Genomic DNA, 247,723 nt, shown 5'->3' with positions numbered 1-247,723 from the left:
TGGCACAATTGAAGGAGCAAGAACAGGTGGATGAGCACTTCTACAACTCGTGCGCAGTCAGGTGCTACTTAGGAAAAGGAAGTAGTTTAAAAAGTCCAAGGGCTCCTGGGGAGAAGCCAGCCTTTCCCTGTGCCCCAGCCCGGGCCCGGCTGAGTCTGCGGCCGCACAGGCTGCAGGGCACATGCAGAACGCCCCCATACACCGTAAGCCCATATGCCGCGGTCTGTGACCTTGTTATTTGCACAAATCATTAAATAAGCCATGAGTTATTCATTCTTGTTGTCCAGCAAGGGCCGGGTCTGCTTTCTGGCTCTGGTGAGCCTCCCCCCCCCCCCCAGTGACTCAGGAGTGATCCAGAGGGGAACGTCACACTGGTGACATCAGTGAATCTCCTTTTTTTTTTTTTTGCCAGTCATGGGGCTTGAACTCTGGGCCTGGGCGCTGTCCCTCAGCTTTTCAGCTCAAGGCTATCACTCTACCACTTGAGCCACAGCACCACTTCCAGCTTTTTCCTGCTTATATGGTGCTGAGGAATCGAACCCAGGGCCTCATGCATGCGAGGCGAGCACTCTACCACCGAGCCACCTTCCCAGCCCATGAATCTCTTATTTCTAATGGTGGGATGGGAAGCAAGCAGTTTGCAGAGAGGGAGGCATGCGAGATGGTCACTAATCTCATTGAGGTGTAATGGTCGATGGATGCCCAGGGTCAGGGACCAGGAGCCAAAGACTCATCGTGTTGTGGTAAATTAAAATAAACATTTTACCTGGTCAGACAAAAAGACTGGCAGGAGATGGCACTCTGGTAGGATGGGCAGAGGCATTTAAACCTGAAGAAAACAGCCACGCGTCAGTGTACGCCCCGGGTCCCGTGGGAGGCGTATGGGGACGCCAGGCCGGACAGGTGCTATGTTTCCAGGGGGTGGTGCCTTGGCGCAGACTGACTGCACGGCGGGCCGGCAGTCCCTGTGCGTCTCAAGGGCCCACCCCCCCCCCGGGGCGGCTATGGGGAGCAGACCTGGTCCTGGGCAAAAGGTTCCTCCTGAGTGGCCAGCTCTTCCCAAAGCCAGTCACCTGCGCAGGGGCCCCTCCCTGTGGGACACACCCTTCCCAGGGAGGCCACAGAGTCTGGCTGGACTCTGCTGCCCCTAGCTGAGCTACCCAGCCTCTGCCTAGTCCCGGCCCCTCCTGTCAGCCCTGGGCAGGGTCCCAAGACAGGCCCAGGAGGGAGGGCTACGCTTCAGTCCTGGCCAGGACTCCTGGCCAGTAGCTAGCCTCGTCCCTCTTACCTGTCCAGCAAGGTCAAGGGAAGTCTCTGCTGGGATACAACAGTGGCGGCCTTGACAACAGTTACCTGGCAACTGCAATCCAGCAGAGCCTGGAGGTAAACACGGCTTCAGAGGATGGGGAAGGATTGTGTGGTGTGGGCTGAGAGACCTGGGGAAGCCGGCGGCGAGCTGGGGCTGAGGAGCCTCTCCCGGGCATCCCCTCCCTTCCCTCCAGCCTCCTCCAGATCCTCCCAGGATGGTCTGAGCTTTCTCAGGATGCCTTGATTCAGATTCAGGCACAGCACCTGGGACTGATGCCAGCCTGGCTCCATGAGAGAGCTTGCTGCCAAATACCCAGACCGGGCCGCCCCACCCCACCTCGGACCCCTGGGCTCAGACTTCCAGGGCCCCACCCCACCTCAGACTCCGAGCTCAGACTTCCAGGGCCCACCCCACCTCAGACCCCTGGGCTCAGACTTCCAGGGCCCACCCCACCTCAGACCCCCGGGCTCAGACTTCCAGGGCCCACCCCACCTCAGACCCCCGGGCTCAGACTTCCAGGGCCCCACCCCACCTCAGACTCCGAGCTCAGACTTCCAGGGCCCACCCCACCTCAGACCCCTGGGCTCAGACTTCCAGGGCCCACCCCACCTCAGACCCCCGGGCTCAGACTTCCAGGGCCCACCCCACCTCAGACCCCCGGGCTCAGACTTCCAGGGCCCACCCCACCTAGACCCCTGGGCTCAGACTTCCAGGGCCCACCCCACCTCAGACCCCCGGGCTCAGACTTCCAGGGCCCACCCCACCTCAGACCCCTGGGCTCAGACTTCCAGGGCCGAACCCCACCTCAGACCCCCGGGCTCAGACTTCCAGGGCCCACCCCACCTCGGACCCCTGGGCTCAGACTTCCAGGGCCCACCCCACCTCAGACCCCTGGGCTCAGACTTCCAGGGCCCACCCCACCTCAGACCCCTGGGCTCAGACTTCCAGGGCCCACCCCACCTCAGACCCCTGGGCTCAGACTTCCAGGGACCAACCCCACCTCAGACCCCTGGGCTCAGACTTCCAGGGCCCACCCCACCACAGACCCCTGGGCTCAGACTTCCAGGGCCCACCCCACCTCGGACCCCTGGGCTCAGACTTCCAGGGCCCACCCCACCTCAGACCCCTGGGCTCAGACTTCCAGGGACCAACCCCACCTCAGACCCCTGGGCTCAGACTTCCAGGGCCCACCCCACCTCAGACCCCTGGGCTCAGACTTCCAGGGCCCACCCCACCTCAGACCCCCGGGCTCAGACTTCCAGGGCCCACCCCACCCCACCTCAGACCCCTGGGCTCAGACTTCCAGGGCCCAACCCCACCTCGGACCCCTGGGCTCAGACTTCCAGGGCCCACCCCACCTCAGACCCCTGGGCTCAGACTTCCAGGGCCCACCCCACCTCAGACCCCCGGGCTCAGACTTCCAGGGCCCACCCCACCCCACCTCAGACCCCTGGGCTCAGACTTCCAGGGCCCAACCCCACCTCGGACCCCTGGGCTCAGACTTCCAGGGCCCACCCCACCTCAGACCCCTGGGCTTAGACTTCCAGGGCCCAACCCCACCTCGGACCCCTGGGCTCAGACTTCCAGGGCCCACCCCACCTCAGACCCCTGGGCTCAGACTTCCAGGGCCCACCCCACCTCAGACCCCCGGGCTCAGACTTCCAGGGCCCACCCCACCCCACCTCAGACCCCTGGGCTCAGACTTCCAGGGCCCAACCCCACCTCGGACCCCTGGGCTCAGACTTCCAGGGCCCACCCCACCTCAGACCCCTGGGCTCAGACTTCCAGGGTCCACCCCACCTCAGACCCCTGGGCTCAGACTTCCAGGGCCCGCCCCACCTCCGACCCCCGGGCTCAGACTTCCAGGGCCCACCCCACCTCGGACCCCTGGGCTCAGACTTCCAGGGCCCACCCCACCTCAGACCCCTGGGCTCAGACTTCCAGGGCCCAACCCCACCTCAGACCCCTGGGCTCAGACTTCCAGGGCCCACCCCACCTAGACCCCTGGGCTCAGACTTCCAGGGCCCACCCCACCTCAGACCCCTGGGCTCAGACTTCCAGGGCCTGCCCCACCTCAGACCCCTGAGCTCAGACTTCCAGGGCCCACCCCACCTCAGACCCCTGGGCTCAGACTTCCAGGGCCCACCCCACCTCAGACCCCCGGGCTCAGACTTCCAGGGCCCACCCCACCTCAGCCCCCCGGGCTCAGACTTCCAGGCCCCCACCCCACCTCAGACCCCTGGGCTCAGACTTCCAGGCCCCGCCTGCACCCCACCTCAGACCCCTGGGCTCAGACTTCCAGGGCCCACCCCACCTCAACCCCTGGGCTCAGACTTCCAGGCCCCGCCTGCACCCCACCTCAGACCCCTGGGCTCAGACTTCCAGGGCCCACCCCACCTCAGACCCCCGGGCTCAGACTTCCAGGGCCCACCCCACCTCAGACCCCCGGGCTCAGACTTCCAGGGCCCACCCCACCTCAGACCCCCGGGCTCAGACTTCCAGGGCCCAACCCCACATAGACCCCCGGGCTCAGACTTCCAGGCCCCCACCCCACCTCAGACCCCCGGGCTCAGACTTCCAGGGCCCAACCCCACCTCAGACCCCTGGGCTCGGACTTCCAGGCCCCCACCTCACCTCAGACCCCTGGGCTCAGACTTCCAGGGCCCACCCCACCTCAGACCCCTGGGCTCAGACTTCCAGGGCCCACCCCCACCTCAGACCCCTGGGCTCAGACTTCCAGGGCCCACCCCACCTCAGACCCCTGGGCTCAGACTTCCAGGGCCTGCCCCACCCCACCTCAGACCCCTGGGCTCAGACTTCCAGGGCCCTTGCTCTGCCCCATCACCTTGCTCCCCTGGCAGGGGCTAGACCATGTCCCTCTGTGGTCAGTGCCCCAGGCTCCATGCAGGTGTGAAGACCCCCCTGTGGTCAGTGTCCCACCCTCCATGCAGGTATGAAGACCCCCCTGTGGTCAGTGTCCCACCCTCCATGCAGGTATGAAGACCCCCCTGTGGTCAGTGTCCCACTCTTCATGCAGATGTGAAGACCCCCCTGTGGTCAGTGCCCCAGGCTCCGTGCGGGTGTGAAGACCCTCCTGTGGTTAGTGACCCAGCCTCCGTGCGGGTGTGAAGACCCCCCTGTGGTCAGTGTCCCAGGCTCCGTGTGGGTGTGAAGACCCTCCTGTGGTCAGTGTCCCAGACTCCGTGCGGGTGTGAAGACCCTCCTGTGGTCAGTGTCCCAGACTCCGTGCGGGTTTGAAGACCCTCCTGTGGTCAGTGACCCAGCCTCCATGCAGGTGTGAAGACCCCCCTGTGATCAGTGTCCCCCCTCTGTGGGGATGTGAAGACTCCTGTAGTCAGTGCCCCACCCTCCATGCAGGTGTGAAGACCCCCTGTGGTCAGTGTCCCACCCTCCAAGCAGGTGTGAAGACCCCCTGTGGTCAGTGCCCCACCCTCCAAGCAGGTGTGAAGACCCCCTGTGGTCAGTGCCCCACCCTCCATGCAGGTGTGAAGACCCCCCTGTGGTCAGTGCCCCACCCTCCATGCAGGTGTGAAGACCCCCCTGTGGTCAGTGTCCCAGGCTCCGTTCGGGTGTGAAGACCCTCCTGTGGTCAGTGTCCCAGACTCCGTGTGGGTTTGAAGACCCTCCTGTGGTTAGTGACCCAGCCTCCATGCAGGTGTGAAGACCCCCCTGTGATCAGTGTCCCCCCTCTGTGGGGATGTGAAGACCCCCTGTGGTCAGTGTCCCACCCTCCAAGCAGGTGTGAAGACCCCCTTGGTCAGTGCCCCACCCTCCAAGCAGGTGTGAAGACCCCCTGTGGTCAGGTCTCCTGCAGCTCCCCAGGGCCTGGCTTGGCCCAGAGCTGGGAACTTTGGGGTCGGTCCTGTACCATGAGCTCCATGACTGACCAGGGGACCTTTGCCCCAGCAGCCACAGACCAACCTGAAGGGGCAGGGCTACAGACAGGCTGCATCTGTCCTTCCACAAACCCTGTCCTGAGTGGCTGGGGCTCACAGCCTGGCCTGGGCCTCGGCCTGGACAGGGAAGGATGTAACAGGCCCTCACTCCAGCGGCGGTGTGGGTGAGGAGGGCCTCACCTGCCATCTTTGGGGTGGTCTGGAGTGCACACCACAAAGGCGCCGGGTGCCCCAGAGCGCCCGCTGGCTTGGGCTTGGGGCCAATGCTCAGCTCTGGCTGGCCTTGCCTCTCTGGTGGGGGCGGGAGCCCCTCCTCCACCCTCCTCCTCATTGCAAGAAGTCTGGACCACCAGAAGCTTCTAGATCCTTCCTGGTCCCCTCCTGGCCCTTGCCCACACCACGCCCTGCGATGGGCTGTATTACCACATGCTGTGCCCTGGCCCTCTTGCTCTACTTGGCACTGTCCTCCCCAGATATCTAGAAAAGCCAGGAGAAGCTCCTGAGCAGGGGGAGGGGGCGGGGGCGGGGGCGGGGGCGGGGGGCTCTCTCCCTGGGACCCCCCAGCTGTGCAGACGCAGCAACTTGTCCAGCAGTCTTCAGCAAGCACCTCTGCAAAGCTGCCAGACCTTGCTTCGTATGGTTGAAATAACAAAGCCTGCCAAGTCCAATTTCACCAGTTTACTGCGGCAGCACCGCCGTTTCCCTCCTTTGTTCGTAGTTCGTAAGGGGAGAATGAGGGGTGATGGGGGAACACACGGGGGCAGAGGGCGTCAGCTGCAGAGTGGTTTATGACTTAGGGAGTTGTCCAACTACAGTTGCTCACTTTTAGAAAAGTCTAGAGCTCAAGGTGCACTTTATATGAGTGGCTCTTGAGAATGAGACCCCAGCAAGACCCTGAAGGACCCCAGCGGGGTCGGCCGGGTGTGGAGTTAGACTACGGGATGTGGCCCGCCTGGGGTCAGGTGCGCGGGTTTCCGGGGCCAGCGCCAGACCACATGTAGCCGTGCCTACGTGAGCGGCTCCTGTGTGACGCTGACTTCCTGAGAAAGGGGGTTCGACGCAGGCTCATGTGTAATTAAACCTGAAGTCATCGTGGAGCTCCCTAACGGCTGTGCAAAGGGCCTCCTCGTGTTTTCCAGGGAGCGAGCTCTGGGGGCCAGCCACGGGCAGGGTCGGGGGTCAGAGGTCAGAGTTGAGAGGGGCTGGAGCTCCGTGCATCTGGAGCTGGCAGCTGTGCCGGAGGGCCCAGGACCCACCCTGCCCGGTGTCCAGCTGGGGCTTCCTTGGGTGACGAGAGCGTAGTCCTCCGGTGGTGATGGGGCCATGGACGGACGGCATTACCAGACAGTATTAGACAGAGGCATCCAGATCTAACCGTGTCTGGTAAGACGCCCATCAGCAGGCAGTGGCGCAGGAGCCCACAAGGCAGCGCATGCTGGTGCCAGGGAGAGCACCCTAACCTCAACCATCCCCACGCCTGACACCCCAGGGCCAGCCCCAGGGCCTTCGCTCGGCCGGGACCCAGGGCTGCTGGGAGCATTCCCGCGAGGCCTCCCCCAGTCCCTGCCTGAGAGAATCCCCCCGAGAGCTGAATGATCTTGTCAAGTTCATGAGGGACTGCCAGACCTAGGGACGGACCCCACACCCCCCCCTCCCCAGGAAGAGGCCGCTGGACCTGCGCTGGGGAGGCTCCTGGGCCCTGGCGTTAGACTGAAAACACAAACAAAATGAAACAATGGGTAATCCTGGACTGTGATTTTGGGCAGAGTCCCTGTCCTCAGGAACGTGGAAGGGATCGGAGACTCTGTTCTTGATCGGGGGGACACACTGGGCCATGGCAGTGCCTTAGGGAACCTGTCCTTGATGCCCGGTTCCGCGGCACGCCCCAGCAGGTCAGCGCTAAGGCCCGATGGTGCTGAGCAGCAGGGGGGCCCGGCCTGGGCAAGCCCCTGCTGCAGTCCCTCAGTGCCAGGCGGTCGGGGAGACGTGGTAGGCCGTGCACTGTCTTTGTCCCAGAGCCTCCTGGTACACAGATCCAGCTTTGCCCAGCTTGGCGTAAGGAGCGAGGCATCTATCAAACTGATGCTGAGCTGTGCAGCTGCAGCCAGCATGGCTCAGAACCGCCTCTCCGCAGGGGCCTGCCCCTCCACCCCCGCCCGGCCACCTCCCAGGGCTGCCGTCCCAGCGTCCTGTCTGGAGCCCGACCTCGGGACCGCACATCCTTAGGCATCTTCCGGAGAGTGGCGGGTCACCTTTGAACATCGTTACCAGACAGTGTTAGAGTCGAGCCGAGAAATCCAGCACTGTCCGGTAAGATGCCCACAGATGCCCAGACGTACCCCGGCAGGAGCGTGACCTGCAGTTCCACCCACAGGCGGCGCATGGACACCCCGTCTTCATGGGTGCTGACAGAGGGGTTTGGGGCCCTGACGCCCCGTGCTTGTCTGTCTGCCTTGCTTTCTCCAGATCGAAGGGGAGCCGTGGCCCCCGGCCCCAGACCAAGGCCTAGTGGTGCTGCTGGACTACAGGCGGGCCATCCAGTCTTGACACAGGAAGGGAAGGAGGCCCAGGCCTGGGGGTGTCCTCCACCTTGGGTCAACACACAGCTCCTTGCTCTGGGTGAGGCCGCTGGCGCCAGGCCAGGCCCTGTGTCTCAGCCCTGCCCAGAACCCACCTGCCAGGTGCGGCTGTGGCGGCCGCCCGGATGCAGAGCTGGGATGGCCCAGAGAACCCTGGAGAGGGGCGCCCGGCGGGGGGGAGCCCGTCACCCCGGTGGGCGGAGAGGGGGCCTCAGAAATGTCTGGTGGGGGTGGGGGACAGGGCTGCCCAACAGCCATTCTCCCAAAGTGAACGTTCTGCCCACAGCTCTGCCAGGAAGCCCTGGGTAGGAAGGGGAAGGGCTGGGGGGAGGGGAAGGGAGGCGGCCCCCTGCTGCGCGCAGGGCTCCGCCGTCATCATTACCAGGCAGTATTAGAGATCAGACACCATCCAATGCTGCCCAGTAAGATGGCCACGGCTGCCCAAACTGGGTCTGGGGGCCGCCTCTCAGGAGGCCAGGGAGCTCAGCAGTCTGTGGCAGGCTTGTCCTCAAGCGCTTGTGGGGAGAGGGGCTGGGGCAGGGTGCTCTGCGGGTACCGAGGCCCCGGCCCTGGCCTCTCCAGGGGGCGCAGCAAAAGGGCTGAAGCCCCAGCTGGCCAGACCCGACCCACAGTGCCGCTGGTTTGGGACCTGGCTGGACCAAGCTATCCCTTCTGGAGGGGAGTCACAGGGAGCGGAGGCTGGGCAGGGACCCACGGAGCACGCTGGGTGGGGAGGGTGGGGCCAGGGTAAGGTGGCAGCCGAACCCCCAGAGCACTTGCAGTGCTGTGTGTGTGTGTGTGTGTGTGTGTGTGTGTGTGTGTGTGTGTGTGTGTGTGTGCGCGCGCGCACACTTGTGTACATGTGTCTCTCTCAGACGTTGGAACTACAGTTGCCGGACAATGGGTCTCTGTCTCCAGGAAGCTGTTCTAGGCCACTTCCTGGCCCAGCCCCCACCTGCCCTTCCCAGGGCTGAGGAAGGGGACTGAGCACTGTGGCCCAGTTTGCTGCCTGCTGGACTGGAGAGTCCACTCGGAGCAAACGGGGACAGCGCTCCCCAACAGGACACCCGTGCCCAGGGCCTGAGCCACAGAGCCTCTGAGTGCTCAGAATGGGGGGTCCTCAGCCGTCCCTTGCGAAGCCTCACCTGTAACCCCACAGGGAGCAGAGAGGTCCCCGGGGCCCGCTCTGAAGACACTGGTGGAGGGAGGCCCAGCGTGCAGCGCCTGTGTCTGTCCCTTCTGTCGGCACGGTGTTACCTCGGCCTGGCCGGCCAGCCCGAGTAGCTCCTCCCGTTTTCTGTACTTCCACCTACAGAGACCACAAAGGGGGCTCAGGCCCTGTGCCCCGCCTCAGGTCACAGCCAACCACCACGAAGGCCGAGGCCCCGGCTGACACCCTGTCCGCCCTGTTCTCCAGCCTCATCTTCTCGAGAGCCGATGTTTTCAGGACTCGCCCCCAGCCTAGGCCTGTGAGGGGGTGCACAGCCGCGCAGGTGCCTGGACCCCTCAGACGGCCCGAGGAGGGGCCTGCCATCTGTCCACAGACAGCGCCTCCCACGCTGCTCCCAGCGCCTCTTCAGGTCTGTCCCACCAACCATAAGAACCGGTGCCGGTGAGGGTGTGAGCAGGTGCCAGGATCCGTCTCTCCCCACACGGTGTGGACTGGCGGCCTCCCACGCGGAGCCTGTCTCCCCAGCGATGGCCCTGGGCCATTCAGGGCCAGCCCCTCTCTGGGAGCCCTGAACACAGACGGGTATGCCAGGCATCATATTCCTGCCTCGTGGGCCAGTGTGGACAGGTGTCCAGGTCCAGGGGAGAGTGGGCTTAGAGCAGAACTGCTCTAGGGATGTGCACAAGGACAGCGTGGCCTCGGACACAGCTCGGTGCGTGGACCCGGCCTCACAGGGAGAGGGCTGGGGGAGGGTGGAGAAAAACAGCTGGGTCTGACTGCAGCCACAGACCAGGGCATGGGGAATGGGAACGGAAGCTCCTCAGTGCCCACCTGGTCGGGGAGCGGGGAGGAGGACTCCTCGCAGCTGGTTAATCATCAGCCTTGGGGCTCAGCTGGGGAAATCGGGAGACTCAAGACTCCCAGAGCCCCCAGCTCCTCCGAGAACAAACACCCCTGCTCTGCGGTGGGCCCTTCCTGGCAAGGGGCGGGGGGGGGGCAGCTGGCAGAGCCGAGCAATCCCAGTGTGAAAAAACGAGTCTCTGGTTAACCTGCCCGACGGCCTTAATCAATGGCAGGGCCAGAGAACAAAGCACTGAAACCCAACCTCTCCTGCCACAGATCAGCCAGGCCTGGACGCCAGAGGCTGCAGGGGCGGGGGCAGAGAAGGCTTGGCTATTTCTTAACGTCCTGTTGGAGCTACGTGTCTTGGAGGCAAAGCCGCCATTTCGCCTACACGGCCCAGGCTGCGGAAGGAGCCCCCCCCCCGCCCTTTTTGGTGGCCCTGGTGCAGCCACCAGAGATGCCAGGCCCGGCGGGGTGGGGAGCTTCTGGTAGCCATTTCAGTTGATCCTAAGTACACTAAAAGCACCCGACAAACTGATTTTGCAAATAAGGTATTTGCAAATTAGCTAAAGTCTGAAACCCAGCAATGGACTGCATCCATATTTTATGGTTAACTTGTATTTTCATAAATGCAAAACTTATTTTGCTTCATTTAACAAGTTGCTAGTTGTTCCAGCATTTTACCTGGGTTGCTAGAAAACCAAACAAAAACAACCTATTTTTCCAGATGCTCTGCCTAAAAAAGACCTAAAATGCTCCATCCAGATTCATCAAAACATTGTATTCTCATATCCAGCAAGCTTTGTTCATGAAGAACAAGGAAGAAAACATACTTCTATTGTATCCAAAGAAAGCTAACCTTACTTCCTGTCACCATGATCAGCTCTTAAACTTAAGCTAAGAAAGCTGTGTGGGTACAAGCCCCCGGCCTCCCCCGTACAGGATAAACACGGCCGGAACAGGGGGTTTGAGCTACACGGAACTCTTGCCGCCATGCTGTCTGGCATGTAAGTAATAATGCCTTTCAAGCGGACTTTGGCCCTAGCTCCAAGTCACGGTTTGGGGCCAGGGAGCCTGTTTCTATCTGCTCCAGTGTGGCCGCGGCTTTACTGGCAGACACCCCGCCTGGGCCTTGGGGTCTCTGCTCACCTCAGCCTGGGCCGCTCCGGACTCCACAGCGAGAGAGCCAGGCCTCTTCCAGCACACGTCCCGCACACCGGCAGAGATGGGGTCTCCACACGGAAAACCCTCCCTGCACCCACCGCGGAGGCCTCAGCCGCCCCGAGGTAGAGAAAGTAGTTCAGGAACTTCAGTGTCTACTTTGAGGAAGAACATTCCGGAGGTTTTGTTGCCAGATGGAAGGTGGGATGTGAACGCTTGGAGAGCAGGTGCGGCCCGGTACCCAAACCTACCTGGCCTAAAGAAGGGCCTGTAGACCCAGGCGGCTCCCAAGCCCAGCCCAAGATGGCTTCATACCTGAAACTGAGGCAGCCAAGGGTCACCTTCTCATCAACGCGGCCCCGGCCTGCGCCCACTCACGCCCGGCGCCTCACTGGGCACAGGCTGGGCCGTGAGCGGCGGGTCACCGTCCTCAGTCCTGACCCCTGCCCGCCACACAGGGCCCCGGGAGCCGCTCCCGTACAGCAGCTTCCTCAGTCCTGTCTGGCCTACCTCCCGCCCGCCCTTACCTGCCCCGACAGGTTCCTGACAGGTTCCTCCTCGGCAGAGGAGCAGGACGGGAAGCGGCCCCACCCCCGGCCTGCGGCCAGCACCGTCCCTGCACCCGGGACCCATGGGGGGGGGGGGGGGAGCCAGGCTTCAGAAAGGACTCCATCCCGCCGATACCTGTCATCCGTGGTGGACGGAGCCGGAGCCGGAGCCGGCCTTGGGCTTTGGCTCAAGCTTCTCCTGATCCGGCCTCAGGCACCGAACCTGCAGAAGCACAGGAAGGGACAGCCGTTTCCCCTTCAGGTGAGGCTCAGGTACAAAGAGAAAACGCAAGTTAAGGTCACAGGCAGACAGCACAGAGAACAATGGTGCGGAGCAGGCCCTGCTCTGGAAGGGGAAGGACGGCGTGGCCGGCTCACCTTACATGTAGCTCTCACCCCGCCCCACGCAGGTGTCTGCGCTCTGCCAGCCAATCTCTGCTCCTGGCCGCCGACAGGTGTGTCCCCCGGGCTCCCATAGGCTGGGAGAGCAGCAGCCGTGACGTCGGCGAGGGGTGGCAGGCCCCACGCATTCCTGCTCCGCCTTGCCCCCAAGCCCAGGTCGAACAAAAACCAGGGAGAGGAGGCTTCTGTGGGGCCTGGCTGGCCCTGGAGCCTGGGCAGCAGATCACCCAGGCCCTGGCCCCACGGGTGGCTCCGGGGGCTGCCCTAGAGGGGGCGGCCAGGTGTAGAAGCCCCTCTGGGCTCTCAGCTGTGGCTGCAGCGGCGGGACCTTCCCTGGATCTCCCCGTCTGGCTTTGTGCCCTGCCCCCCGCCGTCCAGGAGCAGGTGGCCCCAGAGCCTCGCAGACTCTCGCCCCTCTAGGACCTCCCTAATGAGGGGTAGCCTGGTATAGGGGTTGGTAAAGGAAGGCTAGCCTGGTGTCGGGGCTGGGGGAACCCCAAACGCCTTCACTGGCTCTGGGGCTCACTGTGTGAAGTTTCTTGTTGGAAACGTCCCTAGGCTGATGGGACAGGGCACCAGGCCAATCTGAAGAACAGACCCCCAGCCTCCTCCTCCCTCTCCGAGATGCTCCACGACTCCATGACATGTGTTTGTTTCTTGGGCTCCCAGCGGAAGGGCCCATAATGAAACATGACAAATGATCCCAACAATTAGCCGAAGCAACTGAGATCCCAGAGGACCCAACTATTTTCCACAACCAACTCAGCCGCTCTGTTGGAAACTCCTAATTGCAAGGCCTTGTCCCCTGGGCCGGGTGCTCTCTGTCCCTGCACCCGGGAGCAGAGCTTGGTAGGGCCTGGCTCCACCCCAGGCCTGGTCTTCCGGGACGGCATGACCAGAGGGCGGGGCTGGCCCGGCGGCCAGGTGCTATCATCAAAGGCTTGAGGCACCTTGGGCTGCCTGCGTGGCCTCTGTGCCCGCGGGGCGCCGCGTGCCCACCACAGTGGCCTGCCTCTCTCCTGAGCGGAGCCTGCCCCTGCAAAGCTACCGGGGAGAAGGCACCATGCTGGGCACCAGTTCCCCTCTCACCCCAGAAAAACTGCTCTGTGCCCTAGTCGCAGGAGAGGGTCAAAGCTGGCACTGGGCAGGAGTGGCCTGTGACCTCCTGAGCCCACTTCTGCGGGGCCGAGCCATGCTCTGAGCGTATACCACGTCCACGTCCACTCAGGACGGTCAGCTCCACCTCCACAGACACTGAGCACACTCTGAGCGTATACCACGCCCACGTCCACTCAGGACGGTCAGCTCCACCTCCTCCACAGACACTGAGCATGCTCTGAGCGTATACCACGCCCACTCAGGACGGTCAGCTCCACCTCCACAGACACTGAGCACGCTCTGAGCGTATACCATGCCCACGTCCACTCAGGACGGTCAGCTCCACCTCCTCCACAGACACTGAGCATGCTCTGAGCGTATACCACGTCCACGTCCACTCAGGACGGTCAGCTCCACCTCCTCCACAGACACTGAGCATGCTCTGAGCGTATACCACGCCCACTCAGGACGGTCAGCTCCACCTCCACAGACACTGAGCACGCTCTGAGCGTATACCACGTCCACTCAGGACGGTCAGCTCCACCTTCTCCACAGACACTGAGCACGCTCTGAGCGTATACCACGCCCACTCAGGACGGTCAGCTCCACCTTCTCCACAGACACTGAGCATGCTCTGAGCGTATACCACGCCCACATCCACTCAGGACGGTCAGCTCCACCTTCTCCACAGACACTGAGCACGCTCTGAGCGTATACCACGCCCACTCAGGACGGTCAGCTCCTCCTCCACAGACACTGAGCACGCTCTGAGCGTATACCACGCCCACTCAGGACGGTCAGCTCCACCTCCACAGACACTGAGCACGCTCTGAGCGTATACCACGTCCACGTCCACTCAGGACGGTCAGCTCCACCTCCACAGACACTGAGCATGCTCTGAGCGTATACCATGTCCACGTCCACTCAGGACGGTCAGCTCCACCTTCTCCACAGACACTGAGCACGCTCTGAGCGTATACCACGTCCACTCAGGACGGTCAGCTCCACCTCCACAGACACTGAGCATGCTCTGAGCGTATACCATGCCCACTCAGGACGGTCAGCTCCACCTCCACAGACACTGAGCACGCTCTGAGCGTATACCACGTCCACTCAGGACGGTCAGCTCCACCTTCTCCACAGACACTGAGCACGCTCTGAGCGTATACCACGTCCACGTCCACTCAGGACGGTCAGCTCCACCTCCACAGACACTGAGCACGCTCTGAGCGTATACCACGTCCACTCAGGACGGTCAGCTCCACCTTCTCCACAGACACTGAGCACGCTCTGAGCGTATACCATGTCCACTCAGGACGGTCAGCTCCACCTCCACAGACACTGAGCATGCTCTGAGCGTATACCACGCCCACTCAGGACGGTCAGCTCCACCTCCACAGACACTGAGCACGCTCTGAGCGTATACCACGTCCACTCAGGACGGTCAGCTCCACCTTCTCCACAGACACTGAGCACGCTCTGAGCGTATACCACGTCCACTCAGGACGGTCAGCTCCACCTCCTCCACAGACACTGAGCACGCTCTGAGCGTATACCACGCCCACTCAGGACGGTCAGCTCCACCTCCACAGACACTGAGCACGCTCTGAGCGTATACCACGTCCACTCAGGACGGTCAGCTCCACCTTCTCCACAGACACTGAGCACGCTCTGAGCGTATACCACGTCCACTCAGGACGGTCAGCTCCACCTCCTCCACAGACACTGAGCACGCTCTGAGCGTATACCACGCCCACTCAGGACGGTCAGCTCCACCTCCTCCACAGACACTGAGCATGCTCTGAGCGTATACCACGCCCACTCAGGACGGTCAGCTCCACCTCCACAGACACTGAGCACGCTCTGAGCGTATACCACGCCCACTCAGGACGGTCAGCTCCACCTCCACAGACACTGAGCACGCTCTGAGCGTATACCACGTCCACTCAGGACGGTCAGCTCCACCTCCACAGACACTGAGCACGCTCTGAGCATATACCATGCCCACGTCCACTCAGGACGGTCAGCTCCACCTCCACAGACACTGAGCACGCTCTGAGCGTATACCACGTCCACGTCCACTCAGGACGGTCAGCTCCACCTTCTCCACAGACACTGAGCACGCTCTGAGCGTATACCACGCCCACTCAGGACGGTCAGCTCCTCCTCCACAGACACTGAGCACGCTCTGAGCGTATACCACGCCCACTCAGGACGGTCAGCTCCACCTTCTCCACAGACACTGAGCATGCTCTGAGCGTATACCACGCCCACGTCCACTCAGGACGGTCAGCTCCACCTTCTCCACAGACACTGAGCACGCTCTGAGCGTATACCACGCCCACGTCCACTCAGGACGGTCAGCAACTGCTCTCATCCTCATCATGACAGTCGTGATGAGGGCTCAGGACACCCCTGTTCTGGGGAAGCTGAGTCCCAGCCTTCTGACCCCAGACCGAGGGGTGAAGGTCACTGGTGTGGAACAGAGGGAGGGCTGTTCCCTGTCGATCTGGTTTAGGTAGGTTCACCTGTCCATCACGTCCAGGAGGCTGGCTGGTAGGGCAGGCTGTGCCCTCAGGGACGATGCAGGCAGCTGTAATCTGCTGAGCCTCAGGAAGCACATGGTCGGTATTCACCCCACGGCTTCGGCTTCATTTCCACACCTGTACCTGCCCAGGAAGGAAGCAGGAGCTGGGGCCTAGGAAGGCACAGCATGAACGTCCCCCACTCCTCCCGGGAAAGTTGCCTGAGAGAGGGGCACCCGGCAAAGCCCCGGGAGTGGCCAGGAAGAGAGGGCAGGCCTCCTTCCAGTGATGGCAGAAGAGCGCACAGGGCTGGCAGGGGGCTGTGGGGAGATGGCTCTTCAGAGGTGGGGGGGGCGGGAAGGGTGGAGGGCTGGATCTTGGGGCCGCAGAGGCTCCATGACTGGAAGGAAAGTCAGTGGGGACTTGGCACCTAGTGTGGACAGGGAGAGGGCTGTGTTTTAGGAGCGAGCAGGGCATTCTGGGACTTTTCACCCTGACTTAGTCTCCCCCAGGCTGACCCGAGGGCAGGGACACGCTCTGCCCAGCTACAAGAGCACATTCCCTGGGGGCTCCTGGAGGGACACAGTGGCCCAGCCAGGCCTTCTTATCTTGTCTCTCTGTGATGCACTCTTGCCTCTGTCTGTCCATCTGCGTACTCTCTGGGGGGTGCTGCCCTGTCCAGCCTCAGCAGGAAGGAATGTGAATGCCAGCCCCGGGTACACAGACCCCCTGCGTGGCTGTGGCCCTCAGCCCTGTCCCATAGCAGGGCAGCTCTGGAGGCCCCGGGCATGGCCAGCTGCTCTGGCCAGACACGGGCAGTTCCAGTTGTGGACAGGACTCCTGTCTTTGGTCTGATGTTGGTGGGTCCACGGGACTGAGCTGGGAAGAGGCGAGAAGGGCCAGGTGAGCTAGAGGCTCTTCTGCCCGATTCTCATCTCCAAGGGCCCTCCCTCCCTCCAGGACCCTAGGAGAACATTCATCCACAGCCATTAGGGGCCACCTGCCTGGCCTGAGGCAGGGTAAGGAGACAGTGGGGGTCACTCCTGGGCTGGGGTGTCCGTTCACCTCTCCCTCCCCTTGGACGGTGAGGCAGAGTAGCCACACCCTGGAAGACTGCCTGGGAGCAAGCGTCCTGAGTTGTGAGCATCTTTTCCTTCTCTGACAGCTGTGGCAGACCCCTCCTTTCCTCAACACTCCTGCATCAACACCTTCCACCCTGGCCGGAAACCTCTGGATCTGTCTGCGGCCTGGCCTCAAAGCAGAGAAGGCTTCCTCAGGTTTGTAACACTGCCCTACCAGGACTCTGGGAGCCGTGGGGCAGGCGCTGCCCGGCCCAGCCCCAGGGCCGCTACATGTTTAACGGGGCGACCCTTGCCAGTCCGCAGGGGTAATGGCCAAGACACTGTGGAGCTGTTCCACAGCCCCAGGCCCTCCTCCAGAGTTGAACTCGCTGACGGATGCCCGGTGTATGAACGTTCTTGGGAAATAGAATTGGCTTTGGTGGTCTCCCCTGGTTTGTCTCATCTTGAAAAGGAAGAGTTTGATATGGCTTTCCAACGGTTTCCTGGGCCTGCAGTGACCGCCTGTGATTTACTTTTCTACTTTACACTGCATAGAATACAAATGACCAGAGCTGGCAAGAGGCAAAAGGATTGCTTGGGAAATATCCCGTTGTCCTGTTTCCCTCTTGGAAAGGCCACATCCAAGCACATGGGGCCGGCTGAGCCAGCCCCAGGCCCCTTCCCCACCCTGCCAGCCTCCAGCCGGCCTGTGCCCTTGGTGCCTGGGCTGTGTGCAGTGCAGCCTCCAGCGGGGCACAGCACCTGCCCTGGGCAAGACATCGAAGGGGGAGGGAGGCCTGGCCGTCCTGGACGGGGCTCCCTGGGAAGGCCTCACTGCCCAGAAGGACCCTCTCCCTTCCTGCACCCTTGGCCCATCAAGGAGGTGAGTGGATGTGGCAGACCGCGGGCGGGGGCCCAAGGGAAGAGCCCCGGGGATTTGCGGGTCAGGTGAGCCACTGCACAGGTACACTAGGCTGCGTCTTGCCAGACAGGTGGGCAGCAGCTGTGCTAGGTTCAGAAACGCAGCAAAGCCAGACAAAGGCTCTGCCCGGCCCACCTGCTGGGTGCTGCGTTGCTATGGCAGCAGCGCAGGGGGGAGGGGAGGGTGGCTGGGGACACTCTCCAGGGACCAAAGAGGCTGCAAGCTCCCTTTGTGGTCTCCTCCTGGGAAGCCGGCTGGGGAGGCATGGCAGAAGCCCCTAGCTGGTGGCTGGGGCCGAGCTGGGTGGGGGAAACCCAGCGCCGCCGCCCCCCCCCCCAGCCTGGCCGGGCCAAGGCTTCTCTGGGTGGGGCAGACAGGACAAAGGGCCATTGTGCTGGCAGGCAGGCTACTTCCTGCATGGCTGCTGGGGCCACAGCCAGCACCAGAACAGGCTGGTGAGGGTCCGTGGGCCACCAGGGCTCAGCGTCCTGGAAGAAGAGGCCCAGGAGTCTGGAGCCTCCGTTTGAACCAGGGCTTCTCAGGACAGGGCTGGTTTGAGGGCCCCTGACAGTTCCACTCTCAGAGACTCCCCAGCTTTGTCTTTCCCTAGCTTCTCTCTGGAAGAGTCTAGGCTCTTCCAGTGGTCGAGCCAATACTAGAGGCAAGTGTGAAACCCTGGGGCAGGGGGGTCACTGCCCAGTCCAATGTGGTCACTGCCCAGTCATCTATACAGGCTCAACCTGGCTGTCCGCCCTGGGGCCAACACACAGAATCAGGGCCTGGCCTGAGAGCCACGCTGCCGTCCACCCTCTGCCGGTGGTCTTCCCACACGGGCTGGGCGGCCGGCTGGTTTTGATTCTGCCTGCTCCGGCCAGTACTACCCAAGAATACACAGGCAGACAGTGGGGAGGGAAGATACATCTCCAGGTGCGGGGACCGGCCGACAGAGCCCAGCCTCGGTACCCGGGCCTCGAACAGGGCACCGGCTCTGCCTCTGCCCACCCTGGGCTGCTTTTCTGCCAGCTCTCAGCGGCTCCACCCTGACAGGACGGCTGTGGCCGGAGGAGGGTGGGGCCCATAGAACACAAGGCTCTGGGACCCACCCTGACCGCTCCTGGTCCAGGACTCACTTCCTGCCCCGTGTGTGGGGCGGGTGCTTCCCGTGGAGCCCCCCCAGGTGCGTGCCGCCAGGTGAGCGGCTGGCGGGCGTGACCCCGACAGAGCAGAGGACCCACCTTCATCCACTTGCTGCAGCTGCCTTTCCAATTTTCCCACCCCCAGCTTCCCCCTCGGCTGTGGCACACTGAGGTCATGAGGGCTCAAACAGGAAGGCCAGACTGTTAATCTGAGGCCCCTCTGGAGCCCAGGCTCCACACGCCATGCAGGCCTTGCACCTGCCACAGATGCAGCAGAGCCCAGCCCACCTGCCCTCCTGAGCGCGCCCAGCCGGGCTGGGAGGGCCCCTGGCTCTGTGGTTGGTGGTGTGGCTCCCACGGGACCTGCGTGTCCTGTGCCTCCACACCGTCCTGTGCTCCCCGGACGACTTCAAGTCAGCGATAGCACTTTCTGAATTATCAGGAAAATGTGAGCAGGACACATGGAGCCTGAAGTCTGAAGTCATGTTCACCCTCTCCTCTCCCACGTTGTTTTGTGCTAGCCATTTTCCTGACCCAGTTGGTATGAACCAATATACGAGCACCTAGCTATAAATTAATATTTAATATATCAGCTGAACGTGTTCTAGAAAGGTTGAAAGACATCCAGAGAGACTCAGGAGGCCCAAGGGGGGCTGCAGGACAGCTCTCGAAGTGGAGCCATTTTCACACTGTCCCTGCTGGCAACCAGGTCTCTGCTTTTGGGTCCTTTTTCTCATGTGGATGAGCCACAACTGCGGCAATCTCAGAGTGACCCCCGGGTCAGGGTGCCCAGGTGATAAGGAGGGTAGGGTGCCCTGCCCCTACAGGTAAATCTGGATTCCAGACTTCCGGGGCCCGTGGGGGGACCTCGAGTCTGCGGAGGGACGGGCTGGCTGCTGGCACCTGCTCATGTCCCGTACCAATTGTAATCTTCCTGTGGTTGTGCGGCCAGTGTGTCAGAGCGCCAGGATGAGCCCAGCAATGGGCCTCCTGGATTATCGGGCTGTGACAGTCTGTGATATTTCCTTACAGTTCCCCCGCCGCCGCCGCGTCAGCCCCGTGGCAGGAATGAGTGGACTGAGCCAGTCCTGATGCCCGGTGGGGCTGAGTCCTGGCCAGCCCCCAAATGTAGCCTGCTAAGGACATGGAACCCCACACGTCAGCTTCTCAGCCAAAACACCAACATCTTGACCAGTCCCTGCAGAAGAGAGCAACATGGAAGCCCGGGTTCCAGCCCTGACCTGCTAGGGAAAGTGAGGCTGGCCTGCCCGCACTTTGGAGGGCCAGGCCCACGGGGAAGCCTGGCCTGATCTGGGGTCAGCCGCTCAGACAGGAAGAAGGACCCGGCGGCCCTCTGCAGCATCTGCATTTCACCTGCAAACACGGCAGCCCTCAGCCTGTGATCACGTGGCTGCACCGGGAGACGGGAAGCTGGGCTCTGGCCACTGCTGCCCTGAGTGCGAGACCCAGACCCCGTCAGCTGCCAGCCCGCCCACTCACAGCAAATCCCAGGCTGCACCACAGCCCTCCCCTCCACACAGGAGCCCTGCGCAGAGCGGCCACATTCACCCTTTGCCCCCTTTGCTGCCTCTCCGTCTGAGGCTTAGGCTGTCCTCCTGGTTCAAGTGGGAATTGCTGGTTGATTATGTGGGGCTTTGTGCTGCCATGGTAACCAAGAGCCCAGGACTCAGGGAGGGCTGGGGGTGTGTGGAGGACAAGTGAACAGTGACAGGCCTGGTGCGTGCTCCTGGGGGTGTGAGGTGGGTTCCCAGAGGCGAGGGAGAACGGGAGCATGCTTCACGCAGCAGCCCGGGTCCACAGCCAGAGGTGCCAGCCACGGCCACGCCACCAGAGGCCAGGGGAGCCAGCCATGGCCACTGCACCAGAGGCCAAGGTGCCAGCCATGGCCACTGCACCAGAGGCCAGGGGAGCCAGCCATGGCCACTGCACCAGAGGCCAAGGTGCCAGCCATGACCACTGCACCAGAGGCCAGAGGTGCCAGCCACGGCCACTCCACCAGAGGCCAGGGAAGCCAGCCACGGCCACGCCACCAGAGGCCAAGGTGCCAGCCACGGCCACGCCACCAGATGCCAAGGTGCCAGCCATGACCACTGCACCAGAGGCCAGGGAAGCCAGCCACGGCCACTCCACCAGAGGCCAGAGGTGCCAGCCATGGCCACGCCACCAGAGGCCAGGGAAGCCAGCCACGGCCACTGCACCAGAGGCCAGGGAAGCCAGCCATGGCCACTGCACCAGAGGCCAGGGAAGCCAGCCACGGCCACGCCACCAGAGGCCAGAGGTGCCAGCCATGGCCACTGCACCAGAGGCCAGGGAAGCCAGCCATGGCCACGCCACCAGAGGCCAGGGAAGCCAGCCATGGCCACTGCACCAGAGGCCAGAGGTGCCAGCCATGGCCACTGCACCAGAGGCCAGGGAAGCGGCTTTAGTTTCCCTAGGTAGAAGTGAAAAAAACATTTAGGGTCAACCATCTAGGGCTCTGATTTTACTTATGGCTGGAGTCTCAGCCGCTTTGGAAGGCTGCAGTGGGAGGATTGATTAAGCTGAAGAGTTGGAAATCAGACTGGACAGCATAGAATAATAAGTAATTAAAAACAAAACATCAAGGCCAGGCACTAGTGGCTCACGCCTCTCATCCTAGCTACTCAGGAGGCCAAGATCTGAGGACTGCAGTTCAAAATCAGCCTGGGCAAGGAAAGCCCGTGAGACTCTTATCTCTGATTAACCACCAGAAAACTGAAGTGGCCCTGTGGTAGAGCACTCTCCTTGAGCTGAAGAGCTGAGGGACAGCGCCCAGGCCCAGAGTTCAACTCCCCTGACCGGCCCTCCTCTGAGGGATGAGAGAGGAGGAGGAGGAGGAGGCCTAGCCCGTGCGGGGCACGCGGGCGACTCTGCCAGAGGCAATCAGCAACAAGAAGGCTCGCTCTGAGGGCCTGCAGACAGTCCAGGACACCATGTCTCCTGTCACCCAGACTCCAGCGACACCCCCAAGCTGGGGTCACAGGGAGCCCAAACATGGAAGGAACTCCCTCGGCACCTGCCGGAGCACCCTTCCCTGACCCCTGGGTCCAGCTCAAACCTAGGCCCTCACAAGATGCTTCATTGGCACAGGTGACAGATTTGCATTCCAAAGCAGTGGCTGGAGCTGCATTAGCATCCAATTTGAGTGAAGATTCTTAGGCTCAGGAGAGAGGAAGGAGGTCTGGAATCCAGGCAGAGCCCGGCACCACTGATAACCAGGGTGTCCCTCCAGGGGGAGGGTGGTCCTGCCAGGGATGTGGGCTGTGGACCCCGCCCCCGTCTGTGAGTGACAGTGACGTCATTGCTGTGCCCTTGGCCCTCCCAGTCCTGATGCTCCGAGCTGGAGGCCCTGGGCTAGCAGGTACTGCCCAGGTACTGCCCAGGTGGGCAGTGCCTCAGCCCAAGTCCAGCCTGGCTTCAGGCCCACGGGAGTGGACAGAGCCCATAGAGAGGTCAGGGCCCCAGGAGAAGACAGGGCCTGTAGCAGCCACTTGGCACCCACCACAACACTCCAACTGGCCTCCAGCTCTTCCCCAGGGCACGCTCCCCTTCTCCCCCCAGCCTGCTGAATCTCCTGGGCATACTGCCCCTCTTCGGGAAGGTTCTCTTTCCTAGCTCCCTTGTTACAATTCAGGTGTGTTTTTCCAAATGCCTCCACTTCTGTGTGTGTGTGTGTGTGTGTGTGTGTGTGTGTGTGTGTGTGTGTGTGTGTGTGTGTGTGTGTGTGTGTGTGTGTGTTGTGGGACTTGAACTAAGGGCCTCGGCACTGTCCCTGAGCTTTTGTGCTCAAGGCTGGTGCTCTACCACTTTGAGCCACAGCCCCATTTCCAGTTTTCTGGTGGTTCATCAGAGATGAGCCCCGGACTTTCCTGCCCTGGCAGGCTGGAATCGCAGTCCTCAGATCCCAGGCTTCCGAGTAGCCGGGATTGGAGGTGTGAGCCACAGGCACCCAGCATCTCTGCACGCCTGGTCAACACCATTCATTCTGATCTCCCTGCAGGTTACAGGTTGAGCTGTTTGGAGCGTTTATCCACCCCCTAGGAAGCTGCACACACAGGCCTGGGCAGGAATCAGTGAGGCCAAATCTGGGCAGGCACGTGGCCACTCTGGTGGCTCCAGTGTTCTTTGCCTTCCGTCCCTGCATGTGCTGAGGACAGTGTCCCTCCTGGGAGCCCCTGGGATGCTTCCTGATCTCTACAGGAACAGCTGAGCTCAAGGATGGATGGCAGGGACCAGGAGGAGCTGGTCGGGGCAGGGACTGGGAGCTGAAGGTGGGCGGCCTCTGAGGAAGAGGGGCAGCCGTGAGCCTGGACCCTGCAGGCCCGATAGGCCGAGGCTGAAGGCCACGTGTCCTTTGAGTCTGGAGGTGGGGGGGGTGGCTTCTGTGGGGCAGAAATAGACAGCACCAGGCCTCAGCTTCTCCTGGTCTGTGAGAAGGAAAGGGAGCAATCAGGAAGGCCAGGACTCGGGTTTCTGCCATGAATCTTTGAGAGGCCTTGGAGGGAAGTTGTTCTGGAACCAGCCCTACTCTGGCCTGGACGTATCTGTTCAGACCACACGGAGGAGGAGGGAGGCAGGAGGTGGGGAAATGGGGGGGGGGGCTGGGGGCCACCCCGGCAGCCCCAGTCCAGGATCTGGAGCGGCGGCCGCCTCCCCGCCTCCTTGGAGGGAGAGCCAGTGCCCCACCCTGGCTCTGGCTGCTCCCAGGTCCCAGGTGCCACGGCTGGGCCCCAGGGTAGAGTCTGATGCAACCTGAGCACAGAAAGGCAAGGCGGTCCATGGGAGGGCTGTGGCCAGGCAGGAGGGGACTCTTCCACACCCAGCTCTGGTACTGCCCCTGAGGTGGCTCATAGCAGAGGCCTGAGACCAGCAAGTCGGAAGGAGTCCTTCACACACACACACACACACACACACACACACACACACACACACACACACACACACACACACACACACACACACACACACACACACACACACGCTTCCAGCTTCTCCCCACCCCCACCCCATAGGCTTATGGGGCCAGCCCCTCCTCTCCCAGCAAGCAGTTCTTAACAAGGCCTTTGGGCCTCCACTCTGATAATTGGTCTCCAAGGACAGGAAAGTGTCACTGAGACTCTGGGGCCTGGGCTGGGGAGAGAAAATCACCACCCTTTTCCACTCCAGGTCTAATTGTCTCACCCCCCTCCCTGCAGCAGGCTTGTTTGTCAGGGACACAGGGAGGCAGGGGTGGCTGGAGGGTTCGGGGTCCCAGGGACCAAGGCCCTACCCTGCTGGGTAGACAGACCGGGAGACGGAGGCCTGGGCTGCGTGACTGGACCCGGGTGGCAGGGCAGAGGGTTGGCCTCCAAACCGCTTGACCATCAGTGGTCTTGGGGAGGGATCAGAAGCAGGTGCTGGGCATCCTCGGGGGTGCAGACATGTCACACCCGCTCCTAGCCTGATGGGACATGTGGGGTGCAGGGCGTGTTTACGGCGGAGCTTTTTTAATTGTGTGATACTCACATAGCATAACGTTCCTTATTCTAAAGGGACAGTTCAGCAGCATCACTGGCTTTGCGGTGTTTTGCAGTTACCACCCCCATCTAGGTCCAGAGCCTTCCCATCTCCCTAAAGGGGAGTCTGAGCGGCCATGATCAGTGCCATGATCATGGGGCAGGCTCCGGCAGGTTCCTGATGGGCCTGTTTTGAGCACTTTCTAGAAATGGTCACGCAGGGCAGTACACACCGTGTGGCCTCTCCTCCCCACAGCCCCGCCCGCCCCTCCCCCAGCTGCCCCCATTTGTCTTGTGCCTGTCCTTTGTTCTCTACAGCTGCTTTGCACCTGCTCAAGCTCTACCCTAGGGGCTCTGGGGCCATGACCCCAGGGCTCCCCAGAAGTCCCTGTAACAGCTGATTTGTGGGGAACACGCCCACGCCTCCCTCACAGGTGGGCCAGTTCAGCCTCACTGGGCAGCAGCTGGGTCTTCAAACAGAGGACAAGGTTAGGAATGAGGGAGTCATGGGGCTTGAACTCAGGGCCTTGGACACCATCCCTGAGCTTTTTCACTCAAGGCTCACGCTCACCACTTTGAGCCTCAGTCCCCCTTCAGGTTTCTGGTGGTTAACGGGATAAGAGTCTCAGGGACTTTCCTTCCCAGGCTGGCTTTGGGCTGTGATCCTCAGATCTCAGCCTCCTGAGTGAGCAGGATGGCAGGCGTGAGCCACGGCGCCTGGCTGGAAGTCAGTCTTCTAATACATTGAGGTGCGGCTCCCTCAGAGGCTGCGGTGCTCTTGGCAGAGATGGTGCTGCAGGAGCGCCTGGCACGGGGGGCAGGGGCTCAAGGCCAGGGTCTCCCGTGTACACATTCACGTGACGGACAGGAGAGCCAGCGAGGGGTGCTCAGGAGGCTCCTGACAGCAGCTTCTGGGCCAGACGTGTTCCGCTACAGAAGCCAGCTGTGGAGGGATGGAGAGGGACAGAGAGGCAGGACACTAACTTGCCCAGAGGGGTCGCACGGTGCAGGGTCTTAGCTGAGGCAGATCCCAGAGGCCACCAGGGGCTGCTCCTGAGAGCAGACCAGGCTGGATCTGGGGGGCTGTGGGCGGAGAATACACCTCTCCCAGGCTGTAGACGTCTGGTCTGATGTCAGCCTCTGTGCATGGTGTGTGTGTGTGTGGCATGAGTGTGTGTGTATGTGCACGCATGTGTGTGAAGGTGCCAGTACTGGGGCTTGCACTCAGGGCCTCACGTTCCCACCTGAGCCACGCCTACAGCTTCTTCTTTTTGCTGGTTAATTGGAGAGAAGAATGTCTCAGATTTGGGGCTTGAAGGTGGCTCAGTGGTAGAGCGCTAGCCTTGAGCTGAAGAACTGAGGGACAGCGCCCAGGCCCAGAGTTCAAGACCCACAATGTCTCAGATTTGTCTGCCCAGGAGGGCTCTGCTGAGCCAGGATCCTTCATCTCAGCCTCCTGAGTAGCTAGGATTGTAGGCCTAAGACATCAGAGCCTAAGTGATGTGAACCTCTGCCCACGAGTTTATCCACCGCGGGGCACCCTCGTGTGTCCCCTGCCGTGTGTCCCCTGCCAAGTACAACTACGACGCAGCACATCTGCTAGAGGGGCCGGGGGCTGAGGAACTGTCCGTGGCAGCTGAGAACAAGGTGGGGTAGGCAATTGGTCCATGGGTCTCTACCTAGTCGGTGGTCCTAGCACCTGCATTCTGAGGACATGTAGCTTCTGGAAGGATCTGAGCCTGGCAGCTGCGCCCAGAGCACAGCTATGTGGCCACTGCAGAGGTGGAATGCTAGAAAGCCCTGACAACAAGGCAGCGGCTAGCCATGACTACGACACTGAGTCCAGGAGTCTTAGGAGTCATTGGCGTCGTATCGGTGCTGAGGGGTCACCTCAGAAAAATGTTGTCTCATAACAACTGTAAGGAAGTCAGCCAAGAGACAGACAGCCGTTCCCATCACCTCCCTCACCTCCAGCGCCTCCAGAGTGGCCGCGAGACAGGAAGACAGCAGTACCAGTGTCCGGCTATTGCACTGCATTTGAGGCTTTGAGTTGTTCCAGCAGTAGACAACAGTGTCCAGAAACCCCACCCAGGCGGGGAGCGTGGAGGGAGGAAGCCCGAGATGGAGACATGTGGGTCGGGTAGGCTGACTGGCCCTGCTCGGATGGCCCGCCCGGCCTGAGCCCCCTCCTGCTCTGCTTCAGCCTCCAGGCGGGGTCCACAGCGCTTTTGTGTCCGCAGGGGTTGCCCCTGCTGCTTTGCTGCTCTGGGGTCTGGAGCAGCTGCATGAACCTGGTGACCCTGGAAGGCCACTGACTCCTCGCTGACCGCATTGCTTCCCGGGCCCTGTGACTGAGCTTCGGCTCCGTCCTGGGTGCGTGTCTCTGTGGGCATCCGGGACAGCACGCTTGTCCTGCTGAGTGGGTGCCAATGTGGGTGAACACCGCGCAGGGTGCTGCCTGCCGAGAGCTTCTCCCAGGCTTCTCACTCTCCCCAAGTGCCGTCCACCGACCCCGAGCCCAGGCTGCCCTGTGACCAGCAAGAAGCCCTGCCTACTCAGGGGCAGACGGGGCGCGGTCCTTCAGACGCTGTGCACCCCCAGATCCACTCAGTGGCGGGGAGGAGGCCCCCCATGTGCGCTGGCACCCGTACGTTAGTGGGAGTTTCAACACAGATGGACACACACACAGCACCCCCCCCCAGTGTCAGCTGACAATGCAGGAGAACTGAGCCCACAGAAGGTAACGAACCTCAGGAAGAGTCTCCCAGGAAGGAGCCCAGCCTCAGACACAGCCCGGAGGAGCGGCACTCCGCCACTCACGGGGAGCCCGTGAAGGGCTTCTGGGGCTGGGGCAGGGGCCTGGGAAGCCCCCCCTGCGGGGACCTGAGCCCCTCTGGCACAGAGCCTCAGCTCCTGCAGTGTGTGAGCAGGGTCTGCCACCCTGGCCACTGAGGAATCTGAATGCACTGACAGCAACGGAAGGTCAAGAAGGGTGAGGAGTGGGAGGTGGGCTCCGGAGGCCTGGCACAGGCCTGGCAGAAGGAGCCCAGCAGGTGGAGTGAGCATCTGTCAACGTGCAGGGTCACACACACGCTCAGAAAAACCCCCGGCACCTGTTCCATTCTGCAAACAGGGTGCAAGCAAAGCCTCAGTGTTACAAAGGGACAACAGGAAAACGGGACCTAGAAAGCCACGTGACATGTTTGTGACTCTAAGACAGAGAAGCTTCTTAAAATACATAAACAAAGAGGAAAACTGGAGTTAGATCACATCCTCCCAGAGAGTACTGTAGGAAGGAAGACACTGGAAGCAAAATTAAAGCTCAAGTAATAAGCTGGGCACCAGTGGCTCACACCTGTCATCCTAGCTACTCCAGGGGCTGAGATCTGAGGATGTCAGTTCAGAGCCAGGCCAGGCAGGAAACTCTATGAGATTTTTATCTCCCATTTATCACCAAAAAGCTAGAAGTGGAGCTGTGGCTTAAGTGGTAGAGCATCAGCCTTGAGCACAAAAGCTCAGGGACAGCACACAGGTCCTGAGTTCAAGCCCCAGGACCAGCACAAAAAAAAATAGTGTAATAAATTGATAGAAAAGAGCAGCATTATACCTTACAAACAACACATATGTCACCAACCCTGGTCTCTCTTGACACCAGGCCACTATGCAAAGATTGATTAAGGAAGGCTTTTAGGCCTTCCTTTTAGGCCCTAAACCCACAAGGCAAAAGGACACACACAGTACACATGCACCCTAAACTCCTGGGCCATGGGGAAATTCTGTTGCCAAAGGAGACTCGCCCACTCCATTCCTGCCTCAAGCCTCAGTTTCCCCATCTGTACCACTCTTAGCCTTCTGGAATGACTCTTTTATTTCCTGTCTTTTATAAAATAGATCCAGTGACTTGCCTCTGTAATCCTAGCTACTTAGGAGCTGAGATCTGAAGATGGCAGTTTTAAGCCAGCCCAGACAGGAAAGTCTGTGAAATTTTAAAACAAACAAACAAACTCAGGGCCTGGGTACTGTCCCTGAGCTCTTCTGTTCAAAGCTAGTGCTACTTTTGGTTTTCTGGTGTGTCATTGGAGATAAAGATTCTCCCAGACTTTCCTGCCTGGGTTGGCTTTGAACTGTGATCGTCAGATCTCAGCCTCCTGAGTAGCTAGGATGACAGGTGTGAGCCACTGGCACCCAGAAAAGGCCCTGGTTTTGATACCTAGTACCACAAAAACAAACCCCACAGACCTCCTCAAGACCTGGACAAGATGTATGGTTCCTGCACTTTGGGGAAAAAATGTGCCTATTTGAGAAACAGAAAACACCGCACACATTAAAAATGTACTGGGAAGGTGGCTCAGCGGTAGAGTGTTTGTGCAGCATGCATGAAGACCTAGGTTCAATTCCTCAGTACTGTGTACACAGAAAAAGCTGGAAGTAATGCCGTGGCTCAAGTGGTAGAGTGCTAGCCTCAAGCCCAGAGTTCAAGCCCTAGGACTGGAAAAACAGAACAAAAAAAAAAAAAACAGTAATGGAAGCTGGGTACCAGTGGCTCACACATAAATCCTAGCTACTCAGAAGGCTGAGATCTGAGGATCTCGATTTCAAACTAGTCCAGGCAGGCAAGTCCTCAAGACCTTTATCTCCAATTAACAACCCCCAAAAGCCTGGATTGGAGGTGCAGCTCAAGTGGTAGAGTGCCAGCCTTGAATGAAAAAGCGGAGCAACAGCACCTCGGTCCTGAGTTCAATACCAGCACAATAAATAGACAAATGAGTACTGGCGATGGCTCGGGTGGCAGAGTATTGCCTGGCAGACACAAGGCATTGCAGTCAAACCCTGTACCACCAGCAAGAAAAAAAGGAAGAAAAAGAAAAAGAAAACAGCCCCCTACTAACGTCATTTTACACAGCAAGTGAGGTTTGAGGGTGCCGGGGACAGGACGGAAGGTGGGAGCAGCTATGGAGGGAGGGAAGGTGGAGCAGATGGAGGGAGGGAAGGTGGAGCAGATGGAGGGATGGAAGGTGGAGCAGATGGAGGGATGGAAGGTGGAGCATGTGGAGGGAGGGAAGGTGGAGCAGATGGAGGGAGGGAAGGTGGAGCAGATGGAGGGATGGAAGGTGGAGCAGATGGAGGGATGGAAGGTGGAGCAGATGGAGGGAGGGAAGGTGGAGCAGATGGAGGGAGGGAAGGTGGAGCAGATGGAGGGAGGGAAGGTGGAGCAGATGGAGGGAGGGAAGGTGGAGCAGATGGAGGGATGGAAGGTGGAGCAGATGGAGGGAGGGAAGGTGGAGCAGATGGAGGGATGGAAGGTGGAGCAGATGGAGGGATGGAAGGTGGAGCAGATGGAGGGATGGAAGGTGGAGCAGATGGAGGGAGGGAAGGTGGAGCAGATGGAGGGAGGGAAGGTGGAGCAGATGGAGGGAGGGAAGGTGGAGCAGATGGAGGGATGGAAGGTGGAGCAGATGGAGGGAGGGAAGGTGGAGCAGATGGAGGGAGGGAAGGTGGAGCAGATGGAGGGATGGAAGGTGGAGCAGATGGAGGGATGGAAGGTGGAGCAGATGGAGGGATGGAAGGTGGAGCATATGGAGGGATGGAAGGTGGAGCAGATGGAGGGATGGAAGGTGGAGCAGATGGAGGGATGGAAGGTGGAGCAGATGGAGGGATGGAAGGTGGAGCAGATGGAGGGATGGAAGGTGGAGCAGATGGAGGGAGGGAAGGTGGAGCAGATGGAGGGAGGGAAGGTGGAGCAGATGGAGGGATGGAAGGTGGAGCAGATGGAGGGAGGGAAGGTGGAGCATATGGAGGGAGGGAAGGTGGAGCATATGGAGGGATGGAAGGTGGAGCAGATGGAGGGATGGAAGGTGGAGCAGATGGAGGGAGGGAAGGTGGAGCAGATGGAGGGAGGGAAGGTGGAGCAGCTGTGGAGGGATGGAAGGTGGAGCAGATGGAGGGAGGGAAGGTGGAGCAGATGGAGGGAGGGAAGGTGGAGCAGAGGGAGGGAGGGAAGGTGGAGCAGATGGAGGGATGGAAGGTGGAGCAGATGGAGGGAGGGAAGGTGGAGCAGATGGAGGGATGGAAGGTGGAGCAGATGGAGGGAGGGAAGGTGGAGCAGATGGAGGGATGGAAGGTGGAGCAGATGGAGGGAGGGAAGGTGGAGCAGATGGAGGGAGGGAAGGTGGAGCATGTGGAGGGATGGAAGGTGGAGCAGATGGAGGGATGGAAGGTGGAGCAGATGGAGGGATGGAAGGTGGAGCAGATGGAGGGAGGGAAGGTGGAGCAGATGGAGGGATGGAAGGTGGAGCAGATGGAGGGATGGAAGGTGGAGCAGATGGAGGGATGGAAGGTGGAGCAGATGGAGGGAGGGAAGGTGGAGCAGATGGAGGGATGGAAGGTGGAGCAGATGGAGGGATGGAAGGTGGAGCAGATGGAGGGATGGAAGGTGGAGCAGATGGAGGGATGGAAGGTGGAGCAGATGGAGGGATGGAAGGTGGAGCAGATGGAGGGATGGAAGGTGGAGCAGATGGAGGGAGGGAAGGTGGAGCAGATGGAGGGAGGGAAGGTGGAGCAGATGGAGGGAGGGAAGGTGGAGCAGATGGAGGGAGGGAAGGTGGAGCAGATGGAGGGATGGAAGGTGGAGCAGATGGAGGGAGGGAAGGTGGAGCAGATGGAGGGAAGGAAGGTGGAGCAGCTGTGGAAGGTGGAGCAGCTGTGGAAGGCAAGCATTCCACTGCTGCATCCCTAGCCCCATGAGTTCCCTTTCAGCACCAATACGCTGAAGACGGCCTCGCCAGGTAGAAGAAGCTACCTCAGTGCAGACTTGGCTTTTGGAGAGATTTGCTGCATTCCACAGATCTCGGAAACCCCAATCCGAGTGGAGAAGGCGCTGGCCCCACCATGGAGACCCCAATCCTAGCCGAAAGGGCGCTGACCCCACCATGCAGACCCCATTCCGAGCGGAGAGGGCGCTGGCCCCACCATGCAGACCCCGTTCTGAGCGGAGAGGGCGCTGGCCCCACCATGGAGACCCCGTTCTGAGCGGAGAGGGCGCTGGCCCCACCATGGAGACCCCGTTCTGAGCGGAGAGGGCGCTGGCCCCAGGTGTCACCCGAGCCAGCTGGTTCTGCACACGCACTGCTGCAGCCCCTCTGGCTGGGCCGCCCGCAGCTTCAGGCGGAACTGCTTCCCTCCTCCCTCCTTCTTTGACTCCTCCATGTGCTCCGGGATGAACAAGGCCACCAGTACCCATGAAGCACCGGAAGTGGCCAGAGCGACATTGCTGTAGGAACGGAGGGGCCTGGGAATTCCAGTCCCACCTCTGTGGCGGAAAGTGGAGCCTGTGGCTTGAAAATGCCTGGCCCAGCTCTCCGGCCCAGCGGCCAGCAGGTCAGGAAGGCCCCGGACTGCTGAGACCCCGGGAAGGTAGTCTTTCCGCCTAAATCTTCACTGTTTATGGGCCCCGTGGACTTTGTCCTGGGCCCACAAGGGGCAGGAAGCACACAAAGGCCCCAGCTGGGGTAGTGCCCTGGCACTGGTGTGAGCGGTTGTGCCCGTCTGTGTGTAGGGGGGTGGGGTGACACGTGGCCTGCGGTGTGTGTGCAGGTGTATGATCATGTGGGCAGGTATACAGTCATGTGTGCACCGGTGTACAATCATGTGTATGCACGTGCACGCTCATTTGTGTGCAGGTGTATTCTCATGCATGTGGGTGTGCAACCTCATGTGCAGGTGTGCAATCCCGTGGGCAGGTGCACATGTGTGCAGATGCACCATCATGTGTGTGTGTGTTTGTAACCTGCACACGCAGGTGTCCATGCTCAGCTGGGTAAGGAGCCCAGAGTAGCAGGGGAGGGGCAGGACAGGAAGCGGCCCAGGGTCCCTCCTGGGCAGGCTGGGCTGTGGCGGGGAGGCCGTGGCTGGAGGCCGGGGTGGGGAGGCCATGGTGCGGAGGCTGGGGCTGGAGGTCAGGGCAGAAGGCCCTGGCAGGGAGGCCGGGGCTGGAGGCTGGGGTGGGGAGGCCGTGGCGGGGAGGCCGGGGCTGAAGGCCCTGGCAGGGAGGCCGCCCCCCCCACCCCCTGGTCCAGTCCCATCCTGCCTGGCTCCCAGCTGACGCGGCCCCCCCAGGGCTGTCTGAGCGCAGGGCCGCAGGGCCGGCCGGCAGGGCTCCGCCCCGAGGCCTCGGGCCCTCCATGGTGGTGAGTGGTGGTGAGCGGCTCTCCCAGCAGCCCTGCCACCCGGCCCAGGCCTCCTGTTGGCCGAGGCCCCGAACTGCTCCTGCCAGAGTGGGTACCCCGGCTTCTCACGCCCTCTGACCTTGCCGTCTGAGGTGGGGTGGCTGCCTGCCACCCCCCTCCCAGGCCTAACCGCCTCCCAGGACAGAAACCCCTAGCATCTCCACTCCCCGGTGATGGCTCCTCCCTAACCCGCAGGGTCCTCACCTGCTCGGTGTCCTCAGTGTGGCCCACCCTGTCAGCGGCTCCTCCCTGGCCCGGCTGCCTGGCCCTCGCTACCCTACACCCCCAGGGTGGCCAGCTGCCACACTCGGCCACTGCCACCCACCTGCTGCCGGTACAGTGCAAGTCCTGCCTTCTGATCCGCGTTGGAGCCCTCAGGCAGAGGGACCCACTCAGATTTAAAAGCAGAAAAGCCCAATTTCCAGAAGCCAGGCCTGTGAGCAGAGTGCCCCAGAACGGGGTCCAGGCAGACCCCGAGGCCCCAGAGCCCTCAGAGGGTCCGGGAAGCGAAGGCCCAGGAACGGGGGCTCTCTGCCCAGACCCCCAGGCCCAGGAACGGGGGCTCTCTCACCCAGACCCCAAGGCCCAGGAACGGGGGCTCTCTGCCCAGGCCCCGAGGCCCAGGAACGGGGGCTCTCTGCCCAGACCCCCAGGCCCAGGAATGGGGGCGCTCTCACCTAGACCCCGAGGCCCAGGAACGGGGGCGCTCTGCCCAGACCCCGAGGCCCAGGAATGGGGGCGCTCTGCCCAGACCCCGAGGCCCAGGAACGGGGGTGCTCTGCCCAGACCCCGAGGCCCAGGAACGGGGGCTCTCTGCCCAGGCCCCGAGGCCCAGGAACGGGGGCGCTCTGCCCAGGCCCCGAGGCCCAGGAACGGGGGCGCTCTGCCCAGACCCCGAGGCCCCGGAGCCCGCAGAGGGTCCGGGACCGGAAGGGTTAATGATGGGTGGGGAGTGTCATCTAGGACCCCAGACTTGGGAGGCAGGGTCACCAAATGAAGGCTTGGTACCAGCCAAGGCTGTGGAGGTTAAAGCTCCCAGAAGCCACAGTGGAGGTCAGCTGGGGAGAGGAGGGGCTTGGGAGACAGCCACCCCCTCCCCTGCCTGTGGGACCTGGATCTGCCACCGTGGGGCTCGGGGCGGGCGGGCAGGGCAGAGGTGGTGCTATACGAAGGCCCGAGGGCTGAAGGTTCAAAGCCAAACGTCCACACAAACCTTCCCAGTCCACCGGAGCTTTAACCAGAACGCAGTGGACAGGCTGAGGGGCGTCTGTGGATCCTGAGAGGTGGTGTGTCTGTAGACTATGGCAGTTGCTCCCCATGACACGGAGACCAGGAGAGTCGGGCTGGTTTGGAGGGTGAGGCAGAAGAGCTAAGGCTGGTGGTGGCTGGGAGGAGGTGACCAGGGTATAGATCTGGAACCAGGGCTGCAGAGCCGATGGGAGGAGGGCAGGCCCCTCCAGCAATTGTGACGGGACACACTCAGGTGTGAGCGAGCCGTGGTCATTTCCAGCCTTAGAAGATCCCCTTCCTGAGCATTGTCCCCAAAGCCTTCATGTCAGGGCTCCAACGCTGCCATCTTCCCCCTGCCTATAAATGTCCTTTCCTGGGCTGGTTCTACCGGAGCAAATCCAGAGCCCAACTGGACACTGATGTGGTGTCTCCCGCTGGTGCTGGGCTGGGCACCCGAGGTGGGCCTTGGGGTCATGATGGTCTCCACCAGGGTCTTGCCACAAGCTCTGGCCTGTGGCACAGGTCTTGGGGACCCTGGCCGGGGCTGAGATCTCCCCTAAAGGCCACCAGGCCCGCTAAGGGACCACGTGGTGTGCTGTGACATAATTACGGTTGACGCCAGTGGAAGGCACTGCAGGCTGGTGAGGAACGGTCCGAAGGAGGGAGCAGAGGTCTGCTCTGCTCTGCTCTGCGGGGCAGTGGGTACCAGGACTTCCCGCTGAGGGAGTGTTTCTAGCACTTCTCACATTGGGTCTCTTTCTTAGGAGATAACCCTCTTCCTGACAGGTTACATACCAGTAATGCAACAATGAGGACTAGTTAATCAAACCATTCTTCTTAAGGAAGCCAAAATACATTCTACTCCCCCCACACAGGGCCAAACTCCAGAACACTTTCTTGTCCGGGCCGCCAGGGGCCCCTGGCAGCTTGCAGACGGACAGTGAGGGTCGTACCAGAATTCCAAATGGACCCTTGGAGGCAGGCCCTGGCCTCTTCCCATCTTGAGCAGCGGGGGTCCAGGCCTGCCGTGGGGGACCGCACCGGGAAGGAAGCATGGCTGCCGTCCCAGGCTTCCCTCCCTGGGAGCGCTGGAGACAGTGGACAGGCCTGGCCAGGGGGCACTCTGCACTGGCAGCCGTCCACAGACACGTCTACTCCTGGCTGACGTGACCTGACAGAGGCAAAGGCTCCCCTTCCTCCCTGCTCCCTGCCCGAGCCACCGCCAGCGCCGACGCCTCCCATCCCACCCGAACCCATCGCGGTGCTCACGGGCCCTCAGCAGGACCAGCCCCCCGGAAGCCAGGACCCCAGCTGCCCGTGTCACCCCACCTCAGTGCAGGACAATGTGCTTCCTAAGAGAAACAGCAGCTGCTTCTCCCCAGTGCCTGCGGGGACCTTTCTCAGGGCAGACCTTGGGCACAGACGTGTACGTGTTACGGCTCAAGATTTCCCAGCAGGCTGGGACTGTGGCTTAGTGGTAGAGCGCTAGCCTTGAGCAAAAGAGGCTCAGGGACAGTGCCCAGGCCCTGAGTTCAAGCCCCAGGACTGGCAAATAAATAAATAGAAATTTCCCAACAGTAACTCTGGCTGTCTTCAAGCCTCACAGTTCTGTGAGCGCATTCTCTGGATGTGCTCACTGGTCCTTCACCACCTTTCACCAGCTTCTTTTTCTTGGCAATCTGTAAGAGTCCCGAGCACATTGATTTTTGTCATCAGCATTAAAATAGTCCTCACATCTGTGTCTTGTCTAGTGCTGTGTTCATGAAATGCTTTGCTCTTTCCAAGTTGATGTGTTGTCTGTGTGTGTGTGTGTGTGTGTGTGTGTGTGTGTGTGTCTGTGTCTGTGTCTGTGTCTGTGTGTCTGTCTGCCTGTGTGTACTTGCACACACTGGGGCTTAACCTTAGGGTCTGGGCACTGTCCCTGAGCCTTTTCACTCCTGGCTGGCACTGTACCACTCTACTTCTAGCTTCTTGCTGGTTAATTGGGGATAACAGACTACAGACGTTCCTGCCTTGGCTCACTTTGAACTGAGATCCTCAGATCTCAGCCGTCTTAGTCAAGGATTAGACGCGTGAGCCACCAGCACCCAGCCGTATCCTCTGAGTTTTAATTTTGCTACAATGATGAAGCACCTTAGATGCAGAAATCATTTGTATTATGTTATTTATATATTAAATACAGTCTTCATTGATGACAACTAAAAACAAAAAAAAAGCAAAACCGCAAACTATTACTAGAATCCTCGAAGACATAAAACATTGTGATTATGGAACAAGATTAGAATGTTATACAAAGAGCTCTTGGGAATCAGTTGGAGGCCAGAGTTCAACAGAACTCCTTGGAAGTGGAGGGACCAGGGAAAGACAATTAGAGGGCAGGCCAGGGTTCAGTCATGGTCACCACAGAACAACGAAGAAAACAGGAGAGAAGAAGTAGTTAAAATTTAAGAAAACCCCCAGAACTGAAAGCAAGAGTTTTGAGATTGGATGAGCCTCGGGAACCCAGCAGACGCGAGGAAAACAAGTCCACATAAAGATTCATACGAAAGAAATGTCAGCACCAAGCTGGAAAAGGAGGGGGAATCAAAACAGGCTTGTGGTGAGTTCCAGGAGTGAACATGGTGCCACACGTGTGCCCAGCCGCGCCGGTGACATCAAAGCGCTGCCACAGAGCAGAGGGGCTGAGGGCTGCGCGGGCCCCACGGGCCCCGCGCCCCGTTCCACCCGCCCCTGCCCGTGAGCCAGGGCGGCATGCCCCGCCTGGGCTCGGTCCAACACCACAGGAGCAGGCCAAGGAGGAGGAAGTGTGGGGCCCGAGAATCGCAGGATGCCAGCTCACCGTAGGGTCAGAGGGGGTTGGCAGAGCCCTCCTTGGAGACCCGGTGCTGTGAATCAAAGCCACTGACCAGGGGTGGGGTGGGGGTGAGGATGAATTAATAATGAATTCCGAGAAAACCAAGCAAGCAAGGAAGAAGAAAGGCAATCATTAACTCCATGGAAAACAGCACAAGGTCCAGGTCAGAACGAGCCTGAATGATCTCCTCACTGTGGGTGGGTCTGGCCGAGCTCCTAGCCTAACGCCGGGAAGACGGCCGTGCAGTAGATGGCCGTGGCAGGTGCCGTGCTAGCCTGGGGCTGGGAGAAAGACGCCCTGTCTCCCCACTGAACTCAGCAGTGCCCTGGCAGGCGGAGGGGACGCCATTAGCATGGGTGGAGATTGTGGGCGTGGGCTGGCCAGGAGGCATTCTGTCCAGCCTGCAGGATGTTGTCTGGGAAACTGCTCAAAAACGAAAGGGAAAGCCGGGCTGGCATGGGAATGGCCCCGCCGCACAGCCGCGGCCAGCAGCAACAGGCCAGCCAACGCTGGCTGCCACTGACGGCTGTCTCCAAGGAGTCTCTGCTCGCTTCCCTCTTCTGCCAGAGAGTTTTCATGCCTGCATTTCTTGTTTTGATAGCTGCTATCGGTTTTTCCCATCACCAGGCTAAATGCCATCCAGCTTCCCCGACCCGTGTCTGTCCATCCTCTGCCGTGTCTGTCCATCCTCTGCCGTGTCTGTCCATCCTCTCCCGTGTCTGTCCATCCTCTCCCGTGTCTGTCCATCCTCTCCCGTGTCTGTCCATCCTCTCCTGTGTCTGTCCATCCTCTCCTGTGTCTGTCCATCCTCACCTGTCCTCACTGGTTGTCTGTCCTCACCTGGCAAGGTCTCCATTGCTCCCACCCCAGCAGAGACCCAGGAGCCTCACACTTGAGACCAAGGCAGGCCCGGCTTCCCTGGGCTCCAGTTCCCTGGGCAGGCTCGAATCTCAGCTTTTATCAGGCATGCCGGGGAAGAGCAGCCCCGCCGCAGCCAGTGCTGGATCCCACACTTACAGGGCAAACACGCCGCTGGATGAGCAGAAGATGTCCATCCCCACAGACATGCCCCTCCAGGTGCCAGGCCAAAAATAAACCCCAGGGGAGCAGTTTGGGTCTTCACAGGAAGCTTGAGAGACCCACAAGATGACCCAGAGGCCCGAGACGCCCTAACTGTCCCGGGTGGCGTGGGGGTCGCTTCATGGTCCCGGTGAGTTTCCCACACCTCTGGTCCCAGGAGGGAGGCAGAGCACTCAACTTCCCCAGCTCATTTCTCACCTCTCAGCTTTCTCATTTTCAGATGAGCTCAGACCACAACACCAGGCCCGCTCTAACCCCCCGCTCGCAGCTGAGACAGCCGGCTGCTCTCTGAAGACACCACAGTGTCTCCAGCCAACCCGAGAGCCGTCTTCCCAGGACAGGCCTCGCGGGACAGAGAGGAAGGCTTTGGGCTGGGCCTCCGGCCCTTCGGAAGCGTCGAGGTGCCCAGGCAGGTGCAAGCCCACAGCCGGCGCTGGCTGCCCCTGGCCAGCTCCGGGGGAGCCTGGGTCCTACCTGGTCCCTGGGTCAGGTCAGCGGTGCCGAGTGGCGAGCAGGGCTGTCTTCTCATGGCCTGGCCGGACGGAATGCGGTGGAAACCTTTGCCTGGTACAACTGGCTGCTGCTCCACAGCCCAGGAATTTTGCATTGAATAATTTTTAACTTCTGCTCTGAGGAAAAAAACCAGGGTTTGTGTATAGTGTCCATCTACACAGGAATGCCAAGTGGCTTTCATTTAAAAATAAAGACCTTGTTATCATAAGGAAAACCTGCTTGAGAAAAGAAAAAAAGAAGAGTGAAAGAAAGAAAGGAGCCGGGCCCTTGTGGCTCACACCTGTGATTAGCTGCTCAGGAGACTGAGATCTGAGGATCGCAGTTCAAAGCCAGCCCAGGCAGGAACGTCTGTGTGACTCTTACCTCCAACTAACCCCCAGAAAACCGCAAGTGGCACTGTGGCTCAAGTGGTAGAGCGCTAGCCTTGAGCTGAAGAGCTGAGGGACAGTGCCCAGGCCTAGAGTTCAGGCCCCACAACCAACAAAAGAGGAAAGAAAGAAAGAAAGAAAGAAAGAAAGAAAGAAAGAAAGAAAGAAAGAAAGAAAGAAAGAAAGGAAGGAAGGAAGGAAGGAAGGAAGGAAGGAAGGAAGGAAAGAAGGGAGGAAGAGAGGGAGGGAGGGAGGGAGGGAGGAAGAAAGAGAGAGAGAGAAGGAGGAGGAAGGAAGAAAGGAAGAAGAAAGTAAACAGCAACAGAAAGCAAGGTGGGCACCAGTGGCTCACGCCTGTAATCCTAGCTACTCAGGAGTCTGAGATCTGAGGATCGCAGTTCAAAGCCAGCCCAGGCAGGAAAGTCTGTGTGACTCTTACCTCCAACTAACCCCTAGAAAACTGGACATGGCGCTGTGGCTCAAATGGTAGAGCGCTAGCCTTGAGCTGAAGAGCTGAGGGACAGCGCCCAGGCCCAGAGTTCAAACCCTATAACCAACCCCCCCCAAAAAAAAAAAAAAACTTGGTACAGAGCTGGGTGCTGGTGGCTCACGCCTGTAATCCTAGCTACTCAGGAGGCTGAGATCTGAGGATCACAGTTCAAAGCCAGCCGGAGCAGGAAAGTCCATAAGATTCTTATCTCCAAATAACCACCAGAAAACCAGAAGTGGCACTGCAGCTCAAAGTGGTAGAGCACTGGCCTTGAGTGAAAGAGCTGAGGGACAGCGCCCAGGCCCCAAGTTCAAGCCCCACAACTGACAAAAACAAAGAAGAGAAAGCAGTTCCTGGGTCTTAGGGAAGTGCTCACTAGACTGTGGAGCAGATGAGGGCCTGGAGGGTGGGGCTGCTCTGGCTCAGGGTAGGTCTGTGACCCTGGCTGGTGCAGGGATGCTCTCCCATCGCAGTCCGGGCGACCCCCAGACACTTACTGCGAGTGTCCTTGGCCCCCAGCCCAGCACAGGGTTTGAACTCAGACTTCTCAAGAGCTTTGTTTCAGAAACTTCCTAGCCAGATGCCACCCCGCCGTCCGCTTTCCCCGGGCGACCAGCACCTCACCCAGGCTGGGTCTGAGCCCCAGCTAGGGCCTCACCGGAACAGCTACTCAGCAAGCCCCACGCCCCCCTGGCCAGGGCAGGCCCTCACCTCAGTCCTGGTGGGAGGGGCAGGGCTGACCTTAGGTCCTGCGCCTAGGCAGAGTTTTCAGTACTTAGGCCCAGATGCAGCCAGGGAAACCGTGTAGGTGACTTGTGAGAGAATGAGCCGCCACGGTCCTGGAGGACCGAGGGATGGAGCCAGCAAGCAGGGTCCGGGGAAAGCTCTCCACCAGGGGCAGGTCTGAGGACGGGTGGCCCATGGAGCAGGCCTGGGCTGAGCCGCCACGGTCCTGGAGGACCGAGGGATGGAGCCAGCAAGCAGGGTCCGGGGAAAGCTCTCCACCAGGGGCAGGTCTGAGGACGGGTGGCCCATGGAGCAGGCCTGGGCTGAGCCGCCACGGTCCTGGAGGACCGAGGGATGGAGCCAGCAAGCAGGGTCCGGGGAAAGCTCTCCACCAGGGGCAGGTCTGAGGACGGGTGGCCCATGGAGCAGGCCTGGGCTGAGCCGCCACGGTCCTGGAGGACCGAGGGATGGAGCCAGCAAGCAGGGTCCGGGGAAAGCTCTCCACCAGGGGCAGGTCTGAGGACGGGTGGCCCATGGAGCAGGCCCGGGCTGAGCCGGCCTGTCCTCAGTCGGGGCTTCCCTACCACGCAGGACCAGCGGAGGCGGCCATGCCCTGGACAGGCTGTGGCCTGCCCTGGCCCGAGAGCAGGGTGAAGTGTCTGTGGTGTGGCTGACACCATCCCTTTCGTTTGGCTGGCCGTGGGAGGGGCTCTCCCTGAGGAGATCAAGACGCGGGGGTCTCCCGCATCCCCCAGGCTGCGTGGGGTCTCCCGCATCCCCCAGGCTGCGTGGTAGCCCGAGGATGCCGGCGGGGTTTGCATGCAGGCTTGGTGTAGGTCTTGTGTGTGTGCAGCGTGCACATACACACTTGAGTGGGTGTGCATGTGTTTGTGTGTACAGTCCATGCATTCGTTTGTACACACTGGCATGTGCACGTGTGTGCGTGGTGCATGTGGCGTGTGTGTGTGGGCATGCATGTGGCTGCTCTCTGCCAAAGGCTCAGAGCCAGCTAGGAAGGGCGTCCCTCTCCGTGACTGCAGGAACGCACGCAGGCCTAAGCGGCCGCGAGTGCTCCACGCTGCTGTTGTGCAGGCCCGTTCTCCCACCGTGTTACGCTTTACAGTCGCCCGCCTAGTCCCCTTGGCTTCTAGAGCGGAGAGGGCAGGTCCCTCCCATTTCTAGTTTGGACATACGGGGACCGGGTGACCTCCTAGGCCGCAGGGCAAGTGACGGCTCTCTCTACCTATAGATCCAGCCCTCCTGGGGTTGTGCTGGACACGGGCTTCACAGACGGGTAGTGGTGCTGCCCACACCCAGCCAGGGGAGGCCCTGGGAGGCCCTGCAGGCCTGGCTCCCGGCCCAGGCTCTGTGAGCCCCGGTGCTGTTCTCTCAGGAAGCAGGCCACTGCAGGGTCACCAGCAGCATGGCCGCCCTCCAGACCTGCCAGGTGAACTCCACGGACAGCCAGAACTTCAGGGTCCTCCTCTGCCCGCCAGCCCCCGGCTTCCCACCTGCTGTTCATCCTTCCTCCAGGAGCACCAACCTGGCAGTGTTGTTTGGGGGCCTCATGTGCTATTACAGTGCCTGGAGTCTGTGGAGGGGCTCTTGCTCATTTCCATTTGTTTTAGTGACTCCAGCAGGAAGAGGCCTTGGCCGGACACAGCCCCTACCTGAAGCTAGGCATGGCTCTGGGGGAATGTGGATTTGAGGACCGTGCCAGCCCCCATAGCCTTGGACCAGTGTCCCACACCTGTACACCCCATCAGGGCCTCGTGCTCACCAGGAGACTTCTCACAGATTGGCTCAAGTATAGAACTTGAACCAAGAACACGCCTCCACACTCGGGCCTGGGCTGCTCCTTGCCCGGGTCGATGTCGAAGCCTACAGAGGTCATCACCCCTCATACCCTGGCTCAGGGGGCTGGCGAGCATGTGCCAGCCCAGGCAGCCCTAGGTGGATGGCGAGGCTTGGGCCGCTGTATGGGGAGGCCCAGCTCTCCGGCCACCCGCCAGCACTGAGGTCAGGGAGGGAGAGAGCCCCGATGCAACCCAGAGACAGCCTCCTTCCTGGGTCTACATAGCCTCTGTACAGAGCGAGGGGCCTGTGGGACACACTGGCTGGCTCTGGACCCCTCGGTGTACAGCAACGTCTGCGACGAGGCTTCTCGGAGAGCCTGAGGCAGACACAGAGCTGCCGTGTCCTGGGCTGGGTGCACGCCGGGGCCTGCGGTACCCAGGTCAGGGGTTTGCTTCTGAAGTGGAATGGCTGAGTTCCAATCACAGAGTTGGGGAGGCGCTGGTGGCTGACTTCTGTCCAGCCCGGCCAGGAGCCAGTGAGCTCCCCCAGGCCCCGCCAGGCATCTTTCCAGAACACAACCCTCAAATGCAGAAGGGGCCCCACCGGAGCTCTTCAGTGGCCTGGCTCCCTGTTATCACCTCATCAGAGCACAGAGAGCTGGCTGGAAGGCAAAGGGAACATCAGGATCCGTCCTCCGCTGGCACAGGACACCAGCCAGCCCCCAGCAGCCAGGGCCCCCCTGCTCCCCCGCGGCCTGGGCCACACCCCTGCCTCCAGCCCATGAGATGTCTTCCCTCAGCATCCACGCGACCTCTAGCACATCCCCACGACATCAAGACACGTCTCCTTGGCTCCAGCTCTGGGGCCTGGGCACCCACTCACCTCCTTTCTGCCCCCCGCTTCCCCATCTCCGGGCTCCCCGGCCCAGCCGGCGGCTGCCACACTTTGCCCTGTACTGTCACAGCTCCGGAAAGAGAGCTCCTATTTGCCGAATAAATATTTGCACAGGGTGGGGCTTGCTGCTCAGGGTTGGGTAGTAAATGGGCCTGCAGTCGGGGATCCTCGCAGCTCCGAGATGGGGCAGCCTCGTGTGGGGAGGGGCGGGCTGTGTCTGGCCTCCGGGGTGGTGCTCCCCCAAATTAGACACCAAGAGACAACCTGTGCTGAGAAGTGCCAGAACACACCACGTTGCCAGTTCCTAAGGGAAGGACAGAGCTAAGGGACCCTGGGAATGTGGGTGAGTGGAAGGCCACTGTCCACACGAAATGTCAGAAAGGTGAACACAATGTAGGGCTTCTGAAGAGCAGCCATGCCCTCTCACGCCACTCAGACAACATGCCATCCTGTGTCAGTTATCTGTGTAACAAGCATCTCCAAACCTGGTGGCTGAGGGCCGACCTTTGCCACCTCTTTGGTACGGCTCAGGCACCCCAAATGCACAGTGTAATAAGATGCTGAAGTTTGTGTGCATGGCCATCATGACTCCAAAGCTCACCCGAGGGACGTTTTTGTCTAGGTTCATTAGGGCCTCTCCACAGCCCATCAGGGCTGGCTGAGCAGAGCAAGAGACCCAAGATGAAGCCACCACCTGAGACGTGAGACCCACCACATCCGTGCCTTTCCAGAAGTCAGTCACTGGGTAGCTATGCCAAGGAGACTGGAGAAGGGTGGGCACCATCAGCCCTGGGCTAGGAAGCAGAGCTGCTGCCAAGGATCTGAGCCCCCCTGCTGTTACTGCTTTGGGTTTTTTTTTCCCCCTGGAAGCCTTTCATCCCACTTGTGGGTGTGCTTGTGTTTGCTGATAGGCTGTTGATTGGTTAATATTTGTTTCACCTTAATTCACATAAATGGGTCAGGTCCAGAGGCTCACCTGTGTAGTACCAGCTTCTTAGAAGGGAGAGAGTGAGGATAACTGTGATTTGAGCCCAGTCTGGACAAAAAGCAAGATCCTCATCTAGAGCAATGTGTCAGGCATCAGGATACACTGCCATCTCAGGTCAGTGGAGGAGTTCACAGCCGGAGGAGGTCCAGCCGCCAAAAGCCTCCTCCTTCTCTGAAAACTTATGCAATAAAGGTTAGCAGTATGAGCCAAGTGTCAGAACACCTGTCTAGCAAGCACCAGTCCCTGGATTGAACCCTAGTGCTGTGTGTGTGTGTGTGTGTGTGTGTGTGTGTGTGTGTGTGTGTGTGTGTGTGTGTGTGTGTGTGTGTGTGTGTGTGTGTGTGTGTGTGTGTGTGTGTGTGTGTGTGTGTGTGTGTGTGTGTGTGTTGGTCATGGAGGTTGAACTCAGAGTCTAAGCACTGTCCCTAAGCTTTCTTTGCTCAAGGCTTACTCTACCATTTGAGCCATACTTCCACTTCCAGCTTTTGGTGGTTAATTGGAAGTAAGAGTCTCATGGATGTTCCTGCCCAGGCTGGCTTCAAATTGATCTCAGATCTCCGCCTCTCAGCCTCTTGAGTACCTGGGACCACTGGCATGCACCACCAGCACATGGTCCTAGTACCTCTAAAAATTATGGAAATGTACGGTGCACACGAATCCACCGGAGAAAAGTCTTCAGGAAAGGTGGACACAGGCTGCAGAGCCAGACAGGCACAGCCACGTGGGGCCTGCTCAGGCCTCATTCTACAGCGTGTTTGTTTTTTTTTGTTGGTCATGGAGCCTGAACTCTGGGCCTGGGTGCTGTCCCTCAGTTCTTCAGCTCAAGGCTAGCACTCAACCACTGAGCCACCTTCCCAGCCCCTCCTGGTGCCTTTGACTCAGGGAGGAAGTGCAGATCAATCACACTCTACATGTTCCAGAGTGAATGAATGATTGTAGGATGTGTATGCTGGGCTCAGCACAGGGCAGCAGCAGTGTGTGTGTGTCTGTGTGTGTGTGAGAGACCGCAGGGTCAGTCTGGGGTGCACACTGGACTGGACGGTGTGCGGGGTCAGTGCGGGGTGCACACTGGACTGGACGGCGTGCAGGGTCAGTGCGGGGTGCACACTGGACTGGACGGCGTGCGGGGTCAGTGCGGGGTGCACACTGGACTGGACGGCGTGCGGGGTAAGTGCGGGGTGCACACTGGACTGGACGGCGTGCGGGGTCAGTGCAGGGTGCACACTGGGCTGGACGGCGTGCGGGGTCAGTGCGGGGTGCACACTGGACGGCGTGCGGGGTCAGTGCGGGGTGCACACTGGGCTGGACGGCGTGCGGGGTCAGTGCGGGGTGCACACTGGACTGGACGGCGTGCGGGGTCAGTGCGGGGTGCACACTGGACTGGACGGCGTGCGGGGTCAGTGCGGGGTGCACACTGGGCTGGACGGCGTGCGGGGTCAGTGCGGGGTGCACACTGGACGGCGTGCGGGGTCAGTGCGGGGTGCACACTGGACGGCGTGCAGGGTCAGTGCGGGGTGCACACTGGGCTGGACGGCGTGCGGGGTCAGTGCGGGGTGCACACTGGACGGCGTGCGGGGTCAGTGCGGGGTGCACACTAGACTGGACGGCGTGCGGGGTCAGTGCAGGGTGCACACTGGGCTGGACGGCGTGCGGGGTCAGTGCGGGGTGCACACTGGGCTGGACGGCGTGCGGGGTCAGTGCGGGGTGCACACTGGGCTGGACGGCGTGCGGGGTCAGTGCGGGGTGCACACTGGGCTGGACGGCGTGCGGGGTCAGTGCGGGGTGCACACTGGGCTGGACGGCGTGCGGGGTCAGTGCGGGGTGCACACTAGACTGGACGGCGTGCGGGGTCAGTGCGGGGTGCACACTGGACGGCGTGCGGGGTCAGTGCAGGGTGCACACTGGGCTGGACGGCGTGCGGGGTCAGTGCAGGGTGCACACTGGGCTGGACGGCGTGCGGGGTGTGGGTCATTATGCCACACTCTGCACAGGGCAGCCAAGGTCTGCCTCTGAGCAGGTCACAGTAGTGACCTCCTGTGACTCAAGAGTGTACTTCGGAAGTGTGTGGGCTTCGGGGAGGGCCAGCTTTCATGTTGGGCTAACAGGAACAGGATGGGAAGCAGACGCCAGGAGGTGCTGGGGACCCCGGAAGCCGTGGTCTGGGGCTGGGATACGGGTGCGGTGGGTTTTCGTGGTGGGGCTCTCAGAGGGAGGAGCCGGCGGCAGGTTCAGGAGGGGCCACCAGCCAGGGAGCGCCTTCCTTTGAGACCGCGTGCTGCCTAGCTCTCTTAGCCTGAGTGAATAATGACGTAATGACGCGGCTAGCAGAGGGGGACACTGGTGGAGACAGGTGCCACCTGCAGGCTGGCTCAGAAATGTCACCCAGAGGCCAGTGTGGACTCTCATCCTAGTCCTGAGCAGGTCCTTCAGGAGCCGAGGACCGGGGTGGCCTCTTGCCCCACCAGGGCTGGTGAGCCCAGAGGGGTCCTCCCAGCCACAGCGAGGGGTATACTGCATCTTCCAGGGCTTGCTAACAACAGCCAGCCTGTCTCCTGGAGAAGCCAGGCCTCCCAGACCACAGAACACATGTCGGGTGGTTTCCTCCCAAACAGCACAGAGCCAGCACCACAACCTGGGAGGAACGGAGACTGAAGGCTCACGGCCCTGGTGTGGAGCTCCTCACAGACGCTCGGACCTGTTAGGCCCGCCCCACGCGGCCTCTTCACCCAGGCAAATACATCACTGGTCGGGCCAGCTCCGCTCCCGTGTCCTCAGGGCCCAGGCTCCCGGGGCTCCGGGGTGTCCCTTTTGAGGCCTGATGGTTACTAGCAGATGGCGTGAGTGCCCGGAGGTGGACTTGGTTGGGACTTGGGGTTATCACAGCCCACCCAGGCCCCTTGTTTCTGCAAACTACAGATGACGCAGGGCTGGCTGGTCCTGTACAGGACACTGACACCTGACGGCTCCCACCCAGGAAAAGGGCCCGGTGAGCGAGGTGGGAAGTAAACATACCAATTATGGCCTCCTACGATTACAGCGATTATCTGCCGGGTAATTGAGCCTCCCCTAGCAGTGGCTCTCATTTAGGACTAGCTGACTCTCACCTGCTCCTCCCAGGTGAGCAGGCAGCTGACAGGCCCTGCAGGTGGGGCCTAGTCGAGGTGTTTCAAACAGATTGAATCAGAGAAGGCTGGGCCTGGGCTGAGGGCTCCATGTGCCCTGTGGGGGCTAGGCACTGCCGGCTTTGGCCCAGCAAGTTGACCCTGAGGTCCCTTCCCAGAAGCCATAGGGCTTCTTTCTGGAGACAGAGGTGCCAGGCTGCCCGGAAGCACAACCCTTGGGAGCAAAGTGTGGGTAAGTGCATCCCTGTGAGGAGGTCCAGGCTGGCAAGCCTGGGCATGCCTTCTCCGGGGACCTGCCTTCCTCGGGTGACAGTCAGCTCTGCGCCTTTCCCAGGGATCCCAGTGGAACAAGCTCTGGTGATCACTCCGCTGAGCTGGATTCTGGGTTTCTCAGAAGCGGTTACGTCAGTGCTCTGCCTCAGTTTCTGTCCTGATCCAGCAGAAGTGCTAGGGACTGTAAGATTTTTGTTCAAATAGTCTCTTGTAGGAAAAAGGACAGAAGTCAAAGACAGATTAGAGCAGACAGCCCCAGGGAACACTGCCATCTGCAGATCCCTAGATTTCATCCATTCCCACTGGCACAAATGGCATGGAGGCCAATATTACTGCGCGTCAAGGTGGACCTAGATTATTTCATCACGCCACACAGAACCTCTCGTTCCCAGGAGGGGTGTCTCTCCCTCCGCCACTCTATAGTCTCAACCATGTCAGGTTTGCAGCAGGTTTGCAAGGCTGGGCTCTCTCACGCCGTGTGGTCTTCCCTAGGGAGAGAAGGAAGGGTGCTGTGACTGTACGCAGAGCTGGGCTGATACAGATGAAGCCGTTGTGAACAGATGCGGTCATTGTGAAGCCACTTTGCCTTCCTCCGTGTCCATGTGGCAGGGGCAGTTAGGGAGGAGCGGCTGGGTCTCCAGGGCAGCAGTACTGTGGCACACCTCACCGGCAGTGTGCCAGCAGCCTGCTCCTCTGCACCTTGGCAGCATGTGCAACTGTCACTGGTTTTAACTTTACTCCTGATAGGTGTGTGGTAGGGCATTGCTCTGTTTTGTTTTGTTTCGTAGGTCATGGGGCTTGAACTCTGGGCCTGGGCGCTGTCCCTCAGCTCTTTAGCTCAAGGCAAGCACTCTACTGCTTCAGGCACAGCGCCACTTCCAGGTTTCTAGTGCTTTATTGGAGGTAAGTCTCACAGACTTTCCTGCCTGGGCTGGCTTTGAACCACAATCCTCAGATCTCAGCCTCCTGAGTAGCTAGGATTACAGGTGTGAGCCACTGGCATCTGGCTTCCTTTTATTGCTCTTGGTGGTATTGGTGTTTGTGTGGAGTTTGGACTCAGAGCCTGGGCGCTGTCCCTTAGCTCTTCAGCTCAAGGTTAGCACTCTACCACTTGATCCACAGTGCCTACCTTTGGCTTTTTCTGTTTATGTGGTGCTGAGGAATCGAACCCAGGGCTTCATGCATGCGAGGCAAGCATTCTACCACTGAGCCACTTTCCCAGCCCCAATAGTTTTGGGGTTTTTGTGTTTGCTTGTTTATTGCTAGTCCTGGGGCTTGAACTCAGAGCCTGGACACTGTCCCTGAGCTTCTTTTGCTCAAAGCTAGTGATGTACCACTGAGCCACAGAGCCACTTCTGGCTATTTCTATGTACGTGGCACTGAGGTTTTGAACCCAGGGCTTCATGCACACTAGGCAAGCACTCTACCACTAAGCCACATTCCCAGCCTCCCCCCTCCCCACCCCACCCCTTTTTTTTGGTCTGTCATGGGGCTTGAACTCGGCCTGGGAGTTGTCCCTGAGCTCTTCAGTTCGTGAGCACTCTACCATCTAAGCCACAGTAAAACTTCTTTGTCTGTTTATTTGCCATCTACATATCTTCTTCAGTGACATATCTCCATGCCATTAGCTGACCTTCAAAAAATTTTAAAAGTAATGTCTTAATTTCTCATTAAATATCTTGAATAACAAATTTTTCCTAAGCTAATTAAACATGTAGTTTATTTCTAAAATTCTCTTAATTTTCCCAACCGCATATATTTAGTAAGGTTTTACCTAAGATTCTGAGTCCAAGTGATATCCTTATTGAAATGGCAATTCAGTGGCCAAAAGAGTCCTCTCATAGGATGATTCCTCTTAAATGTTACTTAACTAAAAGGGGTACTGGTGGTTTAAGCCTGTTAATCCTAGTCTCTCAGGAGGATGAGATCTGAGGATCACTATTCAAAGCCAGGCTGGGCAGGAAAATCTGTGACACTCTATCTCAATTAACCACCAAAAAAAAAAAAAAAGAGAGAGAGAGAGAGAGACGATGTGGAAGCGTGGCTCAAGTAGTTCAGTGCTGCTAGCCCTGAGCAAAGAAGCTTAAGGATAGTGCCATTTTAACAAAAATTATGTTTGGGATTTCTGTGTGTCCTGCGGATCAAACCAGAGCCTGTGAACACTTGGCAAGCAGTCTACCACTGACCACAGCCCTGGTCCCTCCTCTGCCTCCCCATACTGAATTTAAAATCCTATTGGAACAAAAAGTGCCTTCACCCAAGGACTCTAATAGCTCTGGAGATCTTTGTGAGATTTCTGGGGGGCCTGTGTCCAGAACCCACACCATTTCTCACAACTCACATCCCCACCTACGACTTTGTATTTCTGAAAATAATAAACAGTTTCTGAATTAGTCTAGAGATCTTTCTTCAACTTGCTGGGATCCTAATGATGTCCTTCTTACACCAAATACAGCAGAGAGTCTGCTTTGTCTATAGACTTGGGAGTGTAGCATTCCTTATATGGTTCCAAGGATTTCTTACCGAGGCCTGTCTCAGGCCACTGTGTACCTGACACTCACCTGACACCACTGTCCACAACCACCATGTGCCTCCTGTCCTGGGAGGGGCCCAGAAGGCCGTGTGCGGGATGGAGGCAGGGGCCTGGCAGGGAGCCAGGGTGCCGAGGCGGCCCTGCGGGGCCGCAGCGGGCTCCCGTGGGTGCCCGCACACCTGGCCTGTCTTCCCGAACGCCTGGTCCCTCCAAGGCAGAGGAGGCCAGGCCAGACCTGACCAGCTGGGGCCAGGGTGAGGGGCTCCCGGCGACCGAAGGCCCAGGCACATGGTGCCACTCCGACGAGCCCCCTTCACTGCCATCTGCTGGAAACATCCGCCTCCCCCTGGGGCTGGCGAGCGCGCGTGCGCGCACCGCCAAAGCAGCGCCGGGCGACCTGGCTGCACACCGGGCTGGCCGGGGGCGCCTCCCGGCGGCAGCCCGGCTCCTAGCAGCCGGCCGCGCCCGCCAGCTCGCCCGGGCTCGGTCCAGGGACGCCACAGCCCGCCCGGCCCCACACTGTGCTCGGCGGCCCGCGGCCCGCGGCCCCCAGCCCCACACGGTGCTCGCGGCCCGCGGCCTGGCCGGCAGCCGGGAGGGCCCGCGGGGCGCCACGCTGCGCCGGGGGGCGAGGGCGGCGTCGGAGGCCGCCCGCGGCGGCAGGGGCCTCCGCGGGGCCCAAATCCGGGGCTCCGGGCGGAAAGACCTCGGCTTCCGGCAGGAGGCAGCGCGTGCAGACACGACTGGGCCCCACACCTTTGTCTTGTCCCCCAGCGCCCGCAGCCCTACCCCGGCAACACCCCCGACGGCCGCCACGAGGGATTCTGGGGAACGGAGTCCTCTCCCGCTTCCCACTGCCCGAAGACAGGCAGACGCAGACTACGTTTCCCAGCATGCACCGCCCGCGCACCTCTTCTACCTCGCGAGAGTCTCGAGTGACTCCCCCTGAGGGGAGGGGTAGCCTCTTGGGGGGGCCGCCGGGAGTTGTAGTTTGTATGTGGGACGCGCGCCCGGACTGGGGCGGTGGAGAGACTACAAGTCCCAGGGAGCGTGTCCGGCAGCCCGCTGAGCGGGGGTTACGAAAGAAGAACCCACGGAACGCGGGGTGAGTGAAGGCTGGGACCGGGAGGGGCCGGGCCGAGGCTGCGGGCGGGGTGGTCGTCCTGACGGGCGGGTCCGCCTGAGGCCCGGCGGGACGGGCGGCGCCCCCGGGGGCCGGTCTGGCCGCGCGGCCGCGGGGAGGCGCGGCGGGACGGACGGCTGGGGAGCGATTCCCGTGGAGAGCGGCTGGCCGCCAGTGCGGGCGCGGGGCGCGGGGCGCGCCGCGGGCCGGTGTCCGCCGCGACCCGGCGCGGGCGCCTCGCCCACGGTTCTTTCCTGAGTGGAGTCTTCACTGCCCAGTCCTATTATGTCTGGAGATGTCGAGCTCGGCTGTGCGTCTGCGCGCGCGCGCGCGTGCCCTGGGCTTGAACTCGCCCGGGCGCGCGCTCAGCCGTTTCCGGCGTTCTCCCGCTGGAGCCGCAGCGCCACTTCCGGGCTTGGGGTGGCTTATGGGCGATGGGTCCCGCCCGGGCTGGCTTTGAACCGCGATCCTCAGGTCTCAGCCTCCCGAGCAGCCAGGATGCCAGGCGCCAGCCACCGGCGCCCGGCTCGCCCGGCCTGGCACTTTTTTGAAGCTTCCCGAGGATTCACCATGGAAGCGATCAGATCTGCGTTGGGATAGTTTTACTTCTTCCTTTTCAGCGTGTGTGCCCGTCCGTCCGTCCATCCATCCATCCTGTGGCTTGAACTCAGGGTCTGGGTGCTGTCCTGATTTTTCAGTCTTTTTTACTTATTTTGTTTTCCTTATTGCATTGTCTAGAACTTATAAGAGTGAGTGTGATCACATTAATGCAGGGGCAGCCTTATGATCGCTCTAATAGACGCAGAAAACGCCTTTGAGAGAGTGCTAACTCCTGACTACTAGACCACCTCAGAGGAGATCAGGGAAAGTACTAGGGAGCTTGTAAAATCCTTCCCTGGTTAAGGAGAAAAAACTCAGCAAATTAGGAATAGAAGGAAACTTTATCAGTCTGACAAAAGACATCTGTGAAAGACTGACCCCGATGTCATACTAAGCAGTGAGATGAGCACTTGATCCACCCAACCCCAAACACGATGATACCCTTCACCATTTTTGTCCTGCATTATGCTAGAAGTCCTCACCACTGTAGTAAAGCAAGAGAAAAGCAAATTAATCTTTTTTTTTTTTTTTAGTTCCGGTCATGGGGCCTGAATTCTGGGCCTGGGCACTGTCCCTCAGCTCTTCAGCTCAAGGCTAGCGCTCTACCACTTGAGCCACAGTGCCACTTCTGGCTTTTATTCTTTTTGCTTATGTGGTGCTGAGGAATCGAACCCAGAGCCTCATGCATGCAAGGCAAACGCTCTACCACTGAGCCACCTTCCCAGCCGCAAGTTAATCTTATAAAGACTGGTGATGAGCAAACATGTATTTGCAGATGACATGATCACAGAAAATGCCAAGATTACCAAATATGCTGGAGCAGTTAAATGGATAAAAAACAAGATCTCAGGGGCTGGGAAGGTAGCTCAGCGGTAGAGTGCATGCCTTGCAAGCATGAGGCCCTGGGTTTGATTCCTCAGCACCACATAAACAGAAAAAGCCGGAAGTGGCGCTGTGGCTCCAGTGGTAGAGCGCTAGCCTTGAGCTGAAGAGCTGAGGGACAGCGCCCAGGCCCAGAGTTCAGGCCCCATGACCGGACCCAAAAAAAAAAAAAAAAAAACTAAAATCTTAAAAGTTAACTAAGCCGGGCACCAGTGGCTCACGCCTGTAATCCTAGCTCCTCAGGAGGCTAAGATCTGAGGATCATCTTTCAAAGCCAGCAAGGGCAGGAAAGTTCTTGAAACTCTTATCTCCAATTAATCACCAGAAAGCTGGAAGTGGTGCTGTGGCTCAAATGGTAGAGTTCTTGCCCTGAGCTGAAGAGTTGAGGGACAGTGCCCAGGCCCAGAGTTCATGAAGCCCTATGACCGACAGGAAAAAAAAAAAAAGTTACTTTTAAAAAGTTAAAACTTTCTTTCTTTACTCTAGCTCTCCACTTTGAACTGCAACTCCACTTCTGGCCTTTTTTTTGTTGTTGTTAATTAGAGATGAGAAGCATCTCATGCACTTTCCTGCCCTGGCTGGGTTTTATTTATTTTTTTATTTTTTTATTTTTTTTGGGTCCGGGCGTGGGGCCTGAACTCTGGGCCTGGGCGCTGTCCCTCAGCTCTTCAGCTCAACGCTAGCGCTCTACCACTTGAGCCACAGTGCCACTTCTGGCTTCTTTCTTTTTGCTTATGTGGTGCTGAGGAATCGAACCTAGGGCCTCAGGCATGCAAGACAAGCGCTCTACCACTGAGCACCTTCCCAGCCCCCTGGCTGGGTTTTAATCACATCCTCAGATCTCAGCCTTCTGAGTAGCCAGGATTACAGCTGTGAGTCATTGGCACCTGGCCTAAGGACATATATTTTTATAAGGGGAGATTTTAACCTATTTATTTTCAACCACAGTTGTCACACTAACTCCTATAATACTAGAATTGTTGGCCTTCTAGCAGAAATTTGTTTTAATTCTGTAGTGAATGTAAAGAATTCCCTTATGAGCCTGGTATTTACTAAGAACGTTGTCATGTGCAGTTGATCATTGGAGAATAACTCTAGAGTTGTAATTTAAAAAAAAAAGTTAAAACTGATGCTTCCAGGAGAAAACAGAAAATCATAGTGACCTGAGGTCAATTAGTTCTTAGATCACAAAAAGCAAGAACTATAAAGGAAAAAGTAATAAACACTGAAACATTTGCTGTCCTATAATTCTAGCACTGGGAGGCTGAAGCAGGAAAATTGCACATTCACACCCAGCCTGGGCTACATAGCAAGACCCTGTCCCAAAAAGCAAAACGAAACAGAAAACTAAAATGAAAAGGAAAGTGATTGGATGGGAGAAAATATTGGCACACATATATTGATGAAGAATATATAAAGTACCACAACTCAATAATAGGAAGACAATCCAATTAAAACAGACAAAAGATGTGAACAGATATCTCACTGAAAAAAGACTTAGAAATGGTGATGAACACATGAAAAAAAATCAGCATTCATTAGGGAAATGCACATTGTAACAGCAAGATACCATAGCACACCCACTAATAAATTCCAAGTGTTGGCAAGGGTGTCAGACAGCTGCATTTTCCTGCTCTGCTGGGAGAGAAGCAGAAGGTATCACTGTTGTGGAAGTGTGGCAGCTTCTGCCACACACTAGTGCTTCATGCCAGTAACCATGTCTGTCACTGGGATTTTAGACTCCAGGCCCACAGTCTAGGAGTCCCTTGTTAGATCTAACCATTTGCTCCCAAATGCCAAATAAAAAGACACAATGTAGGGCAGAGAAAGAGATTTATTACATGGCAGCCATGGGTAGACAGTACTTCCGTACATCTTCAGCCAACTTCAGGAGGGAGGTTAAATAGGGAAACTTGGGGGTGGTGGAGGAGAAAGGTATGTGTAGTTAAAACAGTATCAGTCGGAGGTGTGGCCTGGTTGGCGGTTAGCTCAGCTTGACTTTGAAGGCCTGGCAGGCCTGGTGGTGGTCCGTAGCTTTGGGCTATTCTCTTCAAGATAAGAAGATGGTGTTGCCTGTTTGAGAAGCAGTTTGCCTTTTGTTATAAGATGCTTATTGGTGAATCCTGTGTTCTGGAGACCGATGTGATGGTACAGTGACTACAAAAGGGGATAGCTCAGATTGAAGGACACAGAGGCCTGGTTGGGGGAATGGTTACCCAGCAAAAGCATCTTTTAGGTTGTCTCTTACATAGCTACTTGGGAGACTGAGATCAGGAGGACTGCAGTTCAAGGACACCCTGGGCAGAGAACTTTGTGAGACCCCTTTTTATTTAGCCCATTGCTGAATGGGTTTCTTGTTTCTAGGCCAGCCTGGGCAGAAAAGTGTGATACTCCATCTCCGCAAAGGGAAGCTGGACATGGTAGCAGGCACCTATGATTCCAGCAAGAACCATAAAGTAGGTAAATTGTGTTTCAGGTGTACACAGGAAGGGAAGTGAGACCCTATCCTAAAATAACAATTGAAGGGGCTGGGAAGGTGGCTCAGTGGTAGAGTGCTTATCTAGCCCTGGTTTCAATTCCTCAGTACCACATACACAGAAAAAGCCAGAAGCTCTGTGGCTCAAGTGGTAGAGTGCTAGCGTTGAGCAAAAGAAGCTCAGGGACAGCGCCCAGGCCCCGAGTTCAACTGCCAGGACTGGAAAAAAAGTGAAAAACAGGACTGGAGGCATGGCTCAACAGTAGTACCAAGTTGGAGATCCTGAATTCAAACCCCACTACGACCACTTAATACAAACAAGAATATTGGGGGCTGGGAAGGTGGCTCATAAGCAGAAAAAAATGGAAGTGGCGTTGTAGCTCAAGTGGTAGAGCGCTAGCCTTGAGCTGAAGAGCCAAGGGACAGGTCCAGAATTCAGGCCATGACCAGCTCCCCACCCCCATACCCCTCAAAAAATGGCAGCTTCACAGAGAATTAAACATGTATCTCCTTGTGATTGAACCACTGCAATCTAGTCTACCCAAGAGAAATGAAAATACATACTCACTTTGAGCTGAAGAGCTGACGGACAGTGCCCAGGCCCAGAGTTCAAGCCCCATGACCAACTCCCCTCACCCCTCCACCCCCAAAAAAGACTGTCCTACAGGCCTGAGCACCACCTCCTACACATGCAGTGTGGTCACTTTGCTGAATCTAGCATAAAGTGGATGATAAGAGAGATTCCTGTCTGCAACTAGAACCGTGTCCTCCTGAGCCCTCATCGTTCATTCCCCGAGGGGCCAGAGAGTATAGCTCCTCTTCCCCAGCCTGAAACTGACACGTCTCCTTTCCTGTAAGACCTCGCTTGCAGGTGAAGCAGGGCCCTGTGCTGTGTCCTCAGAACCACGTCACACCGGCAGGCCTGCTGCTGCCATGCCGTTGCTGCTTTGTCAAGTAAAAAGTCTTCTGAGAGGTAATATTTATGGTCAGAATATTTGGGACTGATTGGTGAATACCACCTTGTAAGTTGACAGAAATTTGTTTAACACAAAAAAAGATGATATGTATGGAAATATCACAATTAAATCCCCTGTTATTATGAATGTATGCCAATTCAAAAATAAAATAGTAAAAGCTGGGGCACCTGTGGCTCATGCCTGTAATCTTAGCTGCTTAGAAGGCTGAGATCTGAGGATACCAGTTCAAAGCCAGCCCAAGAAGGAAAATCCCATTAGCCTTTTTTTTTTTTGCTTGGTCATGGGCTTGAACTCAGGGCTTGGACACTGTCCCTGAGCTTTTTCACTTAAGACTACTACTTTGAGCCATAGCACCACTTACAGTTTTCTCATGGTTAATTGTAGATAAGAGTCTTACAGCTTTCCTGCCCAGGCTGGCTTTGAACCACAAACATCAGATCTCAGCCTCCTGTCTAGCTAGAATTATAGGCATGAGCCACCAATACCCAGCAAGACTTTTATCTCCAATTAACCACCAAAAGGCTGGAAGTGGAGATGTGGCTCAAGTGATAAGAGTGCTAGCTCAACCAAAGCGCTCAGGGACAGTACAATTCCTGAGTTCAAGTTGTAGGACTGGCACCATAATTAATTTTTAAAATTTACTATAATGCCACCCATTCAAAGACAACAGTTTATTGACATTCCTGGTACCATTATACTTATATATTAATGTGTATATATGTCACTTTACATTTTTTGTTACTATCTAGTGCTACCTAATAGTATGAATATTTTTTCATTTCAAAAGATAACTTCTGCTGGGCACTGGTTGGCTCACACCTGTAATCCTAGTTACTCAGGATCTAACAATCATGATTCAAAGCCAGCTGGGGTAGGAAAGTCTGTGAGACTCTGATCTCTAGTAAACCACCAGAAAAGTGGAAGTGGAGCTGTGGTTCAAGTCAGGGACAGCGCCCAGGCTCAGAGTTCAAGCCCTACAGCTGACGAAAAAAATTTTTGAAAACAATAATTTGCTGGGTGCTGTTGGCTCATGCCTATAATTCTAGCTACTCAGGAGGCTGAGTAGCTCAGGTTTGTGATTTCAAAGCCAGCCCGGCAGCAAAGCCCATGAGATTCTTATCTCCAATAAACCACCAGAAAACTGGAAGTGGCTCTGTGGCTCAAGTGGTAGAGTGCTCGCCTTGAGCTGAAGAGCTGAGGGACAGCGCCCAGGCCCAGAGTTCAAACCCCCATGACCGACCAAAAAAAAATTAATAATAATTTCTTTTTTACCTGTCCTGGGGCTTGGACTCAGGGCCTGGACACTGGCCCTGAGCTTCTTTTGCTTAAGACTAGCACTTTAGCACTTGAGCCACAATGCCACTTCCAGCTTTGTCTGCTTATGTGGTACTGAGGAATTGAACCCAGGGCTTGATGCATACTGGGCAAACAGTCTACCACTAAGCCACATTGCCAGCCCCAGAAGATAATTTTCATATATCTTTTTAAAGTATTTCATTGATAGTTACACAGGTTTAACAGTTTATTAGGCTTGGTATCAGTGGCTCACGTCTGTAATCCTAGCTACTCAGGAGACTGAGATCTGAGGATCATGGTTCAAAGCCAGCCCAGGCAGGAAAGTCCATGAGACTCCTATCTCCAGTTAGCCACAAAAAGCTAGAAATGGAGCTGTGGCTCAAGTGATAGAACATTATTAGCCTTGAGCACGAAAACTCAGGGACAGAGTCCAAGCCCAGTGGTCAAGTCCCAGAAACAACACACACACACAATTTATTAAACTGAATACCTGTATTAAAAGATGGGAGTAAGGCCTGGGAGTGTGGCTCAGTGGTAGAGTACTAGCCTAGCATGCGTGAAGCCCTGGGTTTGATTCCTCAATATCATATAAACAGAAAAAGCTGGAAGTGTCACTGTGGATCAAGTGGTAGAGTGCTAGCCTTGAGCAAAAAAAGCTCAGGTACAGTGCCCAGGCCCCGAGTTCAAGCCCCAGGACTGGCGATAGATAAATAAATAAATAAGATGTGATTAGAGCTTACAAGGACCCGTGGACCTGCGCCCTGGGCAATCAGAGGCACGTGGCTTTGCTTCCAGGGCCCTGAGTGTCCAGCGGTTGGAGGAAATACCACTCCTCCTGGGAAGCTGTCCCCAGCAGCGAACCTCCCTCCTCTTTGATTCGTCCACCTTGGACCATGGGCCACAGGGTGTGGCTGCCAGGCCTGTGAGCGCTGTATGGCTCAGCAGAACCCTGAGCACCGGGGCGTGAGGGCTGATGTCTGCAGCTCTCCTCCAGGAGGGGCAGGTAAGGATGCTCTGACGGCACCTACTACCGTTTTGGCTACGCCTTTCCCTCCCGCATGGTCTTGCCCTCTGTGCCACTGCCCCCCATCCCCTCTCAGTCAAGGCCCTTCCACCACACTCTCATCCACCCCACACCCAGATCTTGCATGGTACCCGTCTTTCACGCAGACCCTGCTGTTCTCAGCTTACCAGCAGAACCCCAGGCATGGCACTGAAACACGTCGTGCTTCTGGCTGGCCTCCTCGTTGGAGTCACCGACAAGTCTACAGAAAGCAAGGTTAGTGCCTCTCCCTGCCGCTCACCTGTGTGGGCAGCAGCGGGAGGTCCGGCTGGAGCCCTCACAGAAGCAGCAAGCCCCCCACCCCACCAGGCCTGGTGAGTCACTCGCGCCCAGCCTGGGTCAGAGCTGGCGGGGCCTGTTCTGCTTTGCCTTTCAAAGTTTCTCTGCCAAGTATCTCCGAAAGCCACGCTCTGGGCTGCTTGTATCCTGGAGCTGCCTGCCTGCTTGCTGCTTGCTCATACACGCCGTGGTGTCTTCAGGGTTCTCTTAGTGGGGCATCCTCGCTCTCACCAGACGTGGTTCTGCCAACCCAGTGACACTGCAGCGTGCTGAGCTTTGGGTCTGGAAGGGACGATGCCAGAAGCTTGAATGATGAGCCAGGTTGGGGTGCGGGCCCTGTCGAGTGGGGTGGTAGGCCTGGGCCGTGCAGGGGTGAACCCTCCCATGGTAGCACGCACACCCCTGCATTCCTTAGCTACCCCCACTATTCACCAAACTCAGGTCAGGAGAAATAGAAGTAACAAGCATGTTGGTGCATGCCTGTAGTTCCAGCACTCAGGAGGTTGAGGGAAGGATGAGGCCAGACTGGGTTCCAGTATGAGACCTTTTCTCAAACAGACCAACCAAAACGAAACCAAACAGAAGAAGCAGAACCCTAGCTGTGATGAAAATACACACTGAGCTCACCCTGCAAGCACCCTACTCCCATGTGAGGCTTCTGCAGCCCTGCGGTCAGTGTGCAGCATGTCCGGCACCGACGCGGTGTGTGGCAGGGGCCAAGGGTGTGAGTTGGCGCCCTAAGACACTCATCTGGCTAGGGCCTTTCTTTGGGCCAAGCTGTAAACCCCAACAGATGATGCTTTTAATTTCAGAGAACACCGTGAGGCCCCTCAGGGCTGGGAAGTACTTTGTGGGGGTCTGAACCCTTAGTTAGGGGTGCAGGCTGGGCATTTGGTGTGGGCCTTCCGGTGTACTTGGGTTTTATCATGAATTAGAAATACGTGACCTTTCCCATGAAGGAGGTTCCTGTATGTACAGCAGCAAGCTTTACAGGTGGACCTTTTTGTAGGTGACTAATACAAATAGTTTCACTGGTTGGAATGCCCCACCCTGAGCCGCCTGTGACCTACAAGATGAGAGTTGGAGGCTGGAGAAAGGTCTCTAGCCACCCCCACAGAGGGACAGACCCCACAAATGCAGGGCCGCTGTAGGTGGGGCAGGACACTTCACCTTTCCTGTGTAAGCAAGGAGAGATTTTTTTTTCAGCCATTGAGCTTCATACTAAGGTACTTTGTAACAAAGAAAAGTAGCACGTTTAAGTTTTGCATGACCCAGAAGCCTCCATAGGAAATGGAGTCCAGAGAAATGTACGCCTGTGTGTTTGTGCTCAGGTTTGGGCAAGAAGGGCCTTTCTGAGGAAGGGAGAGCACACAGAAGGTGTGATTGCATGGTTGCGAGCTGGGGACCTCACAGGGCCAGTCCATTTGTATCCTTTTTGTCCCTGTGTCTTCAGGGAAAAAAAAAAAAAAAAAAGCGTGCGCATGCACACGTGCGCGCATACACACACACACACATACACACACACAGAGGCCCAGTGCCTAGTGTGGTATATGCCCAAACAGAGCTTGGCTCCATGCTTAGTGGTTTATTCAGTTAGCAAACACTCCCTGGACACATGCCCTACAGGGTACAGACCCCATTGTCCCATGGGCCCATGGGAGGGATGGGGGACAGTGACTCATGGGATGCGATGGGACCATAGTCCAGGGTCTTACAAGAAGGCACAGCCCTATGTCAGCCTCCCTTGACTTAGATCTTTCCAGGGCTGCTGTTTTCTTGGGGCCTGTCCATACCAAGGGTTCCATTAGGGGCAGGGCTCCTGGCCCAGTTGGGGTGGTGTCACCTGACGCAGGAAGGAAGCAGAGCCCTGTGATGAGTGCTTCCGCGGCATGGGCTTCCCTCTCACCACATCTTCCTCCAGGCCCAGCAGCTCCAGTGTTGCATCGAGGTCAATGCCACCTGCACAGGCACCGGCCTGTGTGGCCCAGGTAGGCAGACTCCAGACCAGCCGCCCACCCCCTAGTCCCACGACGTATCGCCCTCCTGCTCCTACTGAAATGTAAGGACCACCTGGACCAGAAGGGCGGGAAGCAGTGCAGGCTGGGGTGCTAGGAGGAGGTGAAGTTCAGAGGAGGCCTGGCTTGGGGTACAGCATAGGAGGGGCTACCCCAGGAGGTCCAGTAGCGTCTGGAGGTGGTGTAGGTCATTACAGCTGGTTGGGGGGGGAGACATCCACGGTCAACATGGATGATGTGTGAATCTGCCAGCCATTGTGTGTGGGAAGATGTTGAGGATGTTGAAAAGAAGTAAGGTGTTATAAGAGCTAGGGGCTCACATCTGTAATCCTAGCAACTTAGCTAATGGGTTTTCAAGACCCATTTCAGCCAATAGCTAGGCACAGTTGTGTGTCTGTTATTCCAGCACACAGGAGGTTGAGAATGAAGGACCGTGGCTACAGAAAGCTGCAGCAGAAAGTCAGACCCTATCTCAGAAACAAGCAGGACACAAAGGGCTGGAGCTATAACTCAAGTAGTCCTAAGATGAAACCCTGGTACCATCCAAAAACAAAAGTAAAGATGTTATTTCCTGGTCTTCAGGGTAACCTGCCCAGTTAGAAACAGCTGTCTCTAAAGTCCTGGCCAGCAGAGCCCCTGGCAGGGTGAGGGCGGGCTCAGGAGGTAATGCCCATCTAGGATACAGCATGATCCTGCAAAGACCACCTCCCACTGCAGAGGCGGCCGAAGGGTGGAGGGTCATACCCCCTGGGTGGGCTGAGCCTGGGTGGTTTCTTTGTACCTTGGGCAAGGCTGTGGTGGATGAGGCCAGGGTGGCAGGCGGTGGAAGCCAGGCCCAACATAGCATCTGTAATTTCAGTTGCTGTCATAAGCTTCTGAATGGTCTTCTAAGACATCACCACCTTAGTGTTAGCCACAAGAACCCCAGGTGAGGGGCTTGATCTGCTTCCTGTTGGGTTTGTTTCTTTTTCTGGAGTTGGAGTCTGTTCTGTCCAAACTTCCCGAACGTGTTTGTGTTTTTAAGTTGTTACCTTACAAACTGACTACAGGAAAGCTCCTGGGAGATGATGGATGGCCTGAATTGTGCTGGCTGGAAATAACGTCTCTTCTCGGTGCAGGCTGCTACCGGCACTGGAACGCCGACGGGACCACCAGCTGTGTGCGATGCCAGAATGGGACCCTCCTAGCCTACAACGGCTCCGAGTGCAGAAGCCGTATGTTTCCACCCAGCCGCCCTGTGCCTCACAGGGGTCCTCAGCGATGGCTTGGGGTGAAACTGAGGGGGCTGCTGCCCTTGTCCCCACATAGTAGGGACCCACCTGCCCCAGAGCACTGGCAGCCTCCAAGAGCTGTCTTCCTGAGTGCTCCCCTAGGGACAGCCGTGGGGGACGGGGAGTGCTCCCTAGGCACAGCCATGGGGGAGGGGGAGAGCTCCCTAGGCACAGCCGTGGGGGAGGGGGAGTGCTCCCTAGGCACAGCCGTGGGGGAGGGCTGCTCCCCGTGGGTCACTTGCTCTCACCTCCAGTGAGGGATGACTGTTTAGGTGGCATGTGGGGCTCCTCACTGAGGCCCTGGTGGAGCCCAGGCCTCCACCCCATTCTGCTCTCCCACAGCCACTGGCCAGGGAGCACAACTCCCCATGAACAGGAGCACAGGGACGCCTGGGCGGCCGCATGTGGGTAAGTCTCAGCATACCAGGCCAGAGCTGGGCTTCTGCCTGGGTCCCGGGACTTGTGAGTTACAGCGGGTGCCAGTGCTAACCGGGAACACTGGGGCTGGCCAGGTCAGGGTTCTGCAGGGAACCAAGGTCATGGAATGGCAGACAGAGGCCACTGGCCCTGGAGCCTGGCGTCTTTTGGCTTGATTGGAGTATATGTTGACATGTCACTGGGCTGGCTACTTTCTAGTCTCAGAAGGGCTGCTTTTGGCCTTTGCCTCCTCTGGACAGTCTAGTCCCAGTGATTGAGTCCTTTCAGGACCTCTGGGGGTCAGGAGGCCGCCCTGAGCCATCCCAAGTGGCTCTTGCAGGGCCTGCCTCAGTGGAAGACACAGCCCCTCCCCTTTCCTAAATGCCTGCCAGAGCAAGGCGTGTGGGGCGTAGCTGGGATGGAGCGTGGGGCCTGGAGGGCTGGGGTAGGGACTATGGCTCAGTGAGAAGCCTGGTCTAGAGATGGAGTGCAGTCCAAGGAGACACAAGGAAATAGAACCCAGCTCTGGGGCTTGGCACCTCGGCTGAAGTCACAGCAGAGGCCACATCACCCAGGCTCTCAGCCTTTGGCATGGTGCTGGACCTGTTCTGAAAAGGCCTGGCCTTCCTCTCCCAGAAAGTACACGCCAACTCCAGGGAGGGCCCGGCCCCTGACCCAGCCGGGCTGTGGGGAGAGACGTGCTGCCCCGAGCAGCAGTGTGTGGGCTCATGCCAGTCAGACAGTGGTCTCCTGTGGTGTCGTGCCAGACAGACACAGCAAGGACATGTGTTTGCAAGTGAGGAGGGCGTCTCACCGGTCAGCGGTCACGGCCGGCAGAGCCTTCCACCACCAGCCTGGCCTGGCCTCAGCAAGGGGAATGGGCAGGGGCGGCTCCAAGCGCTCCAGGTGTGGGAAGACCTCTTGCTACCCTGCTGTCGAGAGGCGGCTCCAGCCCGCAGACGTGCTGAGGAGTCTGTGGACAGAGTCTGACAGGGAGCCCGTGACCTGGTGCTTCTGGGTTCAGGAATTTCCTGGGCCAGGAGTGGGTGGAAAATATCCCCTGCCCCATGGCCAGGCCTGCTAGCCCAACAGAGGAGCCGAGCCCCGGGACAGGGCCCTCACGCCAACCTCTGGCCAACCCTGCTTGGGCCTTGGGGGGCAGCAAGGCGCCCTAGGTGCTCTGTCCCCAAGCCCTAGGTTTGCGCCTGGCCCCATTGGTTTGCTTACAGGAGGAACATACGTGGCAGCGTCCCTTTTCCTGGGGACGTTTCTCATCAGCGCAGGCCTCATTCTCTCTGTGGCTGGCTTCTTCTACCTCAAGCGATCCAGCAAGCTCCCCAGGGTCTTCTACAGAAAAGACAGAGGTACGTCTACCCAGAGTCTGTCCCCTCTCGGGGGTGGGGGTTGTATCTGGAAGGCACAGTGGGGCACAGCGAGAGTCCCTCTCCACCCCCAGCCGATGCACAGTTCCTTCAGAGACACAGTCGCTGAGTGTCTGCGGCTGGCCCTGCAGCGTGGTCTTCAGGGTCACCCCCCTGGTACCTGCCCAGCTGGGCATGGGAAGAACCCACCCCTGCTCCCTCATCTGCCCAGCATGACTAGTACCCCCAGTGGTCTGTGGGCTCAGGGAGGCCAGGGCACCAGGGACGAAGAAGCCAGCTGGCTCCATAGCCCTGGGGTTCCTGAGGCCAAAGGGTGTAGGGAATCCCTTCCCATACCGTTCCCAGGGCAGCTCAGGCTGCACCAAAGGCCCTTGGTGGTTCTCAAGTGTTCAGAATACCCGACCTGCGTGCACAGAGCCACTCCGTTTACCCTCAGCCAAGGCTGGGTACCTTCCAGGGCTGCTGTAGCTGAGTGGCTGTGGCCAGGCCCCTGCCACTTGGGGTCTGCAGGCAAGAAATACAGCAGAGCAGCTGGCCAGGCTGAGGTACCACTGGGCAGAGGTGGGGAGCAGGAGCCAGTCTGGACTGGGTGAAGCCTTTGCCCACCCGCTAGACCCTACCCAGGGCTGAGGAGGGTGCAGGACTTCAGGGTAATGAGCCGTTTTCTTCCTCCCCAGCCCCTGTGCTGCAGCCTGGTGAAGCCGTAAGTAGCCCTGGCCGGCTGGGCTGAGCTGCAAGCCTGCATGTGCCCGTGCCAGCTCACCATTGTTCTCTCTGCTTTTCTCTTTTCAAGGCTGCAATGATCCCCCCGCCACAGTCCTCAGGTAAAAGCAGTGTCCCATTCCTGTGGGGTTGTCTGTCCCCAGATACGCAGGTCAGTGTCTGGGACCTCAGACTGATGGCCTGCCTGGCTAACCCAGGACATCTTCGTCACATCTGCACCAGGCTTCCAGTTCATAGGCTCCAGAGCTGATGTGTGGTCCTGGTTTTGGGGGACACCATCCAGCAATGGTGTGCAATGCAAAATGTAGGTATGACCATGCCTCTGTCTTTAGGGATGGCCATGTCCTGGTCCAGGCTCAGGTGCTGGGCCCAAGGGTCTGACAAGATAACTGGGCTTCCAGGGCCTCTGCCCGTTGCACAGCTAGGGGCGCAGGGGAACGAGCATTTTCCTTCCTCTTGGTCAAAGTAAACAGGTCCATGCTAGCTCTGAGCCCAAGGGCTGCTTTCCAGGCTTCTACAAGCCTCTGTTGCTGGCCAACACCTGAGCTGTCCCCAGCTCTGACCCAGCCTGTTTCTGACCCTGTTTCAGTGAGGAAGCCACGATACGTCAGACGCGAGAGGCCCCCAGAAAGATCCGGGGACCCCTCTGCCCTCTCTGCAGCGGAGTCCCGTATCAGCAATGTCTAACCTGGAGGCCGGCCGAGACTCCATCCTGCACCAGAGGGCCAGTGTTGCCTGTGACTTTTGGGACAGGCCAGAAGAGGCTTCCAGAGACAGAGGGTCCCTGGACCATGAGGTCCTGCCACCCGCTTATGCTGGGAGACCAGATCATGGGGCGTGGGAGCAAGGTGTTTGGGGGACTGGACCCCTGAGTGGAAACATAAGGTCCTAGCAGCTACAGCCAAAACACAGGCCTGATCCAAACGGCGGAGACCCACACAGCTTCTGGGGGCCACCACTGCTCGGCATCTGCGAGAGCTAGAGTTTTCCGCCTCCTGGAGTCCATGGCAGATAGTCCTCAGCACCCACAGGCCAAGTGGCCCTCACAGACCCTTCCAGGAGGGGTGAGGCCAGGCTCAGCCAGTGAAGAGGACATGATCTGGGAACCAGCCCAGAGACAGACGGCTCCCAGATCATCCACAGAACCAGAACCTGAGACCCCCACGGCTGGAGTGCACATTTGAAGGAGCTCAGAATCGATTTCCCCGTTTGTGTTAAGCAGAAATTCCCAGAAGCTGTCAGCCAGCTGCTGGTCCAGTGGACAGACCCCAGCAGCAGACACCATGCGGGCACCTGCCGTGACGTGTCCACCCTAGGACCTCTACGTCTGAGCCCTTGCGGGTCTGCTCTGACTGGCCCCTGGCCATAGGAGAGCCGCAGGCCCCTAGCCTGTGATGCCTGTTTAGCCTTGGCCCGTCCTGTTCACACCGTTGTTGGCACTGATGAAGCTGTTCTCCCAGGCTTGAGTTGGCCGCATGCGCAGCACCAGCAGCTCAGGCCAATCTAAACTTGGGTAAAATAAACTGGTCAGGGCTTGTGCTCACCATGGAGACATCTGTGTGGCGGGGTGTGGCTTGAGAGAGCAGTGGTCCATGCGACTGAGGACTTGGAGCCCCTCCCCACGGTCTGCCGCGCTCAGGGACCAGGAAAGCGGTGTGTGTGTGTGTGTGTGTGTGTGTGTGTGTGTGTGTGTGAGAGAGAGAGACATCTGTGTGGCTGGGTGTGGCTTGAGAGAGCAGTGGTCCATGCGACTGAGGACTTGGAGCCCCTCCCCACGGTCTGCCGTGCTCAGGGACCAGGAAAGCGGTGTGTGTGTGTGTGTGTGTGTGTGTGTGTGTGTGTGTGTGTGTGTGTGTGTGTGTGTGTGTGTGTGTGTGTGTGTGTGTGTGTGTGTGTGTGTGTGTGTGTGTGTGTGTGTGTGTGTGTGTGTGTAGCAGTGGTCCATGAGACTGAGGACTTGGAGCCCCTCCCCACGGTCTGCCGCGCTCAGGGAGAAAGATGTGTGTGTGTGTGTGTGTGTGTGTGTGTGTGTGTGTGTGTGTGTGTGTGTGTGTGTGTGTGTGTGTGTGTGTGTATACAGAAGGGTCTCAGGGACCAGGAAAGGTGTGTGTGTGTGTGTGTATACACTCACATCGGCTGGCACCCGATGAGGGGCCCCAGCCCACCTCCAAGTGTACCCTCTGCCATGGACCCTTCCCCAAATGTGGCTCCCTCCCTCCCTGGGACAGCACCCTGGTGGCAGTCCCAAGCTGCCTTGTGCAAGGGGCAGCCACGCCCCTGAGGACCCAAGATGGGTGTAGGTGCTCTGGACACTTTTCTGCAGTGATCGACTCACCCAGGTGAGAGCCTGCAGACCACAAAGCCCCTGCCGACACTTGCTTGGCTGCTACCTCCTGAGACCCTCGGAAGGAAGCTGTAAACCAGCAGCTTGTGGGCCATAGCCCATAAAGGGCTTCTTCACAGCCCCTTTGTTCTGGGGCCAAGGACCGCACCCTGGAGGCAGGATGTAAGAAGCGACCATGCAGAGACTAACCCAGCATCCCTCTGCAGGCACCTCCCATTCCAGCCACCTGTAGGTCCACTGTACTCTGTTGAGGCTGAATGAGGGGCCTTGAGACCAGTGGGAACTGGGGCTCTCCAGGGCGATGCCTGATGGAAGGAGGCAGGAAGAGACACTGGCTGCAGCCAGAGAAGGCAGTGTGGCACTGCCAGCCCCGTTCTGGGGAGGGGCCAGAGGGCCCCATCATGTAGTCTCCACCCTGTGGCCTGAACTAGAAACCCAGAGTCACTCCAAGTCTCCATGTCCTTCCCCACAGTGCAGTCCCATCCCTCATTCCTTTACCTCAGAGGTAAGCAGCACTGTGCAGGGCCCGCAGCCCACACGGGACAGGCCAGCCAGGAATGGGTCTGCAAGCGGCACGAGGAACAAGTCGGTCTGGGGAGCCCTGCAGGAGCCGGCACTGGAGCTGGCTCCGGTGAGAGGACTCAGCCTGAGCCGTCTGATGGGTCTTCGGGGCCCTTACTCTCCCTGGTAGGTACAGAGGAATGGTGCTGACCGGAAGGTGGGCAGCCATGCCCAGAGCTGTCCCTAAGATGGCCTGAGGCCACCAAAGGTGTCTCCCACCCAGAGCCCACCCGGGCCAGCCCAGATTCTGCCTCCTCACATGTACCCATGGGGCCAGCAGAGAGGATGTGTGCAGCCAGCTTCCACCTCGGAACATGGAACAGCAGAAGACGCAGCACGGGCAGCAGAAGCAGAGGGCCAGGCTCAGTCCGGGACCCCTGTTTCCCCAGCGGCGTTTTCAGGGAACACGGCCGAGGCCATTCACCGCTCTGGACTAGATGATTGCTGGGAGGCCATGCTCTAGTCTCACCTGGCCAGAGGCAGCTTCTGTGTCCAACCTCCCTCAGAGAGCCTTCCCAGTGCGGTGGGGGCAGAGAGTGAAGAGACAGGCCAGCCCCTTGCTCCCACGCTGTTAGCCACATCGTCGCTCACTTGGACTCCTGGTTGCCTGCTGCTTGCGAGTTTGGATGGGGGACCAGGGGCTCTACTTGCTGCCCTGGGAATTGGTGGCCCCGTTCCTCTGCTGCCATCCTGAGCCTCCTCAAGTCCTCGCCTCTCCCAGAGCAGAGGCCTGGACTGGAGGAAGGCAGGCCCCACCCACCACCTAGCACATTCCTAAGGCCCCATGACATACCAGCCTCTGGGCACTGACTGGTCACTGGGGTGGCTCGGTGACCTCAGCGCTCCTGTATTTCCAGGAGTCCTCTGAAGGATGTTTCCAGAGGAGCCAGGACTCAAGGCCTTTCCTGGAGGCAGCATGTGACTTGGAGTCACACTCCTCAGACCACTCGCTGGCCTGGCCTCCATCTACTCTTCCCGACCCCTACCTCTTCTCTGGGCCCCTTCTCGGTCCTCCCTCCCTTCAACAATCAGAAGACCTCTATCCCTCTCCAAGCTCAGGGGCTCCTTCTGATAGGGCATCGCCAACTCAAGGGCTCCTCGAGTTTCTCACATCTAGGAATCTCGATCCTGGACACAGAATGACTTCAGACGGGCAGGTGTCTGAGGCCGCTCTGTGGGGCACAGAACCCGCCCCCCTGCCCCAGGATCCTCCTGTGGATGGACGTGGCCTCAGTCCTGATAGCCTCACGGGACTCCCCCCCACCCCAGGATCCTCCTGTGGATGGACGTGGCCTCAGTCCTGATAGCCTCACGGGACTCCCCCCTCCCCCCAGGATCCTCCTGTGGATGGACGTGGCCTCAGTCCTGATAGCCTCACGGGACTGGCCCCTCCCCCCCAGGATCCTCCTGTGGATGGACGTGGCCTCAGTCCTGATAGCCTCACGGGACTGGCCCCTCCCCCCAGGATCCTCCTGTGGATGGACGTGGCCTCAGTCCTGATAGCCTCACGGGACCCCCTCCCCCCCAGGATCCTCCTGTGGATGGACGTGGCCGCAGTCCTGATAGCCTCACGGGACTCCCCCCTCCCCCCAGGATCCTCCTGTGGATGGACGTGGCCTCAGTCCTGATAGCCTCACGGGACTCCCCCCTCCCCCCAGGATCCTCCTGTGGATGGACGTGGCCTCAGTCCTGATAGCCTCACGGGACTGGCCCCCACCCCAGGATCCTCCTGTGGATGGACGTGGCCTCAGTCCTGATAGCCTCACGGGACTCCCCTCCCCCCCAGGATCCTCCTGTGGATGGACGTGGCCTCAGTCCTGATAGCCTCACGGGACTCCCCTCCCCCCCAGGATCCTCCTGTGGATGGACGTGGCCTCAGTCCTGATAGCCTCACGGGACTCCCCCCTCCCCCCAGGATCCTCCTGTAGATGGACGTGGCCGCAGTCCTGATAGCCTCACGGGACTCCCTCCTCCCCCCAGGATCCTCCTGTGGATGGACGTGGCCTCAGTCCTGATAGCCTCACGGGACTGGCCCCCCCCCAGGATCCTCCTGTAGATGGATGTGGCCTCAGTCCCCATAGCCTCGCGGGACTGGCAGCCGCTGGCTCACAAGGCCACTTACCTTACGAGAGGTTTCCTCGGTCCCCTGACTTGGCCTGGCCCCCTCCCAACGGGCCCAGTGTGAGCTCTGATCAGGACCTCAGTGTGCACTGTGCTCGGCCGGCGGGCAAAGAAGCCTCAAGTAGGGGCCAGAAAGGCAAAGCTGCCTTGAATGAAGCTGAGGCCGGTCAGCAGGGACAGAGCCTGCGCTGCGGAGGGCCGGGGCTGCCTGGGCTGCCTGCAGGGGCCGTGCCTTCCGCCTCCACCCCATGACCTGCTGGGGCCCCACAAGCTTTCCAGGCCCTGAGGAGGTTGGGAGACTGCTCGGGACCTAGTCCCTGCCCCACAGTGTATAATGGACACTGTCCTAGAAGGACTCACCTCGCACAAGCCCAAGGCCTTAACGTGATCCTGCCCCTGCCCCTGAGGCTGACTCTGCCCCTCACACCCTCTTCCCGGACCCGGGTGCAGGAGCTGCCTCAGGGCTGCAAGCCGGCGTTGGGGCTCTGAGAATGTTGGGGACACACGTGAGAGCATGTTGGCAAGGCAGTAGAGGACGGCGGGGGGGGGGGGGGCGGTACGGGTTGACGGTGGTAGAAGCTGGGTTATAACTGAGGAGCACATAGGACTCGGGGTCCCTTCTGGGCAGCTCTGTAAGAGGCAGGGTAGTAGCGACCCAGGACAGGACAGGCAGACTTGCTTGCCAAAGGGAGAGGGTCTTCATCTGAGCACCAAACCTGGACCGCCAAAGGTGCAGAGGTCTGTGCTGATTTCAGCCCCGCTGGCCCGGCCCTCCCCGGCTTCCTGCCTGCCTGTGCCTGGCTCGCCAGGGAAGGAGGAGAGGCCAGCCAATCGCTGAGGCCCAGGGCCACACCCCTGGCCACCATGACCTGGAGGGTATAAATACACCTGCCTGGGCGTGCACACCCCAAGAACTCACACCTGTCTCAGACAGCGACTTCTGGAAGAACACGCCCACCCCACATACACACAGAACGTGGTGGTCAGACCAGTGCTACAGGACAGGTTATTGGCCTGTATTGGGACACCTGCTAGGTGGAACATAGGCCACATCAGACCCAGAGAAGAGGAAGAGAACATTCCAGAAGCTGGGGATCCCCACTGTGGCTGACAGAAGACCATGCCCAGGAACTACTGACCCCTGGCTGCCAGGTAAGGCCAGGCTGTCCTCCTTGATCTGTGTGGCCCCAGGGTGAGGCCCCTCTGGAGGTGGGGGCCTGGTGCCAAGGAGCCAGTCTGTGAGGAACATGGTGGGAAGATAATGCCAGGGTCGCTCAGACCCTGCTAAGGCCCCTGCTGTCCCCGGGAATGGTGACCTCACCTGCCAGAAGTCTGAGGCTCTCATGACATCACGGTGATGTCCAATGACTCACATGTCCCAGTGATGAGTCAGCAACGGCTGGTGATGGGGTCACATGGCCCAAGGCCTTTGGGGTAAAACAATCAACTCACCTGCCCTTCTCTGGGCAGGCTCTCCGTGGCTCCCTGAGTCAGAGCTCTGGCCTAGGGAAGGGGCAGCAGATAGGGCCAGAGGGCTCTGAAGTGGGATGGGCTATGGAAGAGAAAGGCCCAGATTCTCTAACATCCCACTCCAAGGAGCCCTGTAACCCTGGTATGGGTGAAACAGGGTGATTGGGGCTGCCACACCCCTCTGTCATTTCCGACTTCCGGCCACTTGCTGTGGACTCTCACCAGCCCAGGCACGCTGGTTCCAGGCTATAGTGGAAAGAGCTTCCTGGGGCCCCAGGTCAGATCCTGGGTTCAAGAGGGACTGGACAAGCTCAATTGCTCCCAGACCCAGAAACCCCGAACCTGGCCCTGGTGTAGTCCCGGCCCCTCAGGTACTACTTGCCCTCCTTTTACCGGACCGAGAACCACAGGCAGCATGTGAGGACCTGTCCCCGACGACCCGCAGCGCCTATATGAAAATGGACTGTGAAGGACCACGGTCAACATCAGCATGGGCTGGGGCGGGCAGAGCCAGAAGTAGGTGTGGCACCTGCTCGGTGTGGCCCCTCTGGGCACCCCTTCCGGGGTGCCCCAGGACACGTGCCCTATGGCAAGTAGGTAGGACAGTGTGCAGTTCAGACGCAGGCTGAGCTCTCTGGAGGTGCCCACAGGTAGACAGTGTCCTTCTCTGGGACCTGTGCAGCAGTAACTGGGTAGGAGAGAGGCAGGCTGACCTGGCTGGAGTCGCTCATAGCCTCTGTTCCACAGCTCAGAGCCATGCCATCCGGCCAGCAGGTGCGGCCCACGGCTGGTCCGCCCCCCCGCCGGAGCAGTTCCACAGCCACGGTACCCAGGTCCCCCGGCCCTGCCAGCAGCCCCCGGTCCCCCGGCCCTGCCAGCAGCCCTAGATCTCCTAGCACACCGGGCTCAGAGAGGGTAGCCTCCCCGCTGGAGTGCTCCATCTGCTTCTCAGGCTACGACAACATCTTCAAGACACCCAAGGAGCTCTCCTGCACCCATGTCTTCTGCCTGGAATGTCTGGCCCGGCTGGCGGCTGCTCAGCCTACAGGCCGCCCAGGCAGTGAGGCTGTGCCCTGCCCGTTCTGCCGGCAGCCCACAGCCATCCCAGATGCGGGGGCTCCCGCTCTGCCCACCAGCCGCCAGCTGCAGGCCAAGATGCCCACACACCTGCGGCGGGAGGAGCCCGTGTGGCTCGAGGGCACCAGGCTGTGCTGCCGCCCCCCTGCCACACCCAGCTCCCAGTCGCCCGGCTTCGTGTGTGTGGACGTGGGCCTGAGCAAACCCTCCGAGGCCACCCTTCCCGTCCCCGTCCCCGCCCCCGCCCCCCGCCAGGGCCGCTGGGCCCGCTGCTGGGCCCGCTGCGGGGACTGGCGTCGCCTGGCCCTCGTCTCGGCACTGCTGCTAGTGATCTTCTGCGTAGTGCTCTGGCCTGTGCAGTGTGCGCTCAAGACTGGGAACTTGCACTGCCTCCCCCGGCCCCCCACAGCCACCGCCACAGCGGCTGCCATGGCTGATGCCTTCTCCCTTGGGCCCCCGACCAGCAACTAGGGTCCAGCCACCCCACCCCAGGTCCAAGGCGGGTTCCTGACCAACTCCTGCCAAGTCCACAGCAGTCCTGGGAAGTGGTCCTCCAGAACTCAGGGAGGACCTGCTTGGGCCCTCACTCTCTGGGGCAGGGTCCCAGTGAGATGGACAAAATGGTCCCCAAGATCCTCATCTGTGGGTTCTGCAGGACCCAGAGGACATCCCTTGACCTCGCACAGGTGGAGACAGGCCTGGGAGTCCTGACACCCTGCTCTCCTGAGCACACTGAATCCCGAGAAGGGAGGGGCTTGCCATCCTTCTTCCCGTGTGACCTTTCTTGAGGAAGGGCCGGCCCCTTGCACTGCAGGGGACCCTACGCTTGCTCCCTGACCAGAGGCACGGTCCACCCTGTCTCTAGGCCACTGTAGAGACCTCCCCCCCCCCCACATGGTACATTGTAAAGTGTTTTGGTTTGTATCAGTTACACTGGCTGGGGCGGGGAGGGCGCGTAATAGCGTTATATCTCATGTGTTAATGTATTCCAATTCATTTCACCTCTCATCAACCCTGCACCCTTCCCTCTATGAAACTGTGTCCCCAGCAGACTTCCTTGTTCCATTTTCTTAGTTAAGAATATTCTATTTTGACGGTATTTAATCTGAAATAAAGTATTTTGTATCTGTCTTATCCCTCAGTATTCATGTTCCTTTCCTTTGGGCCTCCAGACTCATGGCCCAGCCTTCACCCAGGTTATGGCTCATGGTGGGAACAAGGTTCTGGGACCTTCAGACATGGGGGGCAGACTGGACTTGGCTATGAAGCCCCCCTAGGGAGAGATGGGAGCGTCCAGAGCACGTGGGTAGGACCAGGGTGAGGCCCTGCCTGGTTCAGAGCCAGGGCCTTGAGGTGTTCCTTCTCTGCTCCCATCCCCTGCCATGCTCGCTGGAAGCACACACGCTCCATGACCCTGCCGAGAGCCCTGAGCCGGCGATCACCACAGCCTGGGAACTGCCCTGAGCCGGCCATCACCACAGCCTGGGCACCGGCCCTGAGCCGGCCATCACCACAGCCTGGCCGGTGATCACCACAGCCTGGGGAACTGGCCCTGAGCCGGCGATCACCACAGCCTGGGCACCGGCCCTGAGCCGGCCATCACCACAGCCTGGGAACTGCCCTGAGCCGGCCATCACCACAGCCTGGGATCCGGCCCTGAGTCGGCCATCACCACAGCCTGGGAACTGCCCTGAGCCGGCCATCACCACAGCCTGGGCACCGGCCCTGAGCCGGCCATCACCACAGCCTGGCCGGTGATCACCACAGCCTGGGGAACTGGCCCTGAGCCAGCCATCACCACAGCCTGGGCACCGGCCCTGAGCCAGCAGTCACCACAGCCTGGGCACTGGCCCTGAGCCGGAGATCACCACAGTCTGGGAACTGGCCCTGAACCAGCCATCACCACAGCCTGGGCACCGGCCCTGAGCCGGCCATCACCACAGCCTGGCCGGTGATCACCACAGCCTGGGCACCGGCCCTGAGCCGGTGATCACCACAGCCTGGGGAACTGGCCCTGAACTAGCCATCACCACAGCCTGGGCACTGGCCCTGAGCCAGCAATCACCACAGCCTGGGCACTGACCCTGAGCCGGCGATCACCACAGCCTGGGCACTGGCCCTGAGCCGGCCATCACCACAGCCTGGCCGGTGATCACCACAGCCTGGGGAACTGGCCCTGAGCCAGCCATCACCACAGCCTGGGCACTGGCCCTGAGCCAGCAGTCACCACAGCCTGGGCACTGGCCCTGAGCCGGCGATCACCACAGCCTGGGCACTGGCCCTGAGCCGGCCATCACCACAGTCTGGGAACCGGCCCTGAACCAGCCATCACCACAGCCTGGGCACTGGCCCTGAGCCGGCCATCACCACAACCTGGGGAACTGGCCCTGAGCCAGCCATCACCACAGCCATGGGAACTAGCCCTGAGCAAGTGATCCTCAGCAGGTGGCCCCACCCTAGGTCCCTCCAGCAGACTGGAAGCTCTTTGTGGACCCAGCAGAATCCTACCCACTTCACCCTATCCCATCCCAGCACCAGGAGTCTGTGCCATCAGGCTGGCATGCCTCACTCCAACTTGGCCCAATTTCAGCCGATTCCCAAGTCCCAGATATTACTTCTGGCTCAAATTAACCAGGTCTTGGGCAGGGGCAGAGATGGGGCTTTGGAGAGAGGCAGGTCCGGCTGTAAGGAGCAGCCCCCCTCCCCCTGTTCAAGCCCCAGCAAAGATAGAAGACTGAGAACACAGATTCCCCGTGATGGGGACGGGACCTCCACAGAGCACTGGCCAGTGACATCACCCTTGTCACATGAGGTGATGCACTCGTGGAGCTACACCTTCATTTCTGGCAAGACCAGGCATGTGCCACCTCATCGGATGTCCCATGGGCATTTCTCAGGTGGCTTCCTTCCACAAGCCTCATCCACTGTGCATGACCAAGACAGGGCCAGGTCACCACCAGAGCACATCCTGGACACCTGTGTGGGCAGGACCTGAGGCGGGAACGCTGGGCTCAAACACTGGTGTCTGCCTCAGGGCAGGCGCACTGTCCCATACAGGCCCCCACACCGCCTCCCCGGGCCGCGGCCGCAGCCCGCTCCCTTCCACCTCACAGCCGGGCATCTGCAGGCGGCCCGTCCCCCGGCCGGGCCCGCTCTCCAGTCCCACAGTCCTAGGACCTCCGGGCAGCGCAGCCAGGGCCCTGCGGCCCACGCAGACGACCGGTGACCCAGTCTAGCTGGGCTGCGTGAAGCGGGGGCAGGGGCGAGGCCGGTGGCTAACCGACGGCGGCTGGAGGGGGCCAACCGTGGGCTGGGCGGGGCCTGAGGGCGGGGCCAGCGAGGAGCGGGAGGAGGGAGGGGTCGGGGGAGGGCGGGGCCTGAGGGCGGGGCCAGCGAGGAGTGGGAGGAGGAGGGGTCGGGGAGGGCGGGGCCTGAGGGCGGGGCCAGCGAGGAGCGGGAGGAGGAGGGAGGGGTCGGGGAGGGCGGGGCCTGAGGGCGGGGCCAGCGAGGAGCGGGAGGAGGAGGGAGGGGTCGGGGGAGGGCGGGGCCTGAGGGCGGGGCCAGCGAGGAGCGGGGGGGGGAGGAGGAGGGGTCGGGGAGGGCGGGGCCTGAGGGCGGGGCCAGCGAGGAGCGGGAGGAGGAGGGAGGGGTCGGGGAGGGCGGGGCCTGAGGGCGGGGCCAGCGAGGAGCGGGGGGGGGGAGGAGGAGGGGTCGGGGAGGGCGGGGCCTGAGGGCGGGATCTGCGGGCTGTGCAGGGCTGTGGGCTGGGCGGGGCTGGGAGGGGGGCGGGGAAGGTGGGACCTGGGGCCAGGCTCGCAGGCGACGTTGGCTCTGGAGAGAGGCTGAAAAGGTGAGGTTAGGACAGGCCAGAGCCCGTCGGGAGGGCCAGGGAGAGGGGTCTCCAGGTAGGACTAGAGCAGGGTCTCCAGGTAGTGACAACTCACCTCGTCACTAGGGATGTCAAATAGAAAGAACGCCAGGCCTGGGTGCCCAGGTCCCAAAGCTGGGCCTAACCTCCGTGGCCCCGCCCCTGCCCCGTGCCCCGCCCCTGTCCCCGCCCCTGCCCCGTGGCCCCGCCCCCGCCCCGTGGCCGCGCCCCTGTCCCGTGGCCCTGCCCCTGCCCCGTGCCCCGCCCCTGTCCAGTGGCCCGGCACTTGTCCCGTGGCCCCGCCCCGCCCCGTGGCCCCGCCCCTGCCCCGTGCCCCGCCCCGCCCCGTGGCCCCGCCCCCGCCCCGTGGCCCCGCCCCTGCCCCGTGGCCCCGCACCTGTCCCGTGGCCCCGCCCCCGCCCCGTGGCCCCGCCCCTGCCCCGTGGCCCCGCCCCTGCCCCGTGGCCCCGCCCCACCCCGTGGCCCCGCACCTGTCCCGTGGCCCCGCCCCCGCCCCGTGGCCCCGCCCCTGCCCCGTGGCCCCGCACCTGTCCCGTGGCCCCGCCCCCGCCCCGTGGCCGCGCCCCTGCCCCGTGCCCGCCCCTGTCCCGTGGCCCCGCCCCTGCCCCGTGGCCCCGCCCCTGTCCCGTGGCCCCGCCCCCGCCCCGTGGCCGCGCCCCTGCCCCGTGCCCGCCCCTGTCCCGTGGCCCCGCCCCTTGTCCCCCGTGGCCGCGCCCCTGTCCCGTGGCCCCGCCCCTGCCCCGTGCCCCGCCCCTGCCCTGTGGCCCCGCCCCTGCCCCGTGCCCCGCCCCTGCCCCGTGGCCCCGCCCCTGCCCCGTGCCCCGCCCCTGCCCCGTGGCCCCGCCCCTGCCCCGTGGCCCCGCCCGGCCTCACCCGTCAGGTCCCGGGACGTCCGCGTGGCGCTCGCTGCCCTGGACATGATTTAGATAGTCCAGGAAGTAGAGGCCTTGGGAGCCCGAGATCAGCCGTCGTAGTCTAGACAGCCAAAGCACTGGGCTCCCGCCAGCAGGCCCGGCCCTGAGCCCGCACGCCTGAGCCCGCACGCCTGAGCCCTCCCGGCCCTGAGCCTTCCCGGCCCTGAGCCCTCCCGGCCCTGAGCCCGCACGCCTGAGCCCTCCCGGCCCTGAGCCCTCCCGGCCCTGAGCCCGCACGCCTGAGCCCGCACGCCTGAGCCCGCACACCTGAGCCCTCCCGGCCCTGAGCCCGCACGCCTGAGCCCTCCCGGCCCTGAGCCCGCACACCTGAGCCCTCCCGGCCCTGAGCCCGCACGCCTGAGCCCTCCCGGCCCTGAGCCCGCACGCCTGAGCCCGCACGCCTGAGCCCTCCCGGCCCTGAGCCCTCCCAGCCCTGAGCCCGCACGCCTGAGCCCTCCCGGCCCTGAGCCCGCACGCCTGAGCCCGCACACCTGAGCCCTCCCGGCCCTGAGCCCGCACGCCTGAGCCCTCCCGGCCCTGAGCCCGCACGCCTGAGCCCACCCTCCCGGCCCTGAGCCCGCACACCTGAGCCCACCCTCCCGGCCCTGAGCCCGCACGCCTGAGCCCGCACACCTGAGCCCGCACACCTGAGCCCACCCTCCCGGCCCTGAGCCCGCACACCTGAGCCCGCACGCCTGAGCCCGCACGCCTGAGTGGGCTGGTGGAACCGGATGGGAATGGAGATGAGACCGGCGGGAAGTGGGAAGGAAGGAGACCCAGGTGGGAGGGAAGGAGACCCGGGTGGGAGGGAAGGAGACCCGGGTGGGAGGGAAGGAGACCCGGGTGGGAGGGAAGGAGACCCGGGTGGGAGGGAAGGACCGCTCCTGTGCAGAAGGGAGGAGGACCAGGTTGAGGACAGCGGGTCTGACTGGGAAGAGTGAGCCGAGGACCCACGGCTGAACACAGAGGCGCTGGGAGAGGCAGATGGGATCAGAAGGCCACCTGGGGCCGGGGGCTGGGACGGGTCCAGACCTGAACGAGAAGATGGAAGCCATGGAAGGGAGTCAGGTTGATGGTGACAGTTTAGCCCCGGCTTCCCCACCCCCAGTGCAGACGTGGCAGTCCCCTAAGCACTCTGACCCACAGGCCCACCCGGGCCAGGGCCTGCCAGTCTATCTGGCCCCTGCACTGAAGGTCCCACACGATTGTTCGCCCAGCCTCATTACACAGGAACATAGGGCCCGCGCTCCGCTGCTCTACAGCTGGGGGGGCGGGCAACGCTTTGTGCCAGCCTTCCTGGCAGACAACTAGCACGCTGCTGCTTCTGTCCTGCAGATACGAACACACGCGCGCGTGCAGTTGTGTGGCTCTCAGGAACTTTCCACCACAGGCTGCTGTCCCCATCAAAAGGAACGTTGCTTTGACTACATGCAGAGGCCAGGTTGGGCCAGCTGCCTCCCTCCCTCTACCCCATAGTGGTCATAACAATGCTGTGTCCACAAGGCGCTGTACACTTGGCCGCTTTTCCACCACTGGCTCCTGCTCTGAGTCACTCTGAAAGTGGTGGTTGTCAAGTACCCACAGACTCCAGCAGGTGTTTCAAACACAGCTTTTCACCCTTGAGTTCAGAAAGGACCTCAGGACCAGTGCTCAGTCCAGCTGCTCTGAGCTCTTCTTTAAGATGGCCACTCCCTTACCACTGGGCTTCAGTTCTGCCCAAATCCACACCTCACCCTCTGGCACAACGGACGTGTAGCCAGATCAGTTCAAGATGGGGAACAGGCCTGTGCCACACACCCACCTCCGCCAACTCCCTGGTGCAGCCGGAGGTGCTGTGCTCATTCCAGGTGTGCGGCTGTCCCGATCGTGCGGGACAGCACGGGTTGTCTGCCACCCGAGAAGGGGAAGATGTTCCTTAGGTCTCCGGGAGAGGTGGGAAACTTGAGAGTCTCACTCAGCTTCCTTGGCTGCTGACGCTGAGGTGGGCAGAGTGAGGAGGGCCCAAGAGGTCTGCATGTGCAGGAGATTCCCCGCAGCTGCAGCTGCAGCCTCTCAGAAGCCCTCACGGACCCCGCTGTGCACACCACGGGGAGCAGGCTCACAGGGAAGGACTCCCACCCAGGCCGGGGGAGGGGGCCGGCATCTCTTGCAAGGAAGATGCTTCTATCCTTTTCTTTGACCTATTTTTCAGATCCTGTGCCTCCTTGCTGGACCTGATGCCTTTTTTTTTCTTTTTTGCTAGTCCTGAGGCTTGAACTCAGGGCCTGGGCACTGTCCCTGCGCTTCTTTTGCTCAAGGCTAGCACTCTACCACTTGAGTCGCAGCACTACTTCTGGCTTTTTCTGTGTATGTGGTGCTGAGGAATCGAACCCATGCTTGCTTCATGCATGCTAGGCAAGCGCTCTACCACTGAGCCATGCTCCCAGCCCCCTGCTGACGTTTTTGTTGCAGTGTTTGAGGTTGGGGGATGCAGAGGCCCCAGCGATGTCCACTCTTCCTCTCCCGTCCTCCAGCCCCTCCCAGCCTCAGAGGGTAGGAGTCAGCCTGGACACCATCCCTAAGCTCCTTTGTTTTTTGCTGAGGCAATCACTCTACTTCTGTCTTTTTCTGTGATTAAGTGGAGATAAGAGTCTTAAAGATTTCCCTGCCCTGGCTGGCTCTGAACAATGATTCTCACATCTCAGGATTACAGGCATTGCTATGCCTAGGTCACAGACCCCCACCAAGAAGACCACCGAGAGTCAGACTCTACAGCTGTTTTAAGGGCTGCGGCTCAGGCCTCCGACACAGCGGAGCCCACGAGGAGAGCCCCGAGCTAAGGATTTGCAGGGCTTATAAAGGCACACACCCAGGTGGTTTAGCACCATGTGTTGCTCTGCTCTGAAACAAGCAACAAATGGTCACTGCCTCAAGTACTTTAACCCTTCAGCATAAGCTACCAGTACCGGGCTGTGTATGTGTGTATGTATGTGTGGGCTTGAATTCAGTTTGTGGTGCTCTACCACTTGAGCCACAGCTCCACTTCTGGCTTTTTTGCTAGTTTATTGGAGATAAGTTTCACAGACTTTCCTGCCTGGGCTGGCTTTGAACCTCAATCCTCAGATTTCAGCCTCCGGAGTAGCTAGGATTCCAGGTGTGAGCCATCAGTGCCCAGCTAGACCTGGGGCAATTCTTGACCAAGAAGGCTTCCTGGAGGAAGGTCTGTACACAGTATCACTCTAGGCCAATTGCAGAAGAGAGGTATGGCTAGTGAGACAAGCAGATGAGGCCTCCCAGACCTCCTGGATCTGCTGACACCCTGGGTGGAGGACTCGAGCCCAGAGACATCTTGGCGTTGGAGGGCAGCTGTGAAGGCCTCAGGCCTCAGCAGTGGTCTAGGGCTTGGAAAGAGAGGCGGTTTCCAAGGGTGTCACAACTTCACAGCAAAGGGGGACGCCTGGGCCCCCCGGGGGTGGAGGAGCCCTGCAGCCCCAGCCGTGACCTGTCTGGGGTCTGGGGTAGCTGGAATCTCTCCTAGGGTCCTCACCACCCCAGAGCCCTGCTTCTACCTCACACTCCACCACCACCTTGGAATCCCGTCGCCCCAGGTCGCTTTTGAGTCCGGCAGACGCAGGTGTCATTTTCGGGAGAGCTCCCTTTCCTGTCTCCCAGGTTGGCCTATTTCTGGCTTCCTCTGTGACTCTTTTCTTGTCCTCTTTCCAGCATACTGTGTACTGTGGAACCCACTCCTGGAGCTCAGAGACCCCAGATTGGGGCTCCTGTTGGTCCTCAGGAGTCCCTAGATCTGGTCTCTAGATGCTTGTGTTTTGCTCTGCTCTTCTGAGGCCAGGCTCCTGGCCTCCTCCAAACGCAATCCTCATGAAGTCTGAACTGCCTCCTGCCTAAGGCCTTCCAGAGGCCACGCAGGTCCATCCTGCGATGCCCACAGCTCCTGGTGGGGAACCCTCGGGCTGCCCCATGCTCTGGCAGGATCTGGTCATCCTTCAGCTGGCACTCTCCCAACCTTTCCTAAAGAACCCAGCACCTGCATGGCCCCCCAGCATGATAGCGTGCTACAGCCTCTCTTCCTCCTACCCAGTACCTGACATCTGTCTGGTACGTAGCAGCCACTCATTGGTCCCGAAGCAGTAAGTTAATAAAGAGAGAAGAAGGGCTGGGATGTAGCTCAGTGGCAAAGCGCTTGCCTAGCAAGTGCAACGTCCTGGGTTCGATCCCCAGTACCAAAAAAGAAAAGACAATAAATAAATAAATAAATAAATAAATAAATAAATAAATAAAGAGAGAAGAAAACCAGTCTCTGCAGACCCAATCAAGTCAGGCTCCAGTGGCTCACGCCTGTAATCCTAGCTACTCAGGAGGCTGAGATCTGAGGATCGCAGTTCAAAGCCAGTCTGTGAGAATCTTACCTCCAATTAACCACTAAAAAACAGAAGTGGAGCTGTGGCTCAAATGGTAGAGCAGAAAAAGCTGAGACAGTACCCAGTCCCTGAATTTAATGGTACCAAAAAAACAAAAAATAGTTCATGGACTCATGAGAACATTTGGTTCTGAGCTTACAGATGCTTTTCTCTTTGGTGGGGGGAAAGAAGAGGATTGAGAATGTGGCTTTGTGGTAGAGCACTTGCCTAGCATGCATGAAGCCCTAGGTTTGATTCCTTATAAACAGAAAAAGCCAGAGGTGGTGCCGTGACTCAAATGGTAGAGCATCAGCCTTGAGCAAAAGAAGCTCAAGGACAGTGCCTAGGCCCTGAGTTCAAGCCCCAGTACCGGAAAAAAAAAAAAAAAAAAAAAAGAGGTCATTATCACAAAAACAAAAAAGCAGTCCTAGGTCTGAACCCAAAGCCTTGTGCATGCTAGACAAGCACTTTACCACTTGAACCACACATCTAGTCCTTTTTATTGTACTCACCAGTCTTGCATTTATGCCCAGGCTGGCCTGGACGATCTTCCTACACGCATGTCCATGGAGCTGGGTGGCAGGTCCACACAGGCCTTGCTGGGTTTTATTGGCTGAAATGGAAGCTGTACTTTTCCCAGGATGAATCGTGTGAGCTTTGCTTTTTGGTTTTTGTTTTTGTCGGTCATGGGCCTTGAGCTCAGGGCCTAGGTGCTGACCCTGCATGCTTTCGGCTCAGGGCCAGCACTTACCACGGAGGCACAATTCCACTTCCAGTTTTCTGGTGGTTAATTGGAGAGTTTCACAGGGACTTTTTTTTCTGCCCAGGCTGGCTTTGAACCACAAATAGCTAGGGTTACAGGGTGAGCCACTGGTGCCTGACATGCCTGGGTGAATCGTGACCCACAACCCTGATCTCAGACCCCTGAGTATCCAAGATTACAACCAGCAAAGAAGCACACTTAGAAGTTAAATGTTGGAGGGAGGGGCCACCCTGCTGGCTTCACAGTTCCTTTTCCCCCTTATTTTTTATTTTATTTTTTGCCAATTCTGGGGCTTGAACTCAGGGCCTGGGTGCTGTCCCTGAGCTTCTTCAAGGCTAGCGCTCTACCACTTGAGCCACAGCACCATGTCTAGCTTTTTCTGTGTATGTGGTCCTGAGGAATGGAACCCAGGGCCTCATGCATGCTGGACAAGCACTCTACCACCCAGCCACTTCCCAGCCCTTCCTCTTGCTCCTTGTGAAAAGCCTGGACTTCCTCCAGAGCCCCATGCACACCACTCGGGGCTCCAGCCCTCCACCCCCAGCAAAAATGAGGCCCCATGAAGCTCAGGGGACAGCTGGAAAGAACAGCCTCTCTTGTGAAGTTTTCAGATTTATTTCATGGTGTTCGAAACAGACGTACTGAAGTTAGTGATGAAACACCATGCAACTCCCTCCAAGCTTCTCCCTGCCTTGGGAGGGGGGCTGCACCCACCAACTGTATCTGGTCTTGCTCCCAAGATGACTAGGCTAGGCATTCGGGGCAGGCAGCGAGGGCACAGATGTTATGGGTTTAAGGCATGGCTAGCATTCTGCCCTTTGACCTTGGTCACGATCGAGCAGATACCAGTCATTCTCAGAGGAGGGCCCTGGCCAGGGTTGCTGCGAGGCCCCGGCGGCTCTGCCGTTCCAGGCAGATCAAGTAAACCATGAAGAACGTGTTTGGCGCTCAGGCCTGGATAGCCATTCTTGAGAAGTTGCTGGCTGGCTTTCCATGCAGGCAGGCAATGGAGGTAAACCATATCACACATACTGGTCCACTTGCCTTCTGGAGCTCCTCAGGGGGCTTGGAGCGGGTGGTGGAGACACCTCTTCCAGGGTGGTGGGGGTAATGGGCAAGGCCAGCTGAGGGCCAGTCAGGGCACCTTAGACGAGCTGGGGTCTGGCCTCTACCTTCAGTGCCCTAGAATTGGTGGACATTCAGTGGAGGCGGAGGATAGCTCCAAAGCTAACATTGTTGCTAAGTCACAGTACTGGCACATGGCCTTGGAGTCCAGGCTAGTCTGGGGTAAGGCTAGCCCAAAGCACACACAGGAAGAAAGCAGCTCACATTGGAACCAAGAAGGGCCATCTCCTCCTGCTCTGGTCCACAGCTCTCGTCGGATGCAGTGGGGGTGGCGTGGGGAGCAGGGGACAGTGGGGACCAGCACAGGTGGACAGGCACAGATGCACAGTGTGACCCGAGGCGGCCCTGAGCCCCGTGCTCCGGCTGCCACGTTGCCCCTTCGAGTCTCTTGGCACTGGTTTGTCTCCACAGCGTAGCTGCCTGGACGGAGGGAGGCTGGCCAACAGTCTCTCTGGCCAACACACAGGCAAGAAAATCATATCAAAAAGCAACAAGTTTACAAAAATAGAAAATAATTACAGCAGGGAGGGGGGCGCTCCAGTGCCGGGTCAGGGGGCAGCGCAGGGCTGAAGTTCTGGCTTGGTGACCGCGTCTTCCAGCAGATGAAGCCGGCGCAGGCCCACCACGACGTCCCGCAGGCAGCCCACGAAGCCTGTGCTGTAGGCCTTGGGCAGGGTCTGGCCCACAGGCAGCTTCTGCAAGCCTCCTGCGGGACAGTTAGCACGGTCGCCGTGAGTGACACAGCACGGCGGCAGGCGGAGGGGCTCTGGAACCCACCCAGGCGTCGCCCGGTAGCCTGACCACCGCAGGGCAAGCGCGGATGGGACCGAGCCCTGCTCTGGAAACCCATCTGCTGTTTTAAGGGGTCAGTTAAGCTCTAGCCCCAGGGGGTGGGTGGGCCAGCACTCTGCCACCTGAGCCACAGCACCACCTCTGGCGTTTTCTGTATATGTGGTCCTGGGCTTCATGGGTGCTAGGAGAGCACTCTCCCCCGGAGCCCCCTTCCCAGCCCGGTTCCTAGATATCCTGAGGCCCTGGCTGCCCTCCCCCAGGCTCACCCAGCACTCACCAAGCCACAGGGTCCCGTCGGTATCCAGCTGTGTGGCTCCCAGAGGGGAGGAGCCCGTCACCGGGGCCTCGTTGCCCACCTGAAGGGAGCCTTCCCTATGTTCCCTAAGGACACGAGGAAGCGAGACTGTCAGTCAGTCCCCTCCAGTTCCTGAGCCTGAGCCCCACCGCCAGGCTCTTGTGGGCCTCCTCCAGACCCCAAGGCCCCTCCCCTCCACTTGGGCCTCAGAAGGAACCACGCCAGGTATCACTCCTGGGGCAAGGATGTGGAATGAGACTGCCAGCTGCAGCTGTTTCTCCTGCATCTCCTCCCTCCCCAGCCACAGGCCTGGGGGAGGCCATGGACATTGTTACTATCTTCAGGGCGCCACGGACCTGTGAGCCCTGACCCGCAGCCAGCGGTTGGTGTCGACCCTCACGGTGGAGCGCAGCACCACAGGCTGGGAGCCCAGGTCATAGCTCAACTGCAGGCGTCCGTCCACAATGGCCAGGGCCACATAGTCCGAAGGCCCCGTGGCCTTGCCGCTCCACAGGACCAGCCCCTGAGTGGCCTCGGTGCGCAGGCTCAGCTCAAAGTGGTTGCTCTGGAGCGCCTTTCTGCTGGAGGGTGAAGGGGGAGCGTCAGGGCCTGGGGCGGGGGCAGGCAGCACACACCGTGACCAGAAGCCACAGAAAACGGTGGCAGGGCCTGGGGCCAGGGGGATTGGTTGGGGCAACGCCAACTGTGAGAGACAGGACTGACAGAGGGAGAGCACAGATGATCAGAGACGGCAGCACACAGAGGGCCACAGCCAGCCCGGGGTCTCTCAAGCACTGCCATATGCTCACCTGCGATGGGCCCCAGAATCCAGAGTTTCAGGGCTTAGAAGCAGGAAGAAAGGGCAGCAGTGAGCGGAGGAAAAAGGTTGAGATGCAGGCTCAAGTTCCCTTGTCAACATGGGTGGTAGGGGAAGCAAGCATGACCCCGGACATTAGTGACCCTTCCCATCGAGGTCTGAGCGGCAACACACATGCAACACCAGCATGAGGACACAGCGAAGGGTATGGAGGGGGCCGGAGTCCGCGAAGGGAGGCTTGAGTGGGGTGGAGGTGAGGGCTCACCTGCCGGGAAAAGCCCTGCACTCTCAGGAGCAGACACACGTGGCTGCACACGTATGCGTGGCTGCGCATGTGGACACGTGCTTGCATACACACATACACACATTCATACGAACTACACGGACGGGACCCTGCGGCTTGGTGAGTGCTTGGGGTGAGTCTGGGGGAGGGGCACCAAGGGCCTCAGAATATCCAGGAGCGGGGCTGGATGTCGCTCAGGGGTGACGTGCTCTCCTAGCACACATGAAGCCTGCTGCCTACAAACACGTGTGCACACACAACTCTGACAGACACATGCATGTACACACAGAACAGGTGTACTTGAGTGTGCGCACACACGGTCGTAGTACACAATTGTCCTGGGGCCTCAGTGGTTTGCTGGGGTGGTGAAGGGACGGGAGGGCAGTCCCCATCTCCAGGGTAGGAAGCTGAGCCTGGCACAGCGCAAGCGGTCCTGGCCTCATCCCTTCTACCAAGGGCGGAACCCACAGTGGAGCACAGAGGGGTATGAAGATGGCTGTGTGCAGAGGATGGCCCCGTGCAGGAGGAGCCAAAGGGTACTTACGCAGGGATCTCATTGGTCAGCTCACTTGGGAACAAAGAGACAGAAATATGAGAAGGGGGTCTGGAACCGAAAGGGACACTGGGCCTATCTTCCTGGCCACAGAGTTGGGGGGTGGGCCGAGGAGGGTTGGGCATCCACACCCTGCACGGTGTGCCCAGACAAGACCGGACAGTGGTGGGACGGGTGCCTGGCCCCCCGCGGGAGGTTACCTCTCGGTCACCGCATTGAGGTACTCGATGTAGGTCTGTCCATCAAAGGCCAGTGTCTCCAGGTCCCCTGCCGATTTTTCAACCAGTCCTGGGAGACAGGTGGAATGAGGTGGGCCCAGGGGTGGTTTTTCCAGGTCGCACTAGCCCCGGCCCGCACCACCTCACTCACCCTTCTCGCAGCGCCGCCCTGAGAAGCCCCCAGGACACAGGCATTCATAGTCGGCTCCCTTTGGGAGACACGAGGCCCCGTGGAGGCAGGGGTGCCCTGAGGCTTGGGTACAAGGGTGCTCTGCAAAGGACGAGACATCCACCGCCCGCAGCATGTGCTCCTGGGTCAGCAGCTGCTGGCCTTTGAGGGAGAGCTGCAGGGGAGAGGATGCGTGCGGTCAGCCTCCCTGTCCAGACAGCCCTGGCTTGGAGCGGAGTCCCACCCACCACAGCCCTTCCTCCACCTGGAGAGGCCTGGCGGGCCCCACCAGCCCCCTCCTACCAGCTGGATGGCGCCGTTAAAGCCGGACGACACGGCGGCGGCCCGAGCCAGCTTGCTGAAGTCCGGAGCGCCGCCCACATAGAGCGGCTCCTTCAGGTTAAGCACGGTGTGCGGCACCTGCCGGAGGGGAGGGTGAGGGGCCGTAGGAACGGGCCGGGCCAGACCAGAGTGCTCGCGACTGACGGCCCCGCCCAGCCCCACTCCCTAGGAGGCAGAGTTAGTCACACAGAAATGGAAGACGCGGGCCTTAGTGGGAAGGAGCTACTCTAGGGGTGGGCCTCGGAGACGGTGCGCTGCGGGGCAGACGGTACCTTGCGGGATTTCTGACATCCGGAGAGCGGGTGGGGGGTTGCAGAGCAAGAGCCAGAGAGCAGTGGGGGGCAGAGAACAGACAGACCAGGCACAGGACAGACGAGAGAAAACAGTTTTGTGAGAGGCGATTGTGAGGGGCTGCCAGGCCCCTGTGGAGGAGGAGGGGCACAGGAGCAGGCGGGAGGGCGGGCAGGCGGCAGGCCTGGGATACTCACTGGCGACTCCCCCCGTACGCGGGGCCCGTCGCCCACACGGAGGGCGCCCTTACGGCCATTTCGCTCCACGGAGACCCTGGTCCAGGCACCCAGGGCTATGGGTTCCTTGCTCCTGCAAGGAGGTACCACGAGTGAGCTCTGGACGGGTCCATCACCTCACCCCCACCCCTCCCTGTGGTCCGTCTGGGAAGAGGTCCGGAACCAAGTCCTAGGCATCGCCAGCCAGGGCCCGTTGTCATCCATGCCCACGCCTGCTTGCCCACCTGATGACCGCAGCCCCCTTGCCCAGATCGTAGCGGAACTCCAGACGCCCATCGCGCAGCGCCAGGGACACAAAGTCCCCCTTGCCATCGGTCTTCTGCCCGTTGTAGAGGAGCAGGCCGCTGGGGTCACGGGCCAGGAACACCACCTCCAGCTCCATCTTCTCCCTGCGACCACGTGAGGTTGTAGCTGTGTGCACCACCCCATGCTCTGTGGAGTAACTTCTTTCCCACACCCCTCCTGCCCTACTGACCCCAGGTCTCTTTCAAAGGTGTGCAAGCCTTTCAGTTCCAGGTAGGAGAAGCCACTGAAGTCAGCCAGGAAGGGCCGAGAGCTGGAACCCCTCTCTGAGACTGTGGAGGACAGGACAGGGGTCAGACGAGACTCTAGGCCCATCCCCGGGTCTGCCGCACTGCCACAGCCCCGCATCTACCTGAATTCAACCCTGGCACTAGCTTGAATCCCACCCCAACCTGGACAAGTCAACCCAAGGGCCTGACTCTGACCCTCCTCCTCTCCACAACAGCCCCTGCCCCCACCTGTCTGGCAGAGGGCCCCCTCACGTCCCGGGGGGCACTCGCACTCGGCCCCACCCCTGGGCAGGACGCGGCAGGGGGCTGCCCCCGGGCAGGGGTTTGGCTGGCAGGGGCTCTCCTCATCTGCACACGTGGGACCTAAAAGGAGATTGGATGAGGGTCTCGAGAGGTGCGAGGCCACCCACAACACCTGCCTCCCCGCGAGCACCCGGGGCCTCACCGAAGCGGCCAGGCGGGCACTGGCAGTGGAACGCGCCAGCTCCCAGCGCCCGGCACGGAGCCCCACCGTGGCAGGGGCTCGGCACACAGGCGTCGTCGCCACACTCGCCCACGCCAGAGCCTCGGGCCGCCCCCCGCCAGCTGCCGAGCTCCAGCTGCTGGTTGTTAATGTCCAGCAGGCGGATGCAGCCCCTCAGGCCAACACCAACCGAGGTCCTCTCAAGCACTCTGTGTAGGGGGATAGCACGTCAGCCAGCCGCCATTCTAGCCCCTGCGGCCACCCCCCCCCCACGCTCTCAGGGTTGTCAGTCTGACAGGGCTGAAGCCAAGGGTTGGAACTGAAGGTCAGAGCCAGCCTAGCCCCTCTTCAGAGACCCCCACCAAAAGCATGCTATACCCGAGGGTCGGACCAGTGGAAGGTCAGGGGCTGGGCGGAGGTCAAGGCTACAGCCACTGCTGTCCATCCACCCCACAGCGAGGTCAGGGACTGGGCTCGCTTTCACGGTGGACCACCCAACTTCCGCTCACACGGCAGCCTGGTCCTCTGGGATGCCGCCCACAAAGAGGTCCGTGTCCAGGTTGAGGCCATCGGTGCCACTGGGGCTCTCACCCACAACTGGGGTCTCGCCATCCACGGAGAGCGTGCCCTGGCGCCAATGCCGTGACAGTTCCAGTCGGTGCCACTGCCCGGGCTCCACCGGCACCAAGCTGGTCAGCACTGCTGGCCCTGAACCTGTATCAAACCTAGGGACAAGAGTAGGTGTTCGGTTGGGCGCCGGTGGCTCACACCCGTCATCCTAGCTACTCAGGAGGCTGAGATCCGAGGATTTCGGTTCAAAGCCAGCCCAGGCAGGAAACTCTGTGAGACTCTTATCTCCAATGAACCACCTGAAAACTGGAAGTGGCCCTGTGGCTCAAGTGATAGAGTGCTCATCTTGAGCTGAAGAGCTCAGGGACAGTGCCCAGGCTGAGTTCAAGCCCCTCAACCCACCAAAAAAAAAAAAAAAAGAGCAGATGTTCAGAATGCTTGTCTGGAGCCATCGCTAGCCTGGCCCATCCCATCCCCCTAAGCCCCAGGATAGATAAGCCTTCTATTTTCACAAGGCCCGGGCCTGGCCTGCCACCATTCAGACGCCTCGCCCCTTCTGCCCACCTGAACTGCACGTGCCCACCCAGCAGTGCCAGTGCCAGGAAGTCCTTGCCGCGTGCATTGCCATTGTAGAGCAGAAGTCCCTGAGGCTCCAAAGCCCGGAATTCCAGCGACAGGCGCAGGGTGTGGTAGGCACGCAGGGTAGGGAAGGCAAGAAAGGAGTGGCCCCCAAAGGCTGGCACGGAGGAGCGGAGCGCTGCGGGGCAGAACCAGCCAGGAGTGCCCTGGGGTGAGCCGGCCCTGCCTGCCCACCCAGGCCTCACCCTCGCGGATGACCCTTACCCTCTTCACAGACGGCGCCTCCTCTGCCGGGAGGGCAGCTGCAGGCAAAGCCCTTGCCAGAGTCCTGGTCCTGGCAGGTCCCCCCATAGAGACAGGGCTGGGAATCACAGGGAAGGGACAGCTGATGGGGACCCGGAGGCAGAGTCCGGCCACGGCTGGGGGCAGTGGTGGGTGGCCGTCGAGTGGCAGGGGGCGCCAGGGTCCTGCCGACGGGCCAGCTAGTGTGAGTGGGGTAGGCACGTGGGGTCACGGCCGCGGAGGGCAATCGGCCCACAGTAGCTGCTCTGGCTGTGGCTCCTGTTGCAGCTCCCGTGACGAACGCCGGAAACCAGTCTGTGGGGTGAGGGAGCTGTCAGGTGCCCCGAGGACCAGGGCAGGCACGGTACGGGGGGGGGGACGACCCGGCAAGACACAGCCCGGCCCGACACTCACCGAAGTCCATGAACCGCACGTGTTCCTGAAGAGGCTTCCTCACCACCAGGGCCCGGCGTCTGGACGCCTGGATCTGCCGGAGCAAGGCCCGGGCCACATCGGGCGCCTGATAGGCTGTGGCTGAGGGAAGGTGGGTGCTGAACATGGTCTGCTGCCATGCAGCTCCCACCCACCACCCCTGGGAAGGGGTCTCACTGGGGTCAAAGTGCACATCCACCATGGCGCGCACCCATCTGCCAGGCCCCAGGTCCCTCAGGCGGACACTTCGGTAGTCCTTCTTTACATCTGAGTTCCGGAACAGGTCGTCCAGCTGCAGAGAGTGGGCGAGAACACGGGGCACGTGCAGATGCTGCTGGAGCTGTCAGTCCCCGGGGGCCCCCCCCCCCACCGTGCCCGTACCGCGCTCTCAATGCTCCTGGCAGTCTCCCCAAACAGCTCCGACTTGGGGTCAGCCATCTCAGGCGTGTAGAACAGCTCCTGCCCCTCGACCCCCTCCAGCTCCAGCACTCCCTGGAAGGCCTTGGTAGCTGTGGAGAAGGGGCAGTGAGCAGCTGCTACGGCCCAGCCTCCCTGGCGGCACGGGCTCGGCCCCGCAGCCAGCCACATGGGGCACGGGCAGGGAAAGTTAGTCGGATGATCATGTGGTTAGTCAGTGGGGACCCCGGGGCAGGACTGGCACCCGTTACCAGGAGACTCCTAGGCTGGCTTGCAAGGAGAGAGAAGGATTAGGTGCGGGGTCCAGGGCACACGTGGCCTTCGAGGGCTGAGACCACAGAGTGCATGCGTGTGCTGACCCCCACGCCCACGCACGCACGTGCCATGGCCCGAGGCCCGTGACTCTGTACCAACCTGCGGCCAAGGCTGAGGAGAGCGCCCTGGAGCGTCCAGGCTGCTTCTCACGCTCCGCCCTGCCCATGTCACCCACTTACCCGGACAGTTAGAGCCCTCTGCGTCCAGGGAGGGTGTCTGGCCATCCGAGCAGCAGCCCAAAGGTGAGTTGTAGCAGGAAGCCCTTTCGACGGGCAGCCCGTGGGTTACCTCATGGCTGCTATCAGGAGGCTCGAGGTCTGGGGAGGTACACCGTCTGAGCCTGGCCCACGTGGAGGCCCTACAAGCCCCACCCCCATGTCTGAGGCCCCTCCTTACCCCCAGAGCCTCCCCCACTGGCCTCCTGGTCCCCACTCAGCTCCTCATCACCACTGCCATCGGCACTGCCGGATTCACCGAAGGCAGACAGGGCGAGACTGGACACGGTGGAGGGTGCTGTGGGTGGCAGAGTCCGCATGGGCCACACAGTGGTCCTGGGGAAGCTGGCCGTGGTCTGCGGGGGCGAGGCCGCCGCAGGGGGGGTCCACGCCTGGGGGCTGCTACTGGGAGCCAGCGGGAGGGTGCCGGGTGAAGGTGGCGAGGCCTTGCTCGAGACGTGCCCTGGGCTGGTGGGGTAAGCGACAGGAAGGGCCTCTGCGGGGAGACGGGGAGGGGGGGGGGGGGAGGCCGGCGTCAGGGCAGGGCCTCTCCTCCCCGGTCAGCCCCGGGCGTGGCCCCCGGGCCTCACCCCGACACGGGCCCAGGCTCTGGGTGGAGATGTTCAGCCTCTGGCGGCAGGCGATGGTCTTCAGCTGGCACTCATTGCCGTACGTGACACCGTCTGACCCACAGACCTGGGGCACAGGACAGAGACGCTCCTGCAGGACCGCCCTCTCCCACCCACCGCCCCCCACATTCCCCACCTCTCACCTTGGTGGCATTGGCCTCCAGGCAAGCGAGGACGGGGCAGACACAGTGAGCAGAACCGCCCTCCTCCACACAGGAGGCGCCAAACTCACAGCGCATCTCCACACAGGTCTCAGGTGCCCGGGAATCTGGGGTAGACACAGGAGAGCCCTACTAGCGCGGCCCACACCCTCCAAGACAGAGCTCAGCCCCGGCCCTGACCTCACCTGCCTCACAGCCGGTGGGGCCCAGGACGTGACCATCTGGACACTGCCCGCACTTGGGACCAGCCACACCAGGCCTACAGGAGCACAGTCCAGTCATCTGCTCACAGTCATCCCGCACCGCACCCCGAGGGTCACAGCTGCAGGCTGGAAGGAAGGACGACTCTGAAGCCTGAGCCTCCACAGGCTTCCCCAGCTGCCAGGAAGCCCTGCCAAAGGTCAGGCCAGGCCCAAGCACAGCAATGAAAGCGTGTGGAGATTCACTCACGAGTACAGCCGCTTTGGCCATTGGTGACAATGCCACGGAAGTTCCAGAAGCCAGGCTCACATCGGTCGCATCTGAGGCCACCCACACCTGGCCGGCAGGAGCACTGGCCGGTGGCCGGGTCACAGGTGGCCCCGTAGGAGCCATGCGGGTTGCACCGACAAGTCCCTGTGAAGGGAAGGGGCACCGGTCCATTGCGCTGCGCAGCGCCACCGGGCCAAGGTCAAAGCGGGGCTTGAATACTCACCGGGGCACCCAGCCAGGCCCACGCCCCGGGCCGCAGTCACATTATCCTGGCAGCAGCCGTATGGTGTCTGGGTACAGTGTGTTAGGACCTCAGGCAGCAATGGGGCCAATGTGGTACCTATAAGAGGAGGCAGAGGGCTCAGGCTTGATGCAGTGCAAAATTCCCACTCTGAGTCCAGTCACTTGGCCTCTCGCTCACTGCTCAGGCCTCTGACGCCCACTCCCACTAAGTTCTGAGAAGCTGTGGTTGAAGTTCGGGAGAGGCAGATACATCACACAAAAGAACGTGTCTGGAAATGCAGGACCCAGAACCCACAAAACACAGACTACACACACAACACTCAAATAGCATGGACACCCATGGTGTGGCATGGTGTGCTGTGCTGTGTGGTGTGTTGTGGTGCACTGTGTGGCATGGTGTGCTGTGTGTTGTGGTGCACTGTGTGATGTGGTATGGTGGGGGGGTGTGGTGTGATGTGGTGTGGTGGTGTGTGGTGTGTGGTGTGCTGTGTATTGTGGTGTGGTGGGGTGTGTTGTGGTGGTGTGTGTGGTGTGGTGCACTGTGTGGTGTGGTGCGCTGTGTATTGTGGTGTGGTGGGTGTGTTGTGGTGGTGTGTGTGGTGTGGTGTGGTGGGTGTGTTGTGGTGGTGTGTGTGGTGTGGTGCGCTGTGTATTGTGGTGGGGTGCGCTGTGTTGTGTTGTGGTGTGGTGCGGTGTGGTGCGCTGTGTGTTGTGGTGTGGTGTGGTGTGTTGTGGTGTGGTGTGGTGTGTGGTGCGCTGTGTATTGTGGTGTGGTGCTCTGTGTTGTGGTGGTGTGTGTGGTGTGGTGCGCTGTGTTGTGTTGTGGTGTGGTGTGTGGTGCGCTGTGTGGTGTGGTGTGTGGTGTGGTGCACTGTGTATTGTGGTGTGGTGGGGTGTGTTGTGGTGTGGTGCGCTGTGTTGTGTTGTGGTGTGGTGTTGTGGTATGGTGTGGTGTGGTGTGGTGCGGTGCGGTGTGGTGTGTGGTGTGGTGTGGTGGGTGTGTTGTGGTGGTGTGTGTGGTGTGGTGCGCTGTGTTGTGCTGTGGTGTGGTGTGGTGTGCGGTGCAGTGTGGTGGTGTGGTGTGTGGTGCGCTGTGTATTGTGGTGTGGTGTGTGGTGCACTGTGTTGTGTTGTGGTGCGCTGTGGTGTGTTGTGTTGTGGTGTGGTGGTGTGTGGTGTGGTACGCTGTGTATTGTGGTGTGGTGTGGTGTGCTGTGGTGTGGTAGGGTGTGGTGCGGTGCCGTGTGGTGTGTGGTGCGCTGTGTATTGTGGTGTGCTGTGGTGTGGTGCGGTGCCGTGTGGTGTGTGGTGCGCTGTGTGCTGTGGTGTGTTGTGGTGTGCTGTGTGGTGGTGTGGTGTGCTGTGGTGTGGTGTGGTACGGTGTGGTGTGGTGTGTGGTGTGCTGTGTATTGTGGTGTGGTGTGGTGTGCTGTGTGGTGGTGTGGTGTGCTGTGGTGTGGTAGGGTGTGGTGTGGTGTGGTGCGGTGCCGTGTGTTGTGTGGTGCGCTGTGTATTGTGGTGTGGTGTGGTGTGCTGTGTGGTGGTGTGGTACGCTGTGTGCTGTGGTGTGTTGTGGTGTGCTGTGTGGTGGTGTGGTGTGCTGTGGTGTGGTGTGGTGCGGTGTGGTGTGTGGTGTGCTGTGTATTGTGGTGTGGTGTGTGGTGCACTGTGTTGTGGTGTGGTGTGGTGGTGTGTGGTGTGGTACACTGTGTATTGTGGTGTGGTGTGGTGTGCTGTGGTGTGGTGTGGTGTGGTGCAGTGCCGTGTGGTGTGTGGTGCGCTGTGTATTGTGGTGTGGTGTGGTGTGCTGTGTGGTGGTGTGGTGTGCTGTGGTGTGGTAGGGTGTGGTGTGGTGTGCTGTGTGGTGGTGTGGTGTGGTGTGCTGTGTGGTGGTGTGGTGTGCTGTGTGGTGGTGTGGTGTGCTGTGGTGTGGTAGGGTGTGGTGTGGTGTGCTGTGTGGTGGTGTGGTGTGCTGTGTATTGTGGTGTGGTGTGGTGTGCTGTGTGGTGGTGTGGTGTGCTGTGGTGTGGTAGGGTGTGGTGCGGTGTGCTGTGTGGTGCACTGTGTTGTGTTGTGGTGCGCTGTGTTGTGTTGTGTTGTGGTGTGGTGGTGTGCGGTGTGGTATGGTGTGTTGTGTTGTATTGTGGTATGGTGTGTTGTGTTGTATTGTGGTGTGGTGTGTGGTGCGCTGTGTTGTGTTGTGGTGCGCTGTGGTGTGTTGTGTTGTGGTGTGGTGGTGTGCGGTGTGGTATGGTGTGTTGTGTTGTGTTGTGGTATGGTGTGGTGTGGTGTGCTGTGTGGTTGCTGCGCTGTGTATTGTGGTGTGGAGGGTTGTGGTATGGTGTGTTGTGTTGTGGTGTGGTGGTGTGTGGTGTGTTGTGTTGTGCTGTGTTGTGGTGTGGTGTGGTGTGCTGTGTGGTTGCTGTGCTGTGTGGTTGCTGTGCTGTGTATTGTGGTGTGGTGTGTTGTGTTGTGGTGTGGTGGTGTGTGGTGTGTTGTGTTGTGCTGTGTTGTGGTGTGGTGTGGTGTGCTGTGTGGTTGCTGTGCTGTGTGGTTGCTGTGCTGTGTATTGTGGTGTGGTGTGTTGTGTTGTGGTGTGGTGGTGTGTGGTGTGTTGTGTTGTGTTGTGCTGTGGTGTGGTGTGGTGTGGTGTGCTGTGTGGTTGCTGTGCTGTGTGGTTGCTGTGCTGTGTATTGTGGTGTGTTGTGTTGTGTTGTGGTGTGGTGGTGTGTGGTGTGCTGTGTGGTGTGCTGTGCTGTGCTGTGGTGTGGTGTGCTGTGTGGTGCGCTGTGTATTGTGGTGTGCTGTGTGCTGCGCGGTGTGCTGTGTTGTGCTGTGGTGTGTTGAGGTGCAGTGCGGTGCTCACTTACTGCGGCAGGCCCCTTGTCCGACCACATACAGCTCTCGCTGTGACTCACACCTGGCCTTCTTCAGGTCACACTCTGTGCCGTAGGTAACACCATCTGAGCCACAGACCTAGAGGGGCGGTGTGGGTGAGCTCAGCCTCGGCCCCTTCCCCCGCCACCCCCGGAACCAGGGGGCTCACCGGGCTCCTCAGGACACCCTGGCAGCTGAAGTCACAGACGCAGGGCCCATCCTCCGAGTCCTCGTCCCAGACGCCGCCGCGCTGCCGGCAGCGCTCCGGCTCACACTCGCCGTCCTCTCCCGAGCCGGAGCCTCCGGAGCCACACTCCGCTGTGGGGGAGAGCCGCGTCACCCTCGGGCCTCCACCGGGGCCGCTGCCCCGCAGCCCCCCTGGCCCGCCTGCACCCACGCTGCTCGCACGGCCCCGGCCGGGCCTCCTCGATGTGCATCTGCTGCCGGCAGGCGGCTTCCTGTAGTTCACACGCACTGCCGTAGGTGACGCCGTCACTGCCGCACACAGGGCCGGGGGGCGGGTGCTCGCACCGAGGACACACACACCGTCCAGAGGAGCACACTGCCCCAAAGGCACACACGGTGTTTCCACAGGTCTCTGCGGGAGATGGGTTGAGGCCGGGGTCAGCAGACCCTGGCCAGAGAACTCCCGGGACGCCCGCCTGCCCAGCCCGGGGCCCCACTCACGGCAGTGCCCGGCAGAGGCCACGTGGAGGCTGATCTGGTGTGTACAGGCGTGGACGTGCAGCTCGCACTCGCTGGCGTACGTGCGCCCGTCCGAACCGCACACGGGTTGGGCCGAGGCCACGCACTCAGAGGGGCACACACAGCGCCCAGTCTCCGCCTCACAGAGGGCTCCAAAGCGGCACTGCCCACATCGGTCTGGGGAGAGGGCTCCGTCACCACGTCGGCCAGAAGCCCCCCACCCCCAGACCCCTCGCCCGCTACTGACCACAGGGTCCTCTGCGGACCACCCGGATCTCCCGCCCGAGGGCACAGGCCATGGCCCCCAGCTCGCACGCGCTGCCGTAGGTGACGCCGTCACTGCCACACACGGGGTCGTAGACGCCTGAGCACGCCTGCTGGCACTCGCACACGGCTTCCCCGTTTTTCACCGTACACGTCGCCCCAAACGCACACTGCACCCCACGGCACGGGGACGGGGCCTGGGCTGAGGAAGGGGTGGCCCTCAGCCCGGAGGCTCGAGCCCCAGCCTCCCCTCCCGCGGCAGCCCCGCTCTGGGTTGGGATGACAGAGGAAGAGGCGGAGGCGAGGACACAGCAGAGAAAGGGACAGACACATGGCAGAGGCGGATGGGACACAGGAGGCGTCAGGCCCACTGCTGACCCTGCCGGCCCGCAACCCCAGGATACCCCGACACGTATAGGGGGCTCTCTCTCCACGGGTTGGGGGACACTGCATCCCAGAGCCACACCCAAGACTGCGGTGGGGAAGAGGTGTCTGTCCACTTGCTCTGAGGACCACAGGCCAGGCAGCAGCGAGCCACCCCCCACCGGCCACGCCAGGGGCAGACCTCGGGCCGTGGTCTCCCGGCAGACGGGCGCGGCACCTCATCCTGCCAGCAGGTCAGGCTGGAAGACACAAGAGGCGGGGCCAAGAAGGAAGAAAGACCGAGAAGAGACAGACATAGAAAGGAAAACCAGAAAGACGGACAGGACCGATCAAGACGGACACAGAGGCAGGCAGGACTAGTACAGCAGCCGCAGCCTCCACAGGACCCCCCGGCCAGCTTCCTCCATCTTCCACTGGCCCTTCAGCTCCCAACTGAAACTCCACCCCTAAGGGGGCCGGGGGTGGGGTGTGTCTCAAGAGCAAGGACCCCCCAAAGCCATGTCTATTTCTGCCCACCCAGGTTACTGTGCCCCACGCCATACAGAACAGGTAGACCAGAGGACCCGCAGGGGAGCGTGGCCAGGTGTAGGTCCGCCTCTGCCCACATCTCCCCCACAGACCCTCCCCCCCGGGGAGAACCCCAGGAGCACGTCGTGAGGGATGAAGATGGTGTATGATGGCGGCAAGGCTGATGCGGACCAACCGCTCCCGGCGTGGGCCTGGGGTGCTCACCACAGGGGCCCCGGTGCTTGGCGGGGATGGCGCGCTGCTGCCGGCACTCGGCCTGCCGGCGCCAGCAGTCGTTGTCGTAGGTGCGCCCGTCCTGGGCGCACACAGGCCGATAGGCCCCGTCACAGGTGACCCGGTCGCAGGAGCAACGGGCGCGCCCTCGGTGGGACAGGCACACAGCACTGAACTGGCAGGCCTCCACGCACTGGTCTGGGGGAGGCAAGGAGGTCAGAGAGGACAGGCCCCTTCCAGTCACCACCCTGTGCACGGGACCCAACTGGGGCAATGAGTTAGTGTGCACGGCACATGGTACATGGTACATGGTACATGGTACACGGGGAGGGCAGGCACGGGACATGGCACACAGACACGGCACACGGGGAGGGCAGGCATGGGACACGGCACACAGCACACGGCACACGGGGAGGGCAGGCACGGGACATGGCACACACACATGGCACACGGGGAGGGCAGGCACGGCACACAGCACACAGTACAAGGGGAGGGCAGGCGCTATGGGGCCTCATGGGTCATCTCATGGCAGAATCTTCACCCTCCCCGGGGCCGCGCACCTCGAGGTTGGCACCGGCCGGAGTGCACCTTCTGGACGAGCAGGCCTCGGGCAGCGGAGGTGCGGTCCATGACACAGTCGTTTTCATAGGTGACCCCATCGTCCCCACACACAGGCGCCTGCAGGGAAGGGCAGCTCTCCGGCCGCAGGAGCATCTCCGGGCGCCGTGTGTGAGGGTCTACGCGGCAGAGGCGGCTCGGGTCGGCTGGCGTACCCTGGCAGGGGTCTGACCGGGAAGGTGAGTCAGGAGGTGTCACCGTGCTTGCAGGAGTGACCTAGGAGGTGTCCTGAAGAGGGCAGCACTTACCACAGGGGCCGTTGAACTTCCTGAAGATGTGTTCCTGGCGGGTGCAGGCGTGGCGTAGCAGCTGGCACTCACTGGGATAGTTAACGCCATCGCTTCCACACACCGTGCCCCCGGGAACCCCGGGGCACGTCGCGGGACACACACACGAGGCGCTCCGCCCGTCCGGTGAGCGTGCACAGGTGCCGCCGAAGCTGCAGGTCACATTGGCACAGGGATCCGGAGACCCTGCGGGGGGCAGAGTCGGGTCACGCGGGCCGCCCACCCTGCCCACGCAGCAGGCCGGGCCCCCTGCGCCCGGCACTCACCACAGGGCCCACGGCGGAGCAGGCGGATGCGCCGCTGCTGCCTGCACTGCGCACGCTGCAGCTCACACTCGTTGCTGTAAGTCGAGGCGTCCGAGCCACACACAGGCGCCACGACCAGGGGGCAGGGACTCTTCTTGCACACGCAGGAGGCTCGGCCTGGATCTTCCTCACTGGGCTCACATACGGCCCCAAAGCCACACAGCATTCCCCTGCACACTGGAGTTAAACGTGAGGAGGGACTGGAGCTCAGAGTGCACTTTTTTTTTCCCCCGTCAGTCATGGGACCTGAACTCTGGGCCTGGGCGCTGCCCCTGTGCTCTTCAGCTCCAGGTGAGCTTGCTACCACTGAGCCACCTTCCCAGCCCCCAAGAGTCCACTTTCTAGGGGGCCAGGACACAGGCAGCCATGGTAGAGCCCATGGTGAGCCCTGGAAGGCAAGCAATCACCAAACCCCACAGTGTGTGTGCGCACACATGTGAACACACACACACACACGTGTTCACACTTGTTCAAGTTCACACACAGCCACATGTGCCCACTACTGCCTGTGTCCACACTCACAGGGCCTTGTCCTCTTCATTCCTGTCCCTGTAAGGCCCCCACCAGCCAGGGCCCTTCCCTCCACTCCCTCCCCATCCACAGGAAATCGACTTGTGGCCCACTTCAGCGGGCCCCAGAGACACCAAGAGAGAACCCACATTAGCCCCAGAGCCTCTCATCATCATTACCCCAAATGCCCAGATCCACCCACCCAGGCGGTGATCTCACAGCTGCCTCTGTGTCTCTGGTCCCGTCACCTCCGGCCCTCTAAACGGAGCCAGAGAGCACCTTCACCCTCAGGCTCAGACCTCTTCCTGCGGATGAGGCCCCAGGGCCTAGCAGCCCAGAGCCCCGCCCTTTCCCTTTCTTCCTGCGTCCAGCCTTCCTTCCCAGTCAGCCTCCACTCAGAAGCACACTCCCCAGACCTGCCCTCGAGCTGTCTCTCCTGCCCCCCACACTCGGGGACCCTCCTCCTCCCGTGGCTCCCACGGCCAGCCACCCCAGTACCCACCCGTCCCAGCCTTCCCAGGCTCAAGCTGATGGTGGCGTCTCTCCCTTGGGTCCCTCGGGCACCTCCCTCTGTCCTCCTGAGCCTCCCCCTCAGGAATGCCTTTACCTGAGCCCTCGGCCACACACTACGTGGCCGCCCCCAGAGTCAGCTTCACACACTGGCCAGTTATTTCATCATCTAACATTCTAGCTCTCAGCAGAGCCATGTCCAACACACACGCCTTGTCATGGTCCGCGCTAGCAAATCACAGCCAGCTCAGGGAGGAGCCTACCAAGTGTAAGAATGAAGAAGGATGTACATGACCAGCGCTGTTATGGCCAGTCCCTGAGGTCGCTCTCTGAGCACAGTGTGGGCAAAGTAGGCTTCTTAAGGGCTGCAGCTGGCTGGATCTAATAAATGTTTAATTGGGAGCAATTATTATTAATAAGTCATGGTGGGGGTGAGGCCCTCATCACCTAGAGTGCTTGGAAATAAAGCAGAAGAACCCTTCCCATCTTCAATGAGTGGAAGGCGTGTTGGCTGGAGCCACAGCCAGTCCCCCCAGCCTCCCTCATCTGTTTCTGCCAGTGTCTGAGTGTCTGCCCTCCTGAACCTACCCCCCCCCACAGTGCCCCTCAGATCCTGGAGGCAGGGTCCCTCTCTGTGCCTCAGTTTCTGTGACTGGGGACACTGGGCCGACTTCCCAGGGCGCCTGTGAAATGCACACGAGCTATGCAGAGTTGTGCTGTGATATGTACAGTACCAGCAGCATCCTCTGTCCCAGCTGAAACCAAACTCAAGTCACCCAAGCCATGACCTCCTTCCCATCTCCTCCTCCTCATCTCTCTCCAGTACCTCCCTTACACTTGGCCCTCGTTGCCAAAGGTCCTTGGGACTCCCAGGCCAAATTCTATACTTTAGGTCCTCAGCTGGACTTTCTGAACAAGGTCTCCCCTGAGGGTCCAATTCCAGGGCCAAGAACCCAACCGTCGCCCTGTCCTAGCAATGGGGGAGGAGCTACAGTGGAACAGGAGCTACACATCTGTGTCTCTTGGGCTCACTCCTTCCATCGGGTGGCCCTGGCCTGGCCGGACCTCTCCCCGAGGTTCTGACCCCACAGCCAAAGACAGTTGTTCCTCATCACCTTGTTCCACACCCCAGCACAAATCCCAACTGACATCTCTGGTCTGGACAAAAGAACTTCTCAGCTGGGCACCGGTGGCTCATGCCTGTCATCCTAGCTACTCAGGAGGCTGAGATCTGAAGGTCGCAGTTCAAAGCCAGCCCAGGCAGGAAAGTCTGTGAGACTCTTATCTCTAATAAACCACTAGAAAACCGGAAGTGGCTCTGTGGCTCAAGCGGTAGAGCACTCGCCTTGAGCTGAAGAGCGCAGGACAGTGCCCAAGCCCCGAGTTCAAACCCCAGGACTGACAAAAAAACAAAAAAAAACTTCTCAGGGGCCGGGGGCAGGGGTGCGTGTGGGTGTGGGCTGGAGGTGTGGCTCAGTTGATACCACAGTAGCTAATGAGCAGAAGCATCAGGTAACAAGCTCAAGTTCTGGTTTCAGACCCTTCTCCCAAAACAAGTCAGATTGGTAGATGGGTACTAGTGGCTCACACCTATAAATCTAATTACTGAGGAGGCAGAGATCTAAGGATCCCAGTTCAAAGAACCTGGGAAAGAAAAGTTCATGAGATTCAGATTCATCTCCAAGTAACCACCAAAAAGCTAGAGCTGCTACACAAGCAATAGAGTGCCAGATCTGAGCAAAAAAGGCAAGCAACAGGACAGGCACTGAATTCAATCCTAAATTCTGGCATATGCACATGCACAGTCCCCCCTCCCCCCTAAGACTGGAATCACCATCTCCAGGAAGCCCTACCTCTTCCTCTCAATGAACCCAGAGTCCATTAAGGTGATTAAGAGGTTGCTCATGTACAGCCCATTGATACTTCACCACAGCCTGTTTTTGTACCTCTCCTCCCTCTTGGACTAGGAGACCGTAAGAAGCTCAAGACAAATGTGACTGAGCAGAACAGCTACAATGCAAGCCCACCTGCAGACCGGTGTACGCCCATTCATAATGTCACAGAGCACGAGGAGAGCCATGCCCTGTTGTGAGGTAGGGATACAGAGGGAGGCCTAGGACCTTCAAAGGCATAGTGATAAAACAGCAGCATCGGTGTCAGACTTTGCCCGTGCTCCTGGTCACTGCCTACGATCTTCAAAGGCATAGTGATAAAACAGCAACATCGGTGTCAGACTTTGCCCGTGCTCCTGGTCACTGCCTATGACTCTCGTAATGCAGGAACCCACCCACATCTCAGAAGGGTCACCTCTGGGAACCCCTGGTGAGCCTCTCCCTGACTGCCAACTTCCTGCCCGGGCAATCTCTCCATGCACTGTGGGAGGCAGAGGGGCTTTTTACAGCACAAATGTGGCTGTGGGTCTAACCTCTCTCCCTGCCTCCAGTGGGTTGGAGGATGGAGCAGACGTCATGAGCCCTTCTATGTCCACATATATGGGATGTGAGTGCCCGAGTGTGCGGTGGCCATGGGTGTGAGTGCCCGAGTGTGCGGTGGCCATGGGTGTGAATGCCCGAGTGTGCAGGGGCCATGGGTGTGAGTGCCCGAGTGTGTGGTGGCCATGGATGTGAATGTCCGAGTGTGCAGGGGCCATGGGTGTGAATGTCGGAGTGTGCAGGGGCCATTGGTGTGAATGCCCGAGTGTGCAGTGACCATGGATGTGAATGTCCGAGTGTGCAGGGGCCATGGGTGTGAATGCCCGAGTGTGTGGTGACCATGGGTGTGAATGTCCGACTGTGCGGTGGCCATGGATGTGAATGTCCGAGTGTGCGGTGGCCATGGGTGTGAATGTCCGAGTGTGCAGTGACCATGGGTGTGAATGTCCGAGTGTACGGTGACCATGGATGTGAATGTCCGAGTGTGCAGTAGCCATGGATGTGAATGCCCGTGTGCGGTGGCCATGGGTGTGAATGCCCGAGTGTGCAGGGGCCATTGGTGTGAATGTCCGAGTGTGCAGGGGCCATTGGTGTGAATGCCCGAGTGTGCAGGGGCCATTGGTGTGAATGTCCGAGTGTGCAGGGGCCATTGGTGTGAATTTCGGAGTGTGTGGTGGCCATGGGTGTGAATGCCCGAGTGTGCAGGGGCCATTGGTGTGAATGTCGGAGTGTTCAGGGGCCATTGGTGTGAATGTCGGAGTGTGCAGGGGCCATTGGTGTGAATGTCCGAGTGTGCAGGGGCCATTGGTGTGAATGTCCGAGTGTGCAGGGGCCATTGGTGTGAATGTCCGAGTGTGTGGTGGCCATGGGTGTGAATGCCCGAGTGTCCAGGGGCCATTGGTGTGAATGTCCGAGTGTGCAGGGGCCATTGGTGTGAATGTCGGAGTGTGTGGTGGCCATGGGTGTGAATGCCTGAGTGTGCAGGGGCCATGGGTGTGAATGTCCGAGTGTGCAGGGGCCATGGGTATGAATGTCTGAGTGTGCAGGGGCCATGGGTATGAATGTCTGAGTGTGTGGTGGCCATGGGTGTGAATGTCCGAGTGTGCAGGGGCCATTGGTGTGAATGTCCGAGTGTGCAGGGGCCATTGGTGTGAATGTCCGAGTGTGCAGGGGCCATTGGTGTGAATGCCCGAGTGTGCAGGGGCCATTGGTGTGAATGTCCGAGTGTGCAGGGGCCATTGGTGTGAATGTCCGAGTGTGCAGGGGCCATGGGTGTGAATGTCCGAGTGTGCAGGGGCCATTGGTGTGAATGTCCGAGTGTGCGGTGGCCATGGGTGTGAATGCCCGAGTGTGCAGGGGTCATGGGTGTGAATGCCTGAGTGTGCAGGGGCCATGGGTGTGTCCATGGGGCGTGCCCAACCTGAATGAGTCTCTGCAGCCTCAGGCCTGGTGCCCACGAGCTGTGAACATTCATGCCCAGCCTCAGCCTCCAGGCCAGTGCAGACCCATCCCACTCAGGACTGAGTCTCTTTGTGTACGATATCAGGGACTTGTCTGGGTTACACCCTCCTGTCCCCCAGCCCAGGAAGGACAGGGAGTGACCACTCACCCATCGAATCCCCACTGGTCCCCAGTCCCCACACAGTGTTGCCACCCTACTCTGACTCGAAGGGCTCCTGCGTCTCAGCAGAATATAATGGCAGCAATTCTGCAGGCAGAGGCCCCCTAGGGCCCAAGGCTTCTCTCCCCACGACCCAGGCCAGGCCTGGTGCTATGTGGAGCCTTTGTGGTCTTGTGTAGGCAACCTAGAAACCATTGCTGTTGGGGACATTACCCCACACTCCCCACAGACCCACTAGCCACTATTTTTACCATGCCAGCCTTGCCATGCCACACTGCCTGATGTCCTTGGAAGAAGAGAGCTGTGTGGCCGAGTATGTCAGGACGCATACTGCCAGCCTGCTAGTTCTCCGATCCCAAGGAATAAAAGAAGATTGCCTATAGATGACCCTTGCCAGATGGTACCAAGATGGCTGCTGCCAAAGGATATGAGAAGCCCACCCTGTACCCCTGAATCTAGCGTCTGCCTCTGGTGCCCAAGCTCCCCACTCCTAGAGAAAACCCCCACTTAGCTTCTCAGACTGCTGAGGCTCCTGGAGTGCCACTCCCCTGCTCTAACCTCCTAGCACCGGGAAGGTCCTGCCAGTGCTCAGCCTCCTCGTCCAGCCATTGCGCTCCACTCAAGACCCAGGAAGTGACTCAGACCAACTATGTAATGCAGAGGTGCTTCCTGGAGAACCCAGGACTCCAACATCCAACCCTGGCCCTGCCCTGCACAGGACAGCTCTCACATGTGACTTCTGTGAACCTGGACATGCGCCTACCCAGAGGAGCTTGTGATAGGACAGATACTGGGAGCGAAGCTGGAAACTGCTGTCCAGGCTGGGCGAGGGGAGTCCCAGACCACTCCTTCCCTTGTTTTCCTGCAACCCTACGGCCACCTCTCCCCTCTGACATTAGCTTAATTACAGAGGCACACGCCCAGCAGCACAGCTGGGAGGTCTTGCCCCATCCCACAAAGCAATCAGAAGAGGCCATCTTCCCCACTGTAGCCTGCTCAGTCCTAGGGGCAGACCCAGGCTTCCCAGACCTCTCCCTCAGACAGCTGTCACTGGCCACGCGGAGGCCCTCCCCCACTCCAGCCCGTGTCCCCTCTGTTCTTCTACCACAGCCCCACCCTACCCTAAACGGGAAAAGGAAGGACAAAGAGGAGGCAACTCCTCGCAAGCCTCCATGTCAGAGTCCGCCTCCCTCGTACTGCCCGACATCATCCCACAACTTCCAGGTTCCAGGTCTGGCTCCTAATTGTGAGGCTGAGGCCCAGTGAATTTAAAGTCCCGTTTGGGTGCTAGTACCCAAGACCCCCACGGACTCCTCAGAAAGGACCGAGGGTCCTGTGTTGAGCCTCCTCCCTCTAAGAATGCACCATGATCACACCTCAGAAAGTCTCCAACCGTAACTGCCCATCCACATGGCACCCCCCACTCACCATCAGGAGGTGCTGGAGGCACTGGTGTGAAGTGGGTCCCGGGTTTGTCTGAAAAACAAAACAAAACTCCAAGTTAGGCCCTTCTGAGCACAGCCTTGCACGTCCAGTCCTCTGTCCATCCATACCTCTTCCCACTCCAGTCAGAGATCCGGGCTGGGGAGACCAGGAAACCCAAGACTCCATTCTCGAGACCTAGGGACTAGCTAAAGCCGAGAGCGGAACAAAGACAGAGGCCTGTGCTCTTCTGACCCTCTAGCTGCCAGGTACCTGTCAGAGCCCTGTGGGAGGGAGGGGGGGCCAGGAGCCAAGCTTACCTAGTGAAGCAGGCTTTGTCCCTGACCCCAACCCCCAGGCATCCCAGTGTACACATCCCCCTCCCATCTCCTAAAGCTGTTTATGCAGCCTGAGATGGGGGTCAGCCCCACGGGCCCAGGGACGGGCCTCAAGGGACTGAGGGTTACGAGGAACCACCCAGTCCCCAGAGAGATGGCCCGTCTGGGCGATGTGATGGCTCCTGGCATCGCTGTGACCCCACATGCTCCACAACCCTTGGCAGCCAAGATGGAAGGCCTGGCCAGCAGCAGGGCCACCTGGGCCACACCCCGTGGCCACCTACAGTTGTTGAGGAAGAGCAGCACTGCAAAGCCCAGCGTGGTTGTAGCCAGCAGAATCAGGCAGATGTTGCAGGGGATCATGAAGTACCGAACCAGCAGGGAGGCCCTGGGCTGTTGCCCAGGGCGACGCTCCAGTGGCAGCCGGGGCATGGCCAGCCCCGGCTCTCAGGGTGTAAGGGTCCTTAAGGAGCACCCTTAGGCCTCTTCGGGGCCACTCCCCCCATGCCGGGTCCTCTGGGAGAGCAGACAGACAGCCGCGGTGCCTCAAAGTTCAGCCAGCCGCCGCCTGGGAGCTGCTGGCCCTCCCTGGCCTTCCTGGCTCATAATGAGGTAAGCAGGATTCTCCTGAGGTGGGATCCTGGGCGTGGGCTCTGAGGCAGGTAGAAGGCAGAGGGCCACAGCCACCCCAGCTGGCCCCAGCTGGCCGAAACCCTTCCTTCCGTCCGCCAGCCGGCGCTGTCCTCTGTGCTCCGGAGCCCCCAGGAGCCTGGGTGGCTGAAGAGGCAGGGAGATGTGGGTACGGGCGGCGGCGGCGGCGCTGCACGGCACGGCACGGCAGGGGCCTGGTCTGCGCCTGGCAGAGGCGGGAGCAAGGCAGCAGCGGCAGGAGGAGCAACCGCGTTGAGAGAATAAAGGAGTAGGCCACCGAGGTTTCCTCCGGCCACAGCACAGCTCGCCTCACCCGAGTCAGCTCCAGCGGTGAGTGAGGGGCAGGGGCGCCGCGGAGGGAGGGCGGGAGCAGAGACAAAGGAAGTGCCTCAGGGGACCCCGCGTTCCGTGGGGGAGTTGCAGCAGCTCGCTCGGCGCACAGAGGAACCGGTGGGTGAGGCTAAAGCCATGAGCAGGATGCGAACAGTACAAAAGCAACCAGGGAGCACAGCTAGGAAGGGAGGGGGGAGAGAGGGAAGACATTTGGAGAAGCGAGCAGAGGCTGAGGGAGGGGTAGGGTTAGGAGGGGCGGACAGCAGGAGGCAGGGTGGAGGGAAGGGGCGACGGTTTTAGAAAGGGGCTAAGGAAATGATTGGCTAAGGATAGGAGTTGGGGAGGTGACAGTATTACAGGACAGAGGCACAAGGTAGGATATCAGGAAAAGGAAGGGGTGGGGCTAAGGAAAAGCCCATGCTTGGGCAGGGGCCAGGGACCCTGCAGGTGGTGTGGTCAAAGGCTGGGCAGGCCCTTCCCCCTGCTGAGGCTCTCCGGTGGTCACCACTGGAGATGATGTGGGCCTGTTCGGGGACTCAATCCTGGGGTGTGTGTGTGTGTGTGCTAGCACGTCATCCATGCCTGTTTGCAGGGTTTATTCTCCTGTTAGTTCTACCTGGTGTGGATGGGGGTCCTTAGGTCCTGAGATAAGGGTTTGGGTCCAGCAACTGCTTTGGCCACCCCTCCTTAGTAGTCGAGCGCCATCCTGAGAACTCCAGAACAGCTACCCAGGCAGAGGGCATGCCTGGAACCCCCGGCATGACGTAGCTGGGCACTTTTCCATGAGGTCAGCCTTTTCCCAGCTTCCATACAAAGGCTCCAGCTCCCGGTAAACCGGTGTGTACTGTGGGTTGGCAAAGCCCCATACAGGACTCTGCACTGCCTCCACTATCCCTTCCTAGCACATCCATCTGCTGGCACCAAAGCTGTGCACACCCTAGCATGTGCCCTCCTCCAAGGGAACAGCAAGCCCTCCCTGCAGGGGCCTCTTGGCTAGCCTGCGCCCTGCCAGGACCGGGGACACTCCCAAGCGGGCACCCACCTGCAATGACGTGAATGGCACACACGCCCAACCCTCCCTGAATCCCCATCACGCCATACCTCGGGCTACACCAACCAGGCACACCCACACCCTCCCACCAGGCTCTGTGTCTATGAGCTGCCGAACTGTTATGGCCTTGACCACCAGTGCCACCCAGTGGTCTCTCTCAGACCTCCTCAGTCATCTTGAAAAAGCAGCACTGACCACACCCACCTCCCTGGAGCACCTGGCCTGGGCAGAGTTCCTCTGTCCAGGACCCTGATGTCACGGACACCGGCCAGAAATGGCCCTACTCCTACATGGTCCCAGCTGGGCTCTCCCCGCCGGCACTCAACCCCAGAGGCACACAGCTGGAGCCCCCCTTTGTCAAGCAGGTTCTTCTAAAGCCTACCCTGCCTCACCTGGCACTTGGTACCCACCCACCCCCTCTGCTCCACTCTTCTTTAAAAAAACAAAAATCAATTTTATAGAAATGGCCAACTCAAAATTGGTCGGATGTCTCATGCCAGAAAGGTGTTCAGATGGGTGCCGGTGGCTCACCCCTGGAATCCTAGCTACTCAGGAGGCTGAGATCTGAGGATCGCCGTTCAAAGCCAGCCTAGACAGGAGAGTCCATGAGACTCTTATCTCCAATTAGCCACCAGAAAACCAGAAGTGGCGCCATAGCTCAAGTGGTAGAGTTCTTGCCTTGAGCTGAAGAGCTGAGGGACAAGGGCCCAGGGCTAGAGTTCAAGCCCCACAACTGACAAAAACAAACACAAAAAGTCCCGTGAGACTCATTTCCAATTAACCATTTGAGAACCAGAAGTGGCATTGTAGCCCAAGTAGAGTGCTAGTCCTAAGCACAAAGAGGCTCAAGGACAGCGCCCTGGCCCAGACTTCAAGCCCCACAACTGACCCAAAAAAAAAGCACTTGGAGTGAAGAGAAACCAGCTTGATATTCAACCCCCAGGCCTGGCCCTCTGCCCCACATCCACACTGTGGTATCACCTGTGTTTTGGGTCTCCCTATTTCTTGTGGTCCCAAATCTACCATTTAGTGAAACCTTGCAAATAAAGTGGGGCCGCCACCCTTCCGAGTCCAGGGTAGCAATCCATCACCTGCTCTGATACTCGCCCGGGACCGCTCTCACTCTCCTCAGAGCCCAGTGTAGCCGCTCCCCTCTGGACCTTGGAACTGTCCACAGCTCACTGATAGTGTCCCTGTGATACTGGCTGCTTCAGCACCCAGAGTAGGTGTGAGCTTTTATCTTCTAGAGCAAGGCTTGGCTCACAGCTGAGAAAGCCAACTGCGGACTTGGGATAGGAAGCCAGCATTTTGTCCCTGCCGGTGTTTTTCCTGAGATCTTCCTGTGTACTCTGTACGAAGTGTGAGATCCAGGGGGTTTGGTCCAAGGTGAGGTGGGAGCCCTGAGCCATGCACAAAGCTGGCAGTAGAGGCTTCAGGGCCCTGGGACATTTGCCTCCCCCAAGCAGAGCCCCCGGGATCTACTGCTTAAGAGGTCCCCACAGACGGAGCTTTTAGTGCTCACATGAGGGCTGCAGAGAACACAGCCAGGGAGAAGCAGCCTGGTCCCACCAAGCCCAGTCAGTGTCTGAGTCCCTTGTAGGAGTGGGATGCCTTCAAGAGACAAAGAGCCATTGAGGCCCTAGGCCAGTAAAGCAGGGGGGGGGGGGCGCTGCGGGGGGATTCAGGCTACTGGAGCTATTTTGGGATCTTCAGACAAAACCATTCAGCCTTGACCAGTCCATCAGGCTAATGCTTTGGAATGAACACGATGCAGAGCCAGGAATTATCTCCTTGTCTCTGGGTTAAAACCTCACAACATGCAACCACACATGTGCCCTGCGGCACGCAGCAGCACTTATCAATTGTGTAGACACTGGCTGTCACAGTCCGCCTGCCCCGACCTGTATCACTGATGTCATATACATGAGCACATCACAAAGCTCGCCCTGACCCAGAGGGCGCACTGGGTATAACCCCAAGCCCTGCCATCTGGACACACGTACATTCTGGAGGGAAACCTCCAAGTATTCTCCAGACCTGAGGAGGTGGATGGGGCCTCTGGAGGGCAGTGTCCAGGCCACTGGCAGCCCATGGGTCCTTACTGGGGTGGGGATCCCTCCCTAGGAAAGGACCAGGAGCAGTCAGGGTAGGCTGAGTTGGCCAGTGAGCTGCTCTTCCCAGCCGTCTATGCACCTCACCCAGCCAGTGCCTGCAGGCAAGGCCATACTGCCTTTAGGCATCTCTGAGGGTGCCCGGCTTAAAGTCAACAGATCTCCTTCGGGGTGGATGTTCAAAGCACTGGCTGACATGGGGCCTGGTCTCAGGCTTTGCCTTGCCCTGCTTTCCCTTCCCCCTCAACCTTAGCAGACAATGCCTGTTTTACTGCAGGACCTCGCTGCTGGGCCCTGGGCCAGCCTCCCCGGAAGAAAGCACCCTCCATGGCTTCTCTTTGCCAGCCTCAGGCCTGGGGCCCTGTGATCACCTTCTGGGGAGGAGGTGCCTGTGCCCATCCCCCCACCTGGCCCCCACCTTGACTATCAGTCTACCCTGGAGCAGGTGGGATTCAGAGGCACACATCCAGGCTAGGTCAGGCCAGCCCTCTCCGTTCCTCAATCAGCTGGCTGAGACCCCTCCCCATAACTAGCCAGCCAGCATGGATACCTGGGGTCTGGTTGGGTAGTTTGCTGGGTTTCCCAGGGGGCAGGGATCAGGCTTGCCAGCCCTGTAACAGGAAGCTGCTGGTGAGGCTGCCCCAAGGTGAGCCTGGGCACCGTCCACTAGAATGAATGGGTGCTGAGGGAGCATAGGGGAAAGGGCAATGGCCACGTGGGGCTACTGATGCCATCTGTCCCTCTCCTCCCTGGAGGCCCCAAACACCTCAACCACCCTGCCCTCCTCCAGGAGCAAAGGGAGCTCAGTGGAGGCAGGGTGGCAGTCAGCTGTGGCCTGTGTCCGGTGAAGTCGGAGGACCCAGGTGGTCTTGTCTGGCGTGGCCGTGCCAAGCTGGGTAAGGCACCAGTCACAGGAGAGGGATAGACACAGGGGGTTCTGGGGCCCAGCCCCTTCATGGAGGTGGAGGTGGCCAGACAGCTGGGCATCAGAATGAAGGACGGGATAGCCAGGTCCAAAGGCTAAGGAAGAAGGGACAGAGACACCCTGGGAGGGCAGGGGTGGAGAAGAGGTCAGTGAGTCAGGAGAAGCCTTCCCACCGGGCCAGCACACTGACTCGCCGATGAGGTACGCTGGGCCAGCGGGTCGAGCAGGAAGGCCACGCTGCGTGGGCCAGCTAGCTTGCTTCCCAGTCTCCTCTCCCCCATGCCCACAGTACCTGACCCACCTCACTCAGGTGGCAGGGATCCTGTTTCCTGCGCTTCCCTTCCCTTCAGCTCACTGCTGTGCCTGGCCTCCTTGGGGAGCCAGGCCAGAGCCCCGGCAGGGCCCCGTGCAGGAGGTGATGTGAGGACCTACCACAGAGTGGTAAAGGACTCCGAGTGGGTGAACCACAGTGAGCTGCTGCTCCTGCCTGAGCATGGCTGCTCTCCCCTCATTAGGGAAGAGGGAACACGTCTTCCCCCTCCTGGCAGCCTGCTGCTTTTGAGTTCATTCCTCTCAAATGTGCTTGACCTTCACACTGGTGTACACTCCGGTCTGTGCAGCCACACAGCCTATGCTTCTTCTAAGGCCCACGGCGGAAGGTGCCCACCTCACCCGATGACGAGCACCCACAGCCCTCACTCTGGCCCTGAGGTAGGGAGTGAGGGGTCTATGTCAGCTTCACGGTCTGGGAGGCCTGTGAGGAGCACCCACAGCCCTCACTCTGGCCCTGAGGTAGGGAGTGAGGGGTCTATGTCAGCTTCACGGTCTGGGAGGCCTGTGAGGAGCACCCACAGCCCTCACTCTGGCCCTGAGGTAGGGAGTGAGGGGTCTATGTCAGCTTCACGGTCTGGGAGGCCTGTGAGGAGCAGTGGATCACCTGACCAGCCAGAGGACTCTCTCCATTTGCAATGCAGCTCAGCAAGCGTGTCCTTCATCTCAGCCAAATATTCACCCACAAGTGAAGAGTCCACAGGCCCTCCCTCAGCAGATAAATTGCCCAGCCAGGCACAGTAGATGGGGACAGACTGGATGAGAGGCTGAGACCCATGTGTGCATGAAGATAGAATCCAGAACCTGACATGTCAGACCCAGGCAGAGGTTGCCCAGGCCCAGCCCACTGACCCAACACCCAAGTGCCCCCCTCCAGGCTGAGTCCAGGGAAACAAAGGGCAGTGGTGCTGGTCACCAGTGGCTCACACCTGTAATCCTACTACTCAGGAGGCTGAGATCTTAAGATCTGGTTTGAAGCCAGCTCAGGCAGGTAAGTCCATGAGACTCATCTGCAATTAACCTCTGAAAAGCTGGAAGTAGACGCGTGGCTCAAGTGGTAATATGCCATTCTTGGACCAAAAAAATCAAGGGTGCACCCTGGTTCTGAGTTCAAGCCTCAGTATGGGCAAACTCACATACACAAAAAAACAACAAACAAAAACCAATCACAGCCAGGCGCCAGTGGCTCACGCCTGTCATCCTAGCAACTCAGAAGGCTGAGATCTGAGGATCACGGTTCAAAGCCAGCCGGAGTAGGAACGTCCTTGAGATTCTTATCTCCAATGAACACCAGAAAATTGGAAGTGGTGCTGTGGCTCAAGTGGTAGAATCCTCACCTTGAGCTAAAGAGCTCAGGGGCAGCACCCAGGCCCAGAGTTCAAACCTCACAACCCCCAAAAACAAAACAAAAAACCAATCACACAGGGCTGGGAATGTGGCTTGTGGTAAAGTGCTCGCCTGCCCTGGGTTCAATTCCTCAGAACCATATACGCAGAAAAAGCTGGAAGTGGCGCTGTGGCTCACGTGGTAGAGTGCTAGCCTTGAGCAAAAGAAGCTCAGGGCCAGTGCCCAGGCCCTGGGTTCAAGCTCCAGGACTTGCAAAAAAAAAACCAAAACAACAAAACACACAAACAGGGACAGTGGGAACAGTGGCCCCCAGTCAGGGCAGCAAGCAAGAAAGGAAGAAAGAGAGGGGGAGGGGAGAGGAAGGGGGAGAGGGGGAGGCAGAGGGGGAGAGGGAGGGAGAGATCCACACAGCTGGAACAGTCCTGGCCTGTGGGGACAGAGCAGCTCCCTCCCCCACGCCTCCACATCATGGGGTCAGTTCAGGGAGAGCCTGGGAGGAGCCATCTCCTTTCCCAGGTCCAGCTGTAAGAACCCCTGCAGGGCTGAATTTCCTCAGAGGAAATTCTCAGGACCTGCGCTGGGGAGGAGAGACTTAAGGGGAAGGACGGGAAGAAAGGTCAAAGGAGAAGAGGGACAGCAGAGGAAGTCCCTCTCCACTGAAGGCTCCACTAGAGACTGTCCGTAGCCCCCAAGTCCCAGCCTCAACCTGTACCCACTACTGAGCTGAGCTCCGGGGTAGCCTGAGAAGGCGGGAGGTACAGAGGACACAAAACCCTCCTCCACTGGTATCTACCTGTTCCTAGGGAACAGTGGTGTACGGGTGGGCAGCACAGCTGTGCTGCCTGCCAGCCTGGGTGGCTGATGCAGCCCCGTGGGGAGAAGGCAACTAACCAGACCTCAGACAGTGGTCTGAGAAGGGCCGGCCACACCACACAGGGCCTGCTCCCGGCTCCAAGGTGAGCCCGGTGGCCCACAGGTGGAGGCAAAGCTAACGTTTCTACAGTTGTTGGGTGGAGGCAGTGAGGGACCACGCGTTCTGTGCAGGGGACACGGGAGGGCCAGTGGCTGGACCTCCAGCCCTGCAGCTGCCTCTTAACCCTCTCTCAGCAGCCTTCTTCCCTTCTCCCCCTACACTTCAGCCGTTGGGGATGCGCAGAAGCTCCAGGCCCCGGCCAGCACCTGACCAGGTGGGTTCAGGCAGGCCCCAACAGAGTCTGCTCCCTCCAGCACTGGCTCCGGAGACACATGTAGACAGGGAGGTGGGAGGTCCAAAATAACTTTTCCACTTCCAACTGTGAGGAGGTAAGGTGGGGCTTTTATCTGGGTGGGTATGGGGGACTGGGGTGGGTCTGGAAAAAGCCGGGAACCATTGCCAGTGGCTCAGTCCTGCCCTTTTTCCTGCCTAAAGTGAGGTTACCCCTATAGAAACTCCCCCTCCACCTGCCAGCACAGGGCTGCCTCAGGGACCCCAGGTGCAGCCAATCTCCTGCAGGCAAACACTCTGCCTTTCCTACCAAACCTTCCTGGTAGGTAGAAGAAGCCCCTCCCTCCATGAGGGGGGCAGATTCTGGGTGGCAAGCCTCCAGGGCCAGCAGCCTGGAGCCTGGGCCTGTCTGCAGGAGCCCTCAAGAGCTCTGGGTAGAGCAGAAGGTGGTAGAGAAGCCATCTTCCCCCTTGGCAGAAGGAACTGGGGGAGCTGAGTGTGCCCAGAGCGCCATCCTTTACAATTCAACTGCAGCCGATAGCCTAGGAGGCCCCAATGCAGAAAAGTCAAGTCTGGAGGGCTCAGTTTATCATCACCCGCTGCCTGGGACTTGGTCCTGCTCCAGTGTGCCCGAAGACTGCTCTCCTAAAGGCTCTGGTCAGCTGGCATGGCAGGGAGGAAGGGCACAGACAAAACCTGACTGGCCAGGCCAAACTGGGGAGCATGGCTGCCAAGACCCCCAGCTTCAGGGCTGGGCAAGGCCAGTCTGGGCGGGTGCCAGGCTCACTCAGCCCTGGCCCCCTGCCCTGTTTCTGGGCCAGGCCCCAGCAGGGCAGACAACACTTCCTTTCTGTTGCAGGCTCTTAAGGGTGGGGGACAGGCAGCAGCTAGGCCTACATCCCTCTTGGGGGCTTCCTGGAGGTTCCAGGCCCAGCCTTCCAGAGGTGAGGTAAGAAGGCCGGGAGGGACTCTGAGCAACTCCCACTTAGCAGAGTAGGTGCCCAGGCTGGCTGTGCCACTCCTGACAAAGCAGTAGCTGGCGCGTGTGCGTGTGTGCGCACGCACGTGTGTGCGTGTGTGCGTGTGTGCGTGTGTGTGTGTGTGTGTGTGTGTGTGTGTGTGTTCCCTTCTGGAAGGAGCAATAGCTTTCCCTGCCCAAAGGTGGCGCAGAGGGAGGGGCACATACCTGTCTCAGTTATGCCAGGAATGTAGTTCCCCAGGCAGAGGACTAGGAGGAGGAAGAAGCCTTCCTGGAGGCTGGAGGAAGGGCTGGATGAAGATTCCCAGATTCCCACACCAGGAAGCCCTCATTCTGCACCACTGAGGGCTGAACTGGTGTTGGGCCCCCGGGGCCACATGGGAAGGAGGGGTCGGCTGCGTTCAGGTCCTGTGGCTGACCGGCCTCTACAGTGAGGATCTGGGGTAGTGTCCTAGGAACAGCACATGGCCCCCCATCTACACCCACCCAGTGTGGGATGGGTGGACAGGCCTGTCACTCCAGGAGGCTCAGCCTCCCCTCACCCTGTCCCGTGCCCCGCTCACCTTCCATGGTACCCTGGTCTGCTTCAAAAATAGATCCAAGTCATTTCTCAGAGCTTCCGGGGCCCCAGTCCCTCACAGAGGAGCCGAGGATCCTCACTTCTGTGCCTGCTCTCTGGGGCTTCTCTCCCCCACCCCCGCCCCACTGCAGGTCTGCAATGATACCTCCGGGATGGGGGACAGACAGCACTGCACTCTCCGCTGGCCACACACTGGTCTGTGGGGCCAGACTGGCCTGAGTGCCAGACACCCACAGCAGGACCTCCACAGTAGACAGTGCACAGCCACGGGGAGAGGTTTTCCCTGGGGACCCCTCCTTCCCTCTGGCTCTACGCGAGCATTCCCATAGCCAGAGCCAGGCCAGCTTTTTCTTTCTTTTTTTTTTTTTTTTGGCGTTGGGGCTTGAACTCATGGCTTCACACTCTCCCTTGGCTTTTTTTGCTCAAGGCTGTCAAGCTACCACACGAGCCACACCTCCACTTCCAACAGAGTGGGCTTTGACAAGATGCTGGACCTTGTTCTACCCAGAGTGACCCTCCTACTCTGTGACCTCCGACTCTAGGGTAAGTCCTCCATTACTGAGTCATGGACCCTCCAGCTGGACCTACCCAGCTTTAGGGTTGATGATTTGCCTTTTTGATATTATAGGGACAAAGGGACTGTCAACCCCTCCTTAGCTTCCTACTTGACCCGAAGTCAACCTCATGGCCTCCTCTGCCCCTGTGCTCCAGCCAGAATGTTCCCCAGCCACAAGCTGTCTCCAGACTGGGCGATATGAGCCAGTGCTGAGCAGGGTCTGACACAAAGGGCCTGGAGGCAGCCTAAGAGCAGGTGACCACAGCTAGGGAGAAAGGCCACAGAGCACCCACTCTGGACCTGTCTCCCCTGTAGTGTCCCCAAGGCAGCACTGAGGCAGAATCCCAGAGACACCCTACAGGAGCCACGCCAGGGTCAAATCACAAAGGCACGTGGGAGTTAAGACTGCCTTGGTGGCCAATAGCGCACACGAGAGGGCCCAAGGTCACGAGGCCTGCCACTGCCTTAGGAAGGAAGCTTTGCTGTCTCCAATCCTACATCCCTTTCCAGTCATCCCTGGGAGGACAGGATGTGGGGAGCTGCTGCTCTGCCACCGTCACTAGCCACGGGTCTCAACCTCCAAGAGAGAATGAATGTGGTTCTGGTCACCTCCCAGAGGCGAGAGTACTCACCCCAGAAACCATCAGCCCGAGAACACACTGCACTGCCCCTCCCATGTAATCCCTGTGCTCAGCTGCACAGGACTGCTTAAACATGTGGACCCGATCTAGACAAGGCTTTGGACATCTGCAAGACCAGGACAGCTGGTATCCATTCACCTGGTCCAGCTTATCCCCTAGAAAAGAGGGAGTGTGGAGAGCTGGGAAGGAAGAGGGGGTGGGGGAGAAGCAGAGGAAGCCTTCGCAGGGCTGTAAACTTGCTTTGGCTTTCATTTACTAAAGACAGTTGATGTCAGAATTTGGGGCTGCTGACCTCGGCATGGCTAGATATGTCATGGGGAGACCAGAAAGCTAGAGTAAGGGTGGAGCGGAGTCAGGCATCAAGACAATGAGTGCTCCTCCTCACAGCAAACTCTCTTCAGCACCTCCCCCCACCCCCCACCAGAGTTTTCACTCACCCTTTCCAAGCCTGCTCCTCTGCCTATACCTGTTGCTCCCTGTACACCTACCTTCACTGCCGCGGGCCCCTGCCGGCACCCCACCACCACCCTGCCGGCACCCCACCACCACTACGCACCTTCTACACAGAACTCCACCTCCTCCAAGTTCCGCAGAGTGATCCGCATGAGGCTGGAGTTGAGCATCAGCTCATTCTTGTGAGCTGGCCACAGGTAGGGAGGTGCCGGGTTCACAAAAAAGATCCTGGTGTCTCCAGTGGACACTTGGTTGTCACAGATGAGGGGGTCTCCAAAACCGCTGATCACCACCTTGTTGCCACCATCCAGCAGGTTCTCCTGGGCCACGATATCTTTGCCTTTCAAGTACCGCCAGACGCGAACCTGGGGGCAGATGTGGGGGCAGGTGTCAGTGTCCACCTCCTACTTGAGGAGGAGTGCCAGACTAGGGCCTGGGTCTTTCCCCATCGTCTGGCCTCAGTTGTTCGGGGCAAGTGTCCACAGCAGAGCCCGGCCTCGGGCAGAGATGTGCACTTCTGTAGATTCCGTCGAAGCCTCTGGGAAGTGCACACGTACTGGAGCCACCGTCCTGGGCCACACGTGAGGTGTGCCCTCTATGACTACACTGTCACCCCCAAGAAGCAGCGATTACCCCGGGTCTAACCAACCGCAGCCACCTCAACTCTCAGTGCAGTCTGGGTTTGGGAAGGGAGCTGCCTGGCCTGGAGTCCTGCCTTCCACCTTCCCCTTTACTCCAGCTGCCCACCACTACTCAGGCCAGGCCACTACCGGCCATCATGAGTGAAAGGCTTCAGGGCAGGCCCAAGAGGATGGGCTGACAGACACCCCCGGAAGGGCAGGCTCTCTGGGCTCCAGTGCTCAGTGAGTCCGTGCAGTGAAGGCCTGAGCCACAGAGTCAAGTCTGGGCAGAACAGGCAGCCCCACCCCTCTCTCTCCTCTTCTGGAGACCCCGAGGAGACTGGCTTTGCCAGCATCTCCCACCAGGCGCTCCCCAGAAGGGAGCCCTGGGAGGAGGCCCCTTCCTCTGGGGCTTCTGGGATGGAAGACAATGGGTGGCTTGTCCACCTGCACAGCCCCTGCCGGGAGCCCGCCCGTCCCCGCCCGCCACACCGCGGGGAGACCCGGGGCCGCACGGCCGGGGCCCGCAGCTCCCGCCTCCCCCACCCCTGCCACACCCAGCAGCGGCGGGGAGGAAGTCGGGAAAATCCTGCAGAGACTTGGCCCGGTGCCCCGGAGCGCGGGGAGGGGGCCGCGGCCCAGCTGCGGCGCACACGCGCCTCCCGCCCCGAGCGAGGGCGACCCGGCTTGGGGAGGAGGGCCGGGGGCGAGGCGAGGGCCAGCCCCGGCCCCCGGCGCCGCCGCAGGAAGCGCGGGGGACCTAGCCTACCTGCTCCGCCCCGGCCCGAGCCCACGGAGCGAGGCGGGGCCGGCCTCGCGCCGCCCGCGGCCCGGTTCGCCCGGGGTCCGACCGCACCTGCCCGGCCCAGGCGGGCCGCCGCCCCGCCCACCTCCGCGCGGGCCCCGCGCCCCCCGCGCCGGTCCCCGGCCCGCGGGCGCCGTCCCCCCCCCCCCCGCGCCCGAGGCGGAGGGCGGAGCGCCCGGCCCCCGCCCGAGCCCCGGGGCCGCGCCCGCTCCCCCCGCGCGGGCTGCGGCGGAGGCGGCCCCGGCCCCGGCCCCGCGGCGGCTCCGCGGGAACTTTGCTGCGGAGCTCGGAGTTTTCCGGAGCCCCGCGCCCGTCCCGGGGCCCGGCGGCCGGCGCGGGCGCGGCTCCCACGGCCGGGCCCACCTTGCAGGAGTAGGTGTGCTGCACCGGGTCCACGTTGAGGATCTCCTCCACGGTGCCGGTGAGCACCACGTTCGCCTCCTCCTCGCGCCGCTCCAGCGCGCGCTCCGGGCACGTCCCGCCGGCGCGGGGCAGGGCGAGCGCGGCCACCACCGGGAGCAGCAGCAGCGGCCGCAGCGGGGCCGGGCCGGACGCCCGCGGGCGGACCATGGCGCAGCCGCGCGCGGACGGGACTGGACCGGACGGGACGCGGCCCGGGCAGACGGTGGGAGGGGGCGGCGCGGGGGGCGGCGCGGGGCGGGGCTTGGCGGCGCCGCCTCCCCGGGGCCCCGCCCGACCCCGACCCGCGACCCGCGCCGGCCGCGAACAAAGCGCCGGGACTGCGGCGCCCGGCCGGGCGGGGGGGGGGGGGGGGGGCGGGCGCGAGGGGCGGCTCGGGGCCCCGGGGAGGCGGGGCCGGGGCTGCGGCGCCCTCCCGCGGACGCCCCTCCCCGCCGGCGCCGACGGCCCCCCCGGAAGTGCGGCTGAGGCCGGGTTAATGCATAACCTGGAGGCGACGTGACGGGACTGCCAAGGGGCCGGAACCGCGGCGCGGCGCCCGGGCGCGGGGGGGCTGCGGGGGCCGGGACCGCCGCCCCGGACGGAAAGGCGCCGCCACCCGCTGCGGACGGCGGGCTGGGCCCCACGCGGGGGACGGCGGACCGTGCCCGCACCCGGAGCCGGCGGCCGCGCCCGCTACCGTCGGGCCGAGCACGGTGACGAAGCCCGGCCGCCCCGCCCGCAGCCCGCCCTCCATGCCCGCAGCCCGCCCTCCATGCCCGCAGCCCGCCCTCCATGCCCGCAGCCCGCCCTCCATGCCCGCAGCCCGCCCTCCATGCCCGGCCCGCCCTCCATGCCCGGCCCGCCCTCCATGCCCGGCCCGGCCCGCCCTCCATGCCCGCAGCCCGCCCTCCATGCCCGCAGCCCGCCCTCCATGCCCGGCCCGCCCTCCATGCCCGCAGCCCGCCCTCCATGCCCGGCCGCAGCCAGGCCGCCCCGCTCCCAGCCCGGCCTCCACGCCCTCAGCCCGCCCTCCGTGCCGGGCCCGCCCCTCACGCCCGCCCGCAGCCCGCCCTCCATGCCGAGCCCGCCCCTCACGCCCGTCCGCCCCGCCGGGCCCGCCCGCAGCCCGCCCTCCGTGCCGGGCCCGCCCCTCACGCCCGTCCGCCCCTCACGCCCCGCCCGCAGCCCGCCCTCCGTGCCGGGCCCGCCCTGCCCGCCCCTCACGCCCCGTTCGCCCCGCCCGCAGCCCGCCCCTCACGCCCCGCTCGCCCCGCCGGGCCCGCCCCGCCCGCCCACAGCCCGCCCCGCCCGCAGCCCGCCCACAGCCCGCCCCGCCCACAGCCCGCCCCGCCCACAGCCCGCCCACAGCCCGCCCCGCCCACAGCCCGCCCCGCCCGCAGCCCGCCCCGCCCGCAGCCCGCCCGCAGCCCGGCCCCCGCCGGCGGAGTCTGCCGCGCTCTCCACTCCAGACTGGCGTTCTCGCGCTGGGTACTGGGGCCGCCAAGCCGGGTCCAGAGGAGGTAAACTGAGGCCCAGAAGGCCCAAGACTGAGGGAGCGGGCGGGACCGGGCACCGGCTCCGACGCGGGCCGGGCCTCGCGGAGGGCACCGGCCGTCGGACCTGCGGGCAGCTGCGGGCGCCACACGCAGCACCCACAGTTCTGGGCCTCGGCCCAGGCGTCCCAGGGAGCCACGGCCCGCCCGGTCTACTCGCGGGTAAGGCGGTCCCGGGAATGCCCGGCGCGGCTCCTGCCCTCCAGGCCCACCCTCCAGGGAGCTCTTGCTGGAGGTCTCAGGCCGCGCCCCTGCACCCCCCCAGGGGGGACACCGCCCGAGGGACCCTCACTGCTTCTAGCGGCTCTAGGGATGTGGGACCGCGCGGGACCTGTCCCTCTGCGTCCGCTAGTCCAGACGTGATGGGGACCAGTTGCTGGATTGCTACCTGTGACTTCACCTAGCTAGGAGGACCCCAAATGAATCCGAGTGTGGGAAGAGGAGAGTCATTATGCGGACCCCACTAAGCTCTGTGAAGCCCTTATCCCTTGACTTGGCAACTCTGGCCGGGTAACCGCACCAAGATTCTCTCACCCGACCTCACTATGGAGGAAGAGTGTGGAGGAGAAGGCATTCCAGCGGGCGGACAGGGCAGACAGGAGTTTCTCTTTGCATTCCTTTATTACCAGTGCTGGATCCCTCCAGGCCCTGCTGCACCTCCCCGCAGACGCAAATTCATGTACACGGTGCACTGGGGCTTGAGGCCATACTCCCCCAGCAGGCGCTGGTCCTCCATGGGCTTCCCCTCAAAGCTCAGCCAGCACAGATCTTCCCGTGCCCCCTCTTGGTTGCACACTTGCTGCTTGAGTTGTGCCACACTGTGCGTCAGCCGGACCTCATAGATCCTGCTACAGCCCTTGTCATTCCTCACCAGGATGCTCAAGGGCTCACTGCAGTTCTTCACCACCAGCAGGACGGTGCTGCCGGGACCCAAGCCCTGGCTGATGAGAGAGCCTCTCTCCTGCAGCACAGTGCCATCTGGGTGGGCCAGGTGCTGCTGGAAGGCAGGCACTCTGATCTTCTGAGTGATTTGCTGCTTCAATCCTGACAAGGTCATGTCGTCCCTCAGGGGTACCAGAAACTCCTCTCCCAGCATCTTCACTATTAGGTCCCCTCCCTGCAGGCATTACACAGGCTTAGAAATTCATTTGGCACCAGACGTAGCCACCAGCCCCCCCCCCCCAAAGTACTGGCTACCTGGCCAGCTCCTGAGCCCCAAGGTACATAGCTCTCCAGGCCCTACATCCCCCACCCCCAGGTACAAACCCAGTAACCGTGCATGGGAGGCACAGGGAGGGGAGGAGAGGGTAATTTCTAGAAGGACCAACCATCATGTTGCCTGTCTTCACCCACCTCCCTTCAACATTGGGCCTAGCCCCAAGGGTCCTAAGGACTAAGCAGATGCAGATGTGGAACCCAGTCCCTCCCCTAACACTGTGGACGGGCCACGCTCTGAGCAGCTCTGTTGGCCTGGACTGAGAGTGCTCTACCTCTGGAAGACCCCACCTAGGGAAGGAAGAATAGAGTGACCTAAAAAGGAGCCCACCTGCCCTGCCAGCAAGTTGTCCTTACCATGGCTTCAGACTGTAGCTCTGTGTCACCAGCAGGCACTGCCAGGTTCACTGGGAGTTGGTTCCGAGGTACTGCAAGTCCGCTGCGATTCAGCTCCCAGGTATTGCAAGCTCCCTGCAATTTGGCTCCCAGCTGCTACTGTCAGCCGGGTGCCCGGGCTCAGCCCATTTAAGAAGCTGAGCTGTCTACGTCACAAGGTGGAGTCTCCAGCAGCCTGCGCTGACTTCGGTTTCAGTTTCCTTTTCCCAGGGCATTCCCTAAGTGAAAGACGAAACAAAACAGTGACAGATAATAAGGAAATGGGTTGGGGGGGTGGGGGGTGGGTGGGTGGGGGCTTCCAGGCTGTCTAGGAAACCTGGGATCAGGACAACTTCTCGCCCCTCAAAGCACCATCAGGACTGTGCAGTCAGAAACCACCCAAATAGCCCCTCAGGGCCCGTACAAGATGAACACAAGTCCTTACATCAAGAATGAATCGAAAGCTTTCATGTTACATTTACCAGTTTGATGGAAAACATCATCATGATTAATTCAGAAACATTATAGAACTGACCATCTAAACTGCTCAGAGACAGTCATCATTGCTTCAGGACGATACTTGTTCTGATTTTTTTTCTTGGTTTGTTTGTTTTGAGTTTTGTAATTGTTATAGAAGCACCCTATACTCTAGAACACTTTATTAAGACCTTTTGCATAATTATATTAGAATTGAAGTATAAGGAAGATTGGAAGCAAAAGGGGGCTATATTTTTTGGATTAATAAATGCATAAAGATGTGACAAAAAGCCTTACTGTTTGCACAATTAGAGACATTGATTAAGCCAGGTTTTCTTTTTGTTGTTGTTATTGCTGTTTTTTTGTTTTTGTTTTTTGGTACTGGTCCTGGGCTATGAACTCAGTGTTTGGGTGCTATTCTGAGCATTTTTGCTCAAGCCTCATACTCTACCACTTGAGCCACAGCTCCACTTCTGGCTTTTTAGTTAATGGAGGTAAGAGCCTCAGGGACTTTCTAAATCCCACGCTGGCTTCGATCCACAATCCTCACATCTCAGCCTCCAATGTAGTTAGGACTGCAGACCAGAGCAACCCAGCTGTTTTGTTTATTTGTAGCTCAGTTTGGTATTAAACACTTGTACCTAAGCATTTGGAGCACTGGGATTGCAGATATTACTAACCATACCAGGTCTGGATTTAGATGGGTTGTTTGTGGTTTTGTTTTTTATCTGTCTGAGACTAGGACTTGCTTTCACTCATTGGCTGGTGCTCTACAACCTGAGCCAAGCCTCCAACCCCTTGATTGTTTTTTGTTGTTGGGTTTTGGGGGGGGGGTTGGGTGGAAGGGGGAGTCATTACAGGAGTTTCTCACACTTGCTAGGCAAGCACTCTACCACTTGAGCCATAATCTCAGCCCTTTTTTCTTTATTTATAATTATGTTCCTTAAAAACCCCAGAGCTCCTTTTGCTCATGGCTTGCACTCTACCACTAGAGCCACAGAAACACTTCCCGCTTTTTCTGTTATTAATTTTTTTTGGGGGTCCGGTCGTGGGGCCTGAACTCTGGGCCTGGGCGCTGTCCCTCAGCTCTTCAGCTCAAGGCTAGCGCTCTACCACTTGAGCCACAGCACCACTTCCGGCTTTTTTCTTTTTGCTTATGTGGTGCTGAGGAATCGAACCCAGGGCCTTGAGCATGCAAGGCAAGTGCTCTACCACTGAGCCACCTTCCCAGCCCCTTCTGTTATTAATTTGAGATAAGAGTCTCATGGACTTTCCTGCCCAGGCTGGCTTTGAACCACAATCCTCAGCTCTCAACCTTCTGGGTAGCTAGAATTACAGGTATGAGCCACCAGTGCCTGGGTCAGCAAGTTGTTTTAATAATTGCATGTGTTTTCTACATTGTCCATGAAGGTTAAGAATACTTTAGTTAACTAATTATTGAATATGTAGGTAGTGAGATTTTTTCCTATTGCACACAGTACATAACAAGCAAACTTACCTAAAATTACATAGCTGATAGAATATGTAACTTGCTTTTTTTCTCTGCTTGTCCTGGTGTTTGAACTTTGGGCCTGGGCGCTGTCCCTAAGCCTCTCTGTGCTCAAGGCTCTATCACTAGAGCCACAGCGCCACTTCCTACTTCTTCGGGGTTGTTTACTGAAGATAAGAGTATTAGAAGGCCTGCTCCAGTAGCTCCCGAGCACCCTGTAATCCTAGCTACTCAGGAGGCTGGGATCTGAGCACTGAGGTTCAAAGCCAGCCTGGGCAGGAGTCCGTGAACACCCCCCACATTTCCCTCACCCCCCCCCAGCTCCCACATTCCCCCCACCCCCATACACCTCCCATACCCCCCAAACCCGTCCACCCCCCACCACCCTCTACATACCTACCCCCACCCTCCCTCCTCCGTTGTAGTAGCAAGGGCCTGACTGAGAGCCGGTGGGGGCTGGACCGGGCTGGGGGCGTGGCTGGAGGGGCGGGGCGGAACCCGGGCTGGGGGCGGGGCTGGAGGCGCGGGGCGGAACCCGGGCTGGGAGTGGGCGTGGCTGGAGGCGCGGGGCGGAACCCGGGCTGGGAGTGGGCGGGGCTGGAGGGGCGGAACCCGGGCTGGGAGTGGGCGTGGCTGGAGGCGCGGGGCGGATCCCGGGCTGGGAGCGGGCGGGGCTGGAGGCAGGAGCGGGGAGACTAGGAGGGGGCGGGGCGGGAGGCCCGGGCTCCCATTGGCTGGCGGAGTGTGGGAACCTGCGCGGGGTGGGGTTCCCACTTCCTGCGGCCTGGCGGCCTTAAATAGCCTGAAGCTGCGCCCTGCGGGGGACCGCTGCCTGGCCGGGCCCGCCTTTCGCCTGCCCCGAGGGTGCAGGGCCCTCCACCCGGACAGCGAAGTCGAGCGCTCTTGCTGGAGCCCTGGAAAGCGCCAGCCAGCGAGGGCCCGCGGGGTGGGGCGGGGCGGGTGGGGGAGGGAGGGCCCGCGTGGGGGGGCGGGTGGGGGAGGGCGGCCCGCGGGGTGGGGCGGGGCGGGTGGGGGAGGGCGGCCCGCGTGGGGGAGAGGCAGGGTGCTTCCACGAGCCCTGCTGGGCCCCTCTGCGCCCCCTGCGCCCCTGCGCCCCCTGCTGTGCCCCCTGCTGCGCCCCCTGCTGCGCCCCCTGCGCCCCCCTGCTGCGCCCCCTGCGCCCCCTGCGCCCCCTGCTGCGCCCCCTGCTGCGCCCCGTGCGCCCCCCTGCTGCGCCTGCTGCGCCCCCTGCTGCGCCCCCTGCGCCCCCCTGCTGCGCCCCCTGAGCCCCCTGCTGCGCCCCCTGCGCCCCCTGCTGCGCCCCCTGCGCCCCCCTGCTGCGCCCCCTGCGCTCCCCTGCTGCGCCCCCTGCGCCCCCTGCGCCCTCCTGCACTCCCCTGCTGCGCCCCCTGCGCCCTCCTGCGCTCCCCTGCTGCGCCCCCTGCGCCCCCCTGCTGCGCCCCCTGCGCCCCCCTGCTGCGCCCCCTGCGCTCCCCTGCTGCGCCCCCTGCGCCCCCTGCGCCCTCCTGCGCTCCCCTGCTGCGCCCCCTGCGCCCTCCTGCGCTCCCCTGCTGCGCCCCCTGCGCCCCCCTGCTGCGCCCCCTGGGGGGGGCCCCCCTGTGCCCCCTGCGCCCCGCACGCCCGCGGCTGTGCCCAGCACCCACCCTGGCGTCCAGCGGCACAGCGCTTGGCCGCGGCGAACCCTCGGAAAACACGGAGAAAGCTGCCACGGGGTGGCTGTCCTTGGACTTGGGCAGGGCGCACAGTGGACACGGCTGAGGGCTGCAACTCCAGGAGATAACAGCCCAGAAGGAGGACTTGTTCCAAGATGGAAGCGTAGGGCCGCTTTTCCCCTAGCCACATCGCACGTTTCTGTCGCTGAAGGGAGGGACAGGAGGGCGGGCCTCAGACAAGCCCTGTGACTCACCCTCCCCGGGTCCGGTATGGAGCCGCAGTGACCCGGGGTCCACGCTTCCCACAGCCGCATCTGCGGTTTTCTCAGATCTTTCTGGCACCTTGCCTGGCCCAGCCCATCTGCGGAGGTCCCTGACACCGGTGGAAGAGAAGACCAGGGTTGGATGTCCAGTGTCTGGCCAGTGTCTGGCCAGGCACCCACAGGATGAGGCTGACACCTGAGCCAGTAGGAGGTCCGTCTCCGGTCTTGGTTGAGGGCAGACTGGGTCACGCCCCCTGGAAGCTTGTCTCTGAGCCCCAGGCTGCATGAAGGAGGGCTCTCCCAGCTCTGCCTGACCCTCACTTGGAGTCCCCTACCACCCGGTGCCCTGGCCAGCACGGCGAGTGGGCTGGACAAAGTGCAGCCCTGCACACCAGGAGGTGCTTCCACACAGCTCAGGAACTGGCCGTGGCTTATGCCAAGCACACTCACAAACCTGGCTAGCCTGAGCACCATCCCAGGATATCTCCAGGCCCCAGCCATAGCCAGGGGCGTATCATGACAATCCCAGCCATGTTTCTTCCTTGGGATAGTGGAGACGAGGACAGGCTATTAGTGGAAAGGAAGTCCAAAATGGGTATCCACTGGTGGTGTGTGAGCATCTGTCTCTGTCCGTGTCCACATCACATGAGAGAGAAAGAGTTCTAGTATTGTGTCCCCAGATTAGGTGAAGGAGGCAGCCCATGACCAAGCTGACCCGCTGCCTCCTGCAGCTATTATTCTTTTGTTTTGTTTTGTTTTTGGTTTTTTTTGGTCGGTCGTGGGGCTTGAACTCTGGTCCTGGGCGCTGTCCCTAAGCTCTTCAGCTCAAGGCCAGCATTCTACCGCTTGAGCCACAGTGCCACTCTGCAGCTATTATTTTTTGGAGAGACCTTTTCACACAGAAGCTGGAGCTCAATGCTACTACACAATAGAGGCAGGAGCGTGTCCATGGCTTTAAACTCTCTTCACAATGCCTTTTCCTGCCTGATCGCAGACAAATATTCAGGAGATGGGGGTGACACTTTTTCTGTGGCTGCTCCCAGTCAGTGTTGGATACAGGGGACTTAACCCAGCTTGACACAAATGGTCATTCCCAAGGTAGATTCACAGGGATCTCCAGCCAGCGGATACACAAATGGTCATTCCCAAGGTAGATTCACAGGGATCTCCAGCCAGCGGATACACAAATGGTCATTCCCAAGGTAGATTCACAGGGATCTCCAGCCAGCGGATACACAAATGGTCATTCCCAAGGTAGATTCACAGGGATCTCCAGCCAGCGGATACACAAATGGTCATTCCCAAGGTAGATTCACAGGGATCTCCAGCCAGCGGATACACAAATGGTCATTCCCACCATGGCTCAAGCAGTCCTTCCTCTGATACACACACAAGGCATATCCCATAAGTGAGATTTCAGAGGACTTGCTTAAGCTGGGTGTAAGGAATAATGCCCACTTGGGCACACAGCACCTTCCCCAGCTGGGCACAAGACATTCACTACATGGATAGACAGTTCAGCACATAGAGAACTTCACACACACAAAGGACATTCCCTGGTAGACTCAGGAGTACTTCCCAGCTGGGCACAAGGGGACAGTCTCCAACTGGACATAGACATTTAAGCAAACATGTGATCTAGGCTAAGCACCTGGGGCTTACCCTGTTGGAAACAAGGGGACATTCTCCAGACAGGCACAGATGTGACCTTCCAGACTGAGCACAAGAGGACATTTGCCATGTGGGCCGAAGGCCACATAGACACACATGTGACCTGCCCAGGTGAGCACCAGGGGCCTTTGCCAGCTGCAAAGAAGGAGACATTCCCCAGACAGGCACACATGTAATCTCAGCGGAACAAATGAGCAAAAAAGACCTTTACAAGATGGGGACAAGAAGACCTAACCATCAATCACAAGGGTACCCTGTCCAGCTGGACGCAGAGGACATTCACCAAACAGGCATACAAGGTCCTTCCTGGTTGGACACAAGGGAGCTTTCCCAGATGGGAACAAGGGAATCTTCTCCAGATAAGCACAAAGGGAACTTTGCCAATTGAGCACAAAGGGATTTTCCTAGTTGGGCACAAAGAAACCTTCCTCAGCTGAGTACAGGGAGACATTTCTCAGATGGGCAAAGCAGGTACCATCCCAAGCTGGCACAAAGGGATAATTCCAAGATGGATACAAGGGAATAGTCCCCAGATGGGCATGCACGTAACCTTCTGAGCTGAGCACAAGGGGACCTTACCTCTCTAGGAGCAACTGGACCTTGGCCAGATAGCCATCGGGGAGTCTTCCTCAGATGAGCACAACAGTACCTTCACAGATTGGCACAAGAGGATCTTCACTGGCTTTGCACAAGAGGTCTAGTCCCCCATGAACACATGGGGACCTTCTCCGGGGTGCTGGAGACACTCCCCAGACGGACAAAGTGGACCGTTCCCAGATCGGCACAAGATGGGCATGGAGCCTTCCCAGCCAAGACCAAAAGGGCATTCTGTAGGTGAGTATCAGGGGACCTTCTTCTTGGAAACAAGGGCACATATGTGACCTTTGTGGCTGAGCACAAGTGGACCAGATGAACCCAAGGGGACTTCATCCAACTAGACACACTTGGACCTTCAGCAGATGATTACCAGGAAACCTTCCCCACATGAGAATAAGTGAACAATCTGTGGGTTGGCACAAAGGGCACACGCAGGAGCTGCCCAGCTGTGCAACACAAGGGAATGTTCCCTAGCTTGGCACAAAGAGACATTGTGCAGATGGACACAAGAGGACTTTTCTCAGCTGAGCCTGGGAGATCTCCCCTAGCTGAGCACAGGAGACATACTCAGATGGGCACATGTTATCTTTCCCAGCTAAGAACAAAGAGGCATTCCCCAGATCGTGCAATGTGACCTCCTATCTGAGCATAAGGGGCCATCCCGTATCTGAGCACAAGAGCAGTCTGCCTGTATGGACACAAAGAACATTTCCAAGAATGGCAAAAAGGGACTTTCCCCCAGACAGATAGCAAGGAATCCCCATGGGACATTTCCAGCACACAGGGCCCTTCTTAAGTGGGGACAGGGAAATTCCTCACAAGGGACCTTTCCCCAGATGAGTACCAGATGGGCAAAAAGGGTGTATCCCGGGGCTGGGAAGGTGGCTCAGTGGTAGAGTGCTTGCCTTGTATGCAAGAGGCCCTGGGTTTGATTCCTCAGTACCACATAAGCAGGAAAAAGCTGGAAGTGGCGCTGTGGCTCAAGTAGTAGAGCGCTAGCCTTGAGCTGAAGAGCTGAGGGGCAGTGCCCAGGCCCAGAGTTCAGGTCCCATGACCAGCAAAATAAATAAATAAATAAATAAAATAAAAATTATATAAAAAAAAAGGGTGTATCCCCTCAGTTGGCTTAAGGAGAGCTCTCCCTGGTGAACACAAGAGTTTTCTCCAGATGGGCACAGGGGACCTCCCTCAACCTGGTCATTCTCTAGGTGGGCACAGGGGGAACTTTCCCAGCTGAACACAAGGAGTCCTTCTTCAAGATGGCCATAAGGACGTTTTCCCCAGAAAGGTACAAGGGGACTTCCCTAGCTGAGCAGGGACAATCCCCAGTTGGGCTAACTGGAAATAAGAGGCTCACAAGGACTTTTCTGCTTTGGCTGGCTTTGAACCACAATCCTCAGATCTCAGTCTCCCGAGTAGCTAGGATTACAGGTGTGAGCCACCGGCGCCCGGCTGCTTTCTGTTTTTTTAAAGAACTTTTTGTGCCCTAGAGCCATGTTTTTTCCGTGTGTGTGTGTGTGTGTGTGTGTGTGTGTGTGTGTGTGTGTGTGTGTGTGTGTGTGTGTGTTGCTGGGCTTTGTGCTTGATAGGCATGTACTCTATCATTTGAGCTATGCCCTAGCTCCCCCCACCCAGTCCCCTGTTTTTCTTTGTCGGTCATGGGGCTTGAACTTGGTCTGGGAGCTGTCCCTCAGCTCTTCAGCTCAAGGCAAGTGCTCTACCATTTGAGCCACAGCGCCACTTCTGGTTTTCTGGAAGTTTTTTGGAGGTGAATCTCACAGACTTTCCTTGCCTGGGCTGGCTTTGAACTGCAATCCTCAGATTTTCCTGCCTAGGCTGTTTTCAAACCTAAGATATCATAATCTCAGCCTTTAAGTAGCTAGGGTTACAGGCATGAGCCACTGGTGCCTAGCTAAGAGTTTTGTTTTTAATTGAGCCACTGGTGCCCGGCTCTGCCCCCCCACCCTTTAATTTAGTTATTTTTCAGGTAGGTAGGGTCTCACTTTTGCCTGGGGTGGCGTTGGATCACAATCCCACATAGCTGAGAGAATAAGGAGTGTGGGATCAGAGTGATGCAGGAAGGTCAGCTCCATGGTGGTAGGGAAGTCATGGGGGAAGAACCAGTGTGGAGGAGGGAAGGGTCCAGACCAGGGTTGAACTGGCCTCATGACCAGCCTTCAGAGGGAAGCCCTTCCCCACTCCCACACCAGCCAGAGAACTTCTCTATGTGGGATGGTAGGAGGTGTCTGTGGAGGGCCAGGGACCTAGGTGTGTTCTTCGACCAGTAAGGAATATGCTGTGCTCATAACCGAGCTCTGTAGAGAGCTCAGAGATAGCAGCTCGGGCAGAAATGAGTTGGTAGAAGGAGGGATGGAAGGCCATCCAGATGAGAGGGGACAGAGGCAGAAAGAAGGGACCACCAAGGAGGGGACTCAGCTGTGAGGAGCCCACTGGAGCATAGCCAGCTCTCAAATAGAAGAGTTGACTTTGAATGAGCAGCTACTGCACACCAAAGGTCTAAAACCACTTGAAAGCATGACAGAAAGTATGCCATGTATAACTACAAGAGATTGTTGGCTGGGAAGGTGGCTTAGTGGTAGAGTACTTGCCTAGCATGCTTGAAGCCCTGGGTTCCATTCCTCAGTACCACATACACAGAAAAAGTCAGAAGTGGCGTTGTGGCTCAAGTGGTAGAGTGCTAGCCTTGAGTAAAAGAAGCTCAGGGACAGTGCCCAGGCCCAGAGTTCAAGCCCTAGGATTGGCAAAAGAAAAAGAAAAAGAAATTGTTGCTAAGCTAAACTGTCATAATTTAAAACTTCTGTTCATCAAAAGGCACTATTAAGAAAGGGACAGATGGACTGGGAAGGTAGCTCAGTGGTAGAGCACTTGCCTTGCATGCCTGAGGCCCTGGGTTCGATTCCTCAGCATCACATAAGCAAAAAGAAAAAAGCCGGAAGTGGCGCTGTGGCTCAAGTGGTAGAGAGCTTGCCTTGAGCTGAAGAGCTCAGGACAGCACCCAAGCCCAGATTTCAAGCCCCATGACCGACAAAAAAAAAAAAAAAAAAAAAAAGTACCAGAATAGCTGGAAATGGATCTGTAGTTTGGGTGGTAGAGTGTTAGCTTTAAGCACAAAAGATCAGGGATAGTGCCTAAGTCCTCAGTTCAAGCCCCAGGACCAGCAAAAAAACAAAACCAAAAACAATACCAATAACAAAACAAAAACAAAAACAAACCAGAAAACTCATCTTTCCTGGTGCCAGTGGCTCATGACTATAATCCCAGTGACTCAGAAGGCTAAAGATCTGAAGATTTGGGTTTGAAGGCAGACCAGAAAGAAAGTACATGAGACTTTTATCTCTGATTAACCTCCCAAGAGTTGGAAGCAGAGCTGTGCCTCAAGTGGTAGAACACTAGCCCTAAGCCAAAAAGCAAAGAGACAGCACTTAGGTCCTTAGTTCAAGCCCCAGTACTGGAACAAAAGAGGAAAAAAACAGCACTAAGCTGGGCTGGAGTTATGACTCAATTAGTTTAGCCAAGCAAGCAAACAAAGCAAACATGAGGCCCTGAGATAAAATCTCCATACCAAGGCTGGGCGCTGGTGGCTCACACCTGTAATCCTAGCTACTCTGGAGGCTGAGATCTGAGATCATGGTTCAAAGCTGACATAGGCAGGAAAGCCTGTGAGACTCCTATGTCCTATTAACCACCAGAAAACTGGACGTATTACTGTTGGTAGAGTGCTACCCTTGAGCAGAAAAAGCTCAGGGGCAAACGAAAACGATAATAATAATTCTTACGCATGAGGTCCTGGGTTTAATGCACGGAACCACAAGCAAAACAAAATGAAATACAACAAATTCTACAAAATCAACAAGAAAGATGCAGAATAGTGGCAAAATCACTGAAGAAACCCATTTTCAGTGGAGAGGATGAACCAATAGTGAGTGGCTTTTAATTTTTTTCAGTGCTGAGCATGGAAGTGTCTTGTTCATGCTAGTTAAATGCTCTCCCACTGAGCTGCATCCAGGCCCTTGTTTTTTTGACCCAAGTCTTACTATGTACTTTAGGCTAGATAAATACTCCCGATTCTTCTGCCTCTGCCTCCATGATGCTGGGATTACAGGTATGACCCTTAGTACCTGGCTACATACATCCTGTTGTCTCTAAGCTCAAGATCTGTCTGGGATCGTTACCAGGATCCTCAGGGCGAGAGTAACCTACGGATAACCTCTCACTCTGCACCTGATGTACAGTTAACAGAAGGACTTTGGGACCCAACTCTCTTGCCTGCTGGCTGTGTGGCTTTGTGCAAGTTATTCCCCTCCTCTGTGCTTCATGCCCTTCAGAAAGAAGGGTACTCTCGGTGCCTAGCTCAGGGTTAGAGTTTACAGAAAGATGCCCCAGGGCTTGGCACGGGCCCAGGAGATGCCGAGGACCCTGCTTCCCCCCTGGAGGCAGTGGCCACTTGGTTTTGGGTCTGTACACAGAAGTCAAAGTCAGGAGTGAACCCATTTTGTCCCGTGTCCCTCCCTGCGTTCTGTGAGGCCTAGGCACCCCGTCCCTCACCTGACACAGTGGGAGCCCTCCTCCAAAGGCATTTTATGTCCCCACTTCTCCTCCAGCCCCATCAGCAGTTCAGCAACTCTCAGGAGGTTCCTGCAAGTCCTGGAGGTCGACCCCGGTAGGTTCAGGTCCTCCTCTGGTCGCAGAACAATCTGCAGAGTTGGGCTGGGGACAGCAGGTGGGGCCGGAATAAAGTTTCACAGTGCCACAGAGCACAGGTAGCCTTCTGCGTGGGAAGGGAGGTACAGAGCTGATTGCTGAGTAACATTCTCTGGCCAGCGTCTGGCGTGACCTTCGCTGGGGCCAGCCCTTGGCCTGGCACTACACCAGAAAGATGTCTCTCACATAGCTGGAGGCTCCTCAAATGCCATCTATTTGTGGCCTGGCCCTGAGACTGGCCCAAGTCACATGGGAGCCTAGGAGTGTGGTATTTTGGGCCATGGGGGGTGGAGCTTGCAGCGCAAGCCCAACACCATGCCGCTGAGGAACAGGCTGCTAGATACCCTGATCCATGGCACCGGCCGGCTGCTGAGACCCAGGTAGGCCACCCTTAGACCCTCATTCTTGCCTAGGGGTCCCAGTGGCAGGTAGTTCCCACCGAGTCCTCTCTGGGATCAGAGAGTGAGGCAAGGGTCAGTGGGACAGAAACCACAGTGCCTTAGTCTCCAGGGCATCGCTCCCTCAGAGTGCCCATCCCACTAGGTCTAGCATAGCTGAGAGAGGGCCCTAGAGTAGCCCCCTTAGGGGTCCGAGGATGGAGTCTCCAGCCAGCTTGAGTCACCTTGGTTAACTGAGGTGGGGAAATGAGGCCTTGGGGAGTTGGGCAAGACTGAATGGGGAGGTATAGACCTTGAGGAAGGCCTGGTCAGAAGACTCACCGTGGCTCCATAATCTCAGCCCCAGGCTGTTCCTGTTGACCCTGGAGCCAGCTGTGACTGGTCCCAGCAATTGACCTTGGTGGATGCAGAGGAAGCCTGTCCTAGCAGAGCGGGTGGAAGGTCATCCCCCTGGAGGCTGGTCACCTGCTGGGCACGAGGCCGTCCTCTGTGGCCTGCTGCCGTCTGGGTCACACCGGGACAGGCCACTGGAGGGACCGACCCCAGTGGTCCTGGGTGCAGACCGCAGTGGAGGGAGGCGAAAAGGGGGCTCAGCCCCACCGAGCCCATTTGAGATGTGTGGGAACACCATTGGAACACGGCCATGGGGTTTTCAGGTTACTTTGCTAATATGAAATCTATTTGATTTTAGGACTGTGGCAATGTGTCATGGTAGTTACCATTTGGAGTTGAGTTGGAAATAGGGAAAGTTGGAGTTAGTGTTTTCTAACTCAGAAGAATGAGCTAGATTTGAAAGCAGCAGAGCCTCCCCTCTGGGACCCTTCCAGGCGGGGATGAAGAGCCGGGGAGGGGGCAGGTGCCCTTGGGGTGGGCAGGGTGGCAGTGGGTTCTGCTCAGCCTAGGGGGCCTGGATGTGTGAAGGCCCCCCTGGCCCCAAGTCCTGCTGTTGCTCCAGCACCTCCGCTGATCAGCGATGGACAACTTCCAGTACAGTGTCCAGCTCAGTGAGCAGGACTGGGCCGAGTTCTCAGCCACCACTGATGAGTGTGGCCTCTTGCAGGCTGGCCTGGCCTCCGGAGATGAGCTCTTGTCCAGTGACGCTGACCAAGGGGACAGCAGTGGCAGCAGCCCCCCGGGGCCCCCACCACTCCTCAGTGGGCCACTGGCTCCCAGGGGGAGGGGCTGCTGGGCCTGCAAGGAGGGGGACGTGGCTACCCAGCAGCCGGTCAGCAGGTCTCAGTGTGAGCCTGTCCTGGCTCTAGGGGCCGGCCAGCAGGAAGCCGGCACGTCCACACAGTCAGAAGCCCTGCCGTGCCCCGGCTTGGGTGCTGTCCCTGTCAGCCAATGTTCCTTCCTCCCAGCGTCAGCAGCTTCTAGAGGTGAGATGCAGAGGCTTCTACAGGGCCCTGCCTCAAGCCCTGCTGGTGACCCCTCTCCAAGTCCTGAGTCCCCAGCCTGCAGTGCTCCTTCCCAGAAGCTCCCCGAGAGCCCTGGGGCTTCACGGCGCAGCCCTGGCCGCAAGAAGAGGCGTGGTGTGGGTGCCAAAGGTGGTGAGCGCCCGGGAGGCCCAGGCCCTTCTGCGGCACCGTCCCACGCTCCCGAGGCCAGTTCCAAGGAGGGTCTCGAGGCGGGGACAGCAAAACTGACAGCAGGAGCCTTGAAAGACAAGCCAGATCCAGACTCTGCAGGTGCTCGTGAGCCAGGCTCTGGTCTCTCTGAAGAGGTTGCCAGAGGGCCAGGCTTGGATCTACCTACGTCTGTGCCCACAACTGAGCAAGGTGCAGACCAGATCAGACTGGCATCCAGAGCTGAGCCACACACAGCGTCCGAGGTTTACCCAGATGTCTCCATGGCTAAGCCAGATGCGGCTCTGTCTGCCCCAGTCTCCAAGGTTCAAACAGACATGGCTTCGTCTGTACCTGCCACCAAACTTCAATTTGACACAGCTTTTTCTGTATCTACCTGTAAGCCTCAACCTGACATGGTTTTATCTGCATCTGCATGCAAGCTTCAACCTAACATAGCTTTATGTACGCCTACCTATAAGCCTGATACGACTCTGTCTACACCTGCCACCAATCCTCAACCTGACACTGCTTCGTCTACACCTGCCAATAAGCCTCAACCCAACGTGGGTCTGTCTACATCTGCCTCTAAGCCTGACATAACTTTATTTGCACCTGCCTCCACCCCTCACCCGGAGAGGACTATGTCTGCACCGGCCCCCACTCACGGACATCGCGTGGACCCGCCCGTAGCAGGCCCAGGGGCAAAGCCAGAGGGGGATTTCACCACACCTGTCTCCGCGGTTGTGCTGCACCAAGTTCTGCCTTACTCAGCTTCCAAGGCCGCGTCTGCTCCCTCCTCAACCCCCGTTTCCTGGGCTGAGCCTGCTCTGGCAGACACGGAGGTGTCAGTGGGTCAAGGGGGTTACCAAGAGAAGCCTGGAAGAGAGCCCTTAGCCGGGACCCCTGGACACCCTTCTGGGGGGGCCCCACAGGGCCCTGTCCAAGTCACCAAGAAGAAGAAAGTTCGCTTTTCTATGGCTCTGCCCAACCCTGAGGAGCCAGGGTCAGGGGGGGCCACAGGCCCACCGCCCCCAGCTGCGCCCCGTTCCCCAGCCCCCCAGAGTCGCGGCGGGGCTTCAGCCTGGGATGCTGTGGCTGTGGGGCCCCGCACCCCACAGCCTCGGATCCTCAAGCACCTACCACCTCCATCCCCCTCTGCCTCCTCAGTGGGGCCCGAGCCTGGAGGCCGCTTTGCAGTGACCCTTCCCGAGGCTTATGAGTTCTTCTTCTGTGACACCATCGAGGAAGAGGACGAGGACATGCAGGAGGAGGCAGGGGACGGTCAGGCCCTGGGGGAAGTCCAGTGGCCAGATACCTGTGAGTTCTTCTTCCAGGACTTCAGGGTCCAGAGACAAAGGCACCAAAGGCACTTAGTGCCAAAAGCACCCCCAGGAGCTGAGTGTGGGGCAGCACCTCCCCCTGGGGACCCTGTGCCCATCTCCATCCCTGAGGCCTATGAACACTTCTTTGGAGAGGACAGGCTTGACAGCAGGCCCGCCCCCCTTCACCAGCTACAGCGTTTGGAGCCTCTAAAGGAACTGGAGCTTGGGCTGCCCCCCGAGCCTGGCCCAGCCACAGCAGAACAATTCAGCCTGGCAGTCAGGCAAGCAGGTAGGTGTTGATTAGGCCGATCTAGGTCCTGGGAACACGCTGTCCAGGGAGCTAGGCCAAGGGGCCGTGGGGGAGGGGCAGTGCAAGACCCCGGTCGTTAGCCAAGAGGGGTGGTGCTTCAGCCATTCCAGGACACAGTCCAGTTGGGGTAGAACAGGCAACATAGCCATTCCGGTTTGGCTCTGCAGTGACCGCTGCCTCGCGTCCAGGTTGAAGTGCTAGCATGTGCCTCGTGGGAAATAGCGTCCCACGGGAAGCCGGGTCACAGACAGGGAGGTGAAGACCACAGTCACTCCCTGTGATTCGGTCACGGTCGTGATTCGATTATGACACGTCACCCAGTGTCTTGAGGAAGAAACATCAAAGGAGAATACGACGCGTGTGTCCAGACAGGCAGACGGGAGTGTTCCTACGCAGGGCAGGGGTGTTCCACAGCAACACATTCTATGGCAACCATGTCTTAGAGCAAGTGTGACCAGGGCGAGTGTGTCCCAGGGGAAGCGAGTCCAACGTGTGCACAGGGAACACCATACCTCACGGGACCAACGAAGGGCGCACTTCTCTTTCCTAGATGAGCTCCGGGGTCCCTTCACCTCTTTTACCTTTAGCCAGAATGACATGTGCCTGGTGTTTGTGGCTTTTGCCACTTGGGCTGTGAGAACCTCAGATCTACATACCCCAGACGCTTGGAAAACAGGTTTGAGGGCTCTGGGGGTGGAGGGGCTATGATGTCCATCTCCCCCGCCGGGCCGGCAGGGGGACAGGTGCCCAGAGGTTCAGGCCCCCTGTGACCTTATTTTTCCCGTGGCTGACCTGCCTCCGACCCACTGGGCTCGCCCCGCCCTGTGTGGACTGGGTCTTGTGGGTGGAACCGGTGACCAGCTGGAGCTGGCACCCAGGAGACCATATGCTTCTTTTGCAGTCTTGCTGGCCAACATCGGCACCATCTCTGCCATCCGCTACTTTCGCCAGCAGATGAGGCAAGGACGCAGCCCCAGCCGAAACCCCAGCCCCAGCGACAGCCCGAGTCCCAGCCCCAGCTGCTAGGAGCCAGGCTGGCCTGGGAGGTGCGGGGTGCTGAGACCAGCCCAGGAGGCCTGGGACAAGGTGCTGCCCCCTCCTCACTCTCTGACACCTATCTTCTACGGTATCTGGGAAAGAACCAGCATCTTATGTGTCAGCCTCCTTGGACTCCACCGTGGGGTCACTCCCCACACCCGGTAGGAAGGAGATTCAGGATTCTGCGTGGGTAGGTGCTGAGCGGAAAGCTATTTAGGAGGGCATTGGATTAGCACGTGTAAAACAAGGCACTCAATTAAGTTTGAATCTCAGACATGCAATCCTTGGGATGTTTATCTGAAATTTAACTTTACTGAGCACTGCAGTTCATCGGCTCACATGCTAAGGACAGTAGGAGAGGAAAGCATCAGGGCATCAAGGTCCTGCTGGATCTTGGACACTAGACAGGACACTGGGTGACTTCAAAGCTTAGGAATGGGGGACGTTCGAGGACTCTACTCTGGGCCTCTAAGGCCCTCTGACTCCTGAACCTGGAGGGACCAGGGCCACAGCTGGCTTAGGCCAGGCCCGAGTTGGCGAGCTAGTGCCTGGGGGGAACCTCTGAAGGCTCCTGCAGCTCCCGCTGGGTAGGTCTGCGGAGCAGAGATGGCGCCCTGGGGTCCAGAAGGAGGCGCAGATGGAACTGAGGCCTTCAGTGCAGGCAGCTTGAATGGGACTGAGGCTGAGTGGTCGTGGAGTGGGAAAGCGGCAGAGTGGCCCAAGGTGGCAGAATGGTGGCAGGACAGGGCAAGGCTCTGTCCGAGGCGGCATGGCCAGAGCCTAGGATAATGGAAACCTGGCTGCTCTGAGCAAACACAGACAAGCACCAATAAAGTCTCTTTTCCTGTTTATAGTGTCGGTGTTGGTGCCTCTGACCCCACATTGCCAGCATTGACTGACCATCTCACCCTGATTGCTGGGCACTCTCCTACATCTGCTTTCAATAATCTCTGACCCCTATCGACCTTTCACCCTCATGCCCTCTGAACTAACACACTGACAACCTGACTTTCTTAACTTCACATTCGTGGTATCATCCCAGTTCCAAGTAAAGCCCACCACCAGACCTCTCTCCCTCCCTTCCCCATGGGCAGAGCTTGGGGAGGGCTCTGGCGGGTGTCCAGGCCTCCGCTGTATCTTCCTGGGTTGTTGTTGATGCTGGCCATGATATCACTACGATGAGGTGCTTCTGCTGGCCTTCGTAGCTGCTGGTGAGGCAGAGGGGCCAGGATCCGGGCAAGGGTGCTTCTACTCTCAGATCCCGAGGAAGCCCTTGATCTGATGGAGTCAGACTAATCTGGATCTGAAGTGGGTCGGAGGGCGGGATGGCTGCAGACACCCTCCAGGTTGGCACTGATGAGTGCTCCTGAGGAGCAGCTTGCCTGGAGCCCATCAAATCCATTGGATGAGCCCCCCCTCTGCCTCGGGCCTCCTAAGGCGTGGCCACTTCTGGTGGGAGGGAGATGAGGTCTTCTCCCAGACCGAGGACTCTCTATCTGGTGGGCAGGGCAGAGGCACATCAGGCATAGGCCTGTAAGAAGCAACACCCATCACTTTACCCAGCAGAGACAGACTCTTCACTCACCTGGAGGAAGTTGTAGGGGACTGGGTGCATCTTCCCTTGCAGGGGTAACCTGGGAACACAAAACACAAGACTGAGAGCTGGAGAAGATTGGCCCCCCAACCCACCAGGACCCTCTCGCCTTTGCCTTGGGGTCCCCACCCCGCTGTGGCTCCCCATCAGGCTGTACCCCCTTATCCCTGTCCCTGATCTCCCCTGCTCCTTCTTTCTCCCCCACCATCCCAGGAGCCCCCCATCCCTCAAGACTCCTTTGAGCCCAGGGCATGGGCCTCCTCTTACCAGGTGGGGGCTGCTACTCCTACGTTGTGGAGAGTCAGGGGGACGCGTCGCCTGGCCTTTGACAGAGCCTCGGTGCCTCTGAGAGGCGCGAGACTGTGGGGCTCTTTTGCTGGAGAGCAAATAGGGACCCAGGAGACCAGGGGTGCTGGAGAGTCTGGAGCTAGAGTCAGAGACAGGCACCGAAGAGAACAGGCTAGATAGGTCTGGTCCAGGTGAAGTTCGCACAGCACTGAAGATCTGCCAGAAAGTGGGAAAACAGGGGCCCCAGGACTGGACCACTGTGGAGCTCAGGGACCCTTAGCCCAAAGATACACCCCCGCCCCCCGCCCCGCTTTTCCTCCCTTCATAGCCTGAGGGCTGCTATGTTACCCACACCGACCTCATCCAGGCCTTGGACATCTGTGATCTTGCGATGGGAGGTGGCAGGTGGTGTGTAGGGATCAGCGTACAGGGGGGAGTGTGGTGTGTCCAAAGAGTGGTCTAGTGCTTCTGGGCTGTTCTCCAGGTCTGGCCCTTTGACCTACAAAAGGTGAGAGATACAGGTTCCTCTAGCTAGAAAGCAGCTAGAGTATTTTATCCTCTGAGCAAGAGATTTTTCTTTCTTTTCCTTTTTTTTTTGGTTGTGGGGCTTGAACTCTGGGCCTGGGCACTGTCCCTCAGCTCTTCAGCTCAAGACAAGTGCTCTACCTCTTGAGCCACAGCGCCACTTCTGGTTTTCTGAGTGGTTTATTGGAGATAAGAGTCTCATGGACTTTCCTGCCTGGGCTGGCTTTGAACCATGATCCTCAGATCTCAGCCTCCTGAGTAGCTAGGATGACAGGCGTGAGCCACCGGCACCGGCAAGAGACTTCCTTTCTTTTGTGCCAGTCCTAGAGCTTGAACTCAGGGCCTGGGTGCTGTCCATCAGCTTCTTCTTTTTTTTTTTTTTTGGGTCCGGTCATGGGGCCTGAACTCTGGGCCTGGGCGCTGTCCCTCAGCTCTTCAGCTCAAGGCTAGCGCTCTACCACTTGAGCCACAGCGCCACTTCTGGCTTTTTTCTTTTTGCTTATGTGGTGCTGAGGAATTGAACCCAGGGCCTCATGCATGCAAGGCAAACGCTCTACCACTGAGCCACCTTCCCAACCCCAGTGAAACTTTTTTTTTTTTTGTCAGTTGTGGGGCTTGAACTCTGGGCCTGGGCGCTGTCCCTCAGCTCCTCAGCTCAAGGCTAGTGCTCTACCACTTAAGCTACAGCACCACTTCTGGTTTTCTGGTAGTTTATTGGAGATAAGAGTTTCTCGGACTTTCCTGACCGGGCTGGCTTTGAACCGCGATCCTCAGGTCTCAGCCTCTTGAGTAGCTAGGATCACAGGTGTGAGCCACCGGCGCCCGGCTTAAGCAATATATTTGAGTACCCCAGGACTACCTGGGCAGAGAGATAGGCAAGAAGGAGGGCGGCCTGGATCGGGAGCATGTGCTAGACTCACTTTGGCCAGGTCCAGGCGCAAGGGCCGTGGAGTGGCCCTGCTAGGCACATCCCCTCTGGCTCTGCTTCTGGGTGATCGGCTGCTGCTGCTACGCCTCAGCTCTGTCCTCCGCTGGGCAATGCTGGCACAGTCAGAGCTGGCCAGGTCCTGCAGGGATGATGAACCTTCTAGAAAGCTCCTGTTGACCCCTCTCCCACATAATTCTCTGAGGCTGCACAGGGGTCCCATGAATCTGAGACCCCTCGTGGAGGAGTGGGGATCCAGGCTCAGGATGGGGCAGTGGGGGATCCAGGCTCAGGATGGGGCAGTGGGGGATCCAGGCTCAGGATGGGGCAGTGGGGGATCCAGGCTCAGGATGGGGCAGTGGGGGATCCAGGCTCAGGATGGGGCAGTGGGGGATCCAGGCTCAGGATGGGGCAGTGGGGGATCCAGGCTCAGGATTGGGCAGTGGGGGATCCAGGCTCAGGATGGGGCAGTGGGGGATCCAGGCTCAGGATTGGGCAGTGGGGGATCCAGGCTCAGGATGGGGCAGTGGGGGATCCAGGCTCAGGATGGGGCAGTGGGGGATCCAGGCTCAGGATGGGGCAGTGGGCTCTGGGCTCTTCAGCCACGGACGCCTCCCCTGCTCTGCCACTCCCCAGGTGCTCAGTTGCAGGCTGGGCAGGGCAGCCCATACAGCCTGGGGCTAAGGGCTTGGGCAGGGAGAGAGGAGGACACAGGGCAATCTGAGTCCCAACTGACCTGTCTATCCAAGGAGAGCCAACCTTGGCCACCACCCCTACTCCTGGGCAGCCAGGAGTGAGCTGGGTGGTTGAATCCCTCCCTACCCATGCCTGTACCCACCCGTCCCCCCGTGGTGGCAAGACTTCACCTGTGTGGGCCCCTGAAGCTCTGGGGCGCTTGGAGGGCCGGGTGACAGGGGGCCCCCGTCCTTGCGGCAGACTGTGCGGAGGCAGAGCAACCAGTGGCTGTAGTCCTCGTAGCTGGCGCACACCACACGGATGGTGTTGATGAGGCGGCCTGGAAACAAACACGCGCTGGGGCTTGGAGCAAGGGCGTACCCTGCACCTCACAGAACCCCCAGCAATGAGCTGCGGCATCCACCGGGCTCACGTCCCCCTCGCCCCCCCAAACCTATCCAGGCCAGGGCAGAGTCTGCGGCGAGATTCCACCTTCAATCAGGAAGGAGCGGATCTGTTTCTCCTTCTCCTCCAGGTTGATGTGGATGGCACTCAGTGGCAGCTCCCCCTGCGGGACACTGAATGAGCGGCTGCCTTCATCCGGGCCTCTTCCCCCCTGCCTCCTGGTGGACCCTTGCCTGCCCACAGCAGATACAGACAGTTGCTCGTGGGGACTGAATCCCAATAGGGAGGCCAACATGTGCATTTTCCAGTGACACTAGCTGCACACTCTGGCCCCAGAGAAGACACATTCATGCACACATGCAGAAAAAGACACTGGGAAGATGGCACTTGGAGGGCCCTGGGGCAAGCACCTATGAGGGAGTCCTGGGAGCAGTCTCACCCTGGCCACTTGCCCCAGGGTGGTGGTCTGGATGGTGGCTGAGGAGCCTCAGGACAAGATGGATGTGCAGGTGGGGATTCCTCTGCTTCAGACAGAGACCAGACTGACCAGGATAGTGGCCCCATATGGGCATGGCCCGGTGCTCTGTCCCAACAGGCCCGGAAATACAGGTTCCTCTGATCCCAGCTCCCACTCCAGTGGGGCACCACCCTAGGGCGGGTGCACATCTACCTTAAAGATCTACCTTAAAGCTTAGCCCATCTGGCTCCTCAGAGAAAATGGCCAGAGACCCAGGGTACAGGACCAGGAGCCGATCCCACTGCTCCTGCAAAGGGTAAGGGACAGAGCAGCGCTGAGCACCCAGGCCCGCACCTGCCACTCGAACCTCCCCGGCCTCCTTGCGCCCCCATGTCCCTCCACCCACCTGGGAGGGAAGGTGCTGCAGCTTGACCCTCGATGCACAGATGGCACTGTACACTGACTCCTGCCCCGACGCCCTCTGCAGCCGGTCCAGTCTGCGCTGCAGACTCCAGGAGAGCTCATCCCCCATGGGTCCCTGAGGAGGGGGAAGAAAGCAGAGGAGGGGGAGGGGAGGAGCTCCTCAGAGACAGGCTAGAAGGGCTGGGGTGGGGAGGGTCCGCCTCCCTGACTCCCCCGACTGGTCCCGGGCACTGACCTGAGGGGGCGCCGAGTGGCAGCGGCGCAGGCCACCGACAAGGGCCATCTGTTTCTCCAGGTGGTAGAGCCAGCGGTGGAGCTCACCCTCACTGTGGCAGAGAACGAGGAGGGGAGCAGGCAGCGGGCCTGGGGGCGGAGGAGCTGAGTGGAGGGCAGTCCCCTTCCCCAGACCTCCCGCAGGCCCGGGCTGGGGCGGACAGCACCACCCCCACACCTGTGATCTGGAAGGCATGCTCTCGGGACCCCTCCAGTGGGCAGATGCTCAACTCTGTCAGCGGTAGCAGCCCCTGTCACGGCACAGGGCAGGAGAGGCTCAGGACTCTCAGGGGCTGTGGGCCGTGTCTGCTGTCCTTTTGCCCACTCTCCTTACCTGGAGCGTGAGTCCTTCAGAACCATGGGCTTGGAAGTAGAGATGGGAGGGGAACAGTTCTAGGTAGCAGTCACTCGTGTCCTAGGAAAGGGTAGGCCCCTCATCTCAGGATCTGGGGACCAAGCTCCAGGCTGGCCAGGATGCTGTCCCTGAGCACGTCCCCACCTGGCATGATCCCTACCTGGCTGTGTTGGAACCGCAACTGAACCTTGGCATAGTGTACAACTTTGCCCAGGTTTCTCACAGATGTCCTCCGCCGCCCCTTCTTGAACACACTCAGGAATGGCTGTTCCAGATTTTCATGTGGATTCTCCAGGCTTGTGATATCCTGAGGAGCAATATCAAGGGAGGGGCCAGAGCCCCAGCCAATATACATAGGGCCACTGTTATATGTATATATTGGCCTGGTCTATCCATGCATAGTCACACAATACATATGTTAAGAACCCACCTATGGGCTGGGAAAGTGGCTCAGTGGTAGAGCACTTGCCTTGCATGCATGAGGCCCTGGGTTCAATTCCTCAGCACCACAGAAGCAGAAAAAGCTGGAAGTGGTGCTGTGGCTCAAGGGTAGAATGCTAGCCTTGAGCTGAAGAGCTGAGGGACAGTGCCCAGGCCCAGAGTTCGGGCCTCAGGACCAAAAAAAAAAGAACCCACATATGAGGGCCTGGGAATGTGGCTTAGTGGTAGAGCGCTTGCCTAGCATGCAATGGTTCCATTCCTCAGTACCACATACACAGAAAAGTCCAGAAATGGCACTCTGGCTCAAGTGTTACATTGCTATCCTTGAGCAAAAGAAGCTCAGGGACAGTGCCCCAGGCCCTAAGTTCAAGCCCCAGACTGGCAAAAAATACCCCAAACAACCAAAAAACAAACACCCAAACCCTACATATGTACAGATCCTAAACACCTCCTTCTCATGAACACAGTGACAGACTATAATACAAGACACACAGACTCACACTACCTGGTCTGTGGTAGAGAGTCGAGGGCTCAGGAGATCAGCCCTCACCCCATTATCTCCTAGTCTGTGCAGTCTGGCTTTGGTCATTCTGCATCCCCAGACTTGCCAAGGAGCTTTGGGGGTATCTAGATGGTCCTCAAAACCCTCCCATGTCTCCAATGTAAGCCAACAAGGGTTAAATACCTGGTCCTATAAAAAACAAAGAAAACCCCAAGAGTCTGACTTGTACTATTTGACTATTTCCCTGTTACAAATATTCCTGACACCATTCACTTTAAATTACCAGGACGATGTCCGTGAGCGAGCTTGGGCAGTGTTATAGTCAGCTCTCATGAGCCTAAGCTGGCTGCCCCAGCTCGCCAACCACACGGGTCTCAGTCACAGCAGGAGCCAAGGTTCTGGCACTGATCCCCGGGATTCTGTATTACGTGCTCCACATCCCCTCCCCGATTTGCCCTCACATCAGACGCCCGCACGTCTCAGGGCCTTCGTACTTTGCTGCCTCTCTGCTGAGATCATTAAGCTCCAAGTCCCCACCTTGCCCCCTTCAGAGCCGTGCTCAGATTTTTACCTTCTTCCTGCTTGGATAAAATTCCAACTTTCAGTGGTTGAAAGTGAACTTTACAACTGTGGCTGGGGACAGGAAGGAAAAACTGGGAGAGAGTGAGGGAAGCGATGACGGTGTCCGAAAAGACATGTGCTCTTTGCCTGACTTAGGTAGCTGTAACCCACCGTACGCCACCTTTACAACAACAATAAAATGGAATAACAAAGCTATTGTAACCTTCAAAAATTTTCCCATCTCACTTAAACTGCCCTTCTGTATCTTTTCTTGTTCATGTTACCTGTCGCTGTAGAGGGAAAGGTCACACAGTGAAGGGGGGGATGTTGTAGCGATCTATTTTGTATACTGTTGTGTCCCAGAGATTCATAGGACCTAGGATGGGCTTTGGGATCTGCACGTCTGCTGAAAGGAGGGAGGCCCAACATCTACACACTAGGCCAGCTGTGGCCCTGAGTCCCCTATCTATGCAGGAGTCAGCCGATCAGAGGCCATGCTCTTTTGGATGCTGCCCAAGGCCACCTGTGCGGATGGCTATCCCTTTGCCAACCTCAGCTGCCCCTTGGGGAAGCCCAGGAATGTGAGGCCCAGCTCACTTCCTCCCTGACTCTGGGTGGGGCCTTGTGCACCCACACACACCCTGTGTGGGAACTGACGCTGCATAGCACCTGTGAAAAATAGGCCATGCAGCTGGCTCCAAGGCCCAGGTTCAGCCGTGGAGTGTAGGGGAGGATTCGGTTTGGAATTGTGGCAGAGTCCACTCAGATCCCAGAAAAGCCTGCTCCATTCCTGCTCCACAGCCCTGTTCTCCTTTTGAGGCTCCCTTGCTCCCCTCCAGCTACTGTGTCCTAGCTAGGGAGGACCACTAGAGTCACGGTGGCTCATGACGCTCCTTCCTAGAGTCACACTGCTTCCTGGCCCCACATGAAAGGGCCACACAGAGAGAGCTCACTTTATGCCATGCCAGATGCCCTCATCCTGCCCCCTTCTCTGTGAAAGTGTGGCTTCTGGAGCTGCACCTGCCAGTAAGGAGTCCAGAGACCTCAGAGAGCCCACAAGCAGGTGGCACAGGCTTTCCAGCCTGGTGGCAGCCTGCAGGAAAGGTAGAGTCCTGGAAAGGCAGACCAGGTGCCTCGCAAGTGCACAGCGGGGCCTGCTTCCGACAGCTCAGGGTGCCTTTACCCGGAGCAGGGCCTGGTACACCCTGCTGGGCGTGGTTCCAGAAGAATCACGGGGAGGAGCCTGTCAGACCCGCAACCCAGGCTCCTGCCATCCCAAAGCCTTCCCAGTTGGGAAAAAAGGAGCAGCAGTCTCTTTCCTTAGCGAGCTCTAAGTCCCCCAGGGTGTGGAGATGGGAAGGGATGTGAGAACTAACCTACAGGTGCACAGGGAGGGGTGCTGGCGTAGAAGAGACAGGGAGCTGTGTGCTGTGGTACAAAGGAGCAGCTTCCTGCAAGATATCCTAGGGAGAACCTGAAGCCTAGAGTAGGTGTCAGGCTCCAACTCACCATTCATCAGAAACTCCTGACTTCCGGTGGCCCTAGCCGGTCACTGGTGAAGGGGTGGGCGGGTGGGTGGCGGCCTCAGGTGTGGGTGCCTACCCGGCTGGGAGGCCCCACCCGGGCGTGCGGCTCACCACTGACTCAGTGCTCGTCTGGGTTTCATTCTTGGCCCAGACTTTCGGCGGATGAGCTAACCCAGGGTAGAACAGTGTCCACTCCCTCACCTCGCCTTTGGTCTGAGTCCCCCCAGTTGACTAGGGAGACCCTGAGCTGTATAAAGACACAATAGTATCTCTTCCTCTCTCTCACCCACACACTCCCCCCCCCCCGAGTTCTACAGGAGGGTGCAGGGCAGCACTCAGACCCCAGGCCCCACGCCGTCCCCCACAGCACAATGCGGGATGGCACACAAGGTCCGGTGCACAGACCACGGTGGCTGTTGTGCTCTAGTGGGACACGCCCCTCTGCTCACCGTCCCAGGGATGTAATGGAAGATCTTGTCTGCTGTCGCGTCCCCGTCGGGACTAGCTTCAGTGCCAAACAGGCTGGCCAGCTTCCTCGCGCTGTCCTCTCTGGGGGCAAGGGAAAGAGGGCTCAGAGCCTGGCTCTGGGCAGCAGGCTGAGGGAGACCTTGTGCCCACGGGCCAGACCACCCTCCTCACCTATTTCCCTTCAGTGAGGGCTTTCTGGAGAAGGAGGCCCGCAGCCTCCTTGGGGCCTGGGGAACGCAGTGGCTGTTCCCCATGGGTGGAGGCAGCTGACCTGGGCCAGGCGGTTGGCAGTTCTGGAACCCTCAGTCAAGAACATCCTGCTCCAGCCTCCTGCAGGGGGCGGGGCTGTGGGAGGTCCTGCTCCTCCAGGGGCGGCTCAGAGGAGGAGCTTATGTGGGAGGGGCCTCACCCCTGCCTGACATCTGGCCACAGTGCTGGAGCGCAGACCAGCCACAACAGGGAAGACACCTCCTTCCGTGGAGAGAATCCCCTACCTCAGACTTCTGTTGACACAGGGGGGCCCTGGGGCCTGGTGTGTGGACACACTGCTGTCAGGTGTTCAGGCTGGGGTGCCTGGGCCCTGCAGTTTGGTGAATGAAGGGACTCTCTCCTTCAAGCAGCCTTCCTTCTACCTCCCACCGCCGCGCCAGCGCTCCCCCCCCCCCCACAACCTGAGCATACAGTTTGAGTCATTAGTGACTGTCGGGCATGTGCTCACTTGCAGCCACTAAAGCAGGAGTTTGTAACATCCAGAAAGAGAAGCAAGACCTCGCCCCCCTCAGCCCCAGCCAGGGTCCCCAGGGTTTAACTAAATGTAGGAACGCAGCCCTGTGTCTTCTAGGTGCTCAAGTCATAATCAGAGCCTGGGATGATCAGGAACCTCAGCCCAGGCTAACAATCAAATCTTTGCTGTTCCACAACACCTGAATGCAGAAGTTCTGCCTTGCAGCCCCCAAAATTAATGCAGCATCTGAACTAGGTTGATTATCCACCTACAGACCCTTACCTTGGTATCCAGATAGTACCCGAGGCTGTCCCACACACAGCAGGGACTGAACGGACCAGAGATGGACACTCAGCCTCAGGCCACGGAGCCCAGGAAACAGGTTTATTTTCAAGTTGGCTCATATTGCTGTGTAGGGTCTGAGTGCATTGTGTGTGCCCAGCTCCATACAAGATCCAGAAAAGACAAAGCTTTATGCAGATCCACATACAATCTGCTTTCTGCCTTCCTAGGATAGTACCTGGCTGGGTCTAGTAAGTACAGTGTACAAAGCGCTGGCTAGGGATCTGCATCTTCTGAAGAAGTCCCAATCCCTACTCTTGCTTTGTTAACCTGGCTGCTACTCTGCAGCCGCCCGCCGTCTGCAGAGCCTGAACGGGCCACGGGCCTCTCCTGAAGTACCCACCCCCATCATTTCCCACTGCTCGCAGGCAGTGGAAAGACATTCTAGAGGGCTGCTTGGTCCCCTGCAGGGAGGTGACCCTTGAGAGTAAACACATGAACTGGTAGCTGCAGCACTGCTCCTCTGTCATAAATAATCCATAAATAATAAATAAGCAAGTTGACAGACGGCACAAACATAAACAAACAGGGATGAAGGCAGACACGTGGACGGACGGTACACGAAGTCCCTGGTGGGGGCCGTCATTACCCCCAACATACAGCCAAGGGGCGGGAGGCGTGGGGCGCCTCACAAGGCTTAAGGCATGTGGGAGGCTGTGGGCCTCGGTGCAGTCTTCACCCAGGTCAGAGGCTGGTAGAGGACACTGACAGCGTAGGTGAGGATGGTGGGGGGAAGTTCAGCAGCTCCAGCACCGCCACTCCCACACTACTGCGCCTCGTGAACATGCAGGACGCAGCCACCCATTTGTTGGTCCTCGGGTTGTACTTCTCAATGGAGTTAAGGCTGGAGCTGCCGTCATTGCCCCCGACCGCATACAGCCAACCATCCATGGCCACCAGGTCGTGTGTGCTCCTGGAGACGGGTGGGCCGGGGGTAAGTGCCAGGAGTAGCTAAGGGAGCAGCGCACGAGAGCACTGCTGGGAGGTGGGGCTGAGAGGGCCAAGGGAAGCCGCAGGGGTGGGTCCGATGAGGGCCACCGGGCAGGAAGAATCAAAAGACCTGCTGCCAGGGTCCACGCACCACCCCTGGAGCTACCCAACAGGACGACCCGCGGTGGGTGCCGGACATGCTGACCTGCGGATGTTCATGGGCGCCACGCTCTCCCAGGCACCGGCTTTGGGGCTGTACCTCTCCACGGAGTTCAGACAGCTGGTGCCATCATTGCCCCCGGCCACATACAGGGCACCCTCCAGCACAGCCACACCTGCTGAGCTGCGACGGCTCAGCATGGAGGCCACGGGAGTCCAGGAGTTCACCTGTGGCAGCAAGGGGGTGGGCTGGAAGTTGACACGACGTACCACAGTACAGACCCTGCTCCGGGGTGAGCGACTAGAGGACAGGTAAGATATGAGGTGGGGCGACACCCCTGCGGGGGTGCGTTATGCACCTGGGGCTCATACTTCTCCACGGTGGCCAGGTGTGATGAGCTGTCGTAACCACCCACAGCATACAGGCTCCCATCTGCAGAGAGGCAATGTACCCATAATGCTCTTGCTGGCTACAAGGGCTGGGGACGGGGAGAGCAGGCACCACAAGGAGCAGGCCCTGTCACCCACCAAGTGTGGCCACGCGCACGTATCGCCTCCGGGTGCTCATGGCAGCGACGGACGTCCATGTTCCCGTCAGTGGGTCGTATCGTTCGGCACTGTGGGCACCATCAGCCAGGACAGTAAGGGGGTCTCGCCCCGGACCGGCCCTTCCCAGTGGCATGGCTGAAATCCCATGCTGGTAACCACAAAGGCCATGACCCCAAAGTGCTGCCAGGGTGGATAGCAAGGCCTGCCAGGTAGGCAGACTACTGGCTGCCCAGATGAGTATCCCAGCCAGGTGTTCCCCTGGCCTAGACCTCCAACTGAGGGGAGAGCCCTAGAGAGGAAATGGGGTGATACGGAGCCCAGGCCTTGCTGATGGGTGCCCAGGGTCAGGTTGGACCTCTCTCTATTCCTCCTTTACGGTGTGACTTAGTGGTCACAAGACAGCTGTACCTCCCAGTGCTGAGCCAGCCCTGCAAGGCCCGGGGGCCTCCCCCCCAGCTGCTACCTCCCAGTGCTGAGCCAGCCCTGCAAGGCCCGGGGGCCTCCCCCCCCAGCTGCTACCTCCCAGTGCTGAGCCAGCCCTGCAAGGCCCGGGGGCCTCCCCCCCCAGCTGCTACCTGTTGAGGCAAGAGGCTCCATCGTAGCCGCCAGCTGCGTACAGAAGCCCATGCAGGGCAGCCACACCCAGGCAGCTTCGCCTTGTGCCCATGGATGCCTCCGGCTGCCACGTGTTGGTCACAGGGTCATAGGACTCCACAGTAGCCAGGTCTGAGGTCCCATCGTAGCTACGAGAGGGGTCCGCTATGAGTCAAGGCCGGCGGGGCAGGCACACACAAAGACCCTGACCCAAGTCCAGACTCCATGCTTACCCGCCCACAGCATACAGCCGGTTCCCAACGGCAGCGACCCCTACACGGGCCCGGCGTGTGGACATGGAGGCCACCACATGCCAGCGGTCAGTGCGAGTATCGTATGCTTCACAGTCCCCATGGATGGCAAAGAGGCTCCCTCCACCTGGGGAGAAGGGGGTGGCAGGGTAGGAGAGGCCCCAGGAAGTAGTGGGAAGAGGCTCCAGCACAGCCCGAGAGTCAGGGACAGAAAGAGATGAGATTGGGTCAAAACTGATGAATCACAACCCACAGGGTCCTTAAGTAGCCCCTGAATTGAAAAGGAAGCAAGAAGCAGGACGAGATCTGAACACTGTGGCAGGGGTAGAAGGAAGGTCCAATATGGGGACTAGTAGAGAAAGGGATCGAGCATACCGACTGCAAACAGCACAGGGCCAGCACCTTCGCAGCGCCGGGGCCGAGTGCGGCTGGTGCCCAGGACGCCTCTCTGCTCGGGCAGCAGGTGGAACTTGAGGGCCTCGATGAGCAGGTCTTTGCAATCAGGGTGGTGCCTCACCAGGCCCTCGGCATCCACATGGCCCAGCAGGAAGTCACGGCTCAGGAGGGGCAGCCGAACACACTTCATCAGCTGAGGCAGGGACATCAAGGTCAGGCAAGACTCGCTGGCACACCTGCCCCAGGCCTAAGAACCTGCTGAGGTACCCATACCAGTGGTCTGATGGGTTCTGAGACAAGTAATTGCACTGCTTCCTCAGAATCCCTGAATAGGCTGGAGACTCCTTCGGGCATGCTTAGATCTTAGTCCTCTGTTTCCCCTCCCAGACACGAGAGTTCCCGGGCAGGGCCTCACCCTTGGGACATGCTGCCTCCGTGTGTCTACATCATGTTTGACCCAGCTTAGGACCGCACGGTAGACATCTTCCTCAGAAGGCACATTTAGGCTGTCACTAGAGACCAGTTCCAGCACCTGGGGGTTAGGGGCACTGACCTCAGATCTGAGGGTGGAGGTTCTGTGGGAGCAGGGAACTCTGAAGGTACCTGGGAGGGAGAATCTGATGGGGCAGGGAGGAGCCAAGTAAGAGTCAGCATCCATAGGTCTGGCTGGTGGGGGTGGGGCCAAGGTTCCGAGTGTTCTGGGACCATGGGATTAAGAGACTGGGGATTGCCGGGCGCTGGTGGCTCACGCCTGTAATCCTAGCTACTCAGGAGGCTGAGATCTGAGGATCGCGGTTCAAAGCCAGCCCGGGCAGGAGAGACCGTGAGACTCCTATCTCCAATAAACCACCAGAAAACCGGAAGTGGCGCTGTAGCTCAAGTGGTAGAGCGCTCGCCTTGAGCTGAAGAGCTGAGGGACAGCGCCCAGGCCCAGAGTTCAAGCCCCACGGCCGACAATAAAAAAAAAAAAAAAAAAAAAAAAAAAAAAGAGACTGGGGATTATGGAGGGAGACACAGTGAGGACGGAGGTTAAAAGGTAAAGGCTTGGGTGGAGTTTGAAGACAGGGACAAGGTGAAGGCTTCAGAGGATGGGTTGGTTGTGGATCCACAGGTCAGAGCTGGGGATGAAGGTTGCTGGGGTCTGGGCTGGGGGTGTGGCAGGACCTGGGCTGGTGTGTTACCTGCTTCAGTGGCAGCAGCATGAACTCCTCTGTCTTGGCCACGTCCACGAAGTGCTGCAGCACATACCTGTGTGCCGCCTTGAGCAGGTCACCGCATGAGTGCGTGTCTGCAAAGCCACGGATGCCCAAGCAGTTAGAGGGGTCGAGCTGACTCAGCAAGAACTTGCAGCAGGCATCGCGAACACCATTCAGCTGCAGGAGGCTGGCAGCCGGGAGCAGAGTCTGTGGGCATGAAGATGGGGTGGTGCAGGTGGGGTAGAGAGGCAGGAGAGACTAGGAATAGAAGACAGGCCGGGGGGCGAGGGCGCCTCACCTGCACATTGCCCTCGCCCACCACAATCTCGGCTGTGTACGCAAACTGCACCAGCTGGTCCAGAGCCTGAGGGTCGATGTCATGCAGCGTCACGTGTGTCTGGCGGCTCTCACTCATCTCATCTGTGGGAACAGGGAGTCAGGCTGGCGCTTGACCCGGGCCGTCGGGAGAAGGCCCCCAAGTGTTGCCCAGACTGTGGTACTTGCTTGTGAACATGGCGTGGAAGTAGGGGCTGCAGGAGGCCAGCACCACCTTGTGCGCACGGATCTCCTTGGCAGCCACGTGCAGGACGATGTCGCAGAGGAGGCCGCGCTGCCGCATCCGGCTCATCACCACGAAGGCATCGTGGTAATGCCGCTTGGAGTTGTGAGCGACGCTGTGGCCCTCGCGGCTCAGCAGCTGCATGGCACCTTCCATGGGGGCTGCAGGCCTGGCCTGCCTGGGCCGAGCTCGCTCTGCCTCGGGGCTGCAGGCGGGCAGGGCAAGGTCAGGCGCTGCCTGGCTGGGGGCCACTCACCCCCCTTGAGGGCTCCGGGCACAGCCAGGGCAGTCCTCAGGTCCATCCTCAGCAGCCCTTCGAGGGCCACGCTGCGCTCACCCTGCGCTTCCCTCGGGTCCCGGGACCTCCTGGAGCCGGGCCAGACTTTCCCCCCATGGCCCGGGGTCAGGGGCCTGAGGCCTGGGCCCCGCGGGCGCCCTTTCTCGGGCCCCCACGCAGCCGGCGGGGCGGGGGAGCCCTGATGGTGCCGCTCCCCTGAGCGCGCCGCAGGCCGCCGCTCCCGCCCCCCCCCCCCGCGGGCTCAAGGGCAGCCGGAGGCCGGGGAGGGGGGGGGCAGCGGAAGCGCGGGCCGCCGCGGCCAGGCCCCGGGAGAGGGGCGCTCGGGCAGCGCGGCGGCCGCGGGACGCCCGCCCTCCCTCCCACCGCCCCGGTGTCCCGCCGCCCGCCCGCCCTCCCACCGCCCCGGTGTCCCGCCATCCCGGTGTCGGGCCGCCTGCCCGCCCTCCCACCGCCCCGGTGTCCCGCCGCCTGCCCGCCCTCCCACCGCCCCGGTGTCCCGCCATCCCGGTGTCGGGCCGCCTGCCCGCCCTCCCACCGCCCCGGTGTCCCACCGCCCGCCCGCAGCCCCGGTGTCCCGCCCTCCCACCGCCCCGGTGTCCCACCGCCCGCCCGCAGCCCCGGTGTCCCGCCGCCCTCCCACCGCCCCGGTGTCCCGCCGCCCTCCCGCAGCCCCGGTGTCCCGCCGCCCTCCCGCAGCCCCGGTGTCCCGCCGTCCCTCCCGCAGCCCCGGTGTCCCGCCGCCCTCCCGCAGCCCCGGTGTCCCGCCGCCCGCAACCCCGGTGTCCCGCCGCCCGCAACCCCGGTGTCCCGCCGCCCGCAACCCCGGTGTCCCGCCGCCCGCAACCCCGGTGTCCCGCCGTCCCTCCCGCAGCCCCGGTGTCCCGCCGCCCGCAACCCCGGTGTCCCGCAACCCCGGTGTCCCGCAACCCCGGTGTCCCGCCGCCCCGGTGTCCCGCCGTCCGCCGCCCTCCCTCTCTCTCGCCGCCCGCTGTCCCTCCCTCCCTCCCGCCGTCCGCCGCCCTCTCTGCCTCCCGCCGTCCGCCGCCCTCTCTGCCTCCCGCCGTCCGCCGCCCTCTCTGCCTCCCGCCGCCCTCTCTGCCTCCCGCCGCCCTCTCTGCCTCCCGCCGTCCTCCTCCTCACTCACGCCGGCGGCTGCGGCGGCGGCGGCGGCGGCGCCTCCGGCCCGGGCCCCGGGCTGCCGTGCTCTGGGCTCTGCGTCCTCCCGGCCGGGCGCTCGCCCCGGGGCTGCATGAGCTCGGCTGCCGGACCCGCCGTGGACGAGGCGCGGAGGGCTGAGGTCGGCTGGGCCGCAGCTGCCCTCCGGCTGGTGCGCCCGCCGCGGCCGCCGCTGTTTGTCGGCGCCGCCCGCCCGCCTTCGCCTTCGGGGACTCCGCGATTAGACGGGAGCCCACGAGCGAAGCGGCACGGGGCCCGCCCGCTTCCTCTTCCTGGGAGACACCCCGCTCCCTCCCCGCCCCGGCACGCCGGCCTCCGCCTCCGGGGACACCCGGGGCGCCCTCTCCCCCAGGCCCGCCTCCTTCTCTAGTGAGTTCCCCGCGTGCCATCTCTGCGCCCCCGCGTGCCATCTCTGCGCCCCCGCGTGCCAGCCTTGCGCCCCCGCGTGCCATCTCTGCGCCCCCGCGTGCCAGCCTTGCGCCCCCGCGTGCCATCTCTGCGCCCCCGCGTGCCATCTCTGCCCCCCGCGTGCCATCTCTGCGCCCCCGCGTGCCATCTCTGCGCCCCCGCGTGCCATCTCTGCCCCCCGCGTGCCATCTCTGCGCCCCCGCGTGCCATCTCTGCCCCCCGCGTGCCAGCCTTGCGCCCCCGCGTGCCATCTCTGCCCCCCGCGTGCCAGCCTTGCACCCCCGCGTGCCATCTCTGCGCACCCCCCACGTGCCAGCCTTGCGCCCCCGCGTGCCATCTCTGGGCCCCCGCGTGCCAGCCTTGTGCCCCCGTGTGCCATCTCTGCGCCCCGGTGCCATCTCTGCCCCCCCGTGTGCTATCTCTGCGCCCCCGTGCGCCCCCCCGCGTGCCATCTCTGGGCCCCCGCGTGCCGGCCCTAGGCCCTCACGTATCAGCCCTAGGCCCCTGCGTGCCATCTCTGCGCCCCGCATGCCAGCCCTGCGCCCCGTGTGCCAATTCTGCGCCAGGCTCGAGTTCTGGAATTCCACGTGGTCGCTGGGGGTCTGGCTGTCCAGGCTTCGGACCCTCACGGACTTCGGGGCTCAAGCCTTGCCCTCTACCCTTCCCTAGGACCCCGATGAGGAAATCTGGCCCCCACCTCCGGTGGCGCTTTGCAGGTACGGATGGAGGCCGCGCAGGCCTGGAGTGTCTGGGGAGCTCCGACCTTATTGGGTGGGGTCCGTGGGGGGGGATCCCGCGTGCACCGGTGCAGCTCCTACCATTTGGGTTACACCTCCACTTTCAGCCTTCTGCTGGTTATGTGGAGATGAGTAGGGTTACAGGCTTGAGCCATGCCCGCCCGGCTCTTCCGGCTTTTTGATCAACTAACTACCTGTGTGCCTGTTTCCATTTTCCACTGTTGTTAGTGATTTGAGTGCCGGTTGAGTAGAAGTCCCAGGTATGGCACACCGTCTATTGTCAGAGCTCGGCATAGGTTAGGTGGGTTGTGGGCAGGGCGGTAAGGGACGTCCCGACTTTGTGTTCCCCAAGCAGGAACTTTTACTACCGCATTCAATGGAGAAGACCCCTGAGTCGTAGTTGACAGCCTGCTGAATTTAGCCTTAACCTAACCGGCTTCAACCAGGGTGCGAATGCGCCCTCCCGCCTCAGGCCCTTGGCGCAGAAGGCCGAGAACCCTACAGCCACCCGCGGGGCGGGGCGGGGCGGGGCCTGCCTGAGGAAGTGTGGCGGCGCGAGGCCTTCTGGGACCGGAAGTGCGGCTCACGCGGTGGCTGAGCGTCATGGCCGCGGCTCCGCGTCGACGGAGGTGAGTCGGGCCGGGCCGGGCCGGGCCGGGGGGCCTGGGGGCCCTGGGGTTTCCTGGAGCTCCCTGCCCTCCGCGGGGGCGCGGCGGCCGAGGGCGGCCTTGACCAGTCCACGTGGCCCGCAGGCGCCTGGCGGAGCTGACCGTGGACGAGTTCCTGGCCTCGGGCTTTGATTCGGGGTCCGAGTCGGAGCCTGAGGCGGCCCCGGAGCCCGAGGCCGCGCGGGAGGCGCGCGGACGCCGAGCGGCCCCCGGACGCCGGCCGAGCGCAGGCCCCGCAGGCCCCGCGCCCAGGTAAGCGGCGCCTCCCACCCGGGCCCCGCGGGCCCCGCGCCCAGGTAAGCGGCGCCTCCCACCCGGGCCCCGCGGGCCCCGCGCCCAGGTAAGCGGCGCCTCCCACCCGGGCCCCGCGGGCCCCGCGCCCAGGTAAGCGGCGCCTCTAACCCGGGCCCCGCGGGCCCCGCGCCCAGGTAAGCGGCGCCTCCCACCCGGGCCCCGCGGGCCCCGCGCCCAGGTAAGCGGCGCCTCCCACCCGGGCCCCGCGGGCCCCGCGCCCAGGTAAGCGGCGCCTCTAACCCGGGCCCCGCAGGCCCCGCGCCCAGGTAAGCGGCGCCTCCCACCCGGGCCCCGCGGGCCCCGCGCCCAGGTAAGCGGCGCCTCCCACCCGGGCCCCGCGGGCCCCGCGCCCAGGTAAGCGGCGCCTCCCACCCGGGCCCCGCGGGCCCCGCGCCCAGGTAAGCGGCGCCTCCCACCCGGGCCCCGCAGGCCCCGCGCCCAGGTAAGCGGCGCCTCCCACCCGGGCCCCGCGGGCCCCGCGCCCAGGTAAGCGGCGCCTCTAACCCGGGCCCCGCGGGCCCCGCGCCCAGGTAAGCGGCGCCTCCCACCCGGGCCCCGCGGGCCCCGCGCCCAGGTAAGCGGCGCCTCCCACCCGGGCCCCGCAGGCCCCGCGCCCCGGCCCTGCCGTCGGCGCTCGCCACTCCCCGCCTCCTGCCCGCCCTTCCCGGACCTCCGAGCGTGCTGTCTGGGACAAACCCGCGGGCCGAGGGACCGAAGAACACGCTCTCTCTGCGGAAGGGAAAGCGGAAGTGGCTAGGAGGCACCTTGCCATCTCTGCCCAAAGCAGCGCAGGGAAGCAAGGCAGGACGGAGGGAGCGAGCAGGAACAGCTGAGGCCCTGGAAGCGGAGCCTTTGAGGGAATGCAAAGGCTCGTGTGACTGCGGCCTATGGAACCCGAGTGACCGGGAGGGCCTGCGTTCGGTAGCTCTGCATAAAAAGTTGTCCCAGCCAGACACAGGTGATTGGTGATCGGAGGACCGCTGCTAGCAGCCAGCCCAGCCAGGAAGGAGAGTCCGAGAGACTGCTCCCCAATTAGCCACTACCCCCTTAAAAAAACCAACACCGCCAGCAAGAAAACCGAAGTAGAGCTGTGGCTCCAGTGGTGAGCGTTAGCCTTGAGCACAACGCTCAGGGATATCACCAAAAGAATAAAAAAAGCCTTAGTGCTTGAGCAGTGAAGTGACCTGAGGTCTGTGAAAAAGAGTAATTGGTGCTGAGGGTTATGGGTGAAAGAGGAGATATTTGAGAGGAGGCATGCATACATTTGAAAGTGCTGCTTCTGAGAACTGATGGTAGGTTCCAACAGGATTGAGCTCAGTGGGGCACCTTAGATTCCAGAGGCACACAGGCCGGGTGTCTGTACTGAATTTGAGATACCTAGATTGAAACAGCACCACAGGCTGCTGGCTAGCATAGTCTGGAAGACAGACTTAGGAATACTCTGAGAATCCTCCCCTTTAATTGTAGGTAGAGCTGTGGATGTGGGGGATGACTTCCTCAACTCCTGGGTGGTTTTCCTATGGGCTTAATGACACTTTTCCCTTTCCCAGCCGACAAAAAGGCCATGCTTCTGAGCACAAGGACCAGCTCTCTCGACTGAAGGACAGGGACCCAGAGTTCTACAAGTTTCTACAAGAGAATGACCAGAGTCTGCTGGACTTCAGTGACTCAGACAGCTCTGAAGAAGGAGAGGAGCAATTCCACTCTCTGCCAGACACATTGGAGGTGAGTCCTGAGCAGACCTGGTAGGGCAGCTGTAGCTGTGACCTCTGCCCCAGCTTGGCCTTTTTGTGTCTAATGCTACAGGAAGCAAGTGAAGAAGAGGATGGAAGAGAGGATGATGACCAAGTCCCTAGAGGACTACAGGGGAATGAATCTGCTCCTGTGACACTTGCCATGGTGGAGAGATGGAAGCAGGCAGCAAGGGTAAGAGCCAGCATGGGCTAAGTAGTTGGATACCCCCCATAGGCTGGAGACTGCCTTTGTTTACTCTGAGATTGTGACTGAATATTAAGAGACCTCTGCATCCTCTTCTAAATCAAAGTCCAGGGTTCTTCATCGTCTTAGGGCGTGTAGTATCTGTTTTAGTGCATTCCCAGCTTCTACAGTCTAGGTAATTTGTGAAGAAAAGCTATCTATTTGGGTCTTATTTTAAGAGGTTGGAAAGTAAATGATGCCATGGTGCTGGCATGTTGTGTGTGCTGCTTGTGTTTTATGTGCAGGACCAGAAAAGGGTACTAGTTTAGATCTCGCTCCTCCCTGCCTGCCTCCCTCCCTCCCACACACCTTGCACATGATAGGCAATCACTGAGCTATGCCTGGTCTGTCTCTCACAAAGTTGCTGGTGCTATCATGGGGGCCTCATCCTCAGGACTTCATCTAATCCTAATGACTTCCCACAGGCCCCTCCAGATCCCAACATAAGAAATTGGGCATTAGGATTCTTTTTTTTGGGGGGGGGGCATTAGGATTCTAACCCATGAGCTTCTGGGTTTTTTTATTTTTTATTTTCAGGTCCAGTCATGGGGCCTGAACTCTGGGCCTGGGCGCTGTCCCTCAGCTCTTCAGCTCAAGGCTAGCTCTCTACCACTTGAGCCACAGCGCCATTTCTGGCTTTTTTCTTTTTGCTTATGTGGTGCTGAGGAATCAAACTCAGGGCCTCATGCATGCAAGGCAAGTGCTCTACCACTGAGCCACCTTCCCAGCCCTTCTAACCCATGAGCTTCTGGAGACACACTCACACCTTAGCAGCTTCAGTGGTGGAAGCTGTGTCCTAAGTACCTCACTTAGGATAGAAAAGGAGAATCATATATCTTTTGTAGTGGTCCATAGTTGGTGATTTAGTATTTTTCAGCACTTTTTCATTTCCTGAGCCAGGTTTCCCAACCATCTGTGAGTCCTGTAGACTTGTCTTTGTGTGTGTCTGTGTGTTTCAACACTGGAGCTTCAATTCAGGGCTTTCCATTCTTGCTTAGCTTTTTTCTTTTTCTTTTTTTTCTCCCCCCCTCCCTCTCTCTCTCTCTCTTTCTTCCTTTCTTTCTTTCTTTTTTCTTTGGTCAGTCCTGGGGCATAAAATCTGGGCCTGGGCACTGTCTCTGAGCTCCTTTTGTCTAAGGCAAGCACTCTACCACTTGAGCTGCAGAATCATTCTGGCTTTTTCTGTGATTAATTGGAGATAAGAGTCTCACTGATTCTCCTACCCAAGCTGCAATCCTCAGATCTCAGCCTCCTGAGTAGAGTTTAGCTTTCCTTATTAAGGACAGTGCTCTGTTTGAGTCCACACCTCCCATTTTTGCTTCCTGCAAGTGCTTCTGTGATCTAGCTCTCGCCTCTGCCCAGTGTCTGAGGTTGTGGGGCAGGGGTGCCTTTCCCTCACAAAGAAGGAGCCAGCTCCCACGAAGCCCAGGGCTCCCTTAGCATCTTGGTTTCTCGCCCTTTCAGGAGCACCTTACTCCCAAGCTGTTTCATGAAGTTGTGCAGGCATTTCGAGCAGCTGTAGTCACCATCCAGGGAGATCAGGAAGGTGCTGAGACGTGCAGGTTCCAGGTCACAGACAGCACTGGTGAGCTGGGATCAGAGGACATGGTCTGGGCTCAGTTGCTGGTGTCCTATATAAGTGACATTGGTGCACCTTCTTTTCAGTGTTCAATGCTCTGGTCACCTTTTGCATCAGAGATCTCGTTGGCTGCCTTCAGAAGCTGCTGTTTGGAAAGGCATGGAAGGACAGTAACAGGTGAGAGAATGGGTGTGTGTATAGCTCTGCTTGGTGGGAGTGGGTGCAGACTGGGAGGCGTGAGGTGTCTTGGTAGAGGCACTTAGCCAGTGGAGGTGGCTCTACTTTGCCTTCCTGACATTTTCTGCCCAGAATTTTTTGGGATCACGGGGAGCATGCTTGATTTTGCTCTTGGAGCTTTCCTGGATCTATTTCTCTTTCCTTTCTCTCTGGATATATGAGTCCCACCATAAATGGCTCCAAGAGGTGCTTATGCCTGGAGACAAGGGATAAAGAAGGAAATGGAAAGAAGGTTTCAGAGATGAATCACAGGTGGCTCAGGGAATTTGCAAGAGTCAAATTCAACATGCAGAGAGTGGTGGTTCTAGTGTTCGAACTCATGGCTTTGCACTGCTCGGCTTGTTTAGCTGCCGCTCTACCACTTGAGCCATTCAAGTGTGCTTTTTTCCTTTTCTTTTTGTGCCAGTCCTGGGGCTTAAACTTGGGGCTTGGGTGCTGTCCCTGAGCTTTTTTGCTTAAGACTAGTACTCCACCACTTGAGCCATTAGCTAGCTGTACTTCTGGCTTTCTGGTGGTCTGATAAACTTTTTCTTGCCCAGATTGGCTTCGAATTGTAGTCCTGAATAGTTAGGATTATAGGCATGCCTGGGCCTGGCCCGGCCCTACTTTTTGCTGGTTGTTTTGAAGATGTAGTCTCACTGACTTCTCTGCCAGGACAGGCATGAGCCTCACTTGCCATCAGTTCAGGACACCTTTTGTGCTAGCAGAGATGGACTGGGCTGGGTGTCCTGTGAAGGTGTTCTGACTGGAAGTAGGGAGTCCAGTAGGTGGGGTGGGTAGTAAAGCCGTGAGATGATCGGCAGCAGAGTATAATGGCAGTGTGTGTGGGGGGGTGTCAGCTTGTTTCAGAAGGGTTGGCTTATGGGGCCCTGCTTTTGGTGCAGTTCAGTGGATTTTGGTGAACACCTACTATGCACTAAGTCCTGTCATTATTGAGGAATAAAATTTGAGAAAACCATGTATTTTAACTGCTGATTTTAGGTACCTGGTTATTCATCAAGTTACATGCATGGCTTGGTCTTCTTGGCATACACAGGACAAAGACACCCTGCCGGGTTAGGCCTCAGGCCAACTACAGAGTTCAGATGCCTGATAGGATGGGGTTAGGATCCCAGAAAAGGTCATGTGTGAGGGAGGCAGCTGGGGCTGAGTGTCCTGCAGGACCCTAAAGAACTACTGCTCTGTGCTCTGGCCAACTTGCTGGCCTCTAGGAGGGACTGATATTTTGTAGTGGGTATCAGTCTATACCTGGCTTTAGTGTGTCCTGACAAGGATGCATGTACATGTGCTCGGTACGTGCCAGCTGTAAACAGCACCCCTCCTGCCCCAAGTTTCCTTATCGTGGTCCACTAGGCCACGTCCCCTAGTGTGCATGCTATGTCTGAGCAGACTCATCTGAACTGTGTGGTTTTGGTCTCTGCAGGATGCTACAGCTGTCCAGCAGCCCGCTCTGGGGAAAGCTCCGTGTGGACATCAAAGCATACTTGAGCTCAGTCCTACAGGTGCTGTTCTAGTGGGGTAATAATAATGAGCCTTGGCAGTGTCTGATGGTCCAGAACTTTTTTTTTTTTTTTTTTTTTTGGTGCCGGTCCTGGGACTTGAACTCAGAGCCTGAGTGCTGTCCCCAAGCTTTTTTGTTCAAGCTTTTTTGTTCTAGTGTTCTATCACTTGAGCCATAGATCTGCTTTTGGCTTTATTTTGGTGGGCAATTGGAGGTAATAGTCTCACAGACTTTCCTGCCTGGGCTGGCTTCAAACTGAGATCCTTAGATCTCAGCCTTCTAAGTAGCTAGGATTTGAGACATGGGCCACCCACACCCAGCCTTAGACCTATGTACCTTCCTTCCTCCCCCCTTTCTTCCTTTCCTTCTTTTTCTTTCTTCCTTTCTTGTTTCCTTCTTTCCCCAGACTTGGGCTTCACTATCTCCTCTTGTTTTCCCAGCTGGTGGCCTGTCTGGCTGAAGCTACGGTGTTAGCTGCTGTCCTGCAACATGTTAGCAGCTTGGTACCCTACTATCTGACTTTTCCCAAGCAGTGCCGCATGCTACTAAAGGTGAGAAGCCCCTTTTACCATGTCAGTCTGACTAGGGCTTCACATAGCTCTCCTATTTGTCCCATTCCCGGCCAGGGCAGAAAGTGTCATTATCCATGCTCCTAGTTGGCTGCTTTGCATCCTCCACCTACACAGGTCCTTGTCTTAGGCAGCCTCTTTCCTGGCTTGTTTGGCAGCAGCCCTGGTATGCTTTGGTGGTTTTTGTTAGGCATACAACAGTAAAGGTAAATTTCCAGAGTCTGCCTTTATGAGTCACGAATGCTCTGTTCTGTGTTTTGGTGTCTAACTTAAATACTTAATGGCTTTCCCCAGATATTTTGGGAAGGTCTGTTTCTCAGCATTGATTTGGTTGACCCATACAGGAGAGGTCCCAGGTGAAAGGGCTGGGGTAGACAGTGATATTTTCCTTCCTCAGAGGATGGTGGTCCTGTGGAGCACTGGTGAAGAGTCCCTGCGGGTGCTGGCCTTCCTGATCATCATCAAAATCTGCAGACACAAGAAGGATACCTTCCTGAGCCCCATCCTGAAGGTAGCACGGGGCCCCTTATCTGTCCCTTGAGGTTAGTCTCACCCTGAGGGCATGGCGGCAGCCTGTATGGTCAATGCCCCTTGCTCAACTCTGGGCCACCAAGCTCTGGGCACCAGAGTCTGTAAGTGATGGTTTCCTCAATAAGTTGGGGTGGTGACCCAGTGACAGGAGCCTGTGTCTTCCTTTGCTCTTCCTGGCCTCAGTTCTGCCCTGACGAGGTCCTCTTTGACAGCAAATGTACATCACGTATGTGAGGAACTGCAAGTTCACCTCCCCCAGCACCCTGCCTCTCATTAGCTTCATGCAGAGGACACTGACTGAGCTCCTTGCCTTGGATCCCAGCGTATCCTACCAGCATGCCTTCCTCTATATCCGCCAACTTGCCATCCATCTGCGCAGTGCCATGACCTCTGGCAAGAAGGTACATGGTCAGGCCCTGGAACCTGCCCAACAGAGGGCTTAGGCCTCTTCAGAACCCTTGGTGGGCGTCTTGGGCAGGTGGTGGGTGGCAGCACAAGACAACTGCTCTGCCTTAGAGGTGGGCCCCTTTCTGACCAGGAGACATACCAATCCGTGTACAACTGGCAGTATGTGCACTGCCTCTACCTGTGGTGCCGTGTCCTGAGTTCCCTCAGCTCCAGTGAGGCCCTGAAGCCCCTGCTCTACCCCCTCTCACAAGTTGTCATCGGCTGCATCAAGTGAGTGTTAAAGGACAGGGCTACACAGAGTAAGTAGTCCTGGAGGAGAGGGTCAGAGCAAGTTCATCAGGGTGTTGTCGGTAGCCTTTGTGTTTGGCTCTGAGGAAGGGGACAGGTAGAGAGAGTGGGCTTCTCGGCAGTTATAGAAGGAATGGCACAGTTAGCACTGCCCTGGGTATACCACTTGTGTTCTGACCCAGGTTTTCCCATGTGCAGTCTGAAGGGCATTTAGGACCAGTGTCTAGAGCTTTTGGACCAAGTATCTGCTACCAAAGCATGTGTGTGAATGTGCTGTGTGCCTCATTGGCCAGGAGGGGGCATCTTTGTCCAGCTTGAGCTGTGGAGACTTTGGGCTGGGCATGGAGGCAGCAGTTCTAAGAGAAGCCCTAAAAGCAGGAAGTGTGGAAGAAAAGGGAGTAGGAATGAACAGCCCCCACTCCTAAATTGAAATTGTTAGAAGCATGGCAGAAGAGTCCCACTTATGAGCAAGAAGGTAGTTCTTCAGACCAGGACCAGAACATAGGTATTTTCTTGTGTCTTGTTATGTTTGGGGAAATGTGGCATTGCCTTGTAGCCACCGTGGCTGCTCACCTTGCAGGAGCAACAAGACCCTAGCCTGTTAGTGGGGAGAAGTTACCGACAGTAACGAGACCCTAGCCTGTTAGTGGGGAGAAGTTACCGACAGTAACGAGACCCTAGCCTGTTAGTGGGGAGAAGTTACCGACAGTAGGTGGACCAGGGCTAGTGATGGGATTAGGCCACCTGACCAGCGCTAACTTCCCACCTCTCCTGCAGGCTGGTGCCTACCTCTCGCTTTTACCCACTGCGGATGCATTGTGTGCGCGCCCTGATACTGCTGTCAGAGAGCACCGGCATCTTCATCCCTGTATTGCCCTTCATTCTTGAGGTGAGTAGCTATTCACAGCTGTAGTAGGGTTTGTGAACATGCTTTGCAAACTACATCTCCCTGTGGCAGGCTGTTTTGGCACCCTGCTGGGGCATTTCTGTCCTCAGTCTTTCCAGTTCTTTTGAGCTGTTCTGGAGCATGTATCTCTTCTTTCTTTGCCCTGGATGGCCTTCATCCTGACCCCTGCCTTAGCTTACTACAGCTAGCCCTGCAGGGCCTTCCACACCAGGTACAGGTTTCAGAAGAAGACAAGCCGCAAGGGCTAAAGCAAAGCTTTCTGCACATAGGGCATCTCTGCGCTTTTGTTTGTGGGCAGGATGAAGGTGTTGAGAGGGCCCTATTGTTAATCACTATTGGGTCCTCCTCCTGGAGTCAGGCTCAGTCACAGGTACTCTGCTCTGTTGTATCTAGGGGCTTCTCTTTTATAAGGGGCCTTTTCACACTTTGATCTCCCTGGTTCTCCTACCCTGTGTGGGGAATCTTCTGATGTTTGGAGAGGTGTCACTTGGTCAGGACAGTCCCATTCCCCCTCTCTTCTTGAGAGGGTACATGGGCTGTGTTGTTTGGAGTGTCTGGGAAGCCTTGTGTTAAGTGTTTGCCCTTTGGCTGTCATGTTTCCCCATGCCTGGGATGATGCTGTACAGAGCCCTCAGTACCTCACTGTCACAAAGAAGGCAATGGTAGCCCTCTTTGCACAGGCAGTTCTGGTCCTTAGGGTTTTATCAAGCAGAGTCAGAGCTCTGGAAGATGAACCAAATCTGGAGAGGGCAGGAAGTCTGTGGCCTAAAGCATGCTGTGTTTGGCCCCTGTTCTTAGTCTCTGGCTAGGCCTGAGGTCTGGGACTGGACTGACACATCTTGTGGACAGATTTTCCAGCAGGTAGATTTCAACAAGCGGCCAGGTCGCATGAGCTCCAGGCCTATCAATTTCTCTGTGATCCTGAAGCTGTCCAGTGCCAATCTGCAGGAAAAGGCATACCGGGTGAGTCTGGCTTCCAGGCCTCTTGGAGAAGTTACAGGGGTAACTACTGGGGTCTATTGGGGTCATGTCACTTGAGGTGGACAGGAGGGTCTGCCATTTTGAAGTTTTTAGGTTTGGACTTCAAAGTCTCCTGGGTTGGAGCAAGGGGCTCCTTTGTCCTAACTCTCCCGTCAGTGTACACTGCCTCCTGGCCCCCTGCCCTGGAGAGAGACTGAATAGATTCTCAGAAGACCTCCAGTGTTGGTGTGTCATCCCCTAGTGAGCTTGAGTCCTGCCCTGCTGCTTTAGGATGGCCTAGTGGAGCAGTTGTATGATCTCATCCTGGAGTACCTGCACAGCCAAGCCCACAGCATTGCCTTTCCTGAGCTGGCACTTCCCGCTATCTTGCAGGTCTGTATCGTACCTGGCTCCCTTCTCCTGAATAATTCCCTTGGGGTCCACTTTATGGCTAATTTGGCTGTCACTTAATGGGCTCACCTCCCCTTATACAAAAGTGGAAGGGGTATGTCTTGGTCTCAGCCGCATAAGATCAGTAGCAGAGCAGACTGGCTTATGGGTTCCGTGCTGGTACTGTGGGTACTGGGTGGGGGGTGAGGGGACAGCTGGTATAGGTAGGATCAGTGGGGTGTGGGAGCCTGAAGTACTTTTCTGGATGCTATGGAGTTGGCTCTTAGTGAGGGATTGTCAGCCATTCACAGGGTAAGGGTGGGCCTGGGCGATGGACTTAGGATCTCCAGAGCACGTTGGCCCCTCTGTAGACTGGTCAAAGCCTGCCATGACCCCGGGACCAGATTATCTACCTGTAGAAACTAGAAGGTTGGGTTGAGCTGGTCCCCTAACTCACTCTGATGTCCTCATGGTCCTGGGGATGGGCTGATCTTCTCTCTACTTAGAAGCTCCTTCTCTGGTTTCCATGAGTGTCTGCTCTCCATCCCAGGCATAGTAGGGGGTCCATTGCTGTCCATCTGATCCTAGAGCATAGATGAGCTCTGCTAATCACAGGCCACTGCTCACACCTGACCTGTGTGTGGCTTAGCCCCAGAGGCAGTATGTGTGTGTTTGTGTTCAAGGCAACGGTTATACAAGTGTGCAGTCACGCTGTGTAATAGTGGCCTCTGTCTGTCCTGTAGTCTGGTAGTCGACATACCTCTATCTGCTGGGCTCACGATCCTAGGGTGAGGTCTATGGTAGGGTTCCACAGGTGTTTTTTTGTTTTTTTTTTTCTTCAGTAAAGAGCCAAATAGCACCTGTTCTAAGTTTTGTATAGTATGAGTTTTCAACTGTTGTAAAGCCCTTCAAAAGCAGCCATAAAGTTCATGAGCAGTCTAGTAGGGCTGTGTGCCAGCTAGCCTTAGAGACACTGACATGACTCACATGACTGACAGGACAGCAGGCCCGTGGGCCACTGTGGGGGTTTGGGGCAGCCCTGTTGTGTGTGGAGCTGCACTGAACTGAGCACCTTCTGCAGCTGAAATCCTTCCTCCGGGAATGCAAGGTGGCCAACTACTGCCGGCAAGTCCGACAACTGCTGGAGAAGGTGCAGGAGAATGCAGAGTACATCTGTAGCTGCCGCCGGCGGATCTCCTTCAGTGTGTCTGACCAGCTGGCAGTGGTCAGTTGGAACCTGGCTTCTGGGTGCTGGGTGGTTTACTCGGTGTACAAGTCAAGGGGTGTCAGGGTTTGGGGATTGTCCAAAGATGAGACATGGCCCTAAACTGCCCTAATCCCCAGGATGCTTGGGAGAAGCAGGCCCGGAAAGAGGGGACCCCACTCACCAGATACTACAGCCACTGGCGGAAGCTGAGGGACCGTGAGATCCAGCTGGAGATTAGTGGCAAAGAACGGGTATGGCTTTTGGCTGGGAACTGGGTGTGGACAGATGACTGGATTCAGATCTTGCAGGTTGACATGGCTTCTAAGACCAGAGGGCATACCTGATGGGCTCTACTGTTGAGACCTGGGGTGATGTTAGATGTGACAGTTCTGACTGTCTTAACAGGGTACGGTAGTTACCAGTGAGCAGAGGGGGTGGGTTGTCCTGCACGCCTGGCCAGGGTGGCTGGAGTGGCATGCGAACCAGGTCAGCCTGATCTTAGGAGGCAGGCCAGTGAGAAGGGCAGCAGTGGGCTTTCTCTTTCATTCTGTGGCCTGTCCCTGGTACTTGGTGACTTGTGGATAGGTTCGCGATGGTTGCATAGTACAGATCTGACAGCAGTAGCTTGCAGATATATGAGCAGAGCAGAGGAGAGTGAGAAAAGTGAGAATGGCCAACCAGAGGTCTAGTCAGGCGCTGTGACGCTAGGTGGGACTAGATAGGGAAAAGCCTAGCAGCTGTCATCCCCTTCTGAGGTACCTGCTGCAGTGACTCGGCCCCTTGTGAAGAGGTGGAGGCTGGGCTCTTGGCTCTGTTCACTCCACTCTGGTTCTGGTCCCTATAGTTGGAAGACCTGAACTTCCCAGAGATCAAACGGCGGAAGGTGGAAGACCGGAAGGATGAGGACAGGAAGGAATTTAAAGACCTCTTTGAGCTGGACAGTGCTGAGGAGGAGAGTCTAGACTTCTCAGAGAGAGGTGAGGGCTGTGCCACCTTCTGGTGAACATGTGTGTGTGCTTGGGGGCGGGGAGGTGTTTTCTTGCACCTGGGACATGTCTAGCTGGTGGGTAGGCCCCCTCATGTTCTCCTGCCTCCAGTTTGAGGTGGGGCCTCCTTTCAGACTAAGGGAAAAGCAAGTGTTCCCTAGACTTGGGCTGTAGGCCTGACTCACTCTCCTGTGTACCTACTGCTTTGCTGCTGGTCCCTGGTGGTAATCATGCACTTGGCTCTTGATCCCCAGGGATGCCTGGGTTCCTGAGAGTTCCGAAAGGGGTAGAAGAGGATGAGAACCAGGAAGAGGAGGAGGACAAGGAAGACTGTGACTCAGAAAGTGAGTGGTTTCTGCCATGAGGAAGCTGGCCTGGGAGTCCCATCTGGCAGGGAGGTCATGGGAGGGTGGCTTTGAGCCAGGTTCACATCCCTCGCTGCCATGCCAGCTGCTCTGTTCTCATGGCTTCTGGCAGCCAGCTATACGGGCACTGATAAATTGATTAGTGCTGTGATTAATTAGTGATGATTAAGTAACCTCTAAGACTGGCTTTCTGATACAGCAGAATTTATGTGGCCTGGTCTCTCCCTGCAGATGAAGGCCCAGATGCAGAGGCAGGGCTGGACCCCAGGGAGTTGTGGCAGCTGGCTCAGGGGCCACAGGATGAGCTGGAGGATCTGCAGCTTTCTGAGGAGGACTGAATGTCTCCTGTAGTGTCCCAGAAGCCATCATCTATGCAGCAGGAGGCTAGTAGACAGTGGATGGGGCTTTATTGTTATAACACAACCGGCGAATGTACCAAGAGCTGTGCTGACCTGAGAAAGTGAACCAGCACTAGAGTCTGCTGCTGCTGTGCAGGAGGTTGGCTGCCATCTGATGCCAGGGCACAGAGCAGTCCCAGTTGTGAGGGAAGAGGGAGGCTCCAGTAGCTTCTACCTCCTTTGTCTTTGGTTTGTCTGCAGACCTCTGCAATCTTTCCACACTTAAATTTGTTTTCTTTCAAGTCACATGTTTTCCTTTAAAAAAAACTCTTGTGTTTCTCACCCCTCCCCCACCCTTTGTCCAAAGCCAAAATGGAAAAAAAGCCCTGGGAATTGTGGGTGTTAGGTGTGTGCAGAGGTGGGGACACCTGCCAGGTTAGCACAGGGGCTGGGAGGGGTCTGAGGCCCCTGGGAGCAGAGCCACCGCCGCAGTGCCATTCTCCTGTTTAGGGGAGGCCCGGCCTGCATGAGGGCGGGTCCCCCCATAGGGAGAAGTAGTTGTTGCTGGGGATAGGGGCTGCTGTCCTGGGCTGGGCTGCTCAGGGCCCCGCAGGCTTGGCTGGAGTGGCAGGGCTACAGGAAAACTAGCCATGTAGAAGATTCTGCCCAGGCGTTTGGCCACCTACAAAGAGATGAGTGTGAATGGGTGTCTGCCAGGGAAGAGGTCCTGGTGGGACTGTTCTGTCTGTAGTATGAAGAGTGTTTGTGTCTTGCCCTCACTATCAAAATCCGTACTCACTTGGGCCCGGATTTTGAGGGCAGGTCCCAGCTTCAGCCCCATGGTGGTCAGTAGGTGCTCTTCTGTCAGCAGAGGCAAGGTCTCTCCATCAATCCCTTGTTCTCTGAACACCTGGAGTCAGGGTAGATCAGCGCTGCCCACTGCTCCAACACAGCCAGGCCCCCAGGGCTTGGTTTGTGCAAGTTACTAGGGGAAATGTCCAAAGGATGGAAAGTCCCGTTTTGTTGGATTTGGGGACTGAAGAGCCCCCGCCCCGCCCACCTGCATCCATCTCTCTCACCGGAGCGTATTCTCCACAGCCAGGTAGGCCCCCCACGAAGCTGCAGACATCCTCCACACTCCACTTGCTGATGTCCTCAGGGGCTGTGGCCTCCCCCTCCGTGAAAAGCCCTCCCACAGCGCCTGGGTGTGTCAGAGGGAGAGAGTGGCTCCCTAGGTCCCTGCCCTCGCCCTGTGCCCTGTGCCCCACCGGGACCGCCCACCTGCTGTCCGCTGGACACAGAGGGGCCGCACACCTGTGTAGTAGGGGAAGCCCAGAGGCAGGCTGGGCGCGGGGAGAAGCCCCCTCCCCTCCGCGCTGGTGCTCCCCCCTGGGCCTGGGCCAGGAGCGGCCCCGGCCGCCGCCGCCATCGCCATCTCCGGGTCCTCTCCGTCCGAGTCCTTGGAGCGCTCCTCCTCAGAGCCGTCTTGCGCCCAGTCTTCTTCCCCTGTGGTGTCCAGGGCGGCCCTGGGCCGGGCCGAGGCCGAGTGCGGGGCCGCCTTCTGGGACGCGCGGCGGGCCGGGGCCCGGGGCGGGGTGGGCGGGCCGGGGCCCGGGGGGCCCTGGGGGGGCAGGGCCAGCGGCGGCGCCGCGCCGGCCTTCAGCACCAGCAGGGCCCGCGGCCGGTGCAGCTCCTCGGCGCCGTCGGGCGCCGGCAGCGGCAGGGGCGGCGGCGGCGGCGGGCGGGGCGCGGCCTCCAGGTCCTTCTGCCGGAGCAGCTCCGCCGACAGCTCGAGTCTGCGGGGGGCGGACGGCGGCGGGCGGTCGGCGGGGGCGCGCGGGCCTCCGCCCGCCGGCCTCCCGGGCACCTACCGAGCCAGGCTCTGCTTCCGGAGGAGCTCCTGCTGCCGGGCGAGCATCTCCGCTTGGGCCGGGGGCAGGAAGCCGTAGCCTGGGGAAGGAAGGGAGCAGGCCGGCGGTGGCTGGAGGCCTGGGCCTCCGCCCGCCCGCCCGCGCCGCCCCGCGGCCCGCTCCTCACCTGGGGCCTGACACAGCGCCGAGGACACCCCCAGGAAGGGGGGCCTGAGGTGGGGGCCCAGGGCCATGGGCGCATTCTGGGGTGACAGCAAGGGGGGCGGCGGCGGCAGCTCCCTGCGGGGCGCGGGGCGGTGAGTGGTGGGCGCGGGGCCGGGCCTCCCCGCGGGCCCCCCCCATTCCCCGCGGCCCCCCTCCCCTCCTCCCCGCGGCCCCCCTCCCCTCCTCCCGGCGAACCCCCCTCCTCCGCTAATTGCCGGCTCCGCGGGCGGTCGATGCGCGCCCCGCCGCCCCAGCCGCCGGCGCCAATTAATCTTGGCGGTGGCGCTGACCCGGCTGGCGCGGCTGCAGCGGTAATTACCGCGGCCGGGGCGCCCCTCCCTCCCTCCCGAGCCCCGCGGGCGGGCTTAATTAGCCGCACCGAGGCGGCTGCCCCCGGGGTCAGCACGGGGAGGGGGGGGCTCCGCGCTCGGGTGACCCGTGGGGGGCACGGCCCGTGCGGCCCCGCGTCTCCGGCCCAGCATGCCTTGAGCCCGCCGCAGGACCCCACGGCCCGGGCCTGGGCCTGGACACGCAGACTGGAGCCCACCTCTCCGAGAAGGATGGGGCAGCCGAGGCAGGCGCGCCCTCCCGGGGCTGAGACAGGACCTGCTTCCGGCGCTGGCCCAGGGAGGGGGGCAGGTGGACTTCCAGGGTGCTGGGGTTCCTCAAAGCTGCGGCCGCCACCTCCTGCCGGACCCTCAGGAGATCTGGGGCAGGAAGACAGCAGCAGTGAGTCAGGGGCCTCCCCCATGCTGGTCAGCGGGGCTGGGGGCATCTCCTGGGTGCCCCAGCCTTGCTGTCTCTGGGGTTGGAGAAAGAGCCCTAGGGTAGGGAAGATGGACCTAGGTAAGCTGGAGAAGGAGGAGGAGGAGGGAAGGCCCCTAGGCCAGAAGCCAACTGGAGTTGGCTAAGGCTGAGTTGGTCTGAGTAGGAAAGAGTTGTGCAAAGTCCAAGAATGAGGACACAGGCCTGGAATGAGTCCAGGAGTGGGGAGTGAGTCTCAAACCTGGGGCTGCCCAGGTGACAGAAGATTTGATATCCTGTCACCAAGTGCAGCTGAGCACGTATTAGCCCCATGAAGCACGGCTGCTCCGGTGCCATCCCTGGCGGTGGGTGGCACACGGTCTGTGTCCAGCATGCACACCCAACACGGCAAGTACAGTGGTGCCCATGCAGGAGACAGCATGCAAACGGTGCTCGACTCCTAACTCCCCCAGAGCAGGCCTTCCAGTCTCCACAACCCCTAAACTCAGCCTGTTTATAAATTAATTACCAGAGAGGCAGAGGTGGGCCTGCCTGCCTCCAGGAGCCAGCCAGAAGAGCCCAGCCAGCTCAGCCAGCTCAGCCACGGCCATGTTGATCCCACCAGGGCATTTGTGGCCCCATCTGCCCACTCAGTGTGGCTCTGAGCAGCGGTGATTGACAGCTTGCTCCCTTTGCTTTCTTGGCCCTCCCCCTGCACAGGCCAGCAGAGCCCGCCCCAGGCAGGGCAGGGAAAGCAATTAAAAAGGAAGATCTTTAAATTATTAACATTTGGTGAATTATTCAGGCTCTTGGTGCCTGAGGTACCCTTAGGGACCTTGCCTTGTGCAAGGAGAAGGAAATCCTGCTCTGTTCCTGGTGCCCTCCAGCCAGCCAGCAAACCCAAGCTCCCCTAGCAGAGCTGGTGGGCCCGAGGCCAGAGTGTCGCTGGACAGGGTGTCAGCTGTGCCTGGGGGCAGTGATGACCAAGTGGACAGAATGGAGCACGAGTTGGAGAGGAGAGGGGGCCCGGCAAAGGGAAGCAGCTTCCAAGATGGCCACATTCCAGCTACCATTTAGCCCTGCCCTTCTGAGCTGCCTTATCCCTGATCCCCACCCCCAAATCCCAGAGCTGTGAGAGTCTGACCAAGTCAGTGTCCAGGGACTTGGGTCCTACACTGCTGTGCGGGTGAGGAGGACTAGGCACATGGGCAAGGGGCATGGAGGCCTATTAGAACTGCAACCTCCCACCTTTACCTGGTGGATGGAATGGGTGTAGCCCTTGTGGATGAGGGCAGGGGTCCTAAAAGAACCTTCTTACCCACCCACAGGGGCTGGGAGCCTATGGATAAAATCCAGTGTGGTCCTGGTTTCAGCCCTCAAACTACCAGGGCCTCTTCTGGGGTATCCCAGTGCGTGGTGGAGAGGGGACTGAGGGGCACATACCATGACTGGGGAGACCCAAGTGGTAGAGGCGCTGAGGGTCCTCAAAGGGACTAGCCTCACTCAGGGCTGACACAAGCCGGCGGTAGTGGTCCTCAGGGGCCATGCTGGGCCCCAGGTCCGGGAGCAGCAGAGTCTCTGTGTTGGGGGAGCACAGTGGGCAGGGCTGTGAGGGGATTCTCCTTCAGCACTGCGGAGAGGAGGGGCAGGGGCTTCTCTTTTAGAACCCCTGTCCATGTTCCAGGGAGCTGTCTGGGACTAAGGTGTCTCTCCCCTTCCAGGTCCCTGCCCCCCGCCGTGGGGTCAGGCTCCCACCTTGGGGGGACTCACTTCGGGCCTTCTTCTCTGAAGAACAGTCGCTGGTGATAAAGGGTGAGCAACCCAGCCTCTTGCCCAACAGGTCACCTGTAGAGAGTGAAGTGAGTATCACCAGCAGCTGAAGGCAGATGGAGAGCAGCTTCTCCTGCCTTAGCTCAGCCTGGGACCTCGGATAGCACCACTCAGTAGTGCCCTCGCTTCTAGTAAGTAGTTATGGCCTTGCCCAACCTAGGGCCCCAGGCCTTTTGCTGGTATGTCCAGCTGGCCAAGGATGTAGCAGGGCAGATGTGAGAGAGGCACATGGTGAGGGCACATCTCATATATCACCCCCCCCCCCTCCCGCCACTTTTGAGTCCTCCCAACCCTGGCACCAGAGGCCCAGGTCTCCCTCAGAGTCCCCCCACTCTGCTACACCTGCCCAGCCAAGCTAACCCTAACCCTGAGCAGGTCATCTGCTATGCACAGCCTTACATGCGGTCACCAGAGCAGGCCCATCTCCCACATGTCCTCTCTAGGGCCCACAGGTCACAGTTTCACACCCCAAACTACCCATAACACCTATCTCTAGCTCAGGACCAAACTGCCACTCCATCTCTCCTGAGCTCCTGACCCTAAGGCTGGCGTCTCTGCTGAATGTTGCTGTTTCTACTGCTTATTTTCTTTCACTGCTTCATCTTCATTGGTAGAGGGCAGTAAGAGGCTGCCCCTTGAATGACCCAAAACCTCCATGACACTTTGGCAAATGGGGCTTCCAAAACTATGGTCCCCAAAGCTGGCTCCAGAGCCTAATTCCTTTTCTTACTCCTTTAATCTGTCATTTTTATCAGGCTGGGGGAAGTGTGTGGCGAGAGCTCCGATCAATCTCCACATTACAACTGACAGAATGGTGCTAATAACTTATTGATCCAAACCACCTTGCTGCTACCAGGCTGAACAGCCAGCCCTGGCTCTGTCCTAAAAAAGAGGGTCAGTCCCCACTGCTTGGATGGATTAGAGTGGATATACCAGAAGATGGATAGCAGTCATTGTCTTCAGGGGCCGCTTGGGTAAGAGGCAGCATGTCGGAGCCCAGCAGGTACGAGAGGTGGCACCTGAGCTGGGAACCCTCCCCACAACACGCCCTTTAGTTGAGAGGTCTCTGAGCATAGCGGACTCCCCCTTTCAACAGTGGGACTACATGTCCCTCTTCTGTGCCTCATCTCCACTCCTGGGAAGCTGGAGTCAGTCTGGGTAAAGGTGATCTAGCGTGAGGGCACTGCATAGGAGACCCAGCTCCGTGACCCCCTTGCTGAAGCCACATGCATTCAGGGATACCACCAAGGAGCCAGCCACAAGAAATAGTCAAGTGTGCTCAAGGCCAGATGCACAAATCACAACAAAGACTCTGAGCGCCTTGTGTCTGAATCTCTTTAGACCCTCCTTGCCCAGTGGTGAAATGTTTTCTGGCCCAAAGTGTCCATTGCACATAAAGATACCCCCCCAACACACCAGAAGACCCTCACAGGGGTAAGACCCTGAGGTCTTCGTGTGTGTGTGTGTGTGTGTGTGTGTGTGAACCCTGCACATGTTGTAAAGAGGGACAAAGGCCTGGCCAGCTGAAGGAGCACCTGGTGGGGAGCTGCATGTATGGGGTGGCCATAAGCCTCAGGATGCACAAGCATATGCCTGCACACTCAGGAGTGCTTGTGTCTTGGAGATCTCCAGGGAAGGAGTGCGGGAGGGCCTGCGGGCTCAGAACATCTCAATCATGGTGGGACTTCTGTACTCGGTGATCAATGGACAATTCGATTTTATCAGTTGCCTGCTTAGTGCCTCCTTCATCCCAGCCTTTCAGGTTTATGGGGCTATGATGGGGATTGCTCAGGGCAAGGAGCCCTGCTTACCCAGCCCTCCTGAGCACGGCAGCCATAGAATGAAATCTCAAAACAGAAATCCTCTAAGGCCTCTGAGACTCAGCTGTGTATACGTACTGCAGCTCTACTGCCCACTCAGGGGAGGCTATGGTCCTGGACTGCTCTGCTCCTAGCGCCTGTGAGCTTGTAGGAGCTAGCTTTCTTGGTGGTCTTGGAAGCCCCTGGATCAGTTGCCTCCCCTGCAAACAGGTTCAGGACCCCAAGGAGACAAGACCAGGACTGGGCATGCTGTGAGTGTGAGTGTGTGTGTGTGTGAGAGAGAGAGAGGGAGAGGGAGAGGGAGAGGGAAAGAGAGAGAGAGAGAACATGTTCCTGCCTCTCCGAGGCACGCTGGGTTGGGCATTTCTGAGCTCTCTGTCCCTGTGAGGAGAGGCTTGTAGGCCAACAGCCACAGGGAAGCTCCCTCCTCTTCAACTGTCTGAGTCTGTTGGACTGGCTGGGATTAACACAATTACTATCACATGGAGCCCAGGGGGACAGCTGGCCTCCCACCTCCCACCTCCTTTGCTGCCTTCCTGGCTGCCTGCCAAGGAAGCCAGACTTGCTGAGCAGACTCAAGGAGGGAGGGCTGAGCTGCTGTGGCTCTGCAGCCTCGTGCTCACCCTAGGGAATCCCAGCTCCTCACCTGTGGGTCCCAGGCCAATCTCCACACTGCCTCTCTGGAAGTCACAGCGGCTGGGATGCTCAGGCATAACGAGGTGACGGCTTCGATGTACACTGGATATGAAGGTGGGAAGATTGCTGTCCTGACTGTAGCAGAGCAAGACAGGCCAGACCGTGAGCACCAACATGTGCCATGAACTTGGCCCAGCAACTGCCTGACCTGCGTGAGCATAAGGTGTACAGCCTGAGAGCAGCGAGCACACGTGTCATGCTACCTGAGCACACTGGTACATGAGTCGTCTGAAGCTACATATGTGCACATGCAACCAGCAGACCAAAGTGAAGCTCCCAGCTGCCAGCAGAACCAGGGCGATCCCTCCCAGCATGCCCTCTGCCCTACTCTCGGCCTCCCTGGTGGCCAGGTGTCCTGTCTGCTGCAGGACAAGCACAGAGAACACAAGTTGTCATATACATGTTGTCAGATCCTGAGGTAAGAATGTGGCAAAACCTGTTTGGCTAAAACTTGCAACCACCTCCCAGACCCTATTTTCTTTTAAATAAGAAAGCGAGTTCAGACCAAAGTTCTGCAACCAAAAAGACACATGCTCACACATGCAGCACTAACATAATGGTCACACACACACACACACACACACACTGCTCACACATGGAAGCAAGAACAGTTGACTAGTCGTGTGCTGCCATGCCCAGGACCCTCTGTCCTGGGACTGTTAGGCCCCTTAGGCTTGGAATAAAAATGTATTTAACTTTGTTCCTTCAGTTTCTGTCCTTTCTGTTGAATTGGCTACATACCTCACCCAGCTATGGAGAGGGAGCGAGGAGGCGGGATACCCTACCCCCGGGTTCTCCGAGCACCCGTGTCAGCAGAGAAGAGCAACAAGAAGCCAGAGCCAGGCCAGCCTCCAGCCCCACCCTCACCCTTCCTAGCCCACCTGTCTTGGAGCAGCCTCTTCAGCAGCACATCACCTCTACTCAGTGACCCAGGAACAGACCCCTGAATCTCATTAAATAGCCCCTAGCCCCTAGCCAGGCTGCCTGGAGCTGGGCTAATCCAGGGCTGGCCCCTAAGCAGATCAGTTGCAGCAACAGCAGATAGTGCAGGGGGCCTTAGCCCCAAGACCAGAGACTCAGATGTGGCTTTCTCCCCACCCGTGTAGGTCTGCGGGCAGGTGGGGGAGTAAGTACTTTATGGGATTAATAGGCACAGACGCTTATCCCCTCCATCCTCATAGATGCGGGGGGTGTCAAGGAGAACTGCTGTCCTCAGCATGAGGCTGTGGGCTGGCCAGTCCGAAGGCTGCAACAGCTACAGTTGCTCCCCACCAAAAGCCCTTTCTAATGCCCCATGACACCAGGTGAGTCAGCATCCGTGGAAAAGTTTGTTCTCTGTGAACCTGTTCCAGTCTATAGGAGGAAGGTGAGGCCTTTCTACCCAAACCTGTGCCTGGACCTGTCATCGCTCTTCCAGACCCTCAGGGGCACGGGGCACTAGGGAGCCATGATTCTGTGTGAAAGAGGTCATACCAGGGGGGAACAGAACTTGCACTGGCCTCTACATCCAGTGTCTGGGGTTTTCCTCTCTCTTAGGCACTAACCAAGTGACCCAGCCTAAAAGCCTACTCTAGTCACCTGATTACCTGCTATTCTTTGCTAAGATTCATAAAGACACACTCTACCAGATGGAAAGCCCATGAACTCTGTCCTTGACATCAGAGTGGGGGTTCTGGAAGCCATAAACCATCCACCATACATTATTGTATGCCAGGGGTGAAAGGTGGGTGCATGAGGGTCTCTGAGGGTCTCAGAAGGCTACAACGTGTGGGTATGGGGGTGTCAGGACAGAGCCAGCCAGCTGATGAATACGCCTAGAGAAGGGCTTAGGGCTAGAGACCATGGCTTCTACTCACTGACAGCCAGAGAAGATTCTGGGCGTTTATAGAGACCATTCTGGTAAAGGAGGAGGAGATTTGGAAGGAAGCAAGAGAATCTAGGGTCTCTGGCAGAAAGTCTACTGTAGGCCTAGGAAGAGATTCAGAGATGGACAAGATGAATGGATTGAGACAGGCAAACAACAGTAGAAAGTCACAAATTGACAGAGATGAGTATACAAACAGGAGTCTGCAGACAGGACAGGTGGACCAACTACAGGATGGGTCAGATAGCCTAGTGGGGGACTCAGGAGGCATCTGGCTCTGGATGCCTGCGTTCCTTCCTGTCTGGGCAGATACTGAACCTGGGTAGCAGGTGTGTAGGCACCTGCCGTTCCTCCCTAGCATGCTATACACACCTCCAAGCTGTAATCTCCACATCTAAAGCGTCACTCTGGCCTTCAGGGCCTCTGGACAGGCCTGGCCTCTCTTAGGGGTGTCAGGCTACAGTGGTCAGCAGTATGACAGATGCTTACAGGGCACAGGGCCTCTCCTCCAAGACCAGGTGGATGTGAGGAGGGGATAGAGCTAGTTGTTTAGGGAGGCACAGCCATTGGGTTATCTACGGGCTCACTGACAATTTGTCCTGTAGCATCCGAAGTAAAAGGCTCATAAAATGTCATCAAGGTTCATGATGGTTCATAAAAATGATCAGTTGAGCTGGCAACTCCAAAATGAGGTAGAAATAAGTTTGAAGATGTTTTTTATTGTAATTCAACCGCAGGATCCAGACATTCTCAAAGACATCAATAATAACGTATCTTGGGAAGCTAAAGATAAATTCACAGCGGTAGTCACCGTAGGCTAGTCCTCCCCTAAGGCCATGTCCCACCCCACTGGACCCTTCCTGCACCAGTCCCATCCACCCTACTGACCAGAAACCACAGCTGGGCTCTGCTAACAGACTGACCACCCCTACCCCCAGTAGCAGGAACCTAAGTCCCCCAGCACGCTAACACTCCAGACTCCTTGTCATGCATCTTCATTTTTCATGTTCTTGCTATATACTGGCTACAGTACTGGTTTTAAGTACAGGGTGGTTTTACCCCGCTGCTTCTTGCAGCCAGAATCCATTTTGTTTCTCAGAAAATTCCCAACCTGTGAGGCAGGTAGACCTCCAGACACATACCTGCTTAATTCCTTGCTCAAGAATTTTCTGTGGCTCTGCTGCCTGGAGAGCAAGGTCAAACAGGCTTAGAATCCAAGGCCTTTCAGTGGTCCAGACCTGCAGAATCACCTCCATCTTTCTTACATTCTCTTCTCTTACTCCTCTTTCAGAAACCTTCCTCCTTTGTTGAGTGAACCCCTTATATAGTAGCTTCATCTTTGCCCAGATGGGAATAAATAAACAGTCCCCTCTTCCTCGCCCTCTCCCCTCTGTGTATGTGTTGTACTCTGCCTTCAAAGTTGGCCTGCTCAGAACCCCTAGCTGTGTTGGTGCTGAAGCCTGAATCAAGTACAGTGTCTAAGATGGACACCTATCACCTGCTTCCCAGGCTGGGCAAGAAGCACACACAGCAAACCTGGCAGATACTTGGCCCACATCAGCTCATTTTGGCAGGGACAGTAGACAAGATAGGAGGCCATGGTCACAGGAAAGAGAACAGACAGCTGACCTGAGGATCTAGAAGTAGGTCTAAGGGAAGCAAAGCAACAGGCTCCTTATTACCAGTGCATGTGGGCAAAGCCCAGCTTACTTGGACTCCTACCTGCAGGATGTCTCTCGGAAGGAGATATTCACATCCCAGTGTGTGTGGACTCTGTGGGGAAAGAAGCAGAGGGTTAGGACGTCTCCATTACTGTGCCCAGACAGCACAATGTGCATAACTGCGGAGCGTGATGGGCTGCTGTGGGGAAGTCCTTGGTGGCCAGGTCAGCCTACCTTACCTCCCGCCTTCCAGGCCAGAGGTAGGCCCTGGCTTTACCAAACATAGCTCTGGCCCCTGTTTCCTTTGGTACACTCAGAGTTAATGCTGCACCAGGAGTTGGGAGGCTTCCTCCATACAGTGTTCAACTGAAACCAAATTCCTAGTTGCAAGAGCTACTTTAGGACCAAACCCTAAAGCAGCAGCCACCCATAGGAGACTTGGAGCAGAAGCCCAGGTGGCTGCAGGCTAATGGGCCCCTGTCATATTCCTGCACACGAAACATCCGCATGGGAGGATGACACCAGGACCAGACGCTCCTGTCTGCACCCTTCGGATCCACAGCAGCATCTCCAGAAGGCCCCTGGCGCTGATGCCCCACTTGGCCACCAAAGCTCAAGTACCTTCTCTTCATGATATGAATGTGTGAGTCATCCTCCTGCTTCAAGCCTAGCTGCCGCCCGCTGGTTGGACTACTTCCATCGCTGTCACCATCACTGGTCAAAAAGCTGAGGGTCTGCTCCTTCTTCAGGGCACTTGCTACAGGTAAGGCACCTGTCCTCTTGTCTGCCAGCCGTCCCCGATTCTGGGCATTTAGAAAGAGGAGGGTTGGGGTGGGCCAGGCCCTCAGCTTCCTAGTCTGGGCCAAGGTTCAGGGGTCGCATTGCTGCAGACCAGCCTATGAGAAAGTGTGGTGGGGGCTCCGCCCAGCTCTACCCTGCAAGCTCAGCTTTAACAAGTGGCAGATTCCACCTTCTTGGCTCCAAGGATCTCCCCCATCCCAAACTCCCTTCTTGGTCCTGACTCTGCTGGGGGTCTGTGTATACAGCTGGAGGCAGGCTGGTCCTGGTGAATGCATGTCAGCTTTCAAGATCCTGGGTTGTCCTGGGCACTGGGGGCTCACACCTGTTATCCTAGCTACTCAGGAGGCTGAGATCTGAGGATTATGGTTTGAAGCCAGCTGGGTGGGGAAGTCTGTGAGACTCTCATTTCCAATTAGGCACCAAACAAAGCTGGAAATGGATCTGTGGTTCAAGTGGTAGACTGCTAGCTTTGAACAGAAAAGCTCAGGGATAGCGCCTAAGTCCATGAGTTCAAGCCCCAGGACCACCTCCCCCCAGCCCAGCCCTCCCCACACATACACAAAAAAAGAACTGTGTTGTACCTGCAATCTTGACACATTCTATCAGTCATCAGAATAGGCCCAAATGAATAAAGTCCTTTTCCCCTCCGCCAGTGTTGGGAGTAAACCCGGAGTCCCAAGCATGTTAGGTAAGTGCTGTGCCACCAAGTTATGACCTCAGCCCTTTTTTTCTATTTTGTTTGTGCCACGCAGAGCCCAGTTCAAGGGGAGTCTAAGGCTGGTCCCTGGAAAATGCAGGTCTAGTGTTCCTACGTCACACTGGACAGGGTTTTTCACAAGGCTCTTTCCCCTGCCGCCCTGCACCCACCACTATCAGTGTGTGTTGAGCCGTGGGGCCCTCAAGCTGGGGACTCTACATGGGTGTGTACACACATACACCATGGACCACATGCTTAGCACTGCAGAGCATCGTGAATATGTGCCCTGTCCCCGATCCTTTCTTGGGTCTTCCTGGGTGTTTGGGTCCCTTTTCCCCCTAAGAGAAAGAAGGAAAGTCATTGATTATATTCTGGTGGGCAGAAGGCTTTTTCTTATTTGAATGCAGCTGCTGGCTTGAGAGTATCTAATTTCCTTTCATTTGTCTGGTCTCCAGGTCTCCTCATATATTCTCCATCTTGCATTGCCAGAAGGACAGGGCCTCGCCTCACCCATGAACTTGGGGGACAAGGGAGCAGGGTGGGTCCCAACCCCTAAGTCTCCTAGGGCAGGATAGTATGTGCAGCATATGGACCAAGGTATCTCTTTAGACACAGAGTAGCCATTACCTCCAGATGCAAAGCAATGTATCATTCTGTGCACTGGCAGCAAAGGTCTCCACCTTACCTGCCCTCAGAAATATGCTGAAGCCTGGCTGCCCGCCCAGGAAACACTCCATTGTCCTCTGCCGGAATCGGTGAGACAGAACCCCTGAGCTACATGCACACCCACATTCTTCTAGAGTGCCCGTGACATAGACACACACACCTATGGGTCTGGCCACGGAGGCAGGAAAGTGTGGAGACTTGTCTCCAAGGAGGGACAAGGTTCGGGAGAGGCAGACCCAAGTCTGACTTGTCTGATGTGTGGAGACCCCCTGGTGAGGCAGGGCAGGGGTGGGGGGCTCCCCCTGTCTGAACTGCAGATTCTCCACTGGGGGTGGGAGGAACGCTGATACTGGGTGTTCAATGGTGGGCCTTGAGGAGCAGCCAGGCCCCAGCGAGCTCAGCCTGTGGCACCCCAGCCCGCTCTGGCCCACAAGGAACCCAGGACAATACCGCCAGCCAAAGAAAACAAGCCCAAGGTGACCATCTGTGTCCTCCCACGTCCACTTGAGCACCTGTGATCCTGCCCCTTCCTGTAGAAGAGAAGCTGGGTGGAGCCAGGAACAGCAACTCAGCTTTACCACAGCGGGCACATGCTGGCTCCCTCCCCCTCCAACAGGCTGGGATCTTGGTGCCTCTCCAAAGGCACCGCCATTTAGCTCAGTCCTGACTCCCTGCCTTGGGGGCATGCATACTACTCCTCAGTCATTCCTGCTCTCTCAGATACCGGCAGTTTGTCCATCTTGGGTGGGGGCCTCCAGCCAGCGGCCCACTATCTTGACATACACATTACAAAGACCCTGACTCTGACCCAGCTCGGTGTTAACAGGACACTTAGACGCTCAGACCTTTGTCACCAGGCAGGACTCCGGCCTTCACTGCCTCAGAAACACAAGTCACTCATATTCAAGCATGGAACTATCCCAGAATGCAATCAGGCCAGACAGCATTGTCACATCCCAGGATGTGCCCAACACCAGAATCAGCAGATAGGCAAATGACTTGGTGATCTGCAAACCTGAGCCAAGGGAATCGCTAAGCCCAAATTAGGTGATATTATTCAGATAAAGACTCCTGCACTGTTTCTAGGACTTGAGAAGAAGCAGATACCAATATACTGTTTGTGTGTGAGTGTGCCAGAGCCCTTGCTCTCGCCGGTGGTACAGAATAGAATAGTCAGGCCCCACCCTGAACCCAACCCAAGAGAGGCCCTGGCACCTGGACCTGCTTCCCCTTTCCAGCACAAGCACAAACACTGGCCACAGCACTTTTGGCTTCGGGAGGGTGCCTCCAGCGTCCCTGCAGGGTTGGTAGCTAGAGCTCCCCAAGAGAGAACACCGGCACACAGCCCCAGAAGGGAGGTGCAGCCCACTAGCCCCAGTTTATCTCCTATCTCACCACTGGCGAAGATATTCGACAGCCTGGACAGTCGCAGATCGGGGGGTGCACCTGCAGGATCCCCTTGGACATAAGCGTCTTCAGACTTTTCCCTGCCAGGAGAGCACGCAGAGCCCGTGAGCGAGCAGCCCGACCCGGCCGCGCTGGCGTGCGCAGCGGCTTCCGCGGCGGAGTCCCCGCACCTCCGGCAGGTGCGTGACATCCACGACGCACGCCCGCGCGGACGCGGCGGGGATCCGCCTGGCTCGGAAGCTCGCGTCTGGAGCCAGCGCCCTCCCCCGCCGGAGGGCGGCCTCTCCCGCCGCGGCCCCTCCCGCGCTCTGCCCTCGCACGGGGGTCCCGCGGGGACCCGTGGCGCGGAGGAGGCGGGCCAAGCTGGGCCCCCGCCAGGTGAGCGGCCGAGGGACCCCGGACGGCGTCTGCGCCCCGGCACAGGGGGGCTCGAGCCCCCAGACCTGATGTCACCGGGTCCCCACCCTTGACGCTACTTGGCGCCTACCCGGCCACTCGGCTCAGTCCGGCCCCCGCGTCGCCCCGTGGAGACAGGGTCCAAACTGGCGGCGCGCGCCCGCGCCCGGCCGCACGTGCGCCCGCACACTCCGCGGGGCCGGGCCCGGAGGCCGAGGGCGGAGGCGGCCCTCCCGCCCGCCCGCCCGCCCGCCCCGCGCGCCCGCACGTGCGCCCGCACACTCCGCGGGGCCGGGCCCGGAGGCCGAGAGCGGAGGCGGCCCTCCCGCCCGCCCCGCGCGCCCGCACGTGCGCCCGCACACTCCGCGGGGCCGGGCCCGGAGGCCGAGGGCGGAGGCGGCCCTCCCGCCCGCCCGCCCGCCCGCCCCGCGCGCCCGCACGTGCGCCCGCACACTCCGCGGGGCCGGGCCCGGAGGCCGAGGGCGGAGGCGGCCCTCCCGCCCGCCCGCCCGCCCGCCCGCCCCGCGCGCTCCCCCTGCCTTCGGCCGCGCGAAGCGCTCCCCGGGGGAGCGGCCGCCGGCTGGAGCGCCAGGGTCCCGCCGCGGCCCGGGCGGCAGCGCCCCCTCGGGGCTCCGGGGCGGCCGCGCGGGGCGCCCGGCGAGGGACGGCGGCGGCCCGGGTCCCCACGCGGCCGCACCTTTGTGGCGGATGCTGCGCTTCCAGTCCTTGGCCGTCTCGCGGCCGCTGACGAACTGGAACTCGTTGGGCGTGAGCCACTCGCCGCGGTGGCGGATGGACGGGCCCTTGCTGCCCTGGCAGAGTTTGCGCACGTACAGCAGCGCGCGGTTGGCGCCGCACTCCACCTCGATGCACGGCTCGCCGTTGTCCAGCAGCGGCTGGAAGTCCGGGGCGGCGGCGGCGGCGGCGGCGGCGGCGGAGAAGCGCTCGAGCGCCGGCGGGCCCCGCGCGGCGTGGAGGTGCGGCGCGGCGGCGCGCAGGCCGAGGCAGGCGCGCGGGGCGCGCAGCGGCGGGGCCAGCAGGGCCTCGTAGCCCGCGGCCGAGGAGGGCAGCGAGGCGGCCGGGGGCAGCGCTGCGGCGCCGGGCAGCGGCGCCAGGTAGCCGGGCAGCGGCGGCAGCGGCAGCGCGGCCAGGCTCGGGTGGAAGGCGGCGAGGGCCAGAGCCAGGTCCTCGCGGCCCGAGAGCTCCTTCTTGACCGCCGGCATGGCGCGCGGGGGGCCCCTGCGTCGGCTCTCCGCCTCCGGCGCAACTTACGGGTCCGGTCTGGAGTTGGGTCTCGGCCGCGCGCCCCGCGCCCCCCGCCCGCGCGCCCGGCCCGCCCGCGGGGTCTCGGCGGCGGAAGGCATGGTGGTGCCGGAGCCGCTCTGATCCCGCGCCGACTCGCCCCGCACCGCCGCCCCAGGGTCCTGGGGTTCCTTAGGGCGTCGCGAGCCCACCTGCGCGCGCGCCCCGGGCAGTCGAGGCCCGTCCCCCGGCAGGCGCGGGGCGCAGCCGGCCGCGAGCGCTCGTCTGGGAGTTGCCAGTCCCGCGCCCTCCCGGGGTCCCGAGCCCCCGCCCCGCCCCGCCCTGCCCCGCCGCGCCGCGCCCCGCCGCGCACTCGCGTCCGCCCCGCCGGCGCGCGCCCGCCACCCCGGCGGGGACCCGGGAGACCCGCCGCCGCCGCCGCCGCCGCCGCCGCCGCCTGGCCCATTTAAACAGCTCCGGCGCGGCGCGGGTGCCCCCTCCGGCGGGGGGTGCGTGAAGGCCGACTGGGCTCGGGCCGGGGCCGGTGGAGGAACGTGGCCCGCGGAGAAGAAAGGGCGGGAAGGGCGAGAGGAGAACGGGAGCCTCGCGGGGCGGGGGGGAGGTGCCTAACCAAAGCCCCCGTGGGATGGAGACGGCACGCGGGCCAGCCCCGAGTCACCGAGTCACCGGGCATCACCGGGCATCACCGGGCAGAGGGACGGTCCCAGCCACCTAGGGGGAAAGCCGCCCCGTGGGCAGGGTGCCCGCAGCCAGGCTGAGGGCTGTCGAGTTTGCCTTCTGTTCGTAAGCAAGGATAGCCTCTCCCTGGCTTTTATTGTCCTGTTGCCAGTTTCTTTTTCATTCCCATTTTATAGATGACAGCCTGAGACAGAGCAGTCAAGCAACCTTCTTCGATGGCACACAGCTATTTTGGACAGGGTCAAGCCATGGTGTGGGGCAGAAAGGAGGTAGTGAATCAGCCTGGGATGGGGAATAGAGCAGTTAGCCCGGGGAGTGTGCACTCAGCACATTTCTGCTCACACTAGCCACAGGCACCTGCCATACCCTTGTCCACCTTGGTGCCTTTGGCAGTAGGTCAACTGGGCAACTGTTTCCTGGCCAGCCCTTGCTCTTGCCTGTGGCTGCATGAAACTGAGAGGAACAGAGACCAGGGGGGTTTGGTAATAGCCAGTGAGACTGTCTGCCTTTGGTGTCTATAGATAGTACCAGCGGCAGCCCCTGTGCACTGATGCCAGCCCGGCAGGGAATTCCCGTGGGCATCCCTCAGTCTCGGCACTGAGAGGCTGAGCTGGATTAGCAGGGATATTTTGCACATGCACCTCTTTGAGTGAGTTGCCTCCTGTCCCCGTGACCCATTACCGGCTAGCATGAAGTTGGCCATTGGACCCATCACCTGCAGCCAAGACACAGCTGGCTCCAGACGTGTGTGTGTGTGTGTGTGTGTGTGTGTGTGAGAGAGAGAGAGAGAAAGAGAAGGGGTGGGGGAGAGATCTATGGTAGACTTGATCTTCTCAGACCAGGACTGTGACTGGGAGACCTATGTTCCTTTGCATCTTGGACTTGTGCTAGTCTTGGAATGTGGTCTACTGGGGCTGGGGGGGCCAGGTGGGAATGACCGCACCATCACCAAATTTTCAGTCTAGACACAAGTACATCCCTGAACAGGAGTGAAGCCCTCATGCATGGTCTATGTCTTGCTCTAGGGTAGATGCTTCCAAGCCTAATGGGAACTTCGGCTAGATGCCACTATGTTAATGGGTGGTTGTAGCACATGTGGAAGGCCTTCAGGACTGGCTAGAGGCCAAGTGTGTGCATACTGCCTGGCCATGCCCCTGACCCTACTTCTTGGCCAGAGAGCCTCCCACCCCGACCCCAGCTTCTTGTGTTCCTCTTAGCTTGTGTGTGGAGCCCGAGGCTGCCTGAACTTCATCTGTAGCTCTGGGACTTTACAGTGCCTAGAGGCTTCCCTTCTAGTCCTCATTCTTTCATCATGCCTGGCGCATGCCTGTCCAGCAGGTACAGAGGGCCAGCAATCTTGCTCTCTGTCTGGAGGACCAGGGTATATTCCTTAAAACTTCCTAAGTGGATTAGAAGTAGGAGGACTCCTTCCACAACCTCCCCTTCTTCCTCCTGGGACCCACGGCCTCTGTCTAGGACCCGGCTTCCTTACTGGGAACATGGCATTTGATACACCTACGTGCTAGGTGGGGCCCCACCTTTCTTTGCGCTTCTCAGGCCAAAGTCGAGGCAAGAAGGACATGTTTTGTTACTAGAATCATCCAGGCAGGCATTCTCAGGTTGGCAGGAGCCCAGCGTCTCGGGAAGCCACAGCTGCACTTCTGCCAGCGAGACCCGCCTATCAGTCCAGTTTGGCGCCCGGCAGTCGCTGCTCCAGACCCTCCCGTGCTGGGCCCTCTGTGGCGGGTGGAAGCCACAGCACACTGGGGAAGGAGGGAGGATGGTCATAAATAACCCCAGTGGCGGCAGGCTGGCCAGGCGGCTGTTGGCCCTGGGGCAGACGGTGACCGGAGACTTCCTTGGGGAATGGAGTCACAAGCCCCTAACCCAGGCTGCAAGCCCACCCCTCCCAAACCAGGGTGTACCAGCCTTGCCCCGTTGAGTGAGCCTTTTTGTCCATTCACTGAACCCCAAATGTGGGGCTGTAAGAGAGATGCCCCCTCCCTGGAACCACAGGTGCCAAGCAAGGAGGGAGAAGTGGTCCTTGGGGACACTGAACTGTGGAGAAGCACACCGGTGTGCACGTGTGCCCCGGTTTAGACCTGTACAGGAGCACACCTGCATCAGACGAGGATCTGACACCAGGTAAACCCAGGTCATAAGGTCATGTGCCAAGACAGCCTATCAGGCACAAGTCCCTAGATGGCAGTTCTGTTGACTAGGGAAGGCTAACCTCCAAGGTCAAGGGTTAGTGGCAAACCAGCTGGGGCTCCTCTAGACATTTCTGCAAAGGACCAGAACCTTCTGGAATGTGTCCTGTTAAGACATAGAGGAGCTGCCCTGAGAGGACATACCTAGCCTCTGGCTGCTTTTGAGTTGTCTGCAGACAACTCTCAGGAGACAAGGAAGGTGTTTCTGAGGTCTGGCTTTCCACCACCCTCAACCTATGCCACCTAAAAGAAGAGAGCCGTGAGTTCAGTCTCCCTGTTCACGTGGGTGTATGGGCCAGGCTGTCCTTTCAAATGTACACAGGGTAGTTCCTTACTGCCTGTGCATAGACAGTCACTGGTCATGTTCAAGCAGGCTGGTGCACACGTCCTTAGCATACCTGATTCACAGTAGAGGACCCTCCCAGATCCAGGAGCTCCAGTCTGGCAGCGTTGGTTGGGTTCCCCGGTCACCAGGGGGTCTGCATGTCCAGCTCCTCCCCTCAAGCAGGACAAAGACACTTGTTATTGATGACTCCCAGAGATCATGAGGCTGAGATCTGAGGATCGAGGTTCAACGCCAGCCCAGGCAGGAAAGTCTGTGAAACTGTGACCTCCAATGAACTAGCTGAGAGTGGAGCTATAGCTCAAGTGGTAGAGAGCTAGCCTTGAGCACAAAAGCTCAGGGACAGCACCTAGTCCCCTGCGTTTAAGCTCCAGGACCCGCGCGCACTTATGCACGTGCGCATGCACACACACACACACACACACACACACACACACACACACACACTGCACTCATGTATAGTTTACTTTGGCCTACAGCAGAGTAATTAGTGCCCTGGTGAGCCAGAGCAGGTGAGACCATTGGCTTTGCTAACCGGACACTTTCTCAGAAATGGGCCTGGCGTGCAGGAACTTAAGGTACCCGCCACCTTGAGGTCGCACGAAGGCCATAGAAGAGCTCTCCTGGAGTCAGTGAGTGAGTGGATGTGGTGGCCTAGACCTAGCTTGTGGAATGGTGGGTGGTGGCAGGAGGGCACCTTGGAACGGCTGCTGCTGGGTGGGGGTAGGGCCAGAGCGCCATGCCACCTCACCCTCTTGGTACAATGTACGGAGCACTGCCCTTGTACCTCTTGTAGCTCCAGACCCTGAACCTTATTTTTGCAGCACCCAGGTCTTAAGCCTTGTACCACCCACCTTGTATCTCAGGACTGTTGGCAGGGTCCTGATGTGAGTGTAGATACCACATGAGGTGTGACCTGTGTTTATGTGTCTGCCATCTACATCACAGACTCCACATGAAGACCTTGGGGCCTAAACTGGTCACAGTTTACTCTGCATGTTTGCTCACCTTGGCATGGGATAGAGCCCACCAAACAGTTCTAACAGAAGCACCAGGCTTCTGTTCCTAGGGTTTTTTGTAGTCTAGCCTTCACCGGAGGACTGGACTCAGCTGGGAACTTGGCCAGGCCACCAGGTAGAATGAAGAAGAGGGCATCCCAGTAGATCTCTGCACACAACCTGGCAGCAGGGAGAGCCGGGGGTGTCGGTGGAGGGGAAAGAGGAACGTTTGGAGTGGTGAGTGGTTATAAGTCACTGCTGTGAGACCCAGCTCTGAGAGGCCCTCCGACTTTAGAATGGACCCAGCATATTTACCGTCCTGCTACCAAGACTCACAACAGGTCTCGGTCAAGTCTGAGAGCTGCACACAAGGCCCACCCTACTGAGGTGGGAGGCAGGCCCGGCTTTCTGAGCCAGTTCCTAGCTCCTGTGACCACATCAGCCTTGGGGCTTCCCAAGGGAAGCCTGTTTCTCTCTGCTGCCTTCTGCTCCAGTGGGACTCCACATACCTTCCTATCCTCATAAGCTTATTAAGAGTTTGGCCATAGGGACCTTCTTTATCAGAGAGACATGCTGAGAGGACCTCCTAGTAGGACTGGGGTGAACATCCTTAGTCTTCCACAGGTGCTTCCTAGGTTGGGCAGTAAGGTCAGAGAGCACACGGGTGGAAGGCGGTGCTTTCTTCTGAAGATTCCACCTGTGAGACTCAGTGGTACAGACGCACCCATGGACACAGCTGATGGCGGACAGGATTGCACTGTGGACTGGCCTGCGTCCTGAATCCCGTAGGTACCAGCCTCTCAAAAGTCTGATGTCTGTCAGTGACCCTTCCATGAAGAGTCTTCTTTCCATACCAGTGAAGGCTTGTGGGGCAATTTTGTTTTCTGGGGCCACAAAAGGCGGGTTTAGGAGAAGCAGACATGTAGCTTAAAATAGAGAAAGTGTTTGGTGACAGCATTGCAGATGGACGCCTGCCAGGTGACGCCCAGGGACAAAACCCAGTGTAGGCCAGGGTCCTCCACATGGCCTGCGTGCAACGCGCACAGAGGTGTATGACATGGGACAGTGACAAGGTTCGCGGGGCAGGGGTACGATTCAGATACGTGATACGGAACGCACTGTGCACAGTCATGTGGTGGAACAGCGCTGTGCACAGTCATCATGTGGTGGAACAGCACTGTGCACAGTCATGTGGTGGAACAGCACTGTGCACAGTCATCATGTGGTGGAACAGCGCTGTGCACAGTCATGTGGTGGAACAGCGCTGTGCAGTCATCATGTGGTGGAACAGCACTGTGCACAGTCATCATGTGATGGAACAGCGCCGTGCACAGTCATCATGTGGTGGAACAGCGCTGTGCACAGTCATCATGTGATGGAACAGCACTGTGCACAGTCATGTGGTGGAACAGCACTGTGCACAGTCATGTGGTGGAACAGCACTGTGCACAGTCATCATGTGGTGGAACAGCGCCGTGCACAGTCATGTGGTGGAACAGCGCTGTGCACAGTCATCATGTGGTGGAACAGCACTGTGCACAGTCATGTGGTGGAACAGCACTGTGCACAGTCATCATGTGGTGGAACAGCGCCGTGCACAGTCATCATGTGGTAGAACAGCGCCGTGCACAGTCATCATGTGATGGAACAGCGCCGTGCATAGTCATGTGGTGGAACAGCACTGTGCACAGTCATCATGTGGTGGAACAGCGCTGTGCACAGTCATGTGGTGGAACAGCACTGTGCACAGTCATCATGTGGTGGAACAGCACTGTGCACAGTCATGTGGTGGAACAGCGCTGTGCACAGTCATCATGTGGTGGAACAGCGCCGTGCACAGTCATCATGTGATGGAACAGCGCCGTGCATAGTCATGTGGTGGAACAGCACTGTGCACAGTCATCATGTGGTGGAACAGCGCTGTGCACAGTCATGTGGTGGAACAGCACTGTGCACAGTCATCATGTGGTGGAACAGCGCTGTGCACAGTCATCATGTGATGGAACAGCGCCATGCACAGTCATGTGGTGGAACAGCACTGTGCACAGTCATCATGTGGTGGAACAGCACTGTGCACAGTCATGTGGTGGAACAGCACTGTGCACAGTCATCATGTGGTGGAACAGCGCTGTGCACAGTCATGTGGTGGAATAGCACTGTGCACAGTCATGTGGTGGAACAGCGCTGTGCACAGTCATGTGGTGGAACAGCACTGTGCACAGTCATCATGTGATGGAACAGCGCCGTGCACAGTCATCATGTGGTGGAACAGCGCCGTGCACAGTCATCATGTGATGGAACAGCGCCGTGCACAGTCATGTGGTGGAACAGCACTGTGCACAGTCATCATGTGGTGGAACAGCGCTGTGCACAGTCATCATGTGGTGGAACAGCGCTGTGCACAGTCATCATGTGGTGGAACAGCGCTGTGCACAGTCATGTGGTGGAACAGCACTGTGCACAGTCATGTGGTGGAACAGCGCTGTGCACAGTCATCATGTGGTGGAACAGCGCTGTGCACAGTCATCATGTGGTGGAACAGCGCTGTGCACAGTCATGTGGTGGAACAGCGCTGTGCACAGTCATCATGTGGTGGAACAGCACTGTGCACAGTCATGTGGTGGAACAGCGCTGTGCACAGTCATCATGTGGTGGAACAGCGCTGTGCACAGTCATGTGGTGGAACAGCGCTGTGCACAGTCATCATGTGGTGGAACAGCGCTGTGCACAGTCATGTGGTGGAACAGCACCGTGCACAGTCATCATGTGGTGGAACAGCGCTGTGCACAGTCATGTGGTGGAACAGCGCTGTGCACAGTCATCATGTGGTGGAACAGCGCCGTGCACAGTCATCATGTGGTGGAACAGCACTGTGCACAGTCATGTGGTGGAACAGCGCTGTGCACAGTCATGTGGTGGAACAGCGCTGTGCACAGTCATCATGTGGTGGAACAGCACTGTGCACAGTCATCATGTGGTGGAACAGCACTGTGCACAGTCATGTGGTGGAATAGCGCCGTGCACAGTCATGTGGTGGAACAGCACTGTGCACAGTCATGTGGTGGAACAGCACTGTGCACAGTCATGTGGTGGAACAGCGCCGTGCACAGTCATGTGGTGGAACAGCGCTGTGCACAGTCATCATGTGGTGGAACAGCACTGTGCACAGTCATGTGGTGGAACAGCGCCGTGCACAGTCATCATGTGGTGGAACAGCGCCGTGCACAGTCATCATGTGGTGGAACAGCACTGTGCACAGTCATCATGTGGTGGAACAGCGCTGTGCACAGTCATCATGTGGTGGAACAGCGCTGTGCACAGTCATCATGTGGTGGAACAGCGCTGTGCACAGTCATCATGTGGTGGAACAGCGCTGTGCACAGTCATGTGGTGGAACAGCGCTGTGCACAGTCATGTGGTGGAACAGCGCTGTGCACAGTCATGTGGTGGAACAGCACTGTGCACAGTCATGTGGTGGAACAGCACTGTGCACAGTCATGTGATGGAACAGCGCTGTGCACAGTCATCATGTGGTGGAACAGCGCTGTGCACAGTCATCATGTGGTGGAACAGCGCTGTGCACAGTCATGTGGTGGAACAGCGCTGTGCACAGTCATGTGGTGGAACAGCACTGTGCACAGTCATCATGTGATGGAACAGCGCTGTGCACAGTCATCATGTGGTGGAACAGCACTGTGCACAGTCATGTGGTGGAACAGCGCTGTGCACAGTCATCATGTGGTGGAACAGCGCCGTGCACAGTCATCATGTGGTGGAACAGCGCCGTGCACAGTCATCATGTGATGGAACAGCGCCGTGCACAGTCATGTGGTGGAACAGCACTGTGCACAGTCATGTGGTGGAACAGCGCTGTGCACAGTCATGTGGTGGAACAGCGCTGTGCACAGTCATCATGTGGTGGAACAGCGCTGTGCACAGTCATGTGGTGGAACAGCACTGTGCACAGTCATGTGGTGGAACAGCACTGTGCACAGTCATCATGTGGTGGAACAGCGCTGTGCACAGTCATCATGTGGTGGAACAGCGCTGTGCACAGTCATCATGTGGTGGAACAGCGCTGTGCACAGTCATCATGTGGTGGAACAGCTCTGTGCACAGTCATCATGTGGTGGAACAGCGCTGTGCACAGTCATCATGTGGTGGAACAGCACCGTGCACAGTCATGTGGTGGAATAGCGCTGTGCACAGTCATGTGGTGGAACAGCACTGTGCACAGTCATGTGGTGGAACAGCGCCGTGCACAGTCATGTGGTGGAACAGCGCTGTGCACAGTCATGTGGTGGAACAGCACTGTGCACAGTCATCATGTGGTGGAACAGCGCTGTGCACAGTCATCATGTGGTGGAACAGCACTGTGCACAGTCATCATGTGGTGGAATAGCGCTGTGCACAGTCATGTGGTGGAACAGCGCTGTGCACAGTCATGTGGTGGAACAGCGCCGTGCACAGTCATCATGTGGTGGGACAGCACCGTGCACAGTCATCATGTGGTGGAACAGCACTGTGCACAGTCATGTGGTGGAACAGCACTGTGCACAGTCATGTGGTGGAACAGCGCTGTGCACAGTCATGTGGTGGAACAGCGCTGTGCACAGTCATCATGTGATGGAACAGCACTGTACACAGTCATCATGTGGTGGAACAGCGCCGTGCACAGTCATGTGGTGGAACAGCGCCGTGCACAGTCATGTGGTGGAACAGCGCCGTGCACAGTCATGTGGTGGAACAGCGCCGTGCACATAGGAGGCATGGCATGGCAGTGTGCGTACAGGGCCTCCCCAGGGTGCGAACATGTACATGAGTACCTGACTTGGAGCACCTGCCCTCACATGCATTGCCGGGCTCCTTCCAAGAAAGCTTCATGATGGCTGGAAGTAGCGAGGGCTACTGCTGGGCTGAGTAGCCTTATGGGGAAACTCAGTGTCTCCTCATATATAAAACTTTTACCTAGTTTTTTTTGGGGGGGTGGGTGGTCAGTCGTGGGGCTTGAACTCTGGGCTTGGGCGCTGTCCCTCAGCTCTTCAGCTCAAGGTGAGCACTCTACTGCTTGAGCCACAGGGCCACTTCTGGTTTTCTAGTGGTTTATTGGAAATAAGAGTCTCACCGACTTTCCTGCCTGGGCTGGCTTTGAACCGTGATCCTCAGATCTCAGCCTCTTGAGTAGCTAGGATTACAGTGTGAGCCACCAGCACCTGGCTACTTTTACCTAGTTGTAGAGAGTACTACATTGTGTAGTTTCTGCACACACACACACACACACACACACACACACACACACACACACACACACACACACACACACACACACACACACACACACACACACACACACACACACACACTGGTTCTGGGGCTTGAACTCAGGGCCTGGGTGCTGTTCCTGAGCTTTGTGCTCTAACACTTGAGCCACAAATCCAGTTCCAGCTTTTTGGTGGTTACTGAGAGATAAGAATCTCATGGACTTTCCTGTCTGGGCTGACTTCAAATGAGGATCCTCAGATCTCAGCCTCCTGAGTAGCTAGAATTACAGGTGTGAGCCACCAGCGCCCCCCTAGCATTGATTCTCCTGTCCTGTTTGGGATTTTAGATGTAATAAACTCAAGTGGACCCTGGGATTGCTTCTCACCAAAAGTCAGTCCCGATGGCTTCCTGAGGCACAGACTAAACCAGACCTCACCAGTGCCAGGCCCTGGACTCTCATTGCTCATGGGCACCATTCTCCAGCAAGTGTTTCTGGGGTGTGCTGATAGTTTGGTAGGTGCTCTGCAAGTGCTACCTGAGTTTGAGGGCCAAGTCCCTGGGTCTCCTCTCTTGTGTCGGAAGGGTTCACAGTGGGTAGGGGAGGCAGTTGGATAGGGAGCTGGATAGTTGGTAGGGATGCTTTTGATAGGAATAGGAAATCTGTGTCGCAACTCCAGTGTTATGTCCCTAACCCCTAGTGTAGTCCCAGAAGGTTGAGGTGATGCACAGAGGCTTGTGGCCTGGTTGCTGTAGGTGTATCATGGAAGGAGAGGCACACGGATCCATTCTGTATGCTCACATATCTGTGTGCCCACCAATTACCAGTCTCTTTTGAGACTGTTATCCAGAGTCCCATTGGGTTCCCAGTCTGGGATCCATTGTGACCTCTGTCTCAAGAATCAGGCCTACTCTGGTGCTGAGGAGGGGTCTGTAGGTAGTGGCAGTCAAGGGGTTACTCGAGTCCCTGGGGCCTGGCTTATGGTGACAGAAACTTGGGCTCTGGGTACCATTTGGCCCCTAATGGTGCATGAAGACTCCAGAGCAGAGGCCCTGTTCCACTCCCCATTCCAGCCCCCACCTGCCGCAATGAGTCCAAGACTAATAAAACACCCACCTCGCGGGAGACAGCTTTATCTTGTTGATCGGAAGTCTGCCAGCCTGATTTATGATGGAACATAAGATCTCCAAATCTGAATTTATGCGCCATAGTATAACGAGAGGTCAATGAGACTGCAAGCGGGCTCCCGAGAAGACCCTTGAGGCTCACTCCACCGCCTTGAGTCCTCTCACAGGGAAGGGCGACTTACACCAGCAGCAAGACCGAGGCAGTCAGAGGGAAGCTGCCTCAGAGGCAGGAAGAATGAGCGGAATGTTGTGAGGCTGGAGCACATAGATGAGCTAGGTCTGAGACTGCTCATGCCGAGGATGACGAGGGTGCAGGGGCACTCTGTTCCCTGGGGATGGGCTCCTGTGAGTACAGCGCAGGTCTCTCCTAAGACCTGTCTGGCTTTGTCATCCGTGGAGCTCTGGGGAGGTGAAGAGCAGCGGCCCTGTGGGGGGCCTGGGCACCGGGCCAGCAGGAGGTTGGCTGGCTCTCAGCTCAAGGCAGACCCTAAGTTAAGGATTTATACAAATAAATGAAATGAGGAGCCCTGGAAGCCCTGATCTGATTACAGTCATTCATTTTCTGGTCGTTAATAATTTGTGCAATAAAGGCTGCGGCTGCTTCAGCGAGGGGAGGCTGTGGCTCAGCCATCCCTTGGCGCCGGCGCAGGAGCTAGAAACATAAATTATTAGTTTCTTATCGCTCTGGCCGCCATCGCTCATGCTGCCAGGGACTGGCGGGAGCTGGCAGAAGTCCTGCCACCCACTGCTGACTGCTCTGCTCTGAGCAGCTGCTTATCCTGGAGACGCTGGGTGGGGCCCTTGGTCAGCTAGCCCCTGGAGCTGTGGCTCCCAGAGCTGGATGCTCTAGCTGGGCCGGGAAGGGGAAGGCCAGTACTTGTCCCCCCCCCCCCCCCCCCCCAGCTTCAAACCCTCTTTCAGCAGGTGAAGCTCACACACCCAAACTACCCTTGAAGCAGCCTCATACATGGTACACATCTGTTCAGCAAGGCCAGGTACACTCACTAGGCAAGTGTCTGTCCACAGAAGCTCACAATCCCTTTTCCCAGCCACTGATCCAAGGAATAGAAATCCTGTTTGGCCGGAGCTGGTGTTCTCTGTCTGGGTCAGGCTCAGAGTACTTGTACCCAAGTGAGCACATCTGGCGGAATGGCTAGACGCATTCTTGTGTCAGCTCCTGGCGTCCTGGACTGTGGCATCAAGAGAGTTCCTGCTGCCAGGTGCTCTGGCACACCAGCTGGTCCCAGTGGTACATTTGGGGCCTTCTAGAGCTCGGACACCTGTTCAGTGTTGTATTCTCCCTGGCTTTTCATGAGGTTGAACTTAAAGGCCATAGACCAGAGAGTTCCAGGCCTTGGTAGAAGTGAATCCTCCTCCCTAAGGTTTTCAATCTGTCAGTCTGCCTGTGGACAGTTCCTGTCTCCATCCCTAAACGGGAGCATGAGACTGAGACTGGGCTGGGAAGCCAATGGGAATAATAGGAGGAAGTGGGTATCTGTGTCGATAGTGGTCCTGTGCCAGGGAAATTTGGTGGACCAAAGCACATTGTAGACAATGTGCCTGTATTTTCCTGGACTAAAGGTGACCTCAGGCCTGTGTTGTATTTGTGAGGATAGCAGAGCTCTTAGGGATGCTGGATTCTGTGTGCTCAGGGCTCTTTGCCTACCACTTCCTGGTTATGTGGCTTTGGGAAACCTTTAACCTCTCTTAAGCTCATGGGAATGAGAAACCAGTGCTTGGTGATTGTGTATCCTATGTGGGTATCCCAGGAGTGTAGGAGTGGAGAAAGCCCATTGTACCCCTGTGCTGGGTGGCCTCTCACCTCCCCACAGCACTGTTCCAGAATGTTCTTATACATCCCATCAGGCCTTGTTTCCTGAACGTCTGTATTCAGTTGTAGAGAATGAGTTCAGTGATGTTTATGTCTATCGTCCTATCAACTCTGGGTTATCTTTTTTTTTTTGGTCGGTTGTGGGGCTTGAACTCAAGGCTTGGGCACTGTCCCTGAGCCTCTTTGTGTTCAAGGCTAGCACTCTAGTAGCTAGTAGCTCACTTGAGCTACAGCACGACTTCCAGTTTTTGAGAGGTTAAGTGGAGATATGAGTCTCATGGCGACTTTTCTGCCCGGGCTGGCTTTGAACTGTGATCCTCAGATCTCAGCCTCCTGAGTATCTCAGATTACTGGTGTGAGCCACTGGCACCTGGCCCTGGTTTACCTTTAATTGACTAGTTTCCCCTTTCCTTAAGTCACCTTTCCCTGCTGCCCTGCATACCTGGAAAGTTTTGATTGGGACAGATTATTTTTTTAATGAATTTTCACTTTTCTTGGAACACCATTAAGTCACTTTTGATCCTTCGGTCTGGTCAGGTCTCACCAGAAGCCTTGTTGGAGGCCAGAGCAGTGTTTAGTCTGGTACTGAGTCTTCCCTGCCTCCCTGTGGTAAGATCCTAAAGTGCTCAGCCTGTCTTGGAGACAAGCACAGGTCTGGCTCACACAAGTTCTGCACAGAGCAATCATTGTCCTCATGGTCTTTCTGGCCTGGCCTTGGCTGGGCTAACTGCAGGACCCCAGCTCCACCTCCTCCCCTCAGGGGACGCACCTGCGTCTCTCTTATGACATCCCAACCTAGACACGCTTGAGTAGGATCCACCTTGATTGTGAGTCTGGCTGTTCCTTGCCTTGGAATGTCTCTAGGAATGTGCTCACATTGTTGCCCTGCACTGGAAACCCAGCACAAAGTGGCCTTTGGCCAGTCTTCCCTGAGCTCACCTGGGTACGTTACAAAGATCAGACCCTGCAGCCTCAGCCACTCCGCTGTCCACCTGCTTCTGTAGGTGCTCTTGGCTATGGTGGGCCTTCCTGGGCCTTGCCTAAGGAGATTGTCAGAGGGGCTCTATGGTCAGGAGCCTGGGAGACACAGGTACGTGGAACCCCAAACTGGCCACTGCCTATTTCTAGGACCTCCAATGCGCAGAGTAGCTGGCAGAGGAGGACCAGGAGGAGTACGTGGGCAAGGCAGATGTAATGATGGGCAGGACCACCTCATACTCTGAGCAGCGGACACCGGGAGCCCTGGCCCAGGTTTGACCCTCCTCAGAGAGAGCTAATTTCCACCGCCCCATTGTGAGAGGAAGTCTAGCAGTGACCCAGAGAGGACTGAAGTATGAGGGTGCTGCATCGAGTTCTCCCCCTGGAAGTATGGTGGAAAGCTATGCAGGGCAGCACCTGAGGTAGGAGCATGGTGTATGCTGCCTAAGGACATCCGTCTGCTGACATTCTCACAAGTGAACTCGCAGGGTCTCTTGTCCTCTGGACATCATTTGAAACAACAAGTAAGGAATTCAGGACCCACTGGGCACCAGCCCAGCCTACGTAGGGGCCAAAGGTGGGCTAATCTCAGGAATCTTTCAGTTCCAGAGGTTCCAAGTGCAGAGCAGAGACTGTTTTTTCTTTTCTTCTTCTTCTTCCTCTTCTTCTTCTTCTTCCTCTTCTTCCTCTTCTTCTTCTTCTTCTTCTTCTTCTTCTTCTTCTTCTTCTTCTTCTTCTTCTTCTTCTTCTTCTTCTTCTCCTCCTCCTCCTCCTCCTCCTCCTCCTCCTCCTCCTCCTCCTCCTCCTCCTCCTCCTCCTCCTCCTCCTCCTCCTTCTTCTTCTTCTTCTCCTTCTTCTTCTCCTCCTTCTCCTCCTTCTCCTCCTCCTCCTCCTCCTCCTCCTCCTCCTCCTCCTCCTCCTCCTCCTCCTCCTCCTCCTCCTCCTTCTTCTTGCCAGTCCTGGGGCTTGAACTCAGGGCCTGGGCGCTGTCCCTGACCTTCTTTTGTTCAAGGCTAGTGCTCTACCACTTGAGCCATAGCGCCACTTCTGGCTTTTTCTGTGTGTGTGGTGCTGAGGAATCGAACCCAGGGCTTCATGCATGCTAGGTAAGCACTCTACTACTGAGCCACCTTCCCAGCCCCATGGGCAGAGCCTATTCTGACACTCAAAGTTTCCCAAGGCTGCTCTTCCTGCTCACTTTCAACTCACTACCACACATCCGTGTGTACCAAGTGTGGTCTACTTCCCTCCCTGGACACAGCTCTAGGCCTAACCTGCTCTGAGGGCTCACTCCACTTTTCTGGTTCCTTTGCCCCTTCTCTGGAAGTGCAACCTCTTCACCCCTGGCTACCACAACCGCACCTCCCAAGGCAGCCTCCTTTCCCGGCTTCCTTCCGACCCATGCAAGCTCATGTGCATCCACAAGGGTGCATAGCACAAGTATGTAGAACCACCCACGTGCTCTGGCCAGGCTGCACATGAACATAATTCACCTGTGTTTCCCTAACCCACGCCTGGAGACCCTGAGTGTGGAGCTGCTATTGCTACTCAGGGTGGTTGCCTCAAGAATGATTTCATTTATCATTGGCTGAGGATGAGTAATTTTATCGTGAAGCACAGTTCAGGGTGATAGATGAGGTCAGCTGACTGTCTAGCTACCCACCCCCACCCAGGGTGGAACAGGCTCCTGCCTTTTGTGGAGGGAGGATACTATGAAGGAAGAGGAGGAAGGACAAGCCTTCTGCTGGGAGTTCGGGTCATTGGCAAGGTCATGAGAGTTGGGGAGGCAAAGGACCAGACTAAGCCTCCCTGCCCAGGCCCCAGAGGAGAGCATGAGACATAGCTTCCCAAGATTGGCCTTAAGCCAATCTCAAATAGCTAGGAAACGGCGTGAGCCACGGATACCTATTAACTTGGTGTTTTTGACCACAGTCTGTCTTTTCAGATCACCCATACTTCACCTTTGGAGTCTGGAGCCTCTTCTGGTGTTTCATTAGGAAATCTGCCTGTTGGCCAACAGGTGTAGGGGGCTAGCATATCTTCTACCTCCAGATCCTAGTCCCACAAGGCAGCCAAGGTGTTCAGCAGGCAGCAGCTGGAAGTCACAGGGTAAAAATCCCCATTTGTTCCTGGACTGTGGAGTTTCTGTGGTCTGGAGAGCGCTTCAGACCCAATCCCACCCCCCTGCATTAAATAAGTCCCAGCCCCTTAGCTGTGTGGTCTGTCACCCTAGCCCTCTCTGTGATCAAAGCAGAAGCCTCTCTTCTCTGCAGAACCTCTCTTCTTCAGCTCCATCTAAGTAGGTAGGTAATCAATCCCCTGAGTGGATATGGGGTAAGATAGATTTAGCCCCACACCAGCTCCCCTGACATCTTCTAGCCTGGCTGACAAGCCATTGTCTAGGCACTGAGTGGAGACAACAGCCAACAGTGCTGTCACTGTAGCAAGCACAGGAGAGAGGGGCTGGGTCAGTCGTGGGGAGGGTTGCTGTCCCTAGGCAGCTGGGCAACTGTCCCTGGAGGCCGCCGGCCGCCAGGCCGAGGCGCCGCCGCAGGCGTGTCCGGGAAGTCTGGGCAGCCACCCACCCACAGCTGCCCCAGGTCTGCCCCAGTGTGCCACTCTGGCCCTCACACCACCACCGCTGCTTAACCCTTCTCTCCCCAGCCAAGGGAGGCCTGCTTGAAGGGCCTCCTGTACATTTTATGGGCAGCAGCCACTAGGGGAATCTGTTTCAGAGCTGCAGGCAGATGAGTCTTCGGAGGACCCTGGGTCAGAGGATGCCGCCTTCCCTCCCATCCCCACTCCCTGCTGCTGGGTTTCCCCTTCCTCTAGGGCCCCAGGGTTCAGTGGGAACATACCAAAAGCAGTGACAGTTTCTGCTGGAATGATCAGTCCTGGGACCCCCCCCTCCCCCACTGATGTCTGCACACACATCTTGAAGCTAATGACCAGTACCTGCCCAATAACTGAGGCTTGACAGTCTAAGACTTAGTCACGCCTCAGGCAGACAGTCCAGGGAGAGCCTGTCCCAGGGGCCGTAGTCCTCTTGCTCCCCCACCCCAAACCGTCCTGTTCCCATCCACTTCTCTTTTTCCCTTCTGCCTCTTCCAAATGTCTCCTCTCTGCCTCTTCTCCTGCTTCCTCTCCTTCCTTCCCAAGAAGATCATGCAGGGAAGTTATATGGCTTATGGGAGGTGGGATTCCTGGGGTATACAAATGATTGATCCTTGGGAGTGCGGGGTGTCTGTTGCTCCTACCACGGAAGAGTCATGAAGCCCAGAGAAAATGAACTGTAGCAGTACAATCAGGTGAAAGGCCAGCCCTTGCCTGCCCTTGACCTTGAACAGCCTTCACTGAACCACTCCCTTCTCACCCACAGCAAACCAGTAGGGGTTATCATACAGGACCAGCATCCCAATTGCTGAAAGAGACTTCTCCCTCTCTCCCTCCCTCCCTCCCTTCCTTCCTTTCTTCCTTCCTACCTTCCTTCCTCCTGTTATATTTTTTGTTTTGTTTTGTTGATCATGGGGCCTGAACTCAGGGTCTGGGTGCTGTTTCTGAGCTTTTTCACTCAAGGCTAGCTAGTGCTCTACCACGTTGAGCCACAGTGCCTCTTCTGGTTCTCTGGTGGTTAATTGAAGATAAGAGTCTTATGGACTTTCCTGCCCAGACTTGCTTAGAACTGTGATCCTCAGATCTCAGCCTCCTGAGTAGCTGGGATGACAGGCGTGAGCCACCAGCACCCAGCTTCATATTGTTCACACACACACACACACACACACACACACACACACACACACACACACACACACACACACATCACTGCTCTGCTGGACTCTCAGATGACACTGAAGTAAGAAGGCTGTAGGCTTCAGTGGTTGAGTTATAGCCACACATGTCTTGCTAAGAGATGCTGTACCAAATTCTGTAGGTCCCCCACCCCAGGTCCAAGTTCTTCAAAGGTTGAGGAAAGGGCTTGGACTCTCATTCTCCTTAGACCTGATGTCTGACTTATGCTTAGTGCCCTCCCACCCCCACCTCTAACCTAGCTGGGTACTCAGCCTTATCTCTGATGCTGTAGGAAATATGTTGGCCTACTCTGTCCTTGAGGGAAGCTAGTCACCATGTCCCCAGTAGCACACAAGAAGCCTGGTGTCTGGGACCCACATCCACACCTCCAGCCCTCACATGAGCCTGCAACACAGCACCACCGCTAGATTTTTAGTGGTTAATGAGAATCTCATGGGATTTTCTGCCTGGGATGGCTTTGAACTGTGATCCTCAGATCTCAGCCTCCTGAGTAGCTAGGATGACAGGCGTGAGCCACTGGTCCCTGGTTACTCCCCTCTATTCTTTTTTTTTTTTTATTTTATTTTTATTTATTTATTTATTTTTGGGTCCGGTCGTGGGGCCTGAACTCTGGGCCTGGGCGCTGTCCCTCAGCTCTTCAGCTCAAGGCTAGAGCTCTACCACTTGAGCCACAGCGCCACTTCCGGCTTTTTTCATTTTGCTTATGTGGTGCTGAGGAATCGAACCCAGGGCCTCAGGCATGCAAGGCAAGCGCTCTACCACTGAGCCATCTTCCCAGCCCTCCCCTCTATTCTTGAGCATCTTTCAAGATAGCTTTTCAGCCAGTTGCTGGTGGCTTACACCTAAGATCCTAGCCTGGGCAGGAGTTATCCCAAAGTTCCAGGGGCCTCTGGCCAAAGAACCCAGAGGTAAGTGTGTGTATGTGTACAAGCCCAAACTGGAGGGTCCCCATGGCCGCTGGTGTGTGCTGGCCGGTGGAGGAGGGAAGGGGTGGGGTTGTACTTTCCAGAAGAGAGGAGGAGGTGAGCCTCAGAGGAGGCCTTGGACTCTCTTCGTTCTGCATGTGGCTTCTAGAAGAAGACCATTGAAGCAAACTGAAATTAAGGTGGTCTGTAATGAGGAACAATAAGAAGTATGAATGACTTTTTTCCTTCTAGAATGAAAATGACTTCAAAATCCCAGCCTCTGCCAGGATCACCCCACCCATTCAGAACACATCCTCTCGCTTGATACCAGACCGCGTCCATGCAGCAGGAGGCCCCTTGCTCAGGACAGGTCCCTCCCCCCCCCCTCCCGCTCAGGCTCCCAGGCCCTGTCCAATACACTTCCACCGGAATTCCTCTGCTGTGCAGTGGAGCTGCTGCCTTTGCTCCTGGCCATGCTGTAACCCTCACAGAGGTTCAGGCAAAAGACGCATCTGATGTGAGCCCAGAGCCTCAACATTTGCACAAAGTACATCTCAAGGAGAGGAGTGGATATTGACTGCTTTCTCTTGCTCTTCCTTCCTGTTCTCCCCAGTCCCCAAACACACCTTTCTTCCTTTGGGATGTCCCCCCACCCCACAGGAAAAAATACAAACAAAGCATAACGTGACCCCCTCGTGTGAGACACAACCGGCCGGAAGGAGGCTCCTGCTGGGGCTGAGTCTTTGGTGGGACAGTGATGCCGACACGGAGTCTTGGGTGTGGCCTTGGTGGCCTCTGGTCCCCAGCGGGACGGGTGTGGTGGCAGATCCCCAGCGGGACAGGCGTGGTGGCATATCCCCAGCAGGACCGGCGTGGTGGCAGATCCCCAGCGGGACCGGCGTGGTGGCCGTGGTGGCAGATCCCCAGCGGGACCGGCGTGGTGGCCGTGGTGGCAGATTCCCAGCGGGACGGGTGTGGTGGCAGATCCCCAGCGAGACGGGCGTGGTGGCAGATCCCCAGCGGGAGCAGCGTGGTGGGCCTGACTCCTTGGCAGTTTTGCTCTGCAGCTGCCTCCAGTGCTCCGTCTCTACCCCCCTCACTGTTCCTTTTTCTCAGCACTGTCTTACAGGCCAGGAGGTTCTGCAGGCACCTGTTGTTCATGACAGTTACTGTTCAGTTTGTGGGGCAGCAGGACAGCTAATAATTCTGTTGTTTAGGGCCCAGCAGGGGAATGCATTGCTTCTTGCAAGTTCTCTGCATGTATTCCCCTGGGCAACAGATCAGTGGCATTAATAACTCTCTAGCCCTCCAGGACGGCTGTTGTATTCAGGGCCATGGGATTCAGTCTAGTGGGGGTTGATGGGGCTCAATGGAGGACATGTCTTGAGGTTACTGGGCAGCTGGTCAGGGAAGACCTGCAAACAAAGATGTGGGTGGTTGTGGGTGAGAGAGGGGAAGGGTGCTTGGTATCCAGGGGCAGTAGAGGGTGCCCATTGGAGGATGGGTTTGTGTTGAAAGAAATAGACAAAAATCATAGTGGGGCTGATGGTAATCCATTTGTGTTTTTAGACTGCATTCAGTCATGGCCAGGCTTCAAGCTATTAGGGGTGACAGGCAGTGGCTGGAGTGTCCACATCCCTCTCTTCTCCTGTTTCTTTTTTTTTCTTTTTTTTTTGGTCAGTCGTGGGGCTTGAACTCTGGGCCTGGGCGTTGTCCCTCAGCTCTTCAGCTCAAGGCAAGTGCTCTACCGCTTGAGCCACAGTGCCACTTTTGGCTTTCTAGTGGTTTATTGGAGATAAGAGTCTCACAGACTTTTCTGCCCAGGCTGGCTCTGAACTGTGATTCTCAGATCTCAGCCTCCTGAGTAGCTAGGATGATAGGGTGAGCCACCAGCACCCGGCTCTTCTCCTGTTTCTTACCTCTTCCTCTCCCTAAGCTACAGCCTCCTGCTTTATGAACACCTGGTTGGTGTCCAGTGTGATAACGGTTAGGAGACCTGGTAAGTGCTGGACAGAACCAGCATCTGATGTGTGGAGTCCAGCCTGTGGCAAGTGCTGTGGGTTACAGAATAATTTAGCCCCAAGCCTGCACTCTTAGGCTCTGTAGGTCATGTCTAGCAACTTGCCCCAATGAGCCAAATAAAAACACAGGTATTGGTGAAGGGCAGAGAAAGGAGGTCTATAACATGACACAGGCCCACCATTCAAAGAAAAGTTTGCCATTTTTATAGGGCAAACCCATGCCACATGAAGTTTAGTCTGGGGCCTAAAATTTCCTGTAACAGATTTTGTAACCCTGAGAAAAGGGACAAAATATACCCTTTAAGCACTAGCCATTTGTAGCTGGATTACCCTAGATAGAAAGGAAAGATTGAATTGGTGTGATGCTGTTGCTAGGATTCCTTCTATTCCAGGAACTTCTTTCTTATCTCCAACCAACAGAGGCTGCTTTTCCCCATTATTTGGTGAGGCAGAGAAATGAACACTAAGCCTCTATGGGTTCTGAAGTTTGACCTTTGGTGAATTCTTTCTGTTTGCTGTAGTTTTCCCCTTTGCTTTTCTCTGTTGTCCAGATACTCTTCTGACTATTTGGTGTCCATCTGAATTGATTTCGGCTTTTGCTACTTGTCTGACATGGAAATTTGAACTCTGTAATTGTGTTGGTTATTAGTGGGAAAGGGATATGAGGAATATGGAGAAACTAATCTTTCCCCTTCTAAAATACAAAGTTGTATCTTTCCCTGGGCTCATTCTCATCGTGTTTGTAAGACAGTGAGCCTAAGTTCCCAACACAAGCACAATACTGAAACAGGAAAGAACAACCAGAACTGTTACCAGACCGTGGTCTCATTTATATGTCATCCCAGGCTCTTGTTGTCTCAAACAAAAAGCCAAGTGAGACACATCTGGGTAATGAGAGAGGCAAAGGCTTATTAAAGGCAGAGTAGGAGTGGGCTGAGCAAGCTTCAAAGCCCCAGGGAATGGTGTTTGGGACAATGAAAGGTTGATTTAAGTTAAAGTGAGAGTCAAAAAGTTCTTCTTACAGGAAGGTATCTTTGTAATGGAGTTTTCAGTGGTAATTATCCTATAGCACTTTCCAATGTGCATGTCTCTTAGGTCTTGGTTAAGGTTTTCTTCCAAAATTTACTTGACAGCCAAATGCAGTATTGTGCTTGTGCTGTTAGGGGGAAATTCTTTTTATTTTGCATAGTGATCACTGTTGGTATTGGAATGAGGCCTCTTTTTGGCTCCTCCAACCCTAACCCCAACCCTAAATACCTGGAGAGGGAAAAGTACTTGAATGTAGTGTTTATATAAATTTCCAGTTAATGGTGAAAGGATTTGCCACCTCCTCCTTCTCCTCCTTTTCCTCCTTCCCACATCCTTTCCTCCTCTTCTCCCCCTCCTCCTCCCCTTCTCCCCCTCTCCTCTTCCTTTCCTCCTCCCCCTCCTCCTCTTCCTCTCCTTCTTCTTCCTCCTCCCCTTCTTCTTCCTCCTCTTCCCCTTCTTCCTCCCCTTATTCCTCCTCTCCTCCCCTTCTTCCTCCTTCCCTTCCCCTCCTCTCCTCCTCCCTCCTTCTCCTCCTGTTCCCACTCCCTTCCCCCTCCTTCTCCCCCTTTTCTTCTCTCCCCCCTCCTCTTCCCTTCCCTCCTCTGTATTGGGTCTTGAATAAATGGCCTGGATGCTGTCCTTAGCTTTTTGCTCAAGGCAGAGGTGGAGCCACAGGTCCACTTCGGGGTTGTCTAATTTCCTGCCCAGGCTGTGTTCAACTCATGATCCTGAAAGTATCAACCTCCTTCGTAGCTAGGATTACAGTATGAGCCACTGGAGTCTGGCTATCATTACTTTTTTCACTTTTTGATGATCATGAGGTGGAGAGTTTGAAGGGGTCTTAGAGCCCTCCTCAGGCAGGGTGCATTTGTGGGCGTCTTACAAGTGGCTATGGAAACTACAGACATGATTTTATCTGTCTGCCTCAAAACCCAATTAAACCAAACAAACCAAAGCAATAATAAATAAACCCTTTCCCTAAGGTGAAATGCCTTCACCTCTGTACATGTGATACTCAGTATGTGACATTTTCTTTATTGTATTTTTCAGCTGTAGTTTTTCCATTCAGAACTTGTGTATCATGTTTTCTTTTCCTAGTCATTAGTAAGTGAAATTGTCATCAATGTTTTCTATAGAGCACTCTGGAGTACTGGCACCATTTGACTTGTGAAACTCACTGTTCACTTCATCTACCTCTAATGACTATGTTATGAGGAGCAGCTGCCATCTAGTGTTCAGTTTCTGCAAGTATTAAGGGTATCATTCAAAATTGTTCCAAGATCCTGGCTCCTTGAAGGTTTGTTGCAGGTAGCAAACCTAGGTCAAGGTAGGAATGCATTGATATAAAAAGCAGTACCAAGCATCCAAATGCTGGACCAGAAGTACTAGCATCTCTGATTTCAGGGCACTGGGAAAAACTGTCTTAAGTTTCCAAACCCCTGATTTTAGCCTCTGTTTTGTGTTTGATAGGACATCTAGCTTTGCATTCCAAAGATAGTGAGGATATTCAAATGGGTATCGTGCTATCTTAGAGATAATCAGGGTATACAGAAGTACTGTCTTTCTGTGGATTCATAAGGAACTATGAAGCCTGTGTTAAGGTATCCAACATGCAGTCAGTTGTGGTGGTATTTTTTTCTGTAATTTTTATTTTTTTTTTGTCGGTTGTCGGTCTTGAACTCTGAGCCTTGGAGTTGTCCCTGTGCTCTTCAGCTCAACCATTTGAGCCGCAGCACCACTTCCAATTGGTTAATTGGAAATAAGTGTCTCATGGATGTTCCTGCCTGGGCTGGCTTTGAACTGCCATCCTCAGATCTAGCATCCTGAGAAGCTAGGATTACAGGTATGAGCCATGGGTTCGCGACTTTTTCCCTGTAATTCTAAGACTTGCAAGAATGTTGTGGTTGAGATCAGCTTTGTTACAAAGTCATATCTTGTCTCAACCAAAAAGCAAACAAAATAACTAATTAGGCAACCAACTACAAACCTTCCCAAGACAAACAATGACAACAACCAAAACTACCAGAGGCTGACAAACTTAAATAACTCAGGCAAAGACTCCTTTAGAGCAATGCCCTGGGTCCCATCTCTGCCATGTTTCCATGTGCCCCTTCCCAGCAAAAAAAATAATGGGTCCAGTCGTGGGGCCTGAACTCTGGGCCTGAGCACTGTTCCTCAGCTCTTCAGCTCAAGGCTAGCGCTCTACCACTTGAGCCACAGCGCCACTTCTGGCTTTTTTCTTTTTGCTTATGTGGTGCTGAGGAATTGAACCCAGGGCCTCAGGCATGCAAGGCAAGCGCTCTACCACTGAGCCACTTTCCCAGCCCCTAGTCGGGCCTCTTGTGTCAGCATCAGTTCTGCTTTTGGTAGCACGGAGGTTTGACAGAACTGGCTATTTATGGTGCTGTACCATTCATTTGTGTTGGTCATTTTCACGAACGGGTTTTGCTTTAGGACAGTGTGGACTGTGATCCTGCGTGTGCTTTCCGTGTTACTGGAATGTTCTCCCTCAGTGGGGTAACAGCAGCATGGGCCCCGCATCCAGACCCTGGCTGAGATGGAGCTAGCAGACTCGTGCCGGCTTAGTCCCAGGCTGTGATCCCCCGTTTCCCAGCGGCCGGGATCCCAGGTCGGAGGCACTGTCCTCGCCTCTCGGCATAACCGGCAAAGTCCGGTGTGTAGCCAGGCCCAGCTGCGGACGCCTTCACCCACCCGCGTGGGAAGCGGAGCTCCGAGGCCCGCGCCCGACGCCGGCCGGCCCTCCGCCACTGGCCGCCCCAGCCCCGAGCCCGGAGCCCGCCCTGACCCCCGAGCCCCGAGCCCCGAGCCCCGAGCCCGGAGCCCCGAGCCCCGAGCCCCGAGCCCCGAGCCCCGAGCCCCGAGCCCGGAGCCCCGAGCCCGGAGCCCGCCCTGACCCCCGAGCCCCGAGCCCCGAGCCCCGAGCCCCGAGCCCCGAGCTCGCCCTGACCCCGAGCCCCGAGCCCGCCCGAGCCCTGAGCCCCGAGCCCCGAGCCCGCCCGAGCCCCGAGCCCCGAGCCCCGAGCCCCGAGCCCGCCCGAGCCCCGAGCCCCGAGCCCCGAGCCCCGAACCTGCCCCGGTGCGCCATCCCGCCACTCGCCTGTCCGGCAAGCCGTCGGGAGGGCTGCGGGTGTCCGGCCATTCCCTGCAGACGCGGCCGCTCCCCTCGGGCCAGTGGCCTGCAGGGACCACGGGTCCACCCGCCCGCCCGACCACGCGCACCCCAGGCCCCGTCCAAGGCCCAAAGCAGACCACCGGAAGTCCCGGTGCGCAGCCTCCTCCCCAGGTGGGAAGGGGTCCCGGTGCGCAGGTGGGAAGGGGTCCCCGTGCGCAGGTGGGAAGGGGTCCCGGTGCGCAGGTGGGAAGGGGTCCCCGTGCGCAGGTGGGAAGGGGTCCCGGTGCGCAGCCTCCTCTGGGGTGGGAAGGGGTCCCGGTGCGCAGGTGGGAAGGGGTCCCGGTGCGCAGGTGGGAAGGGGTCCCGGTGCGCAGCCTCCTCTGGGGTGGGAAGGGGTCCCGGTGCGCAGGTGGGAAGGGGTCCCGGTGCGCAGCCTCCTCTGGGGTGGGAAGGGGTCCCGGTGCGCAGGTGGGAAGGGGTCCCGGTGCGCAGGTGGGAAGGGGTCCCGGTGCGCAGGTGGGAAGGGGTCCTGGTCCGCAGCCTCCTCTGGGGTGGGAAGGGGTCCCGGTGCGCAGGTGGGAAGGGGTCCCCGTGCGCAGGTGGGAAGGGGTCCTGGTCCGCAGCCTCCTCTGGGGTGGGAAGGGGTCCCGGTGCGCAGGTGGGAAGGGGTCCCGGTGCGCAGCCTCCTCTGGGGTGGGAAGGGGCGGAGCCAGGGCTGCCTGGAGCCGGGCCACGTGCGGACCTGGAAAGGCCCGGTGGGGGGGCTGGAGCTTGAGGGGCTGTGGGAGGGGCCAGAGCGTGGGGGGCGGGGCAAGGCCGAGGGACTGAGCGGCGCAAGGGCGGGGCTTGTGGGAGGGGTCCTGAGGAGGACAGTGCGCACCTAGCGCCCTCTGGTGGGAAGTAACTCTCACTGCACCCTGGTCCTGAGGAGGACGATGCGGAGCGTCCTCTGGCGGGAACCAGCACTCACTGCACTGTCTGTTTTTGTGGGAGGGGCAGAGCCTGAGGGGGTGAGGCAAGGACAGGAAGTGAGCGGTGCAGGGGCGGGGCTTGTGGGGGGCAGAGCAGGAGAGGGTGGAGCACGAGCTAGAAAGCAGTGGTGCAGGGGCGGGGTTTGAGGGAGGAGCAGCGAATGAGAGGCGGGGGCGGGGCTCTGGGAGGCCTGCGGGGGGCGCAACGCTGCTGGGGCGGGCGGGGCTGGCGGAGAGCGGAGAGGATGGCGGCGAGGAGAGCGGAGAGGAGAGCGGAGAGCAGAGAGGAGAGCGGAGAGGAGAGCGGAGAGCAGAGAGGAGAGCGGAGAGGAGGGCGGCGAGGAGGGCGGAGAGGAGGGCGGAGAGGAGAGCGGAGAGGAGAGCGGAGAGGAGGGCGGAGAGGAGGGCGGAGAGGAGAGTGGAGAGCAGAGCGGAGGGCGGAGAGGAGGGCGGAGAGGAGAGCGGAGAGTGGAGGGCGGAGAGCAGAGAACTGAGAGCGGAGAGCGGAGAACTGAGAGCAGAGAGCAGAGGGCGGAGAGTGGAGAACTGAGAGCAGAGAGGAGAGCAGAGAGGATGGCGGAGAGGAGAGCGGAGAGCGGAGAGGAGAGCGGAGAGCGGAGAGGAGGGCGGAGAGGAGAGCGGAGAGGAGGGCGGAGAGCGGAGAGGACAGCGAGAGCGGAGCGGAGGGCGGAGAGGAGAACGGAGGGCGGAGTGGAGGGCGGAGAGGAGAGCGGAGAGCGGAGAAGAGAGCGGAGAGGAGGGCAGAGAGGAGAGCGGAGAGGAGAGCGGAGAGCGGAGAGGAGAGCGGAGAGTGGAGGGCAGAGAGCGGAGAACTGAGAGCGGAGAGCAGAGAGCAGAGAGCGGAGGGCGGAGAGCGGAGAACTGAGAGCAGAGAGGAGAGCGGAGAGGATGGCGGAGAGGAGAGCGGAGAGGAGAGCGGAGTGCGGAGAGGAGGGCGGAGAGGAGAGTGGAGATGAGAACGGAGAGCGGAGAGGAGAGTGGAGAGCGGAGCGGAGGGCGGAGAGGAGAGCGGAGTGCGGAGAAGAGAGCTGAGAGGAGGGCGGAGAGGAGAGTGGAGAGCGGAGAGGAGAGCGGAGAGCGGAGAGGAGAGCGGAGAGGAGGGCGGAGCGGATGGCGGAGAGGAGAGCAGAGGGCGGAGAGCGGAGAACTGAGAGTGGAGAGCGGAGAGCGGAGGGCAGAGAGCAGAGAGCGGAGGGCGGAGAGCGGAGAACTGAGAGGAGAGCGGAGAGCGGAGAACTGAGAGCGGAGAGCGGAGAGCGGAGAACTGAGAGCAGAGAGGAGAGCGGAGAGGATGGCGGAGAGGAGAGCGGAGGGTGGAGAGCGGAGAACTGAGAGCAGAGAGGAGAGCGGAGAGGATGGCGGAGAGGAGAGGGGAGAGCGGAGAGCGGAGAGGAGGGCGGAGAGGAGAGCGGAGAGCGGAGAGGAGGGCGGAGTGGAGGGCGGAGAGGAGAGAGGAGAGCGGAGAGCGGAGAGGAGAGCAGAGAGGAGGGCGGAGAGGAGAGCGGAGAGGAGGGCGGAGAGGATGGCGGAGAGGAGGGCGGAGAGCGGAGAGGAGGGCAGAGCGGAGGGCGGAGAGGAGAGCGGAGAGCGGAGAGGATGGCGAAGAGAGGAGAGGAGAGCGGAGAGGCTGGTGGAGAGTGGAGAGGCGGAGAGGAGAGCGGAGAGGCGGAGAGGAGAGCGGAGAGGCTGGTGGAGAGTGCAGAGGCAGAGAGGAGAGCGGAGAGGCGGAGAGGAGAGCAGAGAGGCAGAGAGGCGGAGAGGAAAGCGGAGAGGCTGGTGGAGAGTGGAGAGGCGGAGAGGAGAGCGGAGAGGCGGAGAGGAGAGCAGAGAGGCGGAGAGGAGAGCAGAGAGGCTGGTGGAGAGCGGAGAGGTGGAGAAGAGAGGCCGGCGGAGAGGCCGGCGGAGAGCAGAGAGGTGGAGAGGCCGGCGGAGAGGCCGGCGGAGAGGAGGGCGGAGCGGAGGGCAAAGAGGAGAGCGGAGAGTGGAGAGGAGGGCGGAGCGTGGAGAGGAGGGCGGAGCGGAGGGCGGAGAGGAGAGTGGAGAGTGGAGAGCGGAGAGGATGGCGAAGAGAGGAGAGGAGAGCGGAGAGGCTGGTGGAGAGCGGAGAGGAGAGCGGAGAGCGGAGAGCGGAGAGGAGAGCGGAGAGCGGAGAGGATGGAGAAGAGAGGAGAGGAGAGCGGAGAGGCTGGTGGAGAGTGGAGAGGCGGAGAGGAGAGTGGAGAGGCGGAGAGGAGAGCAGAGAGGCGGAGAGGAGAGCGGAGAGGCTGGTGGAGAGCGGAGAGGAGAGCGGAGAGCGGAGAGCGGAGAGGAGAGCGGAGAGCGGAGAGGATGGAGAAGAGAGGAGAGGAGAGCGGAGAGGCTGGTGGAGAGTGGAGAGGCGGAGAGGAGAGTGGAGAGGCGGAGAGGAGAGCAGAGAGGCGGAGAGGAGAGCGGAGAGGCTGGTGGAGAGCGGAGAGGCGGAGAAGAGAGGCCGGCGGAGAGGCCGGCGGAGAGCAGAGAGGTGGAGAGGCCGGCGGAGAGCAGAGAGGTGGAGAGGCCGGCGGAGAGGAGAGGCCGGAGGAGAGGCCGGCGGAGAGGCCGGCGTAGAGCAGAGAGGTGGAGAGGCCGGCGGAGAGGCCGGCGGAGGGCAGAGAGGTGGAGAGGCCGGCGGAGAGGAGAGGCTGGCGGAGAGCGGAGAGGAGAGCGGAGAGGCGAAGAGGAGAGCGGAGAGGAGAGCAGAGAGGCGGAGAGGAGAGCGGAGAGGCTGGCGGAGAGCAGAGAGGCTGGTGGAGAGCGGAGAGGCTGGTGGAGAGTGGAGAGGCGCAGAGGAGAGCAGAGAGGCTGGTGGAGAGCGGAGAGGCTGGTGCAGAGTGGAGAGGCGCAGAGGAGAGCAGAGAGGCTGGTGGAGAGCGGAGAGGCTGGTGGAGAGTGGAGAGGCGCAGAGGAGAGCAGAGAGGCGGAGAGGAGAGCGGAGAGGCGGAGAGGAGAGGCCAGCAGAGAGGAGAAGCTGGCAGAGAGGCCGGCGGGGCTGGAGGAGAGTGGAGAGGAGAGCAGAGAGGCTGGCGGACAGGCCAGCGGGGCCGGAGGAGAGTGGAGAGGAGAGCGGAGAGGCCGGCAGAGAGCGGAAAGGAGAGGCCGGGGGAGGGGCCGGCGGAGAGGAGAGGCTGGCAGAGATCTGAGTGGCTGGCAAAAGGAAAGGAAGGGAAAAGGATAAAAAGCCCGGCCCTCGTGGCCGCCACAGCTCCTGGTTCTGACAGAGCTCAGGACGGGCAGTTGCAGACCCGCTCATCAAACTCCTTTGTTATCTTTCTCTGTGCCAGGGGGAAGCTCTCCCTGGCAGCGTTATTAGGAGTAAACCATCACGGCCTAGGCTGGCCTGAGATCCGTCTGCTCAGGAGCTGGGTGGGAAGCAGAAGGTGGGAGCAGACAGCGTGGTCGGGACGGCTTTCTCTTTTTCTTCTCAGCCACACTCCAGATCCCGCTCAGCAGCAGAGAGGCCTCAAGACGCTGACCCTTTGTTCTACAGAGGCTGCCCTTGACTTCAGGTGCTGCAGACTGTCCTCTGGTGGGAGTCAGTGTTCATTACACCCTAGGTCCTGAGGAGGCCAGTGGGCATGGCTAGACCCCCCTCTGGTGGAAATCAGCGCTCACTACACCCTAGGTCCTGAGGAGAGGAGACCATTGGGCATGGGTAGACCACCCTCTGGTGGAAATCAGTACTCACTGCACCCTGGGTCCTGAGAAGACCAATGGGCATGCCTAGACCGCCCCCTGTTGGAAATCAGCACTCACTTCACCCTGGGTCCTGAGTAGAGCAGGCTGGTGTGCACGCCTAGACCGCCCTCTGGTGGGAATCAGTGCTCACCGTACCCTAGGTCTTGAGACGAGGCGGCCGTTGGTCACGCCTAGACCCCCCTCTGATGGGAATCAGCACTCAGTGCACCCTGAGTCCTCATACATAGAGCACTCTCTTGCAGGAATCAGCACTCACTCCCCCACGGGTTCTGAGGAGGGCATTGTGTCAGAGCTACCCTAGGGAAATAACACATAAATGTGCTGCTCTTTCCACATGCTCTCCAGACCATGGGTGCCTCCCCCAAGGACATCCAACAAGGTTTTATGGAAAGCAGGGCCCTTCACAGGACATAGCCATGGCCAAGTGGTCACTTGAGTCTGTCTGGCATCCCTGGCCTCAGCTCTCGACCTCCTGGGACCAGTGGGAAAATTAGAACAAGAAACAGAGGCATGCCGTTCTGAAGCTGGTGAGCCTCTACGCTGCTGATGCTGGATCGCAGGATCCCAGTGCTTAGGTCGTCTGCACTTTGGAACAGCCAAGACGTCCCTTGTAAACTCAGTGGGGAAAATGACTCAAGAAGGCCACTGAAGGGGCTGTGCCAGCTGGTTATGGCATCTCACCCATGTCCAATAGCCCAGGCTGGACCTTTAAAGGAAGAAGGGTAGAATAGGCTGTGTGTCCACACCCTTATCAGAGAGGCCTTTGGCAAAACCACAAAGGGGAAAAGGGGGGAAAGAGGCTGGGTGTCAGGATGCTAAGGTTAGGGACTCTTCCCCATGGGGTGAGGGCTGACAAAGGGCCTCCTGCTCCAGCAACATGAGGGCCTCTGAACAGTGTGAAGTGACCCTTCTCAGAGGCCCAGAAGCAACAGGGGCACTCATCCATTTTTCTCAAAATGCACATGAAGCGGTTGGCCAAGTCAGAGTTCTAGAACTTTCAGGACAGCCTGCTGCCTTCCCAAAATGGGAGAGAGCCAAATGCCCTGAGAGTGTTCAGTCCTCTGACTGTGGCCATCTTCCTTACAAGCAGCCCTTTTCTGGGTGTCTGGGCTCTCGACCCAGGCCAAGTTTGGAATGAGCCTGTGGTGCTACATGTTTCTGAAGAAGAGAGAGGAATGGCACCCACCATAGCAGCCTAAGGCACCACAGTCACTGTTGCCTCCCTCTGACTGGAGGAGCCGGCCTGGCAGGAGAAAGGGATCCAGTCCTCTTGGGGCAAGCAGATAGCTGTGCACCCTAACACCTGCCTCAACACATTCTCTGATCTCAGGAACTCTGGAAGCCGGGCCCAGTGCCTTCCTCCTCATCCAGGCCCGAGGGCTGCCAGGGTGCACTGGCCACAAGTGGGCAGTGTGATGTCCTCCCAGGTTCCTGAGGACTGTCAGGTGCACTGACCACAGGTGAGCAGTGTGATGGCCTCCCAGGTTCCTGAGGACTGTCAGGTGCACTGACCACAGGTGAGCAGCGTGACGTCCTCCCAGGTTCCTGAGGACTGTCGGGGTGCACTGACCACAAGTGGGCAGTGTGATGTCCTCCCAGGATCCTGAGGACTGTCAGGTGCACTGACCACAGGTGAGCAGTGTGATGTCCTCCCAGGATCCTGAGGACTGTCAGGTGCACTGACCACAGGTGAGCAGCGTGACATCTTCCCAGGTCCCTGAGAACTGTCGGGGTGCACTGACCACAGGTGAGCAGTGTGATGGCCTCCCAGGTCCCTGAGGACTGTCAGGTGCACTGACCACAGGTGAGCAGTGTGATGACCTCCCAGGTTCCTGAGGACTGTCAGGTGCACTGACCACAGGTGAGCAGTGTGATGGCCTCCCAGGTTCCTGAGGACTGTCAGGTGCACTGGCCACAGGTGAGCAGTGTGATGTCTTCCCAGGATCCTGAGGACTGTCGGGGTGCACTGACCACAGGTGAGCAGTGTGACATCCTCCCAGGTTCCTGAGAACTGTCGGGGTGCACTGACCACAGGTGAGCAGTGTGACATCCTCCCAGGTTCCTGAGAACTGTCGGGGTGCACTGGCCACAGGTGGGCAGTGTGATGGCCTCCCAGGTTCCTGAGGACTGTCAGGTGCACTGACCACAGGTGAGCAGTGTGACATCCTCCCAGGTTCCTGAGAACTGTCGGGGTGCACTGGCCACAGGTGGGCAGTGTGACATCCTCCCAGGTTCCTGAGGACTGTCAGGTGCACTGACCACAGGTGAGCAGCGTGACATCCTCCCAGGTTCCTGAGGACTGTCGGAGTGCACTGTCCACAAGTGAGCAGTGTGATGGCCTCCCAGGTTCCTGAGGACTGTCAGGTGCACTGACCACAGATGAGCAGTGTGATGTCCTCCCAGGTTCCTGAGGACTGTCGGAGTGCACTGTCCACAAGTGAGCAGTGTGATGGCCTCCCAGGTTCCTGAGGACTGTCAGGTGCGCTGACCACAGGTGAGCAGTGTGATGTCCTCCCAGGTTCCTGAGGACTGTCAGGTGCACTGACCACAGGTGAGCAGCGTGACGTCCTCCCAGGATCCTGAGGACTGTCAGGTGCACTGGCCACAGGTGAGCAGTGTGACGTCCTCCCAGGTTCCTGAGGACTGTCAGGTGCACTGACCACAGGTGAGCAGCGTGACGGCCTCCCAGGTTCCTGAGGACTGTCAGGTGCACTGGCCACAGGTGAGCAGTGTGACGTCCTCCCAGGTTCCTGAGGACTGTCAGGTGCACTGACCACAGGTGAGCAGCGTGACGTCCTCCCAGGTTCCTGAGGACTGTCAGGTGCACTGACCACAGGTGAGCAGCGTGACGTCCTCCCAGGTTCCTGAGGACTGTCGGGGTGCACTGGCCACAGGTGAGCAGTGTGATGGCCTCCCAGGTCCCTGATAACTGTCGGGGTGCACTGACCACAGGTGAGCAGCGTGACGTCCTCCCAGGTTCCTGAGGACTGTCGGGGTGCACTGACCACAGGTGAGCAGTGTGATGGCCTCCCAGGTCCCTGAGGACTGTCAGGTGCACTGACCACAGGTGAGCAGTGTGATGGCCTCCCAGGTTCCTGAGGACTGTCAGGTGCACTGACCACAGGTGAGCAGTGTGACGGCCTCTCAGGTTCCTGAGGACTGTCAGGTGCACTGACCACAGGTGAGCAGTGTGACGGCCTCCCAGGTTCCTGAGGACTGTCAGGTGCACTGGCCACAGGTGGGCAGTGTGATGGCCTCCCAGGTTCCTGAGGACTGTCAGGTGCACTGACCACAGGTGAGCAGTGTGACGGCCTCTCAGGTTCCTGAGGACTGTCAGGTGCACTGACCACAGGTGAGCAGTGTGATGGCCTCCCAGGTTCCTGAGGACTGTCGGGGTGCACTGACCACAGGTGAGCAGTGTGATGGCCTCCCAGGTCCCTGAGGACTGTCAGGTGCACTGGCCACAGGTGGGCAGTGTGATGGCCTCCCAGGTTCCTGAGGACTGTCAGGTGCACTGGCTACAGGTGGGCAGCGTGACGTCCTCCCAGGTTAATGGCCAGGTGATAGCACCATCCTGAGCAGGCTGTAGACAGATTTTCTCTGCCCCAGCCCGGGCCTGAAACAGATCACAGGGTAGAAGTAAGGACTCAGGCAGTATGCTCAGGACTCAATTTGAGAATAGCAGCCTGCTCTTCTCTAGGAAGCTCTTTTCATATCCAAATTCAGTGTTCAAGTGTCACCAATACCCACAAGAATCCATAGCCCCACAAGATGTCAGCCTGGCCTTAGTCAAGGAGCCCAAATGCCTTCAAGTCCCTCTCTGCTCCCCGGTCCTATCTCAGTAGTCTGAATCTGAGTACAGATGGTTACAGGCCCAAAGACAAGGCAGACCCCTGATGGAGGGCTGCCACAGCCTTCCAGCAGCAGCAGCAGAAAGTGGGTAACTCTTCTACTATATACACAGAAAGGGAAACAAAACCAGGGTCCTTCTGTAGGGGCACATTTGGCCCCATTGCAAAAAGGGAGCTGGTCCCTCAGGGTACCAGTGATTCCACGAAACATTTTTCACACACCACACCATCCAGCACTGTGCTGCTCTTGAAATATGATCTTAGGCTGGGAAGGTGGCTCAGTGGTGGAGTGCTTGTCTTGAATGCATGAGGCCCTGGGTTGGATTCCTCAGCACCACGTAAGCAGAAAAAGCTGGAAGTGGTGCTGGGGCTCAAGGCTCAAGTGATAGAGCACTAGCCTTGAGCTGAACAGCTGAGGGACAGTGTCCAGGCCCAGAGTTTAGGCCCCATGACTGACAAAAAAAAATAAAGGAAGGAAGGAAGGAAGGAAGGAAGGAAGGAAGGAAGGAAAAAAGAAAGAAAGAAAGAAAGAAAGAAAGAAAGAAAGAAAGAAAGAAAGAAAGAAAGAAGGAAAGAAAGATCCACACAGAAGTAGACCACCCAAGGGTCTGGGTCACCCCGACAGGTACCTTGTTTCTGAAAGTACAGGACCTTTAAAGAGGATGACACAATTACAATCTGAACCCCACAGTTTCGTCCTCATCTATCTAGCTTCTTCGTAGGTATTCTTGCCACTTTGTGAGTAGGGAAAGACTTTGTCCAAAACTAGGACCCTTGTCTTAAGCGTTATCTTGTATGCTTAGACAACAATTCTCAAAAAATAGGCATTCCAGTGAGAGGAAAGGGATTTTTTGCATAAGCTGGAGACAGAGGATGGAGACAAATACGGGAAGTAAACAAAACCTGGGACACCAGAAAGGAGGGCATGAGAAAGAGCAGGGTTAGTGAACCAAGACCCTGGGGAAGATCATGAGGCCAATCACAGACTCTAACCCCTCCCGATTCTACCCCATACCAAAACACATGTCCTAACCCTAAATCCTAACCCTAACCCTAATGCTAAATCCTAACTGTAACCCTAACCCCTAACCCTCAACCCCATTCTAACCCTAACCCCAACCCCCAACCCTAACCTTAGCCCCTAACCTAACACCTAATCCCTAACCTAATCCTTAACCCTAACCCTAAACACTAACCCTAAACACTAAGCCCACCCCAACCCCTAACTCCTAACCACAACCATAATCCTCACCTTCACCCTAAATCCTTAACCCAAACCCTGACCCTAACCCTCACTCTGACCCTCACCCTAACCCTAAACCCTCACCCTAACCCTAACCCAAAACCATAAACCCCTAACCCTAACCTTAAAAGCCTAAACCTAAACCCTAACCCTAACCCCTAACCCTAACCCCCAACCCCAACCCTAAACCCAACCCTAACTCTAACTCTAACTCTAAACCTTAACCCTAACCCCTAACCCTAACCCCAAAACCCAAAACCCTAACCCTGAATCCAACCCATAACCCTAACCCCTAACACTAACTCTAACCATTATCCCAAACATTATCTTAACAGGTTCTCTAATGTGTACCCTACCCCATCACAAACCCTAACTCATACTCACATGCTAACATGTGCCCTAATGTAACTCATACCCTAACATGTACCCTAAGTCACTCAGCCATCCATGCCATACCCTAAACCATCTGCTAACCCAAATCCATACAGGTCTGCACACCTAACAATTTCTGCAATCCTCACCCTCTCCCTAAACCTACATTAACCCTTTCCTAACAAGTTCCCTAATCCTCACCTGTTCCATAACCCACTTTGAAGATGGCTTCATAAGGTATCCATAAAGCTAATCCATCCCGCAGTTCTTCCTTACACATTACTTAACCCTTAACCCTTCCTAAACTCTTATTCTAACATTTTCCTCAACTGAATCGCCAACCTCACACTTTTGTCTACCATATTCCCTAACCTTAGCTTGACCCATTCCATAATCCAAATGTTTATAATTTCCATAACTCAGCTGGGCGCTGGTGGCTCATGCCTGTAATCCCAGCTACTCTGGAGGCTGAGATCTGAGAATCACGGTTCAAAGCCAGCCTGGGCAGGAAAGTCTGTGAGACTCTTACCTCCAATAAACCACTCAGAAAACCAGAAGTGGCGCTGTGGGTCAAGTAGTAGAGTGCCAGCCTTGAGCTGAAGAGCTGAAGGACAGTGCCCAGGCCCAGAGTTCAAGCCTCATGACTGACAAAAAAATAATAATTTCCACAACTCCTAACTTCCCAGATCCCTAGCCCTAAACTCATTCACTAACTACAATCCACTAATTTTAACATGGACACTAACCTTAACATATTTCCCAACACTTCTATGCCATGTGAGGCTAATAGAAAAGAACACCTGCCACGCCGACCCCAGTAGAGTCTGCTTAGCATGGGAAACCATCTATCAGACCATGATAGGGGCCTCGAGACCTATCTCTGAGTATTGGGACTTCACCGAAGTCTACCTCAGAGAATGGGGCTTTACAGAAACCTATCTCCAAGTTTTGGGACTTCACCGAAGTCTACCTCGGAGAATAGGGCTTCTGAGAGGCCTACTCCTGGGAAAAGGCTGGCAAAACCCCTGGAAAAGATGTGTTTCTGCCTATCTTTTCCTCATAAGAGTGCCTATTAATCTTTTACTGTTTCTACTGCTCATTGTACTTACTCATTGTCAACGTTCCCTTATTCAAAGCTCTTTCTTAAGAGTGTTGATGACTCCAATATCTGATGAGTGTCTTAAAAATATGACTAACTCACCAGAGTTCAGTGCTACCCTGAAACCCCTCTTATGGAGGCTAATATAAAAGTATTGGGGGTTTCACAAAGTCACTCCAGCAGAAGGAATTGTAAGAAATTTACAAAAAGTTGTAGGTGCGGCTAGAACAGAAAGAATGTATGGCAATTGCTGAGATAACTACTTAGGAGAAAGAACTTCCTCATTTACTAAGAGACTTGCTAAATCTAAGTCTCCTTGGTGTTTACTATTAAAGAAGGAACAGGAAAGATCTTAATGGGACAGTTAAGGCCTCTATAGAAAAAAGTAGTGGTTAATTGGTGACAATCATCGAAACCCATTGTATTTCTTAAAAATAGAGGTAAAGCTGGAAACAAGTGCCTATCAGGCGACCAGTTGGTGACCACCCAAGGACGAAGCCCTGCAGCAAGGTTGTGTAACCTTTTGCCCTTTCAGGCGACCAGCTGGTGACCGCCCAAGAATGAAGCCCTGCAGCAAGATTATGTAACCTTTTGCCCTTTCTTATGGAGACTTTTGCTATAAAAGTTTGTTATCCTCTGCATTAAATCGCACTCAGCACTCAGCATCCACTCCTAATGTGTGTGAGTTGTCTGTTTGCCATCTCCCCGTCCTATTCCAGGTTCCTCCCCTAGGTATCCTCCGTCGTCCCGACAGAATCCGGTCCGCGGCAAACACCTGCTAAACTTAATTCTGACTCGCAACCTGAGTGGCCAAAAGAACACACAACCTTAACCCTACCCTTAACATTGACAACCCTAACCTGCAGCTTAACCTCAATCATACCAACCCTAAGAACAATAGCCACTAACATCACCCCGACCATTAACAACCCTATTCCTTTACATGTTCCTAAACAACCCTAGTCCTTAAGCCTATTCCTTCCCTAGCTCTGGGGGATGAGTTAGGATTGCTGTAATGTATTAGGTACACCGTTATTCTACAGATCTGAGTTATCAAATGGCTTAGGGTAAGGCCTAAGATTGGTGAGTGGCTTAGGGTACATGTTAAGGGTATGGGTACCCTAAGCAACATCAACAACCCTATACCTGAACTCTAACCCAAACCAGACCAATAGTAGCACTAACAACTCTGTCATCCCAGACTCCTAGCAACCAAATTCCTTAACCTAAATCCCAACTCCAAACCACACCCTGATGATACTTACCAGATGGTATTCTGCACCCTTGGAAGTAGGTGGCCTTCTTTTGTCAAACCTACTTGAAGTATATGTTAGAGTACTTGTTAGGATACATGTAAATGTTTAGCGTTTGTATTAGAGTACATGTTTGGGAGTGTGTTAGGCTTACAGTTTTTTAGAGTACATGTCAGGGTACTTGTTAGAGTACATGTTAGGGTATATGTTAAGGTCAGGGTTAGAGTATGTTAGGGTACATACCTGTATGTAGAGTATGTTTTAGGGTATTTGTTACCATATGTGTTAATGTCTAGAGCTTGTTTAATGTGATAAAGTACTATTAGGAAAATGGGTACTCTTAAAATACATGTTAAAGTTAGGTTGAGAGTTTGGGAACATGCGAGGAAAATCTCTGTATTATGTGTTAGGATTGTGGCTGTGTTATGGGGCGGTCTTCAAAGTGGGTATGAAACAAGTAAGGCTTAGGTAAGTTGTTAGTAAAGGGTTAATATAGGTTTGGGGAGATCCCAGTGTCCACACTTCCCAGATATCATTGTTCACACTCCCCAGAGTCCAGTGTCACATTCCCTAGATCCCAGAGTCCGCACTCCCCAGATTCCAGTGTCTATCCTCCCCAGAAAACAGTGTCCACACTACCCAGATCCCAGTGTCCACACTCCCAGAACCCCGTGTCCACACTCTCCAGATCACAGTGTCCAGTCTCCCCAGATCCCATTGTCCACCCACCCAGATCCCAGTGTCCATACTACCTAGAGTTCAGTGTGCATATTCCTGTAATCCCAGGTTCCGCAACCCCATATTTCAGAGTCAACAATCCAAAGAGTAGTACAGTGTCCAAACTCCCCACATCCCAGTATCCAGAATCCATAGATTCCAGTGTCCACACTACCCAGATCCCAGGGTCCATACTCCACCCACTCCAGAATCCATAGATTCCAGTGTCCACACTACCCAGATCTCACTGTCCTCCCAAGATCCCAGTTTTCATACTTCCCCCATCCAGAGTTAATACTCCCCCTATCACAGTGTTCATACTGCCCTGATCCCCCAGTCCACACTTTCCAGATACCAGTATCCACACTCCCCAGATATTAGTGTCCACATTCCCAAGATCCCAGTGTCCACACTCCCCAGATCTCAGTGTCCACACTCCCTAGATTCCAGTGTCCACATTATCCAATTCCAAGTGTCCACACAGCCCAGATCCCAATGTCTACACTACCCAGATCCCAGTGTCCACACTCCCAGATCTCCGTGTTCTCATTCTCCAGATCCCAGTGCCCACCCTCCCATATCCCAGTGTTCACACGACCGAGTCCAGTGTGCACCCTCCTCTGATCCCCAAACCCACACTCCCCATATCTGAGTGTCAACATTCCAAAGAAGACAGTGTCCAAACTCCCCACATCCCAGTATCCAGACTCCATAGATTCCAGTGTCCACACTGCCCAAATCCCAGTGTCCACCCTCCCAAGATCCCAGTGTCCACACTCCCCACCCTTCAGTGTCCACATTCCCCAGATTTTAGTGTCCTCACTAATCACAGTGTCTTCACTCCCTTGATACCGTTACCCACACTACCCAGAGTTCAGTGTGCAGACTCCCCAGATGCCAGTGTCTACACCCCACCGAGCACAGTGTCCATACTCCCAAGATCCAGTGCTCACACTCCCCATATCCCACTGTCCACACTTCTCAGATACCAGTGTGCACACTACCCAGAGTCCAGTGTGCACACTCTTCTGAACCCAGGGTCCACAACCCAGATCCCTGGGTGCACACTCCCCAAATCCCAGTGTCCACACAACCCAATTTCCAGTGTGCATATGACCCAGATTTCAGTGTGCACACTCCTCTGATCCCAGGTTCCACACTCCCCATATCCCAATGTTAACACCCAAAAGAGTACAGTGTCCAAACTCCCCACATCCCAGTATCCAGAATCCATAGATTCCAGTGTCCACACTGCCCAGATCCCAGTGTCCACAATCCAAAGATCCTAGTGTTCACACTTCCAAGATTACCCAATTCCAAGTGTCCACACTCTCCAGATCCCAGTGTCCACACTCCCCAGATCCCAATGTGCACAATCCCCCTGTTCCAGTTTCCAAAGTCCATAGATCCCAGTGTCCACACTCCCAGTTCCCTGTGTCCACCCTCTACAGATCCCAGTGCCCACCCTCCCAAATCAGAGTGTTCACACGACCCAGAGTCCAGTGTGCACCCTCCTCTGTTCCCAGGATCCATGTCCCAGTGTCAACATTCCAAAGAATACAGTGTCCAAACTCCCCACATCACAGTATCCAGAATCTATAGATTCCAGTGTCCACACTGCCCAGATCCCAGTGTCCACAGTCCAAAGATCCCATTGTCCACATTGCCCAATTCCAAGTGTCCACACTCCCCAGATCCCAGTGTCCACAGTCCGGAGATCCCAGTGTCAACATGCCCAGATCTCCATGTTCTCACTCTCCAGATCCCAGTGTCCTCACTCCCCAGATCCCAATGTGCACAATCCCCCTATTCCAGTTTCCAAACTCCATAGATCCCAGTGTCCACACTCCCAGCTCCTCGTGTCCACCATCTACAGATCCCAGTGCCCACTCTACCACATCCCAGTGTTCACACGACCCAGGGTCCAGTGTGCGCCCTCCAGTGATCTCAGGATCCACACTCCCCTTATCCCAATGTCAAAATTACAAAGAAGACAGTGTCCAAACTCCCCACATCACAGTATCCAGAATCCATAGTTTCCAGTGTCCACACTGCCCAGATCCCAGTGTCCACCCTCCCAAGACCCCAGTGTCCACATTCCCAATGCTTCAGTATCCACAGTCCGTGTACTCATTCCCCAAATCTTAGTGTCCTCACTAATCACAGTGTCTTCATTCTCCTGATACCATTATCCACACAACCCAGAGTTCGGTGTTCAGACTCCCCAGATGCCAGGGTCTACACCCCACCGAGCACAGTGTCCATACTCCCAAGATCCAATGCTCACACTCCCCATATCCCAGTGTCCACACTGCTCAGATATCAGTGTACACATTACCCAGAGTGCAGTGTGCACACTCCTCTGATCCCAGGTTCCACACTCCCCATATCCCAATGTTAACACCCAAAAGAGTACAGTGTCCAAACTCCCCACTTCCAAATATCCAGACTTCATAGATTCCAGTGTCCACACTGCCCAGATCACAGTGTCCACACTCCCCAGATGCCAATGTTCCCACACCACAGATCCCAGTGTTCACATTCCCCGATCCCAGGGTACATACTCCACAGTTCCCATTGTTCACACTCCCCCTATCCCAGTGTCCACACTGCCCTGATCCCAGTATGCACAGTCCCAGATCTCTGATCTACACTTTCCAGATCCCAGTATCCACAATCCCCAGACATCAGTGTCCACATTCCCAAGATCCCAGTGTCCCCACTCCTGAGATCTCAGTGTCCACAATCGCAAGATACTAGTGTTCACACTCCCAAGATCCCAGTGTCCACATTACCCAATTCCAAGTTCCACACACCCCAGATCGCACTGTCCACAATCCCCAGATCCCAGTGTCCACAATCCCAGAGTTCCGTGTTCTCACTCTCCAGATCCCAATGTATACACTCCCCAGATCCTAGCGTGCACAACAATCCCCCTATTCCAGTTTCCAAACTCCATAGATCCCAGTGTCCACACTCCCATTTCCCCGTGTCCACTCTCTCCAGATCCCAGTGCCCACCCTCCCACATCCCAGTGTTCACAAGGCCCAGTGTCCAGTGTGCACCCTCATCTGATCCCAGCATCCACACTACTCATATCCCAGTGTCAATATTCCAAAGAATACAGTGTCCGAACTCCCCACATCCCAGTATCCAGACTCCATAGGTTCCAGTCTCCACACTGCCCATATCCCATTGTCCACCCTCCCCAAATCCCAGTGTCCACACTCCTCACGCTTCAGTGTCCACAGTCTATGGACTCAAGTATCCACATTCCCCAGATCTTAGTGTCCTCACTAATCACAGTGTCTTCACTCCCCTGATACCATTATCCACACTACCCAGAGTTCAGTGTGCAGACTCCCCAGATACTGGTGTCCACACCCAACTGAGCACAGTGTCCATACTCCCCAGATCCAATATTCAAACTCCCCATATCCCAGTGTCCACACTGCTCAGATACCAATTTGCACACTACCCAGAGTCCAGTGTGTGTACACTCATCTGAACCCAGGGTCCACACTAACCAGATCCCTGGGTGCACACTCCCCAGATCCCAGTGTCCACACACCCAATTCCCAGTGTACACACTACCCAGAGTCCAGTGTGCACAATCCTCTGATCCTAGCGTCCACACTCCCCAGATCCCTGGGTGCACTTTCCTCAGACCCCTGTCCACCCAACCCAATTCCCAGTGTCTACATTCAACAGAGCAGTGTCCATTCTCCCCAGAGTCCAGTGTCCTCACTACCAAGATCCCAGTGTCCATAATCCATAGAGTCCATTGTCCACATTCCCCAGATACCAGTGTCCACACTCCCTAGATCTCAGTGAGCACAGTCCCCAGACTCCAGTGTCCACCCTCCACAGAGTACACCGTCCACACTCCCCATATCCCAGTGTCCACACTCCCCATATCCCAGTGTCCACACTCCCCATATCCTAATGTACACACTCCACATATTCCAGTGTTAAAACTCCTCGTATATCAGTGTTCAAACTTCTCAGCTCCCGTGTCCACACTCCCAGATCCACGTGTCCACAGAGGTCACTTCCCACAGTGCCATGCTACCTGTTGCCTGGTAGGTCCATATATCTGCACGTGATGGCATCAGAGAGGTCATTTCCCACAATTCCCAGCTGGTGGCCAGGTGCTATGCCCTCATCCACTCTCAGGGTTGCAGCACAGAGCTCACATCCCACAGTGCCGTGCTAGTGCTATGCCCATACATGTCCACAGGGCGGCACCAGAGAGCCCATTTCCCACAATGCTGTGCTGTCAGCCAAGAGGCATCCCGAGACATTTGCCTTAGGATGGCACCAGGGAGCTTATTTCCCACAATGCCCAGAGGGCAGCCGAGTGCTATGTCTGCACATCTCCATTTGGGCGGCGAAAACAGAACTCAATAGCGGAGGCACGTTGGTATGAGGGGTGCCAGCGAGCAGATTTACTGGCTGTTGGCCGGGTGATAGTGCTGCATCTTTTCATAAGGTGGTGCCAAAGAATTCACTTCCCACAGTGCCGAGAGGGTAGCCAGTGGCTATGCCGGCAAATCTGCACGGGGTGGCAACAGAGAGACCATTTCCCACAATGCCGTGCTGTAGGACCTGTGATGTACCCAGGCAAGTGCATGGGGGTTGCATCAGAGAGCTCATTTCCCACAATGCTGTGCTGTCGGCCTGGTGTTATTCCCACACATATGCACGGGGTGGTTAGAGAGCTCACTTCCCATAGTGCCCAGCGGGTGGCCAGGTGCTATGCCTGCAAACCTGCACAGGGTGGCACCAAAGAGGTCATTTCCCACCATGCTCTGCTGTCAGACAGGTGACAGTGCCATATATTTCCCTGAGTTGGTGTCATCAAACTCCATTCCCACAATTCCCAGAGGGCAGCCAGTTGCAATGCTTAAAAATCTCCACGTGGTGTAAGCCAAGAGACCATTGCCCACAATGCCATGCTGTAGGCCCTGTGGTATACTCACGCATGTCCATGGGTGTGGCACCAGAGAGCTCATTTCCCACAATGCTTTGCTGTCGGCAAAGCGACCTTTGCATTAGGCAGTGCCAGAGGGCTCATTTCCCACAATGCCCAGTTGGTGGCCTGTTGCTATGCCTGCAAATGTCCACGGGGTGGCAACAGAGAGCTCACTTCCTGCAATGCTGTGCTGTTGGCTAGGTGTTATTCCCACACATGTCCACGGGCTGGATACAGAGAGCTCACTTCCAGCAGTGCCGAGCAGGTGCCCAGGTGCTATGACTAGAGACCTGCACAGGGTGGCACCAGAGGGCTCATTGCCCACAATCCCCAGCTGTTTGCCAGGTGATAGTGTGCCCATTTGCATGAGTTGTTGCCAAGAGGCTCACTTCCCACAATTCGCAGAGGGTGGCCAGTTGCTATGCCTGCAAATCTCCACAGGGTGGCAGCACAGAGGTCACTTCCCACAGTGCCGTGCTACCTGTTGCGTGGTATGCCCACATATCTGCATGTGATGGCCTCAGACAAGTCATTTCCCACAATTCCCAGCTGGTGGCCAGGTGCTATGCCCTCATCCACCCTCAGGGTGGCACCAGAGAGCTCACTTCCCACAATGCTTTGCTAGTGTTATGCCCGTACATGTCCACAGGGCGGCACCAGAGAGCCCATTTCCCACAATGCTGTGCTGTCAGCCAAGAGGCATCCTGAGACATTTGCCTAGGATGGCACCAGGGAGCTTATTTCCCACAATGCCCAGAGGGCAGCCGAGAGCTATGTCTGCACATCTCCATTTGGGCGGCAGAAACAGAACTCAATAGCAAAGGCACGTTGGTATGAGGGGTGCCAGAGAGCAGATTTCTTGGCTGTTGGCCGAGTGATAGTTCCGCACCTTTTCATAAGGTGGTGCCCAAGAATTCACTTTCCACAGTGCCAAGAGGGTAGCCAGTGGCTATGCTGGCAAATCTGCACGCGGTGGCAACAGAGACCATTTCCCACAATGCTGTGCTGTAGGCCCTGTGATATACCCAGGCAAGTGCATGGGGGTTGCATCAGAGAGCTCATTTCCCACAATGCTGTGCTGTTGGCTCCATGTTATTCCCACACATGTCCACGGGGTGGTTACAGAGAGCTCACTTCCACAGTGCCCAGCGGGTGGCCAGGTGCTATGCTTGCAAACCTGCACAGGGTGGCACCAAAGAGGTCATTTCCCACCATGCTCTGCTGTCAGACAGGTGACAGTGCCATATATTTGCCCGAGTTGGTGCCAGCAAGCTCCATTCCCAAAATTCCTAGATGTTCGCTAGTTCCTTGAAAATCTCCATGGGGTGGAAGCCGAGAGACCATTGCCCACAATGTCATGCTGTAGGCCCTGTGGTACACTCATGCAGGTCCATGGGGCTGGCACCAGAGATTCATTTCCCACAATGCTTTCCTGTCGGCCAAGCCACTGTGCCACACGTTTGCATTAGGCAGTGCCTGAAGCCTCATTTCCCACAATGCCCAGTTGGTGGCCCGTTGCTATGCCTGCAAATCTTTGCTGTCGGTCAAGCGACAGTGCCATACCTTTGCATTAAGCAGTGCCTGAAGCGTCATTTCCCACAATGCCCAGTTGGTGGCCCGTTGCTATACCTGCAATTCTTCACGGGGTGCCATCAGAGAGCTCATTTCCCACAATGCTGTGCTGTCGGCCCTGTGTTATTCCCACACATGTCTACGGGGTGGTTACAGAGAGCTCACTTCTCATAGTGCCGAGCGCGTGGCCAGGTGATAGTGACGCATATTTGCATAAGTTGTTGCCAGCAGGCTCACTTCCCACAATTCGCAGGGTGGCCAGTTGCTATGCCCTCCTATGCCCTCCACAGGGTGTCATCACAGAGGTCACTTCCCACAGTGCCATGCTACCTGTTGCATGGTATGCCCACACATCTGCACATGATGGTATCAGAGAGGTCATTTCCCACAATTCCCAGCTGGTGGCCAGGTGCTATGCCCGCATCCAACCTCTGGGTGGCACGAGAGAGCTCACTTTTCACAGTGCCGTGCTAGTGCTATGTTCTTAGCTGTCCACAGGGTGGCACCAGAGAGCCCATTTCCCAAAATGCTGTGCTGTCGACCAAGAGGCAACTTGGGACATTTGCCTAGGATGGCACCAGGGAGCTTATTTCCCACAATGCCCAGAGGGCAGCTGAGTACTATGTCTGCACATCTCCATTTGGGAGGCAGGCAGAGTACTCAATGGCAGAGGTACTTTGGTATGAGGAGGTGCCAGAGGGCACATTTCCTGGCTTTTGCCCGGGTGATAGTTCTGCACATTTTCATAAGGTGGTGCCAAAGAATTCACTTCCCACAGTGCCGAGAGGGTAGCCAGTGGCTATGCCGGCAAATCTGCACTGTGTGGCAACAGAGAGACCATTTTCCACAATGCCGTGCTGTAGGCCTGTGATATACCCATACAGGTCCATGAGGGTGGCACCAGAGGGCTCATTTCCCACAATGCTGTGCTATTGGCCCAATGTTATTACCAACTATTCCACGGGGTGGTTACAGAGAGCTCACTTCCCACTATGCCCAGCATGTGTCCATGAGCTATGGCTCAAAAACTGCACAGGGTGGCACCAAAGAGGTCATTTCCCACCATGCTCCGTTGTCAGACAGGTGACAGTGCCATATATTTGCCCGAGTTGGAGCCAACAAGCTCCATTCCCACAATTCCCAGATGGTCACCAGTTGCAATGTTTGAACATCTCCACGGAGTGGAAGCTGAGAGACCATGTTCCACCATGCCATGCTGTAGGCCCTGCGGCATACTCATGCGTGTCCATTGGGGTGGCACCAGAGAGCTCATTTCCCACAATGCTTTGCTGTCGGCCATGGGACAGTGCTACACCTTTGCATTAGGCGGTGCCAGAGGGCTTATTTCCCACAATGCACAGTTGGTGGCCCATTGCCAAGCCTGCAAATCTCCACGGGGTGGTAACAAACAGCTCACTTACCACAGTGCCCAGCAGGTCCCAGGTGCTATGCCTGGATACCTGCACAGGGTTGCACCAGCAACCCTCATTGCCCACAAGGCCCAGCTGGTTGCTAGGTGATAGTGCCACACATTTGCATGAGTTGTTGCCAGTAGGCTCACTTCCTACAATTCGCAGAGGTTGGCCAGTTGCTATGCCTGCAAATCTCCACAGGGTGGTAGCACAGAGGTCACTTCCCACAGTGTCGCGCTACCTGTTGCATGGTCTGCCCACACATCTGCATGTGATGGCATCAGAGAGGTCATTTCCCACAATTCCCAGCTGGTGGCCAGGTGCTATGCCCTCATCCACCCTCAGGGTGGCACCAGAGAGCTCACTTTCCACAGTGCCTTGCTAGTGCTATGCCTGTACATGTCCACAGGGTGGCACCAGAGAGCCCATTTCCCACAATGCTGTGCTGTCGGCCAATAGGCATCCCGGGACATTTCCTTAGGATGGCACCAGGGTACTTATTTCCCACAATGCCTAGAGGGCAGCCGAATGCTATGTCTGCACATCTCCATTTGGGCATCAGGAAGAGAACTCAATAGCGGAGGCACCTTGGTATGAGGGGGTGCCAGAGAGCACATTTCCTGGCTGTCAGCTGAGTGATAGTTCTGCACCTTTTCATAAGGTGGTGGCAAAGATTTGACTTCCCACAGTGCCGAGAGTGTATCCAGTGTCTATGCCGGCAAATCTGCACTGTGTGGCAAATCTGCACTGTGTGGCAACAGAGAGACCATTTCCCACAATGCCGTGCTCTAGGTCCTGTGATATAGCCAGGCAAATGCATAGGGGTTGCATCAGAGAGCTCATTTCCCACAATGCTGTGCTGTTGGCCCTGTGTTATCCCCACATATTCCACGGTGTGATTACAGAGAGCTCACTTCCCACTATGCCCAGCAGGTGTCCTGGTGCTATGGCTGGAAAACTGCACAGGGTGTCACCAAAGAGGTCATTTCCCACCATGCTCTGCTGAGTTGGTGCCAGCAAGCTCCATTCCAACAATTCCCAGATGGTCGCCAGTTGCAATGCTTGAATATCTCCACTGGGTGGCAGCAGACAAACTATTTCCCACAATGCTATGCTGTAGGCCCTGTGGTATACTCATGCATGTCCATGGCAATGGCACCAGAGATTCATTTCCCACGATGCTTTAATGTCGGCCAAGTAACAGTGCCACACCTTTGCATTAGGCGATGCCAGAAGCCACCTTTCCCACAATGCCCAGTTGGTAGCCCGTTGCTATGCCTGCAAATCTCCACGGGGTGGCAACAAAGAGTTCATTTCCCACAATTCTGTGGTGTCGGCCCGGTGTTATTCCTACATATGTTCACGGGGTGGTTAAAGAAAGCTCACTTCCCACAGTGCCCAGCTGGTTGCCAGGTGATTGTGCTGCACATTTGCATGAGTTGCTGCCAGTAGGCTCACTTCCCACAATTCGCAGAGGGTGGCCGGTTGCTATGCCTGCAAATCTCCACAGGGTTACAGCACAGAGGTCACTTCCCACCATGCCGTGGTACCTGTTGGGTGGCATGCCCACACATCTGCACGTGATGGCATCAGAGAGGTCATTTCCCTCAATTCCCAGCTGGTGGCCAGGTGCTATACCCTCATCCACCCTCAGGGTGGCACCAGCGAATTCACTTCCCACAGTGCCGTACTGGTGTTATGCCCGTACATGTCCACAGGGCGGCACCAGAGAGCCCATTTCCCACAATGCTGTGCTGTCAATCAAGATGCTTCCCGGGACATTTCCCTAGGATGGCACTAGGGAGCGTATTTCCCACAATGCCCAGAGGGCAGCCGAGTGCTATGTCTGCACATCTCCATTTGGGAGGCAGGATGAGAACTCAATAGCAGAGGCACCTTGGTATGAGGGGGTTGCCAGTGAGCACATTTCCTGGCTGTCGGCCGGGTGATAGTTCTGCACCTTTTCATAAGGTGGTGGCAAAGATTTGACTTCCCACAGTGCTGAGAGTGTAGCCAGTGGTTATGCCGGCAAACCTGCACTGGGTGGCAACAGAGTTCATTTCCCACAATGCTGTGCTGTTGGCCAGGTGATATTCCCACACATGTCCACGGGGTGGTTACAGAGAGCTCACTTCCCACAGTGCCCAGCTGGTGGCCACGTGCTATGCCTGAAAACCTGCACAGGGTGGCACCAAAGAGGTCATTTCCCACCATGCTCTGCTGTCAGACAGGTGACAGTGCCATACATTTGCCTGAGTTGTTCCCAGCAAGCTCCATTCCCACAATTCCCAGAGGTTGGCCAATTGCCATGCTTGAAAATCTCCACTGGGTGGCAGCCCACAAACCATTTCCCACAATGCCATGCTGTCGGCCTAATGGTATTCAATCACATATCCACAGTGTTGCACCAAAGAGCTCAATTACCACAGTACTTTGCTGTCGGCCAGGTGATGGCGCCGTATCTTTGCCTGCGGTGGTGCCAGAGAGCTCAGTTCTCACAATGCCTAATGGTGGCCAGTTGCTATGCTTGCTAATCCCCCGGCGTGACACCCGGGAGCTCATTACCCACAATGCTGTGCTGTCGGCACCGATGTTACTCCCACACATCTCCATGGGGCGGCCACCCAGAGCTCACTTCCCACAGTGCCCAGCCGTTGGCTAGCTGCTATGCCTGTAAATCTCCATAGAGTGGCACGGGAGAGCTCATTTCCCACCATGCTGTGCTCTCAGCAAGGTGTTATTCTCACACATGTCCACGGGGTATCAACAGAGAGGTCATCTCCCACAATCCCCAGCTGGTTGCCAGGTGATTGTGCTGCACATTTGCATGAGTTGTTGCCAGCAGGCTCACTTCCCACAATTTGCAAAGGGTGGCCGGTTGCTATGCCTGCAAATCTCCACAGGGTGTCAGCACAGAGGTCACTTCCCACAGTGCCATGCTACCTGTTGCGTGGCATGCCCACACATCTGCACGTGATGGCATCAGAGAGGTCATTTCCCACAATTCCCAGCTGGTGGCCAGGTGCTATGCCCTCATCCACCCTCAGGGTGGCACCAGAGAGCTCACTTCCCACAATGCCGTGCTCATAGCCCAGTGCTATGCCCGTATATGTCCACAGGGTGGCACCAGAGAGCCCATTTCCCACAATGCCGTGCAGTAGGCCCTGTGGTATACCCACGCATGTCCATTGCGGTTGCTCCAGCGGCTAGTCTTTCTCTGGCACTAAGTCTTGGGACACTTCATCAGGGCTTCAAGTTTTACGGTGTTCTGGGCAGAAGTAGTTGCAGCTACAGGCTAGTAGGAGGAGTGGAGCCTTGCATGGGTGGGGCTAGAGCAGGAAGTGAGCGGTCCATGGGTGGGACTTGTGGAAGAGCAGAGCACAGGAGGGGTTAGGCAAGGGAGCAGAAGTGAGTGGTCCAGGGGCAGAGCTTGTGGGAGGTCAAGGGTCCTGAGGACAGTGCACACCCCTGGATCACCATCTGGTGGGAAACTGTGGTTCCTGCACCTCTCTGGTTCTGAGACGAGGAGGATCATGTGCACAGCTAGAGCACCAGCTGGTGAGAAACAGTGGTCACTGCATCCCCTGGACCTGAGAAGAGGACAGTGCACTCAGCTAGAGCACCATCTGGTGGGAATCATTGGCCACTGCAATCCCTGGATCTGAGAAGAAGAGGACAGTGCACACACCTAGAGCACCATCTGGTGGGAATCAGTGGTCACTGCAACCCCTGGACCTGAGAAGAGGACAGTGCACACAGCTAGAGCACCCTCTGGTGGGAAACAGCTCTCATTGCACTCCCTGGTCCTGAGGAGAGGAGCAAGTTGCTTACCTGTCTAGCGTGCCCTCTGGTGGGAATCTGCCATCACTGCACCCCAGGTCCTAAGGAGAGGACAGTGTGCAACCCTGGAGCACCCTCTGGCGGGAATCAGTGCTCACTGTACCCTCTGGTTTTGGTGGTGGTGCCGAGCAAGGAAGTGGGAGGTGCAGGGGCGGGGCTGTGTGGACTAGGGCCGGCACTAGGGCATGCGTCAGGTTACACATTTGGGGTACACTAAGGTTACCTGTGTGGACTAGAGCCAGCACTAGGGCATGCGTCAGGTTACACATTTGGGGTGCACTAAGGTTACCTGTGTGGACTAGGGCCAGCACTAGGGCATGCGTCAGGTTACACATTTGGGGTACACTAAGGTTACCTGTGTGGACTAGGGCCGGCACTAGGGCATGCGTCAGGTTACACATTTGGGGTACACTAAGGTTACCTGTGTGGTTAGACAATGTATTAGAAGTTAGAGTATTTATTAGGCTGTGCTACGTTTAGGGCACATGTTAAGTTACAGTTTGTCGGGTACATTCAGGGTGCACCTACCGTGGATAGAGTAGATGGGTATTTGCTACCATATGGATTCGTGTCCAGAGCATGTTCAGTGTACGGTTACCTGTATGCTTTATAGAGTATGTGTTAGGGTATTTGTTATCATATGTGTGTCTAGAGTATCTTCAATGTGTTAGAGTACTATTGGGAAATCTGTTAGAGTTAAAATACATGTTCAAGTCAGGGCACATATTAGGGTGTACATTGAGTTACTTTCGGGTACATGTTTGAGTGTGTTTAAGGGTATTTGCATGGTTTTGAATAAGTGTTAGAATCCTTGTTAGGATATGAGTTAGTGTTTGGAGTACGTGTTAGCAAACAGGCTATGTTTTGTGCACATGTTAGGGTACACATATGACTTGAAGTACATGTTAGAGTACTTGTTAAGATACATGTAAATGTTTAGAGTGTGTGTTAGAGTACGTGTTTGGGTATGTGTTAAGGTTACAGTTATGGTTTGGGTTAGGCAACATGTTAGGAAATATGTTGGGATAAGTTTAGGGTACTTGTTAGGGTATATGTAAGGGTATATGATAATGGTTAGGGTCTGTGTGAACCAGTAGGGTACATGTTAGAGTATTTGTTAGGGTCTGGCTTAGGGTTAAGGTATGTATTAGGGTATGTTTAGGGTACATGCCAGTTTACATATAAGAGTACCTGCATGCGTGAGAGTGCATGTAAGAGTCGTTGTTCCCACACACGTTAGTGTTTAGAGTATATGCTATGGCATGTGTTTGAGTTGTAATGAAGTTCATGGTGTATGTCAGGGTTAGGGTTTGAGTGAAGGCGTATGCTATGGTGTGTGTTAGGGTTATGGTTTGGGTGAATGGCAAGGGTTAGGGTGTGTGTTAGGTGAATTTGAGGTAGATGATGGGTGTGTGTAGATGTACATGTCTGGTTTACAGTGCTTGTTAGGGTACTTCATAGAATGTGACGCTGTTTACTGTATTTTTAGGGTACTTATCAGGGTGTGTGTTACAGTTTAGGGTTTTAAGGTAAAGGTATGTGCTGGGGCTGTGCAGAAGTGGGGTGGGGCCAGGAGCGGGGCGGGAGCAGGGCGGGGCGGGGAGCGGGGCGGGAGCAGGGCGGGGCCCGGAGCAGGGCGTGAGCAGGGCGGGGCCGGGAGCGGGGTGGGAGCAGGGCGGGGCCGGGAGCAGGGCGGGGCCGGGAGCTGGGCCGGGAGCAGGGCGGGGCGGGGAGAGGGGCGGGAGCAGGGCGGGGCGGGGAGAGGGGCGGGAGCGGGACAGGAGCAGGGCGGGGCCCGGAGCGGGGCGGGAGCAGGGTGGGGCCGGGAGCTGGGCCGGGAGCAGGGCGGGGCCCGGAGCAGGGCGGGAGCAGGGCGGGGTCGGGAGCGGGGCGGGAGCAGGGCGGGGCCGGGAGCGGGGCGGGAGCAGGGCGGGGCGGGAGCAGGGCGGGGCGGGGAGCGGGGCGGGAGCAGGGCGGGGCCCGGAGCAGGGCGTGAGCAGGGCGGGGCCGGGAGCGGGGTGGGAGCAGGGCGGGGCCGGGAGCAGGGCGGGGCCGGGAGCTGGGCCGGGAGCAGGGCGGGGCGGGGAGAGGGGCGGGAGCAGGGCGGGGCGGGGAGAGGGGCGGGAGTGGGACGGGAGCAGGGCGGGGCGGGGAGAGGGGCGGGAGCGGGACAGGAGCAGGGCGGGGCCCGGAGCGGGGCGGGAGCAGGGTGGGGCCGGGAGCTGGGCCGGGAGCAGGGCGGGGCCCGGAGCAGGGCGGGAGCAGGGCGGGGTCGGGAGCAGGGCGGGGCGGGGAGATGGGGCGGGAGCGGGACGGGGCGGGGAGCGGGGCGGGAGCAGGGCGGGGCGGGGAGAGGGGCGGGAGCGGGACGGGAGCAGGGCGGGGCCCGGAGCGGGGCGGGAGCAGGGCGGGGCCAGGATTGGGGCGGGACCTGTGGGATTTTGCGGGGGACCAGGGCAGGGCCTGTGGGGAGCGGGGCAGAGCCAGCGGGGCTTTGCAGGAGGAGGGCGGGGCCTGCGGGGCTCTACCGGAAGAGGGCGGGGCCTGTGGGGAGCGGGGCGGAGCCAGCAGAGCTTTGCAGGAGCAGGGCGGGGCCGGGGGGTTACTGCAGGGCTACTGCGGGGTTCCCGACCTGCAGACACGGGCCGGACTACATGCTGGTGACCCCGACCCTCCCCCGAGCCCCAGGCTGTGCTGACACAGAGGCTGGTTCCTGCGGGCGAGTCCCTGCTTCCAGGCCCATAGGGCCGTGCAGCACTCCCCGAGGCTGCCACCAAGCTTCGTGGCGGGTGCCCACTGCCAGCCCAGCCTGGAAGGGAGCCGCCCGAGGTGAGCCCAGCCCTGGGCGGGGCTTGTGCAGGAGGGGCGGGGCTATAGAGGAAGTGAGCGGTCCAGGGGCGGGGCTTCCCGGGACAGCACGGGAAGGGCGGAACTAGATTGGGAGTGAGCAGGTATGGGCGGGGCTTGTGGGGCAGAGCGCGTGAGGGGCGGGGCAAGAGAGAGGAAGTGAGCCCGGCGGGGGCGGGCCGCAGGGCTGGACTAGTCTGGGCCGGTTCTGTCTGAGGCTGCGGCAGACCCGCGGGCGGCTCCGGCAGCTCCTTCCTCTGAGCGCGCGGTGGCATTCGGGCCTGTGGAGCTGGGCGGGCGCACTGTGGGCTTGTGGCGGGCTGGGCTTCCTACACGGTCCTGTCAGGCGCCAGCGGCTTCTCCGGGGGAAGCGCCTGGAGGACGCGGGCTCTGCGGGGTCAGCTTGTCTGTGGAGAAGGCGGGACGCGGGGCCTGAGCGGACCGTGAGGCGGCTGCGGAGGACGAGCGGAGCTGAGCGGACCGTGAGGCGACTGCGGAGGACGAGCGGAGCTGAGCGGACCCTGAGGCGACTGCGGAGGACGAGCGGAGCTGAGCGGACCGTGAGGCGACTGCGGAGGACGAGCGGAGCTGAGCGGACCGTGAGGCGACTGCGGAGGACGAGCCGAGCTGAGCGGACCGTGAGGCGACTGTGGAGGACGAGCGGAGCTGAGCGGACCCTGAGGTGACTGCGGAGGACGAGCGGAGCTGAGCCAGGACGAGCGGCCTCCGGCCAGGTGCGGATGGGCCTGGGGTGGTGCTGGTGGGGGACAGGGTGGAGCAGTGCAGCCTGCCTCTCCCGGTGTGTCATTTGTGTCCTTCCTGAGGTGACTTCGGTGTGGCCAGGCCCTGAGCCAGGCATCTGGAGCTGTCTAGGCCCAGGCCTGGGTGCGGGTGTCTGTGGAAGTGTATGAAGTGTGTGGGGCCTGCCTCTCCCAGTGTGTCATTTGAACACATTCTGAGGTGACTTTGATGAAGCCAGGCCCCACGGCAGGCAGGCCCTACACCAGGCAGACCCCACACCAGGCCTCATACCAGGCAGGTCCCACACCAGGCCCCACAGCAGGCAGGACCCACACCAGGCCCCACAGCAGGCCTCACACCATGCCTCACACCGGGCAGGCCACACACCAGGCAGACCTCATACTAGGCAGGCCCCACACCAAGCCTCACCAGGCAGGTCCCATACCAAGCAGGCCCCACAACAGGCAGGCCCTATGCCAGGCCCCACACCAGGCAGGACCCACATCAGGCGGACCCACATCAGGCAGTCCCACACCAGGCAGGCCCCACACGAGGCAAGCCCCAAAGCAGGCCCCACACCAAGCAGGCCCCACACCAGGTCCCACACCAGGCAGGCCCCACACCAGGTCCCACACCAGGCAGGCCCCACACTAGGCAGGTCCCACACCAGGCAGACCCCACACCAGGCCCATGCCAGACCCCATACCAGACCCCACACCAGACAGGCCCCATACCAGACCCCACTCCAGGCAGGCTCACACCAGGCCCCACACCAGACAGGCCCTACACCAGACAGGCCCCACACCAGACAGGCCCCACACCAGACAGGCCCTACACCAGACAGGCCCCACACCAGGCAGGTCCACACCAGACAGGCCCCACACCAGGCCCCATACCAGGCAGGTCCACACCAGACAGGCCCCATGCCAGGCCCCACACCAGGCCCCACACCAGACAGGCCCTACACCAGACAGGCCCCACACCAGGCCCCACACCAGGCAGGTCCACACCAGACAGGCCCCACACCAGGCCCCACACAAGGTCCCACAACAGGCCCCATGCCAGGGCCCATGCCAGGCCCCATACCAGGCCCCACACAAGACAGGCCTCACTCCAGGCAGGCTCACACCAGGCCCCACACCAGACAGGCCCCACACCAGGCAGGTCTCACACCAGACAGGCCCCACAACAGGCCCCACGCCAGGCCCCACGCCAGGCAGGACCCACACCAGGGAGGCCCTATTCCAGGCCCCATAACAGGCCCCACACCAGACAGTCTACACACCAAGCATGCCCCACAACAGGCCCCATACCAGGCAGGCCCCACGCCAGGCCCCACGCCAGGCAGGCTCACACCAGGTCCCACACCAGGCAGGCCCCACGCCAGGCAGGACCCATGCCAGGCAGGACCCACACCAGGGAGGCCCCATGCCAGGCCCCATAACAGGCCCCACACCAGACAGTCTCTACACCAAGCATGCCCCACACCAGGCCTCATACCAGGCAGGCCCTACACCAAGCCCATGCCAAGCCCCATACCAGACAGGCCCCACACCAGGCAGTCCCCACGCCAGGCCCCACACCAGGCCGGCTCCACACCAGGTCCCATACCAGGCCCCATGCCAGGCCCCACACCAGGCAGGCCTCACACCAGGCAGGCCCCACACCAGGCCCCACACCAGGCAGGTCCCACTACAGGCCCCACTCCAGGTCATGCACTAGGCCCCACACCAGGCTTCACGCCAGGCCTCATGCCAGGGCCTATGCCAGGCCCCATACCAAGCAGACCTCACACCGAGCCCCACACCAAGCAGGCTCCACACCAGGCCCCACACCAGGCAAGCCCCACGCCAGGCAGGCCTCATACCAGGCCCCATGCCAGGTCCCACACCAGGCAGGCCCCATGCCAGGGATGCCCCACCCCAGGCAGGCCCCACACCAAGCTTTATACCAGGCAGGCCCCACACCAGGCAGGTCCTATGCTAGGCCGACCCCATGCCAGGCCCCACACTAGGCCCCACACCAAGCAGGCTCCAAACCATGCCCCACGCCAGGTCCCATACCAGGCAGGTCCCACACCAGGTCCCACAGCATGCCCCATGCCAGGTCACACTTCAGGTCTCATGCCAGGGCCCCCGCCAGGCCCCATACCAGGCCCCACCCCAGGCAGGCCCCACACTAGGCAGGCCCCACATCAGACCCCATGCCAGGCCCCACACCAAGCAGGCCCCACAACAGGCAGGCCTCATACTAGGCCCCATGCTAGGTCCCACACCAGGCCCCACACCAGGCAGGCCCCATGCCAGGTCCCACACCAGGCCCCACAACAGGCAGGCCTCACACCAGGCCCCACACCAGGCCCCATAGCAGAACCCACACTAGGCCTCATAGCAGAACCCACACCAGGCAGACCCCACACCAGGCCCCACACCAGCCAGGCCCCATACCAGGCCCCACACCAGGCAGGTCCCACACCAGGCCCCATGCCAGGCAGGCCCCACACCATGCCCCACACCAGGCCCCACACCAGGCAGAACCCACACCAGGCCTCACACCAGGTTCCACACCAAGCAGGCCCCACACCAGGCAGGCTTCACACCAGGCCCCATGCCAGGTCCCACACCAGGCCCCACGCCAGGCAGGCCCCACACCATGCCCCACACCAGGCAGGCCCCACGCCAGGCAGGCCCCACACCAGGCCCCACGCCAGGCAGGCCCCACACCAGGCCCCACACCAGGCCCCACACCAAGCAGGCCCCAAATTATGCTCCACACCAGGCCCCATACCAGGCAGGCCCCACAGCATGCCCCACAGCATGCCCCACACCAGGCCACACTCTTGGCCTCACGCCAGGGCCCACACCAGGCCCCACAACAAGCCCCACACCAAGCAGGCCCCACACCAAGCAGGTCCCATACCAGGCAGGCCCCACACCAGGCAGGCCCCATGCCGGGCTTCACACCAGGCAGGTCCCATACCAGGCCCCAAGCCTGGCCCCACACCAGGAAGGCCTCATAGCATGGCTCACCCGAGGTCACATACTAGGCCCCATGCCAGGCTCCATAGCAGGCCCCATTTCAGGCAGGCCCCACACTAAGCCGGCCCCACACCAGACCCCATGCCAGGCCCCACATCAAGCAGGCCCCACAACAGGCAAGCCCCACACCAGACCCCATGCCAGGCCCCACACCAAACAGGCCCCACACCAGGCAGGCCCCACACCAGGCAGGCCCCACACCAGGCCCTATGCCAGGTCCCACAACAGGCCCCACACCAGGCAGACCCCACAACAGGCAGACCTCACACTAGGTCCCATGCCAGGTCCCATACCAGGCAGGACCCACACCAGGCAGACCTCACACTAGGCCCCATGCGAGGTCCCACACCAGGCAGGCCTCACACCAGGCCCCATGCCAGGTCCCACACCAGGCCCCATACCAGGCAGGCCCCACACCAGGCCCCACACCAGACAGGCCTCACACCAGGCCCTATACCAGGCAGGCCTCACACCAGGCCCCATACCAGGCTCCACTCCAGGCAGGCCCCACACCAGGCCCCACACCAGACAGGCCACATACCAGGCCCCACACCAAGCAGGCCTCACACCAGGCCCCATACCAGGCCCCACTCCAGGCAGGCCTCACATCCGGCAGGACCCACACTAGGTCCCATACCAGGCCTCACACCAGGCAGGCCTCATACTACGCAGGCCCCACACCAGGCCTCATACTAGGCAGGTCCCACACCAGGCCTCATGCCAGGCAGGCCCCACACCAGGCAGGCCTCATATCAGGCAGGCCCCACACCAGGCAGCCCCACACCAGGCCCCACGCCAGACCCCATACCAGGCTCCACACCAGGCAGCCCCCACATCAGGCAGGTTCCACACCATGCCCCACACCAGGCCCCACACCAAGCCAGCCCCACACAAGCCCTCACACCAGGCACGTACCATACCAGGCAGGTCCCACACCATGCCCCAAACCAGGCCCCACACCAGGCAGACCCCACACCAGGCCCCATGCCAGACCCCACTATGCTCCACACCAGGCAGGCCCCACATCAGGCCCCACACCAAGCAGGCCCCACGCCAGGCCCCACACCATGCCCCACACCAGGCAGGCCCCACACCAGGCAAGCCCCAAACCAGGCCCCAAACCAAGCAGGCCCCACACCAGGCCCCACGCCAGGCAGGCCCCACGCCAGGCCCCACGCCAGGCCCTACACCAGGCCCCACTCCAGGCAGGTCCCATATCAAGCCCCACACCAGGCCCCACACCAGGCAGGCCCCATGCCAGGCCCCATACCAGGCCCCACTCCAGGCTGGCCCCACGCCAGGCCCCACATCAGGCAGGCCCCACACCAGGCCCATACCAGGACCCCCATGCCAGGCCACACACCAGGCCCCATATCAGGCCCCATACCAGGCAGGCTCACACCAGGCAGGTCCCACGTCAAGCCCCACACCAGGGAGGCCCCAAACCAGGCTGGCCCCACACCATGCCCCACGCCAGGCCCCATACCAGGCCCTACACCAGGAAGGCCCCATACCAGGCTGGCTCCATGCCAGGCCCCACACCAGGGAGCCCCCACACCAGGCAGATCCCACCCCAGGCTATACCAGGTCCCACAAGGCCTCACACCAGACAGGCCCCCATGCCAGGCCCCATACCTGGCCCCACACTATGCAGCCCCCATACCAGGCATGTCCCACACCAGGCCCTATACCAGGCCCCACACCAGGCAGGCCCCACACCAGGCCTCACTCCAGTCCTTACACCAGGCCCCACGCCAGGCCCCATACCAGGCCACGCACCAGGCAGGCCCCGTACCAGGAAGGCCCTACACCAGGCCTCTGTAGCACATCCGTGCTGACAGCTCAGGGTCTGGGCTGCTACAAGTCCACATATCTGAGTCTAGGGCTTCCCTAGGTCCATGCCTTCCTGAGTCCCATTCTTCCTTTTCTTTTTTTGTTTTGGGGGGGGGGTGGCGTCTGGTTGTGGGGCCTGAACTCTGGGCCTGGGCACTGTCCCTCAGCTCTTCAGCTCAAGGCTAGCGCTCTACCACTTGAGCCACAGCAACACTTCGGGCTTTTTTCTTTTTGCTTATGTGGTGCTGAGGAATCGAACCCAGGGCCTCAGGCATGCAAGGCAAGGGCTCTACCACTGAGCCACCTTCCCAGCCCCCCCCCCATTGTTTCTTGAATCTGGGCCTTCCCTGAGTCCATCCCTTCCCAGGGTCCTTTTCTTCCCCCAGGCCTTCCCTGGGTCCAGGCCTTCCTTGGGTCTCGGCCTTCCCCAGGTCTCGTCCTTCCCTGGGTGTGGGCCTTCCCTGAGCGCCTGGTTTGGGCTTTCTCCTTGTCTGGGCCTTTCCCTTGTCGGCAACAGCTCCAGTTTCGACCAACTCTGACTAGGCTTACTCTAAAGGATGTCCAATTCTTAATCTGGCTCATCTAGAAGTGGAGCTGTGGCTCAAGTGGTACAGCACTGGACAAAAACAACTCAGGGAGAGCACCCAGGCCCCTAGTTCAAGCCCCAGGACCAGCCCAAAGAGATTTTTGTTTCCATAACAAAGATATTTAATACATTTTTTTGGCCTGTCCTGGGGCTTGAACTCAGGGCCTGGGCAATGTCCCTGAGCTCTTTCACTCAGGGATAGCACTCTACCACTTGAGCCACAGCACCACTTCCAGATTTTTCAACCCAGGGCCTTATGCATGCTAGGCCACTCTGCCACTAAGCCATGTTCCTAGCCCTCTTTTACATGTTACTAGGTACACAAAGGTGTTTCAATTTACTGTCTGTGAATTCCAGTGGTATTGTGTTCCAGGGCCTCCCACAAGCTAGGCAAGTGCCTCAGCTCTTGGCCCTGGTTCTTTCTCTCTAGCCTTTGTTTTCCATGATTTTCAGCCTTTGATACATGTTGTCTTCCTCTGACTATAGGCATTTTGAGAAGAAAACACGCAGAGTGTCAGGATAAAATGGGGAGAGCCTGGAAGCTTGGAATCACAAATACAGGTTCATGGTGTATAGACCAATGTAGGATGGTCTGGACAGATCGGATCCCATCAGAACTTGTTCTCGCCACTGGTGTTTCTCCGAGTCTGCATCCAGTTTTCATCTATACTTTCATGTCTACACTTGGGCCTGGAGAACGAGGTGAAGCCTCTCCCTTCCTGCTTGGTAAGTCGATACCTGTCAGAACAAATTTGACCACATTAGGCTCATCCCAGCCCTGTATCCATGTCACCAAGTCTTTATTGAGCTTTCAGCTATGTCCTGCATAAGGTATGGTGGTTAGGGGGTGAGAGGATGTGTGATACATGTTTATGTTTTCATTCCATACACCTTACAGACATTTTGTCAGGCATTCCAAGGTATTTCACTTTGCTTTGTTGAATTCTGGTGATACTATGTTCAGGGCTCTTCACAGGCTAGGGCAACACCTCAACACTAAGCTCTCCATTTTACCCCTTTGAAGCCAATCAGTTCCTGTAGACTGAAATCATGTCAACATTCTGATAAGGATCTTTTGAGGGAAGCAGAAGGCATAACCTAGCCTTTTCTTTTCCCTGTCAGACATACCAGGTCCCACTTGTCTGTGACAGGGCTCCTGGATGCCTAGCCTTTGTTGCCGGTTGCCTGCCTCTGCCTGTAGGCACTTTGAGGAGAAAATGTACTGAGTGTCAGGAGAAGCTGGGGATAATTTGCACACTTTGAATTATGCATATAGAATCTTGCTCTACAACTCAGTGTATGCTTTGGCAGACTGAGTCCCAACTTAGGCTTCCATCCTCATCTCTACCATGCTTTCATCTGTGCTTATGGTACTTGGAGAAGGGGTGAAGGCATTTGTTTTTGGTTTTTTGTTATTTTTATTTTTTGGGTGAAGGCATTTGTGAGGAAGGGAGGCCTCTTCCTTCCTGCTTGGTAAGTTGTTACTTGTCAGAAGAACTTTGATGACTCTAGGCCCCAACCCTGCCCTCTATCCTGAGCTGTAAGCTAACTGAAATCCATTCACTAGGTCTGTACCTAACACATTCAGGAGCTTTGACCAACTTCCCAAAGCTGTGAGAGGCATAAGGTTATGGAAGAATTGTTGAGGAATTGGTTATAGGTGTAGGGTTGTTGATGCTAAGGGTAGGGTTAAGTTTGGGTGTTTTAGGGCTACTCAGGGTGGAAGTTAGAATTAAATTTTTTGTTATGGATCAGAACTAGGTTAGATCAGGTGCTGGGTTTTCGATTAGCCAAACAGAGCAGGTTTGTATGAAGAGCTAATTTTGTGTTAGGGTCAATGTTACCGTATGATAATGGATTGGTTAGAGAATGGGTTAGGGATCTGGTGAAGTTAGGAGTTATGGAAGGGATTAGCATTTGGATTATGGAATGGGTCAGGCTAAGGTTAGGTTTATAGAGAACATGTTTGGGTATTTATACATTTGGGGCATACGTAAGGTTACCTGTGTTGTGGACACTTTAGGGTACATGTAATACTCGAAGTACATGTTAGAGTACTTGTAAGATACATGTAAGTGTTTAGAGCTTGTATTAGAGTATATGTTTGGATGTGTTTTAGGGTTACAGTTTTTTAGAGTATGTGTCAGGGTGCTTGTTAGAGTACATGTTGGGGTATATGTTAAGATCAGGGTTAGAGTATGCTAGGGTACGTTCTGGGTACATGTAAGGTTATGTGTATGGTTTATAGAGTATGTGTTAGGCTATTTATAACCATATGTGTTAGTGTCTAGAGTATGTGCAATGTATTAGAGTCCTATTGTGAAATCTGTTAGTGTTAAAATACATGTGAAAGTTAGGTTCAGAGTTAGTTTGGGAACTTGCAAGGAAGAACTTTGTGGGATGGGTTAGGATGATGGATATGTTATGGAGTGGTCTTCAGAGTGGGTATGGAACAATTGAGGATTAGGTAATTAGTAAAGGGTTAATGTAGGTTTGGGGAGTTGTAGAAAGTGTTAGTCATACAGTTATGGATTTGGGTTAGCAGCTGGTTTAGGGTGAGGCATAAGATTGCTGAGTGGCTTAGGGTATGTCTTAGGGTATGAGTATGAGTGTGGGCTAAGGCACATGTTAAGATGTGAGTATGGGTTCAGAGTTATGGTGTATGGTGGGGTACATGTTAGGGAACATGTTAAGATAGTGTTTGGGTTTAAGGTACCTTAGGGCACATGTTAGGGCATGCATTTAGGGTAGGTTTGGGGTACATGTTAGGGTGCTTGATTCTGTACATATTAGTGGTTAGGGTATACATTAGGGTACATGATACAGTTATGGTAAGTGTTTGGGATTGTTAGGGTTAAGCTATGTGTTAGGGTTAGGTAAGTGTAAGGGTACATGTTAGGGTGCATGTAAGGATACATGTTAGGGTGCATGTAAGGATTACTTGGAGTATGTGTTAGGGTACTTGTTAGGTACATGTAAGGTATATGTAAGGGTACATGTTAGGATGCATGTTGGGTACATGTTAGGGTGCATGTAAGGATCACTTGGAGTATATGTTAGGGTACTTGTTAGGATACATGTTAATGTTTACCATACATTTTAGGGTTGAGGCACACTTTAAGGTACATAAAGTGTTAGGGTACTTATTTGTGTGTGGATTTAGGTTAGGGTATATGTTAGGGTATGAGTATGGGCCAGAGTTAGGGTGTATGATGGAGTATATGTTAGGGAACATTTTGGGGTACATGTTAGGGTTAAGATACATGTTAGGACTAGAGCCAGCACTAGGTTGTGTGTCAGGTTATACATTTGTGGTACATGAAGGTTACCTGTATGGTTTAGACCATGTATTAGTGGTTAGGGTATTTATTAGGATATGTGTTAGAGTATGTGTTTGGGTTAGGACATGGGTTAGGACATATGTTAGGGTATTGGTTAAGGTTATGGTTTTGGTTATTTTTCGGGCATGTGTTAGGGTATGTGTTGGGTTACATTTCGAGTACATGTTAGGGTGCTTGTAAGGGTACCTAGGCTTAAGAGCACATGTTAGGGAACTATGCAGGCTATGATGTTTCAGGGCACAAGTCAATATAGTGTTAGGTTTACGATGTGTGTTAGGGTATTGCTTAGGGTTAGTGTTAGGGTACATTTGGGGTACATGTTAAGGTGCTTGTAAGTGTACCTGTATGTGTCAGGGTACTTGTTACTGTGTGTGTTAGTGGTTGGGGCACATGTTAAAATACATGTTAGGATTAGAGTATGTGTAAGGATATTAAGGTTTGGGTTAGTTTTTGTGTGAAGGTGTGAGTTAGGGTATATGTAAGGGTTACTATGGGTTAGAGTACATGTTAGGGTCCTTGTTACCATATATATTAGTAGAGTATGGATTATATTTTATTAGGGCACATTCAGGGTACACTTGCGGTTTATAGAGTACATGTTTCAGTACTTGTTACCATATGGGTTAGGGTCCAGAGCATGTTTAGTGCATCACAGTGCTATTGGGAAATCTGTTAGGTTTAATATACATGGTAAAGTAATGGCACACATTAGGCTATGTGTTTGGGTCCATGTTAGAGTATGTTTTAGAATTAGGGTATTTTATAGGGGATTTGTTAGGGTTAGGGTACATGTTAGGGCACTTGTTAGAGTGTGTCTTAGGGCAGATACTATGGTATGTGTTAGGGGATCTTTTAGGGTTAGGGCACATGTTAGGCTGTGTTATGGACCATTGGGGATACATGTTAGGGTGCATAAAAACATACTTGTGTGGTTTACAGTACTTATTAGGGTATGTTAGGGCACATGTTAGGGTACATGCTAGCTTATGTTTGAGTCATGTTAGGGTACATGTATGGATACTTGTATATTTTACAGTACATGTCAAGGTACTTGATAGAATACATGTTAGGGTCACGGTTAGAGTATATTAGGTGATTTCAGGGTACATGTAAGGTTACCTGTATGGTTTATAGAGTACATGTTAGGGTACTTGTTACCATTTATGTTAGTGTCTAGAGTATGTTTAATGTGTTAGAGTACTATTGGGAAATCTGTTAGGGTTAAAATACTTGGTAAAGTTAGGGCACATATTTGGGTGTATATTAGGTTACTTTGGGGTACACGTTTGAGTGAGTTTAAGAGTACTTGCATGGTTTTGAATAAGTGTTAGGGTGCTTGTTAGGATATGAGTTATTATTTGGAGTATATGTTAGGAAATGGTATGTGTTATGCACGTGTTAGAGTACACTTATGACTTGAAGTATACATGAGATTACGTTGTAAGATAATGTGCACATGTTTAGAGTGTGTGTTTGAGTACATGTTTGAGTATGTTGGGATTACAGTTATGGTTTAGGTTAGGCAACATGTTAGGATGTGTGTTGGCATAAGTTTAGGGTACTTCTTAAGGTATATGTAAGGTTTACAGTACGTGACAGTGGTTAAGGTACATGTTATGTTTAGGTTACATGTCAGAGTATCTTTTAATTTCTATCTTAGGGTATACATTAGAGTGTTTGGGGTACATGCTAGGATACATGTAAGAGTAACTGTTTTGTTCAAAGTTCATGTAAGAATAATTGTTACCATACATGTTAGTATCTTGAGTATTTGTTATAATATGTGTTAGTGTAAGGGTAAAATTTTAGTATGTAGCAGGTTTGTGTTAGAGGTCGGGTATGTGTATGTGTTAGGGTTTAGGTATGTCATGGTTTAGGTTTTAGGTATGTTTGGTAGGATTATGGTATATATTAGGAGTACATGTTAGGGTACTGTTAAGACACATTGTTGTTCGGGTTTATTTAAGGGTGCGTGTATGGTTTAGACTGTGTTAGGGTAATTGTTACTGTACGTTAGTAATTAGGGTACATTTAGGATTAGAGTATGTGTTAGGATACATGTTAGGGTTGTTATGTGTTTGGGAACATGTTAGAGTATATTGGGGGGTTCATCTTAGGGTACATGTGTGGTTTACTGCACGTGTTCAGGTATGTGTTAGGGTTTGGGTACATGTTAGGGTTCATGTACATGTAAGGGTTAGCGCACAAGTTAGGGTATTTCTTAGGGCTATGATTGGAGTTAGGGCATGTTTGAGGCACATGTTAGTGTTCAGGATTCCAAACCTGTATGGTTTAGAGTGTATGTTAGGCCACTTCCATGGCCTCAGCCGTTGTGAGGTTGGTTTGCTCTGAGTCCGTGCCCTACCCTGCTCAATGGTGTGGGCCCTGCTATGCCCAATTATGGGGGAGACTGGAGACTGGAATGTGCAGTCAGCTGTGCTTTCACTCTGTTCACACACCTGCCATGCATACACACGTGAGGGTATGCGTGTGGATTGAGTGCTATGTATCTCTGTGTGAAAATTGGACCCAGCTTAAGCAGGTTTGATGAAAGAAGGCCATCTACCTCCCAGGATGCAGGTAAGTCTGGTAAGTATCAGGGTGTGGGTGGGGTTGGGATTGGGTTAAGCAACTTGGGTTGCCAGGAGTCTGGGGTGGTGACAATAGGG

General features: G+C 58.2%; 9 protein-coding genes and 2 long non-coding RNA genes across 31 annotated transcripts; 6 read left to right on the top strand and 5 right to left on the bottom strand.

Moving 5' to 3' along the window:
* Positions 1 to 36,461: 36,461 nt before the first annotated feature.
* Positions 36,462 to 38,302, top strand: LOC138838083 (uncharacterized). The gene is made up of 3 exons (XR_011375553.1): positions 36,462 to 36,678; positions 37,535 to 37,725; positions 37,816 to 38,302. It is a non-coding gene; the product is annotated as an uncharacterized lncRNA (long non-coding RNA).
* Positions 38,303 to 50,331: 12,029 nt separating this feature from the next.
* CUNH1orf159 (chromosome unknown C1orf159 homolog) lies at positions 50,332 to 65,347 on the top strand. 6 transcript variants are annotated; one of them, XM_070037119.1, is made up of 13 exons: positions 50,332 to 50,404; positions 54,269 to 54,360; positions 55,239 to 55,353; positions 57,449 to 57,656; positions 57,795 to 57,932; positions 59,327 to 59,421; positions 59,759 to 59,983; positions 61,129 to 61,224; positions 61,624 to 61,689; positions 62,928 to 63,062; positions 63,758 to 63,783; positions 63,874 to 63,904; positions 64,393 to 64,450. In XM_070037119.1, the coding sequence occupies exons 4-11, from the start codon at positions 57,627 to 57,629 to the stop codon at positions 63,777 to 63,779; spliced, it is 807 nt and encodes a 268-aa protein (XP_069893220.1). In that variant the 5' UTR covers positions 50,332 to 50,404; positions 54,269 to 54,360; positions 55,239 to 55,353; positions 57,449 to 57,626; the 3' UTR covers positions 63,780 to 63,783; positions 63,874 to 63,904; positions 64,393 to 64,450. The 6 variants fall into 6 exon arrangements, 4 of the variants coding, with proteins under 4 accessions (XP_069893220.1, XP_069893223.1, XP_069893221.1 ...); XR_011375549.1 differs by lacking the exon at positions 59,327 to 59,421 and having other exon boundaries at positions 59,917 to 59,983; positions 63,874 to 64,107; positions 64,393 to 64,475; XR_011375550.1 differs by lacking the exon at positions 59,327 to 59,421 and having other exon boundaries at positions 59,917 to 59,983; positions 63,874 to 64,111; positions 64,393 to 64,442.
* A 5,708-nt stretch (positions 65,348 to 71,055) lies between these two features.
* Rnf223 (ring finger protein 223) lies at positions 71,056 to 71,847 on the top strand. Its single transcript, XM_070037126.1, has one exon. It carries the CDS (start codon positions 71,056 to 71,058, stop codon positions 71,845 to 71,847), a length of 792 nt encoding a protein of 263 aa, XP_069893227.1.
* A 10,086-nt stretch (positions 71,848 to 81,933) lies between these two features.
* Positions 81,934 to 117,956, bottom strand: Agrn (agrin). Of its 8 annotated transcripts, none has more exons than XM_070037053.1 (39): positions 117,734 to 117,956; positions 116,049 to 116,310; positions 104,453 to 104,500; positions 97,913 to 98,128; positions 97,608 to 97,832; positions 97,302 to 97,526; positions 96,733 to 96,939; positions 95,600 to 95,818; positions 95,335 to 95,529; positions 95,045 to 95,245; positions 94,817 to 94,965; positions 94,641 to 94,746; positions 91,751 to 91,867; positions 91,507 to 91,671; positions 91,242 to 91,385; positions 91,039 to 91,163; positions 90,857 to 90,962; positions 90,448 to 90,762; positions 90,231 to 90,368; positions 89,701 to 89,828; positions 89,497 to 89,611; positions 89,302 to 89,421; positions 88,870 to 89,202; positions 88,591 to 88,783; positions 87,966 to 88,181; positions 87,439 to 87,665; positions 87,222 to 87,356; positions 86,936 to 87,035; positions 86,685 to 86,849; positions 86,422 to 86,533; positions 86,206 to 86,217; positions 85,895 to 86,011; positions 85,574 to 85,766; positions 85,405 to 85,492; positions 85,196 to 85,219; positions 84,361 to 84,393; positions 83,908 to 84,132; positions 83,534 to 83,637; positions 81,934 to 83,170 (listed from the first exon to the last, which is right to left on the bottom strand). In XM_070037053.1, exons 1-39 carry the CDS (start codon positions 117,938 to 117,940, stop codon positions 83,013 to 83,015), a joined length of 6,168 nt encoding a protein of 2,055 aa, XP_069893154.1. In that variant the 5' UTR covers positions 117,941 to 117,956; the 3' UTR covers positions 81,934 to 83,012. The 8 variants fall into 8 exon arrangements, with proteins under 8 accessions (XP_069893154.1, XP_069893155.1, XP_069893156.1 ...); XM_070037054.1 differs by having other exon boundaries at positions 83,908 to 84,129; XM_070037055.1 differs by lacking the exon at positions 86,206 to 86,217.
* On the top strand, positions 105,461 to 116,055 carry LOC138838081 (uncharacterized). The gene is made up of 4 exons (XR_011375551.1): positions 105,461 to 105,765; positions 112,672 to 112,834; positions 113,596 to 113,685; positions 114,723 to 116,055. It is a non-coding gene; the product is annotated as an uncharacterized lncRNA (long non-coding RNA).
* Positions 117,957 to 119,935: 1,979 nt separating the features above from the next.
* On the bottom strand, positions 119,936 to 131,807 carry Isg15 (ISG15 ubiquitin like modifier). 3 transcript variants are annotated; one of them, XM_070037049.1, is made up of 3 exons: positions 131,652 to 131,807; positions 120,898 to 121,154; positions 119,936 to 120,442 (listed from the first exon to the last, which is right to left on the bottom strand). In XM_070037049.1, exons 2-3 carry the CDS (start codon positions 120,898 to 120,900, stop codon positions 119,948 to 119,950), a joined length of 498 nt encoding a protein of 165 aa, XP_069893150.1. In that variant the 5' UTR covers positions 120,901 to 121,154; positions 131,652 to 131,807; the 3' UTR covers positions 119,936 to 119,947. The 3 variants fall into 3 exon arrangements, with proteins under 3 accessions (XP_069893150.1, XP_069893152.1, XP_069893151.1); XM_070037051.1 differs by lacking the exon at positions 131,652 to 131,807 and adding an exon at positions 124,546 to 124,707; XM_070037050.1 differs by lacking the exon at positions 131,652 to 131,807 and adding an exon at positions 122,891 to 122,966.
* A 311-nt stretch (positions 131,808 to 132,118) lies between these two features.
* Positions 132,119 to 137,292, top strand: Perm1 (PPARGC1 and ESRR induced regulator, muscle 1). 4 transcript variants are annotated; one of them, XM_070037043.1, is made up of 4 exons: positions 132,119 to 132,187; positions 133,567 to 135,384; positions 135,956 to 136,081; positions 136,307 to 137,292. In XM_070037043.1, exons 2-4 carry the CDS (start codon positions 133,590 to 133,592, stop codon positions 136,429 to 136,431), a joined length of 2,046 nt encoding a protein of 681 aa, XP_069893144.1. In that variant the 5' UTR covers positions 132,119 to 132,187; positions 133,567 to 133,589; the 3' UTR covers positions 136,432 to 137,292. The 4 variants fall into 4 exon arrangements, with proteins under 4 accessions (XP_069893144.1, XP_069893142.1, XP_069893143.1 ...); XM_070037041.1 differs by having other exon boundaries at positions 132,546 to 135,384; XM_070037042.1 differs by having other exon boundaries at positions 132,122 to 132,187; positions 133,161 to 135,384.
* A 460-nt stretch (positions 137,293 to 137,752) lies between these two features.
* On the bottom strand, positions 137,753 to 146,492 carry Plekhn1 (pleckstrin homology domain containing N1). The gene is given in 15 exon segments (XM_070037052.1): positions 137,753 to 137,939; positions 138,029 to 138,077; positions 138,305 to 138,541; positions 138,684 to 138,824; positions 139,771 to 139,917; positions 140,642 to 140,790; positions 140,943 to 141,018; positions 141,539 to 141,619; positions 141,719 to 141,850; positions 141,971 to 142,184; positions 142,186 to 142,259; positions 142,343 to 142,423; positions 142,524 to 142,670; positions 145,843 to 145,942; positions 146,033 to 146,492. Coding segments are annotated over 15 exon segments (1,815 nt in total). The 5' UTR covers positions 146,116 to 146,492; the 3' UTR covers positions 137,753 to 137,835.
* A 121-nt stretch (positions 146,493 to 146,613) lies between these two features.
* On the bottom strand, positions 146,614 to 153,175 carry Klhl17 (kelch like family member 17). Its single transcript, XM_070037048.1, has 12 exons — positions 153,004 to 153,175; positions 151,507 to 151,766; positions 151,301 to 151,422; positions 150,988 to 151,209; positions 150,222 to 150,338; positions 149,786 to 149,999; positions 149,393 to 149,537; positions 149,141 to 149,308; positions 148,545 to 148,633; positions 148,376 to 148,449; positions 148,063 to 148,244; positions 146,614 to 147,840 (listed from the first exon to the last, which is right to left on the bottom strand). The coding sequence occupies exons 1-12, from the start codon at positions 153,108 to 153,110 to the stop codon at positions 147,612 to 147,614; spliced, it is 1,929 nt and encodes a 642-aa protein (XP_069893149.1). The 5' UTR covers positions 153,111 to 153,175; the 3' UTR covers positions 146,614 to 147,611.
* Positions 153,176 to 154,705: 1,530 nt separating this feature from the next.
* On the top strand, positions 154,706 to 167,687 carry Noc2l (NOC2 like nucleolar associated transcriptional repressor). 4 transcript variants are annotated; one of them, XM_070037045.1, is made up of 19 exons: positions 154,706 to 154,809; positions 154,933 to 155,100; positions 156,693 to 156,867; positions 156,949 to 157,068; positions 158,584 to 158,704; positions 158,785 to 158,875; positions 160,359 to 160,437; positions 160,877 to 160,987; positions 161,403 to 161,516; positions 161,749 to 161,937; positions 162,078 to 162,214; positions 163,010 to 163,121; positions 163,989 to 164,102; positions 164,391 to 164,492; positions 165,571 to 165,714; positions 165,834 to 165,947; positions 166,541 to 166,673; positions 166,937 to 167,026; positions 167,279 to 167,687. In XM_070037045.1, exons 1-19 carry the CDS (start codon positions 154,784 to 154,786, stop codon positions 167,383 to 167,385), a joined length of 2,247 nt encoding a protein of 748 aa, XP_069893146.1. In that variant the 5' UTR covers positions 154,706 to 154,783; the 3' UTR covers positions 167,386 to 167,687. The 4 variants fall into 4 exon arrangements, with proteins under 4 accessions (XP_069893146.1, XP_069893145.1, XP_069893147.1 ...); XM_070037044.1 differs by having other exon boundaries at positions 154,707 to 154,809; positions 162,075 to 162,214; XM_070037046.1 differs by lacking the exon at positions 154,933 to 155,100 and having other exon boundaries at positions 154,781 to 154,809; positions 162,075 to 162,214.
* Samd11 (sterile alpha motif domain containing 11) lies at positions 167,438 to 183,617 on the bottom strand. The gene is made up of 14 exons (XM_070037039.1): positions 182,740 to 183,617; positions 181,635 to 181,726; positions 178,697 to 178,878; positions 178,137 to 178,187; positions 174,501 to 174,625; positions 171,960 to 172,049; positions 171,648 to 171,782; positions 170,008 to 170,167; positions 169,423 to 169,535; positions 169,257 to 169,335; positions 168,700 to 169,181; positions 168,465 to 168,586; positions 168,185 to 168,295; positions 167,438 to 168,067 (listed from the first exon to the last, which is right to left on the bottom strand). Exons 1-14 carry the CDS (start codon positions 183,263 to 183,265, stop codon positions 167,822 to 167,824), a joined length of 2,514 nt encoding a protein of 837 aa, XP_069893140.1. The 5' UTR covers positions 183,266 to 183,617; the 3' UTR covers positions 167,438 to 167,821.
* Positions 183,618 to 247,723: the final 64,106 nt, after the last annotated feature.

The sequence above is a fragment of the Dipodomys merriami genome, unplaced genomic scaffold, assembly GCF_024711535.1.
Source record: "Dipodomys merriami isolate MVZ:Mamm:240054 unplaced genomic scaffold, mDipMer1.0.p SCAF_28, whole genome shotgun sequence".
NCBI lineage: Eukaryota > Metazoa > Chordata > Mammalia > Rodentia > Heteromyidae > Dipodomys > Dipodomys merriami.
The sequence above is the reverse complement of the archived record's forward strand: the minus strand, read 5'-3'. Positions and strand labels throughout refer to the sequence as shown.

Excerpts from the sequence above, each read along its gene's own strand:
- Samd11 (XM_070037039.1), bottom strand. The coding sequence starts at position 183,265 with ATGCCGGCGGTCAAGAAGGAGCTCTCGGGCCGCGAGGACCTGGCTCTG. Across the intron at positions 170,168-171,647 it reads CTTGGGTCTCCCCAGTCATG|ATCTCCTGAGGGTCCGGCAG; the intron begins GTATGTGCCCCT and ends TTCCTGCCCCAG. Across the intron at positions 168,296-168,464 it reads GCTGTGGAGAATACGCTCCG|GTGTTCAGAGAACAAGGGAT; the intron begins GTGAGAGAGATG and ends CCCTGACTCCAG.
- CUNH1orf159 (XM_070037119.1), top strand. The coding sequence starts at position 57,627 with ATGTCTGCAGCTCTCCTCCAGGAGGGGCAG. Across the intron at positions 57,933-59,326 it reads ACAAGTCTACAGAAAGCAAG|GTTTGGGCAAGAAGGGCCTT; the intron begins GTTAGTGCCTCT and ends GTTTGTGCTCAG. Across the intron at positions 59,984-61,128 it reads CACCGGCCTGTGTGGCCCAG|GCTGCTACCGGCACTGGAAC; the intron begins GTAGGCAGACTC and ends TTCTCGGTGCAG.
- Agrn (XM_070037053.1), bottom strand. The coding sequence starts at position 117,940 with ATGGTCCGCCCGCGGGCGTCCGGCCCGGCCCCGCTGCGGCCGCTGCTG. Across the intron at positions 88,182-88,590 it reads GGTGGGCACGTGCAGTTCAG|GTTTGATACAGGTTCAGGGC; the intron begins GTGGGCAGAAGG and ends TCTTGTCCCTAG. Across the intron at positions 85,767-85,894 it reads TTAACGGCGCCATCCAGCTG|CTCTCCCTCAAAGGCCAGCA; the intron begins GTAGGAGGGGGC and ends TCTCCCCTGCAG.
- Perm1 (XM_070037041.1), top strand. The coding sequence starts at position 133,179 with ATGGACAACTTCCAGTACAGTGTCCAGCTCAGTGAGCAGGACTGGGCC. Across the intron at positions 135,385-135,955 it reads CCTGGCAGTCAGGCAAGCAG|ATGAGCTCCGGGGTCCCTTC; the intron begins GTAGGTGTTGAT and ends TCTCTTTCCTAG. Across the intron at positions 136,082-136,306 it reads CCCAGACGCTTGGAAAACAG|TCTTGCTGGCCAACATCGGC; the intron begins GTTTGAGGGCTC and ends CTTCTTTTGCAG.
- Noc2l (XM_070037044.1), top strand. The coding sequence starts at position 154,784 with ATGGCCGCGGCTCCGCGTCGACGGAG. Across the intron at positions 162,215-163,009 it reads GTTGTCATCGGCTGCATCAA|GCTGGTGCCTACCTCTCGCT; the intron begins GTGAGTGTTAAA and ends CCTCTCCTGCAG. Across the intron at positions 164,103-164,390 it reads TGCAGGAAAAGGCATACCGG|GATGGCCTAGTGGAGCAGTT; the intron begins GTGAGTCTGGCT and ends CTGCTGCTTTAG.
- Klhl17 (XM_070037048.1), bottom strand. The coding sequence starts at position 153,110 with ATGCAGCCCCGGGGCGAGCGCCCGGCCGGGAGGACGCAGAGCCCAGAG. Across the intron at positions 149,309-149,392 it reads CGGCTGTATGCTGTGGGCGG|CTACGATGGGACCTCAGACC; the intron begins GTAAGCATGGAG and ends CCCCTCTCGTAG. Across the intron at positions 147,841-148,062 it reads GCGCCCATGAACATCCGCAG|GAGCACACACGACCTGGTGG; the intron begins GTCAGCATGTCC and ends ACCCGTCTCCAG.
- Rnf223 (XM_070037126.1), top strand. The coding sequence starts at position 71,056 with ATGCCATCCGGCCAGCAGGTGCGGCCCACGGCTGGTCCGCCCCCCCGC.